Raw genomic sequence first — 280,219 nt, 5'->3', positions numbered from 1 at the left:
AATAATGAAATCAGCACTGTGCATAACTTACATAAACCTGTAAAATGGTGAAAGTGTGGACACACAAGCAGCATAAATGAATGATTGTTGTTTGCACACATCACAAACGATGTGATGCGAAGCAACAGTATAAAAAGTGGGACCACATTAAGAAAATAATGGGATACTGTTCCATACTGTTTGATGTGGTTGTTTGTTTGTTTTTTGGTGACATTTAAAGGTTAAGTGTCATGAAATGGATGATCATGGCAGCCGACATGGACCCATGCGTTTTTTCACCACAAAACATGATTTTGACATATGTGGCTTTTTGTAACTACCGCCATGAAAATCCTCTCGGGGGATTTGTTTTCGAGGAGAAGCAGGAAGTGAGCGGACTCGTTTCTTTCTATTAGTTTTACCTGCGGGAAGGTAGCTCGTTGTTCCTTCATGTTAGCCAAAATGTCGGCTCGTTGCATTGATGGATCTTGCTCGAACACTCGGGAGGATGGCTTTACCCTTCATAGCTTTCCAAGAGACCTGGTTCGTCGTAAAAAATGGATTGCACAGGTGCAAAGGACAAGAGCTTTGTGGGTTCCAAATGACAGGTAGGTGTGAATACAGCTACTAAAAAAAAAATAGTAGTTTGGGGTGGACCACGTAATCAGTCTCTCATAATGTAACAAAAGATCCGCGTACATATGACAGGGATGCTAAATGTGTCGAGGTGCGCATCGGACGGCTGCCGCATTGGGCTCGCCGGCGAAGGCTGCTGCGTCGTGCCTCACGGACGAGCTCGCTCATTCATACTGTCTGGGAGTCTGTCGCCGCTGCGTCCACTAGTCAACCGTTCAGCGCTGTGTCCGCCAATCACAGCTCCGGCCGGAGAGGCTCATTTTCGGCGCCAAGGTGGCTTATCACGGCGCCGAGCCAGGCCGCTTTACGCCGTTGTTGTCGCACTTGGCTTATTGCGCCATTGCCGGCAGTGTCGTTCATAGCCGCCGCGATGGCGATAAACAATGCCGCTGACAATAGCGCACTCAGCTGCAAAAGACGATAACTCCGTAAAGAGGCCCAGCTCGGCGCCACGATGAGCCACCTTGGGGACACCCCGGCCGAAGACGGGATCGGCTCGTAGCACCCGGGCCGCAGCGTTGTCATCGCTCGCGGCTGAGGACGCTACATACTGTCATACTGTCGGGGAGTCTGTTGTGAGTTAGAAGTGATACGCATATTATCTAAATATGGCTCGAAACGATACGGTAATATTGCCCCAGTCACTTCACTCAATTGTGAGATGTTCTCTTCTTCGAAAAGAGCTTCCGTGTCTGAAGGGGCGAGTTCGTCTCCCACAGTAGGGCCACGGCGTGTTTTCAATGGCGAATTTCCCAGTGTGATGTCACAGGCAGGCGATGCAGCCAATATGGCGACCACTTGGATGTCGAATGACACTTCCGCAACTTTGCGCATGGATGACGTGCTCTCCGCTCATATTTTTTCATATGGACATTGAAGTGAATAATGTGGTATGTATTTTTCATTTCAATATCTATTTTCAAATGTTTATAGGGATGACACGTGACCTTTACACAAACATGTAAATATATTTTTATTTTTGTGTGAATTCGGGTCGGCATTGCTGATTTGTTATTTCTTGTGCTATTTGTAACTATTTGAAAGGATTCCATGAGCTTGCTATTACAGAACAGACGGAAATATAGTTAGAGTAATTTCCAATACAAAGCGAAGATACCCTTAATATAAGGACACTGGAATTTGGGTGCTTTAGTAACAGAACACGTGGTAACGACTCAACCATGCATGACATCATTTTTTTCTTTTTTTTACAGCAACATGAAAATATGAAATTCTTTCATAATCATTAAGGGTGACTAAAATGCATTCATTCTCGCTCTTTACTGCTCATCGTACTGATTGTCCAAATGTGGTGCACAGGCTCCATCTTGTGGTACAATAAGTATCACCTAATGAAATATCTTCAATTTGTGATAATGGCTTTTTTTTCCCACTCAAGTACAAAACATATTCGGTTGTCATATTTACCCTTTAAGCATGATGCATTTACATTTAATCTTTGAGTATTGTCTGTGTTTCACATTTAAAGTTTCATTATGGTTTACTTTTCAACATTTATTTAAGTACAATTTTTATATAACAAAGTATGCGCAACACATTTAAATTGAACCTTTACTGAAATAGTAGTTGATTTTTCTTTATTTAGGCAAAGTGTTAATATTCCGACTGTATATAATAGTACAGTGACTTACAATATCAAATCTACATTTTAGGACTAAAACCTCTGCCTTGTTTTTGATGAGCACTTGAGCCTATTCTGCTACTGTATCTTAAAGTGGGACTGTCATCCCTATAAACATTCTAAAATAGATATTGTAATGAAAAATACATATAACAGTATTCACTTTAATGTCTATACGAAGAAAAAAAAGTGAGTGGAGAGCGCGTCATTCATGCACAAAGTTGCCCAATTGAGTGTCCCTCGACATCCAAGGGGTCGCCATATTAGTCACGTCCTCTGTCCTTGACATCATCGTCACTTCCGCCGTTGAAAACGTGCAGTGCCTGCTAATAAGGAAGCCGAACAACAAAGATATTCGGATTTTCACACAACCGAGTGAAGTTACCGGGGCAATATTACACTATTGTTTCGAGCCCTCGGGGCAATATTACACTATTGTTTCGAGCCATATTCAGATAATAACCGATCACGGCCAAACCACATCTCGTCCGATCCACTTTCGCGGCGGAGATGAGCCATCGCGGCTCATCGCAGCCGGCCTGTGTGGCTTATGACAGAGCCGAGCGGTGCTGCTTTGGTCACAGTCGAGCCGGGGCCCTTTATGCGTGCACACGACTGAGTTACGCATTCTCGGCTGGGTTCTTCAGACCCGCCCCCGTCCCAAAGCCCGACGCGCAGCCTTCGCAGAAGCTGTAACCGCCGAACGTGGCGCCTCAGCCGCTGTGGTTGAGTTTCGGTGCACGTGGTGGCATATAAGGAGGAGGTGGAGCCGAGCTATGCTGCTTTTAGGGTTATGTTCAAAGTCGCCGCAGTACGCGATGAACACTATCGAGACGAGGCTGAGTGGGACATTGTTGGCTGGGCGACGCGCACATCGACATATTTCATACCCGGATCTTTTGTTACGTTATGAGAGAGACCGATTACGTGGTCCGCCCCAAACAATTTTTTTTTTTTTTTTTGGAGCTTTATACACACCTACCTGTTATTTGGAACCCTCGAAGCTCTCGTCTTCTGCACCCATGCAATCCATTTTTCACAACGAACAGGGTCTCTTTCAAACTTATGAAGGGTAATTCCATTCTCCCGAGTGTTCAAGCAATGTCCGGCATTTTGGCTAACACGAAGGAACAACGAGCTACCTTCCCGGAGGTAAAAATCATGGAAACAAACGAGTCCACAATGGGGCGCCGCTGTCCTTCACGCCACTTCCTGCTTCTTCTCGAAAACAAAACCCTGAGAGGATTTTCATGGAGGGAGTTACAAAAAGCTGTATACGTCAAAATCATGTTTTGTGGTGAAAAAAACACATGGGACCATATTGGCTGTGGCTTTTTCATTAATAATATACCAAAAATCATCCGTTTGACGACAATTGACCTTTAAAGTCAGTCCTATTGCTGGTACTCTGAGAGCTAAGTATTTTTTGAACCGGCATTTTAATCTAAAAAGTCTGCAAACCGCCGTCTTATCCCATTCAAAGAATTTCGAGTCCATTACAGTCGATTTATCAGGGTGACAGACCGAGCACACCCTGGACTGATAATCAGTCAATTACTGGATGTAAAGCATTGTAACTGTGTGGCAACTACGTGAACCACTACACTACCAAGGACCCTTGTTACCTTTGTCAAAATAATTTTTCATAACTCTGAGCGATGAGGCGTGTGGTAGGAGGAATCTGTTGCCGTTTCCTCCACGTTCAACTGTGTTTCACCCTCCTCCTCTTCTTCGTTCCTTTCTTTGGAAACGCGTTGCTTCGCAAAGCCCGGCTCCTCCTCGTCCATGATTTTCAGAAAGTCATAGAACTCCACGGAGGGAGGCCAGTCACCTTTTCTTAACATGCCTACACAGAGACACCAATGAAACAATTCAATCTAAAGTACAGTACTGTATATATCATTCAAATATTGAGTCTATACACAAAAAAGTGATGATATACAAAACAGTGAAGCTGAATTCCAATGACTACGATTGTATAGCCTTTGTAATGTAATGTAATGTTAATTAAAATAGAACAAAATCCGCATGACTAATACACTGAAGAGAATAAGTATTTGAGCACCCTTCTATATTGCAAGTTCTCCCACTTAGAAATCATGGAGGGGTCTGAAATTTTCATCATAGGAGCATGTCCACTGTGAGAGAAATAATCTAAGAAGAAAAATCCAGAAATCACAATGATTTTTTTAACGATTTATTTGTGTGATACAGCTCCAAATAAGTATTTGAATGCCTGAGAAAACCAATGTTAATATCTGGTAGAGTAGCCTTTGTTTGCAATTACAGAGGACAAACGTTTCCTGTAGTTATTCACCAGGTTTGCACGCACTGCAGGAGGGATTTTGGCCCACTCCTCCACACAGATCTTCTCTAGATCAGACAGCTTTCTGGGCTGTCGCTGAGAAACACAGTTTCAGCTCCTTCCAAAGATTTTCTATTGGGTTTAGGTCTGGAGCCTGGCTAGGCCATGCCAGAACCTTGATATGCTTCTTACGGAGACACTCCTTGGTTTTTCTGGCTGTGTGCTTTGGGTCATTGTCACGTTGAAAGACCCAGCCATGACCCATCTTCAATGCTCTGACTGAGGGAAAGAGGTTGTTCCCCAAAATCTCACAAAACATGACAGCGGTCATCCTCTCCTTAATACAGTGCAGTCGTCCTGTCCCATGTGCAGAAAAATACCCCCAAACCATGATGCTACCACCCCCATGCAACTAAACTTTCTCCCATGAATCCTCTGTATCATCCAAATGGTCATTGGCAAATTTAAGACTGGCCTTGACATGTGCTGGTTCAAGCAGGGGAACCTTCCGTCCCATGCATGATTTCAAACCATGACATCTTAGTGTATTACCAAGAGCTACCTTGGAAACGGTGGTCCCAGATCTTTTCAGGTCATTGACCAAGTCCTGTCGTATAGTCCTAGGCTGATTCCTTACCTTTCTAAGGATCATTGAAACCCCACGAGGTGAAATCTTGTATGGGGCTCCACTCTGATTGAGATTGACAGTCATGTATCGCTTCTTCCATTTTTTAATGATTGCTCCAACAGTGGACCTTTTTTCACCAACCTGCTTGGCAATTTCTCCGTAGCCCTTTCCGGTCGTGTGGAATTTTGTCTCTGGTGTCTTTGGACAGCTTTTTGGTCTTGGCCATGTTATAAGTTTGAGTCTTACTGATTGTATGGGGCTGACGAGTGTCTTTATGCAGCTAACGACCTCACACAGTTGCATCTGATTCAGGATAATACATGGAGTGGAGGTGGACTTTTAAAGGCGGACTAACAGGTCTTTTGAGAGCCAGAATTCTAGCTGAATAGACAGGTGTTCAAATACTTATTTGCAGCTGTATCACACAAATAAATCCTAAAAAAAAAAAAATCATACATTGTGATTTCTGCATTTTTCTTTTTAGATGATCTCTCTCACAGTGGACATGCACCTACGAAGAAAACGTCAGACCCCTCCATGAATTCTAAGTGTGAGAACTTGCAATATAGCAGGGTGTTCAAATACTTATTTTCTTCACTGTATGAAGTCGGATAATACAGCGGGGAACGCGAGGCAAGAAACGTGCTCCCACGTTAATTACAGTATAAACAACAACAGATTATCTCACAATGCACTAAGGCGGCAAGACCACAGCACCGCAGGCCCAAATAAAGTTTCACGTTAATGGCTCTGAAAAACATTTCAGAGTCATTACAACAGACAGAGAAGGTAAATGAGGTCAGCTTTTCTGAAATATTTACTGCTTCAAACCAGAATAACAGATGCTACCTCATTGCAAAATACCATCTATTATTATTATGATGAGTATGACGATGGCGCTCTTCTGGGACAGTACACATTAGAAGTAAGATGCTATTTGGATAATGCTTTGGAGTATGTACAGTATCTGATGCTATGTTTTCTATTCAAACAAGGCAGAAAACACGTCATAATGCCAAATAACTTCAAAGATTTGTGTTGCTTTATTACTTAGGTAATTATAATTTAAACATGACTACTGTATAACTAATATGTATTACTGTATTGAGAGAAAATGGGAATAGGTTGTAAATTTGTCCTGTAAAGCTATGTCAATGAAAAGAACTTTTAAAAAAATGTGTAAATACCCATCAATGTAACGCAAGGTTTGATTACAAATTAAATTAGAATTGTATTTCTTCAAGTATTTGGAGTTAAAAGTATGTCAAATATTTATCTAGGTAATAATAGCAACTACAGTAATTTAACAAAATATATGAATAACACATTCATACCATTCCTTGGGTTTTTCAGACAGCATGGATACTGTATGAAATGTAACTTAAACAAAAAATAATAATATCCAAAACACACACATGTTGAAATACAGATGTAAATAAAGGACAAATTTAGTATTGGATCATATCTTCACCTTTAAATCACCCATGAAGAATGCTTATCTAATAACTCATATGTCATCAATTTTCCCAAATGTTATCTGCTGTGTATTTATCTTTACTATATTTACGAGGCTTTCCATTTTCTTTCTCTGTTAAAAAAAAAAAAAACTGTTTTGAAAGAGATCGTGGTGTCCCCCCAAACAATGTCATGTAGCAAATACAGTGTGGAGTCAGGTATTGGATGTTGACTGACAACTGTACCTGAAGGTGCGCAACCATGAGTGTGAATTGTAACATACGTGTTTAAACTGGAAACTCAGTGTGACATATTTTCTTTCAAGTTTTTCAGACCCATTCAATTAATCTTTTAAAATGCATATCTGCTATGAGACCAACGTCTGAAATGTTTTCTCTTCTGGTGTTAGAGACTTTGGGAACCTTACCTGCTGGAGACTCTCTGGCTTCCTCCACGCTCTGCAGCCACTGCAAGACAGACCGGGCCACAATGGGTGTGTTGGGTGGGTACTCATAAACTTCATGTCCAGAGGGCAGATGAGTGAGAACTAGCGCAGGAAGGGGAGGCATAGAACCCAGATAAGAGCCCAGTACTGACATCCCAGCTGGAGTACGGCCACTGCAATAGAATACCAACAAAATGTTTCAAATTTAAAGCAAAAAAAAAAAAAAAAAAAGAGGGAGCATTTTTATCTTAAATGTTATAATAGTCCAACACAGATGCTATTTGTTAGCCTGTCTACAGCAATTTGCATTGTATGTTAGCATTAAGCTCAACTGACTTCCTTCATTCATTCATTTTCCGAACCGCTTCTCCTCACACGGATCACAGGAATGCTGGCGCTTATCCCAGATGACTCTGAGGGGGGAAGAGGGGTACACCCTGAAATGATCACCTACCAATCGCAGGGCATATATAAGTGACCAACTAGTGGCAGTCACATTCACACCAACAGAAATTTAGTCTTCAATCAACCTACCATGCATGTAGGTTGCAGATGTGCTAACCAGTCCTCCCATCGTGCTGCCCTAAATGGATGTACTGTCTCTAAAGCAAAACCGTGTGGTGGTATTACCGTATATACACAAGGGGTACCATAATGTCTTGTGTGTTATAGGAAATATTGACAATGAAAATCCTCAATAGTCAATAGTGCAGTACAGTTACAGTTAGACACTGACAGTGTAGTGGTACACTCGCCTGACTTTGGTGCAGGCAGTATGAGTTCAGTTCCTACTCAGTGACGGTGTGAATGTGAGTGCAAATGGTTGTCCTTGCCTATATGTGTCCTGCCACTGACCTGTGACTAGTTCAGGTTGTAGACTGCCTTTCGCCCAGAATTAGCTGGGAAAGGCCCCAGCACCCTGTGACCCTCACCAGAATAATAATAATAACAGTACAGAATTCCAAAACTGTGAATTTCGCTGAAAGGCAACTGATTTGCATGTATGCACTAAGCATGCCGAGATCCTCGTGAAAACATGGCAGTTTGCTATCAGAGGATGTCCCAGGGTGCCAAGCGCTATTGGTTTGCATTACCTAATCAACTAAATAGTTGAAATAATGTGAATGTTAAAAGACCTTGTGTTTATCCACCATCTGCATCTTGTTGTTGTGTCTTAAATATTTTTTCTGATGTTCCACCAGAAGTATAAATGCCATTCAGATGCATGACCTGTGTAGTTATCACTACTTTATATTAGTCAGCTCATGCCAATTTGCACATGGTGGGTGAAACTACCTCCTTAAACCTGGAATGTCAATATTATAGATTGAAGTGCACCATAATACCTATTAAACATAAACTAGCCAGAAGATCTCAGTTTTGACAATCGAATGGATGTTGAACAAATTATTCATTCATTCATTCATCTTCATTCACCAAGGGCTACAAGACACTTTCGTGGAATTAAGTTGTGTGTGAGCGTCCATTTGTACGCATGTTTTCTCTCAGCTGTCAAACGTTTGCCTCCTCCTCCGTCCCCCACAATGCATTTTGCTTGTCACTCACCCTCCCAAAGGTAAATGAAATTATTTTTTAAGATCCATTATGTATTTTGAATGGTTATTTTTGGCAGGGGGTGAGGGGCTTGGAATGGATTAGGCTATTTACATGTCAAATGCGCTTCTACTTACGAGAAATTCATGTAACGAAACGACTTCCAGAAGGAATTAATTTCATAAGTAGAGGTGGCATTTATTTGAACGGATTAAATCACGAGTGGACGTTGTATCTGGGTGGAAGGCTTTTCTTGATTTTTGGGATCACCTTTAGGGATGCATGTATTATAGATGACAAACTAGAGTAATTCTCTTTGTTTAATGTTTAGTTTCACAGTAAACTTCAAATGGGAGTGGCATTAAACATCTTGAAGTCTCTTGTTTGATATAATGTTCACTGCTTGTCGTGAGGTGTGCTGAGTTTGCTGCCACCATACAGCACTCGTATCACAAATTCTTGATCCCGATTACCGGTACTTTGTCACACAGAGCTTTTTCACAGAACTGTGCAGCCACACCATTTTGACATCTTGACACTATCAGCTTCCTCTATCTACTGTTAAAAATGTTACAGGTAAACAACTTACAAATACAAGCTTACTGCGTATTTAGTGAGTATCTCCATTCGCCATCAACTGTCCTTCAAACACAGCAACCTTGGACAATGAATGTTTTGTTTTAAGCAGGCGACTCCTGTGAACCAAGTCTGACTGGCGCATGCTTTATTATGTTAAAATCTAAATTTAAGGCTTTGATAATCTTTCAAAGTTATTTCATTATTTTACCTGGTTACGTTGAAAGAGCAATGAACTGTGGATTTTGAGTAAGACAATACTATATTACATTTGCACATTGTTCTCACACTGTCAAGTCAGTTTCAATGATTTTAAGCGGTAAATGAACATCAACACACAGGCAGATTTTGATATTACGGGCTGGAGAGTGAGAGGTGGCGAGAGAGCTCTTGTATTTTAACTTTGAGTTGACTTAATTCTCATCTAATCTTCATGTACAATATTCAAGCCAGTGTTTTGTATTATTATAATTTTATAAGGCATTGTGTCGTCACAGATTTCAAAGTTGCATATTTAAGGGAATAGTCCGCTAAATAATGAAAAACCTTAATCCAATAGGTCATGTCATATTTACTGTACCTTGAAAATTTGAGGTTAATCCGATATCATTTAATGGTGTTTTTATCGGCAATTACGTATTTTCATGGGTGCCACCATTTTGGCCAGCCACGTGACCTACTTGCGCGGATGTGACGTATTCTGTGCATAAACAAAGAAATAATGGCCGATTTGTAGTGTAAACACATGCAGTACCACCACCATTGGCCACGTGAAAATGCCCGACTGTATCGGAAATTTGGACATAATTGGATAATCTGAGGAAGGCTCGGTGGCATATTCTGCCCAGTAAGAAAAATAAACATTTAAGGACCCAGTTGCCCTGAGCCATACGACATAAGTGCAGATGTATTTGTGCATTATTTAAGACCAAAACTTTTAGAGTACAATAAGTCTCTGAATTCTTTTAAATAACATTGTTATGATGTTGCTAACCAATGATGACAAAAGTACATCTTACCATTAATGCGACTTCTTGTGCTTTTACAAGTCATGCAGGCGTTGAGACTTCCATCCGTTCATCGTGACCGTAATTCAATTTGATTTGCCATCACGACGGTACGATGGTGAACAGTTCTTGCCGACAAAGGCATGTCTTTTATTCGTTTATCTTGTCTTTATACAAAGTTGGCAAAATGTTCATTGGCAAGATCAAGTACGAATGCTTTTGCATACTCCCCATCTGTGAATTTAAACACACAGCAGAACCCTCTCTCTCCACAAAGGCTGCTCATTCTTGTTGAAAACTTCGGTACTCCTCATATTATTTTCTTTGAGTGACTTATGTCAAAAGTTTCCATAATTATTGTTCCACACAATCAGCGTTCGACAGTTCTGCGCCTGTGGTTAGTAAGCGAGTCAGACTCCGCGTCATTCCTGTCCGAAAATCCATCCAAATATTCACCAGCATTTACAGCCACAGGTTCAATTCTGTATGGACGTATTCCTCCGTCTTCCCGATCAACCGATGCTATTTCTTCAGCAGATGAGGATAAATCCGAGAAATCAGCACAGTCCGTTATTGTGTTTGCGCAAAGGAGGCGCACAGGAGACGTCACTTACTGTTTTTTCAGTCATGTGACCCGCCAAAATGGCGGCACCCATGAAAATTCGTAGTTGCCAATTAAAAGAACATTAAATGATATCGTACTAACCTCAGATTTTCAAGGTACTGTACATGTGACATGACCTATTAGTTTAAGGCTCTTCATTGTTCACCGGAGTATTCCTTTAAGGTCTGTTACACACACAAACTACAAACACAGTTAACAAAGTGTATGTACCTATACAGTAATGTAATATATCAAAAATAAATGCAACATACAGGTGGATCCAGCAGGTCAAGTATTGCTTCATTCTCTCGCCTCCCAATTCCAACACTTCTCTCATTTCCTCCAGCAGCACCTTGTTCTGCCTCAGCCCACTCTCATCCTCCTCTTCTCCAACAAACAGCAGGAGAAGGGCTTTTCCTCGGCTAAGGAAAGACGGCAGGTTTTCCACTGTCAACTCAGGCTGACATACAACAGAGGGTAAAGAAAAAACAGTCACATCACTGTGGGAGAAGCATCAATGAAATTATTCATTTTATCCTGACCTTGTATCCACATATCATGTTGGTATGTGTACCTTCAAAAATGTATTTATCATGTTTTCAGGGTTATCATTTATCAGTCCTTTTACACAGCCTGTTAAAGCTGTGATTTTTCTGCCTTCTTTTCTTCATTGCTGGTGTGTATGAACTGTGGTGGCTATAAGTTCACACATACGACACAATAAGCCCGGTGTTGAAGAAGACCCTTTCAAATAGTTAGTGCATTTTTTTACAGATGTGATGCTACTTCTGAAAGCAGAAAATTGCCAAGTCAACCTCATTAGAACAGACAGTGGAGAGCAATCCACGACTGGCAGTCATTGGTCCTACCCCACGTATCAGTGCCCCCAACCCCTCCCATTTCTTTCCTCATTACCTCTTTATAATTTTCTTGTTGCGACATGATTCAATCTCTCAATACAGGTTTGCCGGTTTCCCACAGCAGAGATGGGGATATGGTTGTGGTGTCGTTGAATTTCCCATAGAGCTTCAATTTTGATTCGACCTAGCTTCACAAAGTTTAAAATAAATTACCAAAGGATCCAACAGTGCCACGTCAATATGGGAGACCAATTCATCCACGGAGGAAAACATGGTCAACACAGAGGGCCGGGAGTCTCCCCTCCAAGACGGAAACACTAATACTGCAGGAAGGTTGACAGAGAGATCAGCAGCCCTGTCAAGGACATACGGATCACATACACACAAACAAAAACATATACAATATGTCAAGTGGCCACACCTTTTGTGAGATACTGGCTCTACAATGTATTCAAATTAACAGACCCTACTCATGTCTAAACCATTTGCTTCAAAAGTGAATACACCCCCATGTGAAACTGTGCAAATTGGGCCAATGAGCCATTGTGACTGGGTAGTGTTACAAGATCTTCGGTGTGAATTGCAGCAAATTTGTTCAATTCTGTGATTGGTCTCTCATTTTGGTCACTGTCATTTCAGTAGGGCACTTCATGGCAAAGACCTCTTTGAGGATCTGAAATAAAGAATTGTTACATTACATCACAGGTGTCAAAGTCAAGGTCCGGGGGCCAGATTCGGCCAGCAAACCGGTTTTATCTGGCCCTGAGATGATTTTGTAAAGTATAAAATGATGGCATAGACATAGACGTAAAAATGAGCTGCAATTTTTCACTTGAAAAAATTCTGTTCTGATTGCATCCACCAAATGGCGCAATAACAATTGTGTTATGCAAGCAAACAATTTATACCGGGGCAGAGCAAGTAGCTCAAGCGTGCCATCCGGATGAGATGCTTTGTGTTCTGTCCATGCTATTTACTTTTACTTTTAATGTGTGCTTTGGCATCCTCATTGCCCCAATATGTCTCTGTAAAAAAAAAAAAAAAGAAAGAAAAAGGTGGACACAGAGTGCAGAGTTTTCCAAGAAAAATTATCCTCATCTATTCATGGTAGTGAACGAGAAAGCTGTATGTTTGGTGTTTTCACACCATGTTGCAGTGCTGAAAGAATATAACCTTTGTCACCACTATTTGAGCCTTCAATCCGACAAATATGACAACTTTCAAGGACAGTGGAGAAGAGAGAAGGTGAATGAACTATTGTCTGTGTTTACTCACAGCAGCGACATCAGTGATGCTACTGTGAAGGCTAGCTACCTCATTGCCATGAAAGCACAGCCATTGCAGACGTTGCAATACTGGCATTTTCATCCACAGAGTTGACCATTGACCGTCACTGAAGAGTCCGTGGAGATGGTGCCAATAAAAGCTACAATGACACCAACTGATATTTTCAGCGCACTTGTCGTAGTGCTGGACAGGGTCAGAGTGGACTGGGTCCTGCGCTTTCAGCCAGGCTACAGATGGTGCGCCCTCAATGACAGGGAAAAAAAGCAGCTGTTGTGACCAAAGTTTAGGGAGAAAGTGCAATCTGAAAATGGAGGATGTGATTTTTGGATATTTCACAGCATTTTGAACCAGGAGGCTTTGTGTTGCAACTAATTAAAGATGGATATGAAGGTGGTCATCAAAGATGTTAATCTCATCCTTTTTGTGTGTGTGTGTGTGTGTGTGTGTGTGTGTGTGTCCCCTGTTTGGCTGTTAGATCAAGGAGAATAGTGAAAAAAAAAAAAACGTGATAATTTCATCCGATACGGAAGCCTCAGTAACAAAGTTGTTATGCAGTACTGGATTATGACAGTATACGCTCTTCTTGCATTTGTTTAGGGAAGAAGATTGTTATTTTTAATCTATATTTTTGCTCGAGAAATGACACCCTGATATAGTTGTGTGTTCTGTTATACTTCTGTGAAGATCACAGATCACGTGTGTTTGTGTGTTCTTTTTCCTCAGAATTTAAAAAAATAGTTCAAATGTTTTATGATTCATAGTGATCATGGGCTTGTACTATTTTGGACTCTATTAAAACAAAGATAATCATCAAGTTGTTTTTAAGTCATAAAATATATAACTTGGTGTCCATATAGACCATAATTTTATTGGTCCAGCAAACTTGGTAATAGATTTTCCTCCATCTGGCCCCTGAGCTGGAAAGAGTTTGACACCCCTCGTCTAAACTGCAAAATGACTGCCAAAACCCTAAAATGAAGCTGCAGAATGGTGGCCAAGGCCATGCAGCAGAGATTAAAAGCACAGATTCCACTCGAAAAAGTGCTCGCTATGGTCGACCACAATACGTACTCCAACATGATAAAAACCCAGAACACATTTCTACAATGACCACTGCTTTGCTAAAGATGCTGAGCTTAAAGGCACGAGACTGACCAAGTATGTCTATTAGGATATTTTCACTTAGGGGTCCCCTCACTTTTGTTCCAGGTTAATTTGAAGGGACAGTAAAATTACAATGTTTGACAAGCTGTACACCAACTACTGTATATTGCAACAAAGTACTCTTTCTTCAATGTGTATACTCACTTTAGATACCTTTGGATAACAGCAGTGACCGAGTCCATAAAATGCAAGCATCAATAGTTCTTATCAAGAATGAACAGTAATGATTTTGTATAAAAAATGAGATTTTCTTCAAGATACTGTATTTATTTTACAGTGAAAAAGAAGAACTGGTATAACCTTGAACAGGAGGAACAATTCATAGCACGTACCATTCCTCTGCCAACACATCTGTCAGCATGGCGCTCAGCACCGTCCCTCGCAATGACTTTGCTACTTCATTAAATACTGGCACGCCTGCCAACACAACCAGACACAAGGCCATTGCATCACACTTCTCATGATCCATCTTTTGTTATCATTACAGTTATAAATCATGACATGGTTTAAACTTTTGTTTTCTTTTTTGAATGGATCATTTTATTTGCATTGAGTTCATGGTCATCTATACGGGCGATACGGACAATGACTTTATTACCTGAATGTGTGAGCCTCCTAAACAGTCCGACTACTCTATCAGGGTGGTAGCCTGCTAGCTCAGGATGAGGGCCCCCATGAAGGAATGATGTCACGTCTTGGTGAGTAGACAGTAGCTGGGGAGAGGCCAGACGGCTCCTGGATGAGGAACAATGGACAAAAACCGAGAAAGGTTTAGCACTCTGGGGCTCACCACTTCAGAACTGCAAATTCAAAACACTCTTTTATAGGGACCCCTCTTATGGGGCCTCGGAAGCGTCATCACATCGGTTGGTCACAACATTAAATACCAAGTTTGACCTGCATCAATCACATGGTGCAGGAAGTGAGCGGGCACGATTCCCAAAGTCAGAACGGTACCGCTGTTTTCTGGCAAACCAAAAACCCCTCCACTAACTTGTCTATCTTTGTAAGTTCACACACAGCTCAGCTCAAACTGTTTCCTGTGTGTGTTTATGTGGAGAGATGAAGATATGTTTAATGGTTCTCATCACAAACACTTTTTTTGTGGATTCATCATCTGTGTGGTACTTTATCACAGTTACAATGATGTCCAAGAAAAACATTCCTTCAGGATGTTTTTTTCTTTTTTGCTCAGCTTGCTTCATCCTATCTAAAGCTTCTGATAGCACTACAATATTTGGTCCATCTGCATGCACCACAATGCAGTTTTTGTGTTCATTAGATTTTAGTAGGCCTAAGAGCACATTTCAAACTCAAGGCCAAGGAAGCACGTATTATTTTGATTAAAAACAAAGGTAATCACTCTGCATTGCATTTGGACAATTTTAAGTGAAACAGTTCTCAACCCACATTTTTTGATTCTTGCAAAGATGTGACCCACTTTCATAGAGGTTGATTATTTCTTGTATATAAAATGCCTCAGAAAACATGTATACAGTATACTTTAATAACTGCTGTTTCAAATTTTTCGCACAGTCCAAAACTATGCATTATAGGTTCACTGAAGATTGCGAATGGTAGCTTCTATGTGTCAGCCTTGAGATTAACAAGTGATCAGTCCAGGATGTATCCCACTTCTTATCCTAGTTTTTTTGCTGAAATACACTCCTGCTACCCAGTCATCCTGACCAGAATAAATGTTAAGCGCAAGGTCTTTTTAGGTTTATTATGTAAACCGACAACTCAATCGACTACCATTTATTAAAAACGTGTCTTCTGCTCATTTATACTCCTTAGTACATTTCTTTCGGCTTTTCCAGTTAGGGGTCGCCACAGCGTACAGTCTCAGATGAACGCTCATATTTGTTTGGCACAGTTTTTACGCCGGATGCCCTTCCTGATGCAACCCCTCTTGAGGAGTAGAGGCCCCAGTGAGATACAAACTCACAACCCCTGGTTTACCAAACCAATGCTCTAACCACTGAGATACGGGGCCTCTTATTTATACTCCATGTAGACTGAAAATCCAAGATTAAGTTAATGCGCTTCTATTATTCATTAGAACTATCCGATTTCAAGAGTAAATTTAAAGCATATTTACTGAAATGTTTGTCATTATTATTAAGTATAAAGTTAATGAATACAATTCATCCATGATAATATTCTCACTCCAATAATTTATCAAGTAAAAAAGGACAACATGTGTTTTCATCCCACAACTGCTTACAGCCCCTGAGGTAACAATTTTATAGTTCCACAGTAACTGCTAAATATGTCAAATGTGGAATTAGCACAGGGGAGTCAAAATTTTCTCCTGCATTATAATATCTCATTTTTTAGTGTAAGGCTAGAAGCCAAAATCTCTAATCTATCATTTCACCATTTCCTTTCATCCTATATACAGTTTAAGCAAAGTAATACATTAGCCTCTTACAGCAAAATGAAGCGATGCAGCGGGTCATATCCCAACATTCCCAGGTATTTCTGAATCGGCTCCTGAGGGCGGAGCAGCAGGACACTTGGAAAGGTAGTAATTGGCTGGAAGGAGACTGGGAGAGAGCCAACTAGCTGAGCGGCGCAAAGGTCTGTCCATTCTCCACAATCCACTGTGCTCATGGTAACATCAGCAATGTCAGAATCTAGAATGTGACGGTAAAAAGAAGCTTCAGCATGGGGATGGAACTAAGCTCACCTGCATATATGCATTACGGAGTAAAAAAGGCATCATACTGTCTGCTTGTGATTACCTGAGAGCCTTTTTGCCACTTCTGTAAACGAGCTGAAGAAGGCCATTGAAATGGCATCCCCTGGTGGTAAAATTAAAAACTACAATTAATACAATTTACACACAGTAGTCTTTTATTATAGTAGATTTAATCAGTACTGTATTTCTGCATGTGGAATTGTTCTCCCTCAGTGACTCAAGGCATGAATGGGAAAAAGAATGGCTGATTTTCATCTTAGCCTGTTATTAACTGGTGATTGGTGACCTATGGTGGACAGGAAGTGCAAAAAAAAAATATTAAAACACTTGTACATCGCAGAAAATAAATTAACAAAAGCCAAAACACTTTTGTATAGCAGAAAACACATTTTAGAAAGCCAAAACATTGACAAAAGCATATAAACACACCCTTTCTTTAATTTGTTTTCTGAAATGTAAAAGTCTGTCACAATTTCTTATCTTGTTTTGCACTTCCACACCACCGCAGTTCCCACCCGATGGTCGTCTGCCAATTGTCCAAAAATCAGTTGGAATAGGCTCCAGCTTCACTACGACCCTGAACAGGATAAGTGATAGACAAAGCGTGAAAGGAGGGATGAGTTGATGGATATTTGGACTTCCTGTTCGCAGTTTGGGACACAGCAACATGGATTTTTATGAAACTCTGTTTAGGTGAGATTCATATAAACTATTAATGGGCAAACATTTATCTGCCCCCACAAATATCATATCCCTCACAAATCTTTACGGATTAGGTTGTTAATTTTTCTACACTATTTGTTATTATACGTAATTAATGGCGGCACGGTGGCTCAGCTAGTAAAACGTTGGCCTCACAGTTCTGAGGTCTCGGGTTCAATCCGGGACCCGCCCTTGTGGAGTTTGAATGTTCCCCCCGTGCCTGCGTGGGTTTCCTCCCACATACCAAAAACATGCAACATTAATAGGAAACTCTAAATTGCTCCTAGGTGTGATTATGAGTGCAGCTGTTTGTCTCCATGTGCCCTGCGATTAGCTGGCAACCAGTTCAGGGTGTACCCTGCCTCCTTTCCGTTGACAGCTGGGATAGGCTCCAGCACTCCCCACGACCCTCGTGAGGATAAGAAGCAAAGGAAATGGATGGATAATTAGGTTACACCCAAATTTGAAACTGGTTTAGATTTTACTTAAATGCTGCTTATGCACGAGTTTAGATTTGCCATGAGAAGTCCGAGTGTGGCACAGTGGGTGACTGGTTAACACATCTGCTTAACAGTTCTGAGGACAGAGGGATGAAATTCAGTTTTGCATGTGTGGAATTTGCATGTTCACCCCATGTGCAAACAGTTCAAGGTGTACCCCACCTTTTGCCCCAAGTATTCCTGTATCCATACACAGATTGACCTAGAGTCCTCCTCTCGACAAACTTTTTGTAACCACCCTGAACATCTCAGTCCTACTTTACTGGTTTGTAAGTCAAACAAATTGTATGAAAAAGGGACATTTAGAAAAAAAAGCTAGTGATGACCTCTTTTGTATAACTACATATGTTTCCTTCATCCACCTTTCTGTGAGTGAAATAAAGTGAACAATGTTCAAGGAAAATGCACCTGGACAGAGGCGGGACAGATACATACATTTGAGGTAGAAAAGTACCACCGTAAGGCCACTCTGAGCTATTGTGTCTGTGAAGTCATCAGATGTCAGTTGGGTAACAGAGGCCATCTGTTCCAAGTGGCCTCGGTTCGAATAGACAGATGCCACAATCTCATCGTCTAACTCCTCTGGAGGGGAAAAAAAAAAACCTCTCAATCTCCTTCCATGGTTTCTGTTCATCTATCTGAATGTCTTCAACATTACCATTAGACACATCTTCCTCAATATTACACTCTTCTTCTCCCAGCTCCTCATCTTGAATTTCATCTCCCTCGTTATGAAGGAAGAGCTCCAAGAGCTCATCCAGGTTGTCTAAGGTTAAATATTTCACCTCAGAACCCTAGAAGTAAGGATAACAAAGCCAGCAAGGCAAATAAAAAGGGTGCTGAGAATACATTGGTGCCTTGAAACAAAACTTAATTTGGTTCCGGGACAGTACATGAAACTTGAAAAAAACTCGTATTGAAGATAACCTTTGACTAAAATAAGACAAGGCTATATGGTGGTTTTAAATACAGGTGTAATTCTTGTTTTAAATTTAGTTTACCAGTAAAGTTCAACTGGGAGAAGCAATAAACACCTTGAAGCTTTTTTTCAAGAATTGTTTACTATCTCCCAGGGTGTTTGTTATGAAGGGAGTTCACCGCCACATAGAGCACTTGTATGTAGTATCTCTGCTACAAGTGAAAGCAAAGATCATCCGAGTGTGTCTAAAAAAAAACAACCCTAAATTGGGTCACTAGTATCACAGGGCACCACTGGACGCAGAAATATTTCTTGTAAACAATTACCAAACCTTGTCCGGCAGCCTGTAAGCAGCGTTATATTCCAGAGGTGTTTTCACCACAAGACTTTTCCTGATAAACATAGACAAATATCCACACCAATGAACAAATTAATTCAAATAAAATGAACAAGACCACAGATCAAGCGCATTGCATCTTACCTGTGCACTAGTGTCAGTAGGGCGAGGCCACGGAGCCTCCAGGCCAGAGTCTCGGCCATGTCCCGGTCCAGTTGCTCTGTTTCGGAATGTGAGAACAGAAAGACTTGGGGGGTCTGTTGGTAGGGAAACTGCGGTCTTGGAACAGCAGAGGGGTCTTCATATACTTCTGACTGGCGACACCAATGAAGCACCGGAAGACACAAAATATGCAAAATAAAATAATTTTCCATGGCACTTATTTTCACTGTGGTCGTGTGTGTCCCGGAGCTTAACCCACCTATTTTTGGGTGAAAGGTGGTGTACATCCTGAACTGGTCACCAGCCAATTGCTGGGCTCAGATAAACAACAATTCACACTCACATTCACACCAATGAGCAATTTAGAGTCATCAATTAACCTACCACGCATTTTTTTGGAGATGTGGGAGGAAACCGGAGTATAAAGAGAAAATACATGGATGGACGGAGGAGAACACGCAAACACCTCACAGGTGAGACCAGATTTGAACCCGGGACCTCAGGATTGTGAGGCAGACGTGCTAACCAATGACCCACCATGCTGCCTAAAATAAATTATGAGTCTTTTCAATATTTGTTGCTTTCCTTTGGTATTTTTTAAGAAGGGAAGTGGCCTGGTTACCAACAGCGGAGCCTCCATGAGTTGCAGGAAGGTGTGCAGGCTTAATGTTGACAATGGTGTCCTCATAGGTGTCAGAGGGCAGCGCTCAGAGTTGGGAGCCCTGCAGTGGAGGAACCACACTCGAGACACAGGAGATGCTCTCTGACCACTGAAAGGAAAAGAGAGAACCGCTGACAATCATTTTAAACAATTCATTTATGAAAATGTATGATGAAAAAGTGAATTCTTAAATATTTTAATCATTCACAAAGATGGTGAGAGAAGACAAACCTACCCTAAGTGCTTCAAGACAGGGCCTCCAGTTATGAGGATGAACTGGTATTTGGAGCCATATACATATGCTGTCTCCATTACTGATCTGTGTTCTAAAGTAAAGCAATCAGACACAATCGGTCAAGAATCCAATGGAATACAAATAGAATTAAATTAAGATTGACATGAGTGAAATATTTCTTTTGTCAAATCGATCAGAAGTAAATTTATGTCACTTGTAAACTGTGAATTGAATCGTGCCAGGCCACACTCTGTCTGTAAATACTTGTAAGTTTTATTTAACGTGTAAAAAATAATCCCAATTTATGTGCTAAATAGACAGCAGACCTCCTTCTTGACGTGACGTTTATGTCAATGTGTGAATGTCACATAGCTGTTCTCAAAATGAACTGTAGTAAATGTAGTGCACATGTACAGCAAACACCTGTTTGGATTAGATCACGCCGCATGTAAACATTTGACCAGAGCTCTTCAAATCGGAATGATTTCAATGAGAAAGACAAACAAAAGTCTCATGTAAACTGATTTTATGTCTTGAGACGATGGAGGCATAATCCTGAATCCTTACTTGGCACTATCGCTAATTAGCCACAACCAGCTAATTGAAGGGGCAGAGTGAATTGTTGCCCCAACTGGTTGGTTGCCTAGACCAGTAATTCCTCAAAAGTGTCCAGTGGGAAATTGTCCACTCGCACTTAAAACGCACTCAAAAATTATTCTCTACAAATAATCCATTTTTGTTTAGCTAGATTATCAATGCCAGTGACATATACTGTCAGTTCCGCTACAAGTGTAACCAATGGAAAGCTGCCTACCAGTAAAAAAGTACTGTGAACCTGAGATGGAAAGTCAATCAGAGCTCTTGCAAAAACATTGACCGTAGCAAGTACAACGATACAGAATGCTGTGACGAACATAGGACTAGTAAATCCAAATAAATATTAGGTAAACCTTTATTTCTGAATTATTTATTTACCATTGCTTACTGCTCTGAGTGATTTACAGGCTATTTCAGATTGTTTCATGTGCTCAGTAAGTGAAAACAATCATATCAGTCACGTGGGAATGTCTGCACACTGAACTAATTACCAATCATACAAAGATGGCTTATGAATGGTGTACTACTACAGCTGCAGATAAAGTCAGATACATGATCACACACTTGCATGTGCATTTGAGCTGTGATTTCCATACCTTGTGTGCCTAGACTGGTGACATAAGCCAGCACGATATCCTTTTTCCCCCTGAGTGACTTCTCCATCACAAAGAGGTCGGCGTCTGAATGCACATACTTGACCTCGTCGCGTAAAATAGCACTGAAAGGGAACATTTGAGTGTTCGTTCACCTAAAGCTGCAACTACGACAGAATCTTAAATGTGACTCTGACAATTGTGAGTGAAGTTGTGTCCACATAGATAGGTACTAGCTAAAAAGTGTTTGATTTTAAAGATGCCCGATGTTCACAATGTTCACTGTACTACTGCACTATCCATCCACCCATCCATCCGGTAATTGGTAATTAGACAGGTAACAGGTAATCAGGCAATTTCCTACAGCTTATCCAAGGTCAGGTGGCAAGGGCAGTAGCTTTAGCAGGGACGTTCAACTTCCCTCTCCCCAGCCACTTCATCCAGGTCTTCCGGGGGTATCCAGAGGCGTTCCCAGCCCAGCTGAGAGATATAGTCTCTCCAGCATGTCCTGGGTCGTCCCCAGCTGGGATCCCCCACGCCTCACGGAGGTATGAGCCCGGAATCACCTCACCATGGAGGTCTCTGGTCAGCATTGGAATCAGATATCCCACATTTTCTTCCGCTTATTCGAGGTCAGGTCACGCCAGCATTAACGGAACACGGAAGCCCAGACTTCCCCCTCCCCAACCACTTCCTCTTCCAAGAGGATCCCAAGCCTTTTCCGAGCAAGCTGGGGCACATCCATCTCTCCAGTGTGCCTTGGGGTGTCCCCGGATATCCTCCCAGTGGGACATGCTCAGAATACTGCACCAGGGAGGCGTCCAGGAGGCATCCTGAAACAGGTGCTCAAGCTACCTCATTTGGCTCCTTTCATCTGGAGGAGCAGCTGCTTTACTTTGAGCCCCTTCCAAACAACAGAGCTTCTCCCCCTATCTCTAAGGAGGAAACTAATTTCGCCCCCTTGTATCTGGGATCTTGTACTTTCAGTCACAACCCACAGCTTGTGACCATAGGGTAGGAACGTACATTGACTGGTAAATTGAGAGCTTTGCTTTTCGGCTTAGTTCTTCTTTACCACAACGGACCGATCCAAAGTCCACATCACTGCAGACACTGCTTCAATTTCCTTCTCGATCTCTCGTTCCATTCTTCCCTCACTCGACCCCAAGATACTTGAACATCTACACTAGGAACAGGATCTCATCGCCGACGTGGGGATTGGACGCCACCCTTTTCCGATTGAAGACCATGGTCTCAGATTTGGAGGTGCTGAGTCTCAGCCCCAGGCACTTCACACTTGACTGCTAACCATTCCAGTGTGAGTTGAACAGCACGGCATGATGAAGCCAACAGAATCACATCATCTGCAAAAAGCGCAGATGCAATACTGAGGCCACTAAACTGGACTCCCTCTATGCCTCGGCTGCACCTAGAAATTCTGTCCATAAAGATTATAAACAGAATGAGTGAAAAAGGGCAGCCTTGCCGGAGTCCAGCCCTCACCGGAAACGAGTCCGACTTATTGCCAGCAATAGTCCTCACTGATGGTGTAGTGGTACACACACCTGACTTTGGTGCAGGCAGTGTGGAATCGATTCCTGCTCTGTGAGGGTGTCGATATGTGCCTTGCAACTGACTGCCGACACGTTTGGGGTGTAGTCCACCTTTTGCCTGAAGTAAGATGGGATAGGCTTAAGCACTCCCACGACCCTTGTAAGGATAAGCGGCTTGGAAAATTAATGATTGGATGGATGCTAGTCTTAAATTCACATTGCGGATATCGCAGGAAACTGCATTTCCTTGTCTACAAACATTTCTAGTGAGGCAGTTTCAAACATAAATATGCATTCTTTGCAATTATCAAAAGCCTCGGGAAATTTTAAAAGAGGAACACATGTTGGTCATCTTGTTATAAAGGCAGTTTTATCCAACTCTGTTATCACATTTGGAACACTGGGGGGCAAAATGGAAAACTATTATATCAAAAAACAGGCAAACACAAAAAAGACTCAAAGAATTAAGAATCTAGTTACATCAAATAGATAGATACTAGCTGTTTGTTTATCGATTGGCAAATGAAGTAAATCAAGAAATACAAGATTGGTTCATCAGAACACTACACTGAATAAACCTGACTGTACTATAAAGGATGTTCAGACAGTGCCGAGGCCTGCCCACCCTGCACCTGTATAATCGCTCACAAAGCTAACTGCTAATGCTAATGAAAACCATCATATGTGACGTCAAGTTGCTCGCTATTCAGATTGCAATGTGGATTTTTTTGTTGTTGTAATAATTAATGTCCTTATTGTGTTGTCGTCGTCATTTCTCTGTACGTTAACAGTGGCTCGTGCAATGTATATGTTATTTAACTGTCACTGATTTATGTACTTTTATTTTTTTTTTTTTTTAAGAAAGTGTGTGAAAGAGCACTTGGTTAATTCCTTTACAAGAGTGCAATAATTGTCAAAAGATGAAAACAACTAACTACAGTATTGGAATAATGGCATGTTACACATTCACTTTTTATATAATGAGTAAGACTGCATTACAGTGACTTTTATTACTTTATTGTAGCGTAACCACAAGTGACGCAGACAGCTGTAAAATAAGAGGCCACAATTTTTGGTTAATGATTGCTATTGTCAAAGTAGCAAATTTTCAAGTCAACAGGTTCAAGACCAAGTGTAGTTATGAGTCATTGCTGATCAAGTGCAAGTCTTGTAACATATTCTCAGGTCAAATCTAAAGTCATAAAACTCATGTCTCGAGTCTGACTTGAGTGCAAGTCTTGTGATTGGAGCCCACACCTCTGCTGCAGCCACGCAGCACTCTCTCTTCAAATTCTCACTTGCAAAACAAACTTAAAAACTTTGATATCTTGAAAATTTTTTAAGTCTAGTCATTTGTATTTCAAGGCATACCGTCTGCATATAAGCCATGTCAGCCATGTGAGGAACAGCAATATTTCAACAACATCAACCGTTTTATGCTCTCAATTATGCTCTGCACAAAAGATGAACTCCGCACAGGTGGCGACCAGCCAATTGCAGTGGCTGTCTGGCAAATACTGACTTTCGCAAGCCCTGTCGAACACACCAAGCTGCATGCACAGCTGTGAGTGACTTTCCTTGATGGTCTGGAATAATAAAATGTTCATATTCTGTATGTGTTTTGTATTTTACCGAATAATGTGCTCATAATAGTTGTCATTTTTTTAAAACTCTACACTTTAAAGTGATATTTTGCAGTTATAAACAGTTTTTCTACGTTGAAGTTTTTTGTGCATACAATAGTGAGTTGCACTCCATGCATCACTGAATCAGTTTCACTGTTTTTCGTTTGTTTATAAATTACTTTTTACCCGTTTGGTTGTCTACCTTATGTTGCTTACCCGTTTGGTTGTGTACTTAATGTTGCCTGGCCGTTTAGTGGCACTACCAGTCATGTTTACATTGGCAGTGACAACAACTGCACAAGCTAAGTAGTGGGACACACTGCCAATTACTGTGAATGGGTTTATTTATTTATCTACAGTATTATAAAACAGCTTACAAGAGGAATTAACAATTATACTGTAATTCTTTCAAGTAAAATTTGTTCATCTTGTACTCTGTAATTGTTTTTCTGAATGTTATCAGGCAGAGATGCAAGGAATGATTATGATGAACACATAAAAAAATATTTTTACATTATACTCTTTACAGATTAAAATGAAACACTATTAACTAAAATGCCTCTGGTTACAGGGTAGATTTAAAAAACAAGTCGTTGGGTGTTAAAATTTAAGTTAGGACAGTTGTTAAAAAAAAATTATAGTTGGGTGAAATGTGCCATGTACAGTGCTGTGAAAAAGTATTGCTGATCCACTGTGCCGCCCACTCAGAGACAACCCACGGAAATACAAAATGCAGTTTCTAAATTATGATTTTATGTACCAAGAGGGGAAGAATTACAAACCCATCTGGCTCTGTGAAAAAGTAACCCCCCCCTTCCCCCCCACCCAAAAAAAATATCCCTTCATTCTAGCTACTGTTACTAATCACAAATTTTGGGAAAAGTGAGTTCAATCTCACAAGCCACACCCAAACCTGATTATCACTATACTTGTTTAATCAAGAAACCATAGAAATAGAATCTCTCAGAGAAAGTGAAGTAGGCTACAAGATCTCAGGAACCAATCTATCATGCCACAATCCAAAGAAATTAAAGAAATGAGGAAAAAAAGTGATTCAAATCCATCAGTCTGGAAAATGTTACAAAGCCATTTTTGGGGCTCCAGCGAACAATTGCCAGAACCATTATCTACAAATGGAGAAAACTGGGAAGAGTAATAAGTGGTAAGTGCATGACCAACTAAAATTACTCCGAGTGCAACGACAACTCATACAAGAGGTCAAAAAAGAACCTCAAACAACATCTGAAGACCTGGAGGCCCCGCTAGCCTCAGTTAAGGTCAGTGTTCATGACTCTAGAAAGATACTGGACAAAATTGGCATCCATGGGAGAGTTCCCAGGCAAAAAAAAAAACATACAAAGGCCCATCTCACATTTCCAAAATACATCTTGATGATCCTCAAGACTTTTGGAGAAAAAAATTTGTGTACTGAGGAGTCAAAAATGTAACTTTTTGGAAGGGGTCCGCCCCGTTACATCTGGCGTAAAAATGACACAATATTTGAAAAAAAAAACATTATGTCAACAGTAAAGCATGGTGGTGGCATTGAGATGGTCTGGGGCTGCTTTGCTGCCTCAGGACCATGACAACTTACAATTTAATGAACAATGAATTCTGGTGTGCACCAGAAAATCCTGAAGGAGAAGGTCCGGCCATCAGTTCATGCCCTCAAACTAAAGCACTCTTGATTCATGCAACAATCCGAGAGCAGCTCTATCGCGCCACATAAACCAAGATATGCGCCTGTTTTTTCTTTTCATATCTAGAATTTTCCTTTGTAACTAAAGACAATATTTTTCCGAGGCGTTTCTTGACCCAAATATTTCATTACTAGAGATGTTCGAAACTAGAGGTGCCACTGTACTTTTTCACGGCACTGTAAAATAAAACTGAACAAAATTGAATTATGATAAAACAATTTAATCGCAATTGCAAGAAAGAATGGCATTATCAAGTACTGTATCAGTATTCAGTAATGAGGACTACTCAAATCAAAGTACTTGTAGTCGGTCTGAAAACAACGGCATTGGACAATTTATGAATCAGTCTGATCTATCTATGTCAAAGTAGAAGTGGGGAAGATGTCGAGCATTTTTTTGTTTTTATAAATACTTAGCCTAATGGAGCATTTGCTTACTTACAACAAGACTTCAGAAACAATGGAGTTGACGTCAAACACCGTGTCCAAATCAAAACTCAAGAACTCCTTACCATTCCTTCAAAGAGAGAGATTTGTGGTTTCAAAAAGAAAAATCCAACATCACCAATGAAATAAATCATTTTTCTCTACTAGGAATACAGCTCTAATTACTCATTTACCGTACTGGGTGCTCAACCTCCCACACTACATACCTGAAAAGAAAAGCTGTGTGTTCCATGCTTTCTTTCGTACAGTATGAGGGAACAATTTCCTTTTTGCAGTTGATCTACAAAAAAAAAAAGGAAAACCATCATGAACCAACTAATACTGTAATCCTATACTGTAAATTCAAATGCAATTTTAGCATTTTTCCTTTCGGCTTGTCCCATTAGGGGTCATCACACTGCATCTTCTTTTTCCATCTAAATCTATCTCGTGCATCTTCCTCTCTAATCCCAACTGCCCTCATGTCTTCCCTCACCACATCCATCAACCTTTTCTTTGGTCTTCCTCTCGCTCTTTTGCCCGGCACCTCCATCCTCAGCACCCTTCCACCAATATACTCTCTCGCCTCTGAACATGTCCAAACCATCGAAGTCTGCTCTCTCTCACCTTGTCTCCAAAACATCCAACTTTGGCTGTCCCTCTAATGAGCTCATTTCTAATCCTATCCAACCTGTTCACTCCGAGCGAGAACCTCAACATCTTCATTTCTGCCACCTCCAGTTCTGCTTCCTGTTGTCTCTTCAGTGCCACCGTCTCTAATACGTATATCATGGCCGGCCTCACCACAGTTTTGTAAACTTTGCCCTTCATCCTAGCAGAGACTCTTCTGTCACATAACACACCAGACACCTTTCGCCAGCTGTTCCAACCTGCTTGGGACCGTTTCTTAACTTCCTTACCACACTCACCATTGCTCTGGATTGTTGACCCCAAGTATTTGAAGTCGTCCACCCTCGTTATCTCTTCTCCCTGGAGCCTCACACTCTCCCCTCCACCCCTCTCATTCACGCACATATATTCTGTTTTACTTCAACTAATCTTCATTCCTCACATTTACAGTGCATGCCTCCACCTTTCTAACTGTTCCTCCATCTGTTCCCTTCTTTCACTGCCGATCACACTGTCATCTGTGAACATCATGGTCCAAGGGGATTAAAGTCTAACCTCAACTGTCACCCTATCCATTACCACTGCAAACAGCAAGGGGCTCAGAGCTGATCCCTGATACAGTCCCACCTCTCCCCTAAATTCTTCTGTCACACCTCCCCACTGTTCTGTTGCCCTCATAAATGTCCTGTACTATTGTAACATATTTCTCCGCCACACCAGACTTACACATGCAGTACCGGAGTTACTCTCTTGGTATTCTGTCATAGGCTTTCTCTAGATCCACAAAGACACAATGTAGCTCCTTCTGACCTTCTCTGTACTTTTCAATTAGCATCCTCAGGGCAAATAATGCATCTGTGGTACTCTTTCTAGGCATGAAACCATACTGTTACTCTCAGGTATTTACTTCTGTCCTGAGTCTAGCCTCCACTACCCTTTCCCATCACTTCATTGTGTGGCTCATCAACTTTATTCCTCTATAGTTCCCACAGCTCTGAGCATTGCCTTTATTTCTAAGAATGAGCACCAGCACACTTTTCCTCCATACCTCAGACATCTTCTCACCTGGTAGAATTCAACAAGTTGATCCAAAATTCAACATCCACCTCTCTAAATTGCTTCCATACCTCCACAGGTATGTCTTCAGTGCCAATTGCCTTTCCATTTTTCATCCTCTTTAGTGCCTTTCCAACTTCTCCTTTCAAGTAATTGCCACTTCCTGGTCCACCACACTTGCCTCTTCTACACTTCCTTCGCTCCCATTTTCCTCATTCAACTCCTCAAAGTATTCTTTCCACCCATCTAGCACACTACTAGCACCAGTCAACACAGTTCCATCTCTATCCTTAATCACCTTTACTGGCTGCACATCCTTCCCATCTCTATCCCTCTGTCTGGCCAACCTGTAGCGATCCTTTTCTCCTTCTTTAGTGTGAGACCTGGCGTACATGTCCTCATATGCCTCGTTTAGCCTTTAATCCTCGTATTTAAGGGTCATGAAATTATGTTTTACCTTGCCTACGAGTATTCCATAATCTTTCAGAACATCTGCAGACTTTTTCAATTCCCTCAAGAAGAGAGAGATGGTTGGAGTGACTGAAGACAAGGGAGAACAGGAAGAAATGATTATTTCTTGGCATTCGGGATTGAGTAAGTTGGTTTAGTGTGGTACTGCTATACCTTGATTCTCAAAATACACAAAGACCATCTTCCCAGAATTTACTTTGTCATAAAAATCAACAGCCCTGAATTCCAACATCAGGCCTGATGTGTTGAAAATGTTTGTGCATCCACCAGCACTCGTGCACAGGAGGAAGAAAGTCATACACTTCCACATCATGGACATGCAAGGCTGTGGAAAAACAGAAGAGACAAAAGAATTAAAAGTACTGCGCAGGAAAAGGAATGAACGCCATAAATCACATTTTTAACTGTTACTTTAAATGGTAGATATGAACAGTATTTAGTGGTCTTATTTCTATTTTAGGAATATTGTGATTACCGTCAAATTATTTAGATAAAGTACAAAAAGTGGATTCCAAAGCTGTTTTGGACCAGTACTAAAAGAAAGGAAAGTACAAAAGTAATAACAACCTAAAGAAAAAGAAATAAGAAACAAAAAGTGTCCAAGTGAACGAACGAAGGGGAAATTGAAAAAAAGGTTGATGACAGAAAGGAAGGTAGGATGAAAGGAAGGAAGTCAGGACGGACAGAAGAGATATGAGATGGAAGGGCAAAAGGAGAAAAGGAAAGAAGGCATAAAAGCAGGTTGAAGCAAGGAAAAGGAAATATAATATAATGGCTATTTGTTTGGGTTTATTTTAGAGTGTTATACTGGGCAGCACAATGGAACAGCTGGAGAGCATTGGCCTCACTGTTCTGAGGACCGGGGTTCAAATCCCGGCCCCACCTGCGTAGTTTGCACGTTCTCCCACATCCCAAAAACATGCATTAATTGGAGATTATAAAATGCCCCCAAGTGCGATTGTGAGTGCAACTGTTATCTGTCTCGATGAGCCCTGCGATTGGCTTGCAACCAGTTGAGGGTGTACCCCGCCTCCTGCCCGATGACAGCTGGGATAGGCTCCAGCACTCCCCGCGACCCTTGTGAGGATAAGCGGCAAAGAAAATGGATGGATGGAGGAGTAATACTGTACTGTACACTTTGTATACTAGAATGTGATAACTACTGCTAAAATGATTCAACCGTTTGATTTATTAAAAATAAAACGTTTTTTTTTTTTTAAAGATAGTAAGGGCGGGATAGGAAATTAATGGATGACCTTCCTGAAAACATGAATTTTGGGCTTTTCGGATTGGAAAAATACCAAGAACACTAACCTCAGGCGAATACTGGAATGTCAAACGCATAACGACCCAATACTGGAATGTCAAACGCATAACGACCCAAGCTATGTCGTTCCTCGGGATGGAAAAAAACAAGTGAAAAAGTGGCCTCGGGCTAAAATAAGAACTGTTGAGTAGTGTTTTAGCATTGTATGCTAGCTTTTGCTCGGGGTTGTTGCTGTAGAGATTATTTTTCAATGAACTCCCAGAGAGCCAATAGTTTAAAAAAAGATTTCATCATATATCCTTCGGTAAAGCTGGACATTAATACTGTATCACCGTTCCTTGAGAATCGCATTGGGAAATTAACCCAACATCACATTCTGTTATTGTTTTTGAATGTGTCGCAAATAGAAGTCGATTTGACGTGTCATAAATAACTTCCTCCTGTTCTTTTCAACATACAGTGTTTGATTCTCAACACGAAGGGTAGAAACAGGAAGAAAATAGATAGATGAATACATTACAACAAAGACCGAACACTCACATATCCTTCACTGAAATGCGTCAGAGCTATGGATTTGACAGAAACGTGATAACGTTTGAATGGCGCTTTTATTTTGAAGGCCTTTCATAGCTCTACCCATCCATGTGCTTTTTATAATCCAATCGGGTTTTCGGAAGGTTTCAGAAGAGTGCGTAATTTGTCAATTTGGCATCCTCACGGACCAATGGAATTAGGATATTGTGACGGCTGGAGGACATTTAACCAATAAGATGTCACACAGCCTGAGTAGGCGTATTTCTCGCATCGGCCCTTTTGCGAAGAAACTGTGCGGACTATGTGGCTCCCGAGCTCGCAGAATCACATTGAAGCGGGTCTACTATTGAGCCAAGATGGTGGAGACGGAGCGTCCTTTTCTTGAGTAAAACCAGTGCTTGGGGGCGGGTCTGTAATTGCATCACAGCTGATCTGGACCCCCCCCCCCCCGCCTCCTTCCCCCGAACTTGTTTTTGCATGAGATTGAGGGAAGACGCGTATTCGTATTTTCTCGTTTAGCCTCTTTCTGATTAAAAAAAATGGACTGGCTTTGTTTCTCAAGCTATTATTTGAATTCATTTGGCCGCGCGCAGTTGCACGATGTCCCTTAGCTCCCGAAAAAATGCTTTGATGGCAAATGTCAAAGCAATCTTTTGTGAATTCAAATCAGCTTTAACCCAGTTTTGGTGGTCGCGGCTTTGCTTGTGTTAGTCAGCAGAGGAGATGTTTTCGGCCGGAGAGGAGGTCGGGTCCAGCTTGTTGAGCTCCGGAGGAGGTGCAATTACCCCTGCCTTGGAGCTGAGCCTCACCACCGCGTACACGGTCCTGTACTCGCTCCTCTTCGGCTTCGTTTACCTGCAGCTGTGGCTCCTTCTGCACTATGGATACAAGCGCTTCAGCTACCAGAGTGTCTTCTTGTTCCTGTGCTTGCTGTGGGCTGCGCTCAGGACGACCCTCTTTTCTTTCTACTTTGAAAATGGGGTGCAGGCCAAACAGTTGCAGTCGCTGGCCCACTGGCTGCTCTACTGCTGCCCGGTGTGCCTCCAGTTCTTCACCCTTTGCCTGCTCAACCTCTACTTTTGGCAGGTAACGACGCTCGCTACCGTATCACCTCGCTGGGGCATTTATCGGTTTAGTTCGTTCTTTTTTGCTCACTTCCTCAAGTGTGTGCAATTAAAAAAAAAAAAAAACGCCCCCAGCCCCCTCCTTCATTTGTTACAACAAGTCATTATGACTTGACAGTAGTACATGATCAATATAATCTGTAGGGGGGAAAAAACCTGCCATCTTCAGACCCATCTTGGGGCTCGATTTTGTTCTGCAGGAATCCACCGAGCCTGAGGAAACACAACCAATCAGAGAGACAAGGCATAATTAATGAGGTGTCATTCCACAGGACTGTGCCTGTAATTCTCTTGGGACAAATGATGGACGTAGTTACAACTTCTTGTTTTTACTCCAGCTCAGCTGTGTCTTGTACACTGGTGCCTTGAGATGCAGGTTTGATTCGCACCCTGGCCACACTTTTATCTCAAAACTAGAATCACCTTTCTCCATTTAAATGAATGGAAATGCCATTCACCCGTTGCAGGCTCCTCCCTAAAAGAAAAACAAGTGTGCCACGAACAACTGAAACCTCGTAAGTCATGTATCTGTCTCTGATTGGTTGTTTCTCCTGAGGGTGGTGATGTTTTGTATATCAATTCCGGGACACAAAATGGGGCCAGAATACTGATCATGTACTACCATTTTGACACATGACAAAGAGGTTTTTTTTGTTGTTGTCTTTTTTGTAAATTCTGCTGTAATCACCCCAGTACTATTATTTAAACAAGGCAGCATGGTGGCGAAGCTATAGAGCTCGTGCACCTACGTCACCGAAGTCACGTGACTGGCCATATTGCCGGTTAAACAAACTATTGTTCAATGCTAAGTCTGTTGAGACAAAACGAAAATATGTCTTATGGCACGACGCCCAGAGTTTTATCCGATGCCATTAAACATTTAGAAAGTGATGGAAAAAAAAAAAGAAGGTGTGTGGAGAAATTATAGAGACACTTTTCATAAAGGACCCATATTTAATGCCGAAGTCGATGTTTTCTCCGGTAAGAAATTGGACTGTTAATTGGCTTCCACTTGTCCTGGACAACTGGATCTACACGTGTGGTGAGTAAGCCGTCGAGATTTACATGGAAAAGTTTAAAAGCGTGGAAAAGTCTGGACGCATACAAAGACTAAGTTGCCGGATCTGTTCTCAACGGGGAGACTGCTCGTGAACACGGAAGCGTACTCGGCTACACGTTAACCTTTCCCGAAGTCCATCGATCTTTTCATCTGGTATTCAATACAAATACCAATATTTAAATAAATGACCCCTGGTTTTACACAAACTCACATTCATTAAATATGATTTGGAAAAAAAAAAGAGGACGGGGAGTCGGCTTCTCCGTGCACGAAAGCGTATTGTGGCCACACGCACACACATACACCTCTAAACCTCTCTGCGGCTGACTTTTTTTAAAATATGCATTGTTCTCAAATGAGTCAATTTGGCATTATAAATACTTCGTAATTTGAGATTAAGAAAAATTCCTACCTGAAATGAATTGATCACTACACAGGCGTGTGTATTTTGGTTGGGCACCAGCCATCACGTTTAATTTCCAAAATTCAGCAATCTTTTCTGGTCTATTCAGCTGGTATGCCATACAATGATCTCTATGAATATCTGTCTCGTATGTTGTGACAACCAACAGCACAACAGGTCTCGGGTGTTGTAAATATTCTCCTACGGTTCAATGTCTCCCACAATGTCGAGCAGCTCTGTTTGACCGGCAATATGGTGCCACGAAAATGGTGACGTCAAGTGCACGAGCTCTATAGAGCATTGGCATCCCAGTTCTGAGGATTGTGATTCAAATCCCGGCCACACCTGCATGGAGTATGCATGTTGTCCACGTGCCTGCGTGGGTATTCTCCGGGCGCTTCAGTTTCCTCCCATATCCTAAAAACATGCATTGATTGGAGACTCTAAATTGCCCCTGGGTGTTATTATGAGTGTGCCTGTTGTCATGTCTCCGTGTGCCCTGCAATTGGCTGGCGACCAGATAAGGGTGCATCCGTCTCTTGCCCGAAGATGGCTGGGATAGGCTTCAGCACGCCTGCGACCCCTGTGAGGATAAGCAGGTCAGAAAGGTGTTGGATAGATTGATGGATAGATTTCAAGTGTATCTAAAAAAAACAAAACAAAAAAAAAAAACAAGTCCATTTGGTGAGTCACAGTTTTTAGCCTAGAGCTGTTTGAGTGTCCCTGAACACACCTTCACAGGTGCACTCTGTAAATCTGCTGCTTAATGAACATATATTTGAATCCCAGTTAAGGGAGGAAGGCCAGTTATAAGGCCGGTCTGACTGATCACATGACATCCGATCAAACACTGTGGCCCATCGGATAATTGTGCTCGCTAGAGGTAAACGGAAGACTTTGACTAAAACTGTATTGCCTTTTTGTTACTTGGTTACACCAGAAACCAATATTAGCCTTCTGTCAAGATGCTTGCTATATAGTATAGAGTGAAGAAAATAAGTACACCACAACTAACCACTGCAAGGATTTCATGTGGTTTCTCTTCCGCTCCCTCTCTTCACGAGGAATTGGGACCGGGCCAGACGGCGAATATACGAAATCTTGGGATAATTGATGACCATTATAACTGCATAAAATATATACCGTGTGTGTGTTTTGGCTTTTAATATGTATGTAGATGTGACTGGGAGTGCAAGTGCGGCTGTTCGTTTCTATGTGCCCTGCGATTGGCTGGCAACCAGTTCAGGTTGTACCCTGCTTCCTCTCGCGATGATAGCTGCGATACTGTAGGCTCTAGCAGTCCTGCGACACTCGTGAGGATTAGCGGTTCAGAAAATGGATGGATAGATGGATGGATAATGAATAATATTTAACCATCCACCCTTCTATAGTAATTCTGTCAACTATTGCCATGGGTGAGCTAAAATTTCTTTCAGCTCATTCTGGGAAAAAGTTCCACCCTGGACAGAACACCAGCCAATCATAGGCCAGATAAAACAAAGCAAATTTATTTTATAGCATGTCATACACAAGGTACCGCAATGTCCTTTACATGATGCAATTACAAAGACATAAAAACATTTGGAAAATAGTAGTACAATTAAAACAGCTTACAGTGCAATAAATATCATTGAAAAGTGGAAGTACTCTTTTAAGACGTTTTTAAACTGGATTTGAAAACATTCACTCTTGGGGCTGAGGTCCCGTCAGTTGGAGACTTATTCCATTTTTGTACAGCAAAATTGTAAAATGCTGGTTCACAATGTTTACTTTGGACTCCACTGAGTTAGTCGATCTCAGAGCCCAACTGGGTTTGTATTACATAAGCACTTCATTCATGTATTCAGCACCTAAACCATCCATCCATTTTCTGAGCATCTTATGCCCACAAGGGTGGGGGGAATGTCAGAGCCTTTTTTTTAAAAAAAATTCACAAGAAGTAAATCCAAACAACAGAGATGATTTGATTGCATCGGGTGTGTGCACACCATCCGATAAACTGGGTTTTGTTCAGAATTAACCTTAATTAATTAATTGTGGGTGAAGAAATTTGTGCACCATCTTCAGAGGGCGTCTGCACACCGTTGCCACCATTTAAAATTTGTCTGAATCCCAAATTTCAGATGTTCTAGTAGGCTTGTCAGACTTTTTTTTTTTTTTTTTTTAAAGCTACTGTATGGCAGAAGTCAGGCAGAAGGTTTTGTATTTCATGTTAACACGTACTGGTATTTGAAACTTTTCAGAATTCCCTCCACCTTGACTAAGGCCCCAACAGCAGTATTAGCACGTACTGCAACCTTATTTTCCTCTCGGAATAAAAAAATCGGGAAGAGTTGACTAAAACAGCTACACTTTGTTTAGGGTTAATTGGGTTCATTTTAAATAGTGGGAGGTGTCTGCTGATTCCTATTGAAGAAGGTGTCCATACTTGTGCAACCACGATTGAAACATCATGGTGAAATCTTGAGTGAGAGAGAGAGAGAGAGAGAGAGAGAGAGAGAGAGAGGAGAGAGAGAGAGAGAGAGAGAGAATAATAAGTAAAAAGAAGTAAATAGAAGTAAGTAAAATAAAATTAGTTTCTCCTTCAAAAATATGTTATTCTTCAATGGAGTTGTCCAGGTTACAGGTCATATTAATGGTGGGATTTGGGGGAAAAATTTTGTCTCTTGGTCTCAATTTTTTTATCACAAACATTTGCAAGTTATTGTTTATACGATTGGTACTTACTGTATGTACACCTCCAATAGATGCAGACTAAAGAGTCAGGAATGTGATTTACTTCCTCTCCTTACTTTTGAGCCCTTCCACATTACAACATTTGCCGTACACAGTTACAGATCCATCCTGGAAGTGCTCGCAGTTTTGTGTTCCTGGCACAATTGTCTAGTTTTCAAGTCACCTTCTGACATATTTTCTGACACAAAAGGCAGATTGTTGACACAAATGCAGTTATGTAACTTGAAAAGTCAGCGGAGACAATGCTGAGTGAGCTGGCCACACAAACTAACCACAATAGTTATGGAGCCCAAAAGAGATGAGAAGAAAAGATGATTATTGTCTGCTTACATATCATTGAAATTCAGATTGTAGCGTGTTTAAAGCACCCTCTTAGGCTCTGTAAACTGATACAAAAGAATGCAGGCCTCTGCCAATTTAATGACAAAACCTTGTTGGGAAAAAAAGAAGCTGCTAGAAAGAAGATACATTTAATCTTAAAGGCCATTTACTGATGCAGGAAATCCTGTGTGCTCTGCTATCAGCTGAAAAGAAACATTTGGCAACAGATCAATATCTATCATTGGCATATGAGTGCTGAATGATGGCAGCTGACTCAACTTACTTCATACACAAGTCTTCAAGCTATTTAATGCCACTTCCAGTTGAAGTTTATGTACTTAAAACAACTGCATAAGATTTTTTTTCCAAAGTCTGCTAGTTTAATGGTAAACAAATAGTGTAATTTCTGGCCTATAAGCTGCGACTCTTTTCACACTCGTTCAACCCTGCGGTTTATGCAGTGATGCAGCTAATTTTTGCATTTTTTCTAACGGCCGCAAAGGGGCACTCGAACGAAAAAGGTAAGGGTGAGACCGGTGGAATATATGTGCCGAGGGTCACAGCTAACAGGTCTGGCCCTGTTAGCTGTGCGCTAGTGTGTTACTGCTGTGTTTCAGTGATTGTTTTTTGTTTTGTTTTTTTCCCCCCCTGTATGTTTTTTTTAACCGGTCCCGTGAGTGAGGCGGTGCTAGGTTAAACTCTCTGTCTACCGTCTTTCTTTATAAATATCTTGTTTCAACGTCGGTTTCAATGTGGGCACTTGCGGCTTTTACACAGCTGCGGCCTATGTATGTACCAAATGGTATTTCCTTTACAAATGTACTGGGTGAGGCTTATAACCAGGTGCGCTCTGGAGGCCGGCAATTACGGTAATCGGAAACACTGTAGAAAAACTCCTCTGTAAATCAGCTAATTGGAAAACACAAGTCTCAAAACACAATTTCAAGTTGCGCACAAAAAAGTACTTACGTACGGATCCATTCATTATCTGAACTGCTTATCTTCACAAGGGTCACGGCTAACTTCAGGCCGGACGCGGGATACACCTTGAACTGGTTGCCAGCCAACTGCAGGTCACATATAAACAACCATTCATACTCACAATCACACCTATAAAGAATGTTGCGTGTTTTTGGGATGTGGGAGTAAACCGGAGTGCCCGGCGAGAACCCACACAGGCACAGGGAAAACATGCAAACTGCTCAAAGCCAGGGCCGGGATTTGAGCCCCGGTCCTCCGAACTGTGAGGCAGACGCTCTCGCCAGTCGACCACTGTGCCGCTGACTTGACTTGACTTAACTGCTTAAGGGTGCTTTAAGAATACTGTATTTATTTATCCACTGAGATGATGATTTTGTTTTACGAATAATAACACATACAGTACATGGGAGCTTGTAATAGCACAAATGAGGAGCTATGCAGCACATTGTAAATCCAATGTATTTTCATCTCAGACTTCAACTTGCAGCATGTCCCATACTGTGTTCATTTAATTACATAGGAATGTCCTCACACAGTGTCAAGTTCACATGGATCCACTAAAATAAGGGAACATACTCCTCTTCCTGCCTTCTTCTCGTCTTAACCAAACTTCATCACTTGTGATGCCTTTGTATTATAAAACTTTGTGTTCTATATTTCTCAGGTGGTGTTTAAAGCAAAAGCCAAGTACTCCCCAGAACTCAACAAATACAGGTAACGTTTGTTTAATCACCGGCCATAAATAACATTAGCTACAGATGCACTTTTCATGACAAGAGACATCAAATATTCTCACTGTACAAATACAGTAACGCTCAGTTTTCTTTTATAATTTGAGAGATGTATTGATCCAACAATGTATTTGTTTTTATTTTTTTCTCCAGGGTTGCTCTATCATTATTCTTCCTGTCCCTCTGTATATTTTTTCTCGTGGTGAATTTAACATGCGTATTGTTGGTGCAAGGAGCTTTGGAGCGTTCTGAATTGCCAAGGTAAGGGTTAAGCCTACTGTTATAAGAAATGAATAATTACAGCAAAAAGAAAAAGAATATATACTGTTAAAAAAATAGCATAATTGCCCATCGTTTTCTAATGTTTTCTGAGAATAAGAAAATGTGCACCACATTTAACAAACAAGCAGTTAAGTTTGTTTTAATCTGTGGCTTGACCTGACCTGACAATGGCATGAATCACTGAGGATCTATTCAGACGTGCAAAAAAAGTATTATCAGCAAGTATACTGGTATTTCTATTGAAATTGTGACAGAAAGTTAAAAATAATTTTGTCAGTTATGCCATCGAGATAAAAGCATTACAAAATAAAAACCATTACTAGATAATTAGAACAATTATTTAATAAAAATTCATCCATCCAGTTTCTGAGCCGCGGTCGTGGGAGTTCTGGAGCCTAGTAAGATGCCATGGGGCAGGAGCGGGGTACACCCTGAATTGGTTGCCAGCCATTTGCAGGGCACAGACAGACAACAGTCGCACTCACAATTACACCTAGGAGCAATTTATATCATGTTTTTGGGATGTGTGAGGAAATCAGAGTGCCTGGAGAAAACCCACGCAGGCACGTGGAGAACATGCAAACTCCACACAAGCGGGGTTCGTACCCCAGTCCTCAGAACTGTGAGGCAGATGCTGTAACCAGTTGCGCCACTGTTCCGGCCTTCAATAAAATAATTTGGTGAAGTAAAAGATATTTTGGAAAATGAAAAAAACGATCCCTGTTTTCAAAAAGGTGCTACTCTGGAGAATGTGGTTAGCTCACAGCTGAGAGAATCTGGGTTAAAATCTCACATGCTGTGTCACAAGTCCTCCCACTGGACATACAGTATGTATAAGGGCCGAGATGTTCATAGGCAGAACTGGCGCATTCAGTACGGCGGACAGACTGACATATCCCACCCTATGGCTAACGCTTTCCTTTGTAAATTGAGAGCAAATGGCCTCTCTGAGCACTGCACTCTCAGCGCAGTCAGAGCGTCAGATTGAATTTGGAGCTGTACCCAATGTGTTTTTAGCTTTGTTTATGTTGTGACCAGACATACAAAAAAGTGCTAAAATAGCCAAGCATAACTGAAAAAATACATGATCCTTGTATGTGTAGGTGTTTTAGAATAGATGGATGAGTTTGTTTTTTTTAACTGCCATAACAGCAGAAGCTGGTGGTTTCTCAACACATCTGCCATCAATCATTGTCCATTCCTCCATGTCACTCCTGTGTCTGTGCTTTTTTCCCCCACATTATAAGGCCCTGAGGTCTCAATCAAGATCACGACCACAGTTAGCTTGACACCTCTGTCACCTTTGACTTGTCATTTACTTTTTTTTTTTTTTTTTTTTTTACATTGTGTCATCATCCACAGCAATTGAAAAAAGTTTTAGTATAAGTCTATTTTGACAAAGTTCCACAAAGTGCAGATATTTGTGTTAAAATGTAGAGAGTAAAAATAAAAAGTAGTCAGAAAAACAAATACTCAAGGAAAAAAAATCAACTGCACTTCACTGGATGGATAAGAGGTAGGAAAATGAATTTTTGTTTTGTGATGTTTCAAGTGACAGAAGCGTGAGACGCGCTGTTTTGGCTCGGGTCCTGATCAACGACAGCCTTTTTGTCCTGTGTGCTGTGTCTTTGGCCGTCTGCATCTTCCGCATCGCCAAGATGTCTTCAGCCAATGTTTTCCTCCAATCCAAGGTAGGGGGGAGATGAAGGACACCTTTAGACACGGTCGACCATTCGCAATTACAGACCAGTCTTAAAAATCTTAAAGACCCTGCAAATTTATTATTGTGTTTTGTGTGGGAATACATTAAATATGCCTACTACACCAAAAAAATGCATGTTCCCTGAAATGTTATGTGTTTTGTGTAATTTCCTCACTTGGCTTGCGGGCATTCTGACGCCTTTGCCAGCTGACAGTGGGGAAGAGGCAGGGTACACTCTGAACTGGTGGCCAGCCAATTGCAGGCACATATAAACCATTCACACACACTTTCACACCTATGGACAATTTAGAGACTCCACTTAAACTTCTCTGAATGTTTTTTGGGATATGAGAGGAAACCAGAGTACCTAGAGAAAACCCATGCAGGCACAGGAAGAACATGCAAACTGCACACAGGTGAGGCCGGGTTTGAACCCGGGTCCTCAGAACTGTGAGGCAGATGTGGTAAGCACTCACCTCGGGAATCAGTAATCTGAGGTAGGAAAAGTAGTGTGCACTGGAGAAGTACAGAAACAGTATTGCAGTACTTGACGACAATCCGTTCCGGAATGCAGTTCGAGAAGTGATTTGTTCGAAATCCGAATCAATATTTCCAATTACAATTACAATTAATGGAAAAAGAAATAATGGGTTTCAAGCCTAAAAAATAGGCTTTTTAAAGCATTTTTAAGCTTGTTCTGATAATAAACTGCATAGTAGAAATGTATAGTTTATAGTTTAAATACTTTATACATTGAAATAATTTAAGAAATCCCATTTATTTTTTGCTTAAAATGTATGCTTTAGTTGTAGGCTAGGCCGGGAGTGCATTGCCGTATCTGTAGCGACTCTGCCCCCAGCTTTGTAAACTTTTTTTTTTTTTATTATTAACAAAACTGCAGAAGAACTTTAAACAAGCAATAGTGACAGGGTGAAAAAAAAGCAGAGAAAATTTTTAATTTTTACGAAAAGTAACATAAAAAAACCTTAACTCGTAACTCGATTTAACGACACCTTCGAAACAAAACAAAAATGCAGAAATGCTGATGGGACAAAGCATTATTAAAGTTCACAAGAAAAAATCAATGCAAACCTATCAACTATCAAATCTCTTCGGTGGGGGTGACTCGCCCTCTGGAAGTTCTTTTCTTTTCCCAAAGAATTTATCGAGTGTCACTTCTTTGGAGCCATGATTGGGGGTTAATAGTCCTCAATCGGAAGAAAAAACAGTCAACAAATGTAGCTACCGGGGCACGTTTGCATGCAGAGTCTGGGTCATACACAATAACAAAGCGCGTCGTGGGTCAGCTTGTCAGGCCGCACGTGTTATGTTATGTCCGTGGCGTTGGAATTCACAATAACAAAGCGCGTTGTGAGTCAGCTGGTCAGGCCACGCGCGTTATGTTATTTCCATTTTCATTCGTGGGCGTTCGAGTACTGGATTTTCGTTCGAAAAAATCTCAAAATTTTCGTTCAAAAACCGGTTTGTTCGAGAACGGGGACGTTCGAGAACTGAGTATTCACTGTACTTGAGCTCCTTAAGTCAAATAAAATGAAGTACAGAGTCTGAAATGTAAATACAAAAGTAAAATTTAAAATGCTGTTTTCCGACAATACCCATTTTGATAACTTTAACAGGAGGCAAGATTTTAACTATGAACCTCAGAACTATGAGGCAGATGTGCTAAACAGTTAATTACAAGGTAAATACAACTAAAGTGTACTGCATTTGTTGTTGGCAGTCTCATACCACTAAAGGGAACGACTTTGAGAATGACTGCAGTACAGCAGCATGTGGTTATTTCCCAAATTTATCTTCGTCAGAAGTTGCGGGTTTGAATCTCGTTTTGGATCATTTATATTTTATTGGGGTTCACCGGCTTCCCCCTTGTCGCTGTAAACCTACACGGATGTCTGTCTTGTCTATTTGTGCCTCGTGTTTGACTGGCGACCAGTCGTGGGTGTGGCCTGCTTTCTTGTGTAATGTCAGCTGGGATAGGCCCCAACTCACCCTTGTACCTGAAGAGGATAAGCTGTGTAGGATAAATAATGTAATGTATGAATGATGGTATAGTTGAAGATGTGTCCTAAGACGCTCCTACTGTATGCAGTAGACGGTACTGTAAACTGTTTTCATTGACAGTCCATGTGTTTCTGCAGGGGACATCGGTCTGTCAGGCGACTGCTGTAGGAGCGATGGTAATCCTCCTCTACACATCGAGAGCTTGTTACAACCTCGTGACGGCGCTGTCTCCATTGGGCAGACCTGATTTGTGCAACTACAGCTGGTACGGTGTTCCTGATAAGGTAAATGGCCACCGCTACTCCACCTGGGGAGGCGTGTCAGCTGGGATACATGTTTTGTACAGATCCATTTCCGAGAAAATGCATTCGTTGTTCCTTTCAAAATGAAGTCAAGTGTCAAGCAATTTACTAATGCTACCAATAAGTGAATGAATTCAATAAGTATGTACCCACTGAATTTATTTAATGGAGGGGATATCGCTTCATAATAGAGAACTCACTATTGGTGTCTTTATAGGCTAAATCATTCAACAGTATTGATCTTGGCATATTAATGAAAAAAATTGAGAGATGTGGCATTTGATATTTGCCATACAATTGAATTAAAAATTACTGGGATGACAGATTTTATTATGTACAATTTAATAACATTTGCTCAAATAAATTAACTATCACTTATGGGTGGCTGTGTGTAGCTGTGCTGAGTTATTTATACTATATATTAATGACATCTTCAATATTTCCCAAATTTTCAAGTGTTTTATTTGCACATGACACAAGTCTATACATTTCAGGAATAAACCTGGAACAGTTTCTGACTGCTTTCGAAAGTGAATTAAATATTTTTGACATGGTTTGACACAAACAAATTATCGTTACATTCAAATAAATCTAAATTTATTATTTTGGGCACTGGGCGGGTAAATAAACGGTCAAAAATCATGATTACTTCTACGAAGCGAGAAAGAGTGTATGAAAATAATTCTTGATGATAAACTAAGCTGGAAACGTGAAAGCCAAGATGTCAAAAAAAGCACATCAATTCTCCATAAATCTCGAGTATATTTTCAAGTTATTCACACAGTGTGTTTGGACTGCACCCACTCCCTTACCTTCGTCACGGATTCACATCTGAAATGCAGTGCGGGTTGCATTAAGGTCAGTGATCAGGTCAATGCAAGATAAGTGAACAAGTGCAACAAGATAAGTGAGAAGACTCTGAACGGTGTGCTCAGCTGCAAATTTTTATTCAAAAGTCACCACGATGGGATTTTTGGAGATAAAAAAAAAAAAAAGGCAATTTGCATCTAGTGCCTCTTTACATCGAAGCACAACAAGCAGAAAAAATATATCATCACAAAGAATGTGGTATATTTGGTGCCTCTCATTAATAGAGATTCATCAAAATTAAAAAGTGATTAATGTGAATAAAAAATGTATTTAACAGTCCCAACAATTTAAATACAGTCAAATTCTGAAATTTATAGAATTAAAGATCATCCTTTCTGCTTGATCTAGCAGCCAAACAGGACAAATGATTAAAAAAAAAAAAAAAATCACGTTGCTCCCTGTCTATTTTTAAAAAGGTGTCAAATAAGAAGGATAAAGAAATATACAAATCAGGTATGGGATGAGTGTAGGTGGATGTGTTATTTATTTTAAATGTTCATTATATAATATATGTATGCTGTGTATGTAGTACATTTGTATTTGTACATATGATTAATAAATGCTCAAATATTAAATATATTTTTAGGATAATGAAGCACTTAGCAATGCTGGATTATACATTATATACTGTAAGTGCTTATGTGTGTGGTTGCGACAGGAAGGGCATCCGGCTTAAAAAATGTGCCAAACAAATGAGCGTTCATATGAGATGTCACTCTGTGGCGACCCCTAACGGGACAAGCCGAAAGAAACTTACGATGTGTATTTCAATCATTAAAATCTACAACTTTGATAGAACTGTTATTTTTTGGATACTTTAAATATACTGTGTATGATTAGCTTTTTAAAATTATGATATCATTATTACTGACTAGCTGGTTTAGGATGCCTACTATATACCATAATATAATGTACACTATTAGCTTGAAATATCACTACTACTGTATATAAGTCTGATGTGTACTTAGAATTCAGAATTTGTTTGTTGTTCTGATGTATTGAAGCTCAGCGGCGAGGCCTACATGGTGTTTGGAATCATTTTGTTCTTCTGGGAGCTCCTGCCCACTAGCTTGATGGTGCTTTTCTTCCGCGTCCAGAAGCCCAATCAGAACCTGGTAAAATAAAAATAGTCATGACTAATGTTGACAGTAATTTGTTCTTTTTTTTTCCTAAAATGTAACATTAATGTGGCCAAACCCTGACATTACAACAAAGGTACATAGTCCATTTAGTACACGACGAACTTTTTTTTTTCTGTGCTATACTGTTGTGTTTTCAGTGTACAATAAAAATTAAGGACTGTAAATCAATGTCTTATTTCTTGACAATGACAAATAAATGATCCAACACAGATGCTTTAACAGATCTTGAATGTGTGCCAGGTTTTCGCAGGAATCCTCAACAGCCACACACTCGGCTCCAGAGATTCTTTTTTTGACAACCCGAGGCGATACGACAGTGAGGACGACCTGTCCAGAAGCAACAGGGGCGATCGGGCCAGGTGAGCACAAACAAACATGTAGGCACACGCACTAGGGGGTGATCAAAAGATTTATTTGTAATTGATTATAACGAAAAACGGTAAGTACCACGTTGAATGAGCCTGCCTTTTTGTGCACTGTGACCACGTCTTCTGAAGTCATTGTGCAAACGTGTTCACTGCACGCCATTCATAACTTCAAAACATATCAGAGTCGCCATAAACAAAAAGGTGCACAGGAGGCTGTCCATGCTGGATGTATAAAAAGTTCATCAACAGGTATTGGGGGAGCTTGGCTTGGCCTAGTTTCCTGTATTTACGTCCAGGATGTTGATTTGGCACCGTTGCCAGACAGGCCGGACCTCCTCTCCGTAGTCTGACTTGTCACTGCCTTGATCAGTTCTACAAGGGTCATGTCGTCAGCGGAATCAAAGATGGTGTTGTTGTTGGAGTGATTGAGAGAGCAGTCATATTTCAAGCTAATTTTGTTGCGTCATTATTTCCGCATCGTGTTCTTTCCATACGATGCCGTCTGTTTTGTATCGTGCACCAGTCCCACTTTTTTTCTTTTTTTTTTTTTTTTTTTTTTTTTAGCGAGTAGATTTTTAACATCTGGTTTCAACTGTATTTGAAGGCACCACTGTACATGGAACCTCCCCAATTTCATCCTACTGTTTCTCTTTCAGCCTTCCCTCTTCCTCTGCACAGCCCAATTGCATGTCTAGTTGGTACGGCTCTATCCAGTGTAACGGGAGCCTTGTGTCGACCCAGCCGCCGTCGTCCTCCACGGCCCCGCTCCTATTCGCTTATGGAAACGTCCAGAGCGCCCAGCATCACCACCACAACTACTACTCCACACCACAAAGTAACCAGCACCATCATGGTTGTTATTACTCTACCCCTCAGAACTGAGAAGATAAAAGTCCTTCTTTTTGGAACCATTGCCCTTCCCTTCCAAACTTAGAGAACAAAGATTGTTTGATGAGGAATATGAGGACCAAAATTCCTGACCGTGGTCCTCAATCATGCTTTTATGGGGGTCCATCCATCCATTAATAAAACAAAACCAAGAATAATCAGTCTCGAGTTAGTATAGAAAATGCATTTGTTTGAAATAAACGCAAAGGCTTTCACTGGATACTTAATCAGGACACTTAATGAGTCGTTAAAAAAAGTGAATCAAAAATCAGATTAAACTAAAATGTTGCTCAGAGCGCTGACCTCAAAGGTCAAAATTTTAACCAAAGCCGAAAAGCTTGGTTTCTGTTTTTTTGTTTTATATGTATGTCCTGAATTCATGTTTTGTTTTTGTTTTTGGGGGGGGTGGGGGCATTCCAGCTCAGTCCCATCATCTCTCAGCATTCACGCATAATTTTGGAATTCATAACATGAGTATTGTTGTGCTTGCATTTTGCAGTGGTGTACAGTACTGTTAAATTTTAGATACCATCCGTCCATCCATTTTCTGTTGCGCTTATCCCCACTTGGGTCGCAGGTGACCCGGCCTGGCCCATCTGATTGAAATTACGGCGACAGGCAGGGTGCATCCTGGACTGGTCGCCATCCAATTGCAGTGCATTTTGGAAAATGTGCTCATGATGTCTTGACAGCTTCAATCAAAACACGATTATCTTTTTGATTTGCTTTGGTTTTTAGTACAGCTCTGCTGTGTGATTATTTACTGAAGGCGTTCCTAATGTGTTGTGGCTGATGATTTATTTGCATAAACCAAATGAAATCCTCAAGGGTCATGTAGTGGTACCGACCTTGAAATAAGACCTTTCAGTGATTGGCTCCCCTTTTCAATGTTTGCCACATAATCTTGAGAGTTGAGATGTTCTTTTAACTCCTCAGTTATTAAATTTTCAGGAAATATTTTGACAGGTATATATCACTAAGAAGTGCCTTGGGTAACAATATGGTTCTCAAAACATTTTCTTCCTTTTATAGCATTTTTTTTTTTTTCATTTGATGATGACTTGATAGTGATTTTGGCATTTTCCACTCACTGCTCTGCCAATTATAGCGGGTACAATAAGTGTTGCAATGAGTCTAAATTTACAAAAAATGAACATTATTTTATCACCACGTCAAGTCATTAGATAAAGTGAATTATTTGGAGCATGTGTAAACTACCTTAATGATCCAAACAAATATTTTGGGTCAGACGGGGAAGTCGCAAAGGCACAATACGGTGATAGTGACTCAGGTGGAACGTGGTCAGCATGTCTTATTTAACAGTGAGATGTTCTCCGTGTGAATGTGTTGAGTTTCGATGTTCTACCCATGCTTGTGAGCGTTATCTCTTTACTTCCCCACTCCACGCCAACCATGGTGTTCCAAAAAAACAGCATGTTAGGTCCAAAAGGATCCCTAGCTGTAATTGGTTGTTTATTTGCAATTGGTGAATGACTGGTGACCAGTCCAGGCATGTCAACTGGGATCAGTTGAAGCTTATCCAGGAACCAGTACAGGAAAAGCAGCAAGCAAATGAATGGATGGAAGCTGTCTGTTAACACAATTAAGTACACCCCAACACATCATGACTGAATGTGATCTGCAGCAGTTTTACAGTTGCAAATATCAGCACAGTACCACAAAGCGAAGTATATCTGCACCATCTATGGTTGGTGTCATAGTAATCAAGAAAAAGATTGTCACGGTCCACAGGCTAGACAGCTCGGCCCAAAACCTTTATAAGCTTTGTTGCAACCTTTTGCACTCGGATGGGTTTATACGATGAGAGAAGAAGGCCATCATTTCAAATTTCATACTTCCATTCCTCAAGGAAAATATGTTTGCACAAGATGTGGTCAAGTGATGTATGTATTGAATCATTTGCATGTTTCTCGTTGAAAGTCTGTATGTTTGTGATCTAAACAATAAGGAAACTTTTATATGTTTTTCTTTTTTTTTTTTAATTCACCATAGCTTTAATGATTTAACAAGTTTGTATTTTTACATTGTTTTCCCAAGATCGCTAATTGAATGATTTCTTTGTGTTTGGTGTCTGACCTATTTTCTCATTGCAAGTTAACAAACGTGTTAAATCGGTTAGTGGATTTGATCAACAAGTGGTTGTAGCCTCTATATGAACCTGAACCTGGCAAGCCCAGAGAGGAGTAAAAAATATCTCGTTTTTGCCCGTGAAAAAAAAACAACATTAAAATTGTGACTACATGGAAAAAAAGAATCTCCTTTTTGCAAGCTTGGCGTTTAAATAACACCCTTTCTTTTCTGAAAGGAAGATGCAGTCGGTAGCTACATTAAAATCCCAATGGAAATTCCAGAAAATGAACGCTCGTGACAAATGTGGGTCAACAAGATGGTAGAGTTCAAATTCAGACTGTATTCCAAACAGGTTTTGGAAGAAACTACTGCTAGCATGTTCTTGAAATGTGGTCGATACTGAAGGCTTTTGTTTCTTGAAAGGTCGTTGAAGGAAATTCTCTTTTTCAATTTTTAGGTAGCTTGTGCAATGCATGCCTCTGCGTCATAAAAGAAGTCACCATTTTTTTGTTCTATGATCATCCCTCAAAAAATAGTTGTTTTATGACCATGACGACCATACTGAATGTAACCTGTTTTGTGACAGACAAATCACTAATGTTATTAAAATAAATGAGCACTATGTTTGAATAAAGACTTACTGCACTGTTTCTGAGGTAAAAGCCAAACAAAGTTAGACACATGATTTTTCTCTTGGAGGAGTTGAAATCACCAGTTAATCTGAAATCAGCAACATACACTGCAAATTATAGTACCCAGCCATCATTTGATAATTGACATATAACCTAATAACTGATGATTATGCTTTGTCAGTGTTCTTCATTGACATGATGTAGTTTGAGCATGAACTCATTTACAGTATGATCAGTTGCACATAACACTGCGGAACCACTGAATGAATCTAAAATTGCCATGTTCATTCGAAAATTGCATTACAATATAAATTTTTTCCTCGCACATTTTTCCCCCACAGCTATCTGTCAAGATGGGCAAAAGTTCCACTGATTGGCTGTAGTTAGACTTGCCAGCTGATTATGAATGGATACCTTTACAGCTACATTTGTGCGTTGGAGATGACTGTCATGTTTTTCTTTCTTTTTTTTTTTTAAACACATTGTTCTCAAATGAGACAATTTGGCATTATTTCTTGGGAATTTGACAGCGAGAAGAATAATTCGTACCTGAAATGAAGTGATCGTTACACAGGCGTGTGTATTTGGTTGTCCACCAGCCATCACGTTTAATTGGCGAAATCCATTGATCTTTTCTTGTCTTTTCAGCCAGTATTCCATAGAATGACCTGTCTTGTCTGTTGTAGCAACCGACAGCACAACAAGTCTTGGGCATTGTGAATATTCTGCAATGTCCCCCACACTGTCGAACAGCTCTTTTTGACCGGCAATATGGCATCGCGAAAACTGTGACGTCACGCGCACGTGCTCTATAGGCGAGTAATATCAGTAACAGGTGATCCGGCTTGCTTGCATTTGGCGGTCTGCCGGCTAGCCGATACAAAACGTCAACTCCAATTTGAAGAAAGAAACGTTGATACCAAATGCCGCGTTTTCAACATGACATGGACTGCTAAATATTTATTTACTGAAGTCCTAGACGATGTTCTTGGTTTGTGGCACACGGGTAGCTGCGTTGAAGGGCTAGACTAAATCGCCCACTACTTCAAATTGACGGACATCGATTCCTGACGGAGGTTTTGGTGGGCGCTGCTCCCGTGAAAATCGCTGGGGAAAAGGAATATTTGTGGATTAGGTCTGCCCCTCTCCCGACCCACTGAAACGAAGAGGGTATGAAGATGACAACAGGAAACTATATACAATATTCACTGAGGTAAGTGGAAAAATAACCTTTGTTGTTTCGCTTAGTGGAGGCTTTCATGAGGAAGTAGCCCTTTCCCTCGACCCGACTAAGGCAAAGCATTTGAGGAAGCCATATTATCCAGATCCTCACGTTGTCATATTATAATTAATGTATTGTATGTTGTTTCCAATGTGATTTCAAAACAGTTGAGTTAAATGGACATTGTTTCTTCTCCCCTTCACCTGCAAATGTGGATAATGCACCTGGTTCAGATGCAACTCAGAACTTCATCACTCAGTGTCTATTTGTACAGGTTTTCTACCAGTACTTAACCTGAATGAGTTCAGTGAATGAAAGTTCATGAATTCGTTGATATTTTGCTAGAACTTGAACTGAACGTAGTTCAGTTCAGCCCGATGAATGTTTTTGAGAATGCACTCATTGTGGTGTCTTAACGCTTTTTTTTTTTTTTTTTAAATGAAATTCCATTTTAATGCAAGAGTGCCATTTTGTTCGGGTCTTCCAAAAAAAAAGTGTGGACTGTTTAGTTGGCAACGATGAGGGAATGAAATACCAGTATTTTTAGGTCAATATACTGTCGGCAACAAAGTACATAAAAAAAAAAAAAGTAAAATATGAACTTGTTGATTTTAGGAACGGTGAACTTAGTTGAAATTTCTGAATTGTGACCGATGAACTGATCTAGTTCATTTTTGGAATGCTGAAGCTAACTTTTAACATGTTCATGTTTCTGTCAACCAGCTGTGAACTGGCTCTAAGACAAATAAAACAAACCACATGCAAAAATTCGTTTTATTTCTTTACTTTTACAGAAAAAGAGTAACAAATAGTACCTACGTGTACAATCATACACAGTCCAGTGACTTTGGAGGCTAATCAATAAAACAAGGACCACGCAACTACCTCTGGTGGTCATTTGGGAATTACAACATTTTTTGTATGTGCTCCCATTTGTATTAAAACATAATTAATTAAATCTGTTCTAACTGCAGTAAACAAAAATTAGAGTTGCAAAACTTACAAGCACTTTAAAACATGCTGACACAAAACAATGAGCAACTGTCAGAAAACATGGCATCTGACTCCTCTGATGAAATCGAACTATTTGAGGGAGTGAAAATATTAAAAAGCAAGGTCACACAACTACAACACAAAAGCACTATTACATTATCTTCAATCAAATTCAATAACGCACAGCTTAAAAATAGGCGCTTGTACAGCAGTTCACCAAATGAATTTTTTATTTTGGCCACATGTGCCACATAATCCAGCTACGAGAAATTTTCAAAATCAAATTAAGTGAACACATAGGGTTCATATAAAATCCATATCATAAAAGCTAGAATGACTGCAATTATTTAAGGCATAATGGTCATTTGATCTCTGTTTAACTTATGCTAAAACAAATGAACAAACAATGAACACTGATGCAAAAAATAAAGGTCACCTCTCTAGGTACACTTTCTTGATGTTCATTAGCACAATTGCACCAAACAGAATCATACCATAGATCCCATCAACTTTGATACAAATCAGAAAAGCATGAGGAAAAAAAACAAAAACGTTAAAAGGTAAACGTCTCTCAAGAATTCTCCAAGAATTTGTCATCGTAACAGGTTCAGGAGTCAATTGTAAAATTTTCTTCAAGCCCCAATCTTGGTAGTCAAAAAAACAAACAAACAAAAAACAGCCACAGTGGGTTAAAAAATGGTTGATGACACTCCATGGAAGAGGTCAAAGTTCGTTGTCATTATAATCATCATCATCATGATCATCATCGCTGCTGTCCCATGATGGGGAGCTCGTTTGTCTGCAATGGAGGACCTTGTACTTCTGTCAGGACTCCTCAGCCACCCCGTGGTTAATGATCCGGCGATATCCCTGGTTACCCAATGGCTCCTTGAGGCGAATGATGGACAGGAAGAGGATGACGATGAGGATCAGCAGCAGGCATCCCGACACTGCCAGAGTGATGATCACCTCTGTAATGACCATGAACACCTTGTCAGGCTGGGACTAGATGAAACTGCATGGAAATAATCTATAATAACACAATATTGTACAGTGGTGCCCTGAAATATGACTTATGGTTCATTTCATGGCTATGCTTGTAACTCAAAACACTCATCTAAATTCATTCATTCATCCATTATCTGAGCCGCTTATCCCCACAAAATCTGCGGTAGTGCTGGAGCCTATCCCGACAATATTTGGGGCAGGAGGGGATCCCAATTAATTTTTTTTGTAAATGCCATTTATCCATTGCAGTCATCCATTTTCCTTGCCGCTTATCCTCACGAGGGTCACGGGGAGTGCTGAATCCCATCCCAGCTGTCAACGGGCAGGAGGCGGGGTACACCCTGAACTGGTAGCCAGCCAATCGCAGGGCATATAGAGACAAACAGACGCACTGACAATCACACCTGGGGGCAATTTAGAGTGTCCAATTAAGGTTGCATGTTTTTGGGATGTAGGAGGAAATCGGAGTGCCCAGAGAAAACCCACATAGGTATGGGGAGAACATGCAAACCACACACAGACGGGGCCGGGATGGAATCCGGGTCCTCAAAATAGTGAGGCCAAAGCATTACCGGCAGAACCAGTGTGCCGCTCCCTTGCATTCACTCCAAACTAAATAAATTGCTTTTTAAATGATTAAAAAATACTACTCTGATTTTCTACTGTATAAAACATCCAGTTAATAATCTGATGTAATAAAAGTAAAGAATTTTGCTGTTTTTTCTGGACTGTGCTGCTTGTTCTTTGCCCACCTGGGGGCAGTGTAATACAGAAAGACACTAAAAATGCCATACCTCAGTGACCTGCAGTCATTCTTCAAAAAGGACAAATAATTTACACACACGTGTCTTAAACTCATATAGACAGTCGGCCTACTTAAAGGGTGACAAGTAGTCACTGTGCTCTTTGGTGACAGTGTGTACCACACTAAACATGCAGCAAATGAAAGGAAATATCTCAGGTGATTGAAAAGAAAATTATACACAAGCATGTTAAATAAAGGCTTTAAGCCCATCTCCGAGCGGCTTGGTGGTCATGTGACTACAGTTGGATATAATCCCATCCATCCAAAAGTTAAAGATACACAGGACTTTAGGACATGGTCAAAATTGATGACAAATTGAAAAGCCCAGAACAACCTCCAAAGATATTAAAGATGTACCCAGTCAAAGTACATACATCAATGTCAAATCATCCTTATCTTAGGTGGGGTGGCAAACAACACGGACCCTGGGTGTTATATTTGTGTTGATTAAAAAGTTTACCTTTATTGCTCCCACTTGAAGCCACCTGACATTCTCTTTCTCTGTCCTCAGAAATGGAGAGCTTTGTAATTTTTACAAACTCCTCCAGGGGGCAGTCGAGAGAGCAACCTGGCAACTGAAGCGCGTACGGCTCAACTGTGCTGTCGTTCCGGTAAAACATGGACACCGACAGAGACCTGGGCAAACGCAAACCATAGGGTTAGTCATGTTTTCTCTGTGTTTTTCTGCACATTTCTCTCGGTTTTGCCATGTCCAGGATGAGTCAGTGAATGGCAACTTCAGTGCAACAGCGACAACTGCATTCATATAAGGATGCACTACATATTATCTGAGCAACGTCATCGCGGTGTATGTGTGCAGAATTGTCACATCGCAGGGTTCACTGCGATGTTGGTGTATTGTCATATCCAGTGAATCAAATGTAATATTCAATATTAATGTTGACCAACAGAGGGAGCTAATTGGAAATGGTAATATTAGCACTCATTCATTATCCATTCCGCTTATCCTCACAAGCCTTACATTCATCCATTAACACACATTGCTGCTGCTATGCAAGGCGTTGCTGGGCCCACTGGGAGCAATTAGGATTTGGTGTTTTTTGCCAAGGACACTTAAGAGATGTGGACAGTTGAAGTCAGCATTTGAACCGGCGACCCTTCAGTTACTGGACAACTTCATTTACGAACTAGCTCACAGCCGCCCAGTATAATCAGCATTGATAGCAAGCGCTCCTGGGAATGGAAAGTTGTTTCACAATCGTGTCAGTCATACTGTTTTGCGTATTTTTGTTTGCACTTAAAGGACTACAGTCCTGTTTTTGTTATTTCTTCATTTAAAAAAACAACAACAAAAACTTGTGTTTTGCACATTTCTTGAGTACTGCAGCATTCACAACACTGACTCTGTATCAGATTTGTGACTACGTAATCACTTCAAAGTGCTCTAAATTGCTTGGAGACTGCATTATGCAGTTATCATTGTATTAGCATTACCAGGTTACTGGCAAGCGTTTCATGCTAAGAGACTTTCCGTAGTGTGTTTTTATATTTTAAAAGTACCTTTTCTCACAGTGACTGTTGGATTAGAGCAGCTCCAGCTACCGGAGACAAATTCCTTCTGTCTGACACACTTGGGAAATAAGATGATTCTGAGTCTGAAGTTTTTGAGATTGTAGGGTGAAAGCTTCAGCTGGCTGTGAGTGTGGACTGAATGGGTGGCAACACTGGGGAAATGAAATGCCAGTATTTTGAGGGTAATAACCTGTCATCCACAATTGGGGGGGAACTATGAACTAGTTTATTTTTGGACAGGTGAGCTTAGTTCAAAATGAAATGGTGAATTATGGACTATGAACTGAACTAGTACATTTTTGGAATGCTGAACAGTACTTTGAACTACTTTCTTTTGCAGAAAAAAAAGAACTCTCCCAAAACTGGTCCTGTATTAATTAACTTCACAATCCATACGACATCTTTTTTTTAAAAATTGCAGTCATTTTTTTCCAAGATTGTGCAGCCCTACTTTCGATGTAAAGTGGGCCAGTGTGATGGTCTGAGCACTCCCGGTGCTGAAAAGTCGTCTTGTGATTAATGCGCACGCGCGCATATTTTGTAAACTTCCGGCCAGTCTGATCCATCCGCATCCATGCTTCAAAATGTGCCATTGGACAACTTGTCTCCTAGTGTTCATGTTTGCTGTGGACGTCTCAGAAAGACGAACGCAGCGAACGTACATGTATGTGTATATCTTTTTGTCAGCTTTTGTTTTAAGGTTAGGTTAAGCTTAGGTTATAACGTATGTTAGCTCACTTCATGTAGAAGAAGGGGAACTGTGAGACCGGGAGATTTTCCAGTAAGAGTCAGCTACGTATCCAGGGTTCCTGTGTGAGAAACACTTGCGCATTAATCACAGGGAGACTTTTCAGCACGGGGGAGGGCTCAGACCGTCACACCAGCCCAACTTTTGTCATAACAACTAGACATCACTGCCAATACATTACAAATTTGTGACATGACTTCAATCCCACTACCTGGCTTTGCTACCTTGCACATGTGAATCCCAACCCCTGCGTGAGGGATCATCAGGGTTGCCACAGAAAACCGTCCAATTTCATTTCAATTCATACAATCTCACTGTGATTGGGTAATTTGTAAAAAGAAGCAAATTTTGGGATTATTCCGCTAATCTACAGCTTTCACATGAACTCTTGTAAATAATGAAGAATGGTTTAATATCGGCGCTTACTTTCTTCCCAATAAACCTGGTGCCAAAGGAAAGATCCTCAAATTGAGTCCAACTCAATGTGGAAGAAAACAATTATAGCCGAAAAATGAAGGCAAACTGTTGTTTTAAAGATCAGTTACTGTTTTGAGTTTACCTGGCTGTGGTATGACAGGGAAACACTTTCAATTAACTCAAATTATAAATAAAATAATTCTAAGGTCTGGAGCCTTGGCCAAGACACTGCCTTGCACAAAAAAAGTGTGTGTGTGTATGTGTACCCGTTGTCATCCGAATATAGCTCAATCATGTGACAGGAGGCATATGGTGGTTGTCTGCCATTGAAGACATTCAAGCTGACCTGCAGAGCTGCCACAGTGGTGTCATGCTGTCAAACGAGCACACACACAATGTTATTACCTGAATCCACGTAAACACAGTATAATAAACTGTATTGAAATGGCAGATTTGTATCTTGCAGCTACTGTATCTTACCGCAGAAAGCATCATCATTTTCAGACGCTGCTTTTCTTGAGATACAGCAACTCGCGAAATATTCTTTACTATTTCACCCAATAAGATCCCTGGAAGACAAAGGCGATTAATGTAGCTTATCCACAGGGTTTAATGCCACGTTATGCTTTGTAACTTGCATATTATGAAACCTATATTGTTTAACACAATGTGTTGAAGGATTTGTTTGGATTTGGGTATTGGATGTTGCATGGATGTTGCGTTAGTCTTCTCATTAGCAAGTAAAATGCATGTTTTGTAGGGTTTAAATCAGGAGGTTGACCTGGCCAATCTAAAAAATCTGTTTACGGTATCTTCTAAAATCTTATAGTTTGAAGGGTTCACAATCAGATTATTTCTAAATAGTATAAATATAGTGTTAACCCGCAATATCTGAAATCAAGCAGACTATTATTGTTTTAATAATCAAATGTAATAAACATGGACAACAAAATACAATGGTTTACTCTCTCGTGGAAATTTGCCCATTTTCAAAGGGATTTCGTTACCATGACGACAGGCAGACGTCGCCACAAAATGACAACCATTTGTTACTGCAATGTAGTTACCAGTTAGGCTAACGCCTCGCCTAGCTACTTTTTATTCTTCTTTAAAAAGTGGTGCCTTTACTGACAAGTTTACTTTATTTGTTATTTCTTATTATTTTACCATGCACGTAACACTTAATATTTTCCCCATGGAAAAGCATTACAAATGTATTATCTTTTTAATATAAAAAACCTGCACACTGCAATAATGTACTTTATAAAAACATACAGTAATGACAATTAAATATAATAAATCTAAATGTATGATAAAATACATGGAAAATATATTTTCAAGCAGTTTGTGGGTCATGATTACGTAATTTGTGTAGGTCCTTCTGATGCTTACACATTGGCCACTAGAGGGCATTAGACATCATACAGACTTATACAGTTGAAACTGAAAGTGTACATGCACCATCATAAAACTAAACGTTTAGTGTTGAAACAACAGTCGTGGGGATTTGCGGCTCACTGGTGATTTTTTTTTTTTTTTTTTTTTTTTTTTTTTAAGTTTTGCAGCATACACTAAAAATAACATCTGACATGATCTGCAGTGTTAATGAATAAAAAGATGGAGGTAGTAAGTGTCCTAAGGGGTTGGTGGTGCTGCACACCCGCTTCCCCATGGTTGTGATGCCCCCTAAAACTACTACTACCAATAGCCATTCATTCATTCTCCGAGCCGCTTATCCTCACAAGGGTCGTGGGAGTGCTGGAGCCTATCCCAGCTATCTTGGGCATGAGGCGGGATACACGCTGAACTGGTTGCCAGCCAATTGCAGGACACATAGTGACGAACAACCAATCGCACTCACAATCACACCTAAGAGGAATTTGGAATCTCTAATTAACGCATATTTTGGGGATGTGGGAGGAAACCGGAGTGCAGGCATGAGGATTTCGGAAAGTATGGTAACCGATCTTTCGGTTCCATTGATTTTTGTCCTGGGGAACGGTGGGAAACGATTTTTCGGTTCCCATTGATAATGATAATGGAAACCGGTTTTTACGTGTACTTTAGAATAAAGCCTTAGCAGGCATGAGCATTTTGTCTTTTACGCTTAGCAACCGACAAGTTCGACTAGCGTTTGAGTGACCCGGATATGAATAACTCGACCTTGCGCATGCGTAGCAAACCGGTGCTGTTTGTAAACCACACTGACAAAGCTGGGCGTTTTAATAATTAAAAATAAAGGGGTAGTTTTGTTTTATACAGATTGTTGTATTTCGTTGAGAACTTGTTTTACATTCCACACATGGGCGAATTTTATTAAAGCCCTGAGATCAGGGAAACGGACTTTCGGTTCAGTTTTTTTCTCAGGCTGGGTAACGACACGGTAACGGAACGATTGTTTCCGTGAAATGCTCATGCCTGGGAGTGCCCAGAGAAAACTCACGTAACAATGGGGACAAGCAAACTTCACACAGGCGGTGCCAAGATTTTAACCGCCTTCATCAGAACTGAGGCCAATGCTGGAAGAGTTTTGTGTCTTTTTGTATACAGTAGTGTAAGTAAATTTCTGGTTTCAACTGTACATGGAAGAGAAGGTCATAACCGCTCAGTAAGGTGCAGTCATGCCAGTCGTTTTTGGCCAAGGATATGTGCCCTTGAGTGTACAGTAAAGAAAATAAGTATTTGAACGCCCTGCTATATTGCAAGTTCTCCCACTCCTGCAGTGTGTGCGAACTTGGTGAAAAACTACAGGAAACATTTGACCTTTGTAATTGCAAACAAATGCGACTGTGCCAAATATTAACATTGGTTTTCTCAGGTGTTCAAATACTTCTCATGATTCAGCTTACTGATCAATCTGTCTATTACCCCATACCTCCGGCATTGGTCACTTGTTTGTGGGTGATGTGCTGTGTTGGTTATCTTGAGTACACCACACACTATAAGAACAATAAAATTTTTTTTTTTGTCTTATCGTTTGTGAGTCTTACGTTTGGGGAAAAAAAATGGTTAAGATGTTAAAACTCTTTGTGTGTACAAGGCTTAACACACACCTCCCTGCAGCCGACTCTTCTCCTGCTGGTTGTAGACCCCAAATAAAACCTAAGATTGGCATTGGATTACTAACAGTTTGTGTCCAAACAGCTTTAAATCCAGGAGAATAAAGAAACAGTTTTTACTCGAAATCCAAAGTCCTTCAGGAAGCGGAGGCTTGCCAAGACAGGAGGGGTCACCCAATCAGGAGCTGATTTGTTGTGGCGTGACTAGGAAACACATACATAAGCAAATTTTTATAGGGGGAAAGTCACAGAAGACAAGACAATAGAAGTGGAAAATACATTCACCTCACAAAAGAGTGTATCGTACACACTCCAGGCTGACTCCACAGTCGTCGTCTTCAGTCCAGTTTTGTTCCCTACAAGCTCCATAATATCCTAGAGGGAAAATGAAGACAGAATATCTTCTCTTATCCTGCCCCTACCAAATAAAGATGCTCTATTTCAATTACAGTTAATCTCATTATATTGTTCATTCTGTGGAAAAACGAGTTGGGGGGGGGGGGAGACCTTGTTAGCAGATGTGATGTTAAGGAACTCTTCAGTTTGTTCAGTCTCCTTCATGAGCTCTTCGAAACGAGGGCAATCTCTCTGAGGAAAGGCCAGCAGCTGAAAAGTACACCAACATTCTCTAATAAAACAATAATGTGATAAATCCCAGTAAAGGTCATGCCCTTCTGCCTACCCTCTCTTCACTTTGCGAAACTGTGTGGATGGGGATGGGCTGCCACTTTATGTTTGGTGAGAAGACCTGCTCACCATTGGGGGGGTAAAGACCTGCAAGACAATTCGGGTGCAATTTCAAGTTCGAAATGCAGACCCGTTTCCAACTTTGCAAAGTCAACACCCTGCAAGTGACAGGAAGAGCAAGCGGGTGAACTTACCTGCAAGGTTGGCCTCGGCACTCATCAGGGTGCGATCATAGTCTGTGCTGCGGACTGAGATCTGAGGACACAGGAGTTGCAGTTGAAGCCTGGACTGCACTTTACTTGAAATAGAGATGAAAGTAATAAGATAGCCATAACACGCGAACGCCTCTCAAACTCCTCTATTGTTTGAGAAATTGGAAAAAGGGCCTTACACCAATATTGCATGAGCTACTAAGAAACATATACACATTCATGTCAGAGGTCATGAGATGTCAATAAACCTTTTCAAAAGTCCTTGCAAGTGACGAGATTTGATGCAAAAACTTCTGTTATTTGACCGAGGTAGAGTAATTGAGAAAACAAGCTTAACAGCTTTAGTAATGAGTTTAGCCTTCTTCTCTACCACTGTAATTTTGTGCGATGTCATTGACCCAAAAAAAAAAAAAAAAGTTCCCTGAGCGAAAATGCTTTGAACGGAGACTCAACTTGGGCGTCCATTTATGTCACTTCATCAATAGTAAGTGTAAAGGAACTTTAGATGTGTTTAAAATGCATAATGACGGACTGGCTAAACTGGTTAATAGATGTTGAAAAAAATTCTGGAAAAATGGCTCAATATCATCCAGTACCAGGCCAGCTATATTATGTTTTCCAAAGACAACCAAAGAGCGATGCATAGATCGCTTGATTTTCCACCCATCACTTGATTTTTTTTGACCATCTGCCAATACAGTACCTCATCAAAATCCCATACATCACCATTCCGTTAAGAATAAAAAAAAATACAGTGAAGTAGTTTCAGCGATCTTAATTCTTAATCAGTGAAATAATGGTATCCTGACTTGATATTTATGTGGCTAAAATCTAACGAAGCAGTGGTTGAAAATTAAACCAAGTGAACAAAATTCTTTATACATTCAGTAGCGCATTACAAAATAATGATGCAAACAAATTCCTGGTCCATCCCATCTTAAACTAAAACTGAAAAAATGAAATCATAAATTCCCCCACAAATATCTTATGTTTTAATGAATCAGTTTTACACACTGCAACGTTGTCCAAGCAAAACCAATGCGCCAAGCCTCTTTTCAAGCAGTGAATGTTGACGGTGTGCGGTTGTTTGTTTCTATAATTAACAACAGGCAGCACTTTTCGATTGGGTGTCACTTGATGAGCGTGCCTTTGAATAGATTGACACTCCTTTTTTCATTTGTCGGTCGACCCAACCCATGATGCAAGGTAACCTGTGTACTTTTTGGGGGGGGGTTTCCTGTACAACCAGTCTTAAAAACTTGCAGTTTGAATAAAGGAGAAGCATTTTTGTGGAATGCTAGTAGTCGTGCGGGCGTGGTTGTCTGACTCTCGTGTGACATTGTTTAAGAGAAGGCTACAGTGTTGGTGTTCGATTTGGCAATGTCTTTGTACCTAGGAAATATTTTATTCATTTATGACCTAATGAAAATAAAGAAAATTTTAAAATACCTCATGCCGATCAGCTGAAAAATATGTGGTCGGATCGGGATGCGCGCCGGAAGAACCTTGGTTTATGAATGTCAGGAAAATGAATATACATTTACCTCATGTCGGACATAGCTTTCATTGAGAAAGCCGTCATAACGCTTCCTGAGAAACTGACCCAGCTCTAAGTGTTGCCGCATCCCTTCCTACGAACAAACAAAACCATGCAGTGCGATATCACAAATACTACACACAAGGAGAGTAAACTTCATTTTAAACACTCAAACAATTAGTTAATATAATAAATTGAAAATTCATTACATCTCCTTCCTTTAGCAGGTTTTTATTACAAATCTCAAAGTGCAACAAACCTAAAGTCTGCAATTTTCCCTCATATATGCATATTAAAAACTAATAATAGATCACATTTACCACACTTTTGGTGTTTAACCAAGCTACTAACTTTACAGAAGGAATCCCATTCTGTATAAAGATGGGGCAAAACAAATGCTTTTGTAATATCATACTGTATTATAGAAACTGAATGTCCGGTACCTGTGATAGCTGTCCAAATCCTTGAGGCCAGGCGCTCTCTTGGTGTGGGTCAGTGGGATAGGCTTTCACTGGTGATCTGTCGCCATGTCGAAACAACTGCACAGAGACGCGAGATGTGATCCGACCCAATCTCTTGTTCTTTCATAATATTTGTGTCAGATTTTTATTTGCTGGGTCTTTTTGACATATCTGGACCACAATGCTTGATAGGTTTGAGTTTTCTTTGCACACAGTACAGATTTAAGACACTTTGTGCTGGATACTATAACAAAGCAGCCCCAGGACAAACAGTCCCCTTCCAAAGTATTGGAACGACAAGGTCAATGGACCTTTCCCACCTGTCAATCGCTCATATAATAATAGCCAATCAGATAGCCGCATTGTCTTAACTCCTGTCTTGACATGCCCCTCCCGTTGTCATGTCCCACAAGCAATGCTGGTTATCAGTCGCGTGCCCTTTAAAAAGTTAATGTTACGAACAAAATGGTCCTCAGATGCGCTTGGAGAACGTACAATTCTGATGAAAGATATCCTGCTAAGTTACAAGGGGCCCAGTTGATTCATTTTCCAAAGCCTAAAACACAGTTGATGGAGTGTCTACAATGGATTAAGGCTCGCGGAAGAGCAGACGTACAACTAAGTGTGGACAATATCAACAAACACAAGGTTGTATGTTCGAAGGTAAGTGAGGGAGAAGTAACTTCTCTGAGTTCGATTGATTTATTATCAGTGTTTTATACATTGCAGGAGAACAACTTTCACTTTGTTAGCTTAGCACTGACCTGCTGAATGAAGTGTGTCATGTTTTATGCCGAAGTGTCAGGTTAATGATACGTAAATGTGCCATGTCATGCAAGAGAATTGTCTATTTGCCTATTTGTACCGCATCGGACTTTTAAGATGGGGCACTGGGTTCCATTACAAGCCAAGTCAAATGAATACAACCACTCACTTATAAAGACTACAATGATGTTTCTCGTGATCTTTCGAAGTAAAAAGTACTCACCCTCCTTTACATGCGCAATATGATTCCACTGTTTTGTCCTGTTGGATTTCAATATGAAGTTTGTGAGGCGTAATTTTTTTTTTTTGCATCGATCGCCAATGTTTCGCTGTAACTGTGACATTGCATCCTGCTCCATCCAAAATCTTAATTCCGTGTACATATCCTTGCGTGAAATAGTTGAGACCTCTCTGTCAAACCCTCTTGGACAACTCTGGCGCATTTGGCAAAAAACATACCGCAATGTTACCGGGAATACGTGATAGAGAATCCACTTCAAACCTGTTCTGTTCAGTCGCCATTTTGGAAGATTGTGGGCCATAGCAACTGTAGCTAAAGGGGGGGGGGTGGCGGAGCTGAAGATCGCCAGTCGGAAAGGTCCATTCAAACAAAAAGTGATCTGTGCTGAGTTGTCTACTAGATGTAAAAGACCATGAAATAAAAGCTGAAATTCTGAACTTTAGTCTCAAATGTTTCCTTTGATCTGAAACACAAATGTCTTCAGTCAACAACAAAAACAAAAAGGAATTGACCTTGCCGTTCCAATTTTTCGCGAGGGTACTGTAACTGAGCCTGCTGTTTGTTTCATAATAGGCACAGTATATTTCCTCTTACTACACACAGTAGTGGCACAACTGTTGGTACCCTTTTCTTAAAGAAAACCCCACAATTATTTGAATACCGTTAGTATTGTCCCAAAAGCAATGTAGATGGATTGTGCATTTTACTCAATTCCACTTTCATCAGTTTCAAGTTGTTTCAGCGACTGTGAACCCCATCTCTTCTTTTTTGTGTGCGCGCCACTAAATCTAGTTATCTTCGGGGAAAAAAAAAAAAATCACATGTAAATAAAAATTCCAAAGTCAGAAGACTAGGACTGATACACAATTGAGCAGTGTCTAATAGTTATCTAGTCTATAACTAATCAGTCACCACCCAAGCAATGGAATCAAGCAGAGCATAGCATATTTCTGGTTTACTGGTACAGAATGCACCAATACCCCTTTTTTAAGATAGAGTAAGATTTTAAAAGTACTTACATTTTAATACTCCCCTATCGAGAATAATGATCGTGGATTATATTGTCTTGCAATTATGAGGAAAGCAAATATTTCAAAACCACAAAAGACGAAGTTTCTTCAACACAGCACAGGTTTTATTAAATATAACACTTTGTGGAGTAACAACTTGTCAGTATTACCATTTTAACATCCAACTCGATGTTTTCTATGTCTCATCATACATTTCATTTAAATGTAGCCTATAAGATAAGGCATTTTAGTTATGTGCTGTCTCAGTGTGAACACTCCAAGGCACAATATAAAAGGAGTACACATACAAGAACTTGATGATTGCCGGTCAGCTGTGGGGCTGACGCCACCCGTGAAGAGCATAACATGCAGTTGACTAAAACTCCTGTCACCTGTGTTTACTTTAAAAAAATCTCCAAAGAGCTGACCTTGCTCCTACCCTGAAAGCATCTGCTAGGCTGCTGAAGTGGAATACATCCATCCATTTTCTGAGCCGCTTATCCTCACAAGAATGGCGACCCTGCCGCAGCTTATCCCAGCTATCATCGGGCAGGAGGCGGGGTACACCCTGAACTAGTTGCCAGCTAATCACAGGCCACGTGACAGCCGCACTCACAATCACACCTTTGGGGCAATTTAGAGTCTCCAATTAATGCACATTTTTGGGATGTGGGAGGAAACCGGAGTGCCCGGAGAAAATCCACACAGGCACGGGAAAAACACGCAGACTCCACACAGGCGGGGCTGGGATTTGAACCCTGGTCCTCAGAACTGTGAGGCCAACGCCCAAACCAGTTTCCCCACCGTGCCGCCCCTGAAGTGGTATCCACATGTAGTAATGGTGGATATGTACAAGTACCAGTACAGTGAAGTAGTTTGTTATTGGCACTGATACTCGGTGCAAATAATATCAGTATGATTGCATCCCTTGAAATACTTACAAGACATTTGTCACCATACTCTCAAAAACATCCCAAACTCGACTGTTGTTCTTATCTGGTCTTTGGTCTTCTCTGTGCTTTTCAGAATGTCTATCCATTTTCCACATCGCTTATCCTCACTAGTTTGAAGGTTATGCTGGAGGGTATTGCAGCTAACTGCGGACAGGAGGCTGGTATACTTTCAACAGGTTGCCAGCAAATCGCAGGGCTCATATAAACAAAGGACCATTAACACTCACATTAATCCTTATGGACAATTTTGACTCTTCAGTTAACCTACTGTGCATACTTTGGGGGAACGGGGGGACACAGAGTACCCGGAGAATACCCGCATAGGCACGGGAAGAACTTACAAACAATACACAGGCAGAGCCGTATTTGAAACTGGATCCTGAGAACTGTGAGGTGGATGTGCTAACCAGTTGCTCAGTGGCCCACCCTCGCCAGAATAAGAGCAATAAAAACGTACATTTTGAATTAGTTCAATCATTAACCGAAGCAACAGCCAACAAAACAACTTTTGTTTAGAGGGCGAGAAAACAATGTTAAGAATTTTAGCTGGACATTGTACTCCGTGGACCTCAAGTTGTGTAAGACTGTGGAATGCTTGATGCCATGCTATTAACGGTGAAAATTATGACTGGTTCCAAAACAATTCCAGCCGTCACATCACTGATAGATTCCGTCACTCTTTCTTATACATATATATCCAGCCAGCCATTTTCTGAGCTGCTTATCCTCACGAGGGTCACGGGAGAGCTGGAGCCTATCCCAGCTGCCATTGGGCAGGAGGAGTTATATAAGAACTACAGCCCACCAACGATACGAATTCTCACAAAGACAGTCTGTCAGCACATAAATATTATGACCCGTTAAATAACCTGCACAGTACCGCCAAATGGGAGCAGGAGTTAACTGATTGAAAAAATAAAAGCAGTGTAATTTAACTGTAGAAATATGCTAGACACAAGCTGATACGCCTCCTGGTAATTTAGTTACTTAAATGGACTGGAAGATGTATTAATCAGCGAAACACACATTTATTCTCGCATGTAAGATGTTAAGTTGTTGAAAGTCATACGTAGCGAAGCGTAGAGGGCATTCATAATCACTGGTGAACAAACGTGTCCTACATTTCTATAAATCAGTGATTGTCAACCTGTGTCCTGGGGCACATTCGTGTGACCTGGGGAATTATACAATTTCACATAACTTCTTAAAAAAAAAAAGATTTATTTACAAGAAATGTGCATGTTTTACCCGTGCCTGTGTGGGTTTTCTCGGGGCATTCCGGTTTCCTCCCACATCCCAAAAACACGCAACATTAATTGGACCCTCTAAATTGCCCCTAGGTGTGATTGTGAGTGTGGCTGTTTGTCTCTATGTACCCTGCGATTGGCTGGAAACCAGTTCAGGGTGTACCCGCCTCCTGGCCGTTGACTGCTGGGATATGGTCCAGCACTCCCGCGACCCTTGTGAGGATAAGTGGTTAAGAAAATGGATGGATTTATCTTCGTTCCTCAATTTGGTCCAGTGGGGCATAGAGGTAGACAGAAGAAATAAATGCTCTTCTGTTCGATCCCAAGAAGTACAGACAGTCATGTATCCACTTTTTATTTTTTATTTAACATTTTTATTTTTTTGGTGTTCCTTAGGATTTTTTTTTAGTTGTAAAATATCACTTGGCACCATAAAGGTTGGAAATCAATGTTATAAATTGGTGTTGGGGGGGGGGGTCGTTTTTGAGCTCCGAATACAGTTTTCTCGTTCCTCCTCCGTTTTGGCACGGCAAGAAATCATGTCTTATTTACCGGGGAGGGGATTTAAAGGTCGCCATTAATTCCGTTTGTTTACCCGGACGTCCATTTGTTCATAGGAATGATAAGAAAGCCACACAGTTTTATTTATAGACCAAAAATTTTGATTTTGTCCGCACGTTACATAGATTGTGGCAACGTGTTTAATTCCCACCCCCATTTCGCGTCCGATCCTCCGTATGATAGACGTGGATCTTAAAAATGTTTTACAAATTGCCTTGACTGTTGTCGTCGTAACCACATTGTAATGACCTTATTACGCGGCATCTCGTTAGGCGACCGCGTCGGCTTGGCACCCGCTACCCAGTGCAGAGGACTTCACGTACTCACCACGGTTACATATTCCAGTTTTTTCCCACGGAGAGACCCCACGGCCAAGAGGAGAAGAAAAATACGGAGCATGGCAAAGTCCGACTAGCCAAGCTTCTGTTTAACTATCTACATACGGCTTTAGCAAAACAGCGGACAGCTCGCGGTCTGTCACGTGACACCGAGAGCGTAAACTAATATAGACACCATAAAAAATAGATCACGCTTTACACGTCTTGTACTATTGCTGAGATACGTCTCCGCGTCCGCCATGTTCAAGGTGGCAGACTATCATAAAATAATTACTAATGACATAATTACTCAAGGCCCAGGGGGCAGATCTGGCCGACCACATCATTTTATATGGATAGAGCAAATAATGTGCGTCTCCTTCATGCTTATTGCGAGTTTGTACAAAAATTGCTAACTTTCTTCACTTTTCAACACATTGAAATATTGGAAACATTTTTTTCTTCTTCTTCCTTAAAGTTGAACAATTGTTGAACATTATTTTCCTTTGGTTCGGATTAAAAAAAGTAGGTACAGTGGTTCCCTGAGATAGAACTAACTAGCTTTATATATATTTTTTAATATTTTTATTAGCATCATACTAGTATCAGAAGCAGAGTCAGCCTTATTGGCCAAGTATGTAATAACACACAAGGAATTTGTCTCCGATAGTTGGTGCCGCCGTACATGAATATGTATGTCGTCCATAGTACTATGAAGAACAATAGACAGTCAACAGTCGTTGACGGGGAAGGATTTTGTTTTGGTTTTTTTCCTGATAAGAACTCACAGTTATGCAAGAATGCAGTATCTTCTAGCATTTAGAGCTGTTAGAATACCCATTAAGGCGATAGACCAGTGTAATGACAATTGTGCCCAAGAGTGCCAAGACTTCAAGGTTTTTTTGTAGAGTAAAGGGACCACCTTATCACCCGTGTTATAATTTACATTTACAATTTACACAATGGCATTAAATACACAATATCGTATGGCGAAGCGTAGTAGCCTAAAAAACACAGATTCTGTGTTTCACAAATTGTTCATCGCACTCAGTGGTTCCCAAACATTTTATGTTAGGGTTAACCTGAAAAACATGACTACGTTTCCCAGGCTGTACTCTTTTTACTTTTATTTTAGTGCAGGAGTTGAAGTAGTCCTACTTATTACCTTCTTTATTGATTACATAAGGACTATAGCGGTACTTCCCCTTAGAATAAGTGCTTTTGCTGCTTCTGTCCTGGACATGCATGGATTTACATGTGCATCTCACTCAATTAGAACACAGTACTCCCTTTCTTGGCTGAGTGGAGCTGGGTCCAGAGCTCCTGTTGTGCCGGCAGCATTTCCAGAAAATGTCTGATGGTTATCGTTCATCCGAGACAGTGTCAATTTGCTTGCGTGTGTCCAGAGACACGCACCACTGGGACTCAGTTGCCTGGTGTGGGGCCACTTCCTGTTGACAATCAATAACTCTTATGACCTTGTGAACTTCTTTGGAGCCTCTCCTCACTTGCACTCTTTTTCAATAGAATTTACATGGCCACTCACCACATGCAAGTTGTTCAGCTGTTTTCATTACCGTGTCGTGTTCTACATTGTCCTGTTCTTCCCTCACAGGGTGTAGCAGTACTGCCCTCTGACTATATTCAAATACAATGTGACATTGTATTATTCATATTAAAATGATTTGTTTTGCTTACTTTTGTTACAGCTAATGTCCTCTCTAATTTTTTTCTCCCTGCCATCTCCTTTTGCTTTCCGTCACTCCCTTTTAAAACTTTATATATGGAAGTAAATATACGCCAACAGGATTTGAATGTGAAATACCACAGAAAACAGAATTTGAATTTAAAATGTAAAGTGATCACGGGAGTGCTAGAGCCTATCCCAGCTATCTTTAGGCAGGAGGCGGGGTAAACCCGGAACCAATTCTAATTTATTGAGATGGACCTGTATTTGATCTGATTACATCAAGCAAGTTGTTATCTGGTTACTGAGGTGTGACGAAGTGAAAAGTCGCAGCTGACTGGGGATGCTTCCAAATGATATATAGTCACTGAACAACCAGCGTTGCAGATACTATAGATTAAGGATAATCAGCTCATCATGTTTCATTGTTGATCTCATGATGTGATGCCATCTTTTGTGTGTGTGTGTGCGTGTGTGTGTGTGTGTGTGAGGTTTATCACCTAACTTGCTGGAATAATTGCACAAATAACGGACAAGAAGTCGTCTTTCTTCTGATCAGGAGGACGTGAGAGCAGTTACAGTCTCCAAACACGTTCTGAACCAGCCTCTCGCAGACTTTTTTTTTTTTAATTAGAAAACACATAAATTCAAAAGGAGGGGTGATCAGATGAAATGAACAAAGGCACATGTTTTGGTGATGATTTGGCACATTGTTTGGTTCTGATGGAGTTGTCCTTGGCCACTTCTGGGAAGATGCTGTTGCATCTGTGTGTAGGAGCTCGTGCTGTGAACAAGACTCTTCGAAGCAGGGATGATACTTTGGCTTTGTTGCAAGTCCATAATAAATATATTAACGATAATTCTAACTGTGTGTGTGCGTATGTGTGTGTGTGCATAGGAGAGACATTTGACCCTTGCCCTTTTTTTCAGTTTTGCACAAGTGCTGTTTCATCAGCGCTAAACCTGCTTGGAGCATGTTTATCAGCATTCGCCACCTACTCTAACCCTTACATATGAGCAAACAAACAAAAAAAAAACACCTCCATTCAGATTTGGTAACTTCTTCTTCTTCTCCTTTCGGCTTGTCCTGTTAGGGGTCGCCACAGCGTGTCATCTTTTCCATCTAAGCCCATCTCGTGCATCTTCTTCTTTAACACCCACTGCCTCATGTCCTGCCTCACAACATCCATCAACCTTCTCTTTGGTCTTCCTCTCCCTCTTTTGCCTGGCAACTCCATCCTCAGCACCCTTCTACCAACACACTCACTCTCTCGCCTCTGAACATGTCCAAACCATCGAAGGCTGCTCTCTCTCACCTTGTTTCCCAAACATCCAACTTTGCCTGTCCCTCTAATCCGATCCAACCTGCTCACACCAAGCGAGAACCTCAACATCTTCCTTTCTTCTACCTCCAGTTCTGCTTCCTGTTGTCTCTTCAGTGCCACCGTCTCTAATCCATACATCATGGCCGGCCTCACCACTGTTTTGTAAACTTTGCCCTTCATCCTAGCAGAGACTCTTCTGTCACATAACACACCAGACACCAGCTGCCAGCAGATTTAGTAATACATTCCCAATTTAGAAAAACAAAGGAAAAAAAAGGACTCCAACTGATTATTTAGGAAAATGGAAGAAACAGAATAAATGAACAATGTTGCATCTTATATAGAGGGATATCATTTTTCCAGCAGTAAATTTGGTAAATCTCTAGGTAATTGACCCCTCCGTGGATATTGCGCAATCCACGTCACTGACCAATCAGTGGCCAGAGATCTGCATAGACCAAAGCCCGTTTTTGCTCCCGCCATTTTCTCAGACAACATTGCATGGTCCAGTATAGGTTTAGTTAGCGTTTTATCGCGTATTTGGGTTCTTTAACAATAGATATGGTTAGGAGGTGTAGTCACGGACTTTGTAATAGTGACGACAGGTATCCTGAAAGGCTAGTTGGTGGAGTTCGATTCGTACCCTTTCCAAAACCGAAGACCCAGTACGAAAAATGCCTTCGATGGATCAAACTTTGTGGAAGACCACATCATCAACTAAATCCATCTAATATCAACCGGAACACATATGTTTGCACGAAGGTATGCCCTAAATTTGATTCTTAATACACGTCTCGTATAAATGAATGAGACGTTCTCCGCTAGCATAACACCGCTACGTGTGAACGATTTGACACACTTATTCTTTGTTGAGCGATATTTAGCGATGATCGGACTGCACAAACGTATTGATTTCTTGCTGGCTCGCGGCCGAAGCTTAACCAGACTGTGTTTGCACGAAGATATGCCCTAAATTTGATTTTTAATACACGTCTCGTATAAATGAATGAGACGTTCTCCGCTAGCATAACATTGCTACGTGTGAATGATTGAATGAAATCAGAAGCACGGCGTCTCTCTCAGTTAAGAATGTATTGTATTTAGACTCTATAATATATCGTTGATTTGAATGAAATCAGAAGCATGGAGTCTGTCTCAGTTCAGAATGTATTGTATTGTATTTGCCATTTTTACCGTTTGTCTTACGTCAGCGCACGTGGCGTGACGTCACTTCAGGAGGCGTGGTTAAATGCCCTGTACGGAGGGGTCAATTCACAGATGGATGTGGCTCACACACCAGTATTCAAAATCTTTTGAAGTGTTATGCACTTGTCAGTTTATTATCTGGTCTCAGTCTTGTCAAATTTAAAACTACTTTTAAAATGTTGAGAAGTCACCAACAAGTTTTGTTGTTGTTACCAATTCCCTTTTTAAAAATCAATTTAACAAGAGTAGAAAACCGTTTTTCCTTCACATCTGATGGCAAAAGTAGCTACCCATCAATTTGTTGCGTATATTTAATAGTGAGATGAGACGATTATCCAGTCTCGCAGTCTTAACAACCCTCCAAGGGGACACCATAAGTTCAATGTGGCTCGTGATGAAAATAACACCTCTGCTCTAATTGTGTGTCTAGGCTTTCCGCACGTAATTATGATGTTCCAAAGGAGATGTGTTTTTTGTTCTTTACGTTTACGCAAGTGCTTTAAATGTTCTATTATGAGTCGTAAACCCTTGAGATACTACATACCTTGTTTTTGAGGGGATCTCGTTAAAATGTGCAGAGTAGTAGGGAGGCAGACATACCACTGAGCCCAAGTTCCACTACTTGTCAGTACTCATTGATACCAAGTCACTCGCGCTTATATCTTGCAGTTGTGATGAAAATGTTTTAGGCCATTCTCGTTTAAAAAAAGAAGAATAATTTTTCTTGAACAGAGCATGAGTTTCGCACAAATATCACACCTTTTAACTGATATTTCAACATCAAGGTGCATCCTGTTCTAACATTCATGTTCCACATGATTCTTAAATATAGCCTGTAACACAAGTCACTTCAATTGTTTAGTGTCTCCATCTGAACATTGGGGGTTGTGTTTATTCTGAACTGGTGGGAAGGAGATCCAAGTGCGTTTGCGGTTAAAATACATAACATTTATGCCCCTGTATTCCTCCCAAAATAGGTTTGCAGAGTGTTGAACGTTTTTGGGAAACGGCAGGTTTATCTCGAGTGGTGTAATAAAAATAATGGGAAAACACAATTGTTTTGCACTTATTTTCAAATAAATGACTCATCATTTTTCTCGAGTTCCTCACTTGATCAAAGTGTAGCTAAAAGGCCAGATGATGGCGGCATTTGTCCACATTGCATTTCCAATACAGTAAGTACGTACGCTGAACCCTTTGACACGTTTGCTGAAGTCACCCCCCCTCTGATGTAAGGATGTTTTGTCCGTTCACCAATAGCCTTTATGACGTATGTAACGCAAGACCATGCATCTTTAGGCTTGTCAAGTGGCACATGTCAATCGTTTCCAATTGCAGTATTCTTCTTTTTTTGCAACCAAGTTGAGTTAAATGCAGTCGCTGATAAACCGTTTGCCCATATGATGTGCTGCACTGAAATACGATGACTGGTTTATTCACTGGTTTAAAAATACGCCAGCACTATGCTTATATAACATTTGGGACGTCAGGCTTGTTTACAAACGCTCGTGCCAATGTTATTGTATCAAATTCATTCAATATAAACATCATTTTGAAAGGTTTATTGATCTGTGTAGCTATCATTGGACGGAACCTCTACTGTGTTTTGAATAAAAAAATAATTTTGAATGGATTTCGGCGGCCCTTTTGGAGGCACGTACGAGGGGCGTGGTTTGCCATGTTTGAACGATCAAGAAAGCCAATAGACGACCTCGGTGTTGGATGATTGACAGACGGGCCCCCCTATGACTCAAGTGTTCTCTTCTGGTTTTAGAGCAGCGCGTCACATGTTGTTTTTCTCCACAATCAGACCAGTCCGAGGGGAATCTTCCTCGCAGTGTGTTTTTCTTGTTGTTGTTGTGGTTGTTGTTTTTGTTGTACTTTTATACTTTGAATACCGCAGCGGACACCTAAGCTATGGATCAAATGCAAGTAGCGTCGTAAAATATTGAATTTGACCGTTTCGAATTGACCGGACTGCTTAGTGACGAGCGATGGCAAGTCCCCCGGGGGCGGTGGAACACCTGTTTATTAATGGGGTGAAGAAGTATGGCTACTTGAGGAAGCAGAAACACGGGCACAGGCGCTTTTTCGTGCTGAGGGAGTCCGCCGACCGCTCGCCGGCTCGACTGGAGTACTACGAGAGCGAGAAGAAATGGCGGAACAAGGGCGCTGCCAAACGGGTGATAAGTTTGGACTCCTGCCTCTGCGTCAACAAGCGAGCGGACGCCAAACACAAACACCTGATCGCCCTCTACACCAAGGATGAGTATTTTGCCGTGGCTGCGGACAGCGAGCAGGAGCAGGAGAGCTGGTATGTGGTTCTCAGTGAGCTCGTTGCAGAGGGGAGGGTGTACGACAGCCCCGCTTCCACCTCCTCCCTCGTCGGCTTTGAAGAGGCCAACTATGGAGTCGTTAGCCCAACGACAGCGGCGTACAAGGAGGTATGGCAGGTCAATTTAAAATCCAAAGGCCTGGGTCAAGTGAAGAACCTCACGGGAGTTTATAGGCTCTGTTTGTCCAGCCGAACCATCAGTTTTGTGAAACTTAACTCCGATACGGCTGCTGTATGTTTACAGCTCATGAACATCAGGAGATGTGGCCACTCTGACAGCTTCTTCTTCATTGAGGTAGGGCGGTCAGCGGTAACTGGGGCTGGGGAGTTCTGGATGCAGGCCGAGGACTCTGTGGTCGCCCAGAACATCCACGAGACCATCCTGGAAGCCATGAAGGCCATGAAGGAGCTCTCCGAGTTCCGGCCCAGAAGCAAAAGCCAGTCAGCCAGCACCAACCCCATCTCGGTGCCCATGCGGCGCAACCTCAATAACTTGCCCCCAAGTCAGACGGGCCTGGTGAGGAGATCCAGAACAGCCAGCGCAGCCGGAGCATCTCCAGGGAGGAAGTTTTCATCTAGCCGGGTCAGAACCTCCAGCGAGGGTGACGGAAGTGTGCCGCGGCCAGTATCCATGTCGATGCCTGTGAATGGAAGAGCTGTGAGTCCAAACGCTGCCTCTCAACTCAGCAGGTCCCAGACTCTGAGCAACGGACGCACATGCAGGATGCTCGAGTCATCCTACAACCTGTCCATGCCAGTGTCCAACTCCCCCCCTGCCGCGTCCATCCCCATCAGCATGTCTCCCCGGTATAACCTCTCCACTCCCAACAAGGGTGGACAGTCTTTCAGTTGCAGCACCTCTGGCTCCCTCAGTGACACCGGCTTCATGTTGTGTGATGATTATGTTTGTAGTCCAGTTGAAGCAAAGTTCCTCCCCCTGACCCGCAGCGACACCCCTGACTCCCTGTCGAGCACCCCTTCGTCCCGTGACATGAGTGACCCTTGTGGCTACATGCTAATGGTGGCTGCAAATGCCATTAAGTCAAGGACAGGTGGTGAAGGGGTGGGGATGGATAAAGCTTACAGGAAGCGAACCCACTCCCTCACCACGCCACATCAACAGAAAGCAGTGACGCCGCTGTCTTCTGCATCCTTGGATGAGTACACACTCATCCAGGCCCGTGATGGACACAACTCTCATTCTGCCTCACCTAAAATCTGCTATCCAGAAGATTACGGAGACATAGAGATTGGTTCATCCAGAAGCTCTAGTAGTAATCTTGGTGACGATGGCTACATGCCCATGACTCCAGGTGCAGCGCCACAATCTGCAGGTGCAGCGCCACAATCTGGAAAGGTAGACAACTACGTGCCCATGAGCCCCATGTGCGTGTCTGCACCAAAGCAGATCGTTAACCCGAGAGTGCACCCTCACGGGGTGACCAGCAGGGGCTACAAGACCAGCTCCCCATCCAGCATCTCACTGGAGGAAAACGGCTACATGAGAATGTGGTGCGGCTCCAAGTCCTCCATCGAGAGCCCGGACAGGAATGGGGAATACATGAACATGTCACCTGGAACCCTACCTCCACTCCAACCCTCCCCTGACGACTATATGGGTTTAATGACTGGAGAGCTGACATCCAACAGATCAGTTTACCAGCCCAGCTTCCTCTCAATCCCTGCTAATGTCCAAGCCTCCAAGAACGATGACGACAACCAATATGTGTTGATGAGCCCTCACAGTTTGAGGCAGAGGACAACGGATACGGACTACTATTCTGTAATGCAACCTATTGCAACTCAAGACTCACCGCTGAGTCCTTCAACAGCTTCCCCAGTCAGACAGAGCCTAGGTCAGAACCTAACCCACAGAGTGAGGCTCAGCAGACCAAACAAGCTGTCCCTCGACACTCTCAGGACCCTGCCTAGCATGCACGAATACCCCCTAACCGGAGAGCCCCGTAGTCCCGGAGAATACATTAACATCGATTTCAGTGGCACTCGAATTTCTCCTCCCTCAACGGAGTCCACAGAGAGCCAGTCGTCGTCTTTGAGTTCCAGTGACGAGGGTCCTAGGAGGCCCTGTCTGACTTCCTTCATCAAACTGGAGATGGCCTTGCAACAGCCAAAGGAAGATGACACTGTTGCTGTACTTGACCTATCCTTGTGTCCCAGCTCACAGGAGGATAAAGTGTACAATTTGGATGGACAAACAGAGCCAGGAGAAGGAAATGGGGGTGGGAATGACTACACTGAGATGACATTCGGGATGACCAGCTCACCTCCACAGCTTGTTCCTCAAAACACTACAAGGTATGTTGGTTGTGTTTTATCTATTTATTTATTTAACCATGGACTGTAGATGATTCAGGAATGACCACAAGTCAAAGGAAGTTCACCATTTTAGGGCCCAAGACTTGTGTCTTATATTGAGGAAGTAGTTCATTTCACAAGCTAATGGCTTATTGTAGTACAGTGCCACTAAATGGGCTTCTCCTATCATAATAAATTGTACACATTAATACTAGGCATGGGTCAGTTTCAAGCTAAAAGTTATCATCAGTGGTATGTGCCGGTGGGTTTTTGTTCTGTTTACGTATCCTCATGTACCTCCAACGCATTCGGTGGAAAAAGTTGTATTTTCCCCCAAATATTTCAAAATAAGAAATTTTTGTGTTATAAATGCACTTCCAAGATCTGTGAAGTCTGGTTATTTTTTCTCTCAGTTATCATCCAGTCAGAATTTGATACTCAGCCCAGAGATACTAAGATGTTTAATACTGTGTTGGATTTAAGTGTCCTTTTTGTTGTAATTGGCTTCTCTAGTAGCAAGAGCGACAGAGGGAGAAGGCATTCGCTGGAGGAGTCAGCTGTTCCAGAAGGAATTGGTGTCTTCCTCCTTGGAGCTCCCTCTTCGTCTGTACTCGACCCTGACTCCTCTGCCAAGGTGATCCGCGCCAATCCGCAAGGACGGAGACGCCACAGCTCTGAGACTTTCTCCTCTACGACCACTGTGACGCCGGTCTTCCCTTCGTTTGCCCGCGGTGAGACCGGAAAGAGGCACAGCTCCGTGGAGAACATCTCATCGCGGAGCAGCGAGGGTTCTGATGACGAGTACGGCAGTCCCGTCAACCGGCAGAATTCTGCTGCTTACCCAAACAAACTGAACTACATTGCCTTGAACCTCCTGGACAACAAATGTGATGAACTGGTTGTCTTCAAACCGACTAACAGCTGCAAACAGGGTATCCATGGATTACACAGCACGCCATATGTCTGCTTGGGCTTCAAGGAGTCTGCAACTACTGCCAAAGGTGAGACTTTTTTATTTTTGCAACGTTTCACCTTAACTTTCTTTGCTGGACTTTGCAACAGTTAAATACGTCAAAAAGTGTCCGCCGATTTTCACATGTAGTACCTGGTGAATAGATAGTCTTTAGGTGCTTTACTGAGTTTATTTGTAACTCGTAAGCAATGAAAGGAATACTGTAACGGAGAGAGGAAAAAAAAGGCAGATGCGCAAATCAATTGTGAGAGGGAGATTAGGAATTCTACAATGTTAACTTCCTTATCGGCAGAAGAAAATACAAAGTGTTTTAGATGTCATGTTATAAATTACAGAAAGTGTTGATGTATGATCATCCTAAGACCTTCTCATTGAGTCATACTATTATTAAATTTCACACCGATTTGATTGGTGGAATCAGTATTGGACGATCATGAGCATTTTATGCTAATCGGTTGATTGGCTTTACTGTCATAATTCGCAGATCCGATCAATGATGTTCTTAATGGGCTCCACAAATAACAGTTAACTCCGTTTCGCCAGTGTGCCCAGAATATTTAAATACAAAAGGGAGTTTCAGTGTGGGGGAAGAAATTTAATTACAGTAAGTTAGTACTCATTTTCTGTTTTACTGTAATGTTGATTTAACCCGACTGATTAGAATATGTGATTTGACCAGAGCAATTATTTACAATGTTTATTTAGACAAGGCACATATTTTACAATACATATTTACAATGAAAAATCTTGCACCACATAAACAAACAAAAATGTCACACAAAGTAGGTACATGAATTGCTGTATGTACTTACTTCCATCTAATAGAAGATCATTCATTTGCTCTCTCTGTCACGATGCCTTACTGGCATAAATAGATGAACGAAGTACATTTAGTTTCCATATATATTTTATTTTATTTTATTTATTTATTTATTTATTTATTTATTTATTTATTTGTTTGTTTATTTTTGGGAGCAATTCGGTGCATACAGTAAATGACCAGGAAATTTAAATACTCATTCCTCCATCTTGTGATTGGATGGGTTATTCTTTTTTTAAACTCACTGATCGTGCCTCAATAATGCTGAATATAAAACCCACTTATTATAATTAACCGAGAACAGTAATAATGAAATAGTAATCCTAAGTAAACAACTGGTAATAAAGACCTTAATTTCTGACTTGTGAAAATAATGAACATTTTTAAACCTCTTTTTCCACAACAGCACTTTCAATGTCCTTGTGCTCTTCCTCCAAACTGTACCTTTGATGACTTACTGTTTGTTGTAATTTATTTTTGTGGCCGTCGTATAAATCTTGAAATTAGATAGGGCCTTCATGACAAAACTAGAGGCATGCAATGACACTTGCTGCACCTTATGTATTTTCACAATGAAAAGGCATGTGAAACGTGGCTGAATCCTAACGTTCAGCCCCAGTAATGAAGGCCGCACTAAGCTGCTGTGAAACGTGACTGCGCCGAGAACAGTGAGGTAAACAACCCTGTGAGTGAGCGTGACGCTGCTGCGCGTGTAATCCGCCAGTGCTTTCACTTGCAGTACAGTTTGTTCATAATTTCTAAGAATGAATTTATTTTTAATTAAACCCAAGAGTTATTTTTCAACAAAATGACTTGGAGCGACGACTACTTTTCTGTTCTCCGATAATAGCAATATTCGCTATTATAATAATACTAATGACTATAATAGCTAAAAGGGTCTAATAATAGCAACACGTTTCTATGGTTTGTCATTGACAGTAAAAAAAGAATTCCTCGTCGAGATTAGATTTTGTGAAACGATTCGTCATTGGGCCGAAGTAATACGAGCTTGTTGTTTTTCATCCGGCTCGGCGTTAAGGATGTGTTTGTTGCACATCGATGTGACCTTTGTGGACCCCCCCACCATATGATCGATACGCTCCCAAAATATCACAACGAACAAAACAGACCAGCATCCGTCGGAAACGGAGAGGGCCAAATGTCGTGAAATTTGAACCTGTGCACAGTGGGCTCACATGTTTCTGTGGACACTCAAAGGCTAGACACAGCATGTGGAACTTTGAGAGCTGACATGTGAGATCAGGCACAAATGAAGTCCTTGAAGGCAAGGAGGGAAAGAAATAGTGGTTATGTTTCCATGCGGCATTTGGTAATTCTCTGTTTCATTCACTACCTCGAAAAACGTACAGCTGCACATCAACTATAAATGAAGAGAGAAGTCTGAAAATACAATGTTCTTTCTCATAATAATGATGGGATGGGATTTATAATATTATTGATAATTATGAATTAAAAATGAACCTCACAAATCGTAAAGAACAACAAGTCATAACAGTTTATTAGGTTAAAATTCTGGGCTTTAATGATCCTGAGCAAATAAACATGTTTCCCATGTTTTTAACAACCATAATAGACTGATGGAGTGCAATCACATTTTTTGCCCAAAAAATATGCAACTCTTGTCACTGCAACAATGGGCAATAACGAGACTAAAGTAAAAACATATGTACACACATCCAGTTGAAATCATACACATTTTTTTTTGTCTCACTGTCCAAAGTCAAATCACATTAAACCTCTCCTCTTTCAGGTCAGTCTGGACCACCAAATGTTTTTAATTTCCTTCAATGCCACAATAATGATGGAGAGATTTTCTAAGACAATTTTAATATTATGTTATTTGAGGTTAAAATTTACACACATTTCCATAGTCTCGGGTAGCATGTCCTTTTAACTACGTGACTTGGGTCAAATGTTTTGGGAAACTTGCCCCAACTCTTTGCCCTAAACATAATCATACCAAAGTTATTTGTTTTAAATTTAGTACAAATGTGATACATGATTGAGCTTCCCTGCCCTTCATCCAACACGGGAGCCAGTCAGTGGGGTGTTGTCCTGCCTGGAATTTACTGTATGTGGGAAACCTAAGACACACAAGCAATGGTGCATAAGCTAACTCTTAAGCGCGCACCTTGTGGCTGTTACGCCATGTGACAACAAGAAATTGTCTCATTTTCTCTCTCCCCAAAACTGGGCGAAAGGCAGGGTACAGCTTGAACTGTGCACCAGCCAAACACGGGGCACGTATGAATGAACAACCATTCACACTCGTATTCCCTCCTGTGGCAATTTGGAGTCTTCAGTGAGCCTACCATGCATGTTTTTGGGATGTGGGAGAAAACCACAGTACCTGGAGAAAACCCACACAGGCATGAGGAGACCATGCAAACTCCACACAAGCGAAGCCGGATTTGAACCCGGGTCCTCAGAAATGTGAGCCAGATACCCTAACCAGTCCCCAGGTGCCTTGTCACAAAAGACTTAAATATGATTTCAAACTCATTGGACAATATTCTGCTTCAATGGCTTAATAAACCGGTACTACCACCAGACAAAAGAAAAACCTTGCTCTTCCCTGACATCCAGTATGTCTTTTTCACTTGGAACCTATCACTTCAACATACTTTCTTGACGCCAGTCACTAGGTCATATAATTAACCTTGTTCAATCAATATAATTAGCAAACTAACAAAATTTTGAGCATTTGAAGGGAAAAAAAATTGTTGGGGTAAGTGTTTAATGTTTAGTCAATTGTTTTGCTGCTTGGCTGATGTGATACGAACAAGAATGAATTCATGCATAATGGGAAAAGATGTGCAAAACCCTGCTCTTCTGCCTCATTAGGCCCTTCACTTAGCAGAAGTAAGAAAAACAGAAGGGGAGGGGTCACTGTATGTATTGGGTGCTGTGCAGGAAGATAAGTGGAATAGATGGCTGCTCTTTAACTAGCAAAAACACTTACTGGGATGGCAGACCTGATGGCTCGTTTGTGAGATTCCGTCCTATTGCTGTGTCGCGCCATGTCTGACTCCTGCACCATCAAGCATCTCTGCAGATGATTACTGTGGCTGGAAATGGTGGAGGCAAGACAGAACTTTAGTCGAGGGGCAGTGATTGAATATTTTTAGAATCGTTTAGTCGACCAATTAACCACTGATTCATTGAGTCAGATGAAAATGTATTATTATTAATTGGGTGGTGGCGGCACGGTGGATCAGCTGGAAAGCGTTGGTATCACAGTTTTGCGGTCCCGGACCCACCTGTGTGGAGCCAACTTTTCTCCGGGCACTTCGGTTTCCTCCCACATCACAAAAACATGCAACAGTAATTGGGCACTCTAAATTGCCCCCAGGTGTGATTGTGAGTGTGGCTGTTGTCTGTCTATGTGCCCTGCAATTGGCTGGCAACCAGTTTAGGGTGTACCCCGCCTCCTGCCGTTGACACCTGGGATAGGCTCCAGCACTCCCCGTGACTCTTGTGAGGATAGGCGGCTAAGAAAATGGATGGATGGATACTAGGATGGTAATTAATAGCCTTGTCCCAATCCAATCGTGAGATTTTGAGCATATTAGTGTGGGCTGAAAAAGGTTGGCTTTTCTTTTTAGTTACGTTGCAAGCTATATTAATATATATATATATATATATATATATATAAAATTTTAATGATTTTCATTTGTTCTGCCCCAATGAAATGAGTGGGAATGCCATTAATTTATCAAAGCCTTCCCCAAAAAACAAAAGAAAATGTATGGTGTGTTTTAATGAGAAAAATATACCATTGCACTCAAAAACATAGAGAATGCAACCTTTTTTGTTGCACTTTTTGCTTTGGTTGAAAGTGCAACAAAACTTTTAACATATCACTGAGAAGAGTTTTGTGAACTAAGTGTGATGATGACGAACGAATAGATTTTAAAAATGAATGAGAAATCAGGTTCAAAATTGAGAAGAATTGAGACGTGAGAGGAGTGTTGCTGAAAGCTGTTAAAATCCGGCCTCAAGTAGCAAACAAATACATGTGCCACCTTCACGGCTTCTTTCTTTCTAGTGATCGGGACATCACATGCTTTTGCGGGGTTGCTGAGAATCAGCCTTTGAGCTGGCATTATGACCCTAAATCGCATCAACAGGACCGTTTTCCCTCCTTTGAAATTCAGTGGGCAACGCACTTCTGTGGCCATAGAGTGGTGCTTGAAAAACAGTCAAACCAGGGCCACACTTTCCGGTCCCCCTGGATGAATTTTTGTGAGGGAAGGAGCCTGTGAGGCTAACGCCACTGACACTGTTGTACGAGACCCCCAGCGGCTTCTCTAACAGCTGGCAGTGGGCCGCGACGGAGCGAATCTGCTCCGTTCTACCGCAGCCTCGCAACACAACATGCTTTGGTGCCAGATGGCAAAACACATTACTCAAATAACGCCCACACATTACACTTCAGGAACGATGTATTTTTTTTTTCCAAGTTGTCGGCATACTTTCATGCCCTGTTGCATGCTATACTGGTAGAACTGGTTGAAGTTATTTATGAGGAAGGAAGTGCAATTTCCCTGAACGGCCACTGCATGGAGTAAGGACGGTAGGTTTTTATACGGCCTAGTTTTTAGCCACATACAATTTTAGATGGTGAAAGAGAAAAAGAGAGGTATATGTCAACAATTCAGTCCTAAATTGTTCTCAGTCTTTGCTCATTTTGATCATTTGAAATATATTGATTTCCATCTTCTCAGAAGAAAATGTCTGGAACTCAAGAATGCATTGGCAATTTTAATTCACGTTTCACCTGTTTTTTGGAGCAGTATAGAGTCGGTATTGTATCCAGAGTTCTCAAAAAAGTTGGTTTGGTAAAATATGGCACATTTAATGCAGTTATTATATGACAACATGTATTTTCACTCCTTATTCAAAGAGTAGGTTCCAAAGGGTCACTGATAATGTAGTGGTACTTTTACCTGACTTTGAGGCCCCATAGCTCAGTGGTTAGAGCAGGGGTGTCAAACTCATTTTTCTCGTGGCCCACGTCGTAGTTCCGGTTTCCCTCAGTGGGCCATTATGACTGTGAAACAAAAATATTTAGTCATCTCATCATATTTACATCATCAATTTATGAACTAGTTTTGGAATCAGAAATCAAGGGTAATGTATTTTCAACTATTCACGTTTGGTAACACAAAAATGCTTGTAATATCTCTACTTTATCATTTCTAACATATGACAATTTGAAATTTTAGTACAGAGTTTTACTAGAATCATGGAAATTGACACTGTAGGTTTGGATTCGCAGGCCACATAAAATCATGTGGTGGGCCAGATGTGGCCCCCGGGCCTTGGGTTTGACACCTGTGAGTTAGCGCATTGGTTCAATGAACCAGGTATCCCACTAGGGCCTCCAGTCCCCGAGGGGGGTTGCGTCAGGAAGGGCATCCAGCGTAAAAACTGTGCCAAACAAATATGAGCATTTCGCTGTGGCGACCCCTAACGGAACAAGCCGAAAGAAACTTACCCGTAACTGGCTTTGGTGCAGGCGATGTGGGGTCAGTCCCCTCTCAGTGACACTATAAATGTGAATGCAAATGGGTGTCAGCGTGTATATGTACCCTGGGATTGGCTGGCAGCCAATTCAGGGTGTACCCCACCTCCTGCCCGATGACAGCTGGGATAGGCTCCAGCACTCCTGCGACCATTGTGAGGATAAGCGGCTCAGAAAATGGATGGATAGATGGATGGAGTTACTCTATGCTGTGGTAAGGACGGACACACCATCTGGCCCCCCTATAAGCCGAAAGAGAATGCTATCTGTACTATGGGATTCCTCAGGAAGATTAGCAACATTTGCATTCAGGTCCCCCCCCCCACCCCCTTCTATTTCAACACCACTGACTCAGTAGAACCTGCTGGTTCGTTTAGTTTTCAAATTCAAGGGTATCAAAAAGCGTCAACCCAAAGTGAATTCCCATCCCTAATGGTTACAGGAATTTCAACAGGAGGATTTGCTGTAAGTGAGGGATAAGAGACAAACAAACAGCGCAAAACCAAACAAAATGAGCCAAAAGTTGCTTGTTGGTAACTTTAAGAGTAATTATAGTCTACTGGTATGTGAGAAACATCACTGAATTAACTTTCACTGCCAGCCCTCCATGATAACATATTTGATCTCTACGGCTGTCAGTGGCAGTGAGTTGAACTGTTCAAATTGTGCTTCATGTTGCAATTTTTTATTTTTTTTTTAATCCAGTATAGTACCTTTGTTCAGTACAGTCCAATTGTATTTAAACCTCCATAGAGTGACTCTCTGACATGAACTTAATGTAAAAAGCCTGAATTTCATTTTAAGAAACAATTTGGTTTTGTCATACACGTGTCCAGAAAACGCACGTTTGACAGCTATTTCTTCTGTTTCAGCAAGTTTTGTATCTGCTTTGGCCATATTTAGCTAAGACCGTCCCCTTTCCTCTGATTGGTGCAGACGTGTAGAAGATCCAACCCAACCATTTGCAAGAGAACTCGTGTTAATGTTGACAGCGCTGGGTGGAGATGTCGGTGGCGATCTGAGCTAGTGACTTAAATAAGATTGAGGAATTCCAATGAGCTGATTTCAGGCCTCTCGGCAGGCACCGTGGGGGCAGTATAACAACCCAAATACATTTTTAAAGCACTTAGTTTGGGAATATTGAGGTATTGATGATGTAGTTCAATACATTTGAATCATTAAGTACATTTTTAAAAAATGTTTCCTATAGTGGGTGACGCGTCCAAACAGCTTTAATGGGTTTGAAACCAAGGGACCAGTTAATTTGGTCTAACAAGAGGGACACCAAACAAAAGTTTTGAATAAAACCAACCATTGGTTGCAAGTCTGAAAGCAACCTCAATGAACTGCGTTTTCATCAAAGCGCTAACCTTTTGAACTGGACATGCGCTCTCAAAGAAATGTGCTGCACACATGCGTATCCAAGCACATTAGGGCCACGTCACTTGATACTCGATACCGCGGAAAACAGCCACGCATGTAATGTAACACAGCAGGCAAATTGTGCCACACTTTCCGGTCCGTGCGCATAGTGTGCATATGTGTGCTGTGTAAGTGTGCGGCGGGATAAAGTAGGCTGGGATGTTCCAGATAGATGTGTGAGCTGCTCCATAAGTGCGTGGCCAGCGTAGTGCTGGCCTTGGCTCCAATGAGATTATATCCTTTGCAGCGCAGATTAGACAGCAAGCCTTGTTGCCTACTATGGAATCAAAGCATGTCTGGGTACATACAAGCTGTTTTATATCATCATGTAGCTGCGAATGATAAATGCGGTGAAGAAAAGTATTTGAACACCCTGCTATATTGCAAGTTCTCCCTCTTAGAAATCATGGAGGGCTCTGAAATTTTCATCATAGGTGCATGTCCACTGTGAGAGAAAGAATCTAAAAAGAAAAATCCAGAAATCACAGTGTATGATTTTTTTTTTTTTTTTTTTTTTTTTTAAGCGATTTATTTGAGAAACCCATCTGATCTAGAGAAGATCTGTGTGGAGGAGTGGGCCAGCCAAAATCCCTCCTGCAGTGTGTGCAAACAACTACAGGAAACGTTTGACCTCTGTAATTGCAAACAAAGGCTACTGTACCAAATATTAACATGGGTTTGCTCAGGTGTTCAAATACCTATTTGCAGCTGTATCACACAAATAAATCTTTAAAAAAAACATACATTGTGATTTCTGGATTTTTCTTTTTAGGTTATCTCTGTTACAGTGGACATGCACCTACAATGAAAATTTCAGACCCCTCCATGATTTCTAAGTGGGAGAACTTGCAATTTAGCAGGGTGTTCAAATACTTATTTTCTTCGCTGTATATTGATGGAACTAGAATGTTACAACAATCCATTCTAGATTTGTAGTGTTCTATTGAGATGTGAGTTTCATTTGTTCCATTTACTTGTATCATTTTTCCGCAGTTAAATTCATGGAAATGCTATATGTTTAAGCCTTCCCCCCCAAAAAAGAAATTGTCAGTGTTTTTTAATTGAGAAAAAAGGAAATTAGTGCTCTATTAATATTAGAATTTATACAAAAACACATGGTACTAATATAATCAAATAGCATGTGACTTAACTACAGGGGGATTAATATAATAGTCATACAGAGTAGACCCAAACAAGACTCTAATTCTTTTTTTTTTTTTTTTTTTTTTTTTTTTTAAGTCCGCCAGATGTCACCATGCAAGGATACACAACACACTAACACGCTGTGTCGACACAATTGGGGACGAGGTGTCATTTACCCATCACTAGTGCTTAAATCAGGAATAATTTGTCTGGGGAAAATGGACACCGCGATGCTTCAAGGCAGAGATTTAGCCCCGATTTAGTTTTGTGATCATATTATCGAGGTATTCGTGTTATCCTGAAAAAATTTAAACATAATTTATTCCATACAAGCATTGTATTAATGTACGTTTAGGTCGAAGTTTCCATTTTTTGCAAATAAAGTACATCCGGTAATTATTGCACAATTAGTGTAGCCCCGCACTTCACTGGGTGCCATGCTCACAGCTTCTAATTGGTCATCTTCTGCTCAATTGGTGGCCATAGCAATACAGCGTCCTGACAAAGATCATCACTCTGCATCCCATTGTAATAATGTAATAATGACCATTGCTGAAATGCTTCCGACCTGTGCAACATGCTTGCTTATTTGATGGAAAGTGTCAAATAAATGTTTCTGTCTCTTCTCTCTTCCAGATTGAAGCAGTCATCTGTCTTGCGTTCCACATGACCCCTTTTACCTCGATAACCCCGAGAGATGGCATGCAACCTCGACGCTACACACACACCCATACACACCTATGTTTAAAGTAGGCCACCATTTATGCATGTTGGGGAATTAGCTGAGGGTAAGTGTGTGTGTGTGTGTGTGTGTGTGTGTGTGTGTGTGTGTGTGTGTGTGTGTGTGTGTGTGTGTGTGTGTGTGTGTGTGTGTGTGTGTGTGTGTGTAAAATGGAGCACCAATTCAGTCAGTGAACACTGTTACCATGAGGAGTGTGTGACATTCACAGTATAGAACTATATTTGGTGAGTTTATTTATTTTAAGAGGACGAATGTCTGTGTCCCACTCAATGCCTTAATCGTCTATATTGTTCTCCACGTGTTCAGTTTAATAAGAGATATAAATATTCTATTACTGTATGTCTGTTTGACTTCTATATTGTTATTCGCTTGGTAATATAGTATTATTTCAGAAAAAAGTACATTCAAAGTATTTTCTTAATTTGCTATTTATTCTCACAAGATTATTTTTTTAACCAATCCTAAGGAGATATATTTCTAAATATATTAAAAATGGATCTGAACTCCGTGACACCAGGCATTGCACTGCCCTTTTGAACCTTTTCCTTGGGTCACGTGACCCCACAGGCTGACGCTTGCTCCGTGCATGCAGGCCCCGCTTTACTCTGATCCCATTGGAGTGGTACAAAAGTGTACTGCATTGTAGAGAGAAGCCATGCTCTGAAGGCACCACCGTGGAAACCGCTCCGGGGTTCTGCTGTGGAGAAAGAATTGGTTCTCAAACTGGGTGGGGGTCAGTGAGCTGTAGCTTAGAGATCTGCTGCAAAATTATATTTAATGAATTATGTTGTATCATTTAAGAAAAAAAAAGTGTATGCCCACTTATGAGGTCCAGTCAAAGCAGCATAGTAAAATAATTACTTCTCCCTACCTTAGTGTCTTGCTAATTAAAAAAGCACTGATATGACTGTGATGATACATCACAGCAATATGACGTCCATGCCTAAATGTTTCCTTTTTATCTATTTGTTTTAGACCAATATTATAACAGAAATGAATTCTAGTTGCGCCTCAGGAGAAAAAAAAAGGTGTATTTTTTTTGGACAAGACGAGTTGAATTCATTCTGTGACCATGCTTGTAACTCATATCACTTGTATCTGAAATCATCTCTCCCCATTGTATGAAAGGAAAAATCGCATTAATCTTTCCCAGCCTCGTCCAAAAATCTTTGGAATGCGTTTGAAAGAAATAACTCCGTATAAAATAATACCCCGTAAAAACATTAGTAGTAGCATCATAGAAGATAAAGAATTCCACCTTTTTGTGGCTCCTTCTGGTCTGCATGACTTGGCCACCAGGGCCGTTATAACATAAGTAGACACGTAAAGAAGAGTTTCACAAAAAAGATTGAACTTTTGTCATGGTTTTCGCAGGGGATAAAGAATATACTGTATGCTTGTGAGTATTTTATTGTTTGTTTCAGTGTTGATGCACTGTTTGCGTTCAGATATGGTTACGCTGCCACGTGTAGATGCTATTCGTTAGCCCCTCTGTGGCGTTTTGCATGGTTTTTTTTTAGCATTAAGCTAAACAGAATTAAAGCATAGCTATGTGGTAGCTTGCAATACACATGTAATTCTATTTGTGTTAGGTTAAATTTGACCACAAATTTCCAGTGGGAGTGCCATTAAACAGCTTGAAGCCTCTTTTTTTTTTTTTTTTTTTTTTTTCTCAATAATTTTTCAGTATCTGCCAAACCACCGCTTGAGAGATGAGTTCACTGTGACCATAGTGTGCTCATACTGTATCTCGATTTTTTTTATTTGCCAGTTAAAGCAAAAACATAAATCCTGAATGACAGTTCCTATCATGAAAACTCGTACATCACATCGCTTGTATCTGATAGCGCCGCTGTATTGTAAGATATGAGTTTCTTCCCTTATTCAACTTTAACTTTACTACAACTTTATCTTCAAATAACTATTTTTATCATGACAAAACTTTTTTTTTCTCCAAACAAAATATATTTTTTAAATGATAACACTTTTTTTTTTCGCAAAAATAAGTGCATTTTTAATTCCTATGCTATTTAGGGGTATACCTTGTGGTAATCAGCCTCAGCATTATGAGCGAGGTGTCAGAAAAATGCCACCCCCAAGCCCTGTAAGATATTCCAGGACCCAAAAAGTTTGAGAACCACTGGTCTGAAGAACTGATAATAGAGATGAGATTCAAGCATAAATTAATTGTCCCTCAAAGAGCTTTTAAGTGGGATGCCGCACTTGGCTTATTCGGCGATGGCCAGCGTACTTCCCGACCTTTGCACACCGTTCGTCTTTGCATCTGCGTCAAAGCTAACATGACTGCGTGTCGTTTCTTTGCACTGCTCCTATAAACGCTGCGCACTAAATAAAATGTTCGATCTCTTATCTTAGGTGACACTTTTGAGGCGTCCATTCATCTGGTTGCAATATTCAAACTTTGTGCTCACCCCCCTTGTCTTAAAGCAGTCAATATTAGATGTCCTCCTTCCTTTGGTGTCATACACATGTGCCGAAACCACCTCCACACTTTCAGGGTACAATACGAAGAACTTGAAAACCTTAGAATCAGGTCCCAAAATATCACTGAGCTGGCTATAGATTTAATAGTTTTATGACAATAGAGCTGTGTACCACGACGGTACTGCTATTCATATTTATTATGTACCACGATGTGAATATGATGTAAATAGATAGAGTTTAACTGAAAACAATTGTGAGAAGACAGAGAATGAATACATATAGATTTGACCTGTGTTGGATATTTACACTATTGCTATAAAAATGTTTTGGCAAATGTTATTATATTGCTTTCAGATTTTACGGTGTATTGTATGCTTTCTCCTTCACTGTCTAAAAGCAAAATATTTAAAGATAAAAATCAATGGCCTTGTTGACAGACTTTGACCTGATAATATATAATATGCAATCGTGACATGAACATGATGTAGTTTTTAACAGTGGAACCAAATGTAACAAATTCGTCTAGTATTATAGTTGGTTTCGTTTGCTGTTGTTAAAAAATATATATGTATATATATTCTTCTATATTCTGGCCAAGTGTTTTGTCTTTTGTGTCAGTCTTCCATTGTACATACAACACTATGTTCTGTTGTGACACAAGAAATTATAATGATTTATGGATTGTGGTGGTCAATTATTGCTTTGATCTGTATAGATTGTGCGGTGACCTAAATAAATTTATTTAAACCAGTACCAAGGCTTTCCTTGTTTTGTTTGTTTTCATTGGGGCGCATGTTGTAATGACAATCTTCTTAGTTTCCATATTCAGAATCATTGATCATGGTGTTTTTTAATTTCTGCAGATGGTGAATTGTCTAGCTGTAGGCTCTACGTCATTTATTCACGGCTCCTCCAATTAGTGTTTGCCAAAGCCTTTAGCATATTGTGAAAAACTTTTAACGTTTCAATAAACACAAATTGCAGGGCACAAAGAAACAAACCGAGCATTCGCACTCGCAATCACACCTTGGGGCAATTGTTGCATGTTTTGGGGATGTGGGAGGAAACCGGAATGCCACGCAGGCACGGGGGAGAACATGAAATCCACACAGGCAGGGCCGGGATTTGAACCCCGGTCCTCAGAACCGTGGGGCCAGCGCTGTCACCAGTTGTTCCACCGTGTTGCCAATGGAATGTGAAGTCCATCCCAACTAGTATATACTGCATGTATAAATGAACGCCCTGAAGAGGAATTGGCTCGGGGCTGATTCCTGATGCTTTCTTACCTCCCCCTAATCTTTAGGCTGTAATCTTAAATAGGAAAATCATGACAAAGTTCACTTTGAGGCTTCTTCATACCATAGAGTCAGTCAGTGCAGCCATTGCCATTACCATTTAAGGTGTGTCTGATTCAGCCCAAATAAAGTTCAGATGTTCTAGTAGGCTTTTATTCGTCATTCTTTTTCTTCCTGGACAAAGGCCGAGGTTTTTGGCCTCATCAGTATTAAAAACTGGCCTTATAAAGTGAAGATAAGCATCTGAACACCCTGCTACATTTACATTTAGCCACATTTGAGTAAGCTTGTTTTGTTGAGAATTGAGAGTTGTGACGTCTTAGCACAAAAGGAAATGGTCAGCCACAAAAAACAGGTTTGCGTGCGGATTTACAGTGAAGAAAATAAGTATTTGAACACCCTGCTATATTGCAAGTTCTCCCACTTAGAAATCATGGAGGGGTCTATAATTTTCATCGTAGCTGCACTGAGAGAGAAAATCTGAAAATAAAAATCCAGAAATCACAATGTATGATTTTTTTTTTTTTTTTTAACGATTTATTTGTGTGATACAGCTGCAAATAAGTATTTGAACACCCGTCTATCAGATGGAATTCTGACCCTCAAAGAACTGTTAGTCCGCCTTTAAAAGTCCACCTCCACTCCACGGATTATCCTGAATCAGATGCACCTGTGTGAGGTCGTCAGCTGCATAAAGACACCAGTCCACCCCATACATCAAAATTATGATGTGACTTCACAACAACTTAGTAACACGCATACAACACAGGTGCAAATGAACGTGCAACTCCAAAACCATCATGTCAAATGAGATTATTGCCCCAAGGTGTGATTGTGAGTTCCGCTGTTTGTTTGTTTCCGTGTGCCCTGAAATTGGCTAGCAACCAGTTCAGGGTGTACCCCGCCGCCTGCCTGCGGTTAGCTGGGACAGGCTCCATCACTCTCGCAAGCCTTGTGGGGATAGGCGGCTGAGATAATGGTTGGATGGATGAATTCATTGGACTGAATTGAACTTGAATTAGAAACTCAGTTTAACTGAACTTTATTTCTGAACAAACTATGACAACGTAATGATTGAATTCAAATTGTCTTATCTTTGCAGCTGCTTCCCCTCGTTGGTCATGCAGGTCATGCAGCTGAGGAGGCTTCAGTAGCAACACGGAGTCGGCAACAATTCTGCTGGACAAGGACGTTTATCACCTCGTTTTGTTTTTGAATACATTATGCATTCCAAGGCACGGTGGATCTGCCGGTATTTGAACACCCTGCTACATTTACATTTAGCTACACTTGAGTAAACTTGTTTTGTTGAGAATTGAGAGTTGTGACGTCTTAGCACAAAAGGAAATGGTCAGCCACAAAAAACAGGTTCGCGTGCAGATTTACAGTGAAGAAAATAAGTATTTCAACACCCTGCTATATTGCAAGTTCTCCCACTTAGAAATCATGGAGGGGTCTAAAATTTTACCAAATATTAACATTGGTTTTCTCAGGTGTTAAATACTCATTTGCAGCTGTATCACACAAATAAATCATACATTGTGATTTCTGGATTTTTCTTTTTAGATTATCTCTCTCACAGTGGACATGCATTTATAATGAGAATTTCAGACCCCTCCATGATTTTTAAGTGGGAGGACTTGCAATTTAGCAGGGTGTTCAAATACTTATTTTCTTCACTGTATGTGATCATTGTATGTAAACATTAATGACAATGGCAGTTCATCTTTTTTTTGTTGTTGTTGTTTTTAAATTGTTTTTGTTATTCGGGGCGGAGAAGATAGCGGTGCCAAACCCCGCAGATTACGCGCTAAGAAGCTCTTCGTAGGTTGACGAGCTGCTCTTTTGGCAACCGCGTCCAAAGTGCGCTGGCCTTCCGCCTCGGCCTCCCTGCCAGCCTGCTGCCGCTCTGGAGGGGATTGAAAGTGGATGGCCCCATTATTTCTCCCCGAATCAGCCTAAGGAGGCTTTCAGCCCGCCTCAATGAACTCCGTGACCCACTTTACTCGAGGCTGCTCTGCTTTTCCATCACATGCTGACTTTTACAATACAGCAACGAAGCCACGCCATTCCACTGATATGCCCCACCATGGCAGTCCTGTAAATATTACTCAACTCCACAGCCAGCTAAAACTGTTCAGGATTTTACGAGTTGCCATGTAGTAGTGTAATTAATTACTTAAGAAATAATTGTTTTCATTCATTCCCAACAGCTTGTGCGTTCATTTTGGAGCATTGTCTGTTGGGTACACTGTTTCCATGGAGTGCATGTAGCTGTTAGATTTTTTTTTTATTTAATCCAATCAGAATATAATAAAATATAGTTTGGTATTATTGTAAGGGGTAGTCAAAACAATCGTGATGGAGTAAGCATTTTTCTCGAGTTTTTGAGTGTGTTTATGCAAAGGACCTGTAAAGCAAAAAAAAAAGTGTATTTATTGTTAACAACTCTTCCAAATTTGAATATTTCAAAGAAAACCAAATAGAGTAAAACAATAACAATTGCTTCAAAATGAAATACATTTTCCTTCGTCGGTATTTTTGAGACTTCTGGGGCACCCTGGGACTCCTGGGGCCTGCGTTTGCCTGACGGTAAGGCCGGATAGCCTCAAAAGAGGGAGGCTTTGCAACATGTGTCTCGTCTCTCCAGTCCTGTGGCCGTGCGCAAGTCCACGTGCAGAGCCAACGAGTGCAGCCGCCCGCCGCTCCCGTGTTGATGTTTTTGCACACGGGGAGACGCAGAGTGAATGAGTGCAGGCTGCTTATCGTGGCTCGTAAACATGTTTTTGCAAAAGTGACAATGAAGTTGGAAAATCATGATGTGACTTCACAACAACTTAGTAACACGCACACAACACAGGTGCAAATGAACGTGCAACTCCAAAACCATCATGTCAATTGAGATTATGCTGAATTGAATTAATTTTGGGGGCACAGTGGACAACTGTTTAGAGTGTCTTCCTCGTTGTTCTGAGGACCAGGGTTTAAATCCCGTCCCCCGATGTGGCATTTGGATGTTCTCCCCGTGCCTGCTTGGGTTTTCTCCAGGCACTCCGGTTTCCTCCCACATCCCACAAACACGCAATGACTGGAGATTCTAAATTGCCCCAAGGTGTGATTGTGAGTTCCGCTGTTTGTTTGTTTCCGTGTGCCCTGAAATTGGCTAGCAGCCAGTTCAGGGTGTACCCCGCCGCCTGCCTGCGGTTAGCTGGGACAGGCTCCATCACTCTCGCAAGCCTTGTGGGGATAGGCGGCTGAGATAATGGTTGGATGGATGAATTCATTGAACTGAATTGAACTTGAATTACAAATTCAGTTTAACTGAACTTTATTTCTGAACAAACTATGACAACGTAATGATTGAATTCAAATTGTCTTATCTTTGCAGCTGCTTCCCCTCGTTGGTCATGCAGGTCATGCAGCTGAGGAGGCTTCAGTAGCAACACGGAGTCGGCAACAATTCTGCTGGACAAGGACGTTTATCACCTCGTTTTGTTTTTGAATACATTATGCATTCCAAGGCACGGTGGATCAGCCGCTAAAGCGTTGGCGTCACAGTTGTGAGGACCGGGGGTTCAAATCCCAGCCCTCCCTGTGTGGAGTTTGCATGTTCTTCCAATGCCTGTGTGGGTTTTCTCTGGGCACTCCCGTTTCCTCCCACATCCCAAAAACATGCAACGTTAATTGGCCACTCTAAATTGCCCCTAGGTGTGATTGTGAGTGGGGCTGTTTTTCTCGATGTGCCCTGCGATTGGCTGGCAACCAATTCACGGTGTACCCCGCCTCCTGCCCATTGACAACAGGGGTAGGCTTCAGCACTCCTGCGACCCTTCTGAGGATAAGCGGCTTAGAAAATGGATGGATATACATTTAAAAAATGACATTTTAAACTCATAACATTTAATCCATCCATCCATTTTTGGTGCCGCTTGTCCTCACTTGGGTCACAAGCGTGCCTATTCCAGCTGACACCAGGCAGGATGGGGTGTGCGCCCCGAAATGGTCGCCATAAAAACATAAACTAACAACAAAACAACCAGCCACTCACACTTACAGGCAATTCCGGCAATGATATGCACAGTTGTACTGCGGAGCGATGAAATGCACAGGTAATATTTCACTCTTTCATTTTTGTCTACTAAGTCATCAGATCTTCCAAAACATACTTGTACATTTTCGGTGCATAGTTGCCATTCAAACGCTGAAAAGATTCCTCGCAAGGCTTTAAATCACGTCAGCGAACAGTACACAAAGTACCCGAGCTTGCTTCAGGGAGGGCGTGCGAGTGCATATTGACAAAGTGCTAATATGCAAATCCGCGCAATGAGAAGAAGATTGTCACACGGGCCAAATCAAAGTTCTGTGATTCTCCGTTTGGCAACAACTCGAAAGGTTAACAATGTCGCAATTTTATCTTTCGCATTCCAATTGTTTTAAATAATGACCGAGACCCTCTCTGACAGCCAACTATTCTGTTATCATTTAAAAACGTGTATTAATTAAGTTCCGACGTTTGGAAATGTTTTTTGTCTCATGACTCCAACGTGCAAGTTTTTGCAATGTGAGTGGAGACACGTGTATCTGGACAAAACCACGTCCAAACAGTGGAAAACTGGGACTATATCTTTCGTTCTCATTCATTTTCTTGGTTATTGAAAGTTGAAAGTAAGGGAGGCAGGTCTCTCTATTTTGAAATAGTGTATATAATCCACAGCAAGGTGTTGACCTGAGTTCTTGTTTACTTGCCGAGCGGAATGTGGATTTATGGAAAGCTTAATCCGTTCCCTTGGCAACCTAGCAACGCACTCAAACTCGCAACCAGGTCAACCACAAAAACTATACAAACTTTCAATGGTTGTGAGTTTGATGAGAAATGCTGCCTTCACGTTTTCGTTTGACGCCTCAAAACGTTTGTAAATCTTCAATGACACTTTAAGTATACAGTACTACTCTGGTTGTAGTTATGTGAAATTTGAGAGACGTTACGTCCTAGTGACTTCCCATATAGCTGACGGTCAGAAACTCACTTATACCAAGAACCGCAAGCAAAGAGGGACAAACCAGGGCGGCACCGACTGCCGGAGACAAATTCCGTGTGTGTTGTTACATACTCGGCCATTAAATACGATTCTGATCCTGCACTCAGCGAGGGGGGACAAGGGGACTGGGAAGATAATGAAGTCAATCAACTACAATTCTGCCCGCGTATCCATTCTCGTAACTGCTTATCCTCACTATGGTCGCGGCAGCGTTTATCTATCTATTCTAGCGCACCACAGGTTGATACATTTTGACCCAATGAATGGATGAATTGTTGAATCGTCGGCAATCAAAGATGGCTGACAGGGTGCGTGTGTGGGTCACAGATGGTGCCGCCGCACCCCCTTTTCCACAAATAAAACCACTTGAGTGCTTATGTTTGCATCAATGGCTACGTCGCGCAATTGCAAGTTACTTGATACATAGTACAGTCAATTACCTGCACCACATTTCAAAATTGCAACAAGAGTATGAAGCGTGTTCAGCTATAGTGGAATTATGAGGCCAGATTGTGCTTGGTTTACTGATACTGTAAGAGCCTTTCAGATATATACAGTATATCATATTTTGAAAAAGCAACAGTTTGCAAAAAGGAAATGACTTACTAAGATATTCTTTAGATACATGAAGTCATTCTGTCAATGTTTTTACACTTAGCTGTCAAACTACTTGAGGAGAGAATTTGAGTTCTGATGTGGTGTATTGCAATACATTATCTTGAGGTATTATACTCATGTACACGGTGAGATAAATTATTAATTTTACCTGGCGGCACGGTGGGTCAGCTGGTAACACGACGGCCTAACACTTCTGAGGACCCGGGTTCAATCCCTGCCCCGCCTGTGTGGAGTTTGCATGTTCACGCCGTGCTTGCGTGGGTTTTCTCCGGGCACTCCGGTTTCCTCCCACATCCCCAAAACATGCAACATTATTTGGCCACTCTAAATTGGCCCTGGGTGTGATTGTGAGTGCGACTGTTGTCTGTCTCCATGTGTCCTGCGATTGGCTGGCAACCACTTCAGGGTGTACACCGCCTCCGCCCCATTGACAGCTGGGATAGGCTCCAGCACTCCCCGCGACCCTTGTGAGGATAAGCGGCAAAGAAAATGGATGGATTGATGTTTGACCTTATTAATCTTTATGAAGATGAGAGCAGGTAAGACTGGGAACTAAACTTTATTATTTCATTTTCACAATACCCATATTTGCAGAGTGCATATAATATTGTTTTCCATATGATGACAACAGAAGAAATTGGACCTGGTCCAATGAGCAAGAGAGAATTACTGCCTACAGAAATCCTCACTAGTACGTGAACGCCAACAGAACCAAGGTCACACGGGGTCCATGTTTGCGTGTGTGTGTGTCCGTCAAACATGCCAGTTTTAAGGCTGAGGCAAAAAGCGACCAGAGGGGCTTAATGGAGAGCGTGGCCATACTAAGATGTTGGCCTACAAAACGGCAGGAAACTGGGCCGTCTTGAAGCAAAAAAAAAAAAAAAAAAAAAGTTGCAAACCAAGACAGTGTACGTACTCAGAACAAGAAGCGGATTTTTCATCTCTCATGCTTACACAACCGGCTGACACGCCTGCATGTTGTTTTGCAGTCTGGGTCCAAAGTTCTATGTTTACTCAAAAAAAAAAAAAAAAAAAAAAAAAGCCACGATCTTAATTCTATTCGCGCTTCATGAAAAGATGTTGACGTGACTAAAAATGACAATTGTACAAACCTGGTTATTCCAAAACTTGAAGGTTCGTTTAACAGAGTTGGCCAAAGTAGACAAAATATTTGACTTAGATAATAAGAATAATTTGTGATTAACTGGTGATTCATCCTTAAACAAAAAACGTTTTCTCTCTCTCTCTCTCTCTCTCTCTCTCTCGCTCTCTCTCTCTCTCCTCTCTCTCTCTCTCTCTCTCTCTCTCTCTCTCTCTCTCTCTCTCTCTCTCTCTCTCTCTCTCTCTATATATATATATATATATATATATATATATATATATATATATATATATACCAGAGCATGTCAAATGCAAATTCAGATACTACCCAAATACAATACCAATTAATAAAAATGATCAAATTAAATCATTATAATTATATACAACAAAGTGAATTCGGCCACAAGAAGTAGTTACAAACCCAATTCCAACGAAGTTGCGATGTTCTATTAAACATAAATAAAAACAGAATACAATGACTTGTAAATCAAGTTCAATCAATGACCATGTTGAAACTTTGTAGGTGGAATTCTTTCACATTTTTATTTGATTTACAGCTTCAGCTGTTCAACAGTCGGGGTCTCCGTTGTCGTATTTTACGCTTCATAATCCGCCACACGTGTTCAATGGGAGACAGATCTGGACTGCACCCGGGCCAGTCTGGGACCCGCACAGTTTTACTACGCAGACAACGCTGTTGGAAACACGTGCAGAATGTGGTTTATCCTCCAAAAAAAAAAAAATTGCTTGCTGAAGATGTACATCAAGCAAGAATGCGAAAGAAATCCACGAACAAAGCTTCAACAATTACGAGTCCTGGAACTTAAAAGACAAGGTGATGGAACACTGTGGTACACACGACTTAGCCAGCATTTTTGGTACGTGTTGGGGCCATAAAATTGTAAGTTCTTTCTTTGTGCGACCCCCCCCCCCCACACACACACACACACAACCAATAAATCTGTTCAGCAAAGAACCCACTTCATTCAGTCATTTAACTGAATGAAATAAACTGTTTTTGTAGGGCCCAATGAATGTGTTGTTATTTTTTGGGGCACTTATAAAGCAAAGTAGAGGCAAGTGTGTTTGGAATCCCATATATTTTTTATTTGTATTTAATTTGACATTCATGCTATTTTTTATTTATTCATCAGTTCCTCTTGAGTAGTTTTTTTTCACTGAGTACTTTCTTTGTCTCACTCTACCACGATTTGGTGGACAACTTCATGCTTTTACTTGAGTCATAGTCTAAAGCAACAGCACTCTTGCTTGAGTGCAATGTTTGGCTAAGTCTCCCTACTTCTGATCATTTTCCATTTTAATTTATGTTTTATGAATGTGAGCGCATGTGGTTGTTTGGTTCTATGTGCGCTGTGATTGCCTGGTGACCAGTTCAGGGGGTACCCCGGCTCCTGCCCGATGACCGCTGGGATAGGCTCCAGCACTCCCGCGACTCTTGTGAGGATAAGCGGCAAAGAAAATAGATGGATGGATAGTACAGTGACCTTGAATGAATGCAGCTCTACATGGGGGAGATACCACTGCAAACTGCAGGCCGCTCACAAGCCTGGATAAATGCTGAGGGGTTGTGTCATGAAGGGCAGTCGGTGTTAGAGTGGAGGATGGGGAGGGGCACACATGGGAAAAGGGTGATGCGTTGTTGCGACCCCAAACGGGACAAGCCCAAAGGAAAAGAAGAAGAGTGGCTTGAAAGCTTTATGGGCAATGTATTGCTACTATTATTCATGAAATAGTAGGCACATATTTCACAAGAAATATTGTTTTTACCTTTTTATGGTTTTTAGTGCTCAGTAGAAGAACATAGGTTGGTTACAGCGTTCATACATATAATACAAATTGCTAACGTAGTCACGACGCATTAATGATCATAACAGATTGCGATACTGATAATGACTAGTTAAGAAACTGTTCAAAGTCCCATTAAGCACGGCACTCCTATTTTATCTACATTACATTGTCCCCAGTTAGCCTCAGCTAACTTAATTAACTTAACTTAATTAATTTGAATGTTATATAACGGCTTGAGCGTTTCACAGAGAGGAGTTGCACACCTTAAAGGTGTGTATGTGTGTGTTGAGGTTGCATAAGAAGCAGTGTTGTTGTTTTCCAGGCAGTAGCTGATAAGTGCTGACCTCTGATGTGGCGCTGATAGCTGCATTACTTGACTGAAGGTCAATTACTGTTCTGACAAAAGAGGGAAAAGATAAAAAATAAATACTATTGGCTCAGAAACTTGAGAATGTTTTCATCGAAAACTTTGTCCATGTCAATTCTGACCAAAAACATGACTGCTGTTCTAGAGAAGAGAACAAGTAGATGAGGGTCACACAATCCATCCATTGTAACAGCAAAAATCAAACTTTCCATCCATTTCCTTTGCCACTTATCCTCACAAGGGTCGCGGGGAGTGCTGGAGCCTATCCCAGGTGTCAAGGGGCAGGGTACACGCTGAACTGGTTGCCAGCCAATTGCAGGGCACATCAAGACAAACAGTGGCACTCACAATCACACCTAGGGGGAATTTAGATCGTCCAATTAATGTTGCATGTTTTTGGGGATGTGGGAGGAAATCGGAGTGCCCGGAGAAAACCCCCGCAGGCACGCGAGAACGTGAAAACTCCACGCAGGCGGGTCCGGGATTGAACCCGGCACTTCAGAACTGTGAGTCCAACGCTTTCCAGCTGCTCCACCGTGCCCATTTACCGTTCATTCTTAAGATATTTTAAAATTCACTTTTATCTCTCAAAACAAATTTGATAAACCTATGCTTGACAGTCCAATTCCTGTTGTCCTTAGAGCAGTGGTTTTCAAACTTTTTTAGGTGCACCCCCCTTTTTGGAGACCCCTCCCCCTAATTTTCTCTCACTGGGGGGCTCGCACTGAAATTTGTAAAAGCAGGGTGGAAGGGGGAAATTTAAAAAAAATTGTCAAATGGTGGTGGGGGTGAATAATGTGTCCCCCCATGTCATGACACCCCCCCCCCCAGCCCTGCAACCACTACCTTAAAGCAAGTGTCTTTTCTCATTCTGTTTTCATGAATAGCCTGCAGTACCATGCCCAGGCGTCTCAAACGCTTGTTCCATGTGCCACCCCCCCCACCCCCCCGCCTTTCAAATTTGAGCACCAGCCCCTCCAAAGGTCTCTGCACGCCCCTGGAAGTAGAAAACTGTCAGGGGAGAATGTTTGCATTGCATTGAAAATTAAACCAATGCACCTTGTCCAATGTTTTTGCGATGTCGAATGAATAAAATGAGTAATGGATGGAGGTATGTTCACTTCGCCCCCCCCCCCCTCCTCCTTGCCCCCAGGATGAAGAATCATGCAGTTCAAATGTACAGTAAACAAGCAGCGGTTCTTTGCAGTGACGTCATGTGTTTACTATCTTGTGGCTGGTTGCAGTCTGACAGGATTTACGTAACTCAAACCCCGTGAGCGCTGCTGGCCAGTATGACAGGGGAGGGGAGGGGTGGTGGCGGGCACTTTTGCTGCAAAAACTCCGAGTCACCCAATCCTGTGGATTATGGACACGCACACGGAAAGCGCAAGTGAATGGACGACAGCGGTTTTGTTTTCCTCCCCGTTGCACAGTAAAATGTTTTGTGCATGTAAAAGCAGCGCGAGTGCACCGCAGAGCTCCGAGTGAACGTTCCCACGCACATATCCCAGCATTCTCAGAGGCTGCAACAGCGAAGTAAACAACCGCTGGCAACTCAGCGCTTCCCACGTTGCCTTGCACGGGGAGAGGTCGCTCCCTGTTGGTGGCTTCTTGTACACAGTACAGTCGTAAACCGGAGCGTGCGCTGCAGTGTGCGCTGCAGTGTTTCTCAATATATTCGATTATCGTGATAGAAAATGAATCAGTTCAATTAAAAAAACGGAAACTTATGTTGTAGATATTTATTAAACGTGAAGAAAATACTTTTCACAATGTGAGACCCACTAAATTTCTGTTTTAAAAACCATTTGATTTGATCTTTTGTAATTTTTCGTGATTCTCAATCTTTGTGTTTTCGGTGACAATAACTAACTAATAGCTAATAATCATTAAAATGTTAGAACTGTATAAATAAGTTATCACTGAAGAAGGACTGTGTCATGAAATTTACTCCTTTACTGCATCCCTGCTGGCATTCTAGCTGATGGCTAATTGGTTTTAATGTAGTTTTGTTTCATGACGCTTTAATTTCATTTTATTGTACACACAGTATATATATTTTTTGAAGGTGGCAAGCAAGATCGTGTTTGAACCTTACCTTTTTTTTTTAATAATACTGAAGGCGACAAGTTCAGCGTGTAGTCAGCCTTTCTCCCGATGTTAGCCGGAATAAGCTCTCCCACTCCTCTTTTTTTACTTTCTTTTTCTCACTCGCTCACTCCTAACCCTCGTGAGGATGAGCCGCGTGGAAAATGGATGAATGGAATAACACAGTGCTGTACTGTTCAGTAGCAGTAGATCTAATTTGGTTCCGCTTTTGTTTCCAGGGGAACGTCTTTACAGAGGCTCCAGAAGAAGCAACCAGGAAGTATAGTAAAGGTTCGTCGCTCCCTTTCAGGATAAAAAGGTACAAATTACAGGTATACGGATGTAAAATTATTTAGGACGTATGCTTAATTACTATATGTATGTATTGTTACAAGCTTGAGATGTGTAACAGCAATATTAATAAAAACGTAAGCGTAGATTGGCGAGGTAACTGGACCTGACTCACAAAATAAACAAAAACATCATGACAACAATAGTTTTAAAACATTTAGATTGTTATAAAATGCCCATATTCATTACTACATTCATTACGAAGTCTTCCGAATTGGAACAAATTAGCCATGGGACAATGTTAGATTCTGATGGAAGAAGCTAAAACAAAACGGTGTCATGGTATTTAAATTAGAGCTATAAAATCTATTCTTTTGGAAAATATGGGTAAAAAAAATGCAACTTTTTTTTGCAACTTATAGTATATTTGGTACATTAATAAACTTGTTCTATGTTAATTTTAAATAAATAAATCCATACATGCGTACACACACATTCATACATTGTCATCAATGGTGAGGTATTTTCAGACCAGACCTGCAGGGTCCTCATGTGGTCCTTTGGCTACTGGGTCGTTACAAGCACCATGTTGAAAATTCAACAACAAACTAAAGTATTTACAAATAAACTTTTCTTCTGTTGGACATATTTAAAGTTAAAAAAAAAAAAACAGAATCACGACAAAACAAGAAAATATACTGTCCCCTCCAAAGGTATTAGAAGAGCCAGGTCAATTCCTTTATTTTTGTTGTATGTTGAATACATTTGCATTTCAGATCAAAATGAATGAATATGAGACCCAAGTTCAGAATTCCAGTTTATATTTCATGCTATTTCCATCTAGATGTGTTAAACAACAAGACAGAACACCTTTTGTTTGAAGCAACCCACTTTTCAAGTGAGCAAAAGTATTCGAACAGACATTATGGAATTAACTTAAAATGAATAACTTTTCATATTTGGTGGCATAACCCTTACTTGCAATAATTGCATCAAACATGTGAGCCATTGACCCCACCAGAGTGCTTCTTTCATTCTTCATTTGAAATGCTTTTCCAGTCATTCACTGCAACCTCTTTCAGTTCTTGTTTGTTTCTGGAGGGTTCTCCTTTCATTCTCCCCCTAAGGAGTTAAAAGGCATTCTTGATGGGGTTTTGTTAGAGTGATTGACTTGGGCAGTCTCAGACCTTCCACTTTCCCCCCACTGATGGAGTCCTTTGTTGTGCTGGCAGTGTGTTTCGGCTCATTTTCTTGTTGCATGATGAAGCTTCTCCCGATTAGTTTGGATCGATCCATCCGTTTTCAACACCACTTATCCTGGTTAGGCTTGCGGGGCGCTGGAGCCTCTCCCATCTGACTTGGGGCAAAAGGCAGACTCCACCTTGAACCGGTCGCCAGCTGACAACCATTCGCACTCACAGTTCACAACGTGACTGAGTGGGAACTGAACCCACTCTGCCTGCTCCCAAGTCAGGCGAGTGTACCACTTCACTGACCCAGTTTGGATGCATTTTTCTGTTAATCGCCTGACAAATTAGTTTTGTAGATGTCAGCGCTCGTTGTGCTGCTACCATCATGAGTTACATCATCTATAAAGACGAGTGAACCTTTTCAAAAAGCATTTATGGAAGCCCAAGCCATGGCATTCCCTCCACCATGTTTCACAGATGACCGTGTGTGTTGGATCATAAACTGATCTTTTCTATCTCCATACTTAGTCCTTAGTACATATTATTGATACACTGTTCATGCAAATCACTGGATTTCCCCTTTAAGCATTCAATCTAGAAACACCCATCTGTCACCTTCTAATACTTTTGCTCACTTTAAAAGTGGGTGGCTTAAAACAAAATGTGCTCTGTCTTGTCAACACATCGCAGATGTAAATACTACCATGAAATAAAAGCTGGAATTCTGAACTTTTGTCTCATATTCATCATTTGATCTGATACCCAAATGACTTCAGTATACAATTTACCTTGTCGTTCCAATGCTTTTGAAGGCCACAGATGATGTGCTGTCAAAAGAAAAAAAAATCATCTAGATAACTTCCCTTTTCTTCTTCTTTTCCTTTCGGCTTATCCCGTTGCTCGCATTAGCTCGTCGTTAGTTATTTATTTTCTAAAAAGTGGTCTCGACTGTCATCAAAAAAATAAAATCATTTAACATAGGGGTGTCGAAGTCATTTTTGTCGCGTGCCACATTGCAATTACAGATTCCCTCAGATGACCATTATGAATGTGAAACCATGAAAATCTTTCACGTTATCTTATTTACAAATTTATGAGCTAGTTTCGTAATCACAAATCAAGGGTAATGGGTTTTTGAACTATTGCTGTTTTTTTGGGCACAGAATGTTGCTTGCAATATCTCAACGTTATCATTTATGACATGACAATTTGAAGCTTCGGTACAGATTTCTTTAAAAATCATGAAAGTTGATACTCATAATTTTCCTTCGCGGGCCACATGAAATCATGCGGCGGGCCAGATTTGGCCCCCAGGCCTTGACTTTGATAGCATTGATTTCACAGATTTAGATAAGTTCCCTATTCTGTAGTTAAAAACTATCAACAAGCTTTGAGCATCTGATTTGATTTCTTCAGTAGGCCAGGAAATGATCTGCCCTGTTTTTGAGAAGAATTTAATGCCATGAGCAGTAGGTTATTAATACTGTAGTTCCGTCACACACTGGCACATTTGTTAATATTTTCCTAAATTTCAATTTGTATTGTCAATAAAACAAAAACAGGTCCAGATTTTCATGCTGCTGTTTTGTAATCAGCCCTTTTGCGTACTTGCATTGCCGCCCCTCCTCCCCGCTCAGGTGTGGAAGAGAAAAAAGGCAGCTTAGCTCTCCTTATTGACATCAAAGAGGTCGATTGTTGAATGTGACTGTAGTCTTTGCAAGCACCCCATCATATTGCTGCAACCCCAAGACCACCACAAAAGAAAAAAAAATATTACCAGTAATGGAGAGTGAAGCTCTTGTTGAAAACTTGACTTTTCCAACGGCGTTTCCCTATAGTAATCAGATCATCCGTAGAACAAAAAATAATGGCCTGTAAGTGAGGGATCATCATCAATTTGTCATCACTTTTGTCTTTGTTTTGTTCACATACACCAGAGATGGCTGAGTTTCATTTTTAGCGGGTCATCCCAGATGATTCTTGTCCGCCTCCAGTTTCCTTTTTATTTTTCTTCTGGTCCAATATCCTTTTCTTTGCATCCACCTTAATATCAAACTACTTTTTGACTACAGCCATGGTGCAGACTTCAGGTTATACTGCATTGATCACAGACGCTGTCAGTTCCTCTGCGACTTCCCTTCCTTCAAGACAGTCGTCTGACATTAATAACAATTAAAAACTCAAGGGCTGAGTATTAGTATACAGTACCTGTATTTATTGAGGTATCAATTTGTTTGCCATCGACACTCCAACCGAAAGGATTTGAAAAAAGTGTTTTCCCTGCCTCCACCTCAATTTCTGCCACTGAAATTTCTTCTTCTCATCGATTTCATTTTAAGGAGTCAAGCAGAAGGATAGGGGGGCGTGGTTTATGCAGATTGCAAATCGCAGGTACAAGCCCGTGACTTCAAATGAATTTTGAGTGACTAACATACGCAATTCGGTGAGAAGAAAATTGGCCGACGAGCACGTGTTATGAATCTGACGGGTTGGCGCGCATGCTGAACTTGTGTGTGCATCTCCTATTAGTGAATGAGCCCCATTGCGCGTTCCAATTTCTGGCCAAGCTGTGCTCAATTTGCTAACTCAGACATCTAGTTTGTCCTTGGGAATGATATGAAATCCATATGTGAACCAATTTTAAAATGTCATTTATTTCAGGTAAAATGGAGGGGACGTCAAAAGGTGATGTGCCCGATCGGCCGCCTAATGTTGCTGCTCAAGTTCCCTTCCTTCACCTGTGCAACACTTTAGAAAAAATTCAGAAGTTGAAACTCCGCCCAGAAAAGTCCAAAACCCTTGGGGATTTTATTGAGTCGTGGAGAACATTTCATCACGCCCTGCATAAGGATGGGCCCAAAACGACAGACTCTTTCTACCCAGCAATGCGCCTCATTGTTCCCTCATTTGAGCGAGAGCGACTGGCCTATGGCATAAAAGAAAGCATGCTAGCAAAACTTTACATTGATGTGTTGTGCCTCCCAAAAAATGGTCCCGAAGCCAACAAGCTATTGAACTACCGTACACCGACCACGTCTCCAGGAGAGTCTGGAGACTTTGCCGGCATGGCCTACTTTGTGCTGAAGAAACGCTGCAGCAGTCAGGGAAAGCTCACCATTAAAGAAGTCAACGATTTCCTTGATTCAGTGGCTACCAACAATGCAAGCAAGAAGAAAGACCTTGTGAAGACAAGCCTCCTGCACCTCATCACGCAGAGCTCTGCTCTTGAGCAAAAATGGCTCATTAGAATGATTCTGAAGGACATGAAGCTGGGCATCAGCAAGGAAACTGTTCTTCAAGTCTTTCACCCGGATGCTGGCGAGCTCTACAATGTGACCACGGACCTGGACAAAGTGTGCCAGCAGCTCCACAGTCCCTCTGTGTCTTTGAGCGAAGTTTCCATCAGACTTTTCTCTGCGTTCAAGCCCATGTTGGCCGCTGTCGCTAACATCCGCAATGTGGAAAAGCAGATGGGAAACAGCTCTTTTTACATCGAAACCAAGCTGGATGGGGAGCGAATACAACTGCACAAAGATGGCGATGTGTACAAGTACTACAGTCGAAATGCCTTTGACTACACGCAGCAGTTTGGTGGCTCTCCTTTGGAGGGTTCACTGACACCATACATCCACAACGCATTTCAAAACCACGTCTTCAATTGCATTCTTGACGGGGAGATGATGGCTTACAACCCAAGTGCAAAGACGTTTATGCAGAAAGGGAGCAAATTTGACATTAAGAGACTCATGGAAGACTCAGAGTTGCAGACTTGCTTCTGCGTCTTTGATGTCCTGTTAGTCAATTCCCAGAAGCTTAGCAAAGAAACGCTAAAGAAGCGTTATGAGGTACTGCAGACAATCTTCACTCCGGTCAATGGCAGGATTCAGATGGTGCTGAAAACAGAGGCTCGAACCATGCAGGATGTGGTCGATTCCCTCAATGATGCCATTGACAACCGAGAAGAGGGCATCATGGTAAAAGATCCGCTGTCCATCTACAAACCGGACAAGCGGGGAGAAGGCTGGCTGAAAATAAAGCCAGAGTACGTGGACGGATTGATGGATGAGCTCGATGTCTTGATCGTTGGCGGTTACTGGGGCAAAGGGAGGCGGAGCGGTATGATGTCCCATTTCCTATGCGCTGTTGCAGAAGCTCCGAAGCCCGGCGAGAAACCCTCAGTATTCCACACGCTCTGCCGCATCGGTTCTGGCTACACCATGAAGGAGCTGTATGACCTCGGCTTGAAGCTTTCCAAGCATTGGAAAGTTTACCGAAAAAATGACCCACCGGCCAACATCCTGTGCACAACTGAGAAGCCCGAGGTCTACATCGAGCCTTGCAACTCAGTCATCCTACAGGTGAAGGCGGCCGAGATAGTCGGGAGCGACATGTACAAAACCAACTGCACCCTGCGCTTTCCGAGGATTGAGAAGATCCGTGATGACAAGGAGTGGCACCAGTGCATCACTCTCGCCGAGCTGGAGGAGTTCCGCAGTAAGGCGTCGGGGAAACTTGCTTCGCGCCACCTACGTATTGACGCTGCCAACGAGCCGCAAAGAAAAAGGCAAAAGCTGCCTGTCAAATCCAAGAAGGTGGTCAGCATCATTGACCATTCCAAACCCCAGGATCTCTCCGGGGTTACCAAAGAGACGGACATGTTTGAGGACGTGGAATTTTGCATCCTGAATGGGACGGAGGATCACCCCAAAGCTGAGTTGGAGAAAGGTGTGGCCAAGTAAGTTGGACAATCATTTACAACATTCTAGGTCAAAGAGTGAAAGTGCTGTTTTATTTATTTCAGGTCTGGCGGCATTGTCGTTCAGAACCCGGGGCGAGATACTTACTGTGTGATAGCCGGATTGGAGAACATCCGCGTGAAGAACGTGATTTCGTCCAACCAGCATGATGTTGTGTGGGCCTCCTGGCTGCTTGAGTGTCTGGAGCAGAAACGAGTGGTTGCGTGGCAACCACGCCACATGATCCACATGTCCCCCCCCACCAGGGAACACTTCGCCAAGGAATACGACAGCTATGGTGACAGTTACTTCCTGGAAACTGACGAACAGCAGCTGCGAGAGGTGTTCAGGCGCATGGGACCGGCAGACACCTCGACAGTCGTCGATGTCAGCCAAGTTGAAGAGCGGTACGGCTGGGGTGACCTTCCCACCAGTATGTTCAGACCTTTCACAGTCTATGTGGATGATTATACGGACATCGGTGACCCTGAAACCCCCATTTCTGCAAGTTGTTTGGATATCAGAGCCCTGGAGATTCGTTACCACGGAGGGAAAGTGGTGCAGAAGTTGGAGGAAGGGGTGTCGCATGTGGTCATCACGACAGAAACGCGACTTGCGGATTTGAGGCGATTGAGGCGCAGCTTTCAAAAGAAGTTCAAAATCGTCAGGGACTCATGGGTGACCGATTCAGTGGAAGCAGGGCATCTGGTGAATGACGACAGCTATTTAGTTTGAAAAGTCTTCCCGCAAAAGCACTTTCCCTGGTGCCAGAAGTGGCCTGGTAAATGTTTAGAGATGTGAATTGAGGGATAACAATGTGGCGCTGCATGATTGGACTCAGTAGGTCAGCACATTTCTGGAGCTGTCACGACATACCGCCCACTTTCTTTCCCGTGAGATTTTAGCTTTTGTTGAAAAATAACAATCATTAAAAACCAATGCACGATATCGAGAGTAAAATAATTTAAACTTTTTTTTTTTGGGGGGGGGTACTGTTTGAAATTTGAAACTTTTAAATGATGCTGTTGTTTGTGCGAATGTAAAGTTTTGATTGCTTTTTCGGGTTTAGTATTTAGCTATTACAATAACTTTTGGGGCTACAGCTGCATTTTAAATTATTAAGATCGGAAATAACTATTGCTCGCAGCTGTGGAGGTTCTGTACCCACCGCTATTTCCCATAATGCAACTAGAACAGCCGATCTTGCATACAAATTTTAGAACCAATTATCGTTATATCCCTCCAGTTATCTAAGTCATGTATTTTTGCTTTGGCTCAAACTGGATTTTAAGTGTGAAATTGTTGTTTTCCAACACAGACCAGTGCTGTGTTTTTGATGTAATTTTCATTTTTTTTTTTAACAAAAATAAATATGGCAAATAATTTAAAATCTTTTTCCCTTTTCCATACCTTTTCAGCATATGCTCATATTTCAGGTAGATGCCTAAATACCACAAGGAGAGTTGTTAAAACCAGCAAAGCTCCCTGCAACAAAGACATTCTTGTGTTTTCTGTCATCCAAAATGTCACCATCGTGTCGTGGGACTAGTTGATATGTTATAACCTTCATTTCCTCAGCCCCCGGGGTGCTGCCTGTGGTGTCCTGGGCGTTGTTGGATATAAAATTGAATTTATTTTGGAGTGAAAAGGTTTCGACCGAGCCCGTAAGGCAAGGGTGTCTCAAGTCCAGTACATGGGCTATCTGTATCCCGTTGTCCATTTTTGTGGAGACTGCAATATGTGCGACAGCTCGCAACCCTCATTTTCTTGGACTCTATATACCGTCTTATGTCAGTTTCTTGACAGTCGTCCAGTCTCTGTCTTTGTATGCAAGTGTTACACAGCGCAGAAAGTGAGCCTCTTAAAGGAAGGGAATGTAAAGTGCCATGAACGTACTCCACAAATGAATTAAAAATGATGTTTTTAAATGATGGATTCACTTATTAAGGAAAAAAAATATATTCAAGGTTACCTGGGCCTGTGAGAAAAGGCTGAAATCAAGCGTTTTCTGCGAGTCTTTCACATCTGAGGAGATATTTTGGCCTATTCTTACTTGCTGAATTGTTTTAATTCAGCAAAAAAATGGAAAGGCCTGTTTAGGCTCAGAAAAAAATGGAAAGGCCTGTTTAGGCTCATGCCACTGCATTTCAATCGGATTCAAGTCTGGACTTTGACTAGGCCACTCCAAAGCCGTTATTTATTGATTGATTGATTGCATTTATTTATTTTCTTGAAGCGATTCAACAGGTGACTTGCTTCAGTTTGAGGTCACAAATTGATGGCTGAACCTTCTTCTTCAGGATTTTCTGTCAAAGAACAGAATTCACAGTTCCATCAACCACAGCAAGTTGTCCAGGTCCTTAAGGCGAAAAGCAGCCCAAGAACATCACAACAGCACCACCATGTTTGACTGTTGGTGTGATTGTTCTTTTTCTGAAATGCTATGCTACACTTAAGCTAGATGTAACGAGACACATGCCTTCTAAAGAGATTTAACTCTTATCTCGTCACTATGTATTGTATATATTCTGAAAAGTCTTGGCAATTATTCATTTTTTTTCCTCCTTGGAATTCTGCCATGTATACCATTTTTTTCCCCATCTCCTCCCTATTGTTGTGTCATGAGCACTGCAGTTCTTCAGAAGTTGTCCTGAGTTTCCTTGTGGCCTCCTGGAAGACCCATTGCTGTTCCCTTGGGGTAATTCTTGTAGGCTGGCCATTTCTGCGAATGTTCAGTCAGCACTTCCATGATTTCTCCATGTGAGGATAATGGCTCTCGCTATGGTTCAATAGAATCCTAAGCTTTAGAAATGGCTTTTGTAACCCTTTTCAGACTGATAGATCTCAATTACTGTATTTCTTGACTATTCTGAAATATCACTGGATGTTATCATTTTCTTGCAGATTTCACCAAACCAATTAGCTAAGATGAATTAAAGATTTAACAAGGGGGTTATTACTTTTTTCCTCACACAGGGCCAGGTAACTGAAATCACCATTTAAACCGTATTGTCAGTCCTTGTCCTCCATAGCTCGTTGCGACATACAATTTACAGATTCTCAAACAGTCAGAAGAGTTTTACGACAAATCTAAATGCAGATAAGGTATCCAAACATGGAATTACTTTGTCACCAATGAAAGTCTTGCATTCCCTCACAAACTCAATGCAAAATTTTCATTTAGAAAGCAAATATTTTGTTGGCTTTATATAAATGTGCTCTAAAATGGTGCTTGATTACATAAGCGATTCCACTTCTGCCCTAAACATTTCACCATAGCAAGATTCGTATACACGTAACAATTGTGAGAGGAATTGAGTCTTCTATACACGGGTTACAAGTACGTCGTGCTTGAGAATGCGCAACTCACAAATGCTTCTCCCACACCAGACTATTTCCAGGTATTGCAGAATTCTGTATGACTGTCAGGCCTTAATTAGAGGTATTGAAGTAGTATTTACTTCTGCACGGTCTGTGTGTGTGTGTGTGTGTGTGTGTGTGTGTGTGTGTGTGTGTGTGTGTGTGTGTGTGCGTGCGTGTGTGTGTGCATGCATGGGGCCGGTGTAGCAGAACTGTTGAGCCTAAGTCCAAGTTCTGTTCTTAAAAAACAAAAAAAAATGCTGAAAGATGGAAAATCTCAATGGTAAAAATGTCAGAGTGTGCTTAGCAATGGGAGCGAACTCACTAAAGTACTCTGGACCTGATACCAAAGCAGGTAAAAGCAACAAATATACCGTGCACAAGTCACAAAACGACAGACCTTACCTGACAGTGTGAATGTGAGTTTGCACTGTAGTTGTCTATCTCAGTGTGCGCTGTGATTTTTTTGGGGACACATCTTAGGTTGTCACTGATAGTGTTGTTATACACACGCCTGCCGTTTTGTGCGGGCAGCGTGGGATCGATATCTGCCCTGCGACTGACCGACTGGTGACCAGTTCAGAGCGTAGGCCGCCTTTTGCCCGAAGCCAGCTGGGATAGGCTCCAGCTTTCCTGCAACCCTTGTGAGGATAAGCGGCTTGGATAATAACATGACATGACACATCCAAGTTGTTGTCAGCCTTTTGGTGGACTAGGTACGTCCATCTTTTAGTTTGTTCTGAACGCGGTAGCTCGTTTTTTAACTTGGTTGTCGAAGTATGACCATATTGACCTGTTGTCTGAACACAAAGATAATTGCACTTTTGTAAAATTTTACTTTAAATGCTGTGCCATATTTTGTGTGTTTGTGATGGTTGCTGATGGTGCGCACGGATTAAATTTTGATTATTATTTTTTAAACGTGGAAGGGGCATGTGCAATTTTCTTGCGTTTGTATTCAATGACAATAAAACGAAAGGTTGGCCTCTCTTCGCTGTTGTTCAACAGATTATGTCTGACTGGACCTGTGGATGTTTACGATACGTTCCTGCGTGGCCTCCTGCGCGTGAAGGGGAGCAGTCGTCTAGTTGTCAATAAGGTCAGCAGAAGCCGTTAAGTGAATGAACCGCTTGTCTTCCTCTTAATATCAGGCTAGCCTCCCCGACCAAGAATTTTAAGGCAAATTTAATTTCATTTTGGGGTGGATTTCTGTTTTAAATCGCTTTACCTATCAATCTGTTTTTACTTTATTTCAACTCATCTCTATTTGTATGTGTAATTGTTTTGTTCATCTGTACAATGATTGAAAATGCTCAGTACATTTATTATTATTAATACAACAACAACAACTACTACTACTATTACTACAATTATTTTTGCTGTTTTGTTATCAAATTTCCAAGTAGTCATAACTGCTTTTCTCCTAGCTGCTCAAATGTGGCTAAGTCGAGAGAGTGCATTCATGCAAAATCTGTGTTTCAACACATCTTTGCAAACTTGCAGTTTTATATTAGTTAGGATATGTATTAGGGTGGCTACTGCTAATTGAGTTTACCATCACCTTTACTTTATCAAGAATTTGTAGAACCTTCAACAGCAGCAGTTTACAGTTGAGCACATTTGATTTCATGGTTCATCATCGGGTCTCAGTGTTCAACCATTGTTATTATTATTTTTTTTAGAATAACATATCTAAAACCCTTCAACAAACAGATTCATTTACGACACCGGGACTACAGTATTTTCGTCAAACTAGTAGCCTTAAGTACGTGCATCGTGTAAGTGTTGCTATTACTCCTCCATTGTTCTCCTCGGGCACGCTGACTTTATGACCGAATGTGTATTTGCGACTTTAAATCGCAATCTTCACGTTTCTGTGGCGATTCTGTCGAACTCTATTGGACTTGACTCACCTCAAGTGGATGAGAGGGATGCGGCGACTGCGCTGCAGTGCGCGCATAACGTCAGAGCTGGTTATGTTTTAGCATTTGTGCAAGAATGAGGAGCGTCGCGACCGGATGTGATGGACAGCGGCTTTTCAAGATAAATCGATCTGTAGCTAAGCGGAATGCTAATGAACTCTCTTCACGTGGCACTTCCGCTTTACCCATTGAAATGAATGGAAATGCCATTGATCCTTTCTATGCCCCTATCACACACACACAATTTTGAGTCTTCAATCAACCAAGCATGAATGTTTCTGTAATGTAGAAGGGAACCGGAATCCCTGGAGAAAACAAATGCGAGCACATGGAAAACGTACAAATTTCACACAAGCCTTCATCAGAACTCACACCCTGCTGGATTGTGAGGCGGATGTGCCAACCACCACAATATACTGGATAAAAATATATACTGTCGTAATGAAGTCATGATGGCGGCACGGTGGACCAGCTGGAAAGCGTTGGCCTCACAGTTATGAGGTCCCAGGTTCAATCCCGGACCCACCTGTGTGGAGTTTGCATGTTCTCCCTGTGCCTGTGTGGGTTTTCTCCGGGCCATGCCTCCCACATTCCTAAAAAACATGCAACATTAATTGGACACTCTAAATTGCCTCTAGGTGTGATTGTGAGTGCGACTGTTGTCTGTCTCTATGCGCCCTGCGATTGGCTGGCAACCAGTTCAGGGTGTACCCTGCCTCCTGCCCGTTGACAGCTGGGGTCGGCTCCGGCACTCCTGCGACCCTTGTGAGAATAAGCGGCTAAGAAAATGGATGGAGGGGTGAAGTAATGCATTTTAAAGTTTTTGTCACACACTCTCCTGCAGTTCAGTGCACATTTTACTGCTCATTCAGGTGTGTTTGTGGGTGTATGCGTGCCTCGCCCACCTGGGGGCAATATTAAGGTCAACTCACACTTAACACTCTCCTGCCTGGATGCAGAAGCCAATTATATTTCAGCAGGGCGTGGTCTCTCCAGAACTGAAGTGTAAATCATTCAATTTATTCTGTCTTTGCAGGGGAACAACAATAGAGTATATATATCTGTGAGTCGGGTTTAAACGTCTGCCCATGTGTATTGCTGCACCATTTGTGTTCAAATATCTACTACTAGGGCTACGTCTACACTGCAGGCTTATTCCGATTCATGTAACTGTGAACAGAAGAATGCCAAATTTGTCACGTTTGACCCAGCCATCTTTCATAGGTGGATAAAAATCATATACTTGGGATGGAAGTGGACTATGGACTTGGACCAGAACATGGCAGGGCCGGGTTCGAAGAAACAGGTCTAGTTTTTGGCTCCATTTTAACCCAAGTACTGAAGGAAAATCCACATATGCATGGATGTGAGAAGATGAAAACAAATTAGTTTAAAAAAACATTTGAAATTGGATGACTTGGCCTCATGATGTTTTTCGAATACTGCAACGTCGACTAAGGCAAAGTATTTGCATTTTTCGCAGGCCTTGATAACGTACCAAAAGTCACCGTTTAGTGACCTCGAGCAGCGGAGAGCCTTTATTTTGTAGAAAACTAACCGGAAACGATGAGCCGAACTCCAGCTGGCCTCACAGCTTCATGCGAACACGCACAGTTCCTTGGCCAATATGGCGGCGACTTGACGAAAGCAGCAGGATGAAGAGGGTGAGGGCTTGAAAAAGCAGAAAGGTCCGTCACAGGCTGTGGGCCCATCCTCCGACACCAAGCCAAGACCATGTTGGAAGAGGACAGCCGCCGCACCGTAGCGCGACCGAGGTGTCGGTGAACGTGCGGATAAGATAAGAGGCGTTCGCGAGGCCAGGCGAGAGGAGAGGAGGAGCGGAGGAGCGCAGGAGCGCAGGAGCGCAGCGGGCTAGGACAGCGGCTTCCACCGGTCAGCCATGGAAGATACGGCCCGGGCTTGCCAGCGTCTAATTTGCCACCCGGCCCACGCTCTCACGGATGGGCATTAGGGGCGAAGGCCAAGGCAAGCCGGGACAAGCCACCAGCCGATACCCGAAGGCGGAGGAACGCGAAGCGGACCCCACGTCCATGACTGTTGGGGCAGAGGAACCGCCACGGTGGAGTCGGCCGGTTCCCAAAATATGACCAGGGGTGCTGGGACGTGTTGGCAGCAAGATGACGACGACGGCGGCTTCCAAATCTGGCTAGAACCCCCCCGCGACAACCAAAAGCCATTCACCGACTCCGAGAGGGCGCAGAGATGGCGACTGTCCTTGGCATCCCTCTTGTTTCTCACCATCCTCCTCTCTGATCACCTGTGGTTCTGCGCCGAGGCCAAAGCGGCCAGGACACGGGACAAGTTCGGATCGCCTCGTGTCCTCTCCCCCCAGACTCATTCAGCACACAGCAGCCTCAGAGAAACCCCCCACGCTATTTTTGTAGGAAACTCAAGCAAAGAGTTGCTGCGGCTGGAAACTTGCCACGCGGACAGTTTGTCCCACACCTGCTTGACTTTAGCCGACGCCGACCATTTGTGCAGGGGCCTCTCCGCCAAAGAGGGCACGTCGACGGCTGTAAATATGAGCGATTTGTACCTCTCCTTTTGTAACTCATACTCGCTGCTGGATTTGTTCGACGGCTCGACGAGTCCGGATAATTTGAACTGCAGCCTGGACGTGCTCGGTGACGGCGACCCGACCCGATGCAGCCTGTGCGTGCAGGCGTACCAGCGCTACGACCAGCACGCCCAGGAGAAGTACGACGACTTCGAGCTGCTCACTCGGAAATACGAGCCGGGCACGTATTCAGTACGGACCTGCATGGAGCAGTGCAAGGTAGGCGCGGGGAGGATGGGGTCTTTGGATGTGGCTTTGTGCTTTTTGGATGGCGGCGAGGGTGACGCGGTGGCCATCTGTTGATTTGGACCGGATAGACGCCAGCTTTGTGGTCCTCCTCATCTTCCTGTCGCCATGGAGACGGGTGACAGATTCGAGGAGATGGACCAGCCTCATGTTCATTCATGTTGCTGCCTGGCAGCCCCATGCTAATGTGCACATGGAGGCCCTACTACAGGATGCCTCTAATCCTCGCGTCTTTCGTTCTAAGTGAAAAAATGTCCAATCGACCAATTTTCCGTACTGTTCGTCCTCACGCGGGTCATGGGTGAGCTGGAGCCTATCTTACCTGACTATGGGTGATAGGAGGGGTTCCCCCTGACTGGTTGCCAGTCAATAGAACGACACAGTGCTGAATTGAAATATCGGTGAGCCGATTTGGGGTTTATGAGATACAGTCTGGGGAACAGTGGAGCAACTGGTCAGAACGTTGGGCTCACAGATCTGAGGACTGGGGTTCAATCCTGGCCCTGTCTGTGTGGCGTTTGCATCTTCTCCCCGTGCCTGTGTGGGTTTTTCTCAGGTTTGCTCCCACATCCCAAAAACATGCATTCATTGGGGGCTCTAAATTGTCCCTAGGTGTGATTGTAAGTGTGACTGCTGTCTGTCTCCATGTGCACCCGGTTCAGGGTGTAAAACGCCTCCTGCCCAATGATAGCTGAGATAGGCTCCAGCACTCCCGCGACCCTTGTGAGGATAAGCGACTCGTAAAATGTACGGATGGATTGAGATACGGTCCATCATTTGGTTTGACTTTGAAGCGCAAACTTGAGATATCAGCATTTTATGGTGGTGACAAACTCAACTCAAGTCATTTCAGAATTAAACTATTAATCACTATTAAAAAGTCATTACGGAATTTATTTTGGCCAGTGGTGGCGATTAGAAACAAATTGTTGACGTACCCCGTCATTTCTTTCAATGGGGAAAGATGATTTACTATTTGAGTGTTTTGTGTTAGGAGCCTGGTCATGGAATTAATCAAAGCCATATCTCAAGGAACCACTACGCTGTATAGAAAAACCATCTTTCACACACACACTGTCACGCTGAAGATTTTGACAATCCAGAGCAGTGGCTCTTAACTCTTATCAACCTGGGACCCTGATATTCCTGTTTTGGAAAGTTGTGACCCACTTTCGGAAAAGTTTAGCAAACAGTTTATTTTGAAATTCTGTTTCAAGTGACTTTGCTGTACGGCCAAAGGCATATTGCTCGTCATGGCGTCCACCAGCCAAAGGTTGAGCCACACTTTGTTTACAGAGTCAATTTGTTGATAGAGTGCAAAGATGTAACATTTCTCATCACTTTCCTACTGTGGAGATGGATACACCTCCGGGAAAGTTGATAAGTAAATTTCTGAATTGGAAAAAAATGCACTTTTTTTTTTTTTTAACTAGCTGACTGTGTTCCACCCAAAATGGGTCCACCACCCACGTTTGGGTCCATACTCACCATTTGACAATCCGTGATTTAGTCTTCAATGAACCTAACATGGAGGCACAGTGGAGCAGCTGGAAAACATTGGCCTCACAGTTCTGAGGACCCAGGTTCGATCCCGGCCCCGCCTCTGTGGAGTTTGCATGTTCTCCCCATGGATGTGTGGATTTTCTCCGGGCACTCCGTTTTCCTCCCCGATCCCAAAACCATGCAACATTAATTGGACACTCTTAATTGCCCCTAGGTGTGATTGTGAATGTGACTGTTGTTTGTCTCGATGTGCCCTGCGATTGACTGGCAACCAGTTCAAGGTGTCCCCCGCCTACTGCCCATTGACATCTGGGATAGGCTCCGGCAGTCCCTGCAACCCTTGTGAGGATAAGCGGCAAAGAAAATGGATGGATGGATGGATGAACCTAACAAGCATGTTTTCGGAATGCAGGTGGAAGCCAGAGTACTTTGCCAACTCCACTCAGAAAAGTCAGTGCCCTTCACCTCAGAACTTTGAGGTGAATGTGATCATTACCCTCACCACTTTGCCGCCCCATTGGGGGGGAAAAAAGAAAAGTTTTGTCAATTCCTCTGTTTAGGTACAGATCATAAAAATAAAATGGAAAAATGAGTCACGTGTCTTAATTCGATTTAATATTTAATTTGTAGGGTTTAAGTGACCCAATAGATTGGTATTATATCGTTACTGATGCTTTTCATCAGTGACGAATACTGAAATTATATTTATTATTTTAAGCCATTGTTACCTTATGCGCAGGTTGCACATTACCATCCATTTTCTTTGCCGCTTATCCTCACAAGGGTCGCGGGAAGTGCTGGAGCCTAACCCAGCTGTCAACGGGCAGTAGACGGGGTACACCCTGAACTGGTTGCCAACCAATTGCAGGGCACATCAAGACAAAGAGTCGCACTCACAATCACACCTAGTGGCAGTTTAGAGTGTCCGATTAATGTTGCATGTTTTCCGGGAGAGGGCAGAAACCGGAGTGCCCGGAGGAAACCCACGCAAGCACGGGGAGAACATGCAAACTCCACACAGGCGGGGCCAGGATCGAACCCGGGTCCTCATAACTGTGAGGCCAACGCTTTACCAGCTGGTGCACTGTGCCGCTTGTTGCACATTACCACTGTGTTGACTGTAAATAGCGAATACATTAAGGGGCATTGCACATAGATGAATTTGTTATATTTAAAATATAATCTTAGATAGAACTGAAGGCTACTTGAAAAATGTACTGTACTCAATGGAAAAAAAAAACCAAACAGTTTTACCAGGTAATAGTGAGTCACTTTACTTTGTTTTGATTTGATCATTGAAAATTGTAAGAACAGTGGTAGACAGCGGACGTCTTTCCCCCTTTCTTTGCCGATAAGTTCGACCCTAAAGTTGCTTTGTTAAAATGATGGACGGCGTTGTGTTTCAGCAGGTGTTCACCGCGCCTGTGCCACTCACTCCACGTGGAGAACGAGTCATTGAAGTCAAGTGGTGGTTTGGTTGCCTAATGTGGCGGAAGGCACTTGTTTGCTCATTGTGGCCAGACACTAAAAAGACGCTTGGCTGGCTTGATTTGGCCGCAAGACACGGTTTCAAGTGTGCTGGAGGTGGTTCAACTTAAAACTAGTGCGCACATACGCTGTCTAGAATAAGGGTACCCTAATGTCTGTCCTGAACTTGTACCCCTTATGTGATTGTTCTTACTTTTTTAATCCCTATGTACCCCAGACAGTGGAAATGTTGTCATAGATGTGTTTCCAACTGTAAATATATGCGTATGTTTTCATATACCACGACTGAAAAAAACAAACAAAAACATTGCACCCCAGTCCCGTTTTACTTGTTTCCTTTATTTCTCTGCGCGAGTGAAGAGCTCAATTGAGAGGAACTGTCTGTGTTAGTGAATGGCGCTGCCAGACTCCATTCACAGAAGCCCCAGCCAATCCCAGATGGCCTCCGTTCACCCAAACAGGCAAACACTTTCAGCGAGGCAGCACATACATGTCAAAAATCCCACAAAGCCATCTGCTTGCCTCTAATAAAAACCCAAATGAATTTGGATGCCAACAGAAGATGCTTTGGGAACTGTTATTTACAATAATGAGGGTTATCCCATCATTCTATCAGTTCTTGAGACATCTGCTGATTGGCTATGTTATCATTTCATCTTGTCTTCATCTCGATTATTTGTTTGCTATATAAAAAGACAATGCATTTTTTCCTTTAATGCTTGCTGATTTTAACAATATCACAAATCATTTCGAGTACCAAAGGTTTTGTTTCTCCTGAACTCCTGCAATGAGTGCAGATGTTTAAGTAGAGATGTGATGATGTGAACATTTCATACACAATTGTCATGGCCAATATTTGACACTCTCCTTTAAGTTATTTGTTATTGCCTATATTAACAGTGGGCAGCACGGTGGGTGACGGGATAGCATGTCTGTCAGCTCACAGTTCTGAGGACCTGTGTTCAAATCTGGCCTGACCTGTGTGGAATTTGCATGTTCTCCCCAAGGCTACGTAGATTTTCACTGGGTGTTCAAGTTTCCTACAACATCTCAAAACATGCACGATAGATTAATTAAAGACTAAATTGCCCGTAGGTGTGAATATGACTTTGAATGCTGGTTTGTTTATATGTGCCCTGTGATTGGCTGGTGACCAGTTGAGGCCGTGCCCCGCTTCCGACGGGATGGACAAGATCACTTTTATGGGGTCTAGCACGCCTGGGACCCTAGTGAGGATAAGCGGTACAGAAAATGGATGAATATAAAGTATGTCATGACGAAAAAAATGGGGGCCCAGTAGGTGTGTAGATGCGCTGTTTTATCCATCCATCCACCAATTTTCTGAGACACCTATCCTCGCAAGGGTAGTGAGAGTGCTGGGCTCTATCCCAGCTATCTTCGGGCAGGAGGATGGGTACACCCTGACCTGGTTGCCAGCCAATCGCATATAAACAGTCATTTGCATTCAAACGCAAGGGGAATTTACAGTCCTCACTTAGCCTACTATGCATGTTTTTGGGATGTGGGAGGAAACCGGAGTGCCCGGAGGAAACCCACGCAGGCACGGGGAGAACATCCAAACTCCACACGGGTGGGTCTGGGATTTAAAGTTTAAGATGCGATTTTGTAAAATTTTTGCAGTCTTCAGAACTGTGAGGCCAACGCTCTAACCAGTCTCGCATTGTTTTAAGCATATATTTATTTTTGTAATAAAAATGTTACATTAAATTTAAGTACACGTCATAGATTTAGGCAAACAGCATCATTTAAAGATTTGCACATCCCAATACAACAATATGTTTTGACAAGTGTTAAGTTCTCCTTTAAAACCTGGAAATGGTGTGTTTTTCATTCAATACAAAAATGCATAGCTATCCTACCTAAAGGTGTCATATTTTACCAAACAAAGTTTTTCTAATATTTGGGATGTACTATCATCTCTATGCTTTGGTGCAGGCAGCGTGGAATTAATTCCTGCTCAGTGATGTTGTCGAAATTTGCTCTGGGACTTACTGGTGATCATTTCATGGTGTAGTCCGCCTTTCGCCCAATGTTAGCTGGGATAGGCTCTGGCACTCCCATGACCCTTGTGAGGTTAAGCAGCTCGGACAACGGACATGGATATAGTCTCCGTGGAGCTACAGTAAACGTTAAATGTTAATTAAAATTCTCCACGCATTCCTAACTTCCAGACTGTTTTCTCCCAAGAGGCCTAAAATCGCGTCATTCTAACTTTTTAACCTTATCTATGTCATTAGTGAGCCCAAACTGTTAGCATAACAAACACCTGTGCTCTCACAAGTGGGTCTTCTACATGGAGGGAATACTCCTCAATTTGGATTCTGATTTCTTTTTTTTTTTTAAAGGGGCTGGGTCTAAAAAGTTTTCATGCTTTAAAAAAATGGGTGTCCAACTTATGAAAATCCATTTTCTTAGCACCCGGCAGCATAAACCAAAATGAACATTTGACTTGGAAGTTCTTTATAACCAGTGTCAATATCAAACCTATGAATGAAAAGGCAATGTTAAGATATGTTTTTGTTAAAAGTTAAACACCGTGTTGTTAAAATTGTTATTTGCGACTGTTTCATCAGATCAAAATGAAGTAAGCTTTAACTGGACTTCCTATTTTAAGCATGTAACCTTCTGAAGTGTACGCATCGGAACTCAGCATTGGCACCGGTAAAAACAAAAGTAAAACTAGAAGGCATGAAAAAGAGTCATTAATGGAACCAAATAATCTGTAAAATATTGATTCCTTTAAATACCAGTCAATGAGACATCAGGTCTGTGTTTGTGATAATATGAAACGTTTTTGTGAAGTTTGTCCCAATTCATTGTGATGTAAAGTTGCTCGTTTGACCTTTGTAGTTTGCGCTTGATTTTAAACTTGTAATGTGATTGTTTCCACCTTCTTTTCAGAGTACTAAAGTAATTTATAGCAAGTTAAACAGTGGGTCGTATTCTTGCACTGATGGGATTGTGTTCATTTTAGTATTACGTTAAAAATATTTTTTTTCACAATTAATGCGACTTTTGGTGCTGCATGGTTTCACAAATGGCTTTGTAGTCTGGTTAATTCATAGTGAGGTTACGCGTCATGATGGCTTTGAGGCTTCCGTCTGTTCAATGTGATTGTCGGTTGGTCTTGATATTTTGTTGACATAAGATTGACTGCTCACATGCATACATTGAGCCATTTGAATACCTGCATTATCGAGTTCAAGCTTGCTTTCAAATACAAAAACTGCTTGTTGAAGGGACTATTTCCAGTACGTAACATTTTCACAATTAACTTTTTTGGAGGCGGCACGGTGGTATCTCCATATAGACGATGGATCAGCTGGAAAGCATTGGCTTCACAGTTCTGAGGTCCCGGGTTCAATCCGGACCCGATTGTGTGGAGTTTGCATGTTCTCCCCGTGCCCGAGTGGGGTTTTCTTCGGGCACTCCGGTTTCCTCCCACATCCCAAAAACATTCAACATTAATTAAATTTCCCCGAGGTGTGATTGTGAGTGCGACTGTTGTCTGTCTCCATGTGCCCTGTGATTGGCTGGCAACCAGTTCACGTTGTACCCCGCCACCTCCCTGTTGACAGCTAGGATAGGCTCCAGCACTCCCAGCGTGCCTTGTGAGGATACGCGGCAAAGAAAATGGATGGATGAACTTGTTTGGATGTTCAGTTACCTCCACGATGTAATAAAAATTGACAAGCCACTCAGTGTTAGCTAGCTCAGGATGTTCAACGTCTTTCATTTCAAGAAAAGTCCGGTTTTCTCTCAGGCAAGCCCCAAAACGACCGAGTATCTTTCATCTTGACAACCAGCACACATTGGTATGCAAAAGCATAACAGGAAAACTACTCCCAACTCCATTTCTCAGTGTTTTAAACTGATGATCTTTTAAAGCACGGGCAGCAATAAGACAGGCGACCCGAACAACCAGAGACCACCTCCCCAAGATCGTTTCCTGATGTAGAATGCAATGAAACCTTAGAATGGAGCACCGTCAGTACACACAGAAATACTGTAAGTTTATCGAGCAATAGATTTTTTTTTCTTCAGCGAACTCAATGAAAGACTTGAATATATGCTCCTCTTTTGTCAAGGCGCAAGACTTTCCTCACGCAGTGTGTCACCGAGATACTGCATGAGCCGCGCACATTGTGGTAGAAATAAATCAAAGGATCCAAATGCATTGGAATGTTTTACAGTATATTTAGTGGTTATTTTTAGTACTGTGGTATCTGTATTCTTTATTTTATAATGTGAGAAGAAGAATTTATTATTTATAGTATTAAGAATTGTCTGGTAAGATTTACATGCAGGAGTCACTGATGGTGTGGTGGTACACACCTGATTTTGGTGCAGGCAGCATGGGATCGATTCCCGCTCAATGATGGTGTTCATATCTGCCCTGCGACTGACTGGCGACTAGTTCAAGGTGTCGTCTGCCTTTCGCCTGAAGCTAGCTGGTATAGGCTCCAGCTCGCCCTTGACCCTTGTGAGAATAAGCGGCTTGGATAATGGATGGATGGATTTATATGGAAGTAAGATGCAGTCCTCAAAAGAGCCACAGATTCCTCATCCCTGTTTAATGTCACACCTCAAAATCTGTTCTGGACTGCATATAATTACCGTTTTTATACTGCAATTCCTTGATATTCATAGTTCTTTTTTTTTCTACTGATCCTCTGTTATTTGTTGAAAATTTTGTCTATTTGCTGCTTTTGTGCTCAGGTCAAAACTTTAAAATTATTACTTAGGTGCCATCTAGTGGCACATTGTTTTTGTTGTTTACGCTTGTGTGCTATCTTATTTCTAATACCACTGATGAACCTATTGTGAACTTGTTTCATTTGTGTTGAATAATTTCACGAGGGTACTAAATACTGTTGCTTATTTAACACGGGTTTATGATTGTGTAGATGCTAGATGCATGAAGGTGATATTTTATTGTCCTCGGTTTTAAGTGCTTTAAGTGTGATCTTTTGGCATCTGTATGGAATTACAAACAATTTCCACGGGCATCAGTTACTCTCAGATTTTCGCTATTTGTAGCAGGGCTTGGTCCGTATCTCCCAAGTACAGCGGGGATTTAGTGAAAACGTGTTGATGATCACATCTCCTTAGAGCAACTCAATTGAGTAGACCAGGGATAACATCCACTTATCACGTACATAAACATTTGTTAAGGTTAGCAGTCACTAAATTGACACTTTGAAATTATGCCACACAGACTTCTCAGTCGCACCCTATTAATGGAGCACCATTAATGCTCCACAGGGCAGTTCCAGTAAACAGCTTTAAGGTTTCAGGAAATCCTGGAAAGCTTGTCAATACAATTGAAGGGCAACTAATTAGGCCACTGTTTGTTGCTTTCATCGGTAAACATGTTTCCTCCTTTGTTTCTCTGGCAATAACCGTCTTTGTGTGTTTTGAGAGGATTATTGACAAACCTCTATCCAACAACATAGGTACGTGTTTAACATAAAACAGAATCATCAATAACTTTTGATTTGTATTGCTTGACTTAAGTTAGAGCCATATACACATTAACAGATATTAAAAAAAATGTACTTGAAATTTGCTTCTGCCAACTATTAATTGGCTTAGATAAGGTTATCATCTAGATTTGAGTTTTTTTTTTTTTTTTTGGGTAGTGGGTTTGTTAGAAGCTCCTGTTTTGCAGACCTGGAATTTGCCCCATATTTTCACTTTTTATCATCTGGGCCTACCTACTGGACCTTGTGACGAAGAAGATTACGCCTTTAGATTTGGTAGATGGAGGTGCAGTGGAAAAAGGTTATTGACATTGTTATTCTACACTAAAAACACGTTTTTTTTTTAATTCATTCGGTTCACGGCATTCCAACTTCATCATATTCCAAAAATTCAAATGAGTGGTACTTGTATTTTTCTCATTCAAATATTTCCCACATTTTACACCCAACTGTTCCTCATTTATTCCCATCGCCAGCCGTACAGCAGTTAGAGAACCTGTTCAAGGTCAGGCACAACAGCATTACATCGGCCTCACAGTTGCTGGCTGCATGTCGTGGGGCGAGAAGGAGGGGGGAAAAATGCATCTGTGGGGACCGCTGCAGGTCATGCGGCTGTGTCAACTTGTAGCGCACTTTTTGGCGGCCACAGAAGTGGGAGAGGGAGAATTGCTTGGCGCTGCGGCTTATGGTTTTTATACCGACTCACAAGCTGCTGCTCTGCTGCCTGTGAGAGCCGGTGTGATGTGGGTCGCTGGAAATTCTCCTCTCCTTGCGTAGGAGACTTGAGAGAGAGAGAGAGAGAGAAAGAGAGAGAGAGAGAGAAGAGAGAGAGAGAGCGAGAGAGAGAGAGAGAGAGAGATTGAGAGAGAGAGAGAGAGAGAGAGAGAGAGAGAGAGAAAGAAGGCACGTCTTTGGATTGACAGTTGAAAGTTCTGGGAGGGTGGGAGGTTGAGAGCATTCAACAACATGCCCACAGTCTGGGAGATGAAAGAATATCCATTTAGTTTTCATTCATTCATTCATTCATTGTCGACTTAGTAACAAGACTCTTCTGTGATGTGTCAATTTGACAAGACGTTTTTTGGGTCTGTTGTGTTCTACCTAAAGTCAGTGCAGGCTGCTTGTGGCATCTGCTGTATTGTTGGTCCTGTGGGGTCACAGATGCCCCCACCTCCTTGAACCTCCTTTTTTACAGACCGTGAATCTGTCCCGAGCTCTGGAGAAGCCTCATCTTTGACTGCCTCTGAAACTTTTGCAGGCAGATCTCTCAAATCTTTTTCAATTCGACCACAACTAAGTTAGATTTCCCCAAATCAGCGTTCAAAGGTCTTGAAAAGGCCATTTACTTTTTGTCGTCATTGAAAAATGTTGAATCAGCTGACAAAAGATTTAAATCTTTTAAGAAATGCACCATCAAATCTCTGTAAAAATTCTTCACAGAGACAAACCTTAAAAGTCTTTAAAAATTTGAAGTTTGCGTCCTTAAATCGTGGATTCTGGAACAGTTGCGTGATCTAAAATTGAGTGTTTGGGGGCACAATTTATCTCACTGATGCATATTTTAAAATGTCTGTCCAATTTACCATTGATTTAAAGTTCAATTTAATGCAGCATCCAGTCAGACATAACAGTCAGTCCAAAATAAGTTTTTGGTCCACAGTATAAAAGCCTCCACTGTCCATCCAATATACAGTAGACCTGCAGGCTTTATCAGTATTGATTGGAGGTTTTTCAATGCTATGCCTTGATTGAAAAGCCAGGCATCATCAACTTTCAACGCTCTTCATCATCATATGCTTTGTCAGTCAGCATTTCTTCACCGTGGGTTTTTTTTTCACCAATCAAAGGGGCTTCTGAGGTAGATGGGGCACTGGTCTGGAAGGAAGTTTCCACCATTTTTTTCCTCTTCTTCTCCCTCTTGGGGTCCTGATACTCTTTCTATAAGAGAACATGCCTCAGCCATCTTTTTCGGTTCCGTTTTGGACAGACCGACTTTCTCTTCTGCTTGTTATTCATTACTTTGGCACACCATTGAAGTGCTGCCTGGCACGGTTAACAGCAAAACATCATACAACACTGTAAGTGCCAAATCTTATTGCAAATACATATATATTTTCTAACCAACAGAAATTTTCATATATATAAAATGTTCTTCAGTTGAATCTTCATTATGTGATGTCTGTGTTTCAATACTATTTGAAGCAGTTTGATGTTGGGTGTTATATGGCTGCCGGCCCACCGAGCTACAAGGTGACAGAGGATTTCTGAGTACCAGGTCCCCATTCACAATGATCACACATTAAACTGATCAAATCAGGCTGCAGGCCTGCTTCCTCACTAACTCAATTTGCTGTCATACGCTTCCCTTCTCATGCTGCGCGCAGAGAAGCACTACCATGCGCGCACACACACGCACTTGGACTGTTGGCCATGTGCACATGAGCAGAAAACCGACAGTGAGTGGGGGAGCACCTATTGAGCTCCCATGAAAAGGAAAGACAGATGTTACCTTGGCAACTGCTGGCATACATTTTGAGGAAGACGCAGATTTTCTGTCTGACTGGTATTTTTTAGTTCTATTTTGATAGCACGGCATCCCTGGATTCACTGTGCTTAGTAGTCGCCCAAAATATTAATACAGCCAGTGACCTGTTTGTTTTGATGAGCTGATCATGATCAATTTTCTCTCCTTTGCAGTTTATTACTCCAATTCAAGCCGAGCAGCCTCATTGGAAGTAGATTCTGCAAAGCGGGTTAGGGGTTAAATTCCCTACAGTATAGGTTTACAGTATATTTGATTGCTCAACACAGACAGGGTCCAGCACTCCTCTCATCACTAATGCTTTATTAACATAATCACATTATTGTGATAATTGTTTCACAGTTCTTATCTTTGGATGTTAGTCCAAACAGGTAATAAATAAACAAATTGGATTTTTACAGCATTTCCAGATGCACTACACAAGGAGGATTGTGGGGAATTCTCAATACCAGGTTAAATGAAATCAAACGTCGCAGTAATTTTAAATTGGTTAGAACACTTTTTTTTTTTAAATAACTACAGTACATTAATGGTTCCCAAAAACTAATTTCACCAAAGTGAATGAATGATGATAAAAAACACCATGGCAACTCCAAATTCTGACGACATGTTTTTGATAAGAAATGTTTTGCTAACAATTAATTGTCCCTAAATCCAAGAAAAAGGAAGAGTCACGCAAGTTGCTATCTTAACCAAATCGGAACCTCAATTTGACAGACTAATAGCGGAAGGTGTAGTCCATTAAAACTGTTTTTCCGTTAATTTGAAGGACTTTTTTTCGTGCCCTAAAATCACCCAATACAGTACACAATTGTAAAGACATGTCAGTTCACTCAAACTTACCTTTAAACATTGCATTGACGGTCTAATACTGGCATGAAAGTACCCTGATCACCCACCACTTCTCTTATCTCATGTCTATCAGAACTGAAATCCAACCAAATTCTTGGCACTCAATAGCGACTTAACTGAAACCTTTGTCATCGGAACAAAAACAACCAACCCTCTCTAATGTTGACCCTTCACCCTCAATATTGACAATTCGCCCCATGTCACCTGGTCATCATATTTTCACCCATCCCTCCCTCACCCCCAACCCTACCGCTATTGTTGTCCCTAGCTTTGTCACCTCCCCATCGACATGTTCTTCCCGTGTATGCGTAGGTGTTCTCCGGGCACTCCGGTTTCCTCCCACATCCCCAAAACATGCAACTTTAATTTCGGACTCTAAATTGCCCCTAGGTGCGATTGTGAGTGCAACTGCTGTCTGTCTCCCTGTGCCCTGCGATTGGCTGTCAACCAGTTCAGGGTGTACCCCGCCTCTTACCCGTTGACAGCTTGGAAAGGCTCCAGCACACTCCCACAACCCTCGTAAGGATAAGTGGCTAAGAAAATAGATGACATGAAAGGGTTTTGCAATTTAGTGCCAAGAAAATAATAAATCAAAACTTAAAAAAAAAAAATGCTGTCAGTATTTTATCACGCAAAACAAAGAAAGGAAGTATAATGACAATATAAAGGACATATTTGTGCTCCTAATGAGTTTTGTGTGTTTGTTTTGGCTAAGATTCAAATTTTCCTGACAAAATAGAAATGTTCTCATGTGCACGTCATGAGACTATTTAGGTATAATTCTTTTTTTAATACATTATCTGTAGAACAACTTGACCCCCTGACTTTCAATCCCGTGAAATGAAAACTACAAATCGTGAGCGATTGGCCTGTTTTAGTCACCTGCTGTGATAACACTCACCATTCCACATACCACCTACACCACCCCCTTCTCGATCGATTTTGCAGCATAATTAAACGTATCATCTGGTCATTTAGGTCCATTTGTTCGAGCAGACATTGTTCCACGGTCACCATTGTGGTTGCTTTGTTTCTTGTAATGGAAAGGAAAGTAAAAATGGCTACTAAAGATGGCCAAAATGTGCTGAGGAAACTCCGCACTGTTGTCCTGGCCATCCCATCCGGAGCGACACCTCTGTCTTGGGGAAGAACTGCAGCACATTCAAAACTACACGCATAGGTTGCGCTCAAATATGCACTTTGCGCAAACTATGCACTGGAGTGCTCCAGTGACGTCAGCCCGGTCGCCGCAAGCGGGAGTACAAAGAAGCCTTAACAGTTAGAAATTGTGTCATGAAGCAGCATCCATTTTTTTCCTCTAATTATCAATTCTTCTGTGTCCTTTATAGACAGCTTACAAGCCCTGGCTGTGTGCTCAGTATTTCCCCACCACCCAGCAGTCGTGTCAGAGAAAGGTGTCGTGCCACCAGTACTGCCTCCAGGTCCAACAGAGTTGTCCGTTCATCCTGCCGGACAACGACGACTTGATCCATGGCGGCAGCCCCAGCTTCATCTGTACCGGTTATTATCCACTCTATCTGTCTAATGTAGTGTTTCCCAACCTTTACTGAGCCAAAGCACCCATCTTTTGTTAGAAAAAAATTCATTGTACACCACCAAACAAAAAATGCTACAGAAAGTATTTTGACTGAAATAATGATCAACTTGTCTCAGTTTACTCAGAAATGTACTTAAAGGGGAAATCGAGTGGTTTGCATTAACAATGTATCCAATAGGTCATGTAATATGTACTCTATATTAACAATGTGATGTTAAATCCTCTATCATTTAATAGTGTTTTGAGACGATTTTTATCGACAATTACGAATTTTCAGAGGTGCTGCCATTTTCGCGAGTCACATGACCTATGTGGGTGTATGTGATTTGTTACATGCCATTTCAAATGCTCGATTACATGGGACACCATTATGCCCAGTGCTGATTTCTCGGCTTTATCCTCATCTGATGAAGAAATAGCAGTATCGGTTGATCGGGAAGACGGAGGAATACTCTGCCACTCTGCTGTAAATAATGTCGAATATTCGGATGGTTCTTCGAGCGGAATGACGAGGAGTCTGACGAACCCGCTAAGCCGAGCGGCAGAGCCATGAACTTGCTCCCCGGCCAAGCGAGCACCTGGCTCTGCAGGGAGCGAGCTCACGGCTCCGCCACTCTGTATGGAAGTATTCCTCCGTCTTCCCGATCAACCGAATCTGCTATTTATTCATCAGATGAGGATAGATCTGAGAAATCAGCGCTGGGCATAATAGTATCCCATGTAATCGAGCGTTTGGAACGCCATGTAACATGTCACATACGCTCACGTAGCTCATGTGACTCGCGAAAATGGCAGCGCCCCTGAAAATTTGTAATTGTCGATAAAAATCTTCTCAAAACGCTATTAAATGAGAGAGGATTTAACATCACATTGTCAAGATAGAGTACATATTACATGACCTATTGGATACATTGTTAATGCAAAGCACTGGATTTCCCCGTTAACTTTGTGTGGAATCAGGGCCGGTTTGATCAGACATATGATTTTTACGTTTATATGTGGAAGTTTGTCTTTTTTTTCATTTTCTGTTTTTCTGCAATATTCCTACCGTAACCCGTGCCACAATCCATACTCATTCATTTTCCTTTGCGACTTTTGCAAGCAAGGCGGGAAATATGATACACGTCTGTTGGTTGGTCGAATGTGTTGTATAGGAGACAGTTTATGAGGCCATTTGCAAGTGAACACGATGGCAGTGCTTGAGAGGAAAGATGCCTCTTGACTGAAAGAAATTGATAGATATGTCAAAAATAAGTTCTGATGGTATCGGATGGAATGAGAAATCGTCGATACGGTTGGAAAGAAGGAAATTACCACTCTGTGAAGCGATTTCATTCGCAAAATTGATCGACCTGGTAAAGCATTGTGTACGTGGTGTCAGGCTACTATTGATTATGGATCAAGAGGTTTCAAGGCATTGGAAGTTCATGTGAAACGGCAAAAACACGTCAAAAAACTGGAAGTAAAGAAAACAAACTTTTCCATAGCTGGTACATTCGGATGTCAACCCAGGGCCAACAAACCTTACGGACTTCATCCCTTGTTTACTTCCACTACTCCCGGTATTGAGAGGCAAGATCCACCGAAACAATCAAGCTCAGTTGCAGACAGGGTCGTCAATAACGAGGTGACAGTTCAGAAGCAATTACTTGTAAAAATGTCTGCATTATTTACTGGTAAAGAAACATGACGTTAATAATTGTTGTCAAATTCATGCGTTTCAATCATTTACACAAACAAGAAATTAAAACGTTTTTGAATGGATACGATATACACACTCTGAACGCACGCTTGCATGCCATGATGCAAATCTGAATTCTATTTAGTTTCACTTCGAGTAGTTTTTATTTGAATTTGTTATGTTTTGGGGTAAAGTTGTGCACCTAAATAATGAGCGATCATATTGTGTACATTTTGAATACAGAATAGCATTTGTTTATAGATGTACTAGATATATTTAATTAATAATACCATTTATAAAACTCGCACTTTAAAATTGGTGATCATCCTTTGATCATGCTTGCAGCCCCAGACCCCTGGTTATTTTTCAGTCTTTTTTCATTCAGTCAAATCACATGCCTGTTTAATTGAACACAAAGCCTCAATGTTTTGACCTCGTTCATAAACAATAAGCGCCAAAGTACTCCTGAGTGGCAGAAAGTAATTGATCACTACCGACTTAAAATAAAATTTTTCATGTTCCTTCCATATTAATCCACTCGAACCTCTGTGGTCAAGTGGATGTCACATAGTATATATGTATATATTTATAGTTGTTCAGAGAAGATCCCAAGACTGCGTGGTGGCGTAGTAGCCACTTCTAAAGATTGAGGAAAAAAAACTTCAGTTATCATGTACGTGGAAAGCAATTTCTTACTGGTATGAATCAAATGTTTCGTTTGGTCTTCTTTGAGTAATTTAGAAAACAATCATGGCTAACGTGGTATTAGGGTTGGGGATCATTGGAATTTGAGTAATTCCCGTATGGTAAAGTAATTTATATCTATTTTTTGTCTGTTATCAGCTCTTCTGTTGGTTTGAAAACCAAAATGAACGTTAAAAAACCTCAGTGCAAGAGTGCAACCCAGCGTTCAACATTTTAGCTGCCTGAGTGTTGGCATAGATGTATTTTATTGTTTCACTCCCTCAGTACTGCAGGGTGGAATCTGAGCATTAAAGCTGAAGGCAGCGTGTCAAACTTGTACACATCCTAAAAGCCTCCTTTGCATAAAATCATAATCCAAGTGTTAAACTTATTTTAAAGCACTTAAGACCAACTTTTGTTAGCTGCTCCCGGTGGGCACAAGCATGATTTCATGTATGCTCTTCTTTGCTGGTTTTCGTCACTTTCTGCTTCGGGTTCGGGGACTGCATCGCTGGATCGGCATCGAAACTGGGATCCAAAATGTTTTAATTTGAATGATTCTGGGAAACTGGGAATGTCAGTCCTGGTTCCAATAAGTTCTCGAGTCTCAATGCCCCATGTGCTAGTAACCGTAGATTCCAGGATGCCATTTATTTAATTGTTGAAAGGACCATTACTGTGTCATTAATCCAATTAAAAGAAGGTCAATTAATCAGGCAGTCTGGAATGATCGTGGTTCAAAATCTACTCTGCATGAAGTTCGATATTCCGCTGTCAGGTTTTTAAACGTTTATGGAAAAGTGTTTTTTTTTCTCGGCTGTGTCGCCCCATTTCAGGACTTTTGAGAGAGGATCCATCAGAGAGCAAAGCCGAGTGCTGTGACGTCCGATGGGACTCAAATGTGGACGGCCCCTCGGGCGAGACACTAAAAAGGACTGCCTTCTCCTGCCGTCCTAAAGGGGCCTCGGTCACTTCCACCGCTACCCCGAGACTGTGCAGCGGGCGGCTGAAGATCTGTCTCCTGGCACTGGTCCTCCTCCATACAGTCATCATCATATCGGCCTCCCATAATTCCACGTTGGCGGGCGTGGCCGCCACCTTCTCACTGGAGAAGAGCGCATCCAACGAGGATTGAACACTGGGTTTGACAGAGGCTTATGGGATTTATTGCTTTTTGCAAATGTCGCAGCCAGGGATGCGTCTGGCGTTGGCACACTGCGCTCACCTCTTCTATCTGCTGTCAAAAAACACCCAGCACAGGAAGCGGGAGAGCTTTATTGAATCTTTGGGTGAACTGGACCACCCTTTTAAAGAAGTGACCTCTTGCCACTTAAAACCTGCTCATTGTTTCTATTCTAGCTATGTTTTGGAGCATCTTGTGCCTCCACCACTCCTGTTTTTTTTTTTCTTCTTCTGTGTTTCTGTGTCTGGATTGCACGTTGAAATGGACAGCGATGAAGTATGCACCCCTGCTTGTCGTTACATTGAATTTTTTTATACCTTCTTTTGACAAATTCCCACTATCCCCCTTACTCTTCTTGACTACCTTGAAGTTACCCACCCATCCCTCACGTGGGTCTTATTTCTATTTGCGCAAAGTGCAATGGTAATGTTCAACAGGTAGATCTTTTCTTAACTCTTCCCCGCCCTCCTCATGATACAACATGCCTCAACAATTTGGGCCTGAAGTGCACCGAGACCAAAGGCAGCAGCGCCAAGCAGTGTGCACCGAGTAGTTTAAAATGTACCTCATGATGACATTGGTGCCAGTGAGCTGACAGCGAGTTCGTGGACTTGTCGAAACAGAAAATAGAGGGAATAGTTGAAAACAAGATACTTATTGAAACCAAAAGCCCAGGGGTCTCAGTTATCTCCGACGTGTAAGCAGAGTATTCCATTGACCCGTTTCTATCACACACAAGATCAGTTTTGGGTTTTACACAGTACTATACACTTTTTTCATTTTGTATTACAGCAGCAGGCAAAGTTCTATGGGAACGTTTCCCACTTTTTGGCAAAAGTCACAAAGAGTCAAACAATGTTATGACTGAGTTTCCCCCCCACAACATAAGCGCAATCTGAAAGCATATTCTCACCCTTCCCCCCCAAAAAAACACATTTTATAGTAACCGCTACGTAGTTACGTTCTAAACCTTTTTATATCTCTAAAACGTTCTTTGTTTTTGTTGGTTTGTTAAATTCCCCCCAAAAATCCAAAGATACTTTGGTGCCTTGCGATAGGAATAATCTGTTTTCGAGATTAGAGTTCCGAGCAAATATTTGAGATTCCTGGTCTGTATGATGGCCTTGAAATTAACTTGGCTCACTTTACAACAAGAAGCAGTTTGGCATTGTGATTAAATCTTTTGGGAATGAAAAAAAAACAATTTTCAAGTTGATTAATATCACTCCCAGTTATGTGTGCTAGCTTAATGCTAACACATATAGGGAAACGCCATAGATGGGCTAACAAATAACATTAGTGTAGGAATATAAGGAATGGCTATTTGAACACAAATGGTGCAGTAATACATAGACAAGTATCTGCTTTATATTCAGTGCAAAAAATTAGACATTTAGTCACAGGAGTGGAGTAAAACTTTTTTCCTTTTTTTGCTTTTTTTTTCTTTTGATGCACCTACCTGGTGTCAAGTCTCTCAGACCGGATGGAACTGCAATGAATTGATCATGATTAACCAATTGTTTAGTACTTTACATGATACTTGTTTTTAAAATATGTTTTGTCAAGTAAAATATAAATAGAATATATAGAATGCTATTTTTTTAATCAAAAACACATAATGTTTTGGGGGGTGGGTTGGAGCTGGAATGCATTACATTGCATTTCCATCCATTTTAACAGGGAAAGTGTTTTTTTTTGGAGTTAATAACATGTATGTATGTATGAAACTTGTATCTCAAAGCACCACTGTATTGGATTTGGGTGGGAAGAGGTGAAATATGACCACATTATTCTGGAACATTCGGGGGGTCGCTTCTTTACGGTTTTGAAGATAAGACAAGGCCTTGAATGTTTCTATTTAATCAGGACTTGATAACTTTTTAGATTGCATTATATTCCATTCAAACACTTTTGGTTCATCTACGCTCAGGCTGATAATTGAGACCCCACATCTTGAGTGCCTCTACGCTGCACACCCCTCGTCAGGCCAGAACTGGCAATGGAGCAATATTATATAGGGTATACAGTACAGTATTTCAAAAATGAATCCCAAAAAACTGTTTCTCAACATTCACGCTACCCTTAGACATACTTATGACCCGGACAAGCAAAGGGCTGCATCTGCATCGGAATGTGAGGAGATTTTAAGGGCTGAACCATCGCAGTATGTTATGTATGTATGTGTGTGTTGGTTTGTGTCTTTTGTTTTTTAGCATCCTCTTAAATGGGAAGTGCGGTACCATTAGGTGGCCAACAGACTGATTCAGCCAATCGATTTGCTAATACCAACAATGTGGAAATTAAGTAGTAGTAGTAGGGCCACACTGAAAAGAAATTTCAAGGAAAATTAAAGACTTGAGAATTATTTAAAGGAAAAACAACAACAACCTTAAGTAGGTCTTTGACTTAGCTGTTTTTTTTTTTTTTTTTTTTAAAAAGGTGCATTCAGTACTGTTCTACTCCAGTCCTGGTGGTACAGCTCTATCTGCTGGATCTGGTTGGTCATTGCACCACTTGGCCCTAATGAAAATCAATTATTACATCTGCACCGTTCTTTTTGACACATCCCAAAACTGAATGCGTTACTGCCCCGCTCCACAAAGTTTCATGATAATTAATTGTGTCGTATATTTGGAATCTCGCTGACCAAGAAGTACGAAACGCCTTGTCTTACTGGAAAATCATCATTATACTTTAGGAAGGACACGTATCAAAGTGTCTCAGATGAAAGAAGCCAGAGGTTTTATTTCCAAAATGTAATTTAATACTATTGTAGCTGTACCACTGTACCGTTACACACAATTTGAGTAATTAAACTGCACTTAAGTTTTGGGAAAATCAAGAAATGTACCTTTCAAATGTTTCAATTGAAATATACTGTACATGAAAGTAAAGGGAGTACCAAAATAAAAGTTTGAAAACAAGCTGTTCTAAAAGATGAAATGCAAATGTACTTAAAAGTTAAATACTAGTTTGCTGAATTTAACAAACTGGACACTGTAAAATCATGTGTCCCGCGTTTTGTTTTTTTTTTTTTTTTTTTTTTTAGGAAAATTGGCATGGAACAAGTATGGATTAATTTTTCTGGTGATGATGACATTGCTGTCAGAATTCTCAGACTCTTACTGTATTTTTGTTCCTTTTCAGTGTGACCCTAATACTTCCTCATCGAAATTCAAATCCAAACAGGATGCCGAATCCTATTTATTGCCATTTGGGTTGCTTGAATGAAACCTTGTTCTCATCTCTTGGTTCTTCGATGCAACTGCCTGACTCCCCCATATCTCCCTTCTTCATTAAACCTAATCTCTTAAACGTAATTGAAGTCACGTCAAAGTTCTTCCCTGGACTTTTAACCTCTGACCCCCGCATACCCCCACCCGCCTGAATCCCCAGCCGTCGATAAGAACATTCCCTGGAAGACAGCAGTGGATGTATTCATTCTCTGATCGCTACCTGTTCACGTCGTGTGCATCTAACGCAGAAGATGCTTTTTTTCTGTTGTAAATATGTCCCTGGAAACAGGCATCCCATTCCCCTTTGCAGAATCTCACATCCTGCCTCTCTCCATCCCACTCTTTGAATCTCACTGTGATTTCTGTTAGCTTCTCAGTTTTTGTCTGCTTTTGGAATTTATTATCGCGACATTTTTCCGTTGTCTACTGCCAGTGGTGTGATTTGATGAGTAGGACTAAGTTGGATGTTTAAAAAGATGCGATGAAGAGGTCGTGAAAAAAAAAATGTACAAAAAAAAACCCAACACTTGAATTATGAAAAAGGGTTCAAAAACAGACAAAAAATGATGTTATAATATTGTCATACTAGAGATGCTTTAGTTTGCTATTTTCCTTTCTTTTCTACAAAAGACTTGATGAAATGAAATTATTTATAAAATGCGTCCCACGAGTCATGATCTTTTTGGGACGTAAAAAAATGTATTTATTAACATTTTGTTCGGAATAAAAAATAAATATAAATTATGTTACACGTGATTTCTTTTTTGTCTTTTTGTGAGTGGCTGATGTGACAACAGGAACCAGGGGCAATTCTATGTTCACAGGTTCAGGGGTACCCAGCTCCCGACAAGTCAAGATAAAGTTCATAGTTTGGTACATTTTCATGCAATTTCTATGAAAGAGAAGTGCAATATCTTTACGAGAAAGTCTGTGACTAAACCAAATGTTTTAGATTACTCAAATGTTGAGCAAAAGCTAAAGAGGAAGGGATTGGATTTATAAAACAAACACACCCGTCTAATATCTGTGGGAAGATAAAGCATTTTCATGCAGCAGCATCTCGAGATATGTGTAAACAGAAGGCATTTCTCCTGGGTTAAACATACCTTGTGAGCACTAAAAAAGGACCTTGGATTTTTTTTCCGGACTTTTGTTTTTTAAAAATTTGATGGGCAACATTTAAAACGTGACAGAAATGTATTTTTGTCAACCCATAACGGTGGTACATCTGGTTAGAGCATGGGCCTCACAGTTCTGAGGTACAGTGTTCAAATCCCAGCCCCGCCTGATTGGAGTTTGCATGTTCTCCTGGTGCCTGAGTGGGATTTCTCTGGGCACTCTGGTTTCCTCCCACATCTCAAAAACATGCAACATGAATTGGACACACTAAATTGCCCCTAGGTGTGATTGCGTGACTGTTGTTTGTCTCCATGTGCCCTGCGATTGGCTGGCAACAAGTTCAGGGTCTACCCCATCTCCTGCCCGATGACAGCTGGGATAGGCTCCAGCACTCCTGCCACCCTTGTGAGAATAAGCAGCTAAGATTGGTGGATGGATGGATATATATATATACGTACAGCATTTAGTGACGAGCAGTCATCATAGGGGATAAATGCATTGCATGCCTCCGCCCTTCAATAAAATCATTGAAAATAATTATTATCTGTCAGTGTCCTCAATTATACAATACCTTAATTGTATGTTTTGGTCTTAAAATCCTGTCTAGTGCGTCCTGTTTTCCTTGCGAAAAACTGGAAAGGCGACAGCTTTTTTTCGCGCACGCGCAATGAGATGCCAAGTGGTATGGTGAGTTCCGGGCACTGATCTAAAAAAAAAAAAAAAAAAAAAAAAAAGACTGGATGGCTCATTGGCCACCAAAAATGAAGTCGGCATCAGCCATCTTGATACTCCTAAAACAAGCGCGCCAACCTGTGCAGCGACAGTGATTAACTGTGTCGCCAGTTTCGTGGCTGTGAGAAAACATTCCACAGGTAAATTAGAAAGATTTACTTTGACACTGTTAAAGTTTGTTTGTAAAGGTTTTTTTTTTCTTTCTGGTAAGTTTAATTCACTTGAACAAAGTTTTGTTTATGGTTGTTGTTGTTCACTGGTCACTCTCTGCTTCGCCTTTATAGGCCGACGATTTTTCGCGAAAAAGCGATGTCAATATTTTCCCAAACTTCATCAGTGGATAAGCAAGGAAACACATTTTCTGTGAAATTTTTGACGAATTTCACAATACAGAACTCTGCAAATTGAATTTGATTTTGAAATGCGAGGAAACAAGTTTAAATTTTCTGTCTGATATAGGACGCCGCAGAGACAACAAATGAACAATGTGTATTTTCGTGTATTTTCCCATTGCGAGTCCTTATTTCCAAAAATATTTCTAACTGATTGACTTAAAATTGAATGTTTTTATGACCAAAAAAAAACTTTCGTTTTTTGCTATGTTATGATGATAGTGCTTCACAGCATATTTTGGGAAAAGTTAACGTCACGGAAATCGGGCCCTCGGTAATCTGCAAGGTTTATGTCTTTCCTTTGCATTTAGCCTTTTTTCGTTTACCAAATCGAATTAAAAATCCTTCATGTGACGAGAATTGAAAAAAGGTCAAGCTCACACGACCATTGTTAAACCGACATGCCAAATTTGGAGAAAAACCCCGCCATAATCCAACCTGTAAGCATTTCCGCTACACGTTGTGGGAGAACCAAGATGGCGACCAACTGGCTTCGACCAATCGACATACCGCCCGATGCGTATGCGCTATCCAGTCTTTTTTTTTTTTTTTTTTTTAATCAGTGGTTCCGAGAGGCTGTTTATGGATAGGTTTTGAACGACGAGTCGTTCGACCAATCGGATAAATTAACGATAGAAAACCCTTCACGGTTCACCTATCACCTGTGTTCTCTGACCTCTATGACACGCAAGAAGGCGTAAACTCACAATTTCATATATTGGTTTGCACTTCTAGGCCAAGTAGTTTACTGAATGTGCGCATTTTGAATGGCAAAAAAAAAAAAGGCTGTCAGTGAAGCGGGAAAAAGAAGGCTGTTCGGTTAATCGCCGAGTCACAATGAGTGAAATTAATTCAGTTCTGTCTTTCCGTTCAGTGCCGTTTTCTCGTGGAACTTTTGAAGAAAACAAATGTCATTTCAGGTGGTCGCCCTACTCCTGAATTCGAAAAGGAAAACGATGATAAATTTCTTCCGTCACTTTCAAGCCAACACTTACGAGAAACATCAATGGCTAGCTGGCTGTCCACAGGACCTGAGCTCGCTGTTCTCTTGGCCCTGTGTCCCCCCCCCCCCACGGAATACACAGTTTGGACTACGCGGTTATGATTTAAACAACCTTAACACACGGGTCAAAACTCTTCAGCGCGATGCCAGAGGACAGGAGAGATTGTCTGGCCTTCCCATGATGTCTATTGAACAGAGGATATGCTTCAGAAGATCAAGTCAGATGAAAGCTTCGATGACAAAAGTCATCGTGGAGTTCACCAAGAAGCACCGCATGGGATGGAATTCACAAGGTAGGACATTGATTTATTATTGAGTGTGTTTGTCTTTTAACTGCCATGATCAAATCGGTCTCATTAGTGTTGGCAAATTCGTGCGTATGTTATTGTGTCGTTTCGCTGACCACGGAGCTGGTTACGTGACAGTGTGTGTGAGTGCGCGCATCAACCTGCGTCAGTCCTGAACATTTCCGCTCTAAATTTATGCCTACACTGTAATTTCCAACACATTCTGGGTGTGAGAGCGTCTATCAAAATCAAGTTGAAATTGTAATTAAAAAAAAAATCCACCACGCGTTTTTTTGTTAAATAATTAAACACCCCGAATTACACACGCGTACACACAAAGGAGCCGAGATTCAATTTTGGGGCGACCCCAAAATGGACTACAAATGCCTCTGACAGGAAAGTTTCTATATTGGCCTCTAGATGGTGGCAAAGCATCAGAATTTATTTATCCAGTTTCCAATCTGCTTTTGAATTAAAATGCAAATGAATTGGTAGTAATATATATATATATATATATATATATATATATATACTGTACGTGTATATCCATCCATCTTTCTTTGCTGCTTATCCTCACGAGGGTCGCGAGGAGCCTATCCCTGCTGTCACCGGGCAGGAGGCGGGGTACACTCCGAACTGATTGCCACCCAATCGCAGGGCACATGGAGACAAACAGCCGCACTCACAATCACACCTAGGGGCAATTTAGGGTGATCAAATAATGTTGCATGTTTTGGGGATGTGGGAGGAAACTGGAGTGCCCGGAGGAAAGCCACGGAGGGACGGGGAGAACATGCAAACTCCACACAGGCGAGGCCGCGATTGAACCCAGGTTCTCCGGGCACTCCGGTTTCCTCCCACATTCCAAAAACATGCAACATTAATTGGACCCTCTAAGTGATTGTGAGTGCGGCTGTTTGTCTCTATGTCCCCTGCAATTGGCTGGCAATCAATTCAAGGTGTACTCCGCCTCCTGCTTGTTGACAGCTAGGATAGGCTCCGCGACCCTTTTGAGGATAAGCGGCTAAGATAATGGATGAATGAACATATTCTTTAGTGTGACGGGTTCATAATTGTGTCGATGCTACAGGTAAATGCAGGATATGGATGTTTTTTGATCCTTTTCCATTTACATAAAGCATTAGTGTGCATATTTATTTGCCCTTATGTGCTGTCTCATCAGTGAGTACAAGCATGGAATTTAGGCTAGTACTGCACGGTATTCTTGCTACTACCAGCCTCAAGTGTATATGGCTCATTGTTTTTGAATGGTTTAACCACTACCACGGCTATGCATTCACTGCTATCTGGAAAGCTTTTTCCCCGTGTTTGTATGCTCACAGTAAGCTTCTTAAATTGAGCTTGCGCCGACTACGGTCCCACAGTATCCCGATGGTCTAAATGAGATGCCAACACCCCACCCACGCGTCTTCCTTCTCACTCTCCTCTGTGAGTCTACATCATGGCATCTATATAACGCACAAACACGTTGGTGTCTTGGCTCGAAGAAGAAGAAGAAGGCATTAAAGACCTCACAAAGATGCTTTTGCCAGTTCATTGCAGGCCAGAAGAACTTGTATTTTGAAACGCCTCTGGCTCGAAACTATTAGATTGCAGCGACTCCAAAACACAGTCACCTCACAAGGTAAATTCCATTCTCTTTCCACCAGTCATTAGCTACTGCGCCCCCCTCTGGCGTTTCCACTCTCATCATTTTGATGGGGTGTGCTTGTTAAAAAAACAAAAAAAAAAAACTCAGCTTAGTTGATATCTTTTTGTGCATGAAGCCAGCCTGAAGTGATTGCCATGAAGACATTTTTAATTAATGGGACAATTGGAACAGTTGGAGCCACATGATGCGAGTGTCAAATATGGCAACCTACAATGGTATGATGTTTCACAAACAAACAAACAAACAAACAAAAAAGTAAATAAATAAATAATCAAACACACTATATCACAGAAAATTCAGTTTACCACTCCCATTTTTGTAAATATTTTGTTCTGAAAGAGGCAGCACGGTGGATCAGCTGGAACGCATTGGGCTCATAGTTCCAAACTCCCGGGTTCAATCCAAGACCCCCCTCTGTGGAGTTTGCATGTTCTCCCCGTGCCTACGTGGGTTTCCTCCCGGCACTCCAGTTTCCTCCCACATCCCAAAAACATGCAACATGAACTGGACACCCTAAATTGCCCCTAGGTGTGATTGTGAGTGTGGCTATTTGTCTCGATGTGCCCTGCGATTGGCTGGCAACCAGTTCAGGGTATACCCCGCCTGCTGACCGTTGACAGCTGGAATAGGCTCCAGCACTCCCCGCGACCCTTGTAAGGATAAGCAGCTCAGAAAATGGATGCATGGATTTTCATGGAAGAACACTAATGACACTTTACTACAATGTAAGGTAGTCAATGCACAGCTTTTGTATGTATACATTTATTGACCTCTCAAAATGACTCCGTCTAAATTGCTCGCAACAATAATGAGTATGCCCTGAAGTCAAAACGTCCAAAGTGGGCCCAAAGTGTCTATATTATGTGTGGGCAGCATTATTTTCCAGGACTGCTGGGGTATGGCGTTCACCAGCGCTACACAGCTTACCACAGAAATAATTTTGGACCGTTTCACTTGGCGGCATGCTCACTTTTGTTTCCAGCAGTTTAGACATTAAGGGCTGTGTGTTGACTTACGTCTTTCGGAATTTTGAGTGTCCGTTATTTTCTCTATATTTTAAAGGGGAATTCCACTGGTTTGCATTAACAATGTATCCAATAGGTCACGAAATATGTACTCTATTTTGACAATGTGATGTTAAATCCTCTCATATAATAGTGTTTTGAGAAGATTTTTTATTGACAATTTCGAATTTTGAGGGGCGCTGGCATTTTTGCGAGTCACATGACCTACATGCGGCGGATGTGACGCAACAAAGGCTTGATTACATGGGATGGCATTCTGCCCAGTGCTGATTTTCTTGGATTTATTCTCATCTGATGAAGAAATAGCAGTATCGGTTGATTGGGAAGACGGAGGAATACTTCCATACACGGCACGGTGACTCGCGAAAATGGCAGCGCCCCTGAAAATTCGTCATTGTCGATAAAAATCTTCCCAAAACACTATTAAATGAGAGAGGATTTAACATCACATTGTCAAGATAGAGTACATATTACATGACCTATTGGATACATTGTTAATGCAAACCACTGGAATTCCCTTTGAAGCACTTTAGCTTGCCTGTGGCAACTTGCTGCCTCTTGCAGGTCACTCTTGGTACTACCCCTGACGTCTGGTTTGTGGGAGGCTCTATTGTGGTTATGATTGTTAGATATGGTGAGGGAAGTATGTGGTGTGGTTTATTGTTCATCTTGAAAACACCACACAGTTGAGTCATACACACAATTTTTGTCTTTTTTTGTGTGTGTGTGCGAGTTTCCTTTAAAAGAGAGTTTCTCCTGTTGATTTGTGCTGTGTCAAAGAACAAACAGAAAGTGTTGACACACCATTAACTTCGGTGAGGTACACGGAATGCCGCAGGGTGCTGCAGGACCTCCTAGTTGCCATCATCATCATTTGCTAGATAGTTCGAAGGCTTATGACATCATTACAAGGCATAGGAAGAACATATCCTTCGTGTGTGTGTGTTTTTTTTAATGATTACACTGTGTAGCGATAAGATAAATGTCAGCGGTGCTCACCACAAGGCCATGTATTTTAACTCCAAAGTTGTTCATTTTAATAAGGTGTGGACATTCCTTTGGATCGAAGATAAAATAACCACATTAACAACAATAAGATAATACAATATTTTAAAAATCAGGTATTTCTGCTTGTTCCAGCCCAGCAGCAAAATATAGTCAAGGAGAAGAAAAAAAACTCGCTAAATGGAAGCGCATTAAAATCAGGAAAGGCAAACCCCTTTCATGTGTTCCAGAAAGGCTGCTTGTTTATCCTGCCATCAGCTTCCTACTGTTTGTTATGCATGCCGGATCAGCAATTTTCAAACCATTTTTTTATTGCTTTGAACACTGAACACTAAGCTCTGACTATGAGAATTTGTACCTCCTCATCTCTTCATCTCTGCGTGAAAATTAGGGTGTAAAATCTGCTCTGTCGTCTCGAACGTTATAAAAGCACAATCCAGGGATTTTATAAATAGTGCATTTCCTCCCATGGAATCAACTGTTGTTTATAGACGGGCTGGCAAATAAAAGACATCTGTCATGTCATCCTTCCCGTAAGCCTTCCCCCGACTGCCGCAGACCAATTCCTTGCGCGTTGTTACAAACTTGGCCATTAAAGCTGATTCTGATTCATATGACGTGCGCATTCATTTCCATCCAGAGTTTTATTCACATTTGTATTGATGGCATAAAGCAGTGCATACTTGAGCCAATATGATTTATAAGTTTGTCCATTTCTTGACCACTTACACTCAGTAAGATGTTAGGTAAACCTGGACTGGTTGCCAGTCCATCCATCCATCCATCCATCCATCCATCTTCTGAGCCACTTATCCTCACAAGGGTCGTGGGAGCGCTGGAGTCCATCCCATCTGTCAACGGGGAAGAGGCAGGATAACACACCCTGAACTGGTTGTCAGTCAATCACAGGCCACATGGGAGACAGACAACAGTCGCATTCACAATCACACCTACAGGCAATTTAGAGTCTCCAATTAATGTTGCATGTTTCTGGGATGTGTGAAGAAACCTGAATGACTGGAGAAAAGCCACACAGGCTCGGGGAGAACATGCAAACTCCACACAGGCGGGGCCAGGATTTGAACCCCAGTTCTCAGAACTGTGAGGCCAACGCTCTACAGCTGTGTCACCATGCTGCCACAATTGCAGAAATCAAATTTAATTTGGTCATCGTACAGACAATATGTGATAGATTAAAAGTGTGCAATTCCTACTTTGCAGAAACCACATTATACATCAATAGTGGTGGCTTGAGATATGAGGACTTGAGTTTTAGGTGATACACGCCGTCATTTGGCTCAATTTTTGCTTTGTCTGACGATCACAAACTTGAGCTACAACAGCTGTATACAACTCAACATGCTTCACTATAAGCTGTTTGGGAGAGAGTAAAAAAAAAAAAAATTTAAATGAATGCTGCTCAAAGTTGAAGTTTACTCTCGAACTAAAAAGGGAATTACACATATATTTCATACAACCAAACAACTATGCCTTAATAATACCCCTGTTAGCTTGATGGTATCACATAATGGAAAACATCATTGACAGGAGAGGGAGGACTTACCCTCATTTGTTGTGGTATTGCAACCTTTCAAGCAACCGACATTTGAACACAAATGGTGCAACACACACACACAGACAATATCACAATCCCCAGAGTGTTTAACTGACTTGGCAATGAAATAGCAAGACGTATTCCTTTGACTTTGAATTGGAATGTGTGGTATAGAGCTGAGTTTCGCTCCAGTAGTGGCGACTCCACCCTTGGAATGGTGACTAGATTTCATTTTTCATATCAGCATGATCTGGTTGTGGAATTTGTGTCTTTTTTTTATTTGCCATGTACCACTGAGAAGTGTCCTTCAAAATAATAAAATAAAATAAAAAAAACACTGCAAGCTGCAGGGCTTGCACAAAAGCGGATTGTAGAACAAATATTTGAAGCAGGCTTATTGACTTCAAACATTTATGTATAAAGTCAAATGATTGTGAGTTCATGCTTCCCTTTTGGCGAAACATTGCTGAAAGCTAAAAGGCAGGTGAACATTTACACAGTCAATACTTGGTCTTGTGACTGACAGGGCAGGCTACTTACAACTGCTGGATAGCAGATGTCATGTCATTTATATCAACACAACACTTTATTTAGACAAAAGAAAGGCATGATATGACATAAAAGAACAACAATGTAATTTCCGGCCCATCAGCCGTGACTTTTTTTCACACACTTTCAACCCTGCGGTTTATGTGGTGATGTGGCTAATATGTGCATTTTTTTTTTTAAAGGCCGCAAGGGGGCACTCAAGCGGAAAAGGTAAGAGTAAGACTGGTGGAATATATCTGCCGAGGAAGTGACTTTTACCGGTCCGGCCCTAATAGGGAAGCACTTGCGTGTTACTGCCGTGTCTCAGTGATTTTTACCGGGATGTTTTTTTTTATAACCGGCCCTGTTAGCGCGGTGCTAGCGTTAGCATTAAACTCTGTGTACCGTCTTTGTAAATATCTCGTGTTTCAATGTGGGGACTTGTGGCTTTTACACAGCTGCGGTGTATGTATGTACCAAATGGTATTTCCTTTAGAAATGTACCGGGTGAGGCTTATAACCAAGTGCTCGCTGTAGGCTGGGAATTACGGTAATTTAATGTAATTTCTTCAACAATGTCTGAAGCTGTTTTCCCCCCAAATTTCTTGTTTTTAAACTATGTGACACCACACTGCCACGAAAATTCTGTTTCCAATGAAGTTTTTCCTCATAACTAATAATACATTTTCACTCAGTAAAGTGGCATTACGTGCTATTGTGACATATTACCCAAATAGTTGGTATTTAGGAGTAACAAAAGTACACACGCTTTAGTAGAAATAGCTTTGCAGAAAAAAAATCATGACGCAGCAGGAAACACTATTAACCTAGCTGAAAGAAATACAAATTCAATGTTTCTTAAACCTGTGGAAGAAAACGGTGATCATCTTGTTGATGATTGTAATTACAAAACAGCTAATGATTGTAATCCAAAAAAAGGTAATTTTGGGACTCTCCCAACAATAAGATGTTGTATAGTTCCATGCTGTTGCTCACAGAACACGAGGTCGCACATACTAGCTTTTGTTTGTTAAAACACACACACACACACACACACACTTGCATTACAGACATGCTGACAATGTTGAGGAGAAGAACAGTCAAGAACTGGTTTGAGAAGGAGGGAGTGCCCAGTGAAGGAAGAACAAACTGTTGTATGAAAGTATATCTACTCGACTCCCACAAAAGAAGTAAGAGAGTCCAGTGCTGCGTTTTTCTTTCTTTGTAATTTTGTAATTCCTACTTCCTATAAGAAATACACATGACATGTTTCTTTCTCAGGGTTTATGTAGGGGACAAGATCACCAACCAAAATTGAAACAATCCAGGTTTGTTTGTTTTTTTAATTCTCAAGGCAGGCAATAGTTGAAAGATGACATGCCGTGGCGACCCCTAGAAGGACAAGTTAAGAAAAATTGCAAAATAACAGCATTCAGTTTGTAAAAACTTCACATCAAAACAGATCAAAGCAACCTGTTTTGTTTAAGATTTAAGATACTGCATGTCAGACTGCAGTATTTCTCTGAAGGCTGCTTTCTCAACATGTTGAATGGCTGCATCTCTTTTCCTTTGAAGTCAGTGAGTGAAGATGCACCATATCCGTAGCTGTCATGCTTTTAGTAGTGATATTGTTAGTGATATTGTTATACTGGAAAACTAATTTCATGTAATGAGATTACGTGATTAAATTACAAACATATGTAATTGTAATCCAGTACATTACTGTCAGAAAATATGTAATTAAATTACTTCTGTGATTACAAATAGCTGCAAAAGGTCAGATTTTTAATTATTTTTTTTTAATGTACTCGTTCCAAAGTCAACACTTTTGTTCGACCGACGATGGCAGTTTGCTGTAAGGCAAGGTTATGTGGTGGTTTTAATTACATCAATGATGTCTTTTAGTAGGCCGGCACAGTGGAACAGCTGGAAAAGTGTTGGCCTCACAGTTCTGAGGACCCGGGTACGATCCTGGCCCCGCTTATGTGGGGTTTGCATGTTCTCCCCGTGCCTGCGTGGGTTTTCTCCGGTCACTCCGGTTTCCTCCCACATCCCAAAAACATGCAACATTAATTGGACACTCTAAATTGACCCCTCCGTACAGGGCACTTAACCACGCCTCCTGAAGTGACGTCACGCCACGTGCACTAACGTCAGACAAACAATTAGCAAAAAGGGCGGCGCAGCAAGAAAAGAATAGAGCGAAACTGTCCGATTTACCGGCTGATTTCTTAGCGCAACGCATTCTTAGCTAACAGTGAAATATCGTTTAAAAGCAGACAGCAGGGCTTCAAGTATTTCAGCGAGGGGTATTTCAATGGTATTTACATGCATATCGACGGAGAAACCATTGATATTAGCGCGAGATCTTTCCGGAGTCAGAGGAAGACCGAGAAGCCAAAGACGAATTCGTCATTGAGTTTCCTATTTTCGTGTTACCTATCACATTTGTGTGCAGAATCTGTATGTGTGTCTGTATAGCCGTTTGTGAACCGCAGTATGAAGGAAAAGAAGGCGAGGCTTGATTTACGAGTTGTTTCTCTCGTTTTCTTTGTGTAACGTCACGCGCTCCCCTCAATAATTATTCTTGAATTAGTGCCGAACCTACGTAAGTCCCGACCGAGTACGACAATCACTACTTTAGTGTCCTCAAACATCCTTCCTTCAGTCTTGGTGTCTCGGTGCACGTCGAAGGCTTTTAGGACTCGCTAGTCCGGTTTAGCTTAGCTCGGGAGCCGCCGAGCAGAGACACGTTTGTGCAGTCAGATCATCGCAAAATATTGCTCAACACAGATCAAGTGTGTCAATCATTTACACGTAGCTGTAATATGCAAGCGAAGATCTGCTAATTCATTTATATGAGACATGTATTGAAAATCAAATATAGGGCTTACCTTCGGGCAAACATATCTGTTCCGGTTGATGGATTCAGTTGATCATGCGGTCTTCCACAAAGTTTGATCCATCGAAGACATTTTTCGTACTCGGTCTTCTGTTCCGGTTGATTTTAGATGGATTCAGTTTATGATGCGGTTTTCCACAAAGTTTGATCCATCAAAGACATTTTTCATACTGGGTCTTCGGTTTTGGAAAGGGTACGAATTGAACTCCACCAACTAGCCTTTCAGGATACCTGTCGTCACTATTATAAAGTCCGTGACTACACCTCTTAACCATATCTATTGTTAAAGAACCCAAATGCGCGATAAAACGCTAACAAAAGCTATACTGGACCATGCAACGTTGTCTGAGGGAACTGCGGGTCCAAAAAAGGGGCATGGTTTATGCAGATCTCTGGCCTCTGATTGGTCAGCGACGCGGATGACGCAATTTCTACGGAGGGGTCAATTGCCCGTAGGTGTGTTTGTGGCTGTTTGTCTCTATGTTCCTTGCAATTGGTTGGCAACCACTTCAGGATGTACCCTGCCTCCTGCCCGTTGACAGCTGGGATTCAGCACTCCCTGTGACAATCGTGACGATATGCGGCAAAAGAAAATATATGGGAGGATGTCTTTTAGTAGCTGAAGCAAAAACGATATTTCAATTCATTTCCGTGGGGCACATTCATTTGATATACAGTATAAACAAATGCATAGATCTCCACAGGGTGCCTAAGCCACGCCTACTTAGATACTACTGTTATGCACCCCAAGGTACCGATCAAAATAGTGGACGCGGTGCGGCCAAAGCATGTTATGAGTGATTCATTACAGCGATTTGCCGATAGTATTTCTGCCCATGGTGTTAGAAATATTGACAAAGAGTGTACAGAAAGGCCTGAATTACTTTCAACAGGAATATATTAATCATGTCAAGGTTTCCCAAACGGGAACGCCAGTTAAAGTGTACGTAACGTCTTGGCCGTCCCATGCGAAAGAATCAACCACCTCATAAACTAATGTTGGACATCAAATGTGATAAGATTTCTGATGCCTATCGTTCATGCAAAGCAGGGTAAGTTTGCATTTTTACGCTACAAAAACAGGTCGATTCAAAATTATATCTAGGTTCACAGTGGATAGTTCATTTACATAAATTATGCCAGTATGCGTGTCCTCTTATCGGTCTGAACGTACGTACTGTACACGTAAAAGTAGGCCCAAAATATTTGTATTCACGTGTTGTGTTTAATCATGGATAAGAACGCTTCAGAGCAGAGCCGAGCTGCGGCTGGAAGCTTTGAGTTTCAGGTAGAGCTTCCTCCTTCCTTTATAGCTGCTGCACCTACTAATTGAGTAACTTGCCTTGCAACAGACGACTTTGTGCTGATTTGTCTTCGATACGTCCACCATTTGCATTTATCTAAATTACGCTTTGGGGTGGGAAAGCGCATTGGATATCTCCCGGTAATCTCTCTGGATAGCGCTTGTCTCCATTACACGTTCCCCAACCACATCAAAGCACCATATTTCCGAATCGGATATAAGCAAGACTATACACTTGCATTTCAGAGGTTTAAAGTAACCATGCACTCTCTCTGTTTGTGGGTAAAGGATCGCAGTTTTGGGCAGCATGGGCGGAGTTCAGAAAATGATACTCACTGATTGGTCAAAAGGGAGCTGTCAATTATTCTCACGGGTCCATCCATTGAGTTGCGAGCTTCGTGGCGCACCAAAATCAACTCAAGCAAATACTGTAGTTTCTAAAGTGTGTCTCTAGTGTGGCCCTAACTTTTTGCAATGCAGATTGATTGTGGTAACAGATAGAAATAACATCATAGCTCAGCCTAATATGTGAAGACAGTTCTTCTGGAGCCACTTTCTGGCAAATCTCTGTGTGAAAATTTAATGAATCAAACTCGCCAAACATGGCAGGCTGTTGGCCCCTCCTTGGCGCTATCTTGAGCACTCCATACTGATGCTACATTTGTCATATTCCAATCAGGTCAGTGGAATGGTAACACCAGAGGTTGTCGGCCAGCGTAAAACTGCTGCTATTGCAAGTGTCCTAAAAGTTCTGAGGCAATGTTGTAGAAAATGAGAAAGCTATAGTACATAAAACTGTTGCAGACCAATAAAAAAAGGGAGAAATGTGCCAGTTCTATGCCACATTTTTTTTAAATATTTTTTTCTATAGGGCCTCAGACTTATTACTTTTCAAAATAATTTATTAACCTGTTTGACATGATTAAATGGATTGATTAACCCTTAATTAGTTTCAGAGTAAAAGGATTTTTTTAATGTAAAAAATAATTGGAGGGGGGTAAAAAAAACATTTACTATCACCAATGTGATATCATATTTCACCGAGAAAACAAGTCATGATAATTTTTTGATATACAGTACTTTCACTATTTGAAGATCCCCAATGAGCCTTGGGTGTCATCCCTATAAACATTGTAAAATAGATATTGTAATGAAAAATACATATACCATTATTCACTTCAATGCCTATACGAAAAAATAAATGTGAGTGGAGAGCGCGTCATCCATGAACAACGTTGGAGAAGTGTCATTCTACGATATCCAAGTAGTCTCCATATTGGCTGCATCCTCCGTCCGTGACGTCACCCGGACATTCGCAAATGAAAACACGCGGTGCACCCTAACTATGGGAGACAAACGCGCCCCTTATGACACAGAAGCTCTTTTCGAAAAGGAGAACACCATACAACAGAGTGAAGTTACCGGGGCAATATTACACTATTGTTTTAAGCCATATTCAGATGATGTGCGATTAGGGCCTTATCCCCGTCCGATCCACTTCCGCGGCGGAGATGAGCCATCGCGGCTCATCGCAGCCAGACGTTGTGGCTTATGATATAAGGAGAAGGTGGAGCCGAGCCATGCTGCTTTTAGGGGCATGTTGAAAGCCGCTGCAGTACTTGTTGAACACCGTCGAGCCGGGGCGCATTACTGCCTCCCTGTGATTTGGAACCCACGAAGTTCTCGTCCTCTGCACCCGTGCAATCCATTTTTCACAACAAACCGGGTCTCTTGCAAACTTATGAAGGCTAAATCCATTCTCCCGAGTTTTCAAGCAATGTCTAGCAATGCAACGAGCCGGCATTTTGGCTAACGCGAAGGCACAACGAGCTACCTTCCCGGAGGTAAAACTAATGGAAAGAAACGAGTCCACTAGGGGGCGCCTCTGTCCTGTACGTCACTTCCTGCTTCTTCTCGAAAACAAATCCCTCAAGAGGATTTTCATGGCGGGAGTTACAAAAAGTTGTATACGTCAAAATTATGTTTTGTGGTGAAAAAACACATGGGACCATATTGGCTGTGGGTTTTTCATTGATAATATACCAAAAATCTTCCATTTCATGACACTTGACCTTTAAAGACCAAAAAAATGCATGTTTCTGTGGGAATCTCTACAAATGTGGAGGAACTGTTTCAAGCGCCCCGTTGAACAACATTTTAGGATTCATAACATTACCACTGTTTACCTCGATTTAACGCACACTGGTAAATCTTCAAATCCATTGTAGTAGACACGGGTCAATTGGACCTGGAACAGTTTCAGTCTATACAAACCTTGTAGCATCCGAACTTAAAAACAAAAAAACATTTGTTGACTCTGAATTTCTGGATTTAAGTGTGAAAGAATGACATTCAGCCTAGTCTTATTGTCAAAACTGGACTTGGACAGTAATGTATGTAAGGGCTTATTCTGAAATAGAATATAACCAAGGAGAGTTGTTTGAATATTAGAGTTCCCATCAATCCATGGTCTATGGTCTATACCTCTTATCGTGCTACTGTGAAGGCTTAGTCTGTTCCAGGTGGCAGCAAAAACTGGATTACTTGTTAGTCACAGGCCGTTTGTGAACAGGATATTGAATGGGAAATGACTTCTGTTGTGTTATTCTTGACGTTACTGAAGTAGTATTTATTTTCGTGCAACATTTAGATTAGTTCATAAGACCCCTTAGTGGATGAGGCCCAATGTGTGTGATGTACGATCTTCATTTATTTGTGATATAATGGGATAAAATATTTGTTATTTAAACTGTCAAGCCTTTATGATCTCATGGCCTCCCTAACAAACACATAAACACACGGGTTGTTGTGAGCTAAAAATTATATCTATGTTCCAGCCATCAGAATAGAATTGGGAAACATTTCCTGAATGCTCCTTTGGCTCCTCAGCTATGAAACATTCAGCCTGCCTCCCACCCCCACCCCCTTCTCTCAGTTCCCTCCCCCTTTTCCCACCACACTGAATTAGCAGATGAAATGTATATCTGTACTCAGTGTTTTACCCTCTCTAACAAAAAATAAATATTGCTGTGTTTGGGAAGGCAGAAAGGAGAGATGAGGCTCTGAGGAAGAAGAGAAAATGCTAAAGAGGGTAAATAAATTATTAGGGATTGCTGGAAGACGGTTGGATAGAAGACAAATGAGCTGTCTAAGATTGTGCCGTGGGGACATGGGCAGGGTTAAAATAGGTTGTGTCCATTTGCTAGACACTGCTGTTGGCTTTCATTACTCAACTCTGTTGCAGATGGCAGTTTGGACAAATAGCTTAGAGAGCCAGAGGTTTATGGCGTACACTACAAGGTACATGCTGCTGCTACAAGGGAATTGAAGGGCTTTCCAAATTGACAGCATCGTAGTCTGCATGAGGAACATTTCCAGATTTACTATATGCATGTACATACAGTTATTCAAATTCACTACCAACTCCATGCTACAGATGTAGTTGGCAATATTTTGAATACTCTTCATCCGGGCACGGAAGTGGTTTGAAACAATTATGATGAACGTTGATGCAAAAACGATTAATTGAGGACACCGTTGATATTTTTCAGGATAGTAGGGCAGTCCCCAACATTTTTTTTATGCTATGGACCGGTTTCATGTGCATGAATGCATGTTCATGACAATAAAAGATGATTCTTGTTCTCTTCTTCTTCACGGAAGACATTAGGAGAAGCCCACAGCATAATAGCGGCCCATAACATAATAAATAATGCCCTTTGTAAAATGTAGTCAGCTTATAGTGTAATAACTGTCCAATAATGAATAATAGGGCCTAGACCTATAACATAATAATGTTTGGCCAATAATTTAATCTTTTGTTATGTTGTTGGCTGGTTATTATGTTATTGGCCTTGATTAGAAAAAAAAAAAACGAGAAAAGTTCAGTATTTACCATAAAAAGTCAGATGTGCTTTTTTGAATTACCTGACTAAACCTTTTCCCTTTCAGGTCAATTAGGATTATCAAAATTATTTCTAAACCCTAAATGCCAAAATAATTAGATTGGAATTTTTGGAGCCAAATTGTCTTCACTTTCATCAAAGTCAAAATTGACATTCATTTCATTAGTATTTTTTTATCATTGCCTTTTAAGCTGTATGAGTTGAGTCCACAATCTTTCCACAATAATTGGCAAGAATTTTGGATGAACCCTCTTGACAGAAGTAGTTTACCAGAATTTGCAATGGGATTGAGATCAGGGCTTTGTTAAGGCCATTCCAAAACACTTGACATTATCTTTAGCCCACTTTTTAATCATTTTGGAAGTATGCTTAGGGTCATTGTCCATTTGGAAGACCCCATTTGCGCCCAAACTCTAATTTGCTGGCTGATGTCTGGAGATTTTACTTCAGTATTTCCGCATAACGTTTTTTGCTCATTATGCCATCTACTTGGTGAAGTGCACAAGAACCTCGTAACATGATCCTTCCACACCTGTATTTCAACGGTAGAATGATATTCTCTGGCTTCCAAGCATCTCTCTTTTTCCTCCAAACTCATTATGGCCAAACAGTTCCATTTGAGTTTCCTCAGACCACAGGACACGTCTCCAAAAATGAAGGTGTTTAATCATTATGTGGATGTGCAACTGTAATCCATCTTTTTGAAGTTTCTTTTGGAGTAATGACTCCTTCCTAGCAGAGTGGCCTTTCAACCTATGTCGGTACAGTAATTGTTCACTGCGGATAATGATGCACTGCTTTAGGCTTCAGACAGCAACTTCACAAGGTATTTTGCTTTTGTTCTTGGGTTCATATCCACATCTCAGACCAAAGCACTTTCATCTGTAGAACACAGAATTTTTGTCTCCTTCCTTGTGCGAATTGTATGGAAAGAGGAACGTGGCACCTGCAGGCATGTGGAAATTGCGCCTAAAGATGAACGAGACTTGTCCAAGGCTACAATTCTTCTTCCTGATGTCTTGGTTGATTTCTTTTGATTTTATTTCCATGAATTGACACACGGAAGTGGTGTACTTCAGTTGTGCATTCAAATATACAATAAGCAGAAGCTTCTAAATCCACGTGAGTCTCTCTAGTTAACGCAGAAGCTTCTAAATGTGTTACATCATCTGGGTTTCCTCAAACTGCAGTTCAGAGAATGGATGGATTTTTAAAAGCACAGTAATCTCACTGTATGTAAACTTCTGACTTAAAAGAAAGTCATGAGAAATTGTCCCACAAAATACTTTAGTCAATATTTTGGCATTTAGCAAATTGCATAATATAGTAATCCCCGTTGTCCTAAAACGGGAAAAGTATAGTCTGATTTCATGTCAGACAGTGAGGGAAAAAAAGCCCACATCTTTTAAATCATGTACGTAAACTTCTGGTTTCAACTGTAGTGGACGGTAGAGGTTCATCAATTTTATTACGTTACTGCCCAGTTATGGTGTTCGTTATTTGCCCATCACATTTTGAAAAGGGAAAAATTTATGATGTCATTATTGTATGATGCACACTAGAAGATGCTGGGTCAAATTTGTAACTCAACTGTTGGTTTGTCATGGTTGAGTCAGAGATTTGGTCAGTTTGAATCAACATTACATCCAAATTAGAGCAAATAATTTAACCCTCTGTTGGCTAAGTGGTGCCATGCCCAAAACAATACACGAAACAAAATGCATGATTTTCATTTGGCCGGTCTCATCTCATCACATATCCGATATGACACACAAAGTAGTCTTATATAAATACACAAGTTAAAAATTTGTATTGTTAATTTCATCGACTGGACCATGCTTAGACCACAATATATTGCAGCTTTGCACCATATGCATTCAAATGTTGGCCTCGCAGTTCTGTGGTCATGGGTTCAATCCCAGACCCGCCTGTGTGGAATTTGCATGTTCTCCCTGTGCCTGGGTTTGTTTTCTTTGGGCACTCCTGTTTCAACCCACGTTCCAAAAACATGCAACATTAATTAGAAACTCTAAATTGCCCCTAGGTGTGATTGTGAGTGCGGCTGTTTGTCTCTATATGACCTGCATTTGGCTGGCAACCAGTGCAGGGTGTACCCCGCCTCCTGCCCGTTGACAGCTGGGACAGGCTCCAGCACTCCCTGCGACGCTTGTGAGGATAAGCGGCAAAGAAAATGGATGGATATGTAAGTGCTGAAAATGCAGCCCTTTGGCGGATGGATACAAGTCATTGCAAATTGTAGCCTGCTCCTAAACCTGCTTAAGTGTAAAAGGTTCCACTGGAAGATAAATTAAATCGGAGCGTGCATCCAAAGACCCACACTGGATCTGGTGCCATCAACCTCCAGACCATTGGTGGAAATTCAGCTACTGTGGGTCAAAGACAAAGGTGAGGTGGAAAGCAGTTCCTTGGGCAGAAAGAGAAGAGCAAAGCACACGTCTTAGAATTGAGTGTGGGGACTTTGAATGCTGGGACTATGACAGGAAAATCTTGGGAGTTCGTTGACATGATTAAGAGAGATGTTGACATATCGTGAGTTCAAAGACAGCAGGTGGAAAGGCAGTAAGGCTAGATGTTTAGGGCCTCGGTTCAAATTATTTAACCTTGAAGAAGATGGGAAGAGAAATGGAGTAATTATTTTAAAGGAAGAGTTTGGAAAAAAATGTCTTGGAGTTGAAAAGAGTATCAGATCGAGTGATGAGGCTGAAACATGAAATTGAGCGTGTTATGTATAATGTGACTAGTAGTTATGCACCACAGGTAGGATATAATCTAGAGTTGAAAGAGAAAATTTAGAAGGAACTGGATGAAGTAGTTCTGAGGATCCCAGACATAGTCATGATTGGTGCGGCTTGTAATGGACGACGGTGAAGGAAACGGGATGAAGAAGTAATAGGCATTAAAGTTTGACATCTAACAAAGGAACTTTGAGGGACCGATGGGGATAGATTTTTCAAAATGGATGGAAATGGCAGCAGTGAACACTTTTTCCAGAGGAGACAGGAACATAGTGTGACCTACAAGAACAGACGTAGAAGCACACAGGTGGATTACATTTTGTTCAGAAGATGTAATCTGAAGGAGGTTACTGACTGTGAGGTAGTGATAGGGGAGAGTGTGTGTGGGATGACTCGGGTAGTGGGTAGGAAGATTAAGAAGACAAAGGTGCAACAGAGAACCATGTGGTGAAAGGAAGAATGTTCTGCGGCCTTTTTGAAGGAGGTGAGACTGGCTCTCGATGGACAGGAGGAGTTCCCGGAAGACTGGACTACTGCAGCCAAGGTGATCAGAGAGACAGGCAGGAGAGTACTCGGTGTGTCTTCTGGTCGGAAAGGGGAGAAGGAGACTTGGTGGTGGAACCCCAAAATACAGGAAGTCATACAAGGAAAGAGATTAGCGAAGAAGAAGTGGCACACTGAGAGGACTGAGGAGAGGTGAAAGGAGTACATTGAGATGCGACGTAGGTCAAAGGTAGAGGTGGCAAAGGCTAAACAAGAGGCATATGATGACATGTACACCAGGTTGGACACGAAAGAAGGAGAAAAGGATCTCTACAGGTTTGGTATTTAATCGTCAGCATTGCAATTTTTTCTATCAATATGGGCTGCTATGTGTACATTAATGAGGAAAAACAAATGAACTTAAATGATTTTAATCAATGGCTGCAATATAACAAAGTGAAAAATGTAAGTGGGTCTGAACCTTTCCGACCCATTGTACACTGTCTGTGCGATGCTGATTTAAAAAATACTGTGGGAACTTGACCAATATGTACAGTATTTCTAGCAGCATCACCAATACGTCATACTATGATGATGAAGTTCACTGGAAAAGTTCTACTTTTTGGGGTGAAATGTGTAGGTCACAATGGGACTTTGTGGCTTTATCGACTCTAGTAATGGAAATAAGTCCAACTAGATGTCAGAGTTCTGAGAGTTTAAGAGAACAGCCTAGGGGACCAATGTGGATCACCTCTTCTGAGTCAGATAAGACAATAAGATACATCAAAGAAGACAGTTTTAAGTCTGCCCTGAAATAGTGTGAGAGAATCTGCCTTCTGGACCAAATCTGGAAGATTGTTCCACAGAAGAAAAGCTTGATAACTGAAGGTTTTTGCCTTGCATTTTACTTTGACAGACTTTTTTCAATTCAGTGGAATATTTCGCGGTGTAGGAGAAGTCATTTAGGTAGAACATTGCCTCAACATGTAGTGCTTATCGGTGGGAAGGATTTTAAATTCAAATGAAGCTGTGTTTTTGTTTGTTTGTTTTTTTTACAGGGGCCTCATAAAGGATAAGTACAATACGGGGAAAAAAACGATCTTTTCTCTTTAGTAAGTCGGTATTCAGGGTTTGACATCGGAAACAAATGCAATCATGTCAGCATCAGATCGTGGCAAGAAATTACATTTTATTTGATGGTGCAGAATTGGAAAAAGACAACACTGTCCTTGGCAGTTGTTGTATGTGGGAGCTGAATGTTAAATTCTGACGAAACAGAGGGATTCTTCACTGTATTGCCAGAAGCTAAAGCAGTAGTTACATCATAAGACACCTCCCAAAACCCCTCTAATTTTAGCTTAATCTACATTTGCTCAGAAGAAATTGCTGGTCATGCAATTCGGATTTCTTTCAAATATGGCAGAGTTGTTAACACACTGTGGTGTGTCAAATTCAGAGGACATTTAGTTTCTTAAAATTGCAATGAGATGCTCCATAGAGACGTAACCTTTCTCAGAGGCAAGTTCTTTATTTTGAATCGGTCTAATCATAGGCACTGGGCTACATCACCTGTCAATACAGAGTCACAAAACAGCAGCAGGCATCCGTGAATAAATTGAATGTTGGAGAAGCATTATCAGCACAAACATAACAATGTTGTCCCATTGTAACATACTCCCTTCATGCCTCCACTGAACACCCATGATGTGCATGTACTCTGTTTTCAAAGGCTCCAAAAGACAGCTTTCATACAAACATAAAAACAAGAACACTGATTTATGTGTTTATTTAAAAGTGACCTTGAGCGAATGGCTATAATGGCATCCTTGTGACATCATCCCAGTTTAAAGCCGACTCACACCATTGAGCAACTCACCAGCCGATTTAGATCACATCCATCAGCTATACCGATACATTCAATTGGGCAGTTTTTAATTATGTTTCCTGGTATTCCCACTAGTTCTTGGTGATGGTTTTGAATAAAATTTTGGGGTGGGTGGCTGGGAGTCATCAAAAGACATGGCGTGTTTCATTGTCAATGTGTTAAATACCAATTGACCAATTGTGAAGAGAAAAAAAAAAAAAAAAAACTTCTTTGAGGAATAACCAAGATTTAAAAAAAAAAAAAAAAAGTATTCCCCCTTCTCTTTTCTGGTCCAACACTTATTAAAGATGCAGCACTCCGCGTTGCTATGGCAGCAACTCCTCTTCAGGCTTACTATGGATTTTAGTGTGTAGCAAACGTCTCTTGAGGACTCCCAGTTCAAAGCACAATGTCATCAAAGGGGACATACGGAAAATTCCGTTTTCAAATGTACGTATATTGATATTTGGGCATTTGGTGTGCGTACCCAACCATCAAGCGTGAAATTACACAACCTTTTGGGATCTACCTATATATTTTGCAGTTATGACAGACTGTTCCCTGAATCTGGAATTTTGCCATAATGCAAAGTCCTGATGTGGCTATTTTACATCATAAGCCCCTCCCCCACCCAGTTTCTCCACACCTATTACTTGGCAGTGGGTTTTCTCATAAATTAGAAGCTGATTCCCTCACCATCCTTTTTTATGCTCCCCAAAACAGGCTAATAAGGCAAGTAAGAGGTGTAAAATCCTATAACACTTGATACTTGGAGCATTTTGACAAAAGCATGAGACTTCATATCCTTTCTATATGTACACATACACAAGTATATATCCCCATTTTTATTACATTAATATAAACAAGACAGCAACCTAAACCACAGAAAAAAAGTCAACGCATTAAACATTAACAGCAACCCTACATATACTTAAAACAGAGCATGTTAACATTAAACAACAATTTTTAGTACGCTATTACAACATTGCACAAACAGGCACCAGATGTGGCAAATTCTTATAAATAAATAAAAAATTTGGTTACCATATACATAGATGCACAATTGTATCCAATATAAATGAATAATGTCAACACTCTTTGAGGTGGGTCCCCCCCCGCCCCCCACCTCATCTGAACCTTGGATTTAGTTTTGTATTTCACAAGATGTTGATAGATGTAAACATGGCCCACTTCATGACAGCCCCACTTTGTTTCATGGGGAAAATAGAAAATCAAAACTAAACTCATTTTAGTAGGCCATCTGATTGAAACAGTCTGTTGCCGTATAAGCACAAACTATGTCACGTCACCTGAAAATGAATCTTTTTCCGAGCATAGGAATATGTAGAAACAAAATGCTTTTAAAAATGAAATCATTGCTTTTACTGTTTACACAAATGAAACAAAGAAATAATTTTTCCAGATCAAATGATTTGAGTTTGAGATTTGATTTTTTGTTTGTGTGAGTGGTTCCAAGTCATTTCAGCATTCGCATGACTCCTCAATAAAGATTGCTATGGTAAGATACTCCAACCTGCTGAATAAGGTCACTAATGGCGTAGTGGTTCATTTGTCTGAATTCTGTCCAGGTAGCGTGGGTTCAAAACCCTCTCAGTGACAGTTTAAATGGTCATTCAGCTGTACTGTAGTTGAGCGAAGCAGTTCAGGTTGTATTCTGTAGAAAATGGATGTAGGTCACTAGAGATAGTTTTGTGTTGTCCCAGATGTGGAAGGACTTGAGCTTTGAAACAGTTCAAGTTCATGTGCAGTACCGTTTGTGTGCTCCTTTCATGCGCTCATAAGAAGAATTTCACTATAAGTATGTTTAATTAAATAGTTACACTGAGATGGGCCTAAAAGTTGTCCTTCGCGACAGGGATTTCTGTCAATTGGGATAAAGATTTGTGCTCCTATACTAAATCACTGTTGCTTGATAGAACTTGACTTCAAATAAACAAATATTATGTACTATCAATACTATATATCAACTATTCATAACCTGATGGTTTTAGTTGCAATATAATGATAAATTTCAGGATCTGTGTGATGCAGGCACGAAAGATCAGCAATTCGTTTTGGAGGACAAAAAAAAGTTTGCACCACATCTTAAGACTTTGTTCCACTATTGAGTAGTTTAACATGCAGAATCGCATAATAAAATGTATGACATAAACTTCCAGAGAAAAACTTGTGACCTGCCCCCACCCATACTGGATGAAATCTTCAGAACGCACAGGTCCAATCAGGATCAGTACCAGAACAATGTCAGTTCCAACCAAATAGCAGTACACAAATTCAGAGTACACAAAGCAACGTGTGTAAATGCAATCTTTGATACTTTGGGTGCAGAAGAACTTAACCTGACTTCAAGTTCATCAAACACATACAGTATGGACTGAAATAAACCTTGTACAGCACCAGACCATGTGATAAATGTTGCCCACTTAACATCCATTGCAGCCTGGTCATCCCAATAGGTGCAATCTACAGTCTCTTCTCCAGGTTTCTCTTTCCCCCAAATGGAATTCTAAGATTTCCCTTGCCCAGTTGGGGGGATTTAGATTCAGGAATGTTATCATTCATTGTCAACTGTGGGTCTGTATAGCCTTTTGAGAGTCTTTTATGATTGTTCATTTATCCATTTTCCAAACCACTTAGCCTCACTAGTGTCATGGGGGTTCTGGAGCCTATCCCAGTTATCTTCGGGTGTGAGGTGGGGTACACCTTGAACTGGTCACCAGGCAGTGGCAGGGGACATGCAAAAAAACAGCCATTTATGCCTACAGACAAATTTAGAGTCAGCCTATCACAGATGTTTTTGAGATATTGGAAGAGATCGGAGTCCCTGGAGAAAACCCATGCAGGCACGGCGAGAACACGCAAACTCCACACAGGCAAGGGTGGGGTTTGAACCCTGGTCCTCAGAACTGTGAGGCAGACGTGCCGCCTCTTTGGGGATTAAGTGCTATTTGTATGATATAATCTATTCTCTGAACCCATAAATGCTCTCTTGGATGAATGGACAACAATTCCAACAAAGACTTCCATGAAGAATAGAAACTCAAAGGGGGACAAACTGGATTTTTTTTTTTAACATTGTATTGACCCAAATATTCTAATACTACTTTTGTCCAAATACTGCACGTCATCTTTAAAGTTTAATAGCTATGTTAGCGGCTCATGTGTGGGGTTTCCCCTCAGAGTTCTCCTACCTTTCAAAAATAGGCGTGTTTGAAGATGAAATTGTCACATGTATTTTCCCGTGTTTTGGCTCTTTCAACCGCCAGAGTGACGCTCTAATATGGACTTAGTATAAAAGTTATTTCTTACAAAATGCCCAAAAATGATGCCAGAAAACACCCCTCTGATAGTTTTTGTACAGATAGAGGAGCCCTGATGCCAAGCAACCATCCAGGTCCCGGTCTCAGGAGCACCGCCATCAGACTAGTGAAAGCCCACCTCCCGCCTGTTACTATGACTTTGTTTAGGTCAAAATTTGCACTTCTGGCTCTGGCAGTTGAAGGCAGAGAGTGGACAAGTAAAGTTAATCAAGATGACTAAAGCAAATTTACATGGAATTTACGTGCTGTGCATTACACATGCAAGAATTAAAAGTAAGATTGCTGTTGTGTACTACAGTATCTAGTAGGATTCAGAGGACCACATTTCGAGTACTCAAATACTCTAAAAAGCTGTTGGTAGAATAGCAGTTCAAATAGCTGACATTTGTGCAGCGGGTGACAGATAAATTCCCACAGACTGGCAACCAGTCCAATGTATGGGCTGCCTTTTGTCCAAAAGAGAGGCTACAGCTTTCCTCTTGACAAGGTACAACAAATGTGATGAATATCAAACAAAACAAGATCTCTGTTAAGGGGAGAACAGGAGGATGCCAGATGATCCATTTAGGTGTTTCTAGTAGAATGGTTTGTTGAAATAAATGACCCATTAAAAATAAAATTATCCCCTCCCATTCAAAAAAGAAATTCAGGCACTTCTCTTCAGGATATCAGAATTTCTGCCAACTGAGGTGCATTCACCCATCTAACATTCTACATGCTCTCAGAATGACCAGAAAAATAAAAACATGGCTCAGCATAATAGTATGAATAGTAAAAAGTACAATTAAAAAAAAAAAAAACCTGCCCCAAGCTGCAGTCTTGTGGCGGCTCATCAGGTGGGCGTGGAGCTGACGGTGGTGTTGCTGTACTTCGACACCGAAGTGGCCACGGTCGCTGCCATGGAATAGCCGACAGTGCCATCCTCTCCCGCCTCCAGAAGGGATGGGCAGCACTTGCGGCACAGACGGTTGCGACAGCAGCAAGCAAAGGTGGACAGCAGGGCCTTGCGGAAGCGGGTGTTCATGAAACAGTATATGACTGGGTTGACGCAGGCAGAGGTGTAAGAAAGCAGGTGTATGAAAGAAATGGGGATACCCTTGAGGGCTTTGGAGGCCTCCTTCAAGGCAAAAGCCTTCCAGGTGTTGGCAAAGTACAGTGGCGTCCAACAAATGAAAAAGAGCGCCACTATCACTAGCAACATCCGAATGACACGCTTTTTGGCCTGTAACTTGGCATTGGAGGCGTTGCTGCGAGCACGCTCAGTCTTGGGCGGGACAGAAGCAGCAGCTGATGAAGCCGAGGTAGCGAGGGTAGGGAGCTCCATGGCATAGACCTTTTGGGGAACCTGAACATAGCAACCGTCGTTGTCATCATCCTCGTCGTTTGACTCGGCAACAGTACCGTTTCTCAGCTCTGTGAAAAAGAGTTCATGTTTGACTGCAGATCAAATTTCAGATTCCAACATTGCGTAATCATGTTGCTTCGAGGAAGCCAATTCACACAGATACTGCATTATGTTTATTGAGGGGGATATGTTCCAGACTCACCCACAGGTGAAAATATACAAGAGCAGGTGTGTCAGAATCAAACACAAAGTGGGCCAAAATCAAATGCACACTTTCGGTCCCAGGCAGAACAGGACAGACGTTTAAGAAAAACAAAACATTTTTGGACAAATGTACATTGAAAGCAGCTACAGTTTTATCCTATGATAAAAATTTCACTCTAAAATGGAGCAATCATGTATCCTACAGGCATTCAATAGATTTGGGTGGGTTATAACTACTTTCATCTTATATCGCTTCTTGTGTTTGAGTACAGTTGTTCCACACCAAATCACAGTTCACATTTTGCAGTTTCAATGTAGCACACATTTTTCAGTGATCATCTACCCACAGAGCTCATTCCTGCATACTTATGTAGCTAGAAACAGAATCCAGAAAGGAAGACAATGGCCAAAGTGTGAGATCATGCCACACAAAAGATAAATACATCTGCCGCAAAGGTGAACAGACTTGCTTCTACGGCAGAGCAAACAGTTTGTTCAATATAGCCCGTCACAGGTGGTCAAGGATTGACAGTAGTTTGTGCACTTCCGATAGCTTTATTGAGCAAACGTAATATGCACATTCATTCATGAGCTGCCAAGAGCACCAGTTTATATCATCTAACTCAACACACAGTGGTAGCATTTAGCTCTCTCTAAACTCTCAATCGTTAACGCTGACACCACTCCACAGGCCAGGCACTGCCTTTTAAAATGTCGCATTCAACAGTACATATACAAACATGGTCGCATCTTTGACTTCTGAAATGCGACCTCTGTCAAACGACCTCCTTTCTTTTAATCCTGTAAGGTAACTTTGAGTGTCAACGGAGCCCAATTTTAAAAGCGTGAGAAAAAAAATACCCTTGCCATAAACCAGCTTATGAAACTACAAGTTTGTACGCTTCATTCACAGTAGTGAATTCACAGAATTCACAGATCATTCATCAGCTAGACCTGTGCCTTTAAGAGGACGGCCAATTTGAATGCAAGTGTTTGGGGCATGAGCAGTGGCCAACATCAGAGAACAACAGCAGTGCTTATTACATTTAACTGCGTTGAATAAACAGCTGAGGCTTTCTTTTCCACATTACAGGACAGCTATTCTTATATCGGGGCAGTAACGATGTACCATTATGTAGAGGAGGAGCACTGTAGTCTCATTTCACCTGAAGGGACTTTTTGGTAGCCTAAACATTTGTATCCAAGGAAGTTGCACTTCACACGGGTATTTTTGCATCGATTAAAACTTTACAAACAAGTTTGAAAACTGTAGTCCAAGGATATTTTGGAAGCTAGAGCAGAATATGACAATGTCTGAAATAATTCTCCCTGAGGCAAATACATTAGCATATGCAGCAAATCAGTTTGTGTCAATCTGTCAAGTAATACCATTTTTAAATGTACAGTCTATAAAATGTGAAATTGAGTAGTTGTGAGGAACAACACTTGTTTGTAGTTGAGATCTCACCGGCAGTCTCTGCTTCATTCTGCTTCATTTCAAAGCGCATGCCTCGGTAAAGCTCTCTGGAGATCAGCCCGTAGGCTACGGCCATCACCACTCCGGGAATGAAGAACAGAATGAACAGCAGAAGTACATACCTGCAAAACAGGAGGAAGACAGCATACAGTCACTATTGATGTGGCAAGGGCAAATAAAGAGGGCTCCAATAACACCAGCTGTTTGGAAAGAAAAAAAAAGTTGCTAAAAGGCATCTGAATCCTCCTACCTAACCAGTACTAAGGACTGCACAAACTAAAGCAGGGGTTGGGAAACTATGGCTCACGAGCCATACCTGGCTCTTTTGGTGGTTGCATATGGCTCGCAGAGCCCTCATATCGACATACTGTACATGTGATTTCTGCCGTGCAGGCAACGCAAATGACGCAGAGACAGTTTGTCCTAGTGGGGTTGCAGTAGTTTGGTGTGGCAGTCGATGTGCAGAAGAGTTGACCGCCGATTGGTTCGGAACTACTAATTATGGAAATGCTTTTGACAAAGGTCGTTCAAAAAAAAAAAAAAGAAGCAGTACAGAAGTTTAACAAGAATGGATAGCCTTTGTGGAGAGAGACTGTTCTGCTGTGTGTCTAAAATCACAGATGGGGAGTATGCCAAAGCATCCGTACTTGATGCTGCCAAAAAACATTTTGACAACTTTTTACATGCCTTTGTCGGCAAGAACTGTTCACCATCGTACCATCATGATGGCAAATCAAATTGAATTACGTTAACGGATGGAAGTCTCAACGCCTGCATGAAGCTTAATCTAACGATGATTGAAACAGACTATAAAGCCATCAGCAAAACCAAGCAGCACCATAAGTTGCATTACTGGTAAGAAGTACTTTTGTCATCATTGGTTAGCAACATTATTTAAAATAATTCTGAAACTTATTGTACTCTAAAGGTACTGGTCTTACATAAATGCGCAAATACATTTGTACTTAGTTTTTAAAATACTGTATGGCTCTTTTGAAATTACATTTTAAAATATTTGGCATTTATGGCTCTCTCAGTCGAAAAGGTTCCCGACCTCTGAACTAAACCAGGTGTGTTTAAAAAAAAAAAAAAAAAAGTGGCAATACAGTAAACAATCATCACAGTATGCATGTCCATAAACATGCTTCTGTTACAGTTCACCGTCTGCTTTGTGTGACATACATTGGTAAATCCATTTCATGCTTTTCAAGAAAAGGGAAAGTGTTCATCTTTTAGTCAGTGAAATATAACCAATTGTGTGATGCTTCTTGGGTTAATTTTAGCTCATGTGTGATGTGAGGTATGAAGTATCCCTTTGATGGTAATAATTCTAAAATAGAAGGCTTCGCCCCAGCATTCATCCTCTGATATTCTAATGTCCTCCTGGGCCACCCTTTGAACAGACTGCATCACACCCCTTTTGAAAGACTCGAGGGTTTCCGTTTGGTGTCAGCCGGCTGTTTGATACAAACTCACAAGTGGATATTTGCACTTGTTAAGTGTAAAAAAGGGCTTAAACCTTGGAATATGTGTCACATCGTTCCCACATCACCAGCACAGTTCACTGTGAACGTAGAGGTGGAAAATAGTTTGTGTTTATGGACATAGTCTTTTTAAAGACTTTTAGGGAACATGTTAGATAAATGGCTGAGTTTGTAGACACTTTTACAGGGCAGGTTTTGTGCAGTTTTCACATGGACATGCAGTAAAAATGAATTGAACACATACACACCAGCTTTGCTCTGCATGATGACTAGGCCAGGTAAGGCGACACATGTGCCCCACTGTCCCATTTGCCTTAGGGAAAGTCTTGATGATGCTGAACACCGGATAGGGAATCATGATGAGCAGGGAGAGTACCCAGGTGGCAACGATAACGCGGTATGCGTGGGATCGAGTCTGCCATGCTCTGGACTTCAGCGGGTTGCAGATGGCACTATAGCGCTCGATAGCAATAGCCACCAGGCTGAAGGTGGAGATGCTGACAGAGAGCCCTGCAGGAAGGAAATGCATAACACTTAACACTTGTCTTATCGGATCTCAAAATCTGACAATTGTCTTCATATTTTCACCACCAGAAAGGTAGCAAAAATAAGAATCACTGATCAATGACAGGATTGATCCCCTAAGAATAATCTTCATATTTTATTTTTTAACCTAGGATGTGTCATTCCTTCGAGTTCAGCAAGGGAGGGCAATTCCTGCAGGGATTACTGTAAAACAGGGGTGCCCACTGCGTTGATCGCAATCTACGAGTCGATCTCCGAGGCAGTTTTAGTCGATCAAGTGATCGCATGCGGCCCCACCAAAAAAAAAAAAAAAAAAGACGACAGCCTATCATTCATCTTGTCGCCTGATTCAGGTGTGGCCAATCTGATTCGCACGGGTAGATTGACATTCAGTTTTACCAATCCTGGCCTCTTTTGACATGCCACTGCGGATGTGCACATAAATTAGTTTTCTAGCAAGGTGGCTTCCCATTTACAATCCGTCTCTTGCTTTCTTCATGGCAGTCCCAACGATGTGTGCCCCACCCGACACACACCCATCGCGGTGACGATACACTCAGCAACCTCCCCCGTTGGTAGATCAAGAGAGGCTGGCTGCATAAAACGTAGATCTTGGGGCTAAAAAGCTGCTGTAAGCCATCATGCACTTAGAGCAATATATCAAAACCATGGCCAGTGGTACACTTAACAGCTCTCCTTCCTTTTTTTTTGTGGCCCGAGGCATATACTCCAAATAACATGATACATTCAGCATCACTTTGAATAAAAAAAAAAAAGAGGGATACAGCGTAGAATGTATGCATGTCGAAAAAGTGAGGATTGTGAAACCCACATCCCCCCCTAATCAAGATTACTAACAGTACAATTTTTCTAGCCATCAAGCAAATAGTAAGTGTGCCCAAATTTGTTCTGGGATAAATTCTAAACTTCAATCCACTTGCCTCGGTTCAAACTGAGGATTACTGTAACCTGGATGACAATCTTCACAGACTATTTCTTGCAAGCACGTTTTATTAGAGTGAGAGAGAGTTCTCAGCTGGCCTGGGAACTCCTGAGGATCCCCTTGCAAGAGCTATAAGAGGTGTCTGGGGAGAGGGAATTCCAGGTTTCCCCGCAAAAGTTAAAAGTCAAAACTAATAATTTATCTAATACAGTGAATGAGCACAAATTGTTTCCTCCACTTTTTGTTGCTTGTCAAGGTCCATTTAACAATCTTATAACAACATCAGCTAATTTTTGACTGCTCATTTTGTTTCTGAATCTAGAGCTCAACATAGTGTAGCTAGCCCCTTTTAATCCAGTCAGTTACAGGGATATGGACCACCCTAAGTATGACAGAAAGCTGTGTTGCTGTTGTAATTACCTATCATTTATAGAGACAAATAATTGTGAGATTGTCTAAGGCAAAGAAATTCCAAGTGGCCCGAGCATCCTTTTTTGGCCACCCTACGTGGGGCCCTTGGCAGATTATGGTAGGACAACCTTGATTTAGATGAAGGCATAAGATGCAGTGACCTCAGACAGTCCTTAGCCATGAGGCAAAATGTGATAAATAACCTTAATAAACCTGTAACTGGATACTATCAGCAAATACAAAATGAGCCCACAGGGAATAATAAGCCACCCCTTGCCCCTGCACTGCAACATGTAGTCTCAAGTATGAGCTTCCATTTTACTGCTTTACCTCGATTATTCACTACTACGAGCAATGTGACTAACTGCCGCCACCTTTGAGGATCACCCATAAATAAAATAAAAAAAAAAAAAGACCAAAGTACACAACCTTTCCTCCTGCACACAATGCACTTCTCACTAATGTTCATGTGTACCATTTCAGTTAAGTTTTTAAAGGAAAGTGACCATTTGAAACATTTTAATGGGTGGATCCCTAGGACTTTCAGTTAGTCAGAGATTACTGTAGACCTAAACTTGTCAGCCAATCAGAAAAGGGGATCAGATTAGCAGATTTTAGACTAGATTTTAAATTTTAAAAAGCCTTCCCCCCCCCCTCTATCTATAAAATAAAGAAAAAAATAAATCACCAGAGCCCATCAGATTTTTGAAATTCTTTGTATATTGCAGTCCAGTTTAAGTGGACATTCCAAAAAGACTCCATTATAAAATATCCTTTTTTGGGAAATTGCCAAATTAGACTACAATAATACATTGAGTGCATCAATGATTTATGGGCCAACCAAGATCAGTTGACAGCTACAATACCAATAAGGAACCACTGACCGTAATTGTTATGCATATGACTCTGTGAGGTGTTGTGCCACTAGCATCTAAAATAAATATCTAAAATAACAGAGCCAAATTTTCTTCATTCAAACCACAACAAAAAAGTTTTCTCCATGGAAACACACCTGTAGCTAACACGCCATTTGCACGCACATGAGTGTATACTTTTCCTTTTATGCTTGATGTGAACGTGAATGGTTGTTTTTATGTGTCCTGGGATTGGCTGGGAAATAGCCAATCGCTTGCAAATTCACTCGCTCATGAGAGTGGAGACAAGTGACCCCCGCAAGAGTTCTCAAAGGCAAATGCAACGTTAATCATTTTTCAGAATAAATTAGTTGATGCAAGTAACAGCTGATCAAAATATGGACTTTTAAAACAAAGATTTGCCTACTTTGGTTTAGTTACTCTTGAAATAGTGGAGCACAGCTGGTCCATGGAAAGACCAAAAATCAAGATGCATTCAAAACATTCCAGAACAAGTAATTTGAATAGATCAGATCCTGATTGCTCAGTTATTTTTGTTATAGTACAGACATAAAAAGCTAATGGCAGGCAGGATACATGAGCAATCAAGAAAGTGTCAATCCCCCCTCCCTTATTTGTACAGATTCTCCTCACTTCATGAGGGATACACATTGGGAATGCCAGTTTTTTTTTTTGAAGGGACAGCAGGCTTGGTAATTTCTATTAGGTGAGCCAGACAAGCACAAATGGCACACTGACTCATTTAGGCCGCAACAAAACGGAGTGAGAGTTTTTCTGACATCCAATGGAAAAGGTCGAGTGGGTTCATTCACAGTCAACAGTTGTGAGACAAACGTTCCAAACCCTCGAATGAGCCTCGTCTGAAGGAATAGTAAAGTGATCAATGAAATCTGGCCTGAATTTATTCAAATTGCTCTTTGGGCTATAATTTACTTCTAGTTCAGTTATTGCTGAGAAATACATTTCCGTCCAAGTTGAACAATTGCTTGAGGACATTGAAAGTGTTGCCAAGATAACTAATTAACCAAGGAGGATTAGTTGAATTACTTAATCGTTTAGTTTAAAAAAAAAAAAAAGCAAACTAATTTTCACAGGCTGCCAAAGATTTTCTTCACAGCTCTGCACTCTCATTTTCCCTCCACAGTGCAAATTAGCGCTCAACTCATACCCGATAATGCCCCAAGACCTTATTTCATGTTAGTTCTTACCTTTGCAAAGCAGTTTTGTAACAGCTCCTTGGAGAGCACAAATGACAAAACATTATGCAAACAATAGCTTTGGGCTACCTGACAAACCTAGCCAGTGCATTGACTGCTAATTGTGTCACAGCAGCAGCGAAAACTGTATGTGGTCTTAAACTTGATTAAAGAAACTCATTCACAGCAAAAGTTACTTCTATCTAATAACTGCCACTGACAGTAGCGGGGTTATGATCTACACAATAAAGAAAGCTCGGGGTCAGTGGATGGATGCTTTGATAGAAGGCTTTAGAAAAGGCTCAATGGTATATTACACTGTCGTGTGCTTGTAAAAGTGATTTGGGTTTGCTGAGCAGGGTCTTAAGCAAAAAAAATCACTAAATGATCCTGTGTATTCAGAGTGAAAAAAGATCCCCGTCCACAGGTCACTGAAGGGAAAGTTTGAGCTATTTAGGTTAAAAAGTTATTTTTTTTTTTGTTGCGCTTGATCAATGTCAAGAAATTTGAGTTCTGCTGATACAAACATACTCCACGTTTTGATACCTTCACGTGGCGTACTCAGAATGCTCTAACGGCTGGCGATAGTCGACTCGTGGTGGCCCACAGATCTTCACCAACTACCTTAATGCGTCCCTACTACATTATGCTATAGACATGTCAATGGCCAAGAAATTCAGCACCAGCAAGGAGCATTTTTACTTCAAACAAGCTGCATCATGGCTTTACGTTTGTCGGAAAGAACCACTGAAAACAAATGCAGTCACCCTTCATGGCACGATGGCAAGTTTGATTTAGAATAATTAGTTTTTTCCTTTCATCTATGTCAATCAGTCTTAAAAATCCATGTGCGTGGTGCTAGAATGGATCCAGCGCAATGCCGATCCACAGCTGGCTCACTTGCTTTCTTACCGGACTTCCAAACGCATTCACTAAAGCACTATTCATTCATTTTACATACCACTCAACCTCACTAGGGTGGCTCGTAGGGATGTGCTGGTGCCTATCCTATCTTATTGTAGGCAAGAGCCTTGGTGCATTTTTTTTTGGGTGGGGGTTCCCGTTTGGCTGTCCGGTCAAACAGAATGGAGGATCTGTAGCCCATTTCTGCCAGAGGTTTTTGTGTCACATTGGAGTAGCAAGGCTTCCTCTATAATTATTTTTTGACAGTCAATCAGTTGAACAGAACAAGATTTCCAGAGGGGGACGAAAAAGACAAAGGGTAACTGAACACCCTGAACTAGTCGCCAGCCAAATGCTGGGTGCATTAATAAACAGTCACACTTACATTCACATCTATAGGCAATACAGGGTCTTCAATCACCTACCACAGATGTTTTCTGGAGTGGCACAGTGGGCGACTGGTTAGTACGTTTGCCTCAGAGTTCTGAGGACCGAGGTCAAAACCAGCCTCACCTTTGTGGAGTTCACATGTTCTCCCCATGCCTGTATGGGTTTTCTCTGGGCACTTTGCTTTTCTCCCACATACCCAAAACATGCACAGTAGGTTAATTGAAGACTGGATTGCCCGTGGGTATGTGCATGATTGCGAATAGTCGTTTGTTTATATGAGCCCTGCGATTGACTGGGGACCAGCTCAGAGTGTACCCCTCGGTGCGAGGGAGCTGCCCTACCACTGACAGTCATTACTTTTCTAGATGACAAAAAAAGGATGTATTTTTAGATAACAAAAGGTATATAATTAGTTTTTTGTTCATCTATTAAATCTGACTGTCATTTTGGGTAAAATACTGTCACACTGCGAAATGAAATTGAAATTGTGATGTCACTCAATAAGTTTTGATCTGCACCACAAGTGGTAAAGCAACCCCACATGGATCAACTACATTGTTTCCGACGTAGAACAATATTTATTGCTGTTATGATTGACTTTGCTGCTCATAAATGATCTACTTTCTAAGGTTATCTCACAAGTCTTTCAGAAATTGAGCATTCCACACATTTGGATTCCTCCAGTGAGGGAACTTAACATGCCAAGTCCCAGCAGCTCAGCATAACTCAGAGAGCACAGTCATTAAATATGGCAAGCTTTCCTTCAGATACCCAGAAAAAATGGATTGTTAAACTATCAAATAACTGTTCTCACATGAAAGGCCATAGCTAAAGGAATCCAAGATGAAGGGTTCCAGTCCACCATCCCAGATGCTATGACTCAAAGCCTCAAGGATTCTCTCTCTGATTTGGCCGAATGGGAGACAGCTCACTGCCAAGTCACACTTGTGAAGACGCGTGACTGTTGGCGCTCTTGTAGCACGATGGTTACCCTCCGACAAGCAAAGTGAAGCCTTTTTGAGAGACAGGCTCTTGTAAGATGTCAAGTAATTGTCAGAGGGATTCTCGAGCAGCAGCAGATTTTTAGATGGGCTGTCAGCCATAGGAACAGCCCTCATTGCTAATTAGGAACAAAATGCATTCAGACTCAATTTATTTAGTTCATGAAAGAAATTTACAGGTCTAGATTAGATCAATGTTCTTTACAGCTCAGAGGATAGATGCACTTTGGTGGTTTTGGTGTCAGTCTCTCATGATTGTCATGGACTGCATATAACCACAACAAGTCTTCCATGTGTCGGGAATGACTTAGTGAAACCCACTTCAATTAACGAAACTACTACTACTTTTGTAGCTTCAAGTATGAGAAAGTGAGCAAGCCCCCATGAAAGGCAGTAAAAGCAATTGTATTTACAAATACAAAGCCACTGAAACTTGTCGGTATGCAGATCTGAGCATTTGCCACACGCAGCAGACCTGGCCAAATGATGTCACATCTGACGAAACAATGCTTGGTTACACTTATCGGAAAGATGTAGGCTTACAAAATAATGTTCCACATGATGGGTTGGCAGGCACTCAAGAGTGCCAACTACTAACCTCAATTCCAATGACACTGGGAGTTTGTGCAATAAAAGCCTAATACAAAGTTTTGCAAATCCTTTAATCTACAATGTGTCCCAAAAGTCGCCATACATAGGAGACATTGCTTATATAGTATGGGATATTATGTTCCATAATTATATATGGTTCTAACATATTTATATTTCAGATAACCCAAAGAATGCATTTGAATAAAGAGCAATGAATTGAAGTAATCCCGAGGGCTGGTTCAGCAAGCAGTCATACGGTTGAGAGCGCATTTAACAGAAAACATGCGATAAGTATCACATATGACACTGTGGCAAAATCTATTGTCGAAAAAACGAAGCCTTTACGATCAAGAAAGATGTGGTCGAAGACATACACTTGGCATATTATAGAAGCAATAGAGCACATTTTACAAATAGAAATGGTTTATATCAGAAATGTTTATTTTTCCCATGTATGAAGACTCATGGAATACACTCCATATTCAAATTTAATACACAGGTAAAAAAACTGAATGTTAATTTTTGGGCAAATATTCTCATTTTTAATTTCATGAATTGTAACACATTCCCAAAAAGCAAAAGACACTGGCAACAAAAGACTGGGAAAGTAGAGGAATCTACAAAAAATAGAAAGAAAATGAAAAAAACTCCACTTATCTGTAACATTAAGTGAACTGGTTGATTAGAAAGATGAGTGTCATAATTTTTAGGTATAAAAGGAGTGTTCTCGAAAGGCTCAGCTGTTCACAAGCAAGGATGGGGCAATGTTCGCTACTTTGCAAACGTTTCTCAATGTACAAATACAAGGAATTTAGGGTATTCGTCGACGGACCATAAACTCAAAAGATTGAGAGAATCTGGAGAAATTCCCCCATGTTAAGCAGCGGAGGCTGAAAAGTCAACACGGGCACCATTCTGGAATGGATATTACCATTGGGACTCAGGAACACCTCAGACAACCATTGTCACTTCAAATGGTTTATTGCCACATCTACAAATACACGTTAAAACCCTACTACGCAAGGCGATAGGAATATCTACTCAATACCGCCGCCAGTTTCTCTGGACCCAGGCTCATCTGAGACGGAGTGACGCAGAGCGGAGAGGAACACTACACCGATCTGATCATCTTGATTGATATCATCCGATTATTAGCTTTAATGTCATAATTTGCCGAGCTGCAAAAGACATTTATTCCGCATCGCCATTATGTACAGGATACTGAAATCCAAAAGCTTGCTTTTTTATAGATTTATAGCTCATCTTTCAATCCAGTACTGTAAATGGACTGTCAAAATTATTTATTTGGCAGTGTGAGCCAGACAAAACCTAAGACCAGACAGATTTTATCTCAAAATTACACAATCTCAAACTACTGCGATAAAATGTATTCTGATACCACAGTATTCCGTCTGGACTAAAAAAATGTACTGATCCACTCTTTACCGTGGGTGACACAGTGTGTGGTAAGAACGAAATGGGGGAAAACGTGGTCCTCACGGGTACTTCAGAGAAGGATGTTCTTGTAAGGATTGCTTTAGGTGTGGTTATGTACTTTTGAATAAGATATAGCTCACAAGCAGCCAATAAAACATTATGTAGCCTAGCAAGATAGTGCTAGCACCAACTGTTGTATATCACCATGACCGGGTCCTGTGGAATTATACTCTAAATGAATGATTGAATACCATCCGTTGTCCTCATACAAAACTGCAGAATGAAATTGGAGAGCCTCTTCTGCGTCAGTGCATGGATACAACCAAAAATAAAAATACATGTTAAATGGAACGCCTTAAAAGTATTCCTCAAGATATTGAAATCAGTGTGCCTTTGCGTTTATAGCGCAGATAGAGGAACGATGAGAGTTCAAGGTGTTGATAGCTCTCAGAAAAAAAAAAAAAAATTTCTTAGTCTGTTGGTCCTTGCTTCTATGCATCTGTACCTTAAAGATGGCAGGAGCTCAAACTGTTGATAACCGGGCTGTGTGATGTCCTTCATAATGTTCCAATATCTGCTGAAGCACCGAGGAATAAATGTCTGCCACAGAGGAGAGAAGGCAGCCAACGATCTTCTGTTCTGCTTTGATTGTCCCCCTGAAGCCTTGGTCTGTCTGCCTCAGTCCAGCTCTCGTACCAAACGGAGACACAGCATGACACAGATCGGATGGGGAGACAGTTTGACCGCGTCGTCGTCGCTCATGGGCTTTATCACCACCGTAGAGGTGGATCGGACGGGGAAGCGGTTTGGCCGCCCCGTTGTTGTCGCTCGCGGGTGGTGGTGTTTATTAGCAGTTTATCGGGCGGGGAGGTGGTTTGGCCGCATGCGGTTTGGCCGTGATCTGCATATCATCTAAATATGGCTCAAAACGATTGGGTGATATTGCCCCGGTCACTTCACTCGATTGGGAGAGTTCTCTTCTTCAAGAAGAGCGCCCGTGTCAGAAGGGGCGTCGTAAAAATCTGAATATCTCTGTTGTTTGTCTCCTATAGTTCGTGGCACAGCGTGTTTTCAATGGCGAATGTCCCAGTGTGACGTCACGGTCAGAAGATGCAGCCAATATGGCTACCACTTGAATGTTGAATGAGACTTCCGGAAGTTTCCGCATGGATGACGCGCTCTGCGCTCCTATTTATTTTTTCGGATAGACATTGAAGTGAATAATGTTATATGCATTTTTCATTACAATATCTATTTTAGAATGTTTATTGGCATGAAACTTGACTGTTAAGTGGCATATTGTGGAGCTCAGTAGAGTTGCGACTTCAATGAAAAGTATTTGTTGGTCTGGTACTGCCCTGGGTGGCCAAACTAGGCATACCTGAAGGAGTGCCACAATGGTCAACAGTCAAAAAAAATAAAAAAAAAAAGTCATTTTGTTTTTAAAAAGTACAGTACCAATGAGTGCCATTTTGTCTAATTAAAAATGTTTATTTTTTTAAGGGTCAAGGTTGGAATGCAGTAATTGTATTTCATTAATTTCAATGTTGTGTGTGTGGTTTTTTTTTTTTTTTTTACTACAAGCCTGTAGGTAACTCGTGTTCCTTGGGGGTGACCCCTGTAAAAACTGTAAGAACTTTTTCAGGAACCACCTGTCCTACAATTTTGTCGTAATGACTTCCAAATGAGATTCACTTATTCATACAGCAAACGTAAGACTGAATAAACAGCATCACTCCTGGTCACAGCAAAGTTGTGCCCCCATTTGCGTCCATCTAACTTTTAGAGCGGTCATCCTCATAAGGGCTGACTTTAGGTGAGAGGCTAGTCAATGGCACGGTACAAATAGACGAATTTCACCCGAGTCTTCTGGAACCCACTAACACGGTTAGCAAAAATCCACCAAGCTGTCCTCATCAGCAATCAATCACTGAGCACTTGAAGCCAGAAAGCAGTATTCTCACCCATGAAGTAGGCGACCGTCTTGCACATGGCCGCCCCAAAGATGAAGTCCTCTAGGATGTTGGGGATGAGCGTGAAAGGCATACAGAAGATAGCCATCATCAGGTCGCTGATAGCGAGTGACAGTAGGAAGGAGTTAGTGACTGTCCTCATGCGCTTGTTGAGAAGCAGAACGATGATGATGAGCAGGTTTCCGAAGACGCCGAGGAGGAAGATGAGCGTGTAGAGCACAATGCGAAGTGTGTGCATCTCTGAGGAGAGACCAGAACCACAAATGGGATTTACAGCATCTTATTTCCCTTCCATTTAAAGAAAGCGCATAGTGCAGTTTGATGAACTGTGCACTCTTAGAAAATAGTCATTCATCAAAATTATTTCTTGCGCTTGGGCCCAGAGAGAAAAGATGACTGTACAAAATGTCAGTAGATAATTGGTACATAAATCTCAACGGACAAAAATGGAGATGTCCATATGCAAGTTGACATGACATGCCAAAACTAAAATGAGGAAAAATGAGCAATGATAGAAACACTTTGGCTGTACTTGCTCTACACTGAAGACTCCAGTTGCAAAATAAACAAAGTGTCTTCATGTCAATATTTGCCATCTTGATGAAGCAACAAACAGCCTTTAGGACATCGCTATGGAAGCCATTTGTCAAACTGGAATGGGGAGGTAAAAATTAAATATTGCAGAGTTTGAATCAATATTTGCAAACAGGGTTTTTCCCCAAAAGATAAAGGCAAACCACAAGTTAAGAGCTTTTTCCATCACGGGATCGCCGTAGATCTTTTAGGGGCGCTTCCCCTTGCTCGCCCCAGCCTGACAGTGCCAGTCTGTTTGAGAGTGAGAGCATGTGACAGGACGAGGTCGGGAACGGCCGAGCGTCGCGCTGACTGAGCACTCTGATTAACGATGGTGACGAGGCACAAGTCGGAAGGTCTGCGGCGGAGCCACGAGAAACATTTTGGCACAGGAAGTCACCCTGCATTGCATCCAGACCAATGATGATTAAGCATCAACTGTCTTTTGCATTTGGAGCTTACATTTTGAAATTATTAAATCTTCCCACCAAGTGCATTTTTTTCCCCGAAATCTGATTTCTGTGAAATTCAACACAAAAATATTGTTAGATTTACTGTAAATAAGGATTATGAACTGCAATTTATTCCTTAATTTTGACCCCATGGCTGCCCAAAAATAGGAGTTTGACATTTTCCTCCTCATACTCTTCCTAATATGCTCATTCCACAATATTTGAATAGTTTCACATTTCTGTTTAACAAAAAGCAATACAGTAATGTGGGACCCGATTTTTGTGTGCGCACCGGGGGGAAATACACAAAGCTCAATAAGGACATGGACAAGAGTTGTATGAACTTGACTGCACAGACAATAACCTGATACAGTGAAGAAAATAATTATTTGAATTTGCTATATTGCAAGTTCTCCCACTTAGAAATCATGGAGGGGTCTGAAATTTTCATTGTAGGTGCATGTCCACTGTGAGAGAGAATCTAAAAAGAAAAAAATCCCGAAATGACAATGTATGATTTTTTTTTTTTTTTAAACAATGTGTGATACAGCTGCAAATAATTATTTGAACACCTGTCTATCAGCTAGAATTATGACCCTCAACGACCTGTTACTGCGCCTTTAAAAGTCCACCTCCACTCCATGTATTATCCTGAATAAGATGCACCTGTGTGAGGTCGTTAGCTGCATAAAGACACCTGTCCACCCCATACAATCAGTAAGCCTCAAACTTGTAACATGGCCAAGACCAAAGAGCTGTCCAAAGACACCAAAGACAAAATTGTACAAGTCCACACTGCTGAAAAGGGCTATGGAGAAATTGCCAAGCAGTTTGGTGAAAACAGGTCCACAGTTGGAGGAATCATTAGAAAATGGAAGAAGCTAAACAGCACGGTCACTCTCAATCGGAGTGGAGTCCCATGCAAGATATCACCACGTGGGGTCTCAATGATCCTTACAAACGTGAGGAATAAGCCCAGGACTACACGACAGGACTTGGTCAATGACCTGAAAAGAGCCGGGACCACCGTTTCCAAGGTAATTGTTAGTAGTACACTAAGACGTCATGGTTTGAAATCACGCATGGCACGGAATGTTCCCCTGCTTAAACCAGCGCAGCGTCAAGGACAGTCTTAAGTTTGCCAATGATCATTTGAATGATAAAGAGGAGTCATGGGAAAAGGTTTTGTGGTCAGATGAGACCACAATGGAACTTTTTGGTCATAATTCCACGAACCGTGTTTGAAGGAAGATGAATGATGAGTTCCATCCCAAGAGCACCATCCCTACTGTGGAGCATGGGGGTGGTAGCATCATGGTTTGGGGGTGTTTTTCTGGACATGGGATAGGATGACAGCACCGTATTAAGGAGAGGATGACCGCAGCCATGTCTTGTGAGATTTTGGGGAACAACCTCTTCTCAGCCAGAGCATTGAAGCTGGGTCGTGGCTGGGTCTTTCAACGTGACAATGACCCGAAGCATACAGCCAGGAAAACCAAGGAGTGAGACCCATATCAAGGTTCTGGCGTGGCGTAGCCAGTCTTCAGACCTAAACCCAATAGAAAATCTTTGGAGGCAGTTGAAACTCCGTGTTTCTCAGCATCAGCCCAGAAACCTGTCTGATCTAGAGAAGATCTGTGTGGAGGAAAGTTTCCAAAATCCCTCCTGCAGTGTGTGCAAACCTGGTGAACAACTACAGGAAATGTTTGACCTCTATAATTGGCCCCTCCGTGGTTATTGCGCAATCCGCGTCACTGACCAATCAGAGGCCAGAGATTTGCATAAACCAAAGCCCGTTTTTGCTCCCGCCATTTTCTCAGACAACATTGCATGGTCCAGTATAGGTTTAGTTAGCGTTTTATCGCGTATTTGGGTTATTTAACAAAAAATATGGTTAGGAGGTGAAGTCACGGACTTTGTAATAGTGACGACAGGTATCCTGAAAGGCTAGTTGGTGGAGTTCGATTCGTACCCTTTCCAAAACCGAAGACCCAGTACGAAAAATGCCTTCGATGGATCAAACTTTGTGGAAGACCGCATCATCAACTAAATCCATCTAATATCAACCGGAACACATATGTTTGCACGAAGGTATGCCCTAAATTTGATTCTTAATACACGTCTCGTATAAATGAATGAGACGTTCTCTGCTAGCATAACACCACTACGTGTGAACGATTGACACACTTATTCTTTGTTGAGCGATATTTAGCGATGATCGGACTGCACAAACGTATTGATTTCTTGCTGGCTCGCGGCCGAAGCTTAACCAGACTGTGTTTGCACGAAGATATGCCCTAAATTTGATTTTTAATACACGTCTCGTATAAATGAATGAGACGTTCTCCGCCAGCATAACACCGCTACATGTGAACGATTGAATGAAATCAAAAGCATGGCGTCTCCCTCAGTTAAGAATGTATTGTATTTAGAATCTATAATATATCGTTGATTTGAATGAAATCAGAAGCATGGAGTCTGTCTCAGTTCAGAATGTATTATATTCTATTTGCCATTTTTACTGTTTGTCTTACGTCAGCGCACCTGGCGTGACGTCACTTCAGGAGGCGTGGTTAAGTGCCCTGTACGGAGGGGTCAATTTCAAACAAAGGCTACTGTACCAAATATTAACATTGGTTTATTTCAGGTGTTCAAATATTTATTTGCAGCTGTATCACACAAATTGTTAAAAAAAAAAATCATACAATCATTGTGATTTCTGGATTTTTCTTTTTAGATTATCTCTCTCACATTGGACATGAACCTACGATGAAAATTTCAGACCCCACCATGAATTCTACCTGGGGGAACTTGCAATATTGTAGAGTGTTCAAATACTTGTTTTCTTCACTGTAGAATACCTTTGAGATGAATTGAAGCAGAGACAACCAGCGTTGTTGAAGACTGGATGCTAATACAGATCATGCGAGTCAAAGAATACTTTTGGCCAGGATAGTTTCTCTCAGATTTTCTCAAGAGCTAAACTTGTAGATGGGAAGCAAAAATCGATCTTTTTAGGATGTGCCATGAAATACAGGCCTGCTGTATGCATATTCAGCCATTCCCATTTGGCAAAAGAGCCTCATGTGACTTCCGCCGCTGCTATGACACGGGACTAAACTGTGTTTCATCTTCACGTAAAAAGTAATAGTTGGTCTAAGATCATTGGAAAAGCAACAACAGATTGACAAGCCCCCGCAGGGAACATTTTAATCACATTTCAAATTTTACTAATACTGCATAAATTTAAGTCTTTCCTCGTGCCCACGTGCTACCACAATTGTATTTTTTTTTTTTTTAAAAAAAAACATTTTTAAAAAGAGTAGCTGCTCCACAGATGTCAAATCATTCAAGTAGCAGTCCAGTTTTTGATAGTGACGTCCGAAGGGAATAATTAACTGTGCACCGGCACTGTGTGAGAATTATGTAGGGTCCCCGGGCACCTACCAGGACTGGGAAGAAAAAAACATACTGCAACTTTTCTTGCATTGACTCCCTCAAGCCTGACAACTGTGTGGCATATCTATAAATGTTTGTTACATAAAAAAAGACATGCCCAAATGTGGACATTGAAATGTGCAAGCAAACCTTTCAAACGGACTTGATGTCTGACTGAGGACAATGGCTTGCTGCACCATAATTCTGCTGCCTCACGGGGGTTATTAAAGTTTCAACAAGCTCATGTCGTTTGGGTGAAGATGAGATGCTTCATAGCAGACTGCCAGGCATGATTGACTGCACCAAATAACCCTCTACAAAGATTATCTGGCAACAAGCAGTAATAATAGATGAGGCCACAGCACTATATTTCACTAGTTATTGTGATAATTGTCAGTTTTGTCCAAAGCCGATGCTGTGCTCAATGATTGTGAGCTTCAACACATTGACCCAAAAACTGCAGCTTAAAAACCCAACCACTGCCTTCAACGATTACACTTCGGAAAAAAATCCGTCTGAAAAACAATAGACAATCATTAATTAGCATCAGAATTCATTCATTCTGCCAATTGTGGAAAATGCTAGAGTAATTTTCTTTCAGAACCAAAATGGAACAATTAGGGGCACATAACACCTTCAAGGCATTGTTGCACTTTTTTGTGTGCGTGTGCTTGCCATGAGATGCTGCGATACATTTATGTGTTACATTATTATTACATTTTTCTTGCATTTCAGACTTCTCAACTAAATTGCCGCATTCGCCACATACAGCCCGGTTAGTCAATTTCGAGACCACACCCGTGAATCAAAATGGGACTGTAAACAATGATTACTGTATTTTTTTCCGCACTATAAGGCGCACCTTCAATGAATGCCGCATTGTAAATCTTTTATCATATATAAGGCACGCCGCATTGTAAGGCGCATAGAAAAGACGCTACAGTAGAGGCTCGGGTTACGTTCTGCATCCATTAGATGGAGCTGCACCAAAGGCTCAATATAAGGCGCACCGTCGGCTTTTGAGAAAATTAAAGGCTTTTAGGTGCGCCTTATAGTGCGTAAAATACAGTACTTCATCGATTAATCGGATTGCCAACCTAGAGGCGCTACAATGCATACAGCTATACAGATCTGCTCCTCATTTAGCTCCAATGTGTCATTCTTGACAGATCAATATGCGTTTGAATTTTGGTCTGTCTGTCTACGCGCATTTCTCCACAATTTCTGTTGTGATAGCACCACACTAAAGCTTTTCGTGAGCCCATCTATGGAATTTACTCAACTTGAAATTGGTTTACTCCAATATTTCCACAAACGCCAAATGTAAACCAATACCAACCTGGCTGAATGTAGCCCTTTAGGAAGAAGGATGCCATTTTTTTTTTTTTAAAACCAAATAAACATTTTCCACCCTCTTCAAAAGTGCAGTTAAGTCCTTTGACATTATTCAGTGAACAGGCTGCACTCATTTCAGTAAGGCAAGTTACTGATACAGCAATATTCAACTCAATTCGTTCTTGCAGAGCGTTCTCCCGTGGGGGGAATAAATTGATCCTCCAATTCATGGACGTTTTTGGATTCTGCCAACAGCTCATCGATAACGTGAACGAAGAGGATCAGCATATATTCGATTACTTACAAGCCCTCCTCAGAGGGGTTCATTCATTTGTGTCATTTAACCATTCCTCTGATTTGTCAGCAGGTGAGAATTTTGAGTATCTGCTAACTAGGAATCAGTAGGAAGCAAGAAACAAGTACTGTAGGCGTGAACGCACATCTATTTAAAGGGGGAGCCTTTCTCAGACAAGCGGAGGCTGAGTTACAGCACTGCAACCTCTCTGGACAATTGAAAATTGAGTAAATTCTACATCCACTACGCTACCAACAAACAAATCTAAGATGCAAGAGCCACGATGTTCACATCCACCCTGTGCAAATTATCGCCATAAAACCCAAACTATAAATTGTAAAGATCAAATGCATTTCAGAAAATAATCCATTACATTTTGGATTGGGGAGTGGGGGAAATGCAAAGATGCATTTTCCTTCGTCTTCAGTCCTGCCGTGGGGGGTGCACCCATGGGCCCCCAAATGATCAGGAGTCCTTGACAACAACATTCAGAACATTCATACAGATGGGAGAGATGGAAATTTAGGAAGATGCGTAATTTGGCCAATCAGAGATGAAGAGCCACATTTTTTTTTACTGTGTTACGGCAAAGCGCCACATCATTTACATGAACACCATTCTCTCCTCACACATATACATTCTCCTTTGTACTCCTACAGAGTACTAAGACCACAGGGCAGTAATTTAAGAAATAAAATACAATTGTGTGGTCTCTCACAGACAAACTACCATTTCAAACAAGTCTTTTATGTCACAATTCTCATCTAATCCAGCACTAAAATACTCACAATTGGAGTGCAATTGTGAGTCAGTAGCCATGCTAATGTCCGATATTCTCTGTTCCTTTGTTCAAGATTTTTGTTTTCAGGACAACATTTCAGCTAGCATTTTTTTTTTTTTTTAATGACTTCCCTTCATTGTGTGGCTTTTCAGCCCTTGCAATGTTCCAAGCCACTTGATATGATGCGTTAGTATCTGGATGCTTCATTATTATTTTTTTAAAACTGCATCTGCTTTTCTGTGTGATTTTTCAAAGTGACAAACTTGTAAAGGGGAAGTTCAGTCCCTTTTGGAAATTCCAGGTCAATGTTAGCGTGGAGTGAGCTGAAGTGAAGATTTAAAGCTCTGAAATGTGTCAGATGTCTGACATAAAATGCATAGGATGTTTTTACCAGAGCGGGACAGCTCATATCTGTGTTCATCCCCATATTTTCGTTTAACTGCATTTTTGACACTGAAATGGAAATTTTCTACAAATATCACCATCTGACTGGGAAACCTCAAGCTCTCACGGGAGAACGACCCATCTTACTTTTTTTCTCCCCCTCACACATCCCAACGCGCAAGCCCGTCTCACTCACACGACAAAGCACAATGCGGACACACACACACACACCACACACACACACACACACACACACACACTGAGCTTGTCACAATATCCTTAAAAGCGTAATAAACTCAAGCAAAGCGCGTGTTTGCGTACGCACATCAACAGAACTTCGATATGCTTTCGTGCCTTCACGAGAGCCGCACAAAAGGAGTTAAAGAGCCGCATGGAGCTTGAGAGCCGCGGGTCGGACATCCTTGATCGAGTACAGTGTTTCCTAAAAACTTTTCTACAAATAATGCATCCTTGTCCATCTAAGCCAGCAATGAGACATAATGAAAACAATGAAATGTTCTTCCACTAGATGCCAATTTACCACTTTTGTGTTATTTACTTTGTGACGTTTGATAGTTGCTGTCAGATTCTCTAACAGGTGCCTTTTGCTCAATAAAAATTGGAAAACACGTCAGTAGAGTTTCTTTCTACACTTGTCATTTTTTGGAGTTCGGAATGACCAACTGTGCTGTATGCAAGATATTTGCTGATTGGCCAGGTATAGCTTGAAAGAAAAAAAAAAAAAAACAGCACTCCATCAAGTTAAAAAAAAAAAAAAAAAAATCTAGCATAAGAGCGTAAATGCACGCTTTATGCCTGGTGTCACCAGCAAAGAGAACATACAGTTTGTTTAGTGACTATATTCATAACACATCTCAACTCATCTTTCCCCATTGAAACAAATGGAATTGCTTTTAATCCATTCCTGCCTCTCTCCACCACCCAAAATATTTGTTAGTTGATTTATTCATTTTTTTATTTTTTTTTTTAAATCAGGAAATGAGCACTAATTTACACCATATTAAAATAATAAAATAGATGTAAAGAATTGGTCTATGCATCATTTGCTTTAATTCAACTCATTGTTCTGCTCATTCTGGTGGTCCCACCTTGGCCACAGGGTACAGTATGCATCCTACAGACAAAAAGTCACCACCACTCTCAGGTAGTTAGTAAGTGCAATGTATTGGTCTGTTTTCCCAGATAACAAATGTGGCTGAAAGTTTTCTTTACCTTTAACAATTATTTTGAACTGTTGATGAGTTTGACGAGTGAGCAATTATCTTAACGTCATCTTGCAATAATGTTGTGAAGTATAAGTCACTTTGTGGTAACTGTGTGTGAAAACACATTTTATAGCACCTCTTACATATTGCCCAAATCTCTCCCCTGCACAAATCTAGGCCTTTCCCCCCCACCTACTAACAAGAACTTAAAATCAACTAAGTAGCCATTCTTTGATAGCACTTTATTCAAGATGCATAGACTTGGTGCATTTTACCTGGATTTTCTGACAAAGAAGTGACTCCTTTAGGGATATCAAAAACTGCTTCCTGTTTAAAACTCAGTGGTGACTAGATAGCAATTCCTCTTAGAAGTTTAGCAATACGAGCTGTCGATCGGCCAATTTTTTGCGTCACTTTTTTAAATCACGTGTGCAAGTCAAGTCAAAACTGATCTCCAGCAAATCCCATTTCTGATGGGAAAAGTGGGTTGGGAATGCAGCAATTCATTACTTGGTTTTAGAAAGTCATACAATCTTGCTCCAATTGCATTAGTGTGGTTAAAAAAAAATTCCCAAAGTGTAAAAAGGCAGCACGGTGGAGCAGCTAGAAAACATTGGCCTCAGAGTTCTGAGGACCCAGGTTCAATCCCAGCCCTCCCTGTGTGGAGTTTGCCTGTTCGCCACATGCCTGTATGGCTTTTCTCCAGGCACTCCGGTTTCCCCCCACATCCCAAAAACATCATTAGTTGGACACTTGATATTGCCCCGGGGTGTGATTGTGAGTGCGACTGTTGTCTGTCTCCATGTGGCCTGCGATTGGCTGGCAACCAGTTCAGGGTGACAGCTGGGATTGGCTCCAGCACTCCCCGCGACCCTTGTGAGGATAAGCGGCTAAGAAAATAGATGGCTGGATAAGAGTAGAAAAGTATTTGCACCTGATAAAAACCGGCCGCTAGCAACAGGCAACAAAAGGTATCATGCCTTTACGGTATGTTTTAGAGTGCAATAATTTTTTTGGGGGGTGGTGGTGGAACTGATTCCATTCATGTCAATGTGATAAAATGATTTAAAACACTACAACCATTTCAAGTTACAGTCATCTCTGGGAACGCTGTGGTTGGTGATGCACCTGTTAGCCACAATGAATGATTTAATTTTCATCAAGTTGACAATCCCCAAAGGTGCCATTTTGTCAGTCTGTCGGTCTGTCTAAAGAGCGACTGTTAGAGTAGGTGTGCAAATGAGAGGATACCATGAATAATTTAACACTGAAGCTGTGAAACAAATGGTGTAAATCTTATTTCGAGACCCCCACGGCCTTTCTGTACATCGTCGAGTCGGACGGCCAAGTCTGAGGTTCTATTACTCATGAATACTACGGGATGGCGGCAACAAGAGCAATAAAAACCCGAGGGGGGTAGAAATGGTCACATTTTCTCCATCACTGTGGAAAATGTCAATTTACATCTGCTCGTTTCCACAAGTTTGGCTTTCGAGCAATAATGCTTGAAGCATGATGAGAAAAAGTGCAAATTAAGCACATTCTTCTCTCGGATCTAAAGCTCTAGAAAAATTATGCCTCATGTGTTGATTCTTTAATTCTTTCAAAACATTGACATCTCATTTGTTCATTTAATATTCTGTCATTTAAAAGAAATTGTTGTTTAACGTGCATTTGCTTTTTAATAAACATATTAAATAAACGGTTGATCAGAAGCTAACCAATTTCCTTCCAAAAATTGAACCAATTATTTCACTGTTTATTATGGTCTGGTCCAATTTCCACTGCTAGCTCAGGGGCTCCCCCTGTGGTACATGAGAATCACTGCCTAAATACGGTTCACTTGTCTTTAACTTAAGTTTAAAACACAAATGTCTCATTTTCATGAACAGTTTTAAATTTAACTTTTATTTAAGCAGTGTAATTATGTAGGAGATTTTTAAGCACAATGCCAATGTTCATATTGCATAACGCCTTACAACATCAAGTTTTAGGACTAGGTTTTTAATGAAAATTTCAGCCTGTTTAAGTGTGTGTTTTTTTGGTGGTACTTGGTGAAAAAATGACAGAACTTAATATTTTTCATAAAAATTGCATTTTAATTTGACCTCATCTACAAACGACCTTGCCCATTTGTCTGATTTAAAACTCCAATTTGGCTCTTAGACAAATTTGCCCATCTCCGGTCTAATCATAAAAATATTTCAAAAACTGTTCAACTGATTGATTTGAAAAATAACTGCAGGTTACGGGGCACATTTGAAGGCAGTCTACAGTTTGTGCCTTTTATTCACTACAAGTAGGCTGGCAAGAAGATGAATAATTTAGCGGAGAGGAATTTTGAGGGGAGAAATTCCATCACAGATATTAAAAATCATCACCCCGAAAGGCGGCATTAAATTCCACGCTGTTCACCGCATTTAAAGCTTGGAGATGCTTCCATTTGGTGCAATCCACTAAGGAGAGTGTCAACTTTTACAGTTGGATTCCACTTCAACGCAGGCGAGAATCGCAGATGTGATGAGCAAGGCGAGAAAACGTCAAGATCTTTGTACCTTTGGGTCTGTTGGCAGATTTCGGCAGGACCGATCCGTTGGCGCAGCTCATGCTCAAGCCGCTCGCGTCCACGCTGACGTTCCAAGGCTCCACGCACGAGCCGCTCGCGTTCACCTCCTGCAGGGACATGCTCTGCGCCGTCTGGGCTCGCACCTGCACGCACTCGGGATCAGTGAGCCGCCGTCGCCAGGTCGTCCAAAGGGAAGTGCGAGGGATGGGGGGAGAGAAGTTGGGCGGAAAGCCGAGTTAAAAACTAACTACATTAAATAAAAGGGCGGTGGGCACGTGGTGATGCACAAAGTGCACTGCGGCTACTGAGGCAACGCTGGAGAGCAACCAAAAACTGACATGGTCTCTCTCTCTCTCTCTCTCTCTCTCTCTCTCTCTCTTTCTCTCTCTCTCGCCCCCCCCCCCTTTTCCCTGCATCAGAGCAGCCAATCAGACATCATCATCATCGTGAGGCACACCTGCATCAAACGCAAGACTTGATTGCAGCAAGCGATGCTCAGATGTTGTTTATGTTCCCAACAAGCACAGGTGGGAAGAGTAGTCAAATATTGTACTCAAGTAAGAGTACTGTTACTTGAGAATATTATGACTCAAGTCAGAGTCGAATGTACTCATCCAAATATTTACTTGACTAAGAGAAACAAAGTACTCGAGAAAAATACTCAAGTATAGAATAACTAGTTTTGTTTTTTGTTTTTTAATCAGAGCATGAACATCAAATAAAATAGAACGTCCATCAATTGTATAATATTCATTCATTCATTTTCTAAGATGCCTATCCTCATAAGGGTCGTGGGAGTGCTTGAGCCTATCCCAGCTGTCATTGGGCAGGAGGCAGGGTACACCCTGAACTGGTTGCCAGCCAATCGCAGGGCACATTGAGATAAACAGCTGCACTCGCAATCACAACGTTGGGGCAAATTCAAGTCTTCAATTAATGCACGTTTTTGGGATGTGGGAGGAAACCGGAGTGCTCGGAGGAAACCCACGCAGGCACAGGGAGAACATACAAACTCCACACAGGCAAGGCCAGGATTTGAATGCCGGTCTTCCAAAACTGTGAGGCCAACGCTCTACAGCTGTGCAAACAAAGAAATGTACCATGACTTGACGATGAGTTAATGAAGGTCTGACCAGACCAGTGAAAACTGTTCAAACAAGCTGAGGCTTGAAGCTGGGACCGGTCACTGTGAATTTTTTTTTCTTGGAAACACGAAGGACTGTTTGCTCATTCTCACAGCAGAAGAAGCCATCCGGGGGCAGCTAGCCCAAGACGTTAGTTGCAGGAGACTACAGTGTATGTAGGCTTGGGAATTATCAGTTTTTGATCCCTTTTTATCTGGTTACTCTCTGTTTCTAATTGTTATCATTTACAAAAACAAATACACACCCACGCGCACATACATTATTCATACGTGTATTCTAATGCTCGTTTTAATGCAGCCCCATGGCATCCGGCGTAAAAACTGTGCCAAATAAATATGAGCGTTCATCTAAAGAATCCCATACCGGATCGGTCGTGGCCCGAATTAACAACGCCCGCCCCCGGCACTGCTAACCTGCAGGGCGTCGGTGGAAATTCAGCTACTGTGGGTCGAAGACAAAGAAGAGGAGGAAACGGGATCCATCGTCAGAAGAAAAAGAGGAATGCACAGAGCCTACAATGAGTGTAGGGACTTTGAATGTTGGGACTATGACAGGAAAAGCTCAAGAGTTGGTTGATATGATGATTAGGAGAAAGGTTGATATACTGTGCATCCAAGAGAGCAGGTGGAAAGGTAGTAAGGCTAGAAGTTTAGGAGCAGGGTTTAAATTATTCTACCGTGGAGTAAATGGGAAGAGAAATGGAGTAGGGGTTATTTTAAAGGAAGAGCTGGCTAAGAATGTCTTGGAGGTGAAAAGAGTATCACATCGAGTGATGAGACTAAAATTTGAAATTGAGGGTGTTATGTATAATGTGGTTAGCGGCTATGCCCCACAGGTAGGATGTGACCTAGAGTTGAAAGAGAAATTCTGGAAGGAACTAGATGAAGTAGTTCTGAGCATCACAGACAGCGAGAGAGTTGTGATTGGTGCAGATTGTAATGGACATATTGGTAAAGGAAACAGGGGCGATGAAGAAGTGATGGGTAAGTACGGCATCCAGGAAAGGAACTTTGAAGGGCAGATGGTGGTGGACTTTGCAAAAAGGATGGAGATGGCTGTAGTGAACACTTATTTCCAGAAGAGGGAGGAACATATAGTGACCTACAAGAGCGGAGGTAGAACCACGCAGGTGGATTATATTTTGTGCAGACGATGTAATCTGAAGGAGGTTACTGACTGTAAAGTAGTGGGAGGGGAGAGTGTAGCTCGACAGCATAGGATGGTGGTGTGTAGGATGACTCTGGTGGGGGGAGGAAGATTAAGAATACAAAGGTAGAGCAGAGAACCATGTGGTGGAAGCTGAGAAATGAAGAATGTTGTGCGGCCTTTCGGAAAGAGGTAAGACAGGCTCTCGATGGACAGCAGAAGCTCCCGGAAAACTGGACAACGACAGCCAAGGTAATCAGAGAGACAGGCAGGAGAGTACTTGGTGTGTCTTTTGGTAGGAAAGGGGAGAAGGAGACTTGGTGGTGGAACCCCAAAATACAGGGAGTCATACAAGGAAAGAGATTGGCAAAGAAGAAGTGGGATACTGAGAGGACTGAGGAGAGGCAAAAGGAGTACATCGATATGCGACATGTGTTGACTGGTGCCGGTAGTGGGCTAAATAGATGGAAAGAATACTTTGAGAAGTTGATGAATGAAGAAAATGAGAGAGAAGGAAGAGTTGAAGAGCCAAGTATGAAGGACCAGGAAGTGGCAATGATTAGTCAGGGGGAAGTCAGAAAGGCACTACAAAGGATGAAAAATGGAAAGGCAGTTGGTCCTGATGACATACCGGGAGAGGTATGGAAGCAATTTGGAGAGATGGCTGTGGAGTTTTTGACCAACTTATTCAACAGAATACTAGCGGGGGAAAAGATACCTGAAGAACGGAGGAAAAGTCTCACAAACAAAGGCGATGTTCAGAGCTGTGGGAATTATAGAGGAATAAAGTTGATGGGCCACAGAATGAAGTTATGGGAAAGAGTAGTGGAGGCTAGACTCAGGACAGAAGTAAGTATCTGCGAGCAACAGTATGATTCGATGCCTAGAAAGAGTACCACAGATGCATTATTTGCCTTGAGGATGCTAATTGAAAAGTACAGAGAAGGTCGGAAGGAGCTACATTGTGTCTTTGTGGATCTAGAGAAAGCCTATGACAGAATACCAAGAGAGTAACTCCGGTACTGCATGTGTAAGTCTGGTGTGGCGGAGAAATATGTTACAATAGTACAGGACATTTATGAGGGCAACAGAACAGTGGGGAGGTGTGCCTTAGGTGTAACAGAGGAATTTAATGTGGAGGTGGGACTGTTTGCAGTGGTAATGGATAGGCTGACAGATGAAGCTAGACTGGAATCCCCTTGGACCATGATGTTCGTAGATGATATTGTGATATGCAGTGAAAGCAGGAAGCATGCAGAGGAACAATTAGAAAGATGGAGACATGCACTGGAAAGGAGAGGAATGAAGATTAGCCGAAGTAAAACAGAATATATGTGCGTGAATGAGAAAAGTGGAGGGGGAAGAGTGAGGCTACAGGGAGAAGAGATAGCGAGGTTGGAGGACTTCAAATGTTTAGGGTCAACAATCCAGAACAATTGTGAGTGTGGTAAGGAAGTGAAGAAACGGGTCCAAGCAGGTTAGAACGGCTGGCGAAAGGTGTCTGGTGTGTTATGTGACAGAAGAGTGTCTGCTAGGATGAAGGGCAAAGTTTACAAAACAGTGGTGAGGCCGGCCATGATGTACGGAGTAGAGACGGTGGCACTGAAGAAACAACAGGAAGCTGAACTGGAGGTAGCAGAAATAAAGATGTTGAGGTTTTCGCTCGGTGTGAGCAGGTTGGATAGGGTTAGAAATGAGCTCATGAGAGGGACAGCCAAAGCTGGATGTTTTGGAGACAAGATTCGAGAGAGCAGACTTCGATGGTTTGGACATGTTCACAGGGGAGAGAGTGAGTATATTGGTAAAAGGGTGCCGAGGATGGAGCTGCCAGGCAAAAGAGCGAGAGGAAGACCAAAGAGAAGGTTTATGGATGTGGTGAGGGAAGACATGAGGGCAGTTGGGGTTGGAGAGGAAGATGCAGGAGATAGGCTCAGATGGCAAAAGATGACACGCTGTGGCGACCCCTAATGGGACAAGCCGAAAGGAAAAGAAGAAATAAGATTCTAATGCTCGTGTTCAAAACTACATTTTCAGAGGGGAAAACATTTGTTATAAACTTCATATTGATTTTGTTTTACATTTGACTGCGTGTCAAAATGCCAAACAAAAAAGGGAAAAATAGGACTCATTGTCTCATTTCTATCCCAAGACTCAACATAGTCTCAAATGTCAAATTATCTACTGCAGGGGTGCCTGATGCGTCAGTCGTGATTGAACACATAAAGGGACGCATGTGCACATAAAGGGGGGTTCTAGCAAGGTGGCATCCTATCCCCCCAAAGCACATTACAATACACAATGCCCCCCATTGGTAGATCGCGAGAGGCTGGCTATTTGAAACATTGATCTTAGGGCAAAAAAGTCTGGGCACCCCTGATCTACTTCATGTACTGCAGTATTTCCAACAGCTGCTCGACTTATCTTCCTCATGTGCAGGTTAACCAGATTCATTTATAGTAATTGAGTAAATAATGATTTAAAAAAAAAAAAAAACTAACTGGCAGCCTAAACTAAAATACAAGTTCTTGTTATTTGAGCACTACTTCATAGGTGAAGATTAATGAGGGCCACCAGTTTGATACACACTCCTGAAATAACACATTTCCTCAAATGACCTTTCATTATATAATTATTATATGTGATTAAACTACCTTAAATTATATCATGGAATAATATGTGACATTCATCTATGTGAAGGCACAATAATAATCAAAAATTATTTTATTTGGGGGATGGGATTGTGGCCTAGCTGTAAAGCCCTGGCCTCACAGTTCTGAGGACCTGGGCTCAATCCTGGCCTGCCCATGTGGAGATTTGCATCTTCTCCCCATGCCTGCGTGGGTTTTCTCCCACATCCCAAAAACATGCAACATTAATTGAAGACTCTAAATTGCCCCTAGGTTTGATTGTGAGTGTGACCATTGTCTGTCTCAATGTGCCCTGCGATTGGCCGGCAACCAGTTCAGGGTGTACCCTGCCTCCCGCCTGAAGGTACCTGGAATTGGCTACGGCACTCCAGAGACACTTAGAATAAGCAGCTAAGAAAATTGATAGATATTGCATAATATATCAATTTGACCACACAATACAGTACAGTAATACAATATAGAGTGGTCACATTTTCAAATGGTAATTTTTACAACTATCCTAGGAAATCACAATTTCTTATTACTGGTAAGCTATTTTTAGAACAAGCTATTTACGCGGTCCCCTGGGGCTACCTGGTGGCCCAGAGTACCACGCTGGTGAACCCTGATCTATGCAAAAAGGATGGCTTTTTTCCCTCTGGTTTTGAAAAGTGTCACTGACGTTCTCAAGAGAACGTGAGTGCGTTGGTGTGAAGCACTGCCCTCTTTTGGTTGGATGTGATACGAATGTAACAGAATATGTAGAGTCAAAAGGGATACTGTAATATTGGAGCCCTGTTAGAGCAACCATCCCAAATGCAGAACAAACACCAAAGTGCAGTGAGCGAATCTTGACTTACAGTAAAAAAAAACAGAGAAAGAAAAGTATGGCAGATGTTACTAGTGTATAAAAGACTGGTAAAAGTACTGATTCAACTCCATCTATCCATCCATTTTCTTAGCTGCTTATCCTCACAAGGGTCGTGGGGAGTGTCCAATTAATGTTGCATGTTTTTGGGATGTAGGAGGAAACCGCAGTGCCCGGAGGAAACCCACGCAGGCACGGGGAGAACATGCAAACGCCACACAGGTGGGTCCGGCGGGATTGAACCCGGGACCTCAGAACTCTGAGGCCAACGCTTTACAAGCTGAGTCACCGTGCCGCCCCTGATTCAACTATTTTGCTTCAAATTAAAGTAAGCAGGGAGGAAAAAAAAAAAATGGAAAAACACTTTTTGTAATGTGTGTTCAAACTCTGCATGTCCAAACAGTTCAATGTTATTTTGATAATCTTTTGAAAACTCTTTCCTCTCCGGCCTCACGTAATGCTGCTAATTTTATTTTCATAGAAGCTCGGTCATCCGGGAGGGGCTCAGTGTCGAGCCACCCCTCCTCCGCTTTTAGGGGAGCCAGATGAGGGGACCCCCGCGACTTGACCTTGGATAAGCAGTTGAAGATGAATGAATAAATCAGAATCAGAATTTAGAAAGTCTCCATGATAGACAGAATGGTCCAATTAGGAACTGTACAGGCTGGAGGTGTGACCCGGGGATATTTCAATCACTTCCTCTTATATGCACATTCATGCCAGAAGGAACGTCTGGCGGCGGCACAGTGACCGACTGGTTAGCGCATCTGCCTCATAGTTGTGACGGTTCAAATCCAGGGTGGAGTTTGTATGTTTCCGATGTGTGTCCGTGGGTTTTCACCTCCTCGTGACAGAATTACACTTGACACTCACACACACACACAGTGGCTCCGGCTCCCACCCACAATAATAAAACATATATGTTTACTTCATATAAGAGTGTAAATTGCCTATACAATGTCAATGGGAGTTGTTTATTTCTCGATACGTGTGCTACTATCAAATGGCCCTGCTATTGATTGGCGATCAGTCCAGGGTGTACTCAGTCTCTCGCCCAAAGTCAGCTTCACCGAATCAGCGGATGGATGTTTTTTTTTCTTTTTCCATTTCATATGTATCCCGCTTTATTAATGCTGATTTATTCTGAACGATTATCAAGTAACCTTTGAATGAGATTACAAATTAACTGGGCATCACAGTCAGTACACATTCAATCCATAATAATGATAAGACATCAGCAACTGGGCAAAGGTATATCTTTATCTGATTTTACGTTATCTACGGTATAAAAGGAACTGCAGGTTTACAAGTGGCAACATTTCTCGAAATGACAGCAATCACTCACGTGGGAGTCGCTCTTGCCGCATTGCTTTCAATGGCAGGAGCCGCGATGCTCGAAAAGTGAGTCACTTGTTGTTTTTTTCAAGTGGATGTTGCTTTTGAACAGTTTTGAGGCTCTTAATGTGTCATTGCAATTTTACTTGGTCAATTTTAAATGAAATAAACTTCGCTGTCTTGCTGATGCGATGTTGGGAGGATTACTTTGAAAATGGCGTTGGTTGTAATGGCAAGGAATGCTGTTGACAATGACGTAATTGTGCAACTATATCAATTATTTTGTCAAAGTACGATAAGGAATTAGGAAGTGTGACAAAAACATGTTCTTTTTCCTGTGTTGTACGTCTTGTGTGTTGATTTTGTCGGTTGTGTCCACCTGTTGACTTTTGCCTTCCCCCCTTGTGTTGACCACTCGGCTCGCTCCAACCAGTCATGTCTTGTCCAGGTGTTTCTCGTCTCATCAAGATCTGTGTATTTACCTCTTGTTTTCTTTCAGTTTTTGTAAGTCAGTTCCGGTTTAAGTCATACTCCGTTACTTGGACTATTTTTGGTTGCTACTCCAAGTTATTTTTAGGATTCAAGATTTTTGGGATTGCTGTACTCCTGCCTTGCCTCCCTGCATTTGGGTCCGCCACGCAGGAAGTTATGTGAACAAAAATCTGAGATTTTGCGGCTTTTTTTTTTAATGTTAAACTGTAATCATGGAAATTTCCAAAAGAAACTTTAATTTAGTGCACATATTCTTCCGGTAATGTATTAAAATTACATACAATTTGTAATTACATCATCTTGATACATGTAATTACTTACGTACTTGACAAAGCTCAGTTATTAGATGTGTAAATGACCATTGTCTGGATTCAAATATAGTATATTTACGTTTCATTAATGTGTAGTGGTTTCTTGAGATACGAACTTGCAATTTAGTCGAGATACGATCTGTTGTTCAGACAATTGATTTGTTTTGCTTTGACATGCAACTCCAAACTTGAAATACAACCGCTGAGGATGTCATTGACTCAGCTCACTTCACAAAAGGCCGCAGTTTGTCAGAATGCATGAGTTGACAGCCTTAAAAAAAAGAGGCTTCAAGCCGTTTATGGCAGTTAAAACCCTTTATATAACTGATATTTGAACACAAATGATGAAGCCACACCCGTAGACAGACATTAGAGTACTCACAGTACTCTTTTTTTTTTTTTTTAACTTTCTGCAAAGAACAGCTAATATTACTGCTGAGGAGTTGGAGCTTTCTCCATGTACGGTGTATCTGTCTCAGGTGGCTAAGCTCTCCACACCAGAAAAAGTAGCACAATATACATTGGAATGAATAAGGAACTGTGACAAAAAACGTTTTGTGAATGTTAACTGTATTTAATTGGTATTTTTGTATATTTTTATAAAATACAATATTATAGAGTGCAATTTTGGGGTTTTTTGTATTTTGGGGGGAGGCTGTGACAGATTAAGAGTATTTTCATTCACTTCAATGGACAAAGATGATCTGAGGTGCGAGAGTTTTGAGTTACAACTGTGGTTGAGGAACTAATTAAACATTTATCTCAGGGTCCCGCTGTGGTGTGAAAGAATGATCACTATTGTTAATTTTTGGTGTGTCAAACAGGCCAGAATACAACTACTTCAAATATCATCCCATGTCAGAGGTATGGATATACGCACACACAAACTAACAGACCAGTGCAAATACGATTTCTGTCATGTGTAGCTCGTATCCGCCCTGATTTGATGAAACCTGTACAGCAAAAATTGCATGAAATCCGACTTGAGCACAAATTTGGTGGTTTGAAATGGATGCTACAAATCCGGCCTGATCACTTGCAAATAATTGTGCGGAAGGTTGATCTTTGTGATCCACTTTGGTTTAAAAATAAAAATGGATTTCCCTGGAGTCTGACCAAGGCGTAACATTTTTCGATCAAACAGATCTCCGAATGGATGGTTCAACTTGCAAAACACTACCCTGATATTGTAACCATCGTGGACTATGGGAAGACCTATGAGTTTAGGACAATTAGTATGCTCAAGGTAACTAAATGTTGAATTGCAAACCAGCAAGTGGACAGAAATCTAAGTTTGATACATACGGAATTTTGCAGATTGGTGTGGATACGGGAGCGAAGAAGAAAGCTATCTGGATGGACTGTGGTATTCATGCCAGGGAGTGGATTGCTCCGGCCTTCTGCCAGTACTTTGCCAGCCAGGTAATCATGTCCAGCGTGAAAGGGATTCATTGATTATACATCAACAGAAATTTGAAATGAGCAAAGGTTATGTCTGACCAGGATTTTTTCATTTCAGATCTTACAGACATACAAGACAGACCCAAAAATTGGAGAGTTGATTACAAACATGGATTTTTACATCACGCCGGTGCTCAACATGGACGGTTACATCTATTCGTGGAAGGACAACACGGTCAGTCATGCAGGTCTTAAGACATTTTTTCACTGTGCCTTTCTTGGATTTTGCACAGTTCCTCAGAAAGCCTCTGTCTAGCTAGTGAATGACATTCAAGCTATTCTCTTTATAAAACTAAATTCTTCTTCCTAAAGACCTGAACATTTCTAGAGGACTTGAAAACTGGTAAGTACTTACCGTAATTTCTTGTGTATAATGCGTCCTGAAGTATAATGCACACCCCAAAACTTGACCTAAAAAAAATCAGGAAAACCCTTCAACCAATGTACAATGTGCACCACCAATTTGCCACTACCCATATGCTTAATATTGTGAATGATCTGTATTTATATTTTCTTAGGTTTGTACTTGTATTGTTTTTCAAAAAACTGTCCGTACAACAATCATTAATAGCAATCATTGTGCATGTACTGATGTAGCAGTAATATAATCTCGAGATAGGGACTGTAATTGTCAGAACGGAATCCCTCAACCAACTAAAACATTTGCTCAATGATGGCACAACATTTTATTAATACTGTTGATAACAAATATTACAGTCTTAAAAATAATAACTATTCAACACTGTTTAACCTAAACATTTTTTGGGCATTAAATATTTATGCATAAAACGTTTGTGCATTGTCACAAACCTCTGGTGCGGGGCTGGACCCAAATGCAGGATTCCAAGAAGAGGACATGATGTGAGGCGTAGCTTTATTAAAAGCTGAGGTCATACACCGTGTAAGCAGTCCGAGAAGGCAGAGGTGCAGAAACGCTAAGCAAAGGCAGGATCCAAAAACGTGAAGCGAGGTCTGATGACTAGGAGACAAACGATGAACGAGGACTTGACTATGGAACATAAACTAAGACAGGGCTAAACTGAGGTGGCAGAGAACCACTGTGACGAGGATAGCTCAAAACTACACTATTTTCAGTGGTGGAGATTCCTACTGTCAGTGAATGCAACACAACGCACAACGAACTGGCGAATGAACTCCAACTTAAATACACCATCTAATTACAGTCCCAATGTGAAACGGCTGTGAGCGGTGAAAGGTGTCACCAGCCAGGGCAGTGGCCTTCCCCCTCTTGGTCATGGTCCAGCTTGGCTTATGACAGTGCATATTGCAGTTTATCCACTACATTACACATCCTTTGCCAAGCCTTCAAAAGAAGCATCTGACTCATCTCCAATCTGAAAAATATCCATCGATGACTTGGTACAGTTCTGGTGCTTCCTCAATTGAATCAAGAACAGTGATCCTATTTTGCTCCCACAGCATGTCATCCATCCTCTGTTCCATTCATGGCGTTTGTGAGGAAACATTTTTTGAATCCCAAGAGTTTGGGTTGCGTGGTGCAGCCTTTTGGCCTTCATTTCACTATGGCGTCAGGTGGGTATGAAAACAACATGAGCTCTGCTCTATGTAGAAACAAGCGTAATTGGCACATTTAAAAAAAAAACAAAAACGAGAATTTCAATTGTGTGCATTCTCGCGTTTTTTTTGTTATTGTTTTTTTTTTAATGTGCCCACAACGCTCGTACTACGTTGTTCGAGCTCATGTTGTTTTGATACCCACCTGAAGTCATTGACTTATTGTTGTTTCGGACTGCTGCGCTACTTACGGCCTGATCGGCTCGAGTGATGACACATTTTTTTTAAAAGCAGTTGCACAACTAGCCGTTGTAGTCAACATTTTTTTGTATTAGTTTAAGTTAAAACAAACTTACGGGTAGTCGTTTCTGATCTTTGGTGCTACGCTAAGACCGTAAAATGCAAGCTCCCCGAGGTCTGAGATCTCAGGTTGGAGGCGCACATTACTGTAATATATATAAATGTGTAACATAAGACATCGAATATCATATCGAAATGTATATGTATGCATTTTTTTACCAACCTATGTACCTGTGTACGACTATACAATGTGATTTCGTTTTTCATCCATACCTAACTAGAATGCGCTCTATTAACTTTTTGAAATTGTGCAAATTATTTTTGAGAAATTACGGTAAGCATTGTCTGAGCTGCTTATCGTCACAAGGGTCACAGGGGGGAGGTTATCCCAGCTATGATCGGGCAGGAGGCGGGGTAGACCCTGAACTGCTTGCCAGCCAATCGCAGGGCACATAGAAACAAACAACCATTCACACTCACGATCACACCGAGGGGCAATTTTGAGTCTCTATTTAATGCATGTTTTTGTAATGTGGGAGGAAACAGGAGTGCAAACACCAAACAGGCGGGTCCGGAATTTGAACCCCAGAACTGTGAGGGTGATGGTCTCACCAGTCAATCCACCGATCCACCGCATTGCATACCATTAGCATGAAAATATGACACCCACATGCGTCGTATAGGGGATCTAATTAGAAATTTAGGAAGGTTTCGGACTATCATCTGAGCTCATTGCCTGGTCGAACATTTCCTCCTTTGGCTGAGTTGAGAAACACGGTTAAAAAAATCATGGGGGTAAATGTGAATCAAACATTTAAAAACCCCACTGCAAATACACCATCGATTGATTCTTTATTGTCAGCATAGCAGCAATAATATAGAACCACAAGCTTACTAAAATCGGCTCCTCTGACCCATTTAGACCCGTCTCTGGAGGAAGAACAGATCACCAGGACCAGCAGGCTGCAACTGCTCCGGAACTGACCTTAACCGCAACTTCAATGCGAACTGGGGCAGTGAGTGGCAATTCAGCAGCAATGTCACAAACTATTTGTTGCAAGTGTGAGTGGTTCGGGTTTGGTTCTAATTCTCTTTACAGCTATCGGGGTGTCATTTGACTGCTGCAGAGATGTCTTCTGTGGCATTGCTCCCGAGTCTGAGCCTGAGGCCCAGGCTGTTACCTACTTTGTTGGAACCAGGAAGGAGGACTTCCTGTGTTTCCTCACCATCCACTCCTATGGCCAACTGCTTCTGGTTCCCTACGGACACCCAAACTTCACTGCCGACAACTACAAGGAACTGGTATGCAAATGTGCAACCACAGATGATTCTTTTTTGCACTTTGACTTAGAAGGCCGATCAGCACAAAGTTCTAAGTCCACATTTTTTTTTTGGGAGGGGGCAAAAAGAGTGTAATGTCCTGTTCTTTAGATGTCAGTTTCTTTCGGCTTGTCGCGTTAGGGGTTGCCACAGCGTGACATCTCACATGAACGCTCATATTTGTTTGGCACATTTTTTTTTTACGCCGGATGCCCTTCCTGACGGAACACACATCGGGAGTGCTGGCCTCAGTGGGATACGAACTCACGACCCCTGGTTTAGCAAACCATTGCTCTAACCACTGTTCTTTAGATGGATGTCGGTAAAGGTGCGGCTGAAGCCATGAAGAAGGTCCACGGGAAAATCTACAAAGTAGGAACCTCACCAGATATATTATGTAAGCAAACATGTGACACATCACCTTGATTTTCAAACTTCACCACTGCTCCTTTTCAGACAGGGAATTCTGGTTGGGATCTCGATTGGGTCTGAAAACCATTTTGGTCTCACTGTCGGGAGTTTACATGTTTATATGTGTGAAATTCACACCGAAAAGAACTTTGAAAATTTGATCGTGAGAGTATTTTACACACACCAAAAGCGCATTGACTTCTTCTGCACCACGGGTCCTTCCACCTTGGTCCACTCCAGTAAGTCTGTGGCGTGCTCATATTTTTGCCCAGCGCTGATTTCTCGGATTTATCCTTATCTGATGAAGAAATAGCAGTATCGCTTGATCGAGAATACGGAGGAATACTTCCATACATAGCCGTGAGCGACTCGGCCGCTCGGTTGATCGGGAAGACGCTCACGACTGTGTATGGAAGTATTCCTCCGTCTTCCTGATCAAGCGATACTGCTATTTCTTCATCAGATTAGGATAAATCCGATAAATTAGCGCTAGGCATAAATGGTGTCCCATGAAATTGAGCCTTTGTTGCAGCACGTAACCCGTCACATCTGCGCTCGTACGTCATGTGACTCGCGAAAATGGCAGGCCCCTGAAAATTCGTAATTGCCGATAAAAATCTTCTCAAAACACTATTAAATGAGAGAGGATTTAACATCACATTGTCAAAATAGAGTACATATTACATGACCTGTTGGATACATTGTTAATGCAAAGCAGTGGATTTCCCCTTTAAAGAGATAAGTCCCAAAAACCCTAAAGCTTAATGTCCGAAAACTGTAATTGTCACCAAAATTGACTTTCTACAACTATACTTATGCCAACTTTGTCTTCTAAACCTCACATTTCCATCCCCTCGGGCCGGCCCTTTGCTCAACCTTTGACAGCGCCGATTGGCTGTCTCGACACGATTTGTGGTTGTAGTTCAACTCTCTCAAGGCCGAGTGAGCCAGGGTGTACGCTCCCTCTCACCAGTGCACTGGGAGAGGCTCCAGCCTTCTCGAACGCTTTTACTTCCCTGAATATAAACTGATGGATGGTTAGAATTGTCTTCTCGTGATGATAACTAACGTAGAATCTTCAACAGATCCCAACTCTGGTTCCTCCAGAGATTGGGCCCGGTTCCAGGAAATCCCCTTCTCCTACACCTTCGAGCTGAGAGATGACGGACATTATGGCTTCGAGCTCCCTGAGGATCAGATCCAGCCCACCTGTGAGGAGGCCTACAGTGGAGCCCTGCACATAATCACCTACGCCCACAACAGGGTTTTTAATGGCGCTGGGCCGTCCACTTTGCCGACGTTTTGGACTGTGTTGGTCGTGGTAGGAGTCACATGGATCATGTAGGTTTACATGACAGTCAGGATAAGATGTTTAGTTTTTTATTTCATTACACCCATTGCTCAAACTCATCATTGAATAAATAGTAACTTAAAATAAAACCAGGAAAGTCTACCATACATGAGGAAAAACAAGCAGTTGTTGCTCGCAGTTGCATTCGGGTGAATATTTAAATCTCAAAGATTCACAAAACACATGATCAGCGTCATTATACAAAAGTTTTAACACAACAATAGGAAGATTTTTCTTTTTTTTTTTGGGTACATTGTGTGAATGTGAATTGCTGACACACTATGCTACAATATGAGATATGAATAAGATATTATAATATTATACTAACATAATAAATAAAGAATATTCATTCTCACATGCTCATACTAGGCCTCATAACTACATTTTTGACAATATCATGTGCAGTATGAGGAAATGAGGACAATTTCAGAAACTGTAAAAAAAAAAAAAAAAAAAAAAAACTCACAGCTGGAATTTGTTATTACTACAAGTGTGTATTCAGCAATAATAACGTTTCGCTTACTGTCTTTGTCATGGACGGAAATGAAATTACACATGCCATGGTCACAAATCACCATACATCAAATAAAATGTTTTTTTTTTTCATTCTGTTCAACACGAGTCCACTACTTACTCCAAAACCCTGCCAAATTTCATTCATTCATTCATCTTCCAATTCCACTTACCCTCACAATTTGAATGATTTGGGGAAAAAAAAGGAAATGACATGAGGCTTTGAGGGGGTTTCCCTGATGGCGGTGAAACGCCGCCGGCAAAATAAATGAAGAAAGATGCAGTCCATTATTTGTAGTTGCTACCAAATCAAGAGAGGCTACTGTTAAAGCCCCGAATGCTACATAGATAGCACTGTATTGTGCTTTAACTACCGAGTATTGTGTGGGACATTAAGTTTCAGGAAGCACCTGCATTTCACGTTCAGGTTTAGGCATGCCTTTGTGTCACATGATATTTCTCCATCCGACAAGCTTACTCTTTGAATTCAAATCGTGACTTATAAAGCGTTACAATTTCAAGCACCTTGAAGATTTTCATCCAGATGGAGCACTTTACGCTTGTTGAAAAATTCCGCGATTACTGTATGAGGTGCTGCTGGGAAGCCTTTCACTTTACACATTTCACTCGTGTTTATCTGCAAGAGAGATTTTCAAAGACTTGGGTTTGCCGCTGTAGCTAATCGAGCTCACAGAATGTCTCTCTGGGCCATTGAATAAAAAAAGATTCACTCCTTCCTTTATTTACCAGTTTTTCCACCGACACCCATTTGGACCCGCTCGACCTGCCCGGCGGCTCAGGTCCCTCCCTGCTCTCATGTCTTTCTCACTGACTTGATATTTCCTCCTGTGACTCCAAACCATTCCTCATCTCACTTGCGTCTCTCGGTTGTCTACCAACGGCACGCTTTCCGCGTTTTCTATTTTCTTGTCGGACAATGAGTGGGAAACTGTGGACGGAAGAGCAGTTTAACTGCCCCGTGTGTCTAGATCTCCCCAACGACCCAGTAACAATTCCCTGCGGGCACAGCTACTGCATGGGCTGTATTAAAGACTACTGGAGCAAGGATGATCCCAAGGGTATCTACAGTTGCCCCCAGTGCCGGCAGACTTTCTGCCCTCGGCCGTCGCTTTCCAGAAACACCATGCTGGCCGAAGCCGTGGAGCAACTCCGGAAAGGAACCCCAAGATCGGAGGTCTACAAGAGCATGCGGGGCGGGTTAAAATCCAAAAAGACTCTGCCCACCTCGGCCGTGCAGTGCGACCTTTGCAAAGGAGAGCAGAGGGCGGCGGTCAAGACCTGCCTGGTCTGCATGAGCTCGTACTGCGAGAGCCACCTGCAGCCTCACCAGACCACCAAGGCCCTGAAAGAGCACGAGCTGATCGCGCCGACGGGCAACTTGTCCGAGAAGATCTGCACTCAACACAAGTACCTGCAGGAGTTCTACTGTCGCCAGTGCAAGGTCTTCATCTGTTGGCTGTGTACAACCAACCAGCACAAAGGTCATGAGAGCGTGTCCACGAAGGCTGAACGCATGGACAAAGAGGTGAGGCTGAAACATTCAAAAACCTAAACCACATTTCTCAGTCATCATCTTTCTCTGAGAAGTATTAGGGTAGGGATTGTCCAACTTTTCTTTTTTTCACCTAGGGACTCCTGACAAGGGCTAATCTTGTGTATGCCCAAAAGTTTTCAAAAAAAAAAGGCAATGTTACAATGACGAAGTTTTTAAGGAAAAAAAAGTTCTGATGTTGGGAGAGCAATGTGAGAGATTGTATTCAGGATAAAAAGTATCTTATAAGAATAAAGTTGTATTTTTCCATGACACATTTCTAATTTAACATTGAAAAGCAGGGAGGAGTAACTGGTTTAGTGTTTTCCAGACACACCGGTCTCCAAACTATAGCTAAGCACTTCTTCAAATACACAACATAATCATTTATTTGGAATCATTTTGTGTCTCATGGCGCCCAGATTGAGAACCCCTCGATTGGGGACTCCCAGACTTTTGCCCTTGTCGCCGGTCTGACTGAACACATTCCTAACAACATTCCAGTTCATTTATCACACTTGTACTTCTCCTAGTGTTGACTTTCCGAGTCTATCATTGGTTATCTTATCCTCTCGACTGCAGAAAGGGATTTCCGAGATGCAGGCAGAAAATCAGAAAAAGCTCAAAGAGAGACAGCAGGAGCTGAAGGACATGAAGAAGATGATGGACGGAATGAAGGTCGGACCCTGCGATCTACATACTGCCTACTGCATACACGTACAAAAAAAGTTAAGATCAATGTGAAATGTCCTTATTTAATGAAAAAATAACCATAAAGCTAAATATCCCTATTTTTCTGTGAGTAGTGTCCTGTATATAGACACAGTATAACATGTATTACCCCACTTGGGCTGAGATCGGAACCCAGAACCTCTCGACTGTGAGCCAAATTTGGTAACTGGTACTTCCCTGTACTGCTGCGGGGACTGGTGGAAATGATTCCATTTCACTGAATTTGTCCAAAAGTTATTTTGTCTCGTAAAACGTAAAAAATTGAAGGTACTATAAACTTGTGTATGCACCCATTGCCAATCGTACTGTAAAATAAATTGTGGTGTCCCACAAGCATGTCAGATTTGTGTTGAGGTAAATGGGCCCAAATTTCACATTTGTGAGTAAATTAAAACCTCTGAACGCACAAGCCTACTATACTACCATATTTTATTGTTGCGCATAATGGTGGTATTTTTCAAGATGGTACTTGGTGTGAAATGCTTGGGACCCATTGGTCTCTCGTGGGTTTAGTTGCCCCAAAAATTCTGAGACCTCCTCACGCTACACTTACAGCGCTCTGCAGAACGCGTTCACAGCGACTGCGAGAAGGTGCTGTCGGAACTCCAGCGCTCAGTGATGAGACTCCAGGAACTGCTAGAGGAGGTTCTGGATGAGGCCGGGCGGGAGAAGATGGATCAGGCTCAGGAGGTCGTTGAGAGCCTGGAGGAAGAAATCAGGGAGCTGAAGAGGAGGGGAACGCAGATGAAGGACCTGGCTCAATGCGAGGACCACATCTACTACCTGCAGGTTGGAGGTGTATTGAGGCCCAAGGTGATGTTCTCTGCCACGAGAGGACTTCTTAATTGGGAAGTATTCATTTCTTTTCAGATGCATGAAAGCATGTGCAGTCCGCTTGAGTTGGGCGACCTTCCGGCTGTGCAGGTCAACCATGATGCTTCCTTTGAGCCTGTACGGGATGCCATTGTAGAGCTAAGAGAGCAAGTGGAAAACTTGTGCAACGTGGAGCTCGGCAAGATCACGAAAAAAGGTCTGGATTGGTGGCACTTTTTGCGTGAAATCATGCTTGTTTAGGTATGCATGTATTTAAATACATATTAGTATAAAACACTTAAAATGCAAATGATTAGTCACATTATGTATTATTATTATTGCTACATTGGTGGTGCCTTGAGACATTAGTAATTCTAGAAGGAGTGGCACAGCCCACACATTAACACGAGGTATGAGTTTTCGAGTTTTTTTTTTGTGACATGAGATGTAATTGGTTGATTTTTTTTTTCTCCCCCTCTGCAAACGAGACAAAGAAGCCTTGTATGGTGGCAGTGAACACAAGTTACTATCCAGTAAGCAGCAGTGTGGTTGCTAGTGGACAATTCTTTAAAAAAAAAAAAAAAAAAAAAGACACATTGTATATTTAAGACAAACATAACTTTGCCTTTAAGTCCCTTAGCTTAACGTTAACACAAAATGGAAAACACACTCAGTTGTTAGTTAGTTGTGGTGTTGTAACCCTTTAATCCAATCCAATTTAAGCGCCAGTGACACTGAAGTCAAGTTCACTAACCAACTACACAAGGAAGTCACATGACCCCATACAACGTCTTCGATTGAGTTTGTAAGATTGAAACAAGATAGATAACCTGGCAATGGATGTGGCCAAGTGGAAACCATGTTGGGAAGGTCGTTATCGTTGTAGCCGTCGGGGCGCGACTTGATTATTTCACGTATCGTCTGTAGTATTTGTCTGATACAACATAGTCAGATTCCCCGCAGCTCAGTGGTTAGAGCACTGGTTTGGTAAACCAGGGGTTGTGGGTTCGTATCCCGTTGGGGCCTCCACTCCCTGAGAAGGCTTGCGTCAGGAAGGGTATCTGGTGTAAAAAAAAAAAAAAAATTGTGCCAAACATATATGTGCGTTCATCTGAGATGACACGCTGTGGCAACCTCGAAAGGGCCAAGCCAAAAGAAACTTACTCTATTTGTCTGATACAACAGATATTTTTGCCCACTTCTAACTTGAGAAAAGGACTTGCGGTGGATTTAAGTTTTATTTTTGTTTTATCTATGCATATTAACCCACATTAGCCCTATTTTATCACAAGTAAGTGTAAAACGTGCATTTCCTGGGGTACATGCGAATCTCGCTCACAGGGATGCACACACACACACGCACGCATGCATACACACAAACACGGACACACAAACACACACATACCCCACTAGAGTATGAAAATGAGACACACAGAGCAATATCAGAATTTACACTTAGATATTTTATTTTGTTTTATTGATGTTAATGCGGTGGAATTGTGGATCATCTGGAAGGCGTTGGCATCACAGTTCTGAGGTCCCGGGTTCAATCCCGGGCCGGACTGTGTGGACTTTGCATGTTCTCCACATGACTGCGTGGGTTTTCTTTGGGCACTCCGGTTTCCTCCCTCATCCCGAAAACATGCAACATGAATTGGACACTCTAAGTAGGTGTGATTGTCAGTGCGGCTGTTGTTTGTCTCTACGTCCCCTGCGATTGGCTGGCAACCAGTTCAGGGTGTACCCCGCCTCCTGCCCGTTGACAGCTGGGATAGGCTTCAGCACTCTTGTGACCCTCGTGAGGATAAGCGGCTAAGAAAATGAATGGATGGATGGATGGATGGATGGATGGATGGATGGATGGATGGATGGATGATAATGCTCATATCGATTGAAACCTTTAAATTGTCTTTTGGTGTGAATGTGAGCGTGAATGGTTGTCTGTTTATATGTGCCCTGTGATTGGTTGGCGACCAGTTCAGGGTGCACCCCGCCTCTCGCCCAGAGTCAGCTGGGATGGACTCCAGCACCCTCAATGAAACTAGTGAGGATAAGTGTGTTGTGGAAAATTGATGGGTACCATTTTGTCTTAAATATACATTCATAATGGTAATATTTTTACATGGAAATAACCCCCAAACCCCCAGAAAAATCCAAAACAACAGCAATGTGAGAGTAGGGTACACAGGCATGGAGAGAACACAAACAGAGATGACTTTGACCCACATAATTGTCTGGCTTGTTTTTTAACATGTTTGTCATCCTTATTTGCAGTGAACGACACAACGTTATTCACACTGGGTGCTGGTAAGAAGCTTTAAAATTGAAAATACAGCTATAAAAGTCATGGCGGTGAGGTAACTGTGTTTTTTTTCTGCTTGCTATTTGTTGTCATGCAGCCAGTCGCAACAGAGGCGGCCTTTTAAAATGTGAGTTTTCTTCTGCATGTAGAAGAAAAACAAATAAAAGAAATTTACAAGGACTGCAATTGCAACAAATGTACATAAACCACTTTTTCGCTTTTCCCAGTATTTTCTGCTTTGGGTTCCCGCAACTCGAACCCAAACCACCGTTCATCTGGTATGACCGTTGTTTCTTTCTTCATCCCATGTTCAAAGACCATCATCATAAGTGAAAAAATAACACTGAAATGACTCACCAGCAGGTATTTCAATTACATCGCGGAGTGCAGATAGACGAGGATTGGGTAATAACAGTCACCAGATGTATAAAGGGTGGGGGTTGGGGGTGCCTCGTAGTGTTCAATCTGACACGATCGTTATTGCAGGCTTTAGAGGTCAAGACGTGAGGAGCAGAGACGCGTCACGAGGTGAACATTGTTGATTTCAAAACTTTCAAGTCAATATGTCGCTGTCATCCACCGCGATGAATGCATGCTTCCTTCCTGTTGCAGAGGTCGCTCAGAGGTCACCCAGACCACGGGACAGACAGAGGCCCAATGAAAGCGAGTCAGGTAGGTTGGCGCTGGTGAGCTCTCCAACGCTCATCGTTTCATCCTCAATATGGAAGAATTGCAGGTTGCGTGTATTGTGCTGCAATTTTTACAGTTAACAGATGACAAAACATGGCCATATCGTAATCAAATGACTAATATTGCTTTTGCTAACCCTAACCGTAACCCTAACCCAAATGGTTAGCAGATCTGCCTCACAGTTGGGTTAGGTTAGGGTCTGCATGGTTTTTCTCCGGGTGCTCTGGTTTCTTCCCAGATCTTCAAAATATGCATGCTAGGTCAATTGAAGAGTCTAAATTGGCCGCAGATGTGAAGGTGATTGTGAAAACTACACTGTCGGGAAAAAAAGCACAGTACACTAAATTCCTTCTCAAGTTCTTATTTTTTGCTCAGTTTGATGTTGGACATCATAACTAAAATCGACCATCAGACAAATAAAGCATAAAATGCACATTTACAATTTTGATTTTATCTGGGGGGAAAAAGTACTCAAAGCTACCTGTCCCTGTGTGGGAAAATATAATTTCCCCCTTGTTTAATCATGCAATCACATTTTACGGAAAGCTGAGATCGTTTTCACTTGACCACACCCGTGCCTGATTACCTCCAGACCCATTCAATCAAGAATCAATCAGTTATGAAAAAGCTTTAAAGCAAACTGACATTGCCCAATAGTTTTCAAAAAAGCTGTAACAAAATGTCAAAGAATGAAGAAGTCAAAGAACAGATGAGAAATACAGCACTTGAGACCTATCAGTCAGGAAAGCTTTAAGACTCAAGTGAACCACAGTGAGAGCCATTCTCTATAAATTGAGAAATCATGGAACAGTGTTGAACCTTCCCAGGGGTAGCTGAGTTTCAAATATTACATCAACAGCACAGAACTATTAGTCAAGAGGTCACAAATGAACTACAGACATCATCTAAAAAAACTGAAGGCCTCCCTTTCCTCAGTTAAGGTCAATTCATAGCTCAACAATAAGGAAGAAATTGGGGGGGCATCTTTGGCAGAGTTGCAAGGCAAAAACCAATGCTGATCAAAAAAGCCTGTCCTACCTGTGATTGGCTGGCTGGCTGGCAACAGGTTGAGGGTGTAGGCTGCCTCCAAATTTCCATTAATATGTAGTTATTTTTCCTCATTAAAATGTTACAATCATTTTTTTCGGGGTAGGGCTGGAACAGATTAATGGTATTTCCATTCATTTTAATGCTAAAAGATTCTTTTTAAAGATGTGTTTCGAGTTAAAAGCATGGTTAGGAAACAAACTTAACTCTTATCTCAAAACGACACCTGTTTTTTACTTTACTTACCCACCACTGAAGGAAATATATACCATCAACATATTTCAGCTCAGCTTTCCATCCAAATTCTGAGGTCGCATATTCTACCTGTTAGAAAGATTATTATTATTTTTTTTTTTTACCTCTTTTGTCCATTGCTACTGTTGTCCGCAGTACGGGAGAACAACCTCAGACCCAACCCCAGACCCAGTCCGACCCCGAGCCCGACTCTAAGCCGGAGAGACTCTCCGTCTCTGTGGAGCAGGTCCAGTCGGAGTCAGGGTGCCCCCGCTACTCCCGCTCCGACCCCAGTGAGCCCAAACCCGACTCCTGCTCCTGGGCCAACATCTACTGGAGGTAAAAACAAGCAAAAAAACAAACGGATTTTGTCATGTGATCATGTAGCCATCCGTCTACATTGTGTTCATTTTCCGCTCCAGCAGTTGTCCTTTTTACCTCGTGAGGATAAGCGGCTAAGACAATGGATGGATCCTGCATGTATGAAAGGCTGACCAAAGCACAATTATTTTTTCCTTTTTTTTTTTTCTTGTTTGTTCAGCTTTTAGCCGGATGTCATCGATCAGCAGCATTTTCCGGTCCCGCCGTGGCAACACACCAGCACTTAACACGGCATTTGCAGGCAAGTGAGCGCATACTTTTCCTTTTTAGTCTCGCCCATGCGACAATTGTCACATTCTTATCCAGCATGTTGCGCTCCTTTGTCACAGGGGGGCTGCCAACGCTGTCTGAAACCCCAACCGATGGTAAGATACTCCCCACAAATCGAACGGGATGCCTCTGATTCGGGTTTTGTCATTCCACAGTTAATCCCGGTCTGTTCTTGGACTTGCCCACCCCAACCGCCAATCATCACACTCCTGCTTTTCCTGCACGTGAGTGAAAGGATTGATCTTTTTGATTTGACAAGGCCAATAAATGCAGACTCTGATGTGGAATTTTGCTTCTGGCCAGAAGCCAGCAAATTGATGGCCAATGCGCTACAGGCGCACCACTGTGCCGCTGATGAACTACATACCGTAATTGCCGGCCTACAGAGCGCACCTGATTATAAGCCTCACCCAGTACATTTGTAAAGGAAATACCATTTGGTACATACATACTGTCCGCCGCAGCTGTGTAAAAGCCGCAAGTGCCCACATTGAAACACGAGATATTTACAAAGACGGTACACAGAGTTTAACACTAGCGCCGCCGTGCTAACGCGAGCACCGCGCTAACAGGGCCGGTTGAAAAAAAAACAGACCAGTAAAAATCACAGACAAACGGCAGTAACATGCTAACGCAGTACTAACAGGGCCGGACCGGTAAAATTCACTTCCTTGGCACGTATATTCCACCGGTCTCACTTTTCCGCGCAGTGGCCTCTTGCACCAATATAGCTGCATCATCGCATGAACCGCAGGTTTGAAAGCGTGTGAAAAAAGTTGCGGCTTATTTGCCTTAAATTACAGAAATTGCTGAAAAATATTTTAAAAATAGGAGGACTTACCTTAGGTCTCCCTTGATGATGTCATTCCTGCTGGGTCATGTAACTTTTCTTTATGTACCGGTGTTGCATGAATGTCAAAAGACGACATGAGAATATAATTAATACTATTTCAAATAGATCTGTAACAAGACAAATTGTTTGAACAATGTCAAGGTAGGAAAATATGATTATTATTTCATCTGCTGGTTTGATGTGTAAGTTGGTCATCAAGATGTAGGAACGAGAAAAAGTCAAAGATTTCCTTAATATTAGTTTGAACATAGACACTGCGCTTTAAAGTCAAGTGTCATCCCTATAAACATTCTAAAATAGATATTGCAATGAAAAATACATATAACATAATTCACTTCAATGTCTATACGAAAAAATAAATATGAGCGGAGAGCGCGTCATCCATGCGCAAAGTTGTAGAATTCTCATTTGACTTTCAAGTTGTAGCCATATTGGCTGCATCTTCTGCCCGTGACGTCACACTGGGACATTCGCCATTGAAAAGACGCTATGGGAGACAAACAACAGAGATATTCGGATTTTTCTGACGCCCCTTCTGACACGGAAGCTCTTTTCATGTCATGAAACATGTCATAACCGTGTGAAGTGACCGGAGCAATATTGCCCCATCGTTTCGAGCCTCATTTAGATGATATGCGGGTCACAGCCAAACCGGACACGGTTCTCCCCGCCCGATCCACCTCCGCGGCGGAGCGGAGCCCAGTGCCGCGTCCACCAATTTCATGACAGTGGACCTTTAAATACAGATACTAAAATGTGTGCTGAAATAATGATTCTGTGTTCCACCCAAAAAAATTGCACCTGCATAAACATTTAAAAAGAATCATTTCGTCAAGGTACTTATTTCCTATGTTATTCTGCCATCAGTAAGAGAAATCAGCCTTGACAGCATCCAGGCCCCAGAACCAAGGGAAAGAGACGAGTTCCTGCAATGTGAGTCTCATTTCCATGACTAGGGTATTTCGAAGAACCACCCTAAATGTTGTAAATGTATTTCTACAATTTCATTTCGCATGTAGTTGGGAAATCGACATTTCCTTTGTAAAATGTCGGACGTTTTCTTGTCTGCATGTTGCCCAGGTTCATGTGTGGGTTTTCTCTGGGTATGTCACTTTCCTCCCTTATTTCCAGTGGTGCCTTGAGTTTTTCGGGATATAGATCGGCCAATCGACGGCTTGCATCCTGAAGAACTTGCAAGTGAGGTCACTGGAAAGTGAAGGCACCGCTGGAAATCAAACTCTCCTATTTGCACGGGGACCGGGGGAGGGGGGGGGGGGGTTAACCCTTTTGGGCCATAGAAAGGCTTTATGGAGCCTCCATTCAGCAAGACCAAGAAGTCTATCAGGACAGGTTTTTAAAAAAATAAAATAAAATACTGTATGGATGTGATGAGCCCAGACTGCGCAGACCAAGAACCTGCAACTGACAATGACTGCCAAATTTGTATTGTTGTTTTTCTCCGTCTCGTAGATTCTGTCAACTTCACCCTGGATCCAAACAGCGCCCACCGTCGCCTGAACCTCTCCGAGGGCAACACCAAAGCCACCCTGCAGGCCGGGGTGGCCCCCTACCCGGACAATCCCCAGCGTTTCGACGGTTGGACTCAGGTCATGTGCGGGAGCCCGCTTTACTCCCAGCGCTCCTACTGGGAGGTGGAGTGGCGAGGCCGAGGGTCCTCCATGGGCGTGGCGTACGGCTCGCTGAGCAGGAAGGGTTCGGACGCCAGGGCGGGGATCGGCTACAACGCCCAGTCGTGGACGCTGGAGCTCTCCGACACTTGCTGCCTAGCGCTGCACGACAACGAGAAGAGAGACATAGCGGTCAGCTACTCTCCCCGTCTGGGCATCTTCGTGGATTTGGCCGCGGGAACGCTGGCGTTCTACGGCGTGGCCGAGAGCATGACGCACCTTCACACGTTTCGGGCCAACTTCACCCAGCCTCTCTACGCGGTCTTTGGGGTGGGGAGTGGAGTCGGAGTGGGTTTGGACTTTGCGCTTGGGCAGTTCAGCTCCACCTCTGATAGTATCAAGTTGTGTCCCATGTGAAGACGCGCGCGAGAGCAAAAGATGCTTTGGTTGTTGTTCATGATTCTGTCTGTGATTAAATACGCTTTCACCAGTCTAGTTTCTACAGCCTGACATGGTTAAAGGGTAGATAAACTTACTTTCGCTGTCACAGGGCAACGAGCATTGGGATGAATGTCGCTGACTCATCGAGACGGGAAATAATAACAATCGAGACTCTTGAAAGTGGAAGTTCCCAAGTGGAGGCCCTTTTTTTTTTGTGGAATAACCAAATAATTACCAATGTGTTGTTATAAGTCACTCTGGGCCACTCACATTTTAAATTTCCTCTTTCTCCCTCCAACCAGAATCAGAATGCATCTATGATGACTGAGAACGATAAGGCCGCTCATTCGGAACTTGGCCTCAGTCGTCCCCTCAGTAATGGCAGCCGGAAACGAAGGATTGGGGGTAACGAGAGTGACGTGTAACATTAGCGGAAGGGATTTGAAATCCGGCAGCACGGTGGAGCGACTGGAGAGTGTTGGCCCAACAGTTTTGAGGAATGGGGTTCAAATCCCGACGCCGCCAATGTGAAGTTTCCCTGTTCTCCCCGTGCCTGCGTGGGTTTTCTCCAGGCACTCCGGCTTCCTCCCTCATCCCCAAAAGATGCAACATTAATTGGAGTGTCTAAATTGCCCTTAAGTTTGACTCAGGAGTCCAACTCTTTTCTTTGTCTCGATTTGCCCTTTCCGACCTGTCAGTGCTTTATACATTGCAACAACTTTCACTTTGTTGGTGCATCACTGACCTGCTGAATGGCGTGTGTAATGTTTTATGCCGAACAGTTGGGTTAGGGATACGTAAATGCGCTATGGCATGTAAGAGAAATGTCTATCTGCCCATTTGTATCGCATCAGACTGTTAAGACAGAAATAGTTGAGACCTCTCAGTAGAACTCTCTTGGACATGTCTGACGCATTTGGCAAAAAACATTCCCCAATATTATCTGGAATGCGCGGTAGAGAATCAACTTCAAACATGTTGTGTTAATTCGCCATTTTGGAAGCTTGTGGGACAGGGCTAAGGGGTTGGAGCTTAAGATCACCATCCAAAAGGTCCATTGGCTGGCAAACAGTTCAGCGTGTACACAAAGATAACTGGGATAGGGTCCAGTACTCCTGCACGTTCTGCAACCCTTGTGAGGGTAAGCGGCTAAAAAAAGGGTTGGATCTAATATTTGAGTGACTAGGTGTCGATCATTTGCCATGCACCCATATGGTCTCATGATAACCTGTTACTTTGGGCTTCGGGAGCTTTACTTCAAATACAGTGGGTTGGCCACCTCTGAGGGAAAAAAAAAAAAAAATCCCTATCCCGCTAAGAGGAATCAGAAGTCAGCCAGAATTAGCAACATTTCTACTCAACAGGTAAGTCTATTAACGCCCTTGATTTTTAAGTTATTGCACCCCCCCAAAAAAAAGTCACATCTCTACGCTGTTTTTCATATTCTCACCATCCCCGCGTGGGTATTCCGATTTTCTCCCACATCCCCAAAACATGCGTGCTCAGTTAATTCCAGAGACTAAATTTCGCATGCTGTTTTGTTTAATTGTCCCTGCACTTGATTGTTTTGATGCTGTACTCTATCAAGCTAAAGTTGCTTTTATCACACGTACTGCGGAGCAATGTTAGCAGTCCATCCAATTTTTTTGGGTCAAATTTTCATCAGTGGAAATCTTTCCAGTAAGCACATACAGAAATTCATTTGCCACAGCTTTATTCTTAAAAAAAAAAAAAAAAAAGAAAAAAAAAAGAGAACACGAAAAAAAAAAATAACACACAAAGAAAAAAAACAAACAAACGGGTATGAGTTGTTTACGGAACCTTGTGCCAGGATAAGCTATATCCAGGTGACATGAACAATCAAATCCAACTACGATTAAAAGAGATAAACGTGTTATCTTCATCTTTACAAACATTATGTTAGTTTAATAAATAGTAAGCCATAATACATGAAAGCCAGTATATTACATTTCCACATGGAAGGGGGGAGAGAAAAAACAAAAAAGCATGCTTTTGGTAGTCTTCCAAGTTGGAGAAAAACAACAGAATGCAACATTGTGTCCCGAATCTTCCTCATAAATATAATAGTGTAAGAAAAACTAAGTTTAGATACAAACAACAAAGGGCAGTAACTCAGTGGAAGTCTGGGTGGACTCAAAAACAAATGATGCAAATAATAACATCCAGTGGCAAAAAGGCAGGAGAGCTACACAGCTGGCTTCCACATAAGGCTGCTTTTTATAATAATAATAATGAAAATCCTACACACGCACAGTAACCAACTTGCCAGGTCTGGTCTGGACCTTCGATCAGGTCCCACGGACATGCGGGGACCTGGTTGTCGTGAGATGTCCAAAAAGACAGGACCAGGGACTTTCGTTTAAAAAAAAAAAAAAAAGAGGATAGGACTACGTTTATAATTAACCTGGCAAAGGCTCCACTCGCTTCTAAATGTCTACACTCAATTCATTTATCCATTTGAATTCGAATACTGGGATTCTAATATTATGGGATGCACGCTCCTTCGAGTGGGACAGAAAAGAAAAAAAAAAAAAAAAAAAAAAAATCACAAAATTAAATGTTTATAAACTGCACAAAATTTTAGTTATACATTAGTTGCATTAATATTTCAAATGATGTCTTTTGGGGGTGGGGGGTGCCCTGTACTTTGAAGCCACGACTACAGAAGCCCTTGTGACAACTCCGGATTCAAACATGAACATACGGAAACTTTTTTTTCCTGAAATTGTCCCAACCTGAAACACCTTCTCTTTCACGTCAACATCCACAAAACCTTCTTTGCCCATTTCAAGTTACACTACAACCATGTGGAACGTCCCGATACTAATGTCCACGTAGTACTATTTCCCTCTTTCCAAAACATGCAAACCCTTACAATGACGTGCCGTAAGCTCACAGAGACAAAAGCTAAGGCGGTAATAACTCCAATCATGGCTCACAAGTAGCTAGCAGTTAAAAACTCACTTCAAGTCTGTTGTGCTTTAAAATGAAGTCATAAAAAGACGGGGGGGGGGGGGGGGGGGTTGACTAACAAAGGAGGTTGGGGTTTTCGGGGGAGCGATGGAGTTCAGGGGTCACCTGAACGCGGCAGGGCGCTCGAGGTGACCTTTGTGCATCTCTGTTTGAGGTTTCCCCAAGGTGGCGGGGGGAGCGCCAGGGAGGTGGGGTGAGGAGGATGGGAGGGGCGACCCGTCGACTTTCCCGTTCGAACGCCAATCATCGCTGGGAGGCTTTGGTTGCGCCTCAGACCGTCCAGTAGGCTCCCCCCGCCTGCCGACACAAAGGTGGGGGAGTCTTGGGGGAACTTGGTAAATCGCATCTGGCGCAGCCTCTCCAAGAGGCTGACGTTAAGCGGATCCGGGGGCGGTCCGCGGGCTGAGTTTTCACGGGAGGGGCTCGGTAGGTCGGGATGCGGCGAGCGGCCGAGATTCAAGCCGTAAACATCTCGCAGGAACAACTCCGCCGGCCTCGACGCCAGGAAATTGTCAGCAGAGTGCTGGCGGCACTCGGATCCGGGCGAGTGCGAGGGCGAGTTGGGGGGCGTGCCCGGGAGGAGCCGGAGGAGGGGTCGCGGGGGTGCGGCTCTTGCACATAATGGGGGGGTTTCTGTGGAGACTTGTGCAGAAATGCCTTTCTCCAGGACCAACTTGGCCAAACCGCTGGCAGCCAGAGCGGGACGCCGAACAGGGAAGGAGTCTCCAAGGCTGAGCCGGCAGGGAGTCACAGGGGTACTGGGTCCGGTCCTCATGGAGCTGGGCGTGTTGGCATTGACACATGTCTGTGAACTACAGAGTGAGGAAAAGAACACACGTCATTTCGCATACCTCTTGAGCGGCAAAAGATGGAGATTTCTCCTATGGGTAAACATTTTTGGATCATGATTTTAGACTTAGACTCCACTGTGTCATCCGCAGTGCACTGAATGCCAGTAAACCGAAAGCTTCCAAACGACAAGATGTAAACATCTGGCTTTTTCTAAATGATTTGAATTACTGTACAAACACCTTTAAGTTTCAATAACTCAACCGTATTTTCCAGACCACAGAGCAAGGACCACTCTGTGTAGCGAGATTTTCCACACATGAGCCCTGCTGGACTATAGACCGTCGATATGTCCCCGCTATGCTGTGAAATTAGATCATGTCAGGGAAACATGTTGTAAGTGTTTCTTTACATACCATGTCGCCAAACTGTGACAATAAGAGCAGTAAAATGGCTCAAACATCAGACAAATCAAACATGGCATTTGTGTGTGTTGTGCTTCGTCTTCTTCTATGTGCCCTTGAGGTACATTCTTCTTTATCTACGTGCACTGAAGATAAAGACACATTGGAGGCATCTGCGCATGCCCAAACAAGAGCGCATGATAGAGAACGGCCAAGTTTTAACATAATAGTTAAAGTTTTTAGGTTTTTTTTGTATGTTTAAACTCAAAGCCGCTAACGACAATAATACAATATCAACTTTTAACCGCATCGTTACATCGGCTGCTGGGTTCACAGTGGTGGAAAAAAGTAGCGCCTTGTATTCTGGAAAATATGGTAACATTAAAAAATGCCTAAAAAAGTCCTCTAATTATTCTACCATTTATCATACAGACATAATTTTTGTCATTTAAATTAAACTAAAACTGGAGGGTTTTCATCTTTTTATACAGGGCTTGTAAACTTCCAATTTACGCAAACCCAAACCAGGTTTTATCATCGGTTCGACTCAGATCAGCCGTCGTCCATCACTTTGTCGCTTGGAAGTATCCTGGTTGTTTTGTTTACAAATGGTTTATAGAATCTAATACAAGGAAATGTCAAAGCGTTGACATTTAGCGGTGGGGTGGACTGACCTTTCAGAGACTTGTGTGACATCACAAGGGTGCAGGATACGGCAGGTGGTGAAAGTGTACGTGGAGAACGTGGAACTCTGACATTTGACTGGATGTCGGACTGCGTACAAAAAAAAAAAAAAAAAATGCAAATGAAACAACTCAGGTCTCGAATCCTGGGATTGGCCAATGTTTCTACAGCACGAGTGGACAGGTGACGGCTCGCGGGCTGCATGCGGCCTGTTTCATTCTTTCAGCATTTACATCAAGAGTTCTGTCAAATAGCTTGCAATCATTTGCCCGTTTCCCTTCCAAAAAATTGGTTGATGAATCTATTCATTCATTTATCACTTTATAAATAAATGCATTTATTGTAAATAAAAATGAGTAACTCAAGTCTGTCGTTACAACAGGTTTAGTTGAGTCGAGCTTAACGAAGCGCCGTTGCAAAAGCCACACTTGTGGTGGCCTCATCAGCATGTGGCGAACTTCACCTTTGGTGAGTGACGGACGTGCATGAATGTATTTACCTGAGATGTGCGAGCCCGACTGGACGCTCGTTGTGGAAACGTTAAGACTGGAGTGAGATGATTGGCCGCGTGTCTCAGCGATGGACGGCGGTCGGGCCGTTAAGAGGGAGGCGATGGGAAGAGGTGCGGCTGAAAGCTTCCCGTCTTTCTTCTCCTCAGGCGTCGATGAGCAGCGCACTTGGAAGACAATGCCACCTTCATCCTCATCTTCCTCTTTACCTCTCTCTGCTGCTCCTTTTTCCATGACGCCAGCCTCCCCCTCTGCACGTGCTTCATCCTCCTCATCTTCCTCCATGTCCTTCAGGCAGTAAACGGCATCCTGGGCAAGCGGCCGAAAACCCTTGGTGACAACACCAGGGTGTGGGTCCAAGATGGTGGCCAGATGCGGTTTGGCTAGCTGCTGCCAATGATGGAGCGTCAGTGAGCCTGAAGATAAAAAGTAGAACGTGTCAAACCGACGCCAAGACCGAGCCGGGTTCTGGCTCATGGCTCATTACCTTCCATGGGCTTGACAATCTGAAGCTTCTCTGGTAGGAAAGTCTTGAAGACGCTGGAGCCTATGGAGAGGTCGGACAGATTGGAAAAGGAGGAGCACATGCTGCCCATTGCCGAGCTGTAGCCACTTCCTGCGTCGTGGGCCTCCGCTCTAGCCAGGGTCTGCAGCTTTTTGTCCCGTTCCGCCTTGAAGAACTGGTGCTCCGACAAGAAGTTCTGCCGCCGCAGCGACAGACGATGTAGGGCTTTCATGAGGTCGTTTCCACCCGGGGACCCCGACTGCCCCTCATGAACCTCATCTCTTCAAATACAAAGTTAAAAACTGTGAAAATGCATCTAGTTGAATAATACTGACGTGTTCCTTACCCCTGAGCAGAAGGAAATTGCTGAGTAGTCATCACCAGGGAGTTCCGACCAGAACCAGGAATTGGGGGAGTGGTCGAAGGTGGTCGAGATGTTGACGCGTTGGCGGAGCGGACAGTCTGGAAGACTCGCTTCTGGGAAATCCTGAGGTGGAAGGTGGATTAGATGTGACTGGGTCCTATCGTCCTCATACAAATAAGGAACTCCCGCTTCATCAAAGTTTGCTATTTGCATAAAGCCCAAATTGACTTCCAACTTTCTTGAATGATCACGCTAGCATCTCAAAACATGCATCTCTCTGATCATTTTTCTCCATTGAAATGAACGTAAATGTCATGAATCTGCCTCCCCCAAAAAGTTAAGTGTTTTTCGTCACAAAAATAAAGCAATAACATTCTTAAATATAAATTAAACACTTTGCCCATCATGAATAATTCATTTGTGCAGCTCCTCCTGTTGTGTATGTTTTGGCCACTGGAGGGAAGCATAATGCAGACACGGATACACGTGGAGACACCTCAGCAAGATACAGATATTAACCACCTTTGTGGAGGATAAAGAACATATGCCTGCTACTATTGTTACATAGTATTGTCTCTTTCTAAGAATTGTTCATTATCTGCCACTTGTGAAGTTAGTTGAGCAGATTCACTTCCACCATATGGCATTCATATCCCAAAATTTTCTTGCAAGTCAAAGAAAAGAAAAAAGTTCCCCGCCATATCTCGAAAAACTCTTAAGTCGGGAGACCTGTAAGTCAAAGTAGCCGTGTATTTTGAAGCAAAACAACTTAATTGAGAGATTTATTTTAATAAGAGTAATGTTGGAAAATGACTAGCGGGTTTGCAAGGTGACTTTTTAGTCATTCCAAATGAAATCACTGATTAAAGCTCTCTGGTCAACCGTTTACATGTGACATGATACATTCATTTGGGTGTATACATGTGCACCACATTTAATTGAAAGAGCCGTGTGACATCTGCACATCGTTGTGAACGTCACATTTATCAAGCTGGAGATCTCCATCGAATACGAGCTCCGTCAGAAGCTGCCTTATTTAGTGTGCGTGAACGATGACATCACTGCACAGTTAGACCAGGATAGACCAGCAGACGGAGCGTTTTCCTGCTCTATTTGAAATGGTTTGTAGGTCTAAAATATACAGTGAAGAAAATAGGTATTTAAACCCCCTGCTATATTGGAAATTCTCCCGCTTAGAAATCATGGAGGGGGGTCTGCAATTTTCATCGTCGGTGCATGTCCACTGTGAGAGAGGTAATCAAAAAAGGAAAATCCAGAAATCACAATGTATGATTTTTTTTTTAACAATTTTAAAACATGACCATTTGGTTGATACAGAGGAGTCATGGGAGAAAGTTTTGTGGTCAGATGAGACCAAAATGGAACTTTTCGGTCATAAGTCCACTAACCGTGTTTGGAGGAAGACGAATGATGAGTTCCATCCCAAGAACACCATCCCTATTGTGAAGCATGGGGGTGGTAGCATCATGCTTTGGGAGTGTTTTTCTGCACATGAGACAGGACGACTGCACTGTATTGAGGAGAGGATGACCGCTGTCATGTTTTGTGAGATTTTGGGGAACAACCTCTTTCCCTCAGTCAGAGCATTGAAGATGGGTCGTGGCTGGTTCTTTCAACGTGACAATGACCCGAAACACACAGCCAGGAAAACAAAGGAGTGGCTCCGTAAGAAGCATATCAAGGTTCTGGCGTGGCCTAGCCAGTCTCCAGACAAACTCAATAAAAAAAGCTTTGGTCTTCAAATACTTATTTCAGCTGTATTACACAAATAAATCGTTTAAAAAAAAAAAAAAATCATACATTGATATTTCTGGATTTTTCTTTTTAGATTATCTCTCTCACAGTGGACATTCACCAACGATGAAAATTTCAGACGCCGCCATGATTTCTAAGTGGGAGAAGATGCATGTTGAAATACTTATTTTCTTCACTGTACTTCTGATCCACTTGGCAAAAGAAAAATTTCCCCCCGTGAAACGGAATGAAAAAGCATTCGGTTTCAGCCTGCTTATTTTGACTGCAGTGTTTATAGGGGGCATCTTCATTCAGTTTGGGCATCTAAACAATTATAATTGGAAAAGAAGTCAAAAGCCCCTATTTTCTTGAATGATTCACATAAACTGTTTCTACTGTTTTTACTAAACTAACTAGCAAACTATTCATGTAGAAATTTAACACTTTTTCCTCCAAATGTATTAATAAAAATCAAGGTAAAATCACCGCTCGCCATTTTATCCACAATTCTAGGGGAAATCACAATAAATTACTATCCACACTAATGTGGGATGTTTTGGACATCATTTTGGATTTTTACAAATTGGCCACCTTACCTGTGGTCCTGAAATGCAGTCTCTTCCTCAACACCCAGCTCTCTCCTCATAGTGCCTTCAATCTCCGCAGCCAAGGAATCCTGTGAACACATGCACAAACACGTGTTCATTTATTAACATAAAGTTAATCATAGCAGTTCTTCAAAGCAGTCTCCTTTCACCATCGGGTAGAGGCCATAGGAGAGATGCCGTCGAATGCCAGACGGGGAAGTGTTTTTGTTACGAAGCTCCCTGATCTCCTCCTGGGACTCGTGGAGCATTTCGACACACTCTGCGTTCCTTTCGGTCAGCTCGTTCAACTACAATCATCATAGAATTATTAATCTGAATCAAACTTGAGGAGTAAAGCAATTTTTATACAGTGAAATTCAAATTCAAAGTACATAACGTGGTTAAAAATCAGTAAACTTGCCGTCGATCATTCACATTAACACACACACCCGGGTTATGAATAATCTTAATTTTCCATCGCTTGACCGGTGAAAGCATCTTGAAAAGGCGTCTGTGCGTACCTCTGCTGTGAGTTGCCTCTGGGCCTCTTTGGACGCCTGCAAGTGGATCCTCAGCTCCTCTTTCTCTAAAGCCAACTTCAGAACAACAGTGACAATGTCGGTGAAGCCTGGCTGAGTTGTCAAAGGGATGCCGTATGTATGCAACGAGATGAAAAGCTTTTGGATCTGGTTCCTCACCTCTTTTACCCGATGTTGCAGCTCAACAATTTGGGAGAGCAACTGAGCAATCTCCTCCTGGTGTCTGACCAATTCCTCGTTCTTCTGGGACAGTTCATCAGTCATAGACACCATCTGGCTGTTGGACTGGCCTGAGGACAGTGAGCCCGAAACACAGCAGCTTTGAGAATCAAAGGCTGCTATAAATCTCCACCATCGGACAAATTTTAAAGTGAGAAAAAAAAAAAACCCTACACCTGAAATCTCTGCGGTGGAGGGGTACAAACTTTGCATGAGATGTACGTGTGTGTGCAATATTCATTCTTTGGGGTCCCACTATACTGCAGTTGTTACTCTGTTTTTCATACTGTTTGTGGAATATTTTGTGTTCCCCGTTGGTCTCTCTCAGTGAATTTTTAAATGTGTTTGTATGTTTTAGGTAACTTTATAGGAATTAAAAAAAAAATAAGTACTGTAAATTCAAGAAACACATCTAGGGTTTCTTCAAACAGTTTTTCTATTGCACAGATTTCACTTACTGCTTTTAGTTTATATTAGTTTACATTCTTCTTTATGTAAATTGTGTATTACTTGTATAAAAATGTTTTTTAAAACTATTTGTCGATGGAAATAAGTGAATTAATAGTTGCAGTGGTTCAAGTGTGGGAGAAACAAGTGGCAATCATGCTCTCTCTACTGGTAACTAAAAAAAAAAAAAAACAACACTGCCCAACTACAGCTGTTTTCAACAATCCATCCATCCACCAATTTTCTGTACCGCTTATCCTCACTCGGGTCACGTACGTGCTGGCACCTACCGCTGCTGACTCTGGAGCACAGGTGGTGTACAATCTGAACTTGTCACCAGCCAATTGCTGGGCACATACAGACAAACAATCATTCACACATATAGGCAATTCTTTTCGTTTTTGGACTGGGAGGGGAACACACGCAGGCACAGGGAGAACGTGGGGGCTTCTTTAAAGTCAGAACAATTGTACTTAAAATATAAGAACAGTTTATTTTTAAACATTTAGATACAATTTTGATTCAAACTGAGAAAAATGCATTGACTCCTTATTTTGGTACTACACTTTTTTTTTTTTTTCCTCTCTTTGTTTTTGCAACATTGGGTCCAGGTGAAGCTCAACCTTTGTGAGAATAAGCACTTCTTCAGGAACTTGATGGATGGATATTTCCATGGCACTTTGTGGAAGAAGTTTAAAAATGACTAATATAAGGCAAGGGTTCATTTTAAAATTTGACAATTTCTGTCCCACTGAAAAATAGATATAAATGTGGAGACACTATCGATCCACTGTAACCTCATGGGATAAATTTAAAATGGAAAATCTTTTTAATCAGCAACAGATTAAAACAAAATGCAAGCAATGTTTTTAAAAATAAGACTCACGGAGCTCCTTGACGCAGTCGCTCACAAGTCTCTGCTCTTTTTCCTCATAGGTGATGGTATCTCTCTTCAGCTGGCTGGCCTGGGATGTTATATTGTTAATAATTTGCCAATTCCTCTGTCACACACAACCATCCTTGTTCTGATTCGTCACCAACCTCAGACCTCAGAGCCAGGTTCTCCTCCTCCAGCTCCTGGAGCTTACACTGCATTGACTCCAGCTGGCTCAGCGCAGCAGCAGTGGTTGCACTGGCTAACTGGGGCGGCCTCAGTGGGGTTGACGCACTGGATGTAACCTCACACTCTTCCGAGGCGCTGGCCACCATCCGCAGCAGCTCGTCCTTCTTACTGAGCTCATGCTGGAGCTGGTGAACCTGGTCAAAGAACATGTTCAAGAATAGAGAGGACTACAAAAGAATTTGATACACTGTACTGACCAACTGCTGACTCACTACACAGTTTTTCAAATTACTACGCATGTAAGATGCAAGTAAAGGGCAAAAGTACAAGACCCGTCAATGAATTTAAATAAGAACCTTATTTTCTCCAACAACTTGCCCATAATCCAAAGAGTTTCTGCGCAGGCAATTCTTACATTTCCAAGTGAGACACAGGCATGTAATAAAACTGATTACTATTTCGAACTGTTCCCCTCTGACCATAATAAAACTCCCAAACACATGTTTTCATCCAATGAAACCAACGCTGAGGTTTTGGGGCAGAATTCCAAAATGTATGTTTGGCTCTTCATCATGACTCTTCACCAAAAGATGACCATGCCTACAGGGAAACATGATGGTAGCTGAAACATGCTGTTTTTTCTACAGGTGGAATTGCAGCATTAAACAAGTTGGAGGGAATCAATGAACTATCCTAAATAGCACAAAACCTTCAGCTTTCTGTTAGAACGCTAAAAACGTTAGAAAAAAACCAACTGTATGCTAAGTGCATGGTAAATGGACTGCACTTAAAGTATAAAGCACTTTATCTACAACATCACAGTGCTCAAAGTGCTTTACAAAGCTTCACATTCACCCACTTGGACATACATTCATACAACAATGGACAGCTGCTGTCATGAAAGGCTCCGCCAGGCGCTGAATAAACTTGCAAAACTCACAAAGACGTTGTATTTTACAAATGTGTGCTGGCGTGTGACACTGTGTGATTCAGTGACACTCGAGTGTCGAAGGGAAACGAAAAGGATCATGGGTAAAGACTGATGTCCCTCCTAGTCAATGGGAAGCCAGGAAGATGCTACGGCAATAACCAAAGAGAGAGCAGCTCTATCAAGCCAGTTTCAAACCAAGATTCAGGATGTTTACGTTCGGTGGAATTTGGGGGCTGCAAATCCAGCGCCTATTTTTGCCTTTCGTATCCTTAATTTTCTCCATAATTAGAAACAATATTTTTCCTGAGAAGGCATCTTGTAAACGGAATTTTTTATTACTAGAGACATTCGTAAGTGTTTTGAAGTGAAACACAAAGGTCTTCAGTATGGAGCAAAAACAAAGGAATTGAGCTTGCTGTTCCAATACGGTGAGGGCACTATGTTTGGTACTTGCAAATCACAATTTAATGAATACTTTCTACTTTATTTGATTAATATTTCATATTACCTGGTCTAGAGTCTGTGCTAACTGCTCTTCCACAGCCTCATTGCGCTCTTGCAGCAGGTTGTTCCTCTGTAGAAGTGACTGTCCGATGCGGGCTGCCAGCTCCAAGTCTCTGTCACGCTAACCAAGGAATACATAAGACACAAGATTAATAAAATGATCTGACAAGAGTACTAGGGGGAACCAGAACAACTGCCCGTGACAGCGATACAAACCTCGGCCAGTAGGTGAGTGACCACTTCGATGTCATTGTACGTCTTAGTCATCTGCTCCACACGATCAGAACTGAGGACTGACCATACATTGAGATGTTTTAGAAGAATGTAGATGAAAACAGCACAGAAATGCCATATCGCATTTGCATGCAAAAATCTATGCATCTAAGAGACACCACAAGAACTACAAACACTTGTGTAACATGTCAGCTTTTAAGGTTTGACCACTAGCAACATGAATGCTGCGCCAAAAATTATTAACATTCTTCATGCGGTATATTTGTTCAACTCTTGGGTAATAGGTGCATCCATTGTTTTAAGCACTGCTGAATAAAATTCAGGAAGACTGACATGTCTTAATAACTGATCGCAAAAAAAAAAAAAAAACCTTTTCTGCAGGTAAACGAGGGATGAAATAGTTTAGTTTGCCGATAAAGAGTAATAACATTTCAATTGCTGTAGTATTACTATTTCAAAGTAAAATGAGTGTTATACGGTTGTTAATGTACTGTATTTTCCGCACCATAGGGCGCACCTAAAAGCCTTGAATTTTCTCAAAAGCAGATAGTGCGCCTTATAATCTGGTGCGCCTTACATATGAATCAACATGGAGCCTTTTGCGCAGCTCCATCTAATGGATCCATAACGTAACCCCAGTCTCTATAGTAGCATCTATTCTATGCCCTTATAACGCGGTGCGCCTTATATGTGAAAAATGTTTTAAAATAGGCCATCCGTTGAAGGTGCACCTTATAATGCGGAAAATACAGTAGTTTGCGTTGTTGTGTGTGCATCCCTTAAAATAGTGCTGCAATGTTCAGATAATTCCAACAGCGGAGTGAAAACTGGAAATTCCCCAAGATTGTCTATTTGCAGTTTGGAGTGTCCTCCAAATGTGCCCCTCTCTGCTCACACATACAAACACAAACTCTTATACAAATACTCACTCTTGAATTCATGTTTATATAGTCATTTTATTTCAGTATGTTTATTTAATTATTCATGGCTGACAAACAATAGGATAAATACAGGACTAACCTGTGACTTATTATTTATTCAGCTAACATGACTAGATAAGTGGCCAAAACATTGATGCATGACTTGATATTGTTAATTATTCAGCTGACAACGGTAGCTAACATTAGCTAACATCAAGATTTACAGATACACTCGCATAATAATGGGATGTACCAGTGACTAGTCCATATTGTTTGAAATGCATGCATGAGAGCAGAGAAGTACGGAGGTCACACCACACTGCATGTGCACCCATCTCAAATATCCTTGAGTAGCAGCCAAAGCTCAGTCTTTGAGTTAGAATGGGCAAGACTTGGATGAACTGCTCAAGAGATTTGACAGCAAAATGCAGTTAGAAATCATCCATCCATCCATTTATGAGGGCTGGGGGAGTGCTGGAGCCAATCCCAAGTGTCATCAGGCAGGAAGTTAAACTGGTTGGCAGCCAATCGCAGGCGACAGATAGCAGTCGCACTCACAATCACACCTATTCCGCACAAGTCATTTGAAAGCAATTAAAATTATACGCAGATATAAGGTTGAAATCGTGATCAGTACTTTGTTGGGGGAGAGCGCCAAAGAGAAAAGGAACGAGCTGACACTGGTAAACAAATCGAACCCAGAGGAAGTGAAAGTTCTCAGCAACAATGTTCTGCTAGCCATCAACAGGAATGCATCTCTGCTGTCAGTTTGGAAAAACTCACAATCACATTTCTAGCACACCCAAGGAAACCAGAAATCTGAAAGTCAAAAGTTATTATGCCTTTGAATGTTTTCATTCAATCAGGCAGTCTAGTAGATCAATTAATCAATTAGTAGTGGTAAAGTTCCACCTTGACACACTTTCATAATGGCTGAAAATACAGAATACAATGCACAAAAAGCTTTTTCTTGTATTTTACATACAGGGAGCAAAAAAAACATTCACCACCAAACTATTTCGGAGCATCATTCAGCTGTCAGCATGCACTGCAAAAGAATATTGTGCAAGCACTAATTCAGTTTTACACCCCCCCCAAAAAAAAAAAAAAGAAGATGGGGATATGATTGTGAATCCCCAAGAATAAATAAATGAAATAAATTTGGAAGCGGGTTTTTAAATTCATGATTTACAGTTGTCTTGGTTTGGTTAGCAATGCATTTTTCGTGTCGTTAAAAAAAAAGTTTGTTTGACATTTTCATTGCAGGTTTGCAAAAACAAAAATCTTAAATAAAGTGTTCTGATGGGAATGTAAACGCTGTAATCTGATTGTTTTAATAAACCATGTAACTTCAATTGATGACCCAACTAAGAGTACTCAAGGGGTGTGTTTGCTCAGACACATAAAACAATTTGAAGATTGTCCAGGATTGTTTTGAACTAAAAAATAAGTTTGCACAATCCATGAGACTGCACAGGATAGTATACCCCTAAACTGGCAGAATGATAATGGAGACATGTTTCCCACATCACTTGCACAGCCGTAGTATTTAATCCACCTAATATCTTGAATTAAGGTTCTGATTTTCCTCATTATTAAGAAAACAAATTCCTTCAAATACCCATCCATTGTAGGACTGCCTCTAAAATATGACTATGTATCTATCTGTGCAGTAGTTGCTAGTGGTCATCTTTTGACACGTTACACAGAACTAGTACAGCACGAAATTGATTAGACAGTGAAAACAAAATCGAGAAGTGGAAACGCAGATGTGGGAGCTGCACTCAAGCTCGCTACCTCATGCTAATGCTAATCAGACAGGCCAAGAAAGATACCTTTGGAGAAGTGGGAGGCGGGGTGGGAATGAGAGGGGTGGTCCAAAGAGAGATACGCTAATGAGGGATAAAAAGAGAGAAAAAAAAGCTAAAAATGTTGCAGCAAGGAAGAAATGTAGAGAGAAAGTGAAAAAACTTCCTAAATCCAGATAACATGTTAGTTCCGTTGATTAGTTTGGGTCTATTTTCAGCACCTGAATATACATCAACAGCTGTGTGCCGTTCTGCATTTTACCTGTTTGAAGAGAAGATGCAGTTCTATTCAATCAGCCAGTAAGCCAGGAGACGAGCTTACTGATCACATGGGCTCGCAAATGCTTCATACTCAGAAATACTTTATCTCTGAAGTAAAGTGAGGCTGTTTTCAAGTCAGGCAGATGGTGCTATTCTCCAAGGCCTCCACTTGACCTCTGGATGTAAACACTGAACCGCAACCAAGCTCAGTGCACGTGTGACAAGTTTGGTACACAGATAATTAACATTCCTTCTTCTGTCTGGACCAACTGCTTTGACTTTAATGCCTTGGTTTTGTTACCACAGTTAATAGCTTATGCTACAGGGGTGATCAATGTCTACAAGCCAATCGCGGAGGCGGTTTTGGTCGATCACGAGAAGGTGTGCCCCCCTCCAAAAAAAAGACGTGGGCCAATCATCGCTTGATTCAGTTATGACAGATATGTCGATCGCACGCATATAAAGGCATGTTCTAGCAAGCTGTGCTTCTTTTTACAGTCTCTCTTTTGCTTTCTCCATGACAAGCACGCCGATGCGTGTGTGCCCTCCCCCATGTTACAATCATTGACAATCTGCAGCTCAATCTGATCAAAAACAATATTACCGAAGACAGTTAGTTATTTCATTCAGTCAGTCATTTAAGAACTGAAGGAAATAGTGTTGAGATGTCGGGAAATGTCATGAACATGTTGTATCCCACAAGCATATTATAATAATAAAGTGTGTGAATTATCTTCTATCTACATTTCTTGTTAATGATGCAGATTAAGTACAGTATTATAAATTGTATTTATAGGAAACACTGCGACAATGAAAAGAGAGGAAGTAAGGCCTACTTGTACTGCAACGGTTTGACTTTGAAACCACACACACATGCGTGCACACACACACACACACACACACACACACACACACACACACACACACACACACACACACGCACACACATCCCATGACTCCTTTTCAGCTGCAAGGGAGTCATCGGAAGCCAACAATCATAGAAGCCAACAGTCGCACCCCTCCCTCCTAGTTTTCCACAAACTGTCTTCCACAATAGGACAACAGAAACTGTCCGGCCTGTACCGTCTCCGCATTCCGTGAGACTAAAAAGACAAAGGGTTGAAAAGACCAATGGCTTTGCTGTGTAAAAGGGGATAAAGTCAAAGCCAACGTGTGATCAACATGTGCAGAATCAGATCCCCTCTAATTCCCTCCCATTGGAATTAAAGAGGATGTACATCGAGTAAAAAAAGGAACCCCCACGTGTCCAATAGATACGGGCAAATGCACGTGTGTGTCGTGTTTAAAGCAACGGTCAGATTTCTTCTTGGCTGAAGCAGCCTGATGCTGTGATGTAAAACTACATTATGGCACAGTTGTAAATGTATTTACTTGAGAAATATTTTGTGTGTGTGACAAAGTATGTCAAAGTATTGCCCACTATGTTCCACCATACCATGTTCTTCAAGATCCCTCTGCAAAAATCATTGTCAAAGTACAGTTCAAGGTTTACTTTTGTCAAACAGTTGAGCCTTGAGATGCGAGCGAGTGACCTAACAACTTTTTTGAAGATACGAGCAACTGCCCAGAAAATTTGTTTGCTTTGACTTCCCATGAAAATGTTTTAATTACGGGTGTTACATGTTGGCAGAGCGCCATTTTATCTGGAGAAATTAAATCCTGTGTCCACCATGTTCTTACAATAAAAAAAGTGAACTTGTACCAATGTTTTGTACTTTAAAAGTAGAATTTTTATTCATTGAGTTTATTTTTCAGGGTCTTATAATTTATTTGTCATTTCATCGATTCATTTATATAATGTGATGTTTAAATTTAAAGGAAGGTGCCCTTCAATTTTTTCTACTATTTTGTGTATAACAAGTCAAACTGAGTCTGTGACAAAGTCTAAGGTTGAAATCGATGCTATACGTCGTGTGACTGTAAAATTCTTTAAACATCAAAACCACTTACAGGTGACTGGATTTGAAATTATTGACAGTGTGACATAGTTGTGCTAATTATATTCATCCCAAAGACCTTACCACTTTGTGACTGTTGCTGGCCCAGCCAACTCAGCTGAACAGCAATGCACTATTTCTGGTTTTAACAACAGTCTGAGCCGCAGCCATAAAAATTGCACTCCATAAAGTACGCATATGTTTTACAACTACATGGCTGTGTTTGTGATCTTTGGTATGGTGTGGTGGATGGAGCGCCAACGCCTGCGTTCACTGTCACCAGCAGACCCCCCGCCACTTTCAATCACAGAGCTTTGAGTGAAGGACGAGCTCGCAGTGGCCGCCTTTCTGGTGCTTTGGTCGGCTGACATTCTCTATGGTGGGCCAGGAGTCAAACGCCTGATGTATTGTGCTTGACAGTAATTTGTGTACACTTTTGGCCGGCCACTCGTCTCAATTGTGCCGCGCCGGAGTGATGGCTTGGCGTGCTATGGCGGCGGCGAGGGAGTGTTTCGCCCAGGTGACTGTTCATTGTGTGTACTTGGCCATTGTAAGGCACAGTTCATGAGTGTAATTTTACTCAGCGTGGAAAGCCTGGCCATGTAGGATGGTTGATATGGCCGAGGGAGCTTTTTTGAGCTCATCTTATGCCCCTATTCATGTGAATGGCAGTGGCCAGACATGCGTGTGGGTCTCGCGATTTCAGCCACCACATTACCAATAGTAATTGCAAACGCAGTCACTTGTTCCTGTAAAAGACAACATATGTGTACTCATTGACTGCACTTTAATGTGTGTTCCAAGTGTATAACTCTCATGCATGATCAAACTCATGCGAGAGATTCAGGTCAGAACTAGGCATTGAAGGGTGACATCGATCTAGCAGACGCAGAGATATGGACCAATCAGACTCGAGCTGCTTTCTATATATAAATTAGAGACGATGACTGATCCAGTCAAAGTTAATTTATATGTCACATGACAATGAGAAATCCAACTGTTTCACATGCTGAGCAGAAAAGACCAACGTGAAGAGCTTGAAAGCTGACATTTCTGTCCTTTGGAAGGATGATCAAAATTAGCATAGTTAGATATTGCATTTTAAGATAGTGGTTACATTGCAATTGAATTATTGTGTATACAGGAATAAGTTTTGTTTTTAATGAGTTTATTTTTCAGGATTTTATAAAATAATTTTAATTGTATTCAATTGTAGTACATTCTTTTGTTTAACAAACTTTATGTATCCTTTTAATAATAATTGGGGGTCAGTTTTTTTCATACCTGTTGCTGCTATTTATTGTTCTTACTTGTTTAAAGACATTTCTAACATTCCATTATACAAAATAAGTAAAAGTATGCATGATTTGTGGTGATGTTGTATCAATATCGGTATCGGATGATACTTAGGGCTGCAATATCGGCATTGTATCAGAACTGAAAAGGTTGTATTGCGACGTCCCTAATTTCATTTCAATGGGGAAAGATGATTTGAGATCCAAGTGTTTTGAAATTATGAGCATGGTCACAGAACAAATTAAACTCATATATCAAGGCACTACTGGACAATACATTTTTACTTATCTTTTCCATTGCATCATCAACATGATTTTGAAACGTGTACAGACTTACCCATGTAGCGGAATGTTTCCTCTGCCAGCATGGGGGAGATGGCGTTGAGCTGGGTGGGGCCTTCATCTGGGGAGCAGCTCGGTGACACTACCCAATCCTGACTGTCTGACAAGTAAAATGACCCCGATTCCACTGATGCAGACCCCACTGAACCAGAGCCGTAGGGCCTGCTGCTGCTCCCCAGGCCCTCATCTGTGCATCACAAAATAGGATGTCAAAATAAAATGTTGTGAATAGTAAGTTCACCTGCTTCTATCTTATAGCATCTTGTAGCATCAGACCCAAAAATGTTGGTACCAAATACAAAGACACCCATACCTGTCTCGGTGCTGGACTCCTTTTTCTCCACGGCTCGTGGTTTGACTTCAAACATTTTAGGATTAGGAGGATCGTGTGGGTTCACATAACGTCTGGCACCAGCGGTGATGGATGATGGCCTGCCATCGTCAGCTGTCACAGTGCAGAGAAGTTTGGTTATAATTGAGAATAGTAGAGAAAAACTGTCAAGAAGGGATGTGCCAAAAAAAAAGAAATTGTGCCTAAACAAATCTGTTAACAAGCAAACAAGAAACAAATAAGATGCACTGTCTATTTTTTGTTTTTCTTTTTCTGCATTGACAACCAAATCAAATTGTCAAATCAAAGTGCATTTGGTTAATAAAGTGGTTCTGACTGTGAAGAAATACTGCCTTGGAAAAGAGGAAATCCAGCACGTGAGAACATCCACACTGACCGTCATATACAAGATGAAAACACGAAGACCTACAGCACATCAGTTGGGCAAGTGCAGCCCTACTAACTTTGGTAACCGCCATTCATTTTTCACCAACTTGCTTCATTTTTATGAATGAAGTATACTGTATTTTGGTCCATCACATGGACTCTACTCATTTCGTTGACATGAGCATGCTACGATTTCAACCACAGGTTTTGGGTTGAATCATATACTCCCCCGTTAGGGATACATTGATACCATTTTTTGTTGAGACCTTTTTGGAGTTTCAGTACTTATATTGGAATACTCGCTAACACCAAGAACCAATAATAGACCCTTTTAGTGCTAGGACTAGCTTACAAGGCCACATAACCTTTAGTTACCTGCTTGCGAGTGGTATTATATTAAAAGTACGTGAACGTAACATGTCTCAAATAAGCCTTAAATGAACGTCCTCTCCCAAGCATCAGTAACCTTTTATTACTTTATTAAAAGATTACTTCTCCTAAGCTCAGCTGGAACGGTACAGTGCAGAGACAAGTAGGCGACGGTGCTCGGATCCACTGCTGCCCGGGCAAAGCATAATTTGGAGTTGGCAAAAAGTGTTGTCAACCGTGTTTACCTTACGGCATAGGTGTCAAACTCTGCCTGTGGGCCAAATTGTAATTATATTTGGCCCGCGAGGCAATTTCTAATTAATATTAGAGCTGGCCCGCCGGTATTACAAGTATTACACACTTGTTTGGTTCCATATTAAAAGGTTCATTTGTTCAACCTTGGCCCGTCTTGACGCGTCTTTGTTCAATTCAAAATTCTGGCCCACTGTGAATTTGAATTTGACACCCCTGCCTTACGGTATCACCACATGACTGCCATATCTCAGACCCAGAAGCGATATATTAGGCTGGTGAAATGGTACCAATGTCTTGCACCAGGGCCAGCGTACAAATAAGAGTACTATACAGACATGGTGCATCATGACTGTATAGGATTGATGACCAGAAAATATGCAATCTCTTAAAGAGACGCCTTCCCCGAAGACAAACATAAAAACAAGTCCAGTAAAGGCGAGCCAAGGAACAACTTCCTGTCATTGACCTTGCCGTAAACTCACACACGGGTGTGTAAATGTGCAGAGACACACACACTTTGTCTGTGTGAGTGCTGAGAGAGACCAAGCAAGAGAGAAAATCCTTGGGAAAAGCTCGTCCTCAGATTACATAAGGACAAGGTGACGGAACGTGTTTGGCAGATTCATGTAATATGCACGCAACACTGCAGCCATGTTGTGCAGGACAGTAGTCTTACGACCCATCAATATTTGTCTCAAAATTAATTCATTCATTTTCCATACCTCACTGGGGACATGAGCGCGCTGGAGCCTATTCCAATTGACTCTGTCAGTTAAGTGTACATCCTGAACTGGTCTCCAACCAATTGCAAGTCACATATAAACAACCATTCACACCTACGGGCAATTTCAAGTCTTCAGTTATACTGCCATGCATGTATTTGGGAGGAAACCGCCAGTACCCGGAAAAAAAACAACACAGGCACAGGTCAGAACATGCAAATTCCACACAGGCGGGTCTGGGTTTTGAACCAGGGTCCTCACATGTGTGAAGCAGAAACGGTGCTGCCTGTCTCAAGATTTACACAAAGATATGTGCAATTTATGTTTTTCAGATCCCTAAAATGTCTGCAATTTAAACGTGTTTTTAAATGTTATGTGTGTAGTCATCATGAAACACTGCTGCCTAACAGACGGAAGAGAAGGCCTTTCCATACGTGTGAATATTCTGAATTTGTGGATATGAATACTGTACTGTGAAAACTGTTTTGTGTTTGTCTCAAACAAATGCAGGTGCCGGTTGATCCACAAACATACCATTAACAATTCAGAACCAGAATGAAATATTCTAAAATAAGTCAGGATAAATGTTCACACAACATTAAAAAAAAGTGTAAATTGCAGATATATTTGTTTATCTGAAAAACTCCTAAATCACAGATATATTTGTGGATCTGAAAAACATAAATCATGGATATATTTGTGGATTTTAAAAAAACGTGTAAATGGTGGCTATATTTGGGGAAATAATTTTGAGACAAATATCTCCACACATCAGCAGCATTTGGCAATTTGACTAACAAATGAATGGACACACAAGAAAACTAAGCATATTAGTGTTAAAATATACTGTGTACCAGGGATCACCAAAGCTATGATTGCTCGTCCCAGGTCACCCTAAAGGACCTGAGAAGCCCGTGTGCTTGTTCGAAAAGTATCTCACCAGTGTTGGGACATGTAATTTCCTGGGAATATTGGCAAAGTGATCATTTGAAAATCTAAACCCTGGTAGAGATTTAGATAAAATATCAACTGAAGATGGGCAGCAAATGACCAACTGGTTAGCATGTCTGCTACTCAGTCCAGAGGTTGTGTGTCACATACGACCACCGGCCTTCCTGTTTGGCGTTCGGACGTTCTTCATGTGCCTGTGTGTGGGATTTCTAAAACGTGCATGGTAAATTCATTGAAGACTCTAAATTGCCCCTCTAAAGTGAATGTGAGCGAGAATGGTTGTCAAACTTTGCCCTCTGATTGGCTAGCGACCAATTTAAGGTCTACCCCCCCCCCCCTCTCGCCCAGAGTCAGATGAGGATATGTAAAAGTGACCCCCAGCAGTACCAAGAACAAAGTTACACCCTAAATTATTAATAACATATAACTATGGGTAACTTGATCAAAATTGCTATTTTCGAGGTTTGTATCATACTAGTAACAATGCAATAATGAATACCAAAGAAGTGGCTCTCAGTTTGAAAAACATTGGTGACCCAAGATGTGCAGATTCTGACTTTAAGTAGTAATAGGCTAATCCATCCATTTTATAAGCAGTTTATCCTCACAAAAGTCGCAAGAATGCTGGAGGAAAATTAAAGTTCAATAAAACTCAAATAATAGCAAGCTTTTCTTTAAGATGAATAAAGTATCCATCATCGGTGGTTGCGTTGGTAGCTGAACTCACAGAACCTCAATTGCCTCAGAAGTGATTAAAAATCGTTTATTAGAGGGTTGTACGTTGCCAAATAATTACTCATGACCATAAAATAAGTGACAAAACTAATATATATACACAATATACAACATGCGCTAACTGGTATATGCTAGCCCTTATAGCCACTGACGTCGCATTGAGCGAACACATTGAAGACTGCATTTCGGTATTCTGTTCGATTATTCTTTTCGTAGAACAGATATTTGTAGTGTACTACGTTGTTTATCGCTTGTCAAATGGATGCATTTTTCGATATTATTCATTACAAATCGTCGTTAAAGATTTTAGCGCGGATGGGCGATGATGACAGCTTCATTTTTGCGCATATGAATAAACACTTCCACTCTAGGAAGTAGCATCCCGACCTCTTAAGTAAAATTTAAAATCGCACTTACCCTTTATCAATATTATTGCACGGCATGAGGAATTCCGGTGAAACAAACCAGGAGATCGTCACGGACGTCGCCTCCTGATAATCACCAAACGAAGAGCGAGAGGAAGTGGGGGAGGAGGTGGAAAATTGCGTCATCAAACTGCGTCGATGTACATAGACGCCATCACTACGCGACAGTCATCTGTGTCAAATTAAAAGTCTTGCACAATATACCCTCTTTCGTGCCTATTCAACTCATATAATTTGGTCATGACATGAGTGATGTACTTTGAAAATGTATTAACAAAAGCATTTCATGCGCATTTTTTTTGCATATGCGTCGAAGACCTACAGCTGAGACAAGGTAATGGCATTCAAACTGCTCTCAAAATACTCTCCGGTCGACACGGTTTCAAAACAGAAGCAACCATACTGCGATGCAGGTGTGTAAAGAAGAAATATTTATCATGACGCGTGCTGAAACGTGTTTTATTATGTAGGGCAAAAAAAAACCTAACTAAATCAACAAGAAATTTCAAAGTTCAGTCCTGTACAGTTGTATTTGTATTGTTTTTGTTTAAGGAGGGGTGTGTGGGGGGGCTCATTTGAATGATCTGATCAGTTGGATCCTGCAGGGATATGCGGGGATTTGAGTGTTTTTCTACATATTGGCCACTTATTCCTTCCTTCCTCCCTCCCTCCTAAACTGATACATTCAGCTGAGCTGGAAAGATGAATTGGGGTGATTAGTTTTTAACGATTCGATTTTGCATAGTTTGTTTTCGGTCATCTGGGGACACATACAAGAAATCCATATTTTCCTTTGACCCATTATGAACGTGTGAAATAACTAACTGGAGGCTGGTGTGTACAATGCAAATGATTCCTATAGTTTCTTCTTGTACGAGAGGCAGGCATACGTGCATTCATAATTTAAGACAAAACATATGCAATGCGTATGTATGTTTATGTAGTGCAATTTTCATTTAGAGCCAAAGAATGGTACTTTTGTTATTCTCACTTCAGATAATATACCACAATGATAACTATGAAGTACCAGAACACGGTGGCTCAGCTGGTAAAGCGTTGACCTCACAGTTCTGAGGACCCAGGTTCAATCCCGGCCCCGCCTGTGTGGAATTTTGCATGTTGTCCATGTGCCTGCGTGGGTTTTCTCCGGGCACTCCGGTTTCTTCCCACATCCCAAAAACATGCAACATCAATTGGAGACTCTAAATTGCCCCTCAGTGTGATTGTGAGTGCGGCTGTTGTCTGTCTCGATGTGCCCTGCGATTGGCTGGCAACCAGTTCAGGGTGTACCCTGCCTCTTGTCCGTTGACAGCTGGGATCGACTACAGCACTCCCCGCGACTCTTGTGAGGATAAGCGGCAAAGAAAATGGATGGATAGATGGATGGATGTTAAAAACTGTCTGTCTGTACTGTCCATATAATTTGACAGTAGAATATTATCTCAGTGATCTTTTGAAAAATCACCCCTTTCTCACCTCATCTCATGCCTCATATTTAATTTTAATGATTATATTAGAACCGGACAAGGAGCAACAAGAGTAGTCAATCAGAGTGTAGTGACAGGAGGAGAACTAAAATGATGACATTTTAGTTTTAGTTTCTATGTGGATACAGTTGTCTTTGACTCAAATGAGTCAAAAAACTGTATTAGTGAGTTTATTAGAATAATATTCCTTACTTCTGCCATGTGAGACAAGTTAACACAGGCATTACTATTTCATACAGTAGGTGGTAGGGATGAAGCGTTTTAAGATTTAACAATAAAACCGTTTCTTATCCGCCTCCGCCAAAGAAGCGGAGGAAGATGATTCTCCCCCCCCCCCACACTGCAAAGTGATATTTGATAGCTGAGTGGCTGAGGTTGGATGGATTCCGTCTGCCTCTTATTATGCTATTATCATTCTTTAATGTCTTTCTCCATCTTTTCTCTCCAGCTCTCAGGTGGACGAATGCCAAAACCTGATTCAAAGAGTGCCTCAAAGACTTCATGTCTTTCTTGGTAAGAGCTTTGTGAAGCATGGCGGAGTGTTTCTGTCTTTCCTGCACGCCGCTGAGTTTGTCATCATTCCTGTTAAATTAAATTGACGATCTTCTGTAATTCATGACTGCATTCTACACATTGATGAAATGATGACATTTTAGTTTTAGTTTCTATGTGGATACAGATGTCTTTGACTCAAATGAGTCAAAAAACTATTAGTGAGTTTATTAGAGCAATATTCCTTACTTCTGCCATGTGAGACGAGTTAACACAGGCATTACTATTTCATACAGTAGGTGGTAGCGATGAAGCGTTTTAAGATTTAACAATAAAACTTTCTTATTTTTGTGACTTGAAAACTGTTGTTGCTACTTAGTATACCTAAAGTGAGGGAAATGCACAGAGTTGTGGATTTAATCCTTTTTGTGTTCAAAATTAAATATGTTGAAACATTAAATGTTGAAGACCCTTCTCATTGATTATCATAAAATGTTATAATAGCATGGCTGGCATATGAGAAGACGCCAGTCTTGTGTAGTTTTCTTCAGACAAATTTAATGAGAAAAGATTGAAATGGGACTAGCGGTGCAGTTTTTTGATCTCTCACCACACACAGCTCGTATCACATGCCAGAAACTTGTTTGAAGCCCCTCCCCGCGGGCCCACCTCTGCATGGCAGACAGCACCCCCCAGGCCCCGCCTCCTTGTCCTCTCTTCCCTGTTGCAGGCTGTCTCACGTGTGCTTGCCTCCCCGCTCCTCCTTCTCCAGGACTGCTCCTGCATCTCCCACACTCAGGTCCAGCCCATGGACATAGAGGAGTGCTATGAGGACACCAGTCAGCATCTGTTGGTCAGTCGCACTTTTCACCAGACAGACTGAAAGCGCTTGAGTGTCCCAATGACTTGACCCTAAAATCCACATGGATAGAAATAACGTGACTATAAAGTAAGAGCCTATTGGTGTAAATATGATCAATGCGTGTTGCTGCTTGCATACCTGTGGCTTTTTATGTCACTCGAGTTGGTAATCCCTGTTGTTGACTTTTAGTTTAAGGGGATGGATGGATCAGATTGTTAATATACTGTTGTGGTAGCTGCGACTATAAGCGTCACCAGTATAAGAAACACTCAATTGGCTGTTGCACGCAACATGTCCAAAAAGTAAATATTGTCAAATTAACCAAACACTGTTACATAGTCTGCAATTCCATGCACGATGTTGATTCATTGAGCATTGTTGATTGTTTTAGTTTCTTTGTATCTCAGGGCTCCCGGGGCACCCCTCGACACCCGCCAGTGGGATGCGGCGACGACATTGCGGCTTTGTCAGCAGACCCTGCCCATTACCAGTTCCTCGTTGAGCTGGGTGAGAGAGACCTTAATGTCATTGTTCTTTCATTTTTAGGTGAAAGACCAGTTGGGAAAAAGTGCTCAATTACAAGGCTGACTTGGCCAAGCGGTCATCAGGATATCTCGCAAAATATAGACACGAAACAGCAAATATCATGGTTTTACAAAAGATAATGTGCAGGATTTGTGAATCCAGTAACAAAACTACAAGCACTGAGCAATAGATTTCCATTGTCTATCCTTTGAAATCGAAAATAAATAATAATAATGTAAATATTAAATGACTTATTATTATTATTATTATTCATTGTACTGTTTTGGTTTCATTTCAGTGGATGATTATTTTACCATTAACTTGTAGAGTCCATCAGCAAGGCACCGACTCGCTGTATACCCCAAATTTGTAATTTGGTTTTGCCACGTCAAATCCGCTTATCGCTGTCCATCCATCCATTTTCTTTGCCGCTTATCCTCACGAGGGTCACAGGGAGTGCTGGAGCCTATCCCGGCTGCCAACGGGCAGTAACCAGGGTTACACCCTGAACTGGTTGCCAGTCCATCCCACGTCACATGGAGACAAACAGCTGGACTCATAATCACACCTAGGGGCAATTTAAAGTATCCAATTAAAGTTGCATGTTTTTGGGATGTGGGAGGAAACCGGAGTGCCCGGAGAAAACCCACGCAGGAACATGTAAACTCCACACAGGCAGGGCCGGGATTGAACACGTGTCCTCAGGACTGTGATGCCGATGCTTTACCAGCTGATCCACCATGCCGCTCTTATTGCTGTCATTTTGATAATTACGTTACAGATATTTTGAATGAAAAATCCAAATGTTCAAAATGTAATACTTGTCAGAAATACATTGTTGTGATGTATAATGCTAATTCTGGATAATCAAGCTTTGCTTTGAATGTGAATGTTAAATCAACTTGCCGTAGCAACAGACTTCGGGTGTGACGTCATCGGGGGGTGATGCGTCAGTGATCTGTGTGACAGGGTGGGGGTTCAACAACCTGAGCCAGGTCCACATGGCCCGCCACACTCCAACTGGCCAGCTGGTGGCGGTAAAACAAACTAACCTGGATGAGTGCACAGAGGAGGAGCTGCTGCAGCTCTTGGTGAGTCCGATTCCATCCCCCTTCGGCTTCTTTCGCGTTAGGTGACCCTGAAAACAGTTTTCAAGTTAGATGTTCAATTCCACAGAATGAGGTTTTCCTGTCCAGGCGGGTCCGTCACCCAAACCTGCTGACGTTCCGACTCGTCTTCAGCTCTTGCTGCCAGCTGTGGGTCCTCACGCCGCTCATGGCCTACGGTCGGTCCATCCCAGTCCAAAAGCTGCTCCGAGCGCCAACTGTGGTTTGAACTTGTCCACCCTCTCACTCTCAGGTTCTGCACACTTCCTAATGAGGACATACTTCCCTGATGGTATGAGCGAGTCCTTAATAGCGTACTTGCTATATGGCGTGTTGCAGGCCTTGGAGTACCTGCACCGCATGGGCTACGTTCACAGGTAGGCATTGACTTCTCTCGTGTTTGAAACCCTGCAGTCAACAGTGAAAGGAATTATTTTATCGTTCAATTAGATGGAAATAATTTGTATTTTGCATTGTATTGTGTAATTAACATGAAAACCAGAGAGTTGTGTAAGGGTAAAGGTCAAGGAATTGTGAAGCTGACAAAATGGAGAATCAGTCATTCATTGCACAAACTTGGGTCCTTGGCAGTGTGATCATTTGAAATGTCTGGAGGAAAGAATAAACGGGACTATGAAAACTCACTAAAATAAAGATATAGTGGTGGTTTGCTACTGTCATCTTTTTGGGGGCATAAATTTGGGTGATTTCACGAGCTGTTATCTCATTAAAGTCAGTTATGGATCAAGATTAGCACAACGTTATATATTTGCTGACTTGTTTCCTCAAAACACGCCTTCAAATTAGAGCAAAACAGTATAACCTCGTTTCGCTACATATATCCTGGAGCCTTTTTTTTTTGTCTGCTACTCAAGAAAACCCTTTTTTTTTTTTTTTTTTTTTTTTTAAACTGGCTGGCAACTTTCTATTCAATTCAAAACAAAACACCCACTGAGAAACCCAATAGGCCGAAAAACCTCACGATTTCTCCAAGTCAACGTGTCAAAATTACAGTGACATTTCAAACAGTGTCACTTACTCTAAAAACTTGACTCAAATAGCGCAAATGGAACATTATTTGTGACAAGAGCAGTGTGGCCCGTACAATACATCACGTGTTTTTTTTTTTTTTGCTTAATGTATTTGTTATTGTGGAAAATTCCACCGAGATGGCGGCCATTTGTAAGGTTGCTACTTTGAGCATTCAAACAATAACCCAAAAATGTCATTTGACCCTCCTTCCATCAACCAGGGGTGTGAAAGCCAGTCACATCCTGTTATCAGAAGAGGGGCGTGTCTACCTGTCGGGACTCCACGGTGTTTACAGCATGATGCGTGAAGGGAAGAGGATGAGGGCGGTGTTTGACATGCCCCACCACAGCCCCGCCCTGGTGCCTTGGCTCAGCCCCGAACTACTGCAACAGGTAAGTTCTTGAATTCTAACCATGGCAACGCGAGTATGTCCATCAAGCTTTTGGCGCTTCTTCTCTGATTCATCCTCAAACTTCCCTCGGTAGGATCTCCATGGTTATGGTGTGAAGTCTGATATCTACAGTTTGGGTATTGCCGCCTGCGAGTTGGTGAGCGGCAGGGTACCTTTCCAGGATATGGCACCCACTCAGGTAACCAGAGGCAGCAAAAGTACTCACACCCTGGTGTTTTGCGGGTGCCGACCCTAACAGAATGTGTTGGGTTTAGACTCTGCTCCTGAAGCTGCGAGGTTTGCACCGGTGCCTGCCGGACACCGCTCTCTTCCCGCTCAGTGAGATGGGGGGGCTGAAAGCGTCCCGGTCCGGGGTGGACTCTGGCATGGGGGAGAGCGCGGCCACCGGAAGCGCCAGTCACAGCACCACCGCCCCTCCGCCCGCCACAGAAGGACTTCGGAGTCCCGGACCTAAAAACCACTCGGCCACATTGCACAATTTGGTGCAACTGTGTCTGCAGCAGCAACCTGAGCGCAGGTCTTTCTCATTGATTGTAGTCACCTCACCTCGCCTTTACCTCACCTAACATTATTTTCTGCCATTTTCAGACCATCAGCCTCCACCCTCATGACCCACGCTTTCTTCAAACAGGTGGGTTCCTTATTTTTTGAGGTTCTGTTCGTTTGTTGGTCAAAGTTGTCAAAAACGGTTTGGGATGTTAAACCATTATCTGCTTTGCCTTTTTGATTGAGCTTGTTGGCATTGCAACAGCTACAGTTCAAGGGCACCTCGACAGTCACCGCGAAGTAGTTCCCATTATTTCATTTGTCTCAACTTGAACTTGTGGCCTGCCTGGTTCAAAGCGCAACTTCTTTTTTTTCTTCCCTCGCGGTATCTTGACGTGCAGATGTTTGTTGTTTGTACAGGTGAAGAGGCAGAGCAGAGATTCCTTCATGAGCCTTGTTTACCCAGCGGTGCCACTCACCAGCTCCGAAGTGCCGCTTTTATCCTGCCCCCCCACCCCTACCTGCCACACTCAAACTGCAGCCCCAGCTGAGGTGTCGTGGGATTTCTCCTAAAAGACAACCAATTCTATAATTTGTCATCTGCTGTGTTAAAAGAACAGAAAAGTCTGAGCAATGTTAAAATGGACATCTATTACGTACTTCATACATACCTCTTGTGACATGAACACGAAGATTTAGTGCTTTTGTGGTGAAGGGGGTGTGGGATGCTCTTTGTTACTCAATATTCGCACTAAAGCCTGCGGTGGACCTAAAAAGTCTACACACCCCTGTTCCAATGCCAGCTTTTTGTGATATACAAAAATAATGATACTATGAGAAATAATTTCCAAACTTTTTAGACCATTGATGGGGCCTACTCAATCGGAACAAAAAAAGGGTTGCAAAACTACACACATCCGCTTATAACGTGATGTGGCTGTTTTTGGAATCAACAAATCACATTCAATTCATGTTAATTTGGAGATGTGCTCCATTAGAGAGTTCAACAGCAAAAGAAAAAAAAGAAAACCCCCGCAGGCGGACAGCACCTGCAGCTTTACCTAGTTTTATAATTGTGAGAGGCCAAAATTTAAATCACTATTAAAAATTGACTCATTGTCAGTTTGTACGTTAAAAGTCAAAACAGTTTTGTCTGAATTGTGAGCAGTGATGAGTTATTTGCGCCAAACATGCTTTTTGGAATTACTTGGTCAAAATTTTGGTTTCATCAGACCGGATCACATTTGTCCACGTGCTTGTGGGATTTCAAATGTGTATTTGTAAACTAATGAAGCCAAGAGTCAACCTTCTCGCCATAATTCCAAAAGGTCTGTTTGGTCCAAACACAGCGCTCCTTATCAAAACCACTGCCCTGAAATAGGCCGGTGGCAACGTCATGTTTTGTGGCTGATTTTCTTCAGGTGGAGGACAAGGAGGAGAGAATTATGAACATTTTCAAATAGCACATAACATACCGGCTTCTGTGAGAAAGGGAAAAAAAAAACGTCAGAAAAACCATTTAACACCCTCAACTCCCATTTTGTATGTGATGGGTTCACTCTGAACACAGCCACATTCCAGTTTAGGAGGGTGTGCACAGTTGTGCAAACACATCAGTTTATTTGATTTCCAAATGAATTTTACAGCAGTTGAGTTGTAGATAGTAACGGCCACGTGACTGGTGGAATGTTTTGAAATAATTTGTCATAATCTCCATTTTTATATGACAAAATCCTAGCATTTGAGCAGCTGTGTATGGGCAATCTTCTACCTACTGTCAATGAAAAGTTCAAACAACAGTATACTCTCATGGAAAACTTGGAAAGGGAGTTGGATGAGCACACAGAAAATATTTCTGGGCAATCTAGACGGCACAAATATGCTCATTATTTTCCCTCCATGTTCTATGTTTTAGAATCACTCAGCATTCACAGCAAATTCCAATTCCAATTGTTGAAGTGATAAAACGATGGAGGTGTCCTACCTCGTTTGAAATGGCCTTTGAACAAAAGGGGGCAGTGCACAAAAAACAAAGAAAAGGCCACCTCCTGCTTATTCGAAGTGACCTCTGTGTTGTGTGTCGTACTGTATTTTCTGTACAAAGAATAGATCAGCAATGTTTCCTGCCCTGATCAGAAGCCAAAGAAGAAATAAGAGTCGCGTGTGAGTAGTGAAGCACGATCGGCTTCACGAGGAGACCTCTGTGTAACTGTGATTTATGTGCACTGTGACGTCGTAAAAGTACATGTCAAAGATGAGAATAGGCACATATTAAACTAATATGCAAGTTGAGTTTGGCTTTGTGTCTCATTATCAGTGTCAAATCTCAGCTAAAATTCTCTACAATCACAGTGTTAACAAAGCCCATTAATGCATTCACTGATTCATATTTAAAATATAATTACGAAGCACTTGTGGTATCCTCTTCAAAATCACTCAGTTATCATGGAAATAAAGCAGGATAATGAAATGCGGAGCTCTTATAAGTGGACAAACATTTGCAAGTGTCCCCTGATGAGAATAACTTCAACTGTTTTGTCTTCATTTGATACCTTTTTTTCTTCATTGGACTGACATCATTTTGGGATACACACCGCACACTGTTTGAAGACGCAATTGGCTCTTCCAGAACGCCTTTCTTGATTGAGTAAAAATGACTTTTTTACAGTTTGAAAAGTTTGTTGTGGTCAAAGTAAACACTTGACCTATTTAAGTTTGCATGCTTGTTCCCGACATCCGTGACCAGTGTAGAAAATTGCTTATCGGCCTAACAGGCCGAGCTCGAAAACAACAAAGTATTTTGCATAGACGGAGATGGAACTTTATTTTAGGACAGTGCTGCCAACATTCATCTGTAAAACTGAGGTCCAGTGTCCACACAGACAAGGTTCGTCATGTCCAAAACTTTGGTTGGCTCTTCCAAAATGGACAGAGGGAAGGCAGTGTGCTCTGTGAGGGAACGATAACGATGCTCGTAACAACTGTGATGGTCAAGCGTCTTTTGAGGAAGAAAAGGCATGCAAAGTGGAAAAACGTTAGTGCGTAGTCAGATCTCAGAAGGTGCAAAGACGAAGCGTTGAATCGGCTTGATCGATGCGCCGCGACAGAAATGTAGCCTGACTTCATTTTTCAGATAGGATAAACCAATTAAGAAAACATACAGGTAATATTTTGACGTTCTCAAAACAATCCTAAATGATGGTCTATTGCAACGACCGAATACTGATGATTCCTCAGTCATCCTTAATGGATTGAAAAATATCTGTTGACAATTTGAAACCGTGAGACTGTCACGTCTAATGTTAAATTAAGCAGAGATTTGATAAAACCACACAATTCACAACACATACAAATACTAATGGTTAAAATCATTACATTCAAATAAGAACATCATGTGGCATGAGTCCAGGACCTTTATCAGCACATAGAGGACCGATCTCCATGACAACCATTGCAAATGGATTCTTCTTGCATGTTTCAGAAGTTCAGAGTTTCATATCCTCCATGCTTACTTTGGACCTTTTTGCTCCAAAGGTCTACTAACATTCCCTGATTGTGGTCCGCAAGGCGCTGTGGTTCTTCATTCTGAGTGTGTTCCGACGTCGACGTCCGCATCCCAAAATTAAGAGTGCAGGCTCCCTGCTTCCAAAGTCCACTCATCCGCTCATGCGAACTGCTTTGGAGGGGAAAAATTCTTTCAGGCTTCTGGACTGTCAAAAAGAGTCTCACTCCAGTCCGAAAGTGCTGGTTTCCTCTACGGCGGTTTGCATCTTCTCGTACAGCACTGAGAAGGACGGGTAAGGAGGCAGGTCCAGCCGGTTGAAACAGGTGTGAGCTCTAAAGGGAGGCCGCATGGACACTTGTAAGACTTTGACAACAGACACCTCTGATTTAGTACAATTTGGACTTTAACCAATGCCAGCCCCGGCTCCCCTGACCAGACAAAAAAAAATTATACTTGACAAAACACAGTGGTTGGTTATGAGCAGTGCAATAAAGAAAACGGTGAGCTGAGTGAACAGTAGTCGCTGAATATAGAGTGGAGAAAATAAGTATTTGAACACCCTGCTATGTTGCAAGTTCTCCCACTTAGAAATCATGGAGGGGTCTGAAATTCTTATTGTAAGTGCATGCCCACTGTGAGAGAGATAATCTTAATAGAAACATCCAGAATTCACAATGTATAATTTTTTAACGATCTATTTGTGTGATACAGCTGCAAATAAGTATTTGAACACCTGTCTATCAGCTAGAATTCTGACCCTCAAAGACTGCCTTTATAAGTCCACCTCCACGCCATGTATTATCCTGAATCAGATGCACCTGTGTGAGGTCGTTAGCTGCAGAAAGACACCTGTTGAGACCAAAATTTAATTTTGGTCCTGATTCCACCAACCGTGTTTGGAGAACGACGAATGATGAGTTCCATCCAAAGAACACCATCCCTAATGTGAAGCATGGGGTGTAGCATCATGCTTTGGGAGTGATTTTTCTGCGCATGGGGGGTAGCATCATGCGCATGGGACAGGACGACTGCACAGTATTAAGAAGAATATATGACCGTGGTCATATATTGTGAGATTTTGGGGAACAACCTCTTTCCCTCAGTCAGAGCATTGAAGATGGGTCGTGGCTGGGTCTTTCAACGTGACAATGACCCGAAGCACACAGCCAGGAAAATCAAGGAGTGGCTCCGTAAGAAGCATATCAAGGTTCTGGGGTGCCCTAGCCATTCTCCAGACTTAAACCCAATAGAAAATCTTTGGAGGGAGCTGAAAGTCCATGTTTCTCAGTGACAGCCCAGAAACCTGTCTGATCTCCTGCAGTGTGTGCAAACCTGGTGAACAACTACAGGAAACATTTGATCTCTGCAATTGCAAACAAAGGCTACTGTATCGAATATTAACATTGGTTTTCTCTAGTGTTCAAATACTTATTTGAACCTGTATCACACAAACAAGTCGTTAAAAATAATCATACATTGTGATTTCGGGATTTTTTTTTTAGATGATCTCTCTCAGAGTGGACATGCACCTACGATGAAAATTTCAGACCCCTCCATGATTTCTAAGTGGGAGAACTTGCAATATAGCAGGGTGTTCAAATACTTATTTTCTTCACAGTAAATCTGCACGCAAACCTGTTTTTTGTGGCTGACCATTTCCTTTTCTGCTAAGACGTCACAACTCTCAATTCTCAACAAAACAAGCTTACTCAAATGTAGCTAACAGTTTTTACCCATTTCTCAAAAAAAATAAAACTTTCAATCTTGAAAAAACATAATGCCACACGGCTCCTGCTGTGTGAGGAGTTTTATGACACTTTTCAGACAGGTCAAGTGGCCAAAAAATCTTTAGATTTCATTTCAAGCTATTTTCAAAATTTAAACAGATGAGATAGACCAATATTAAAATGTATTTAAGGAAAAGATATGAACCTGCACATTTTTGGACACATCTGGTTTCTCCATACCTGGGAAGAGACGTTGACTTGCCCCACTTTTCCACACAGAATCGGCGAGGTCCGTTGCTTCCTCGGAGAGAAGCAAAGCCCTCGTAGGGAATACTGGATGTCCCAGTCACAAACTTCAATTAAGAGGAAGTAAAAAAGCAAAACAAAAAAAAGGGAGGCTTTGTTAAGTGAATGTCACCCTTTCGCCATTTCGCAGTTCTGACGATGTTCATTCTTACCTGCAGGAGCCGAAGTCTTTGCTCATTGTTAAATCTCTCGACTGCGGCCCAGAACCAACGGATTACTATGTGGTTGTCATGGTATCCTAAAAGCCGTTCCAGAACAGATGTTAAAAGCATGATAGTTTACTCCACCTGGTCCTTACTTGTGGCATCTTGGGGCTAAGGCACTATTCTGAAGTGAGTTAAGGAGTTCCATTTAGGCAAATGTAGTGCTTTGCCACCAACTTAAGACATTTATAAGCAATTCTAAACTTCTCAATTAGTCACTGATTTGGGCTATTTGCAGCAGGGCTCAGTTGTTAACATTGTAGTTACATCTGTACACGCACACGCACACGCACACGCACACACACACACACACCACACACACACACACACACCACACACACACACACATTCATATTAAGTCAGTTCACTGAATAAATAATGTTTCTGTAAGGCCCAATGCATGTTTTTGTGGGGTACATCTGAAATGGTGGCAGATGTGTGAGGGCTCCGATTCAACATGAGTTTGAATGTTGTTTGGTCGTTCTGTATGCAAAATCACCAACCATTCACTGTGAACATTCTTTCTGCACTGTAGCATTAGAGCAATCCATTTTGAACTAATCAGGCTTACTGAAATCTCGCTAAAATTATTGCCACTTGTTACTATCTACAAAAAAACATGGAGTGGGCAAAGACATATATAGTATTGATTTGTGCAACAACAAAAAAATACGGACCACGTTTAGGCATATCGAGTTTCTGCACGACAGCAACAATCTTTATAAAATTACGTCAATTACAGCAGGACTCGTCAAAAATAATCTTGACTCTTGCTATGGCTCCGTGATCTTTACACGCTCCTAATATAGCAACGTGTCATTGTTTCGCTGGCCACGCCCACCTCCTCTATACTCCGTATTGTTCCTCCAGTCGGACAAGTCGATCTCGGCTGTGCCTGCCATCACCAGCTCCAGCTCCCTGGCATCAAACACTGACACAGACCGTGCATCCACCACCTGTTCATGCACCAAAATGCAAAATGGGACTTAGTTGTGCATGAGCACATGAAGGTTTCATTTAAATGAACGTCCTCTGACCTCATAAAAGCCTCTGACCAGGCTTTCCGTCTGCTGCACAACGCCACGCTCGATCCTCCACTTTACCATCCGTTCGATGTACTCCTTCTTGTTTTTCTCGGTCACGGGGATGTTGGCTCCACCAGCCTTTAGCTCCCGCTCTGTTATCTGCAGTGACACACGGCAGCTTGCTCACATGACCGTTCTTTTAACATACACAAATAGACCTTTTCATCATGATGTCACAGATATATTCAAGACACAGCAGATGGAACGATCTCCAATGTCAGAAAAAAACTCACAAAAGATTGAGAAAATAGGGTAAATGGCTCTGCAAGATGATTTTCGTCTTCTTTACCACTGTACTTGTGGTACTGTACTTGTACTAATGTGTCAGTCGAAAAAAAACGATGTCACTTAAAATGCTTCAAAGCGACACGAAAATGTCAAGTTCTGAGGACCAGGGTTCAGATCCCATCCCCGCCTGTGTGGAGTTTGCATGTATTCCCTGTGCCAGCGTGGGTTTTCTCCGGGCACTCCGGTTTCTTCCCACATCCCACTCTAAATTGACCTTAAGTGTGAATGTGAGTGCGACTGTTGTCTGTCTCCATATGCCTTGCGATTGGCTGGCAACCAGTTCAGGGTGTATCCCACATCCTGCCCGAAGATAGCTGGGATAAGCTCCAGCACTTCCGTGACCCTTGTGAGGATAAGTGGCTCAGAAAATGACAACACATTTAATATGCGGCGGCCCCTTACTTCCGAGCTTTTGCTTAGATTTCCGAGTGCAAACTTGGTATACGGCTGCTGTATTGTGGTAGTGACAACTCCTTTCACAACTAGCAACAGTTTGACAAAGACTGTACAACTCTTCACAAAAAAAGAGTTGTAGTTTCATGCCACTCCCAATTGACAATTATTGTCACACTAAACATTCAACAAAAACAATTAAGCATTTCAGACAACCAAACAAGCCTTAGCCTTAAGAATGCTAGCTTAGCTTTATGCTAACACATTTGAACACAAATGGTGGTTCATCATATGTGAACAGACAATGCTCACAGGCATATACCGTATTCTTTATCCTCTGCAAAACCGACTCATGTTATTCCATCATGCTAAGTGTTGACGCTTTCTGTCTTTTTTGTCTGGATGATATGTATACTGCCCGACAGTGGCCTGGGCAGGCACACCAGAAGCAGCAGCACAATTAATTGAATGAATAGCCTGGAACTCTCTTATCTTACAAAGTTGCTTTTCCCCTATAAACCTTCACGGGCGCTCAGGTCCTCCAGCTCCTCCTAAAGTCAGAACACACTCACGGTGAGGCATCGTTTCAGTTTTACAACCCTTGTCTGTGAAACAGTCTGCCAGAATTATTGTTTTGTGCTTTTCAAGGACAAACTTGGATTTTGACCTGTCCAAAGACTTCTTCGTTGACAGTGAAGGTGAGGTCCAGCATGTCCTCAATGTCGTTGTCCTTCATCCACTGAAGGGACTGATGAAACTCCTCATCCAGATACTCCAGGTCGGTTAGATCACATGGACTACGCACAACAAAACAAGTCATTGGTGCAGGGATGTTAAGTTGCGTGCTTGCGTGATCCCTGCATACATACATGCGCAGTAATCCTTTATAGAAAGGTCTGGTAAAGAAGGCATCCAGAAGATACTGGTGGATCAGAGCCAAGCCCAGGATCCGACCACTGAAGCGAAACCTGAAAGGCAAGGGAATACATTAATGGCTTAATTTGTTTGATGTAAAGAAAGACCAACGTCATGACCAACATGAGAACACAGTAGCATAATAAACGTAGTAGCTGATGAAAATCGTAATGATGTTTTCTTCCCAAAGGTATACTTTAATATATTGTAAGCTATGGTACTATTATGCACAGTTTTTTCATTAGTGCTTTTGTTACTATTATTTCAGTATAAGTACCGTAACATTTGTAATTATGAGTGTAGCCCTTTAAGAGCAGAGGGGGACAGTGCATGGTAAAACTAGTCAGGAGAGTGTGTGGCAGAGGAGCAGGTCGTTGTCACAGAAAGTTCCGTGTGGTGCCGAAATGTTTATTAAACATCGCCTAAAAGAACCCAGTGACTTCTACTTCTCATTTTTTACAGTAGATATGTGAATTGTGCCATTGGATGTAGCAACCAGTCATCCCTCATTCGTTGAATTACATTGCAAAATGCCACAAACTGAATAATTGTATGTTATACTTTCAATTATACTTTATACTTTCAACTTTTGTTTGCGCGCAATGCAGAATATCTGTTCGCAGAGACCACATCAGTGGTGCTCATTTGTGCAGGGGCGCTGTTTAGAGGGAACATTGCATGACGTCTTTTTTTTTTTTGGCACGCAGTCACGCGAGCAGATGCCTCGAGATCGATCGACACATTGAGCACCCCTGGTTTAGAGCATGATTCGACAGAACACCGAATTGTTTAAGTAGAAACTTGGGGCTTGCTCAGTTATATAAGATTATCTTACCTGCTTGCAAGTTGTATTGTATTAAAAGTATGAAGTATAAAATTCCACAAACTCTTCTTTAATGGCCAGCCTCCTGCTTTGCAGTTGCGACCACGCTTTTCCAGTTTTTGTTAATTTTCCCCTAACACAAAACAATACATCGCTGCGATCCAGTGTTATCTTTGCCATGGTAACAGGTATATCCAATCAAGTTGATTGGTGGCACATTTTCTGGTTCTGCCTCTCCAACAGTTTTTGCTTTGACAAGATAAAGCCATAAAAGATGGGGTAAACAGAATAAATGTGTAGTGTTACCACTGTCTGATTTTCTGGGAGTAGTCTGACAATGTCCAATTACAAAATTTGTCTTGGCTATCAGAAGTCAGTACAATACAGCCATGCAGACACAAACGAAGAAGAGCTTCACAACTACTGTAAGTTACTCTGTAAAGAGAAGGAATACTCGCAGTCTGAGAGATGGGCAGTGTGTGTAATCTCACCATTCATGGTGATTGTCCACAAAGGCTGACATGGGGCTGATCTGGACTGTGTACGTGTCGTTGGCAGAATATTCAAAGAGACCATAGTAAGGATTGAATAGTTCTCTTGAGACCAGGAAGAAGAATTCTCGGGAAGGTCCACTATAGTCCAACCTGCAAAAAAAAAAAAAAAAAAAACAACAAAAAAAAAAAACCTTTTAAAATCTTCCAACTGATTTATTTTTATATTTTTTGTGTCATTCATTTTTGGAATTACAGTTAAGTAATTAAAAAAAAACAGAAAAAATGTGTGATTAATTATTTTGATTTGAAATGTTATACAAAAAAATGCCACATTTTTCACTATCAAAACTACAAAATGCGAAGTTGGGTCACAGGCTGGAACTTACACACAGTACCTTATGCATCATTGTATAATGGTTCAAAGAACAATTCAAAATAATGTTGTTGTTGTTGTAAGTTATTTGCCCCAGGTCTACAAGACCATCAATGCACAAATATCTACTAGTTCATGAGTACAACAATGTTATTGGATAAACAAGCAGTGATTAGATTTGATTCTGCATCAGGTGTGATAAATGTTGATTACAATAAGGCTACAAATATGTTTTTCGTTGATCTAAATTAGCTCAATAGTTCATGGTTTTAAATCTGGGCTCAGGCCTTCCTGTGGAGTGTTCAGATGTTCGCTCCGTGCATGCGTGGGTTTTTCTCTACGTACTCCGGTTTCCTTCCACAAGGTAGGTTCATTGAAGACTAAATTGTATATTATTGTGAATATAAATGCGATTAGGTTTGATTTGCCCTGCGATTGGCTGGCAGCTAGTTCAGGGTGTACCTCACCTCTCACACAAAGGCAGCTGGGATAGGGTCCAGCAAACCTGTGACCCAACTGGGGATAAGCACTACACAAAAGGGATGAATGGATAACATGGCTGATGGATAATGGTCAAGGACTGGAGTACTATAATTGTCATGGCCAACAAGCTAATGTAATCTTTACCATCAAACATCTGGGTTACCTAAACAAAACCAATTAAGTATTAAAAATAAATTCAGAGTACTGTTGTTCATTTTTATTTTTCCATTTGTATTTTAAGCCTGAACACAAAGTGAAATGTGAAAAATCTACAAAAAAATGTTTTTTTTGGGTGGTAGGTTTTAGGTTTTCATTCTTTGCCACTTGAAAGTAGAAAGAACGGATGAAACGTGCATTTGTTACAATATGCTTGCTGACGCCGTCTACTACTTACTCACCCCTCCTCGCCCACAAAGCTGACATACAGCTTGCTGCGCTGCAGATCTTTGCGGGAGTAGCAAGTAATCTGATTGAAGGCATCTTCCAGCAGGTGGTCCCGGCGGATGAGCAACCTGAAGTGCATACAAGTCTTGTTAACCACGAACATGTACATTAATATGAACACACACACAAAAAAAAAAACCACTCTCTCACTCGCACCACCCACTTGAGCTTTCCTGGTCCTTGGCCGTAACCTTTGGTCTCCAGTTTTCTGTAGAAGTTGCGTAATTTGGCTTCAAAGTCTCTCTTATAAGGGGCTGGCGCTCTGGCATTAGCTCTCTGAGTACCTACAAAAACAGAAAAGAGGTTTCTTTGTGACTTCTTGGGAGTTGCTTATTCATTCCATCTTTTTCATTCTGAGATTAATAAATGGAAATTATTTGGTTGTAGTACCAGGTATCTTGTACTATGGCTTGGCAACAAGATCACCTTCCCTGATCGTACTTCATCACATTGAAATGGCTAAACTACAAACCAAAATTATTGGAATAAAGATGCTAATTCCATTATTTTTCTGTACTCCAAAAACATTTGGGTTTGACTTCAATAGGTGAATATGAGATAAGATAAACCGTTCAGGTTTGGTAAATTGCGGATTCACTCTAACACGTGTGTGCTGTTGGCAACAGGTGCAAAAAAGGTGGAGACAGATAAATTTAAGAGGATTTTGAATTCTAGAATTCTGAAGATGAGATGGTTTTCATCGTGGAGAATTCAGGAGAACACAAGCGCAAAATGACGTATACGGTGATGGGATTAGAAGTGTTAATGGAAGAAGAAAACAAGCATTATTCAGTTACAAAAAAGGTTAAACTGTTGCAATAATGTTGAGAAAGCCACAGCATGAAATCCATGCTTGGTTTGAGTGAACTTGTGTGTGACATTGACATTGTATTTAAAACCTGGGACAGCCCAGCCCGTATACAGCTCTGAGAGAGGTTAGCACTGATTGCCACAATGCGCTGAAATGGCTCAGTTGCACGGATATGCAGTTGAAAGGCGTCGTCATTAGAATAATAGCATGACATCTTCTTGTGACTGCTTCCAAGTCGCCCCTATGATTCAGAAACTCCAAAACTGCAATGTTCAAATGATGCAAAAGTTTTATAAATCACATTGCGTGTGCTGGATTAAGCCATAAGGATCTACTACATTGGAGAGACACAATCCTGGTTGCGCCACGTTAGTAGATCAGCCTCTATATTGCTGCGCAATCAAGTTTGGATCCATTTTGCGGGAACCAGCCTTTCGTAATTAAGGCTTTGACTCACCAATTTATCAAGTAAAATTAATTTCCTCTATGGTCTAAATCCGGAGATTGAATATGTTTTTCTCCTTCTTGCTCGTGATGAACTCTGTCATGTTTTTGTTTAAGTTAGTGAGCATCCTGTCCGTTTGATTGGATTATTATTTAACTTCACAGACAAAATGTTTCTATAAACTAAGGAGTTCATGTTGCTACTGCCCTCTTGTTGTTCAATCAATGAATATTAAGGAGATAATCCCAGAAGAAGCCATGACATTACCTCCACTTAGCTTTCATTATGCCTTATAGTTTTGGAGGTCAGTCTTTCATAATTGTGTTGAGGTTTTGCTTTATGGTTCTCAAAACATTAATGCTCATCCAGTTTCACATCCGTTACTTCACTACTGGTTTCTTTCAAAAGGTTGTATAAGCTATGCTAAATATCTGTCCCTTGGGACTGAGTGATTCCCCATTTGACAACTGCTCGCTTTTCACATATTGACATTGTCTCTAGTTTTCATGTTGGTTACACTTCAAAGCATGCATACGTAGTCTTCTCCAATATTGATCTCTTGTCTCATTTTCATCTTTTGACAAAGTATTCGTAAACCAGACTGGACAGAGATAGCATTTCTGCAGTGTTAACAGTCCTGGGAGTCTTGTGTGTAGTACTTCTGTAAAACACTTGATGCACTAAAATGCTGACGTGTGTGTGTGTGTGGTGTGTGTGTGTGTATGTATATATATATATATATATATATATATATATATATATTTTTTTTTTTTTTTTTTTACATGACATGATGTTACCGGGTGAGTTTTGTGGGGAGGAGACAGGAGAGCCTCGAGGTGACTGGCAGTAGCTGGGGTGTAGTAAGGCATGAGGCGGCACATAGGACATGACTTCATCCTCAAATAGACTGCAGAGAAGAGAAAAATAGTAAGACAACAAGCAGATAGTCAGGGAGTACATGGAATGAGGCCTCACCTTAGCAAAATAACAAGGTCGGCATCTCCTGACAGCCGCGTCAATCCTGATGCTCCGTCTGTACGGATCAGCTGGACCTTCTCCCTGTTGTCATGAAGACATGAAAATCCACTGCATGAACAAATATATTTGCCACTTCCTATTGAATCTCGACAGACAAAATATTGTAGACCAGTGATTAACAAACACGGTGCTACTGAACATTAATGTAGCATGAAAAATTATCCAATTTTATGTAATTGTATAGAAAATGACTCATGGACTACAAATAATGTCCCCTTATTATGCCAGAACCATATTGCGACACAATTAAATGCTTTTTACTAGAACAAAGAAGGTAAATAAATGGTTTACCCACTTTTCATTACATTTTTGTTTGATGGTGTTGCAGCATTATTTTATTTTTCTACATAAAAGGTGTATCATGGCTCAATAAAGTTTGGACAACACTTTTTTAGACAATTGCATGTGTCCATGGGTGCAAACGTTTTGATTGAAAGATTTTTTCTGATACAGCATGACAGTGCCCAGTATATCAAGAAAGATCTATAAAAGCATGCTTTGATGCATTTGATGTGACTCTAAAACTCGAGCTCGGCAAACACTGAAGATTTTACCACTCTTAAAAGAATTTTTTTCTGAAAAGATTTTTGGTTATGTTTTTGGTGTGCTCTGAGATTCTCAACACAGCAGACCACACACATTGAAATTGTGTTGTAGCGGAGATCTGGAACTCCCATGTGATCACACGTAATCTCACAAAACTGAAGATAAAACATGTCTGGATAGGTTTCTGCAGGTTGCTGGACCTGAGAGCCTTATAAAATTGCGATGCTCTCAAAAATGTACTTGCTTTGGAAAATACTTCTTGCCGTCTGGGGAGGTGACTTTTATACCAAAAGATGACATCAGGTAAGACATACATTGCTTGTTTTTGTTTATGGTCATTTCTTTTTGTTGAGTCAGGGTGCTTCTTTATTGCCTATACCTCATTACACGTCAAAATTCACAGCATCGTGACTCGGGAGAATTTGATTTTCCTCGCACATACGAAAACTTTGGGTCGTAATTACTAAACGTTCATTATTTAAGATTGTTTTGCTCCAACCTGTTTCGGACTCTAAAACTGGGACAAATGCACTCTTCACAACACCTCAGCCCGAATGACAATCTTATAGAGTAATATTATCAGACTTAAGATTGTCTCGCGTTAGACGTGGTCGGACGGGAAGGGGCAAAAATTTCACCAACCAGTATCGGTTTGAAAAGTGTGCTTTATAGTTCAGGGTAAGCTCTGAGATATAAATTCACCCTAACATGTGCACTGAGAGACTGTGTCACCATGTATCACTCCAAGTACTTCTAGAGAGGAAGGCTCCATAATGAGGGACAAATTCCCTGTACTAACACCAAATAATTGACAAATAGAAATTCATTTAACAGAGCATTTTTATTTTATGGTGGGAGCATCCCCCAGCAATGCCACCCTGTGTGGCTACCAGAAGCCATAGATGGATCTACGTACCTATCGACCGACCGATACTGGTCCCTAAACAGTAAACTTCCTCACTCACATTGACGAGTGTTGGTTTACCTGAGTGAATGGTTGCGGTGGAAATCTGGCTGTCTCTCCTGTAGAATTTCAAAGATGTTGGGTTGTCGTAGAAAAGCCACAATCTTGTCATTGTACGCTACAAGAGGACAAAAAATGCACAAAACAAGTCAATACAAACACATTTTTACATTGAGAATCATGCCACTTGCATGCGTACTGACCTAGTGGAACAACATCAACACTCTGGCCCCTGCTGGCAGATGTGAAGGTGCTTGCGGGCCTCGGCAAGATAGGTGGCCCGGCATGACGGGACTCTTCGCTCATCTGCAGAATAGATAGTTTCAACTTGGCTTTAACTCTTACATACTGTTCATTAACATGCAGAATTTGTATGTTCCGTGTAAATTTTGACTCAACAGTGACCCTTCAAAGAAAAACGAGTGCATGTTTTTGTGAGAATGTGTGCAAAAGTGGGTGGTGGTAGTCCTCCCATTTTCCTTGATTTAACGCACAGTGGTAAATCTAAAATCCACTTTTTCTTCACCTACAAAATAAAATGTGACACAGAATAGCCTCAGTGTCAAATTTTTCAAGCACCTGTAAGAAAATGACTTTTTCAAATATTTTAATGTTTGTGTATTATGGGTCACTTTAAGAAAATTCATCAAATTTCAATGTGAATTGAAAATAAACTTTGCGAGGATGAAGGTCAAAGTTTATAAAACAGTGGTGAGGCCGGCCATGATATACGGATAAGAGATGGTGGCTCTGAAGAAACAACAGGAAGGAGAGCTGGAGGTAGCAGAAATGAAGATGCTGAGGTTCTCGCTTGGAGTGAACAAGTTGGATAGGATTAGAAATGAGCTCATTAGAGGGACAGCCAAAGTTGGATGTTTTGGAGACAAGGTTAGAGAGAACAGACTTCGATGGTTTGGACATGCCCAGAGGCGAGAGAGTGAGTATATTGGTAGAAGGGTGCTGAGGATGGAGCTGCCAGGCAAAAGAGCAAGAGGAAGACCAAAGAAAAGGTTGATGGATGTTGTGAGGGCAGACATGAGGGCAGTTGGGGTTAGAGAGGAAGATGCACGAGATAGGTTTAAATGGAAAAAGATGACACGCTGTGGCGACCCCTAATGGGAGAAGCCAAAAGAAAAAGAAGATGATCAAATTTCAATGTGAAAAGAATGAAGAAAAGAACATTGTAGTTCTTTGTTCTGAATGTCATACCAGGGCAGCACCGACTGCCGGAGAAAAATTCCTTGTGTTTTTACACACTAGGCCAATAAAGCTGATTCTGATTACATGTAGGCTATTATGATATTGATCTCAAATGTTAAAAAAAATGGTCAAAATTGACCCAAATTGTATGTAAAGTGCAATAAAATTTAATTTGAAGTAGGCATTATGGTTAAACATACACATATAGTACATATTTTCAAAGACCATCCATCCAGCCACTATCTGAGACGCTTATCCTCACTAGGGTCACCGGAGTGCTGGAGCCAATCCCAGCAATCTACGGGCAGGAGCCGGGATACACCAAGAAATGGTTGCCAGCCAGTCACAGGGTACATAGAAACAACAACTTTCACTCACAATCACACCCAGGGGCAACTTAGAATATCCAAATAATGTATGTTTTTCAAATGTGGCAGGAAACCGGAGTGCCCAGTGAAAACCTACACAGGAGAGTATGCAAGCTCCATACAGGGGAGGCCTGGAATTGAACCCCGGTCCTGGGAATTGTGAGACAGACGCTCTAACCAGTCGTAAAGAACATTTCTGAAAAATACGTTTCTTTATTGTTCTTAACTGTTACTAAACACACACAATATACTACGCCGGATTGGCTTTGCAAATGAAAATTGGCTTAGCTGGAAAATACAGGTTAAACGAATATGTAAAAGCAGGTCACGACTTTGGAACAATAGGAATATGTGCATCCTAAGGTGATAACAATTGTTCTATGGGACTTACGAGGCGTCGTGTGCTAACTTCACCAGCGCTATGGCTGCGTTGGCGGGTCAGGTGTTGGCGGTGAGCCAAGAGGCTAGGTGGCCGACAGCTCTGCAGGGGCAGCCGAGGGTCGATGAAAGTGGTCGCTCGACTATTGTGGTCCACAAAGAAAGGCTGTTCGACAACACAATTCTGGTTATCTAATTTTTACGTCCCAATAGCGACAACTCAAGTGTTGATGACGGCGGTGAAGAGGGCCCACCTTTCCGGTGTGGTCGTGCTTCATCTCCCAGCCTCGAGGCAATTCCAGCTGTTTGTTGGCAAACATGTTGAGAAAAGCCACCAGGTCCCTGTTGTGCTGGTAGCGCTCAAAGTGGTGCGTGTCTCGGCGCACCTTACTGATCATGTGTTTCAAGCACGTGTTGGTGGTGAACATGCGGTAGGCACTCTGACACAAAGGTAGAATAGAAGGTGAATAAGTTAGATGAAATTGCCAAATGAAGTGAGGTTGTTAAGCAGTGGTCAAAAGTATTTCAGTCGATCTTTCAGGCTCTATATCTGCACTTTGCAACAGTACTTTATATGTTTTATCTCTCTCTAATATTTGAAAACTGATACCTGCAGCGATAGGTGGGCTGGTTACTTTTTTCAAGGGCGGCCAAATTATTGAAAAAAAGATGTAAATAGAGAAAGATAAAGTCAACCGTGGTTGAGATATTGATTGATTGAGATCTTGGAGCCGTATAAGGCAAAAAAAAAAAATCAGCAGCGGCGTGGAGGAGTGTGATCTGGAAAGCATTCACATTATGACTGAAAGGCGAAAAATTTCCCAGCCACAGCCTCATTTAGAGAAGTGTTTGATATAGTCAGCTCCAAGAACAATTTGTGGCGCATGCGTTGTGTCTCATGCCAACCTAAAAGCAAAAAGCTGGCGTCTAAAGTGATTTTTTTCAGTTGTCATCATTAGCTAATTTACCATTTTAGTTGTTAATGCGATCACAACATATGCCAAGTCAAGGGAACACTTTCTGATTATATCAAAGTCCAGCCAATCAATCAATGCAAGCGAGCTCTTAAACAACAACATGCAACATTTTTTTCTTCTTCTCAGTATGAGCACTATGTAAGTCAATAAAAGGAACTCATTGTGTGTGTAGCTATTTTTGTGTTATCAAAATAAGTACTGTTGTATAATAGTAATTGGCAAATATTAATTTTAGCTTTTGTATTCAAGTATATTTCAGCCATCTTTTACAAACCAAATTCCATTGAAGTTGGGATGTTGTTAAAGAAATAAAAACGGTTAGGGCTAGCTTACCTAACCCGAATACACTGATTTGCAAATCATGCTTAAATTATAGTAATAGACTACAAAGACAAGATATTTAATGTTCAAACTGAAAACTTTGTTTTCAGCAAATAAACATTAACTTGGAATTTTATGGCAGCAACATGTTCCAAAAAATCTAGGACAGTGTCATGTTCACCACTGATGATGTATAGCTTCAGCTGTTCAAAAGTCTGGGGTCTACGGTGTCATATCTATGCTTCATAATCTGCCACACATTTTCAATGGGAGATCGGTTTGGAATTCAGGCAGGCCAGTATTGTACCCGCATTCTTTTACTACGCAGCCACACTGTTGTAACACGTCCAGAATGTGGTTTGGCATGGTTTTGCTGAAATAACCAGGGGCGTCCATGAAAAAGACATTGCTTGCATGGCAGCCCATTTTTTCTCCAAAACCTGTATGCACCTTTCAGCATGAATGGTGCCTTTAGAGATGTGTACGTTACCCCATAACATCACAGATGCTGGCTTTTGAACACTAGGTCCATAACAGTCCGGGAGGTTCTTTTCCTCTTTGGCCCAGAGGACACAGCATCCACTATTTCTCCCAAAAAATTTAATGTGGACTCATCAGACTACAGAAAACTTTTCCACTTTGCATCACTCCATCTTAGATGACCTCGGGCCCAGAGAAGCTAGAGGCATTTCTGGATGTTGTTGATAAATGGCTTTTCCTTTGCATAGTAGAGTTTTAAGTTGCACTAGGTATGTGGTGCATTTAGTGATTTTGGCTTTCTAAATGTTCCTGAGTGCATGTAGTGATTTCCTTTATACATTGATGTTGGTTTTTGATGCACTGCCGCCTGAGGAATCGAAGGTCAAGGGCATTCAATTTTGGATTTGGGGCTTGCCCCTTCCATGCAGTGATTTCTCCAGATTCTCTGAACCTTTTGATGATTTTATGGACCGTAGATAATGAAATGCCTAAATTCCTTGCAATTGAACATTGAGGAACAGTGTCCTTAAACTGTTTCACTATTTCCTCACATACTTGTTCACAAAGAAGTGAATCCCACCACATGCTTGGTTGTGAATGACTGAGCAATTCAGGGAAGCTCCTTTTATACCCAATCTTGGCACCAACCTGTTCCCAGTTAACCTGTTGACCTGTGGGATGCATTTATCAACTTTCTCATTCTTTTTTGCCTCCTGTCCCAGGTTTTTTAGAATGTACTGCAGCCATAAAATTCCTAAAACCAGTAACGTTTATAGGTTTGAAGATTAAATATCTTGTCTTTGTAATGTATTAAATCAAACAACATTTGGAAATCATTGTATTCTGTTTTTGTTTAACACAATGTCCCAACTTCATTGGAATTGGGTTTGTAATCAGCTCCTAGTCTTACGAGAGAACCCGCCCATATTTCTACTAATTAACCTGTTGAAAAGATGGCCTGTTTCCACTTTTGGTATGACATCTCTCCTTACTTACCTGTATATGTGTGATTTGGTTCCATTTGTGTGGTGTGGAACAGAAACTATACAGCAGAACCTCAGTTAAATGTCTGCTTGAGGGAGCACAATAATAAAAAAATCTATAAATTTAAAAAGCATCTGTTTGCACATACAGGGTTAGAATGCAGCACAGTGAAGAAGTCAGGGCTGGTGAGGAACCTGGAGCTGGGAGACTGGAGCAACAGGTAGAGGCGTGATCTGGAGCTGGACTGGGCTGTGCTGTTTTCTCGACGCAGCTCTGCAAAAGGTGACAGCCAATCTGGCATTGTTTATTGTATTGTTCTGATTGTACAAGAGAAATACATTTGACAAATACTTATCATTAGATTAACCTGGAAAGGAAGGGTGGAGATCACTCTCGTCTGCTGGTTGCTCAGTGGCTGGCACCTCCTCCGCTCTGCTGTCATTGGTTATCGTCCGCCGGATGCTCTGATACCTAAAGGTGAATGTGTTCATCACTGTTTTCACAGTCTCTACAAGAAATGCTAAGTCATGCGATGTTGACGTTCAGGGCATCAGTGGTCTTTACCTACGGTTCAGCTGCTCCATCTGTTGGATGGAGCTTGACCTCTGGAGTGTTTGCTGGGCAGCTGGGGCAGTGGGTCTTTGCCAGGTGGTGGTTCTGTTCACATGGTCCACGTAAAATATCCTCCCGTGGCTGTCTATCCGTGCCTCCCAGTCTGATACACAAACAGATGCCCTATGGAGACTGATGGAGCTTTGGTACTTCTTCTGAGATGATAAAATGATCACAAATGCAAAAGTGTCCGTCTTTTATGCTACCCAATAAAATATAATTGGAAGGGTGTTGATCTGCAAGGGAAATCACATTCACATTATGGCTTCGTTATTAGTAAGTTAACATATGATGACAGTTACTAGTAACTTAAAATGTTGTGTGTACTACTGCACCTCAACCTTTATTGTGTCATAGGAAAATCTCCCTTCACACTACAAAACACATGCACAGACGAAAAGAAGATGATCATCTTACTATTAATTATGTACTTTGCATATTTGTTGTATAAATGGCAACAGGTTGATACAGAGGTCAACTGTTTCCTTTGCTGTCAAGAGGAACACCATCCAATTATTTTGTCTGTCTGTCACAATGCATTGCTATCTACAGTATTTCCGTCATTTCTTGAGGGGAAAAATTGCTTCCGAAGCTAAACAAGTTAGAAGTCGAGCAACATCCTGGAAGCAGCTGGGCTTGACCTTGGAGGTTCCACTGTATATTTTTTCAACCTAACAAATGAGGAAAACACTGAAGAACACTCACTCGGCGGAAGGGGCTCATCCACTCTTTGGTAGCGACTGATGTCCTGGCGTACAGACGGCAGCGTCTGAACAGACACGTGGCCATTGACCTGAGCTGTGGCCCCTTTGTGACACCACACAAACAAATTAACTGTTATCAGGATTTACAATATTACATTTAAAAACAAAAAATTGGTGCGTCCAGGCACTCTAGTTAGTTTAAAACCATGCATCATTCCTACACAGATGGTTAATGGCAAACAGACCACACTTAAGCAGATTCTTGATCCACAACATACGGTGGCCTTCATTCGTCAATTCAATCATCTTATATTGTGACAAAAAGTAACACCTAATACTGTCTTGATTTTGTGTCATTACAAGTAGGGCTGCGACTAACAATTACTTATATAACTACTCAATCAGTTGATTTTTTTTTTTTTTAAATCAATTGATTAAATGAATACGATTTTTTTTCATTTCAATCTTATTATTTAAAAAATGCATTATTTCAAATTCACAATGCAGAAAAGACAAACTGATTATATTTCAGTCAGTAGTTTGGACCTTAAGATGTCAGATAAAAGGCAAAAATGTTGATCATTGTTTTCAAAATAAAAGCAGATGTTTGAAAATGTCTTATTTTGTTCAATTATAAAGATAATCAGTTTGTTTTTATAGAGGACCACAGGGAGAATATTTACTGAAAAGATTAAATTCTAAGGAATTGAGTAATTTTGAGTTACAAAGGTCTCGCAACAATTAATCAATTATGAGCATGGTTGTCAGTTCATTAGATTATTGATTAGTTGTCGATTAACTGATTACTTGTTGCAGCATTCATTCGAAAGTACAATTTATTACAATGACGATAACAGACCCAGATTATCCAATTTGACTTGACTCATCCCTAATTCCTGGTAAATGTTTGATATATTTCCAAAAGGTTTTTGATAAATTTTAATCAAAATTTAAAATGGAGCATGATATTCAAATATCAGAATCAGAATCATCTTTAATGGCCAAGTATGTCAACAACACACAGGGAATTAGTCTCCGGCAGTTGGCGCTGGCCTAGTACGACATATAAATTGAGTATGACAGAGAATACTTTTCAGACATCAGACCTATAAGGCTTCCCAGTAATATGGCAATGACAGAACACTTTTTTTGGGTGACAATTATGTAAATGCCTGATAGAGCAATAATCCAGGGCAATGACCATTGTGCCAAAGGGTGTCAAGACTTCAAGGAATGAAAACAGTTTAACGTGACAAGTCGTGCGAGAATCTGGGACAACGTCGATTCTGCAAATGTTGCAGATATTCCTCACTTGCCCACTTATGGTTAGTACCCACCCACTCAACTGAATTTTAGAAAATGGCTGAATGACAATGCACCTGTGTCTTATTCAAGGCTAAACTTGTACTTTGCATCGCAAGCCAACCTCAGAGGTGTTGAGGAATAATTGCTTCAATTTATTATGGGAGAAATTCATATGCAGCATGGAGTTGTGCAATCATTCTGGAGATTACCCACTTCTATGGACTTTTTTTATGTTCACAAGAAAAGTATATTCTAAAAGTAGTGACTACATCACATCATCAGCACATATGGACAATGTTAGCATGAACAGTCAATGGAGCATCTGCATCAAGAAATAGCTATTTGTATCTGGTCAGATTTTGGTGATATTTTGCCGGCTGTCATGATTACTTTTGTGACAAAGTATCTTTCATCAACATCAAAGGATCTAAAAGCATGTCTCTGAAACACTCAGATGTAACAACTGGAAAAAAAAGTTATCAAGTTTAATTGGGACCTTCTGCTTAAAACCCACCTATTAAGATGAAAGCTTCCAAGATATAGCCTACTACCAATCAGAGCAAAGCTGTTTTCCTATTCAAATTAGGGAGAAAAGCGATCAAATTGGAGTCAAGCTTATTTATACATGGAATATTAAGCAGTTTCATCTGCCTGCCGTTTCTAGACGACCTCAATTACCTTGAAAAAGGGCATCTTGGATATTTCCTACCAAAATTATCTTACAAATCCAATAAATGAGACATTTAATGTTGTCATTCTTTGTTTTCCAAGTCAGCTCACCGGACTCTCTCTCTGATAACGTCATGCTCAGTCCCTCTCTGGCCCTGCATGCCACTTGGTCGTGGGCTGCGAGTTCGGTGGCCCGTACTGGGCGTCTCTTCCATACCTCCCCTTGCTCATCCTCATCCCCCTCCTCCTCCCCCTGTAAATCTGGACCGACAACCTCTGCAATAGACAAAGAGCGGTGGACAGCTTAGTTATCCTTGTCAAAGTTCCAAATCAGTCCAGTTAGCCATCTTCTTGATCTAAAGGAATGGAACACATCGATGCCTCAGAATGAGACTAAGTGTTCCCAACATTTATTGAAGCACGGCAAATATTTGACTTATTGTAGAAAAATCTTATGGCACACCAGGAAACACAAATATTGCAACACAATACAGATATTGAAATAATAATGGTCTTATCTCAATTTACGCACACATGTATTTACTGTGAAATATGGGCCCCTTTATTTGACAATTGGAAGACTATTTTTCTGCTGGATGCAAAAAAATATATATTCAGTATCTTTCAGAAAGCACACATTTTGTAACATTTTTGTTTACTGGTGTGCACTGAGGGCGGAATGGTGCTCGACTGGTTAGCACATCTGCCTCACAGTTCTGAGGAACCGCCTTCAAATCCGGCCTTGTGTGTGTGGAGTTTGCATTTTCACCCAGTGGTTGTGGGGTTTTTATCCGGCTTAGGTTAATTGAAGACTCTAAATTGTCCAGAAGTGTGAATGTGAGAGCAAATGGTTTGTTCATGTGTACCCTGCGATTTCCCGGCGACCAATTCAGGGTGTCTTTTCACTCTCACTGTCCATTCACCTGCCCACAGATAGTTGTGTTCAAATAGCTAGACTGCTTCACTGTTGCTCTGCCATGATTCTCACCACTATTGATTGTCCACTCTAACCCTCTGTATGTCCCCTCATGCCCCTTTCTACCCAGTTGCATTTCCAATAAACAGAATAAAAACTAAAAAATAAATAAGAACGGAGTATTTCAAACTCCCCTATTGCACAGAAAAACTATTCCAGCACAAAGGCAAACAGATGCACCATTATCTGAAACCATGGCGGTGAATAGGACAGCTTAAAGAAAAAAAAAAAAAAACACATAACCTTTATTGGGAAATTTTGGTAAGTTACCTTTTATGTACATTACATTTTAATTTTTTTATTATGTACAGTTTTTGTATTTTCCTATATTTAAATATGAGTGTTAATGTTCAAACTACATGTCATGTGAGAATGGCTTTAACAATATTAAATACATCTTGTTTTTGATGAACACTTAGCCTTATTATGCCATGATATTTAAATGTTGGTGATGATGTTGGTAGAGTGGAACCAAAATAGAATGGAAAAGTAGGGGCGGGAGCGTCAACCAATATAGCTGACTGTCTGTTACATTCAAGCTCTTTTTTTTTTATTCATATATATTTTTTTAGGCCAAATGCACCCATATTACTGTACAGAACCATTTTATTTTTTGTAGTTTTATTTTTTTCATTGTCTAAAATGCCCATTACATAGTTATAAAAAAAAAATAACTTTCAGAAGAGCTGGAAAATTTTTGAAAGGTTCATATTCCATCCAAATTTACCATGCTGGCGTGGTTGGCCTTGGTGACCTTGTTGATGTACAGTACAGGCAAATGACTTCACAAAAAAAAAAAGTTTGCATTTGATGCTGAACTGCTGTCATGTCATAATTCACCGAACCAATCAATGACATCATCGATCAGCTCTGCAAAAGATATTCATTCCGTGTGGCTGTCGCGTATGAATTCAAAAGCTAGTTTGTTTTTCGCCTCGTCACATCTCTTCTGGCAGAGTACTGTAACTATGTGAGGGCCAATGAAAAAATTTCTTGTTGGTGAAAAAACACGTTAGTGTGGGAATATTTTGCTGTCTCTCAGACAATGTGAACATTATTTGCTGTCTCCACAGGAGAAGTATGTCATGGGGACGTCATATAAATGCTTCAACATAACAAATTTGATTGGGCACCTGAAGAATATGCAAAAGCAGGAAGAGGACAATGGCACGTTCAAACAACGCAGTGTAGGAAAGCAGTACCGCACACCTGAATCATGCGTCCCAATCTCGCTACCAGTCGTCATAGCAGTAGTCGCCAAGCTGTTGCTACTTGATAACTCCGCCCCTTCCTCCTCTGCCCTCGGAGCCACTTCTGCCCTCGTCTCCACCTCCTGTAACAAAAGACAGGAGGTTGATGTTGGCCATGGTTCAAGTCTTCATTGTTTCAGTTCATAGGCATGCAAATCTTCCCGATTGTCTCCATCTCATTTACTAATGAGGCGAAGTGTTGTGCACTCTAGAGGAGATAGTAGTCTAAAATATAACGTCAAATACAACATCTTGCCTGAATAGGGGAAAGTGGGCCACAGGTATATAAAGAACTGCAGGGTGTCTCCTGGTTGGTGTTCATCCTTGAACTTTGCTCATCACACGTGGAATCGCTTGCCGACTCCATTTGTGAAGCAGGAGGAGATCTACTAGCCTCCATTTCCTCACCAATGAGTACTGATGCTCCAGCGGGATCTGCACTGATGACCATCTCGGTTCCTTCCTCAGTTTGCAGCTTTGCTGCACAACCAGAACCTATGGCCTGAGCCGACTCAGAGACAGGAGAGCTTTCTGTCCTGGTGTGCTCACATCTGGAGCCTTCGCTCCTACCGGAAATGTTGACATCTGTAGTCCTCTGCAATCTTGTCTCCTGCTGGTTAGCACGCTGCCCCACACTCTCGTCATCCTCGTCAGAGTCTATGTGCAGCATTGCGTTGAGGCGTGTGTCTGTTGGAAAGCTGGAGCGGAGTCTCGGTGATGGCCCTGCTGGAAGTCGCTCCACGGGGCTCCCAGAGGCCTCAATGGCATCCAAGTAGTCGTTAAGGGACACCTGCCTGTGGGTGTGCCCACCTGCAACTGCCTGGATAGTGTCCTGCTGCCATGTGCCACTGTTGCCATAGATACAAGTACCGTTGACTAACAGGGGGCTTTCGTCTGAGCCTGTGAGGGAAGCGCCGCATGCAAGGTGAGAAGATGAGGGAGGGTGGGGGAGGTCTTCATCGTCAGAGGGACTCCCAGGGTCACTGTTCACGGCGCTGCCCAAGATCGTTCCTGTTGCATCTGGAGAGCATTTTCAGAACAGAGGCTCGTTAGTTTTATATCCTCCACCAAGGAGGTTGGAGATTTCTATATCTATGTTTTATCAAAGGGCTGCACAAAAAATACTGACCCCATTTCCTTAAAACATGAGGAAGAATTTGCCAGTGACACGGAAGTCATTAGGATAAAGATGTGAAGCATCATTAAAGAAATAATAATGGATGTGTAATGCCGTAAATTATAATAAGATTAAATGAAATCAAAATTAATAAAATTAAACTGTTTTGGGATCATAGTTTGCGGTAAGTGTACAGTTTAAACTATTGATATGCAGATTAGTGGAGAGACGTCTTTGTATTTTCCTTAATTTCTCAGTTACTGAAGCAAAAATCTCAACATTTTTTGGGAGATGTACAGTTGGTGGTATCTACAGTATGCAGCGTAGGTTTAAAATTTAGTGCCGATTCAAATATGAATTGTTTGGTTTTAGTAGATGTCTGTGATTCACTCCCTTTCCTATAACTTACTGAAGAATGGCTTCATCATCTTCTGGCTCAATTTGTCAAGAATAATGACATCACACGACACTATGAAATAAGTGCAAACCTTCGTGTCCAGTGGCGGTGATGTCCACCTTGAACTGCAGCTGCCCGCTAACGTGATCTGTCGGGAGCCGGCGACACAAACTGTACCTTATCGGGTGTTGGCTGTATATACAGAAAGAGCCCAATTTAATTGAAAAAATGAAAAGATAACGTAACGTTTACACATACATACAGGTATGGACTCACTCCGCTGTTGGTCCCTCTAGAAGTCTCTGCACAGGTATGGTGAGCTGGCCCAGAAAGCGCTTGATGATTGGTCGGCTCTTGGCAAATTTGTCTTTCACTTCAATCTCCATAATGTCACTCATCAGGGCCACAAAAGTGTATTTCTACACGAGAACATGGGGGTAAGATCAAAATACCTATTGTCACTACAGTGATGGTGAATCAATTTCCCAACCTCTCCATGCCACACAGGGTTGATGGTATTGGCAATAATGGAGGTTCGCCTCTCCTGGCCATGGTGGGTGAATTTAGGGAGGCCGGTCCTCTTCCCTGGCTGGATGGACATCTTCAGGTAAGGGTCCGGATTGAAAAACATGCCCTTCTTCAGGCCCATTGCCCGGATGTCTGCAGCAGACATTACACATTTAGTTCTCTTTGCCTTGAGATGCAAGTTTATTACGTTCCCTGGCCACACTCTTAACTCAAAACACTCATCTCAACTCCTCTCCTCTCCACCCATTAAAATGAATGGATTTCCATTCACATGTTCCAGCTGGGATAGGCTACAACACCTCCGCAACCCTTGTGAGTATAAGTGGATAAGAAGATGGATGGATGGATGGATGGTTTATTGAAAATTCAGCCAGACAAAGAAGGTGTTTTATGGGACAGGCTGGACAAAGGGACTAGGGGTGTAAAGACAGTCTAGACATTTTAACAAAAGTAACATAAAAACAGTTATCTGTAGATTGGAGGTGTGGGGGAGACACCTGGTGAGCACGCACTATAACTAACCAAGAGAAACAGATAAGAGAGGACAGGAAAGTGCAGGACCAGATGTGTGAAAATGAGCAAGGCAGTACCACTATCGAGTGGCGCGGTGGGATTCTTTTCTAAGTCTGAACACTTAGATAAGACAATTCTCAGTCTGAAGAATCTGTGACTTGGTATTTTAGTATAACCTGTACTCTTGTAAGGTCACTTGTATTTCAAGGCATGACTTTATTTACAAGGCCCTTTTTGTCTGCTGAAATGAGTCCTTTCACCTGATAGGGTAAAGCTGACCAATTTGCGACAGTGCTCCGTCCCTGATTGGCCCTCAGTTTGACCCTCAGTGCCCACCTGGAAAGAAAGAAATAACAGGAAACTAGTGTTTAGTACACAGATCAGCAATCTGTGACTCCGGAGCTTCCATCTTCCTCCACTGGTATAACAGCATGCAGAATTTTAGCTAATTTACTGACTGGCACACTACATTGGTGATGTAATGTTGCTAGTTGGCCCATTTGGTGAAGTTTTAACTCAATGTTAAGCTTATTTTCAGTCATCGGCTCTTACGTTGGTTTGAAGACTAAAATAAATGCTTAAAAACCCTTAGTGCAAGAGCGCAATCAACCACTTAACTTGTTGGGTTCCTCAATGTCGACATAGACATATCTAATTGTTCCATTTACCCAAATTGACTTGACTCAAGTCTCGCGTGGTGTAGACTGAGGCTCGAAGTGGGAGGGAGTATGTCAGACTGATACACATCGTGAAAGCCTCCTTAGCACATTATCATATTCCAAATCTTCCACTGAGGCGACAGGTCATTTATTTGAGCAAAATTAAACATCTTCTTTGGGGTTGGCGAACTGCAGGCAATGGAGACTGGGAAACCAAAATTGTAAAATAAATAACGATTCTGGGAGAACTGCAATGTTAATACCGCTCCCACACAGTTCTTGATGGTCAACCCTAGTTATAAGGTAGAAAAAGATCCAATCAGAGGTAAGGGGAATCTTGTATATAGATTTCAAAGGGCCTTTATTTTGAAATATTATATTAGACCAACATTGAACTTCTTGAGTGCCATCATGGGATCAGATTTAAACAGTACATTACTTTTTAATAAAAAACCCTTTACTTTTCTTACCTTTTTTTAAATTAAGACACTTGGCCAATGATATTTTCAATCAAAAGTGTTGATAGCAACATTAAGTCCCCTCCAAAAATTTGCAATGACAAGGTCTATTCCTTTGTTTTTGTTATATTCTTAAGAGATTTAGATTTCATATTAAAAGGTTCATAATTTCAGGTTTTATTTCACAATGTTTAAATGATGTGTTAACCAACTCAGGACAGAGCAACTTTTGTTTGAAGCCACCCACTTTTCAAGTGAGCAAAAGTATTGGAAGAGATGATTAAACTGATTTAAATAACTGCATCAAGCCTGCAACCCATTGACTTCACCAGACTGTTGCATTTTTCATTCAAATCCATTTTCCGGGCCTACGGTGCAGTCTCTTTCAGTTTTTTTTTTTTTTTTTTTTTTTTCTTTTCGCTGTGTGTTTCTTCCTTCAGTTTCCTCTTCAGAAGATAAAATGCATGCTTTGTTGGCTTAAGGTCCAGTGGTTGACTTGGTCAGTCTAAGTAAGACCTTCCATTTGCACCTGAGTTGTTGAACACACCTAATGTAAATACCATGAACTAAAAGCTGGAATTCTGAACTTTTGTCTCACAGTCATCTTTAGATCTGAAACACAAATGTCTTCATTCTTCAACAACAACAAAAAAAGCTATCTCAGCTTCCCTGGGAACGCTTCCCCCGTCAGAGTTGGACAGACCTTAAGCTGCTACACAACCCGAGATATGCAGAAGAGGTTTAGGTCCTGAGGGCAGCAGCAGGCAGCGCCGGCATTGTAACACTATTAAAAGGACATCAGAGAACTAGTAAAACAAAACAATTATACCGTCACTCCGGGGTTCTTGACAGTGATGCAAGGTGTTGTTGCTCTTAGTGCTCCACTCACACCATGATAGTATTTGAAGCAGATCTTCGTCTCGTCTGCAGAAACACAAGACACAATCATTCAAGCCATCATCTTTATTAACAGACTCAATGTCAGGTCATAGATAAAAAGAATACACAAATACACCTTTTCACTATAATTATACAACTACGCTCAAAAGCTCATGCAATCTCTGATGTCAGTAGTAGTCAGAAAAATTTTCCATGTCATATGACCAACAGGGTAAATGGTTTGAATGTTGATTTTAGGCTTCTTCTCTACCACTGTTGTCTGAATGTGTGACACGTCAGTCAGTCTCAAAGGAGGTTTTCTGGTTCCAAGATGGAAAACTACCCATTATTTATATTTCAACTGGTAAGTTGATTAAAAAAAAATCGTGGAAACTCGTAAAGTCAACATAATCATTGAGGGACTGGCTGTCTGTAGGAAGTGTTGTGATGTTTTCTGCATGTTCTGACAGATTATTTTTCGAGTTTTTGAAGGAAATGTGAAAATATCTGAACCTTTTAGGGTATATTTGGTGGTGCTAGACCAAAACCAATTGTTGTTGGACAACATTTTTAATTCAAATCAGCGGCAGTCTATCATTTTTTTCCCAACTGGAAGTATGCTGATGCTGATTGTTTACAAACATTATGAAAAGGTATAATAAGGCAACAAGGTGTAAATATGAACAAAGTCTTAACACCAATATTATACAATAAGCTGTTCTGTTCAGTTGAGTTCATTTAGGATCTTATTTTGCTACTTTATATTAGGTTGTACAGCACATGTTACTCACAGTCCATGAAGTAGGGCCCCGCCTCCAGTTTCCACACAATCTGGCCTCGCTGAGTGCCATTCACGCCACGGTTCTTGGAGTCCCACACATTACCGACACATGTCTCATCTAGAGAACACATATACATAAATGTATCGATGGCAGTGCTCGCTTCTAATTACAGGTCATTTACTTAAGCTCTATCTGCTAGCTCAGATTTTCAACAGATGTTCAGTTCTACTGAAAAAGAACGAAAATGCACTTCAATTCAATGATATTTGAAATAATAGGAGTTTAATACCCCCACACAGTACACACACACATGCTCATAGTCTCTCAATTGTCATCTGTCAGGTCCCCATCAATAAAGAGCTTTTGTCACAGTGGTTCAAAAAAAAAATATGAAGGTGAAATGCACACAGGTCTGACAGAATGATGGTGCTCTTATGCAATGGACTGAAGGGACAGCCAATCTGGAGATGGTCCTGATTCCTTGAAGCAATCCCAAAATTAACCACCCCCCCTCACCGCCTGGATCAATACCACCAAGATCCCTGGACTGTTTGGTGGGATGAAGAGTTAACCTTTGACCACTATTATGGCCTTTGTAACAATGGGACATTACCAGAATTTAGAAAAGCCAGGTACTAGAATGGGCAACTTGACATTTTAGCAAATGTGACTTTTCTCTGCTGTGCTATAGTACACTGACTTTGACACGTGTTCTGACTCTACAAAGGAATCTCAATAGTTTCCTGATTTGAATTTTTTTCCACGTGGAGTAGTGTAAATGAACTCATTTTCTAAACCACTTACCCCCTTTAGAGTCATGAGTGAGCTCGAGCCTATCCTTACTGACTTTGGGCTTGAAATACAGGGTACAAACTGGGCTGCATGCAGGCAACCACAGGATGTCAACCATTTGCACACACATTAAAATCTAAGGAGAATTTAGAGTCTTCGGTGAAGCCAACATGCATGTTTTTAGAATGTGGGTGGAAGCCGGAGTACCTGGCGAAAACCCAACCAAACAAGATTAAAAACTCCTCCAAAACTGTGAGGCAGATATGCTAATCACTGTGCTTCCACAAATATTTTAGTTTATCAAATGATCCATCCATTAATTTTCTGTATCACTTAGCTTCACAAGGGTCGACGGACGCTGGAGTGCATTCCAGCTATCTTCGGGGGAGAGGCAGGGTAAAACCTGAAATGGTCGCCAGCCATTTGCAGGGTACATAGACAAAAAAACGTCCATTTGAACTCACATTGATACCTACGGGCAATTTCGAGTCTTCAATCAACCTACCGTGCAGGTTTTGGGGAGGTGGGAGGAAACAGGAGTACTGGAGAACATGCAAACTTCACAGTACCCCAGTCCTCAGAACTATGAACCAGATGTGCTAAACAGTCATCCACCATGCCGCTTTATAAAATTATGATGAGATGTATTGTTTTGTAATTTTATGTCACATCAATTGGCCTCAAATAAAATCACTCAGCAGTCCAAATAGCCAGTACTCTAGACCTTCTATTTCAAAAGAGGATGACTAAGTCATTCTTAAAATTGATCCAAATAACTGCTCTGATGTTCTGGATACAAAAGGTTTTCTGCGGCAGTGGACAGACAACTTTAGCCAACTGTGCACTAAAGGATTTTCTTTATCATAATTTCTTCACGAATAAACTTAATGAATCGGGTCCAAAGGAACAGATGACTGTGGTGAACTTGTCCGACTCTTATTGTATGTGCTAAAAAGAACAAAGCAAAAGTCCAAATAATTGATGCTACTTCCACAAAGTTCATAGCATACGGGGACTGCCTATAGATGTCAATAACGGTGGCAAAACTTTTGTCTGAATAATAGTAGAGGTTTTCAAGGAAAAATCAGTTAGTAGGCAGATTTATGAATGCTGAACCGCAAATACACAGGGCTTTACTGAAATGTATGTGAAAGAAAGTTAAGGGTTCTTATCATAGTTTGCTCACCAATGTGGTACAGTCCAATCCAGTCTGTGGCGTCCACTTCCTCCTTGATGTCCCACGAGATGACGAGGTGGCCATGGCCAAGGATAAGCTGGTACGTCGACGCTGTTAGTGAAGAGCGGCTGTCTGATGTCACAAGATCTGTGTCACTGTTGGCCCTCTGTAGCGCCACCCCCATCGCTTCCGGCTGGCCCGCCGACGACAAGACCGATGAAGCGGGCGATGAAGAGCCGGACAGGCTGCAGATGTTTTCCGGCCCGATCGTGTACGGGCGGCCATGAGGGTTACGGCGCCTTACTGCCATCAGGTGTTCTCGGGCACTGCCATTGGTTCCCGGTGAGGATGGCGGTGGGGAGGACGACGAGGTGGCTGTTGCCATGGTTACCACAGCGTCATAGGCTGCGAACAGAGGCTGCTGATGAACGTGAAAATGATGGCAGTGATGAAGGTGGTGAGGAAATAGCAGGTGATTGGAGTGGGGAGGGGAGCAGGGGAGAACAGGAAAGTGGTTCTGGAAAAGGAAAAAGGGCCAGGAGATTTGAAAAAGGAAACCAAACAAATCGAAAGAAATAAAAACAAAGAAGGGGAAGTGGTGCAGATTATGAGTTAGGGGATTATGGAATTGGTCTGTCCTATGCACTTCTTGCACTTCAAAATTTCTGGATTTCCTCTCCACTTATTTCCTAGGTGGGAGTCTGTCAGTATTTCACGTCTTGGTATAATGATGCAAGTTAATCATTGTTGCTCATCCATCTCTCCCAAATTCCAAAAGTATCCCACAGAACACATGCAGAGATAATTGAGGGACTTCCACATGATTCATGTCAGTGTCATGATTCACTCCGGAGAGAGGGGGGTGATGGAGACCTGTAACGAAAGAAGAGAGGGGGACAAAATAATGAGTATTGGTGAGTATTTTAGGATCAATCGCAGTTTTTAAAAAGTCACAGGTGTCTAACTGAAGGTCCGCGGTCCATATCTGGCCCTTCTGTTCATTTTAAGTGGCCTGTTGATGTCATTTTTAGGTGACTTCTGCTGTCCATCACATAACACGTTATACAATATTTACTTCCAACCAAGCAATTTGATTAGACAAGAGTCATTCCATGATGATATTTCATACTACACCACTGGGACTTTTAACCTGAAATATCCCTGCCTCACAGGTGTTCTAAAATTTCTAGCAGTGATGCCAGTAATCTTCTTCTTTTCCTTTGGGCTTGTCCCGTTAGGGATCGCCACAGCGTGTCATCTTTTTTCCATCTTAGCCTATCTCCTGCATCTTCCTCTCCAACCCCAACTGCCCTCATGTCTTGCCTCACCACATCCATAAACCTTCTATTTGGTCTTCCTCTCACTCTTTTGTCTGGCAGCTCCATTGGCAGCACCCTTCCACCAATATACTCACTCTGTCGCCTCTGAACATGTCCAAACCATCGAAGTCTGCTCTCTCGAATCTTGTCTCCAAAACATTCAACTTTGCCTGTCCCTCGAATGAGCTCACATCCCAATCCTATCCAACCTGCTCACTACGAGCGAGAACCTCAACATCTTTATTTCTGCTACCTCCAGTTCTGCTTCCTGTTGTTTTTTCAGTGCCACCGTCTCTAATCCGTACATCATGGCCGGCCTCACCACTGTTTTGTAAACTTTGCCCTTCATCCAAGCAGAGACTCTTCTGTCACATAACACACCAGACACCTTCCGCCAGCTGTTCCAACCTGCTTGGACCCGTTTCTTCACTTCCTTACCACACTCACCATTGCTCTGGATTGTTGACCCTAAATATTTCGCTTCTCCCTGTAGCCTCACTCTTCCCCCTCCACCTTTCTCATTCACGCACATATATTCTGTTTTACTTCGGCTAATCTTCATTCCTCTGCTTTCCAGTGCATGTCTCCATCTCTCTAATTGTTCCTCTGCATGCTTCCTGTTTTCACTGCATATCACAATATCATCTGCGAACATCATGGTCCATGGGGATTCCAGTCTAGCTTCATCTGTCAGCCTATCCATTACCACTGCAAACAGGAAGCGGCTCAGAGCTGATCCCTGATGCAATCCCACCTCCACCTTAAATTCTTCTGTCACACCTAAGGCACACCTCACCATTGTTCTGCTGCCATCATAGATGTCCTGTACTATTTTGACATACTTTTCTGGCACACCAGACTTACGCATGCAGTACCACAATTCCTCTCTTGGTTCTCTGTCATAGGCTTTCTCTAGATCCACAAAGACACAATGTAGCTCCTTCCGACCTTCTCTGTACTTTCCACTAGCATCCCCAAGGCAAATAATGCATCTGTGGTACTCTTTCTAGGCATCGAATCATACTGTTGCTCGCAGATACTTACTTCTGTCCTTAGTCTAGCCGCCACCACTCTTTCCCATAACTTAATTGTGTGGCTCATCAACTTTCTTCCTCTATAATTCCCACAGCTCTGAACATCGCCTTTGTTTGTGAGACTTTTCCTCCATTCTTCAGGTATCTTTTCCCCCGCTAGTATTCTGTTGAATAAGTTGGTCAAAAACTCCACAGCCATCTCTCCAAATTGCTTCCATACCTCAACCGGTATGTCATCAGGACGAACTGCCTTTCCATTTTTCATCCTTTGTAGTGCCTTTCTGACTTCCCCCTTACTAATCATTGCCACTTCCTGGTCCTTCACACAGTTGCCTCTTCAACTCTTCCATCTGTCTCATTTTCTTCATTCATCAACCAGTAATGCATTACTCAAAAAAATGCGGTCCGGTGATGTCATAATCTAAAGGTCATCTAATGTGTTACCTTTATATAAGAGTAGTGAGATGGCCTTCACTTTTGATTGTGCTGACAATAGCTACATATTTGTGAGATTCAGATCTTAATATGCTTTTGTTATTAGGGTTCTACTCGGGTTGATATAAGGATATTAGGGATACAGGGTTACCCCTGTTCAAGTCTTTCTTCCCCAGTTACTCAACTTGGTTGGACGGCCAGATCTAGGAAGCCACACAGTGGTTCCTTACTCCTTCCACTCATGAACAATTGAGACCACCGTGCTTTTCGGGACCTTCAGTGGTGCTGAAATTCTTTTGTATCCCTTCCCAGATTTGTGCCTTGACACAACCCGGTCTTTGTGGTCTGCAAACAATTCCTTAGATTTCATTGCTTGGTTTCTGCCCTATGCACCGCCAACCATGGTGAGACTTTATATACAGTGAAGAAAATGAGTATTTGAACACCCTGCTATATTGCAAGTTCTCACACTTAGAAATTATGGAGGGGTCTATAATTTTCATCATAGGTGCATGTTCACTGTGAGAGACATAATCTAAAAAGAAAAATCCAGAAATCACAATGCTTTTTTAAATGATTTTTTTTCATGTGATACAGCTGGAAATAATATTTGATCACCTTTCTATCAGCCAGAATTTTGACCCTTTAAGACCTGTTAGTCTGCCTTTAAAAGTCCACCTCCACTCCATGTATTATCCTGAATCAGATGCACCTGTGTGTGGTCATTACCTGCATAAAGACACCTGTCCACCACATACAATCGTGCATGGCACGGAAGATTCCCCTGCTTAAACCAGCACATGTCAAGGCCCATCTTAAGTTTGCCAATGACCATTTGGATGATACAGAGGAGTCATGGGAGAAAATTTTGTGGTCAGATGAGACTAAAATGAAACCTTTTGGTCATAATTCCACCAACCATGTATGGAGGAAGACGAAAGAGTTACATACCAAGAACATCATCCCTACTGTGAAGCATGGGGGTGGTAGCATCATGCTTTTGGGGTGTTTTTCTGAACATAGGACAGGAAGACTGCACTGTATTCAGGAGAGGGTGATCGCGGCTATGTATTGGGAGATTTTGGGGAACAACCTCTTTCCCTCAGTCAGAGCATTGTAGATGGGTCGTGGCTGGGTCTTTCAGCATGACAATGACCCGAAGCACAGAGCCAGGAAAACCAACGAGTGGCTCCGTAAGAAGCATATCAAGGTTCTGGTGTGGCCTAGCCAGTCTCCAGACCTAAACCCAACAAAAAATCTTTGGAGGGAGCTGAAAGTCCGTGTTTCTCAGCGACAGCCTAAAAACCTGTCTTATCTAGAAAAGATCTCTGTGGTGGAGTGGGCCGAAATCCCTCCTGCACTGTGTGCAAACCTGGTGAACAACTACAGGAAACGTTTGACCTCTGTAATTGCAAACAAAGGCTACTGTACCAAATATTAAGATTGTTTTTCTCAGGTGTTCAAATACTTATTTGCAGCTGTATCACACAAATAAATTGTTAAAAAAAATCATAAATTGTGATTTCTGGATTTTTCTTTTTAGATGATCTCTGTCACAGTGGACATGCATGATGAAAATTTCAGACCGTGATTTCTAAGTGGGGGAACTTGAAATATAGCAGGGTGTTCAAATACTCATTTTCTTCACAGTAGATGGACACGTATGTGCCATTCCAAATGATTTTACCACAGATGGGACTTGATTCGGGTTCTAAAAACATCTCAAGGATCACCAATGGAAATCAGATGGGCCTGATTTTGAGTACAAAAGGTCCCCCGAAAGCTATGTCTGCTCGATCCCTTTGGATCTTGATCCACACAAACTCAATGCTCCACTTGTTATTAAAGTGACACCAAAGCAAGAGTGGAATTGGTGGAAATTATCCCATTTCTTGGGTGCAAAATTCAATTAGACGAACCAGTTCCAGTGCCGTATGACTCTGCTTGTTCAGCCAATGAGATGGCCTAAAGGAGCAATTATCGGAATTAACTACTGCCACTGATATTATCATCTCCTGGAAGCTCTTGTGTCTGTCAGAACGTCTGTGTTCATTCTCAAGGTGGATTTCAATTTTTCACAGTACACAGTGACCATATTGCTTACTTTCAATGTCAAGTTTTACATTGCATACTGTGTGTACCGGTACATGGTGTCCTTTATGACTGTTCCCAACCTACCAAAATTGGAAGGTTTACAGCTGGGCTCAACAACCTTTTTGAGGCTGAGGGCTACTTCCTGAGCACTGATCGTATGAAGGGCTCCGTGACTTGTTTGCGCCAAACTTCAGACTCAGTTTATTACACGTACATAAAATATTTTTGTTTTAATTTATTGTAGTAAATGACATTACAGGTATTTTAAAATTTTAATTCGCGTAAGGAAATCAGATTCAGAATTTAAAGCACAAATAATAATAACAATTTGTGGCCTGTGTTTTTTTTTAGAAAATAGCTCGCGGGCGCCTTATATGGTCCTCACAGGCTACCATTCGCCCGCGGGCACCGGGTGCAGAGTTGCACCTTCAATTGATTTCTAATGGCAGTAACAAATTTATCAAGACATAGTGATAAACGGTAGATACTGAGCACTGACTAATCAACTAGATGAAAAATTGATTTTACATTATTAAACACAATGTGTGCATGTAAGGTGCAGGTATTTTTGTCCACCTGGGATCACCATACTCACATACTGTATTGTCTTTTGACGTGGGTGTCGGCATATGAGAGTGTACAGTTGGTTGCCTGTTGACACCATGTTGTGGTTGTGAGTTTTTGGCAACAGCAACATGTGTATTTATGCGCTTACGTTCGTACATGTTTCTTCTTGCTGTTTGTTCAGTGGAGCGAATAAAAGTGG

At 41.6% G+C, this 280,219-nt stretch overlaps 12 protein-coding genes and 1 long non-coding RNA gene across 31 annotated transcripts in view; 7 read left to right on the top strand and 6 right to left on the bottom strand.

Moving 5' to 3' along the window:
• Nucleotides 1-30,934, bottom strand: part of txndc16 (thioredoxin domain containing 16) — a 35,719-nt gene extending 4,785 nt beyond the window's left edge. The window contains exons 1-21 of one of the 5 annotated variants that reach the window (XM_061837167.1): nucleotides 30,397-30,769; nucleotides 30,327-30,366; nucleotides 29,166-29,337; nucleotides 28,999-29,081; nucleotides 27,083-27,156; nucleotides 26,872-26,946; nucleotides 21,556-21,677; nucleotides 20,363-20,453; nucleotides 20,089-20,236; nucleotides 19,449-19,618; nucleotides 19,299-19,359; nucleotides 18,707-18,842; nucleotides 18,484-18,630; nucleotides 16,890-16,949; nucleotides 16,577-16,781; nucleotides 14,741-14,877; nucleotides 14,475-14,559; nucleotides 11,905-12,046; nucleotides 11,104-11,291; nucleotides 7,073-7,263; nucleotides 3,307-4,103 (exon numbers count right to left, since the gene is read on the bottom strand). In XM_061837167.1, coding sequence (XP_061693151.1) covers nucleotides 3,901-4,103; nucleotides 7,073-7,263; nucleotides 11,104-11,291; nucleotides 11,905-12,046; nucleotides 14,475-14,559; nucleotides 14,741-14,877; nucleotides 16,577-16,781; nucleotides 16,890-16,949; nucleotides 18,484-18,630; nucleotides 18,707-18,842; nucleotides 19,299-19,359; nucleotides 19,449-19,618; nucleotides 20,089-20,236; nucleotides 20,363-20,453; nucleotides 21,556-21,677; nucleotides 26,872-26,946; nucleotides 27,083-27,156; nucleotides 28,999-29,081; nucleotides 29,166-29,337; nucleotides 30,327-30,356 — 2,520 coding nt within the window. In that variant the 5' untranslated portion in view covers nucleotides 30,357-30,366; nucleotides 30,397-30,769 and the 3' untranslated portion in view covers nucleotides 3,307-3,900. Of the gene's footprint in view, nucleotides 1-3,306; nucleotides 4,104-7,072; nucleotides 7,264-10,933; nucleotides 11,033-11,103; nucleotides 11,292-11,904; nucleotides 12,047-14,474; nucleotides 14,560-14,740; nucleotides 14,878-16,576; nucleotides 16,782-16,889; nucleotides 16,950-18,483; nucleotides 18,631-18,706; nucleotides 18,843-19,298; nucleotides 19,360-19,448; nucleotides 19,619-20,088; nucleotides 20,237-20,362; nucleotides 20,454-21,555; nucleotides 21,678-26,871; nucleotides 26,947-27,082; nucleotides 27,157-28,998; nucleotides 29,082-29,165; nucleotides 29,338-30,326; nucleotides 30,783-30,819 lie in introns of those variants that run through there. The other 4 variants (XM_061837158.1, XM_061837171.1, XM_061837149.1 and 1 more) reach the window with 4 other exon arrangements.
• A 156-nt stretch (nucleotides 30,935-31,090) lies between these two features.
• On the top strand, nucleotides 31,091-47,902 carry gpr137c (G protein-coupled receptor 137c). Its single transcript, XM_061837188.1, has 8 exons — nucleotides 31,091-31,899; nucleotides 38,103-38,152; nucleotides 38,323-38,430; nucleotides 40,004-40,142; nucleotides 42,313-42,459; nucleotides 44,352-44,462; nucleotides 44,730-44,848; nucleotides 45,514-47,902. Exons 1-8 carry the CDS (start codon nucleotides 31,537-31,539, stop codon nucleotides 45,737-45,739), a joined length of 1,263 nt encoding a protein of 420 aa, XP_061693172.1. The 5' UTR covers nucleotides 31,091-31,536; the 3' UTR covers nucleotides 45,740-47,902.
• Nucleotides 47,903-50,450: 2,548 nt separating this feature from the next.
• Nucleotides 50,451-66,402, bottom strand: acp2 (acid phosphatase 2, lysosomal). Its single transcript, XM_061837138.1, has 13 exons — nucleotides 66,255-66,402; nucleotides 61,133-61,228; nucleotides 60,697-60,783; nucleotides 59,135-59,195; nucleotides 58,936-59,027; nucleotides 58,761-58,859; nucleotides 58,539-58,628; nucleotides 58,374-58,457; nucleotides 58,248-58,296; nucleotides 55,675-55,763; nucleotides 55,461-55,567; nucleotides 52,957-53,132; nucleotides 50,451-51,654 (listed from the first exon to the last, which is right to left on the bottom strand). Exons 1-13 carry the CDS (start codon nucleotides 66,324-66,326, stop codon nucleotides 51,509-51,511), a joined length of 1,248 nt encoding a protein of 415 aa, XP_061693122.1. The 5' UTR covers nucleotides 66,327-66,402; the 3' UTR covers nucleotides 50,451-51,508.
• Nucleotides 66,403-72,232: 5,830 nt separating this feature from the next.
• Nucleotides 72,233-88,957, top strand: LOC133509775 (insulin receptor substrate 2-like). The gene is made up of 3 exons (XM_061837126.1): nucleotides 72,233-75,113; nucleotides 75,627-76,114; nucleotides 85,656-88,957. Exons 1-3 carry the CDS (start codon nucleotides 72,457-72,459, stop codon nucleotides 85,658-85,660), a joined length of 3,150 nt encoding a protein of 1,049 aa, XP_061693110.1. The 5' UTR covers nucleotides 72,233-72,456; the 3' UTR covers nucleotides 85,661-88,957.
• Nucleotides 88,958-100,705: 11,748 nt separating this feature from the next.
• On the top strand, nucleotides 100,706-108,648 carry lig4 (ligase IV, DNA, ATP-dependent). Of its 4 annotated transcripts, XM_061837116.1 has the most exons (4): nucleotides 100,756-100,842; nucleotides 104,344-104,395; nucleotides 104,666-106,739; nucleotides 106,806-108,648. In XM_061837116.1, exons 3-4 carry the CDS (start codon nucleotides 104,671-104,673, stop codon nucleotides 107,473-107,475), a joined length of 2,739 nt encoding a protein of 912 aa, XP_061693100.1. In that variant the 5' UTR covers nucleotides 100,756-100,842; nucleotides 104,344-104,395; nucleotides 104,666-104,670; the 3' UTR covers nucleotides 107,476-108,648. The 4 variants fall into 4 exon arrangements, with proteins under 4 accessions (XP_061693082.1, XP_061693100.1, XP_061693090.1 ...); XM_061837098.1 differs by lacking the exon at nucleotides 104,344-104,395 and having other exon boundaries at nucleotides 100,706-100,842; XM_061837106.1 differs by lacking the exon at nucleotides 104,344-104,395 and having other exon boundaries at nucleotides 100,757-100,855.
• A 5,004-nt stretch (nucleotides 108,649-113,652) lies between these two features.
• Nucleotides 113,653-134,887, top strand: LOC133509745 (NALCN channel auxiliary factor 1-like). The gene is made up of 3 exons (XM_061837081.1): nucleotides 113,653-114,819; nucleotides 128,085-128,256; nucleotides 131,495-134,887. Exons 1-3 carry the CDS (start codon nucleotides 114,127-114,129, stop codon nucleotides 131,791-131,793), a joined length of 1,164 nt encoding a protein of 387 aa, XP_061693065.1. The 5' UTR covers nucleotides 113,653-114,126; the 3' UTR covers nucleotides 131,794-134,887.
• A 22,380-nt stretch (nucleotides 134,888-157,267) lies between these two features.
• Nucleotides 157,268-187,212, bottom strand: cckbra (cholecystokinin B receptor a). 3 transcript variants are annotated; one of them, XM_061837054.1, is made up of 6 exons: nucleotides 186,744-187,207; nucleotides 175,696-175,944; nucleotides 165,708-165,969; nucleotides 163,967-164,097; nucleotides 162,045-162,362; nucleotides 157,268-161,952 (listed from the first exon to the last, which is right to left on the bottom strand). In XM_061837054.1, exons 1-6 carry the CDS (start codon nucleotides 186,871-186,873, stop codon nucleotides 161,645-161,647), a joined length of 1,398 nt encoding a protein of 465 aa, XP_061693038.1. In that variant the 5' UTR covers nucleotides 186,874-187,207; the 3' UTR covers nucleotides 157,268-161,644. The 3 variants fall into 3 exon arrangements, with proteins under 3 accessions (XP_061693038.1, XP_061693054.1, XP_061693045.1); XM_061837070.1 differs by lacking the exon at nucleotides 175,696-175,944 and having other exon boundaries at nucleotides 186,744-187,212; XM_061837061.1 differs by having other exon boundaries at nucleotides 161,642-162,362; nucleotides 186,744-187,204.
• A 6,647-nt stretch (nucleotides 187,213-193,859) lies between these two features.
• Nucleotides 193,860-201,484, top strand: cpo (carboxypeptidase O). 2 transcript variants are annotated; one of them, XM_061837030.1, is made up of 9 exons: nucleotides 193,860-193,941; nucleotides 195,503-195,542; nucleotides 195,823-195,924; nucleotides 195,996-196,100; nucleotides 196,198-196,314; nucleotides 198,898-198,991; nucleotides 199,075-199,277; nucleotides 199,608-199,692; nucleotides 200,792-201,482. In XM_061837030.1, the coding sequence occupies exons 1-9, from the start codon at nucleotides 193,868-193,870 to the stop codon at nucleotides 201,049-201,051; spliced, it is 1,080 nt and encodes a 359-aa protein (XP_061693014.1). In that variant the 5' UTR covers nucleotides 193,860-193,867; the 3' UTR covers nucleotides 201,052-201,482. The 2 variants fall into 2 exon arrangements, with proteins under 2 accessions (XP_061693014.1, XP_061693021.1); XM_061837037.1 differs by lacking the exon at nucleotides 193,860-193,941 and adding an exon at nucleotides 194,515-194,626 and having other exon boundaries at nucleotides 200,792-201,484.
• Nucleotides 201,485-202,464: 980 nt separating this feature from the next.
• trim25l (tripartite motif containing 25, like) lies at nucleotides 202,465-212,555 on the top strand. 3 transcript variants are annotated; one of them, XM_061837015.1, is made up of 16 exons: nucleotides 202,465-203,116; nucleotides 203,705-203,800; nucleotides 204,410-204,643; nucleotides 204,725-204,884; nucleotides 206,942-206,974; nucleotides 207,067-207,096; nucleotides 207,197-207,247; nucleotides 207,333-207,374; nucleotides 207,456-207,497; nucleotides 207,582-207,641; nucleotides 209,097-209,279; nucleotides 209,482-209,562; nucleotides 209,651-209,686; nucleotides 209,747-209,815; nucleotides 211,312-211,377; nucleotides 211,915-212,555. In XM_061837015.1, the coding sequence occupies exons 1-16, from the start codon at nucleotides 202,508-202,510 to the stop codon at nucleotides 212,487-212,489; spliced, it is 2,367 nt and encodes a 788-aa protein (XP_061692999.1). In that variant the 5' UTR covers nucleotides 202,465-202,507; the 3' UTR covers nucleotides 212,490-212,555. The 3 variants fall into 3 exon arrangements, with proteins under 3 accessions (XP_061692999.1, XP_061692993.1, XP_061692986.1); XM_061837009.1 differs by having other exon boundaries at nucleotides 207,330-207,374; XM_061837002.1 differs by having other exon boundaries at nucleotides 207,330-207,497.
• Nucleotides 207,586-209,027, bottom strand: LOC133509724 (uncharacterized). The gene is made up of 3 exons (XR_009797433.1): nucleotides 208,953-209,027; nucleotides 208,698-208,814; nucleotides 207,586-207,720 (listed from the first exon to the last, which is right to left on the bottom strand). It is a non-coding gene; the product is annotated as an uncharacterized LOC133509724 (long non-coding RNA).
• Nucleotides 212,556-214,259: 1,704 nt separating the features above from the next.
• trak2 (trafficking protein, kinesin binding 2) lies at nucleotides 214,260-235,932 on the bottom strand. 5 transcript variants are annotated; one of them, XM_061836934.1, is made up of 17 exons: nucleotides 235,793-235,932; nucleotides 231,939-232,070; nucleotides 231,621-231,812; nucleotides 227,797-227,853; nucleotides 225,024-225,100; nucleotides 224,812-224,928; nucleotides 223,351-223,566; nucleotides 223,196-223,274; nucleotides 221,803-221,933; nucleotides 221,626-221,700; nucleotides 221,275-221,412; nucleotides 221,114-221,193; nucleotides 218,745-218,885; nucleotides 218,381-218,679; nucleotides 217,884-218,309; nucleotides 217,375-217,474; nucleotides 214,260-216,319 (listed from the first exon to the last, which is right to left on the bottom strand). In XM_061836934.1, exons 2-17 carry the CDS (start codon nucleotides 231,991-231,993, stop codon nucleotides 215,602-215,604), a joined length of 2,901 nt encoding a protein of 966 aa, XP_061692918.1. In that variant the 5' UTR covers nucleotides 231,994-232,070; nucleotides 235,793-235,932; the 3' UTR covers nucleotides 214,260-215,601. The 5 variants fall into 5 exon arrangements, with proteins under 5 accessions (XP_061692918.1, XP_061692926.1, XP_061692935.1 ...); XM_061836942.1 differs by lacking the exon at nucleotides 227,797-227,853 and having other exon boundaries at nucleotides 214,261-216,319; nucleotides 235,793-235,931; XM_061836951.1 differs by lacking the exons at nucleotides 227,797-227,853; nucleotides 231,939-232,070; nucleotides 235,793-235,932 and adding an exon at nucleotides 227,991-228,031 and having other exon boundaries at nucleotides 214,261-216,319; nucleotides 231,621-231,753.
• Nucleotides 235,933-235,955: 23 nt separating this feature from the next.
• stradb (STE20 related adaptor beta) lies at nucleotides 235,956-244,288 on the top strand. Of its 2 annotated transcripts, none has more exons than XM_061836977.1 (12): nucleotides 235,956-236,134; nucleotides 237,736-237,800; nucleotides 238,510-238,632; nucleotides 239,049-239,148; nucleotides 240,136-240,257; nucleotides 240,343-240,451; nucleotides 240,526-240,649; nucleotides 241,525-241,696; nucleotides 241,790-241,894; nucleotides 241,971-242,233; nucleotides 242,305-242,347; nucleotides 242,623-244,288. In XM_061836977.1, exons 2-12 carry the CDS (start codon nucleotides 237,789-237,791, stop codon nucleotides 242,773-242,775), a joined length of 1,326 nt encoding a protein of 441 aa, XP_061692961.1. In that variant the 5' UTR covers nucleotides 235,956-236,134; nucleotides 237,736-237,788; the 3' UTR covers nucleotides 242,776-244,288. The 2 variants fall into 2 exon arrangements, with proteins under 2 accessions (XP_061692961.1, XP_061692972.1); XM_061836988.1 differs by having other exon boundaries at nucleotides 235,958-236,134; nucleotides 238,552-238,632.
• A 1,145-nt stretch (nucleotides 244,289-245,433) lies between these two features.
• hecw2b (HECT, C2 and WW domain containing E3 ubiquitin protein ligase 2b) lies at nucleotides 245,434-275,103 on the bottom strand. 2 transcript variants are annotated; one of them, XM_061836912.1, is made up of 30 exons: nucleotides 274,581-275,103; nucleotides 272,612-272,719; nucleotides 271,771-271,865; nucleotides 270,085-270,160; nucleotides 269,274-269,443; nucleotides 269,060-269,202; nucleotides 268,875-268,975; nucleotides 267,526-268,289; nucleotides 267,229-267,352; nucleotides 265,155-265,319; nucleotides 263,071-263,172; nucleotides 262,318-262,468; nucleotides 262,121-262,224; nucleotides 261,902-262,026; nucleotides 259,246-259,431; nucleotides 259,005-259,157; nucleotides 257,249-257,351; nucleotides 257,067-257,163; nucleotides 255,473-255,556; nucleotides 255,295-255,404; nucleotides 253,405-253,525; nucleotides 253,196-253,309; nucleotides 251,939-252,091; nucleotides 250,579-250,677; nucleotides 250,377-250,506; nucleotides 248,981-249,127; nucleotides 248,785-248,899; nucleotides 247,893-247,978; nucleotides 247,675-247,787; nucleotides 245,434-246,039 (listed from the first exon to the last, which is right to left on the bottom strand). In XM_061836912.1, exons 1-30 carry the CDS (start codon nucleotides 274,954-274,956, stop codon nucleotides 245,928-245,930), a joined length of 4,527 nt encoding a protein of 1,508 aa, XP_061692896.1. In that variant the 5' UTR covers nucleotides 274,957-275,103; the 3' UTR covers nucleotides 245,434-245,927. The 2 variants fall into 2 exon arrangements, with proteins under 2 accessions (XP_061692896.1, XP_061692905.1); XM_061836921.1 differs by lacking the exon at nucleotides 265,155-265,319 and having other exon boundaries at nucleotides 261,902-262,047.
• Nucleotides 275,104-280,219: the final 5,116 nt, after the last annotated feature.

Source organism: Syngnathoides biaculeatus, chromosome 2, assembly GCF_019802595.1.
Source record: "Syngnathoides biaculeatus isolate LvHL_M chromosome 2, ASM1980259v1, whole genome shotgun sequence".
Lineage (NCBI taxonomy): Eukaryota > Metazoa > Chordata > Actinopteri > Syngnathiformes > Syngnathidae > Syngnathoides > Syngnathoides biaculeatus.
The sequence above is the reverse complement of the archived record's forward strand: the minus strand, read 5'-3'. Positions and strand labels throughout refer to the sequence as shown.

Excerpts from the sequence above, each read along its gene's own strand:
- gpr137c (XM_061837188.1), top strand. The coding sequence starts at position 31,537 with ATGTTTTCGGCCGGAGAGGAGGTCGGGTCCAGCTTGTTGAGCTCCGGA. Across the intron at positions 40,143-42,312 it reads ATGTTTTCCTCCAATCCAAG|GGGACATCGGTCTGTCAGGC; the intron begins GTAGGGGGGAGA and ends GTGTTTCTGCAG. Across the intron at positions 44,463-44,729 it reads AGAAGCCCAATCAGAACCTG|GTTTTCGCAGGAATCCTCAA; the intron begins GTAAAATAAAAA and ends AATGTGTGCCAG.
- acp2 (XM_061837138.1), bottom strand. The coding sequence starts at position 66,326 with ATGCTCCGTATTTTTCTTCTCCTCTTGGCCGTGGGGTCTCTCCGTGGG. Across the intron at positions 60,784-61,132 it reads GATTTGGACAGCTATCACAG|GAAGGGATGCGGCAACACTT; the intron begins GTACCGGACATT and ends GTTTGTTCGTAG. Across the intron at positions 58,297-58,373 it reads TGAAGGACTTTGGATTTCGA|GTTTTATTTGGGGTCTACAA; the intron begins GTAAAAACTGTT and ends TGCCAATCTTAG.
- LOC133509775 (XM_061837126.1), top strand. The coding sequence starts at position 72,457 with ATGGCAAGTCCCCCGGGGGCGGTGGAACACCTGTTTATTAATGGGGTG. Across the intron at positions 75,114-75,626 it reads GTTCCTCAAAACACTACAAG|TAGCAAGAGCGACAGAGGGA; the intron begins GTATGTTGGTTG and ends TGGCTTCTCTAG.
- lig4 (XM_061837098.1), top strand. The coding sequence starts at position 104,671 with ATGGAGGGGACGTCAAAAGGTGATGTGCCCGATCGGCCGCCTAATGTT. Across the intron at positions 106,740-106,805 it reads TTGGAGAAAGGTGTGGCCAA|GTCTGGCGGCATTGTCGTTC; the intron begins GTAAGTTGGACA and ends TATTTATTTCAG.
- LOC133509745 (XM_061837081.1), top strand. The coding sequence starts at position 114,127 with ATGACCAGGGGTGCTGGGACGTGTTGGCAGCAAGATGACGACGACGGC. Across the intron at positions 114,820-128,084 it reads CCTGCATGGAGCAGTGCAAG|ACAGCTTACAAGCCCTGGCT; the intron begins GTAGGCGCGGGG and ends TGTCCTTTATAG. Across the intron at positions 128,257-131,494 it reads CCCCAGCTTCATCTGTACCG|GACTTTTGAGAGAGGATCCA; the intron begins GTTATTATCCAC and ends GCCCCATTTCAG.
- cckbra (XM_061837054.1), bottom strand. The coding sequence starts at position 186,873 with ATGTCCCTGCAGGAGGTGAACGCGAGCGGCTCGTGCGTGGAGCCTTGG. Across the intron at positions 175,945-186,743 it reads ATCTGCCAACAGACCCAAAG|AGATGCACACACTTCGCATT; the intron begins GTACAAAGATCT and ends GTCTCTCCTCAG. Across the intron at positions 164,098-165,707 it reads CATCATGCAGAGCAAAGCTG|GTATGTACTTCTGCTGTTCA; the intron begins GTGTGTATGTGT and ends CCTGTTTTGCAG.
- cpo (XM_061837030.1), top strand. The coding sequence starts at position 193,868 with ATGACAGCAATCACTCACGTGGGAGTCGCTCTTGCCGCATTGCTTTCA. Across the intron at positions 195,543-195,822 it reads AATATCATCCCATGTCAGAG|ATCTCCGAATGGATGGTTCA; the intron begins GTATGGATATAC and ends TCGATCAAACAG. Across the intron at positions 195,925-195,995 it reads GGACAATTAGTATGCTCAAG|ATTGGTGTGGATACGGGAGC; the intron begins GTAACTAAATGT and ends GGAATTTTGCAG.
- trim25l (XM_061837002.1), top strand. The coding sequence starts at position 202,508 with ATGAGTGGGAAACTGTGGACGGAAGAGCAGTTTAACTGCCCCGTGTGT. Across the intron at positions 206,975-207,066 it reads GTTATTCACACTGGGTGCTG|CCAGTCGCAACAGAGGCGGC; the intron begins GTAAGAAGCTTT and ends GTTGTCATGCAG. Across the intron at positions 209,563-209,650 it reads ACTTAACACGGCATTTGCAG|GGGGGCTGCCAACGCTGTCT; the intron begins GCAAGTGAGCGC and ends CCTTTGTCACAG.
- trak2 (XM_061836934.1), bottom strand. The coding sequence starts at position 231,993 with ATGTTTGAAGTCAAACCACGAGCCGTGGAGAAAAAGGAGTCCAGCACC. Across the intron at positions 221,194-221,274 it reads CCTATGGCCTCTACCCGATG|GATTCCTTGGCTGCGGAGAT; the intron begins GTGAAAGGAGAC and ends ATGTGTTCACAG. Across the intron at positions 218,886-221,113 it reads ACTGCATTTCAGGACCACAG|GATTTCCCAGAAGCGAGTCT; the intron begins GTAAGGTGGCCA and ends CTTCCACCTCAG.
- stradb (XM_061836977.1), top strand. Across the intron at positions 238,633-239,048 it reads ACACCAGTCAGCATCTGTTG|GGCTCCCGGGGCACCCCTCG; the intron begins GTCAGTCGCACT and ends TTTGTATCTCAG. Across the intron at positions 242,234-242,304 it reads CAGCAGCAACCTGAGCGCAG|ACCATCAGCCTCCACCCTCA; the intron begins GTCTTTCTCATT and ends TGCCATTTTCAG.
- hecw2b (XM_061836912.1), bottom strand. The coding sequence starts at position 274,956 with ATGGCAACAGCCACCTCGTCGTCCTCCCCACCGCCATCCTCACCGGGA. Across the intron at positions 270,161-271,770 it reads TCAAGAACCCCGGAGTGACG|GTGGGCACTGAGGGTCAAAC; the intron begins GTATAATTGTTT and ends CTTTCTTTCCAG. Across the intron at positions 265,320-267,228 it reads GATTGGGACGCATGATTCAG|AGGTTGTCGGTCCAGATTTA; the intron begins GTGTGCGGTACT and ends TGTCTATTGCAG.